A 271,173-nucleotide genomic window follows, 5' to 3' on the forward strand; every position below is an offset into this window, starting at 1 on the left:
CGGGATTTGATATTTTCGGAGCTGGAAAGAAAGAAGTAATTGCAATCACATCGATATTGCCCGCATAATCATACAGTATGATCAAATATTGGGGGGGGGCAAATTGTCCTTCTTTGAATATTGGGGGGGACGTGTCCCCCTGTCCTCCCATAGAATCACGCCTATGAAGGGACAGACATACAATAGATTTTAGGATGTTTCTCTTGGAAGGGCGTAGGAGAAGGGCGGGACAGGGCAGACATGTTAGAAGACATTAACTTTGTTTCAACTAATTATAGCACTTGGCAAAAAATATAATCTGTCCCTTGTTGTGTTTGTATTGATTGTCCTACTGGACTTGTTGTTTTATCAGACACTGTACCATGAGTAAAGGTAAAGATCAATGTGAACAAATGAACCAACTAAAGATACTGTACCATGAGTAAAGGTAAAGATCAATGTGAAAGAATGAACCAAATAATTTAACCAAATTAACCAAAATAAAGTTACATTACCTGAGTTCCATCTACTGTCTGATCATTTATTGTTATATGAAAGTGGTAAAAGTTGGATATAACATCCCATCAATATCAATCTCACTCCTCCTACACTAATCCCCTAAAACATTCACTAAGTTGGTTACTAATAGTGAACATAACCAGCTAACCTCAATGGTTCCACTGCCCATCCTGAGACAACCCCTCTCTTCTCACATATATTACATAACCCAGCTCTGTAGGGAACAGTCTTGTACCAGGAGAACCTTCAGCCTGTAGACGACTCTTTAACTTCACAGTTCAGAGCCTCTGTAGAGAGATACTACAAGGGGAGTACAGATTAACTCTACAAATAAAGTGTTACCCTGTTTCCCCCAACATGAGAACCTAATGCGCCCATATCCAGGTATGTTAATATCAAGATGTGTTTTGTTGTTGGACAAATATGCTACATCTTAGATCAGATAATTCTCGGTTATCTCTCATTCACTTGTCCATTAATGAACATGTGTGGTCCTCAATGAGACATACACATCACATTCCATAGTAACATCTTAACACAGCAAAACTGAGTGAAGGGAATTTGCCTTTAGAGGAGTTTCTAGAGATGGATTCACTCATTTAAGAAATGACGCATTGACACAACTTGAACGCAGTGGCGGTTCCTGATTGGTTGAGTAGTAGAGGGGCAGTGCCAAGTGGTGGTGGATTTTTACATATTTTATTTGAACAGACATGCATTTTAATTATTCAAACCTCTGTCAATTCTGAATAGCTAACATAATTATGAGCCAAAATGATGTGATTTGAATAACAACTTGGGAATGTTCAAACCATGACTAGCTAATGGTTTTATCCACTGACCACTGAATTTAGATGAATAACTGACAGAAATGTAGCTAAAAACCCATGGTCAAAGTAGAAACTTAGAAGTGGTTTGAGTCATGACTGCAAAGTGCAACAAGGACGGAAGAAAGGGACGTCACACTTAAAGATGCAAAGAAGACTAGTCAAAACTCTGAATCAACTAGAATAATGTCAGGGGAAATCAGTATTCCTGTTTCATTGCACCCTCTGAAACAAACCAGGGTCAGTCACTGTTGGCTCCTGGACAGGAGACCAGATGCTGCTGAAAGTGGTTTTGGGGGACCACCCCCCCACTCTTCCCTTTTATTTTGATGTAGAAAGTCTCAGTGCCCCACATTTGTGAGGGATGTTAAAATCAGTGTCCATGACAACAGAGTAGGGGTGTTGACCCTGGCAGGCCTCCCCATCCCTGACAGAGACCTGTCACACCGGAGACGACCCCTGACCTGATTATTATTCATTATCATCATTGGTCATTAAAACTTGCCCTTTACCGCCATCTGTTGAATACTTAATAAAGAACCCAGACATAATCCATTAATTAATCCATTGACTATAATCAATGAACCATGGTTGTTTTACAGTCCTTTACACTTCTTCTTGAGCAGTGGTGGCACATTCCTTACTAGCTTTCTGACATGTTGAAGACTTAGTGTTTGTTAAAGTAGCCTAATTCTGTAGCTAGCAAGTGTTCTTCAGATACGTTATTTGCTGTAAATCATTCAATAAAGACTATTTATCCATTCATTAGCTACTATTTATATAAATAAATCTGGCTTCTCACTGACTAGATATTTAAAGTTATCTGTTAAATCAACTTTTTTACCTGTTCTTGATTCTGGAGATACTATCTACTAAAGTAGAACAGATATGACTCTGAGATCCCTTGACCATTTTATACTGTAGTGCCCTTTGTTTTATTACATCTCATCTTATCTCATGCATTCTTCACCAGAAATATGTCTGGACCTCATTAAAGTCCTGTTGATTACTGTACTACTCTCCATTTGTTTACAAAGCCTTTCTCCATTGACTTCCAACTTGTCATCCCTGTTGAAGCTTAGAGTCTGGGATTATATCACCAGATCACAGGGTTGGTTAACATTACTGACTTCATTGGTGAACACTGAGCTTGTGATAGATATTGGGCATGAAAAGTAATTGAATTAAGCTTGAGACAATGTATTAAGTACTAACTATCTCTGTATGAAGGACAGAAAATGTTGGGTCCTAAACACTCTGTCCAAACCACCTGCTAGGAACTGTGTATGTGACTGTAATAGGCTCTGTGAATATTTTGTAAAAATAATAAATAAAGATTAATAAAGACTAAATAAAGATTCTCCCCTGACATCCAGTCACATACATTTTGTTCATGGATCAAAAATTGACAGAAACAGCATGTTGCCTTGACCATGGATAGATGGATTTGTACTCTGAATGGTGAGTCAAACCACTCTAAAAAAACTAGTCAGTTTAAAGAGCATGAGTATCCAGATTGACACACCTGGAACCAAAAGAACTAGAAATCTGGCTTTTGAGGCTGTGGAAACCTGTGGTAAGGATACATAAGGTTTGCTTTGACACTGAAAGGTATGTGCTTTACTCCATGAAATACCACAGGAGAAGCTACGACCTTTAAGGCCACTTACATTGATGAAACAGTGATGAAACCTTCCTCATGTTATCTGGGAGTCATTGATAGAAGAAGCAAGGGACACTTGTATAATATTTGTACAATAGAAGTTAAAGAAAAAACAACGTGGGACAAACGGGGACTGCAGCCCTGATGTTGTAATTTAGAAAATGGCAAAATCATTGGCTGACGACATCAAAAAGAGCTTGAAAATAGATGACTGTCACCAAGAGATCATTCAAAAATATGCCATTGTTCCAGAAGGAGATTTTTTTAGTTTTTTGATATACAGAAAGCATTCAAAGAATACCTGATGAATTACAAAAAACGTTTGCTTGCGCCAATTCCCCCACACACTGTCCTGGGTTAGATGAAGACAGGCTTAATTGGGTGGTCATATCTGTTTTGGAATTTCCACAATAAAGTTAAATTACTATGTATGTAGATATGGGAGCACACTTTACAACATCAAAAGCATTGGAAAGGATAGAATTTAAACCTGTAATAAGTCAATAACATGTCTTATTACAGACATGGTCAAAATGTGCATTAAAGTTATAATTTAGTGTTTGGCTGACCGACACTATTTAAGAATACATTTGCAAAATGAAACAGAGTTGAAGAATTTCCCTAAAATGTAGGTGGTTAATCAAAAGTTGGCCCATAGCCTTTAAAAATTCAAATTTTGGGTGTTGTAGATATGGTAATACAATTAGTGGTTGCAGCAGGTACACCACTGCAATATGGGCTGGAGTTTTTAATAATAATAGTCTAATAATAGTTATTAATAACAGACATTCCCCTAGAGGGCAATTTGTTTGTTAAGTGAAGTATGTGCCACCAAACTACAGGAGTTTATAAATACTTGATAGCCAATTTCATTGACCAGAGAAAAGATTCTGAAGTGTAATCAAAACAATAGGTTATATGGTTTATAATTCCTTCACACAAATGACCATGTAACCCATTTGATGTCTTTGATTGTGTTTACATTCAACATGTACATTTTTATTTTTTTTAATGAATTTACTGTATGCAACACCTTCTCGAATGGATTCCAGATCTGTCCATCTTGCCAATTCTCTATTGTTCATGCCTGTCCTGTAATGATGGCCAGTGCGGGTTCAGGATGGCGCCTCCTGTGGCCATATTTGTCATTTTTCTGCTTTTGCTCATGGTGTAACTTTCCATAGGCTTAATGAATTGAAAGCAGAGGGGATGTATGATATGTTCATTGATTATGATTAGAAAGAGTTGAGCTTAAGGCTAAAGTCAAATCAAAATTGGTACTTATAGGGAGTTACATAAAAATTGGGTTGTTCCTGTTGGCAAAGTTATAACAGAATATTGGCATCTGTTGTTTTACATCTTCTATTCATGGGATTTGTTTTTAATTTTTTAGTTTTTAATTTGTTTATTTGGAAATTGTTTTGTTTGATGTAAGGTTTAAGATTTTAATGGATGAATAGCATAGATCTAAAATAATTTGATTTGGCTAAGCAAATTCAAGTCTGATCGGACAACGGAATCTCATTCCACTGCCAGGTGCTATCAGGCATAAATATAGCACATTGAATGAAACATCAACCAAGCCAGTTCTGGATGGAAAAGGAAAGTTGACATTGACTTTTATTGAAACTTGTCTTAATGGGGTGTATGCTTCACTCTAATGATTGAACTTCTGAGATCCTCACGTTTTCAGGACTGATCTATTATCTTCATTGTTGGGAGTTGACGGAACAATACCCAGTGGGGTCATCACAGATCGGGACATCAAAACCCCTTTTCTGATGATACATCACGTTACTGACTGGATACAGACAACTGAGTGTGTAACAGCAGCATGTTCAGGAAGGATTTCTACAAATACGCTGGTCGAATCTGTTCAAAATCTTCCTGACCACTCACATTGGTGGAACGATGCCAGGGTCAGATCACTTGGCTTCTCACTCCATTACTAGATGAATAATTGACAGCGAGACCTGAGTCCTGAAGGACTCCACATAATACAGGTCAGAGTACCATGGGACAGTGGACTGGAAAGACTCCACATACTACAGGTCAGAGTACCACGGGCCAGTTGACTGGAAAGACTCCACATACTACAGGTCAGAGTACCACGGGCCAGTTGACTGGAAAGACTCCACATGCTACAAGTCAGAGTACCACGGGCCAGTTGACTGGAAAGACTCCACATACTACAGGTCAGAGTACCACGGGCCAGTTGACTGGAAAGACTCCACATACTACAGGTCAGAGTACCACGGGCCAGTTGACTGGAAGGACTCCACATACTACAGGTCAAAGTACCACGGGCCAGTTGACTGGAAAGACTCCACATACTACAGGTCAAAGTACCACGGGCCAGTTGACTGGAAAGACTCCACATACTACAGGTCAGAGTACCACGGGCCAGTTGACTGGAAGGACTCCACATACTACAGGTCAAAGTACCACGGGCCAGTTGACTGGAAAGACTCCACATACTACAGGTCAGAGTACCACGGGCCAGTTGACTGGAAAGACTCCTGTGATGGTAATTCCATGTATCGACACTCGGAGTAAGGGACACAGAAACAAAGTTCTCTTTGTACATTATTTTATTAATTATTATGCACAGAGACTATTATGAGAGACGCGTCAACCGCTTACACAAACATAATCGTCTGAGGAGCCTCTAACTAATGTAGCTCATTCAACTGTATATATCACATAGGAAAAGGGGTGTGGTAAGATGCTGCCATCTGTCTCATGTCAATCAAACACCTTTCCCTTTGTTCTATCACACAAGTCAAATGCTATCTTCCCCCACCTTATCCTTCCTGCCATAATGTTTACTGTAGTGTTTACCCAAAGGGGCCAACTGACCTTACTGCCCACTGTTGTATCTTCTCCTATCCTGTCCTAAAACCCATAGATCTGCATCTGGACAGACAATAGATGTCCCCTATGCAAATACCAGATCCCACACATTCCTATACCTATCTTAACAGTGGGACTCAGTCCTTTACTCAGTGAGAATACATTGTATAAAGAAATTTCCACAACACTCCACATACTACAGGTCAGAGTACCACGGGCCAGTTGACTGGAAAGACTCCACATACTACATGTCAGAGTACCACGGGCCAGTTGACTGGAAAGACTCCAGATACTACAGGTCAGAGTACCACGGGCCAGTTGACTGGAAAGGTCACATGGTCCCAACACAGTGGAAGACACTGTTGTGGTGTTAATCTTGAATTGGTGAAGTGTTGGAAACGCACTACTCCACTACACACCTACAATGACTTATTAGGACAACCAGGCAATTTGCTGGGTCAACATCACACTGACTGCAATAACTGACATTGAAACTTTACATCACTGATACAAGACAGAGAAGACTGAAGAGTAGAACTACAGGATATTTGATGGGAATCTAGCTTCATTCCTAACAATAAATAGTTTGATTGTAAGATTTGGTGGTTATTCAAAACACTGTCTCCTGTTAATATTGTTAGCTTCTGTCCACTTTTCGGAGTCTTTAAACAAACCAGTCAGGGGAGGATCTTTATTCAGCATGAGTCCTAGATTTTGACCTTCCATAGTTCTTACATGTTCTCCAATGATAACAAAATGAACAGTCTTTTATGACAGGACACATCGAAGGCTGTTAGTGTTCATAGCCAACCATTACAAAGACTATTATAAGAAATAGTTTATCCTACAAAATACCCTTGTATGGTATATTCCAACCCTACATATTGATAGATATTGAGCATGAAAGTAATTGAATTAAGCTTGACACAATGTATGAAAGTACTATCTCTGTATGGAGGACACTAGGTAGGAAATGTGATGTCCCATTACTGATGGGTCCCAAACACCCTGTCCATACCACCTGATAGGAACTGTGTATGTGACTGTCATAGGACTCTCTGAATAGACCCATAGGTTGAAATACGCCATACAAGGGTATTTTGTAGGACAAACTATTTCTTATAATAGTCTGTGTAATGGTTGGCTATGAACACTGACCACCTCCCCTGTGTCCTGGTATAAATGACTGTGTTTACGTTGTAAGCATTTGGAGAGAGAGAAATGAGAAATGGAAGGAAAACATCATAGACTCATGCTGAATAAAGATGGCTCTCACCTGACTTCTGGTTGCATTTATTTTGTTCATGGATCAAACTTGGACAGAATCTAACAATATGGAAGACCAAAATGGATCAATCCAGTCGGTACTTCATTTGATGAATGTGTTTGTTTTAACTAACTGTGAATGTCTATGTATTTTTGCATGTTTTATATGTATTTATATGTTTATGTGCCATTTGTTTGGTTGTGTTCCCAGGGCACACTTGTGAATGAGACCCAGGTCTCAATGTGTTGCTAAATAAAAATATTACAATATTCACCACTGTCAGATGTGAAGACAGAACTGATTCTGTACTCAGGCTTTGTGTCAGAGTAAACTGACTGACCATTCTTAATAAAGTCATACTCCCAGTCAGAGTCTCCTCCTCCTATGACACATCTGATAGTGACAGTCTCTCCTCTGAATATTGGACTGTTGGTGATCTGTCCTAGCAGTTGTGTCCTAACAATGCTTAGGCAGATAGCGAACAAAGCAATGAATGAAGCTGGTTTGACGTCTTCTTAAGATGGAGATTTATTGGAGTTCACTTCACGCATTGTTTTCTTTTTGTAAAACTAAGGAATACAAACAAAAATATAATTACCAAATAGCCCTTTCACATTTTCATACGCAAACATATAAGCCTGTGCATACACGCGCAGCGAACGCGAGGAAAAAGAATGAGCTACGCTAACATGGAATTGCATCTTAATAACTATTATATTATTGCTTACATATTAACATAAGTGTTAATTATGATATCTGCATACAACTACCAAAAGAACACGTACGGCGTATTGCTCCAAGGATCCGAGATGTATAGAACAGCCACGTGTGGGTATTAAACTCATCCACTAGTTAACAGTAACGTCCCAAACTGCACTACCCATTTCTCGCCACTAGGCGCCACACTCAACACCAATGATGTACAGCAGCCCAGCAAAGCAGACTCAAAACAATTACATTCACATTTACATTTTTCAACCAGAACAGTTGGGCTTCAGTGTCACTACAGGCTTTACCTACACAAACAAAACCATCATAACACAATTACCTTCAGTATCAGACAAAATAAAATACATCTAATATATAAACTTATCTTAAACAAAAACAACTAAATAACTTATTTAGTAAAAATGAACATGAAAAAGGAAAGGCAGTGACAGACACAGAGGATGAAGAACAGAGAGATTGAGGTCTGATCAAATGAATGAATATCTATCATTACCTTGAGAGTGAACACAGTAGATGAGGGTATTCAGTACTACAACAAAGACAAAGAATGTTTTTACAGTACAGTAGTAATACAGGTATATACACTGTTTTGTAGTATTAGAGTAGTAATTAACCTTAGTACACTTGGTACTCATAAAAACAAACATACAAATAGAATTCACAGAGTAGAACACAGAACCAGGAATGAACCATTCTGTCTTGGTGATGAGTAACTCCCTCTGAACAATAGTCAAATTAAAAGTAAAATGTATTTATAAAGCACATTTAAAAACAACTTATGTCGACCAAAGTGCTGTACAGTCAAAACATATAGCCAACTAAACCTATTTATAAGAGATGACAAACATAAACAGAACTTACTACCCATTTGATAAAGAAAAAAGATAGGTCTTAAGATGAGATTAAAAAATTTTGCTACTAGTAGAGGCCTTAATATATAAATGTAGGCTGTTCCACAACTTTGGAGCAGCAACAGAAAAGGCCCGATCTCCTTTAAACTTCAGATGTGACGTGGAACACAAAAGCAGTTTGTTGGACGACCTAAGGGTCCTTGAGGAAGAGTGCTGCTAAGGAGGTCTGAAATATAGAAGGCTGCTGATCCATGTAGGGCATTAAAAACAACTAAAATAACCTTTATTTGTTTTGATGGCCTTTCACTACTAACCACTCTACTTCCTATATGATAAGGGTCTTGTTAAATCACGCCACTTCACCCTCTCACTGCCAAAACAGACATGAAATCAAGACATCTAAAAGACTGTGAGCAACCTGTGAGGTTCTGTTCCGTTTGGGTTTTTGTTTTGGAATGTAGCTCCGTTATTTTGGGGTTTTGTGTGTGTTTCTTCATGCATTCTGTCCTTGTCCTTATTGTTCCCACCTGTACCTTATTTACTCCCTCATTGTGTCGCCATTTAAGTTCCTCCTGCCACAGCGTTTTGTGTTGGTCATTGTCGTTAGCGAGTTGGTTCTGTATCCTGTTCCTGCCATTTGTGCCTTTTGTATTTTCCTTCTGTTATACATCATTAAACCTCTGTGGTTGTGTCCTGCCTTCCTAACCAATGTGTGACACAACCATTCTGTTGCAGTTGATGCAATGTTTATTTTCAGACTAAGATCTTATGGTTGGCTAAAACGTTTGACCCTGGTTGCTTCTTTGTTATTAGAAGAATAAAGAATAGAAACATGTGATGAGATCAGTTTCTGGTATTGTTCCCTACATACAGATGTACATTAGGTTTGAATTAGCCTCCTTTCCTTAGTTGGCTGTTGGTGATGAGACTAGCTAGTTGACCTCACTTATTCCACTGCCCACAAAGGAAATAGACAGGTTCAGGGAGCCTCCCTTTTCACACATTGTAAATAGTGAGCACAAACCACAAATTATAAATATATTTTTTTCTCACACAGGGCAAGTTTCTAGTTGACAGGTCTTTTTTACTTAAAAAAAATTAAATGATAATTTAAACACTACATATTGTATTTACCCAGGTTCTCTTCGTCTTATTTTAAGTAATGAAGACCAGAGACCATGCATTTAGACAAATACAGTTCTGGAAAAAATTAAGAGATTTTTCTATCCTTTCCAAAAAAATTTCAAACAGAAGTTTTGTGTGAGGAACAGAAGCGTTCAAATTGCAGTGGTCTCTTAATTTTAACCCTTCTGATCTTCACTTAAAACCTTCCTTTCCAACTTTTTTGGAAAGGAAAGAAAAAGGTGCAGTGGTTTCTTAATTTTTCCCGGAGCTGGATGTAATAATAGAGGAAATCAATAAAAGTGCAAAGAAAATCTAAAAAATCAAAAAAAAATTTTTAACTACTTACTAAAACATAAGCATACAGACATTTAAACCTGAAAATATAAAACAATACAAAATCCCTGAAAGTATTGTGATCCCAGCGACACCTCTGATGTTGCTAGAAACAGACACCTCACAGTCCTGTACTTGCAGCTTAATTTAGTAGTACCCACAAAACACCAGTCCCAGTGTCAACAATGAAGATGACTGTTGTTCTGCCCCTCTTAATCACTTCTTTTTATTGATTTTTTTCTCCTATTGTTCTTTTTCCTAAATACATGACTCAGTTGTGTATGTATTATCTGGGTGATCATTTTAGTGGTGTTTGTGTCATCCACTTAAACACGTTTAAATACCAACAGATATTAAGCCAAAATTGTTGTAGTACTGAGTACTGAGTACAGTCAATATTTTAACAAAGACAAAGAAAATCATTATAGTACAGTAGTAATACACAAATGTAAACTGTGCTGCAGTAAAAGAGTTGTAAAAAACTTTATGCTCATAAACAACATACAAAGTCATTACTCACAGAGTAGAACACAGATCCAGGAGTGAACCATTCTGTCTTGGTGACAAGTAACTCTCTCTGAACAACAGTTCTCTACAAACATCCCCACTTCCTATATGATGATATTCTGGTTAGATTGCACCTCTTTACTCTCACAACGGCAAATAGAGAGAGAGAGTAACATTCTAGAGGTACTTACAGAAACCATATTGTAATCAGCCATGTTCATTTTAGACCATTTCTCCTCATGGTTGACTACATGAACTACATGACTACAGGCTGGTTCCTTCTTCATTTTACACCATAAAGGGACAGACATACAATAGATTTTAGGATGTTTCTCTTGGAAGGGCGTAGGAGAAAGGGGGGGGCAGGGCAGACATGCCCCCCCATGTTAGAAGACATTAACTTTGTACCAACTAATTGTACCACTTTGCAAAAAATATAATCTGTCCCCTGTTGTGTTTGAATTGATTGTCCTACTGGACTTGTCATTGTTTTATCAGACACTGTACCATGAGTAAAGGGAAATGAATAATGTGAACAAATGAACCAACTAAAGACACTGTACCATGAGCAAAGGGAAAAGAATAATCTGAACAAATTAACTAAATAAGTTACCTTACCTGATCTCTGTCTACTGTCTGATCATTTATTGTTATATGAAAGTTGTAAAAGTTGGATATAACATCCCATCAATATCAATCTCACTCCTACTACACTAATCCCCTAAAACATTCACTAAGTTGGTTACTAATAGTGAACATAACCAGCTAACCTCAATGGTTCCTCTGCCCATCCTGAGACAACCCCTCTCTTCTCACATATATTACATAACCCAGCTCTGTAGGGAACAGTCTTGTACCAGGAGAACTTCCGGCCTGTAGATTACTCTTTAACTTCACAGTTCAGAGCCTCTGTAGAGAGATACTACAAGGGGAGTACAGATTAACTCTACAAATAAAGTGTTACCCAGTTTCCCCCAACATGAGAACCTAATGCGCCCATATCCAGGTATGTTAAAATTAAGATGTGTTTTGTTGTTGGACAAATGTGCTACATCTTAGATCAGATCATTCTTGGTTATCTCTATTTCACTTGTCCATTAATGAACCTGTGTGGTCCTCACTGAGACATACACATCACATTCCATAGTAACATCATTAAACACAGCAAAACTGAGTGAAGGGAATTTGCCTTTAGAGGAGTTCCTAGAGTTCGATTCACTCATTTAAGAAATTACGCAGTGTTACAACTTGGAAGCAGTGGCAGTTCCTGATTGGTTGAGTAGTAGAGGGGCAGTGCCAAGTGGTGGTGGATTTTTATATATTTTATTTGAACAGACATGCATTTTATTTTTCAGTCCTCTGTCAATTCTGGATAGCAAACATAATTATGAGCCAGAGTGTTTGCCAAAATGAAATGATTTGCAACAACAACTTGGGAATTAGCCAAAAACGTAGCCAAAAACACGTGGTCAAAGTAGAAACTTAGAAGTGGTTTGAGTCATGACTGCAAAGTGCAACACGGACGGAAGAAAGGAACGTCACACTTAAAGATGCAAAGAAGACTTGTCAAAACTCTGAATCAACTAGAATTGCACTGTCCAGTGATCCTTTACACTTCTGGAATCTCTGATTCATGGGTGTCCCCTCAGTGCCAGTTTAGATGCTTGCTGTGTTAGCTTTGTCTAGCATGGCTATTTCCAGTAAGCATTTCAGATGTGTCCTGCTTGAGTTTCATCACTTCATCAGTTGCTGCTTAAAGCACTTTAACCTTGATCACTTAAACCTGTCCTCTAGCAGAACAGAATATAATGTTGGGGGAAAACAGTATTCCAGTTTCATTGCACCCTCTGAAACTAACCAGGGTCAGTCACTGTTGGCCCCTGGACAGGAGACCAGATGCTACTGAAAGTGGTTTTGGGGGACCACCAGGGGGCACTCTTCCCTCTTGTTTTGATGTAAAAAGTCTCAGTGCCTCATAGCAGCGTAGTCCAATGGAGGGCTTACATTTGTGAGGGATGTTAAAATCAGTGTCCATGACAACAGAGTAGGGGTGTTGACCCTGGCAGGCCTCCCCATCCCTGACAGAGACCTGTCACTCCGGAGACGACCCCTGACCTGATTATTATTCATTATCATCATTGGTCATTAAAACTTGCCCTTTACCGCCATCTGAATACTTAATAAAGAAACCAGACATAATCCATTAATTAATCCATTGACTATAATCAATGAACCATGGTTATTTAACAGACCTTTACACTTCTTCTTGAGCAAAGGAGGCACATTCCTTACTAGCTTTCTGACATGTTGAAGACTTAGATAGTGTTTGTTAAAGTAGCCTAATTCTGTAGCTAGCAAGTGTTCTTCAGAAAAGTTATTTGCTGTAAGTCATTCAATAAAGACTGTTTATCTGTCCATTAGCTACTATTTATAGAAATAAATCTTGCTTCTCGCTGACTGGTTATTTCAAGTTATTTGTTCAATCAACTGTTTTACCTGTTCTTGTTTCTGGAGATACTATCTACTAAAGTAGAACAGATATGACTCTGAGATCCCTTGACCCTTTTATACTGTAGTGCCCTTTGTTTTATTACATCTGACAGTTTTAATACTTAACACTGCATCCTTTACCAGAAATGTGTCTGGACCTCATTAAAGACCAGTAGACTACTGCACTACTCTGTTAGTTTACAAAGCCCTTCTCCATAGACTTCCAACTTGTCATCCCTGTTGAAGCTTAGAGTCTGGTATTATAACACCAGATCACAGGGTTGGTTAACATTACTGACTTCTTTGGTGAACACTGAGCTTGTAATTGATATTGGGCATGAAAAGTTACTGAATTAAGCTTGACACAATGTATGAGAGTACCAACTATCTCTGAACGAAGGACACTAGGTAGGAAATGTGATGCCCCATTACTGATGGGTCCCAAACACTCTGTCCATATACCACCTGATAGGAACTGTGTATGTGACTGTCATAAAATACTAAATAAAGATGAATAAAGACAAAATAAAGATTCTCCCCTGACTTCCAGTTGCATACATTTTGGATCAAAAGTGGACAGAATCTAACAGCATGGGGCTGTGACTATGGGTAGATGGATTTGCACTCTGAATGGCGAGTCAAACTACTCTAAAAGAACAAGTCAGTTTAAAGAGCATGAGTATCCAGATTAACAATTTCAAAATAGATGACTGTGGCCAAGAGATCATTCAAAAATAGGCCATTGTTCCAGAAGGAGATTTCTGGAGGTTTTTGATATACAGAAATCATGGGAAGAAATTCAAAGAATACCTGATGAATTACAAAAAATGGTTGCTTGCGCCAATTCCCCCACACACTGTCCTGGGTTAGATGAAGACAGGCTTAATTGGGTGGTCATATCTGTTTTTAGTTTAGTCATAATTTTTAGGAGCTATGTTGTCTGGGGCTTTATTCCCCTGGTAGGGTCTCCCAAGGCAAACAGGTCTTAGGCGACGGGTCAGACTAAGAGCGGTTCAAAACCCCCTTAATGATGCTTAAGATTTTGAGTTCCGTGACGTCGCCCGGTAAGGCGCAGCCGGGGCCCCACCCTGGAGCCAGGCCCGGGGTTGGGGCTCGTATGCGAGCTCCTGGTGGCCGGGCCTTTCCCCGTGGGGCCGCCTTCCCGTGGGCTCACCACCCACGGGAGGGACCATAAGGGGCCGGTGCGAAGAGGATCGGGCGGGAGTCGAAGGCAGAGGCCTAGACAACCCGATCTCTGTACACGGAAACTGGCTCTAGGGATGTGGAATGTCACCTCGCTGGTGGGGAAGGAGCCTGAGTTAGTGCGTGAGGTTGAGAGGTTTCGATTAGAGGTAGTCGGGATCACCTCTACGCACGGCTTGGGCTCTGGAACCACACTCCTTGAGAGAGGATGGACTCTTCACCACTCTGGAGTTGCCCATGGTGAGAGGCGGCGGGCTGGTGTGGGTTTGCTTATTGCTCCCCAGCTCTGCCGCCATGTGTTGGAGTTTACCCCGGTGAACGAGAGGGTCGTTTCCCTGCGCCTACGGGTCAGGGATAGGTCTCTCACTGTTGTTTGTGCCTACGGGCCGGATGGCAGTGCAGAGTACCCAACCTTCTTGGAGTCTCTGGGAGGGGTGCTGGAAAGTGCTCCGACTGGGGACTCTATCGTTCTACTGGGGGACTTCAACGCCCACGTGGGCAACGACAGTGACACCTGGAGGGGCGTGATTGGGAGGAACGGCCCCCCTGATCTGAACCCGAGCGGTGTTCAGTTATTGGACTTCTGTGCTAGTCACAGTTTGTCCATAACGAACACCATGTTCAAGCATAAGGGTGTCCATCAGTGCACGTGGCACCAGGACACCCTAGGCCGCAGGTTGATGATCGACTTTGTTGTCGTCTCATCTGACCTTCGGGTGTGTGTCTTGGACAATCGGGTGAAGAGAGGGGCGGAGCTGTCAACTGATCACCACCTGGTGGTGAGTTGGATCCGATGGCGGGGGAGGAAGCTGGACAGACTTGGCAGGCCCAAACGTACTGTAAGGGTCTGCTGGGAACGTCTGGCAGAGTCTCCTGTCAGAGAGATCTTTAACTCCCACCTCCGGCAGAGCTTCGACTGGATCCCGAGGGAGGCTGGAGATATTGAGTCCGAGTGAACCATGTTCTCCACCGCCATTGTCGAAGCGGCCGCTCGGAGCTGTGGCCGTAAGGTCTCCGGTGCCTGTCGAGGCGGCAATCCCCGAACCCGGTGGTGGACACTGGAAGTAAGGGATGCCGTCAAGCTGAAGGAGGAGTCCTATCAGGCCTGGTTGGCTTGTGGGACTCCTGAGGCAGCTGACGGGTACCGACAGGCCAAGCGGACTGCAGGCAAAAACTTGGGCCTAGGAGGAGTTTGGTGAGTCCATGGAGAAGGACTATCGGCTGGCCTCGAAGAGATTCTGGCAAACCATCCGGCGCCTCAGGAGAGGGAATCAGTGCCCTACCAACGCTGTTTACAGTAGAGGTGGGCAGCTGTTGACCTCAACTGAGGATGTCGTCGGGCGGTGGAAGGAGTACTTCGAGGATCTCCTAAATCCCGCTGTCACGTCTTCCATTGAGGAAGCAGAGGATGAGGGCTCAGAGGTGGACTCGTCCATCACCCGGGCTGAAGTCACAGAGGTGGTCAAGAAACTCCTCGGTGGCAAGGCACCGGAGGTGGATGAGATCCGCCTTGAGTACCTCAAGTCTCTGGATGTTGTGGGGCTGTCTTGGTTGACACGCCTGTGCAACATCGCGTGGCGGTTGGGGACAGTGCCTCTGGGATGGCAGACCGGGGTGGTGGTCCCTCTTTTTAAGAAGGGGGACCGGAGGGGGTGTTCCAACTATAGGGGGATCACACTTCTCAGCCTCCCCGGGAAAGTCTATGCCAGGGTTCTGGAGAGGAGAATACGGCCGATAGTAGAACCTCGGATTCAGGAGGAACAGTGTGGTTTTCGTCCGGGCCGTGGAACACTGGACCAGCTCTATACCCTCTACAGGGTGATGGAGGGTTCATGGGAGTTTGCCCAACCAATCCACATGTGTTTTGTGGATTTGGAGAAGGCATTCGACTGTGTCCCTCGCGACATCTTGTGGAGAGTGCTTCGGGAATATGGGGTCCTGGGTCCTTTGCTAAGGGCTGTCAGGTCCCTATACGACCGAAGCAGGAGCTTGGTCTGCATTGCCGGCAGTAAGTCAGACTTGTTCCCAGTGCATGTTGGACTCCGGCAGGGCTGCCCTTTGTCGCCGGTTCTGTTCGTAATTTTTATGGACAGAATTTCTAGGCGCAGCCAGGGGCCGGAGGGTGTCAGGTTTGGGGACCACACAATTTCATCTCTGCTCTTTGCAGATGATGTTGTCGTGTTGGCTCCTTCAAACCAGGACCTTCAGCATGCGCTGGGACGGTTTGCAGCCGAGTGTGAAGCGGTCCTCAGTCGGAAAAGGGTTTGCAGCCGAGGCCATGGTCCTCAGTCGGAAAAGGGTGGCTTGCCCACTTCAGGTTGGTGGAGAGTGCCTGCCTCAAGTGGAGGAGTTTAAGTATCTAGGGGTCTTGTTCACGAGTGAGGGAAGGATGGAACGTGAGAAGCTCGGTCACCCGGGAGGAGCTCAGAGTAGAGCCGCTGCTCCTCCACATCGAGAGGGGTCAGCTGAGGTGGCTTGGGCATCTGTTTCGGATGCCTCCGGAACACCTTCCTGGGAAGGTGTTCCGGTCCCTTCCCACCGGGAGGAGACCCTGGGGAAGACCTAGGACACGCTGGAGGGACTATGTCTCCCGGCTGGCCTGGGAACGCCTCGGTGTCCCCCCGGAAGAGCTGGAGGAAGTGTCTGGGGAGAGGGAAGTCTGGGCATCTCTGCTTAGATTGCTGCCCCCGCGACCCGGCCCCGGATAAAGCAGAAGATGATGGATGGATGGCTATGAGAGTCAAATGTTAAACATTCTCCCCCGACCCCATTTACATATCAGGTGACCCCACATGGGGTCACAACCCCTGGTTTGGGAACCTCTGTTTTAGTTTGTCAATGCACACAGGTAGGCAGCCATGCCATCTGGTGGTTGAAAACAAATATTATTTAAAAAAGAAAGAGCAACAACATTGTGAAATGACAGGCAATTACATCAAAACATTTGGTATACTGTTTAATACACAGTGTCAGCCCCAAGGTTTTATGCTGCTATATTATTGTTACAAGGGAGTAGGGTCAGTTTTTCCTTCTCCACTTTAAATCCTTGTAAGGAATGTGCTCTCAAAATGTTCCTTGTCTCCTGTTCTATTTAAACTTAGGAGGACATGAGGTCATCTTTTTTATAATACAGACAACATAATTTAAATATAAATATCATTGTAATCACTTGTCATCTGGATGGCTGCTCAGTCAATGAACGCATTGCGCGTTGCCTGGTAGAATGTGTTCCTGGACAGAATAACCTTCCTCGGCCTCTTCATTACGATCAAATATGTTCTAAAACGTTTGATGAAAACAAAGAGCTATCTTGCATAAACAGAACGAAAACTTTGTTGATCATCGCCATTATTGATCAGAGGGAGGGGCCATCTTGTTATCTCGTTTCCATGGGACTGCACTGTATTACGTCCCATCTTCATACAGTTCAAAGGTCAAATCTTGGCTATATGACCCAGGATTGATGCCATTTGGGGATTGAATAAGACAAAGAAACTATGGACGACTCCAGCGCTTAATAGTGACCGTTTCCTTCCAGAGCTACCAGGTGGACTAGATTGGACAAAGGGACCCAAATTATACATCATTATTTTCACTAGAATGCCTAGATCCAAGCTAAGGTCAGCTGACTGATTTTATTGAGAACTTTTCTGGGTATGTGTGGAAATGTAGGGTGAAATACGCGCTTGGTCACCGGTGGCATTTGACCAATTCCTATCACGCAGGCTGTGTTAGTTCTATAATAAAAACACACCGCAGTTATCTTCATACGAATGCCTAGATCTAAGCTAAAGTCAGCAGTTTGGTTCTATTATTTATTTCTCAAGATAGGACCATTCTACTTTTTACAGTTCAGTTTGTGGTATTTTCAGACATGTAAACTTATCTGGTCAGTGAGAGGTGGCCAGTTGGTTATACGCTACTATATCTGTTATCCCCATATAACACAATCTATGTCCAAATAGCTTGGTTGGAATATCTAGATGTGTGCAAAATTCAGCTGGATTATTGTAGTAATAAGGTTTGATTGAAATGTGCGCTGTGCTCTCAGTCAGTTTTGGTGCATCTCTCCAGTCGCCTCTCGGGCTGTGATTCCCATAGAACCACAAACAGAACGCCTCACGTTGATGTCTAGATAAAACATATTTATGGTAATTTATGTTAATGAGCAAAATCAGCAGATCCAGACCTTGGAGGGTTTTAATAAATATATATATTTTATTTGGCTCCGTAAATATGAATGAATTCCCTTATATCTGTTAATATCTTAAGTGGTTACAAAGCGTTAAATTGACAATTTAGAAAATACAAAAAATGTGGTTGATGAGAATATTCCTACCTATAAAATTAACTGATATTTGAATTTCCCAGGAAACAATACATATTTTAGACACCCCTCATGTTAGGATTTCCTTCAGATTCATGTTAACACCTGAGTATGACCCGTCCTACTACAGCACTATGAGATACAATTAAGGTGATTAAGTTGACTAAATATTATGACCTAAATTATGTTCTGTTCACGTTAGACAGCAACCAATAACAATACAACATGCTTGGACTCACCAGTAACCTGTATGTGGACTGGTTCACTGTACTGGGTGTAGTAGACAGGGTCTCCTCTCCCAGCTCTACACCTGTACTGTCCTTCATCAGAGACACTGACCTGGCTGAGTATGTAGGAGGATCCAGAGGTTGTAAAAACTGGTTCAGAGTCTTGTCTGTGTCTGTACCAGTAAAACCTCCATCCAGAAGACTCTACTGTACAGCTAAGTGTCACACTGTCTCTTGTCAATACGTCCTTTTGGTCTGAACTCAGTGTGGCCTTTGGCTGATTCGCTATTGGTATGTAAACAGGTTCAAGTGGATAACACAATCACCACCATGACTACAACAACAAAATGAAAAACAACCTTGTAATATTAATAGTGAACTCACCAGTGACACTGATGTGGAGGTAATCACTGACACTGGTACTGACTCACCTGGTCAGACAGAGTGGTGATGGTTTTAGAAGGTGAACCAGGACTCTGTAGTTGATCCTTTCTGTACCACCAGTATGTCCAGTCTGTGTAGTCTGATATGTCACACTGCAGAGTAACAGTCTCTCCAGAGTAGAGGAGACCATGAGGAGAGACACTCACTGAGGCTGTTGGTAGAGCTGTAGAAACACAGATATAAAAGAAATACAGTCACATCAACAATCTTTCCTAAGTATGATCTTTCCTTTGTATAATAATGTAACTGATGCCAAACAAAAATACTGACAGAATAAATAGACACATTGAGAGTCATAGGATTATGTGGATATTGAATATGAGTTAATTGGTTTCTAAGGGATCTTACCAGTAACACTGATGGTGTGATTAGGACTAATATATGATGACTGGGGCCGACCTGTCCTCTTCCCCTGACACTGGTACTGGTACTGACCAGCCTGGTCTGGGAGAAAGATGGTGGTGGTTTTACTGGTCTGACTGGGAAGGTGTTGGTTGTCTCTGTACCAGACATAAGTCCAGTCTGTGTATTCTGGTATGTAACACAGTAGAGTGATTCTCTCTCCTGAGTACAGTGGCTCACTGGGAGAGACTATCTTCACTGAGGCCCTGGGGAGATCTGTGGAAACAATAATACATGAATGTAACTACATCAGTTCCTGTATATTTCTTTCTCAACCCTTCAGAGACAAACATCCAGTGATAATAGACATTCTGTTTTCAATGGGGCTCCACATATTAATAATAACAATGACAATGTTACAACAAACGGTTTGTTAGCAATGACTGAACAGACTCCTGAAAGACATGTCCAATATAAAGTCATTATGGAGGAACTGAGATTATAAATAGAGATGATCTTACCAAACACTGTCAGTTTGACTGCATCACTCCACTCAGAATCATTTTGGATACTTCTGTGTTTTCTGATACAACGATATTCACCACTGTCAGATGTGTTGACAGGACTGATTCTGTATTCAGGCTTTGTGTCAGAGTGAACTGACAGACCAGAGACTTCCAGTCAGAGTCTCCTCCTTCTATGACACATCTGATAGTGACAGTCTCTCCTCTGAATATTGGACTGTTGGGCTTCAGTGTCACTACAGGCTTTAGTTTACCTACACAAACAAAACCATCATAGCACAATTACCTTCAGTATCAGACATACAATAAAACACTAATTATACAGACTTCTCTGTGACATTATTTAGAGAGTGCCTATTTCCATCTGTAGATGTTCTAGTAATTGTCACGATTTCAGAGAAGCAGGATCTAAGCACAGACTTGAAAGACAAATAAAGGATTTAATTGGTTGAACAGAGACGGGAAAATCAAAACAAGGAAACAGAAGAAAAAGAGGCAGTCTGGAAAAACACAGACTTGTAGCAGGAAAGGACATCAACCAAGCACAAAAATACAGTGTCTGACAAAGGACTAACAGAAGAGGACAAACTAAATAGGGAGCTAATGAGGACCAACAAGACACAGGTACAAACAACAAGGACAGACACAGGTTGTGGGTAAGGACACAAACAAAAACCAAACATTACAGGGCTACATTCAAAACCAAACCCAAACCAGAACAGAGCGTCACAGCACCCCCCCCCCCCCCCCCCCCCCACTCTCAAGGCACGGACACACGAATGCCAACCAAACAAAGGGGAGGGCGGGCAGGGCACCAAGGTGGAGGCTCCGCCACGGGACGGGGACAGGACAGGGTCGCCGGGCGGGGCCAGTGTGGCAGGGTCGCCGGGCGGGGCCAGTGAGGCAGGGTCGCCGGGCGGGGCCAGTGAGGCAGGGTCGCCGGGCGGGGCCAGTGAGGCAGGGTCGCCGGGCGGGGCCAGTGAGGCAGGGTCGCCGGGCGGGGCCAGTGAGGCAGGGTCGCCGGGCGGGGCCAGTGTGGCAGGGTCGCCGGGCTCCGACTACTCTACCGACGACACCTCGGATGAAGGGGAGTCCTGGGTCACGTTTGGTTGAACAAACCCCTCCAGCGGGGAGAAAGCGTCACTGCTCGCCACATCCGGTGCAGTGGCGTCTCATGTTCTTCATGATAGCTTCTTCCACTCTCCTTGTTCATCCATCTTCACCATCCAACCTTTCTTGAAGTTCAGTAAATCAGGGGTGCGTTCAGGAGCAGTGGAGCGTGGTTGTGGGTCCAAGCTTTAGGTGGGTGTCACAGTAATACTATCAAGTAATACTACCCACTTTAAACAAACTATCGGTTGATGAACAACTGCTTGCTAAAGTTGGGTTTAGAATAAGGTTTAGGGTTAGAATATAGGTAAGGGTTATGGTAAGTAGATAGTTAAATATTACAGATAGTCAGTAGATAATCTATAGAGCATCTAAAGGCACTCTTTGGGACTCTCAAAATAAAGTGTTACTGACTTCTCTTAATTACATACACAACTAAAACACCTATTTAGTAAAAATGAACTTGAAAAAGGAAAGGTAGTGGCAGAGACAAAAAGGATGAAGCACAGTGAAATTGATCAAGTGCATGAATATCGTCCATTACCTTGAGAGTGACCACAGTAGATGAGGGTATTCAGTACTATGACAAAGACATAGAAAGTCATTATAATACAGTAGTAACACAGTAATGTAAACTGTATTGTAGTGATAGAGTAGTTATATTAAGTCAGTACTCACAGAGTAGAACACAGAACCAGGAATGAACCATTCTGTCTTGGTGACGAGTAACTCTCTCTGAACAACAGTTTTACCTACTTACTTCCTATATGATGAGAGTCTTGTTAGATCACACCTCTTCACCATCACTCAGACAAAACTGACATGAAATCAAGACATGTAAAAGACTAAGACCATTTTTTTGCAGTTGATCCAATGTTTATTTTCAGACTAACATCTTGTGTTTGGCTAAATGGTCTGATCCTGGTTCCTTGCTCATAATAAATAGAATAAAGAATAGAGACCTGAGATGAGACCAGAGTTTCTGGTGTTGTGCCCCTACATATAGATATTCATTAGGTTATAATTAGCCTCCCTTCAGTCTTTGCCAAGTTGGCTACTGGTGGTGAGCCTAGTGAATTTACCTCACTTATTCCACTGCCCACAAAGGAAATAGACAGGTTCAGAGAGCCTCTCTTTTCACACATTTTAAATAGTGAGCAAAAACCACGTTATAAATATATTATTTTTTCACACAGGGCCAGGTTGCAGTTGACAGGTCTTTTTTCTTAAAACAATACGATAATTTAAACATTACATTCTGTATTTACCCAGGTTCTCTTTGTTGTCACGGTCATGGGATGGAAAGGACACAGGCGCAGAGTAGAGGTAGGGAAGGTAATCCATGTTTAATCAAAAAAAAGAAAGAAGGACTCCAACAAACAAAAAGGCAGCAACCAGTGACGTGGGTATTCCTTACACAGGATACACAAAACCAAATGAACCACGCCTTGGGGCCTACAAACTAAACTTAAATAGGGTCCCCAATTGGAGGCAATAACTAACACCTGCCTCCAATTGGGGAAACCAAAAAAAGGAGTAGAGGTGGCTAAAGGCCACCTCCTGTCCTGTCCTGGCTATGCCCCGAGCCCAGCGCAGAGATGGCTAGGGGCACAGCCAGGACGTGACATTTGTCTTATTTTACATATGTAATGAAGATCTGAGACAATGAATTTTGACAAATATGCAATAGAGGAAATTAATAAAAGGGCAAAGAAATTCACAGCACTGTATTGAAAATAACATGTTTACTTTATAAAAAGAAGAAATAAACTTTTGTTTAATCCACAAACTAACTAAATCATAAGAATACAGACATTTAAAGCGGAAAATATAAAACAATACAAAATCCTTGTTTAACTGACTTTGTACTTTAATGATCACAAGGATGATTCAGTCTGATCAATCACATCATCAAACTGTAACTTGTCTTCAGACGTGGCTACTGAACACAAACCTTTAGTACTGTAACACATCTTAAACTGCATCAGAAGTCATGTACAGGTTATTTTGATATTTTCAGAGAAACAGCACCAATACATTCAATAGAAATCGTTGACCCTGGGCAAATGTCTATTAACATTTCAAATGATTTTTTTTTAAACAGTGATATAAGCATGAAATAAAGAAGGAGAATGTAAAACATTCTCCCCCGACCCCATTTTCATATCAGGTGACCCCAGCGGCATACCCAACAAGAAACTACCATTGGATCGACTGGATTGGTGATCAGCCAGGTCCTCTTAATCTGTCATACCTTTCAAATGCTAAGAAAAGCTATCACAAAATGGACAAACACCTTGGACCAAAAGTTTTAAAGATCATCAAAGCAACATTGGGTATGATTTGTGAGACCCATTATGATGACATTGTGGAGACAGTTTTAACACCGCGACTGAAACATGTGTTGGTCAAGACTTTGAACGCATTGGGTTTCATGCACCGCTGACCGATGTTCACGTGGCCGCTGAGAACTTTTTACATGAGTTCAAGTTGGAGCTGAACATCACACAGAGACTGAGGGAGAACCGGGATGAATACATGGACACATTTTTTAATAACTTTTCTGAATTTCTTTGATGTGTAATTTCGAAAACTCAAATTAAATGATGTTAAACATGTAGTACTTCTCATTATTGCTCGAATGCTCTACAATTTCTGGACAAGTTATGAAAAGCATTTACTACAACCCAGCAAACCCTGGTGCTTATGTGGGTAGAGAGGATTTGAAAAGAGTGTACTTGGAGGAAACCGGGGAGATCCTCAAAAATGGCGTAGCCGATGACTGGCTGCTCGACCAGGATACATACACGCTACACAGGCCTGTAGCTATACATTTTAAAAGAAATATAGTTACTGTTCATTTCAGCTGGATTTGGTTGACATGAGTGCTTACAGTGTGGAAAACGATAACATGAAATGTATGTTAACATGCATAGATGTATTAAGGAAATATGCATGGATCTGTGTGCTGAGAAATAAAAGCGCTGTTCTTCCTTCTTTTAATGTCTTCAAATGCTCGCTTTACCTCAATAGCGCTTTTATTCCTCAACACACGAATCCATGCGTATTTGCTTAATATATCTATGCATGTTAACATCAATTTCATGTTATTGTTTTCCACACTGTAAGCACTGTCGGTTTCAAGCTGGGTGTCCCGGGTCAAATATCTGTAAAACACTAAAATGTCCCGGGTTCCAACATTCACTACCAAATTGTCTCAGTTTTCACCACAATAATAATAATAATAATACGGTTTCTACATACGAGTCGGAGCCAAACAAACAACTGCGTAAAACGGCTTAGCAAAACAACAGTTCTCATCAAATATCAAAGTGACCCCCAGCTCTACCAACAACAAACACACATGATGACCAACATTATGACCAACATGCGTGCATAAGCATATAAATGAATGAGTGCATTAACATGCAGTTACACAAGGGTCCCAGTTTGGGGTTTGAAAATGTGGTCACCCAATACATTTTTGGAAATAAACATTTAAGAGCTCTGAATCAATGATTATGAAAGCTCAGGTCAGTTCCTTGTGTCGTCCATGATTCTGGGCTCCCATGACAGAGACTCCATCTTGACTGTTGTCGTTCAGGCGTGGACAAACTAAATGCATCTTCGTGTCAGAGGCTGCAGTCTTCCTTCTGTTGCATTGAACTACTGAGTCAGTGTGTTCAGACAAGAAGAGGAATGCCAGAGGTGTTGATATAAATTATTTGCAAGACTGGGGGTCAGGACAGATCAATGTGTTTTAGGACAGGATAGAGGAAAACACACAACAAGGAGTAGGAAGGGATAAGGAACATATGTTGTTTTCACAAGAGGACAAACTCTTACCCCCACTCATTCTGTTATAAGTATTGAATGTATTTCCAACTTCTTCAGAGATGTCTCATGGTTTACCTTTTAACTATGATTCCTTTCTCCTTGCAAGCTTATCGGTACATTGTGCCAAGAGAAATTTGCCTCAGTACTTACTTCCTAAAGGGTTCTATTCAGCTGGATTGCAATTATAATTCACAGATTGTCACTTTAATTAAGGTCAGGGGTTCCCAAACGTTTTTGGCCGACGACCCCATTTCGATATCTAAAAATATTTGTGACCTCAAACACTTGAAGAAAAATTAAATAATCGTTATTTTTTATCTGAGGCTATGAGAGTCCATTGTAAAACATTCTCCCCCGACCCCATTTTCATATCAGGTGACCCCACATGGGGTCACAACCCCTAGTTTGGGAACCTCTGATTTAGGTTGTTAGTGCACACAGGTAGGCAGCCATGCCATCTGGTGGTTGAAAACAAATATAACAAAGAGCAACAACATTATGAAATGACAGGCAATTACATCAAAACATTTGGTATACTGTATAATACACAGTGTCACTGGACACCCCAGTCTCAGCCCCAAGGATTTATGCTGTTACATTATTGTTCCGAGGGAGTAGGGTCAGTTCTCCTTCTCCACTGTAAATCCTTGTACATCTAAGGGGTGTGCTCTAAAAATGTTCCTTGTCTGCTGCTTTATTTAAACTTAGGAGGACAGGAGGTCCGGCCCATACCTCTGGTGTACCAGGCTCTAAAGACTCGTTGCTGTCCCGGTCCAAAGTCCTCCTGGTTGTGTTGCAGATCAAGACAATACTTGACGATTCCAGCTTCCACTCTGCTGGACACTCCCAGGTTGTTCCTGTCCTTGTCCATCTGGTCATGCTTCTGACCTTGATTATGTTTTATAGACTCTGGACACAGCCCACATGCATTTATTAAATATTCCAATTTGTACGCTTAAAATGTTCACCTGGCACAGCCAGAAGAGGACTGGTCACCCCTCCGTGCCTGGTTCCTCTCTAGATTTCTTCCTAAATTTCAGCCCCATTTAGGGAGTTTTTCCTAGCCGCTGTGTTTCAACACTGTTGTTGTTTGCTCCTTGGGATTTGATGCTGGGTATTTTGTAAAAGCCATTTGTAACACCTGCTGCTGTAAAAAGGGCTTTATAAATAAATGTGATTGATTGATAATACTTCACTTCTATTATTAAGTATAATTCATTTACACATATTTGATTAAATCATTTGAATGTCATAACCTTCAAGTCAAAGATGATACATGTCAATACATTTACAAAACAATACAGTACAATAACCAAAAAAAACATATAGTCTCTTTAGTTTCAGGTAAATACTATCATTACCCCAAGTCATTGTTTTTTTAAGTAACAGATAAAAAATCCTTCATGTATAAGGCATTATTGTGTGTGTGGTCCATATGTGACTGGGTGTGTGATCCATCCATCATCTTCCGCTTATCCGGGGCCGGGTCGCGGGGGCAGCAGTCTAAGCAGAGATGCCCAGACTTCCCTCTCCCCAGACACTTCCTCTAGCTCTTCCGGGGGGACACAGAGGCGTTCCCAGGCCAGCCGGGAGACATAGTCCCTCCAGCGTGTCCTAGGTCTTCCCCGGGGTCTCCTCCCGGTGGGACGGGACGGGAACCGGAACGAAATGAATGAAAGGATGAATGAAAGGATCAATGAATGACAATCACTGACTCAGACACTGTAATCATAATTTAATGTTACCAGTACATTACTACCACTGATTTAAATGTAAACAAGTTACCTGTCCACATTTGTAATCAGTAATGTAACTTTTAGATTACTCAAATTCAAATAAAATTGATCTGATTACTTTGTACTTCAATATGATTGGGCTACATCTCTACATTACACGCTAAAGGTCTGTCAGAAATTCAGTCATTCCAATTATTCCAATAACCGTCGATCTTCCAGAATCTGACTTATCTGAACATAACCCAAAATCGAAGGATGTGTTAGCCTTTTCTGCTATTTGTTTTATTCACGTTTTTAATTGCTTCAAAACAATGTTGAAAAATGTCAGTTTTTCAAAAGGTTTATAAAAAATTTTGTATAGATATCTCTCGCTTTTTGCATGTGAACTAAATCTGCAGTAGTCTGATATTTTGCTCCACAACCACCAACATGGTCTAAACGTTGCAGAAACCCAAGGCACGCAAATGCACGTTTGCAATCATGAACATCCGCACGCAAATATGTTTTACCCTTTGTGAACGTAACCTGTGATTATTAGGACCAGCGATGGATTTTCAAAACGCAAATTAAAGAAACTAACTGTGATCATACACATGCACTCTTAGCTTATATTCAATGTCGTCAGCAGCCAATGATAATCAATGAACACACTTTTCTGAGATGCAAAGCGAGCAGAATCACATGGTCTACCTGTATGGATGGAGTTGAGGTGGTTGCATCAAATACATATCATTGTCCTTCAGCAGAATGCTTCCCAACACACCTTTTCTCCTTAAATATCGTGATAAAACATTGAAGGCAGCCCATGTTACTGCTATCTAACAAATTGTCACACCCTTATGTGTTTCACCTGTTGTTTTGTCTCCGCCCCTCACCAGGTGTTCCCGGTTCCCTATTAGCCCTGTGTATTTAAACCCTGTTCTCTGTTTGGCAGTTGCCAGATCGTCTTGTCCCGTACAGTCGTTTCCAGCGGTCTATGTGTGCATCATCCAGTCTACCTGTCCTTCCATTACCCGGTTACGACCCTTGCCTGTTTTTCGTATTACGAGCCTGCCTGCCCTTTCCTGTACCTTCGACCATCCGACCGCCCGACAACGAACATTGCCTGTCCCCCACCACGAGCCTGCCTGCCCTCTCCTGTACCTTCAACCATCTGATCGTCCGATAACGATCCCTGCCTGTCCACCACTACGAGCCTGCCCACTGCCTGGTAGTTCAATAAATACTTTGGACCGCCCTCCTCTGCCTCTGTGTCCGCATTTGGGTCCCCACTCGTTCATCGGTGTGATACAAATAGTTGTCTAATCTTCAAAAACATTTCCTGTCTGAGTTGTTCAGTGCAACTCTTCTTTGCATTGTCCAGTGCATTTGACAAATAAACCTTGAAATGTGATATATATATATATATAACACGAGGTAGGCCTATCGCCTATCATTGTTCTGAGAAAGATGCGTTGAGTAGATAACTAAATCCCATTTAAATAGGTTGGGTAATATTATTGTAGATACACTGTTTTTACCAATTCAACTAGTGCTTCATCAGACACTGAAGTGCTTATGTGCGTCCACATTTCCGTGCATGATGATCACACACACAACAACTGAGACGCACAATTGTTGTTTTATTTCAAATAACGATGTTTTTAAAACATTAAAGAAATCAAGCATGCAACGTGTCTTATTTATTCCGTGCACCTATTCAAATGAAGTAATCCAAAAGTAATTATATTTTTCAAAAGTATCTGTAATCTGATTACAATATTTTAGTTGGTGACATAACGGATTACAGTTACTGCACAGAGACTGAGTTTTTATCAAATGAATGAATATCTACCATTACGTTGAGAGTGACCACAGTAGATGAGGATATTCAGCACTATACCATAGATAAAGAATGTAATTACAGTACAGTAATAATACAGTAATGTAAACTGTGTTGTAGTAATTAAACTTAGTGCCCTTTGTGCTCAAAACACACAAAAATAGAATTAGAGTAGAGTAGAATACAGAACCAGAATTGAACCGTTCTCTCTTGCTGATGAGTAACTCCCTCTGAACAATAGCTTTTACTAACCCTTCTACTTCCTGTATGATAAGGGCCTTGATAGATCACATCGGTTTTGGCAGTGAGATGAAGAGGCATGAAACCAAGACATGTAAAAGACTGACAACCATTCTGTTGCAGTTGATGCAATGTTTATTTTCAGACTAAGATCTTATGGGTGGGTAAAAAGTTTGATCCTGGTTGGTTTCCTTGTTAGAGGAATAAAGAACAGAGACAGGAGATGAGATCAGAGTTTCTGGTATTGTGCCCAACTTCTAGATTTACATTAGGTTTGAATTAGCCTCCCTTCAGTCTTTGCTAAGTTGGCTACTGGTGGTGAACCAAGCTGATTAATGTCACCTATTCCACTGCCCACAAAGGAAATAGACAGGTTCAGAGAGCCTCTCTTTTCACACATTGTAAATAGTGAGCACAAAACACACACAAATATCTTTTCACACAGGGCACAAATCCAGTTGCCAGGTGAAATGGTTTCTAAAATAAAATATGATAATTTAAACATTACATTCTGCATTTACCCAGGTTCTCTTGATCTTATTTTACATGTAATGAAGATCTGAGACAATGCTTTATGACAAATATGCAATAGAGGAAATCAATAAAAGGGCCAAATAAATCACAGCACTGTATTCAAAATAACATGTTTACTTTTTATAAAGAAAAACTTGTTTAATCCACAAACTAACTAAAGCATAAGCGTACAGACATTTAAGGTTGTAAAAATAAAATACAAAATCCTTAAAAACATGTCTAACTCAGTGAGTTTGTACTTTAATAATCACAAGGATGATTAAGTCTGACATCAGATTGTAACTAGACTTCTGGCGAGTCTTCTGAACATAAACCTTTAGTACTGTACACATCTTAAACTGTACCAGAAGTTACAAACAGGACAGTTTGATATTTTTAGAGAAATAGCGACAACAAAGAAACATTAAAAAGAAATAGTTGACCCTAGGAAAATGTCTATTAACATTTTAAATGAATCATTTAACTCAAACAGACGAGATCGGGCGTGCTCAGGGAGGTGTGGCCGTAAGCCTAACACCAAACACCCCTCCAAGAACTGCCACCTTAACGTGGTGGAGGGGTTTGAGTACCCGAGTGACCCTAGGAGCTATGTTGTCTGGGGCTATATGCCCCTGGTAGGGTCTCCCAAGGCAAACAGGTCTTAGGCGACGGGTCAGACTAAGAGCGGTTCAAAACCCCCTAAATGAAGAAAAACATTTTGAGTACCGTGACGTCGCCCGGTATGGCGCAGCCGGGGCCCCACCCTGGAGCCAGGCCCGGGGTTGGGGCTCGTATGCGAGCGCCTGGTGGCCGGGCCTTCCCCCATGGGGCCCGGCCGGGCTCAGCCCGAACGGGCGACGTGGGGCCGCCCTCCCGTGGGCTCACCACCCACAGGAGGGACCATAAGGGGCCGGTGCGAAGAGGATCGGGCGGCAGTCGAAGGCAGGGGCCTAGACAACCCGATCTCTGGACACGGAAACTGGCTCTAGGGACGTGGAATGTCACCTCGCTGGCGGGGAAGGAGCCTGAGTTGGTGCGTGAGGTTGAAAGGTTCCGATTAGAGGTAATCGGGATCACCTCTACACACGGCTTGGGCTCTGGAACCACACTCCTTGAGAGAGGATGGACTCTTCACCACTCTGGAGTTGCCCATGGTGAGAGGCGGCGGGCTGGTGTGGGTTTGCTCATAGCTCCCCAGCTCTGCCGCCATGTGTTGGAGTTTACCCCGGTGAACGAGAGGGTCGTTTCCCTGCGCCTACGGGTCGGGGATAGGTCTCTCACTGTTGTTTGTGCCTACGGGCCGAACGGCAGTGCAGAGTACCCGACCTTCTTGGAGTCTCTGGGAGGGGTGCTGGAAAGTGCTCCGACTGGGGACTCTATTGTTCTACTGGGGGACTTCAACGCCCACGTGGGCAACGACAGTGACACCTGGAGGGGCGTGATTGGGAGGAACGGCCCCCCGGATCTGAACCCGAGTGGTGTTCAATTATTGGACTTCTGTGCTAGTCACAGTTTGTCCATAACGAACACCATGTTCAAGCATAAGGGTGTCCATCAGTGCACGTGGCACCAGGACACCCTAGGCCGCAGGTCGATGATCGACTTTGTTGTCGTCTCATCTGACCTGCGGCCGTATGTCTTGGACACTCGGGTGAAGAGAGGGGCGGAGCTGTCAACTGATCACCACCTGGTGGTGAGTTGGATCCGATGGCGGGGGAGGAAGCTGGACAGACTCGGCAGGCCCAAGCGTACTGTAAGGGTCTGCTGGGAACGTCTGGCCGAGTCTCCTGTCAGAGAGATGTTTAACTCCCACCTCCGGCAGAGTTTCGACTGGATCCCGAGGGAGGTTGGAGATATTGAGTCCGAGTGGACCATGTTCTCCACCGCCATTGTCGAAGCGGCCGCTCGGAGCTGTGGCCGTAAGGTCTCCGGTGCCTGTCGAGGCGGCAATCCCCGAACCCGGTGGTGGACACCGGAAGTAAGGGATGCCGTCAAGCTGAAGAAGGAGTCCTATCAGGCCTGGTTGGCTTGTGGGACTCCTGAGGCAGCTGACGGGTACCGACAGGCCAAGCGGGCTGCAGCCCGGGTGGTTGTGGAGGCAAAAACTCGGGCCTGGGAGGAGTTCGGTGAGGCCATGGAGAAGGACTATCGGCTGGCCTCGAAGAGATTCTGGCAAACCATCCGGCGCCTCAGGAGAGGGAAACAGTGCCCTACCAACGCTGTTTACAGTAGAGGTGGACAGCTGTTGACCTCAACTGAGGATGTCGTCGGGCGGTGGAAGGAGTACTTCGAGGATCTCCTCAATCCCGCTGACACGTCTTCCATTGAGGAAGCAGAGGATGAGGGCTCAGAGGTGGACTCGTCCATCACCCGGGCTGAAGTCACTGAGGTGGTCAAGAAACTCCTCGGTGGCAAGGCACCGGGGGTGGATGAGATCCGCCCAGAGTACCTCAAGTCTCTGGATGTTGTGGGGCTGTCTTGGTTGACACGCCTGTGCAACATCGCGTGGCGGTCGGGGACAGTGCCTCTTGGATGGCAGACCGGGGTGGTGGTCCCTCTTTTTAAGAAGGGGGACCGGAGGGTGTGTTCCAACTATAGGGGGATCACACTTCTCAGCCTCCCCGGGAAAGTCTATGCCAGGGTTCTGGAGAGGAGAATACGGCCGATAGTAGAACCTCGGATTCAGGAGGAACAGTGTGGTTTTCGTCCGGGCCGTGGAACACTGGACCAGCTCTATACCCTCTACGGGGTGTTGGAGGGTTCATGGGAGTTTGCCCAACCAATCCACATGTGTTTTGTGGATTTGGAGAAAGCATTCGACTGTGTCCCTCGCGGCATCTTGTGGAGGGTGCTTGGGGAATATGGGGTCCTGGGTCCTTTGCTAAGGGCTGTCAGGTCCCTGTACAACCGAAGCAGGAGCTTGGTCCGCATTGCCGGCAGTAAGTCAGACTTGTTCCCAGTGCATGTTGGACTCCGGCAGGGCTGCCCTTTGTCACCGGTTCTGTTCGTAATTTTTATGGACAGAATTTCTAGGCGCAGCCAGGGGCCGGAGGGTGTCAGGTTTGGGGACCACACAATTTCGTCTCTGCTCTTTGCAGATGATGTTGTCGTGTTGGCCCCTTCTAACCAGGACCTTCAGCATGCACTGGGACGGTTTGCAGCCGAGTGTGAAGCGGTGGGGATGAAAATCAGTACCTCCAAATCTGAGGCCATGGTCCTCAGTCGGAAAAGGGTGGCTTGCCCACTTCAGGTTGGTGGAGAGTGCCTGCCTCAAGTGGAGGAGTTTAAGTATCTAGGGGTCTTGTTCACGAGTGAGGGAAGGATGGAACGGGAGATTGACAGACGGATCGGTGCAGCTTCTGCAGTAATGCGGTCGATGTATCGGTCTGTCGTGGTGAAGAAAGAGCTGAGCCGCAAGGCGAAGCTCTCGATTTACCAGTCAATCTACGTTCCTACTCTCACCTATGGTCATGAGCTTTGGGTCATGACCGAAAGGACAAGATCCCGGATACAGGCGGCCGAAATGAGCTTTCTCCGCAGGGTGGCCGGGCGATCCCTTAGAGATAGGGTGAGAAGCTCGGTCACCCGGGAGGAGCTCAGAGTAGAGCCGCTGCTCCTCCACATCGAGAGGGGTCAGCTGAGGTGGCTTGGGCATCTTTTTCGGATGCCTCCGGAACGCCTTCCTGGGAAGGTGTTCCGGTCCCGTCCCACCGGGAAGAGACCCCGGGGAAGACCTAGGACACGCTGGAGGGACTATGTCTCCCGGCTGGCCTGGGAACGCCTCGGTGTCCCCCCGGAAGAGCTAGAGGAAGTGTCTGGGGAGAGGGAAGTCTGGGCATCCCTGCTTAGACTGCTGCCCCCGCGACCCGGCCCCGGATAAGCGGGAGAAGATGGATGGATGGATTTAACTCAAACATTAACAATGATTTGAGCATGAAATAAAGAAGGAGAAAGTCCTCAACTCCAGTCCTGCAGTATTTCAATATCATTATGATGGACACCAGTAGAAATGGAGACACCACCAGTAGACCACACAGCAGTCTGGACAGAGAGATGGAGACCAGAGAACCTGGAGGGACTATAATATACAGATTTTACCATCAAGACACACTGTCACATGATGCAAGGAGCAGAGTGCACAGGGAAACTTTATTATTACCACTGGCAAAAGCTAACAAAATAGAGACACCACCAGCAACAGCTAACAAAATAGAGACAACACCAGCAACAACTAAAAAAAATAAAATAACAAGAAAATAATAGAGAATAAAGCCACACAGAACCATGAACCAATTCAACACAGCATACAACAAAGCCCAAAACAAAAGGTAAACCAGGGTAACTTAAATATGATCCCCAATCAGATGCAATAGGGAGCAACTGACTCTAATTGGGGATGCTTAAACAGAAATTCACATAGAGATGCCTAGAGGCACTTCTGCAGTCAGGCCCTGAGCCACACAAACACACACACACTGACACTGACACACACACTACCATTTAAAAGTTTGGGGTCTGTGATGGCAATTTCTAAAGTCCAAACAATTTACAAAAATGGTAGGTAAGACAGAGGAAAACTCAATTGCACAATAAACAGTTTATTCTTGCAAGGAGAGAATACACAGGTTACAAAGTAACAATGAATAATCTCTAAAGTAATACAGGACAAGCATCCTCATTTAAAGGATGAAAAAGGGGTGTGGTAAGATGTGTGTCAATAAAACACATTCACATGGTAAACCTTTTCAGCCTTTTAGGAGCCACAATGTCTGGACACCCAAGGATAGACCCTAAAAGGGTTATACAGATTAACTCATTTACGAGTAACTAATCCACTAGTGCCGGTCAAGGATGCTGGTCAAGGATGCCTCCCCAGGCAAACACCAGACCCCACTCTAACTATATTCCTTTACTTATCTAAACATGGGGACTCAGTCCTTTAATCAGATAAGAATACATCAGTTTAAGAAATTTCCCTGACAGGTCACATAATTTCCTCTTTTTTTGGGGCCAAATAAAATAACATCAGATTCATTAGAAATACAGTGTAGACATTGTCAATGTTGTAAATCACTATTGTAGTTGATTTCTTTATGGAATATCTACATAGGCGTACAGAGACTCATTATCAGCAAAAATCACACATGTGTTCCAATGGCATGTTGTGTTTGCTAATCCAAGTTTATCATTTTAAAAGGCTAATTGATCATTTGAAAACCCTTCTGTGATTATGTTAGCAACACTGAAAACAATTGTGCTGATTTAAATAGCAATACAACTGGCCTAAAAGACTAGTTCAGTATCTGGAGCATGTGTTTGTTAATCAGAAACAAATACATTTCTTCTTAAACTCGTCAGTATATTATTTTTCTGAGAAATAAAGGCTATTCCTTGTAAGAAATTGCCAAGAAACTGAAGATCTCATACAATATTTTCTACTACTCCCCAGTAAAAGGAGTGGGAGGCCCTGGTGCACAACTTAGCCGGAGGACAAATACGTTAGTGTCTTGTTTGAGAAACAGACACCTCACATGTCCTGAACTGGCAGCTTAATTTATTAGTACCCACAAAACACCAGTCCCAGTGTCAACAATGAAGATGATTGTTCTTCTGCCCCTCTTAATCTCTTCTTTTTATTGGACTGAGACGGCTTTGTCTTTGAAAATCTGCATCAACTGCAACAGAATGGTTGTTTATTGTCTTTTACAAGATTTCATGTCTGTTTTGGCAGTGTGATGGTGAAGAGGTGTCATGAACACTCATCAGACTCTCATCATATAGGAAGTAGAGGGATTAGTAGGGAAAACTACTGTTCAGAAAGTTACTCATCACCAAGACAGAATGGTTCATTCCTGGTTCTGTGGTCCTGGGTTAATATTAAAACTTTGAATCAACTAGAATAATGTCAGGGAAAATCGGTATTCCTGTTTCATAGCACCCTCTGAAACTAACTAGGGTCAGTCACTGTTGGCCCCTGGACAGGAGACCAGATGCTACTGAAAGTGGTTTTGGGGGACCACCAGGGGGCACTCTTCCCTCTTGTTTTGATGTAAAAAGTCTCAGTGCCCCACATTTGTGAGGGATGTTAAAATCAGTGTCCATGACAACAGAATAGGGGTGTTGACCCTGGCAGGCCTCCCCATCCCTGACAGAGACCTGTCAGACCGGCGACAACCACTGACCTCATTATTATTCATTATCATCATTGGGCATTAAAACTTGCCCTTTACCGCCATCTGTTGAATACTTAATAAGGGTTCAAAAGGGTTAAATTTGCAGTGGTCTCACCGACCACTTAGGGTTAATTTGAACCCTTCTCTTCCTCACTCAAAAACTTCCTTTTCGACTTTTTTGGAAAGGAAAGAAAAAGTGCAGTGATCTCTTAATTTTTTCTGGAGCAGTATATTTCATTTTACTGTCATTCTATCCAATTTTTTGGCTTTGTGGGGGTTTAAGCATTTTGAACAAAGTGACTTTCTTTTAGGTGAAGTGGGCCACAAAAGATAGCTCACTAAAGACTTGGAATGCCCATCCGTAATCATCAGAAGACTTGGAATGCCCATCCGTAATCATCTCTAGTCGTGACACACTTTTCAAAATAAAGGTACATCAATTATTCTGGTGACATATTTTTCAAGATTTTTACCATGCCAACCAAGGTTGCCAACCTTGCCAACCATGCATTCTCTCCCTGCAGGAGAGAATGCTCAACAAGCATTCAGAATCTGCACACCCCCAGACAACAGTCTGAGTCAACAAGCATTCAGAATCTACACACGCCCAGACAACAGTCTGGATCAACAAGTATTCAGAATCAACTCACAACTTGAGTACCGCAGACTTCTGAAGAAACTGTGTTCTGTTGCTAAGTGACCAGTACCTGCATAACAAGGAAACACATAAGAATATCCATATTTTTATTGTTACTTTTTTCTGACACCTGGTTATTCCACTACAGGTGTGCGATTAGTTATTTTTTTAAAGGAAATGTAATAGAAACATAAATGAACCCCATTGTCACCTGTAAAATGGCCTGCACATTCCTCAACTGTCTCTCCTGTTTGGTCGGGAAATGGGTTTTGTCAAAGACTTTAATGGTGACTGGCTGACCTAACTGTGGGTCCTTGGGAATGAGACAGACAGACCTTCAACTCGCCCAGTAATAAAATAATAACAATAATAGCTCTGCGCTGCCCCACCCTCCCCCTCCCTTGGGCTTGGGTTCGACTTGGCCCGTCCGGTGGCCGGGCCTTTGGGGGGGGGGGGGGGTACTGTCATGGTTAGGTGAGCAGCAGCGCCACCGTTTCGTGCACCTTCAGTTCCCATATCTGACAAACACATCCCGGACTGTCACATGTTTCCCATCTTTCACACCAGGTCCCAATTGTCATCATTTGTATGTGTATATATGTTTCCCCTCTGCTCCCCACATTGTGGATCATTGTTGCTGTTGCTGTCTGTATGTGTATATATGTTTCCCCTCTGCTCCCCACATTGTGGATCATTGTTGCTGTTGCTGTCTGTATGTGTATATATGTTTCCCCTCTGCTCCCCACATTGTGGATCATTGTTGCTGTTGCTGTCTGTATGTGTATATATGTTTCCCCTCTGCTCCCCACATTGTGGATCATTGTTGCTGTTGCTGTCTGTTTGTATGCTGGTGAGTGTTGTTTGAGCTACTGTTTGTATGTTTAAGTCGCGTTGTCGCGCACTTTATTTTCATTCAGTAGATTAGTTATTGTTTTCCGTTCGTGTTTGGTTTGTTTGCTGTTTATTAAAACCCACGAACGCGATCTGCCTGCGCCTGGTTCCTCCAACACTACACCACAACTAGACCGTTACACTTACCTTTACGATTACATTAAATACCTGATTATAATGTTAATTGGTACCTGAACATTAGAAAGGTCTGGTTTGGTCTCAACCGTAGGGTGTGTGCTAATACATTATGCCAAGATCAAAAACACAATCAAAGGATTGTTGATGCCTGTGAATGTGGAATGTGTTACAAAGCCATATCCAAGCAATTTGAAGCATATCACTCCACTGACCAACAGATCATTGACAAAATGGAGAATATTCCAGACCACTGTTAATCTACATGAGACGGGATGTCCCTCTAAATGCAGCCAAAGAGCTGACCAAAACATGTATCTAAGAACCCCTGGTTATTATCAAAGAATCTACAGGCCTCACTTGTCTCAATCAATGTCAGAATATAACCTCACCATGACATAGGATGTTAGCCAGCCTGCTAGTATAGTGGAGTCTGTCGTTAGCATAGCCAGAGTTAGTATAGTTTTGCTTATTGCGACTGTGATTCGTTCCAGGCTGAGAAAAGTTAAACAAGGTAGTGCTAACAAAAACAACCTTATTAAGATAAAGCCTTCCTCCACCTCGGTCACAAATAAAAATACAAATTACTGTATCACCTCGCATCTCAAAATGGGACTCCTAAATGTTAGACCCCTTGCTCCAAAGGCAGTTGCAGTAAATGAATTAATCTCTGATCATAAACTAGATGTTATTGGTTCATGTGAAACGTGGCTAAAGCCTGATGAATTTACTGCCATAAATGAGGACTCTCCTCCTGGCTATACTAGTGATCATATCCCCAGTGCATTTTGAAAAAGAGGGGGTGTAAATATAAATCTACTCTTAAACACATCACTGGTTTTCATTGTTTTGAAGTTTGAAGTAATACAACAATGAGTACCTACTTCCTAAAGGGTTCTATTTAATGGAATTGCCATCACAATTCACAGATAGTCACTTTTATTGAAGTTGTCAATGCACACAGGTAGTAAGCCATGCCATCTGGTGGTTTAAAAATATATGACAGGCAATTACATCAAAACATTTGGTATACCATGTAATACATAGTGTCACTGGACACCCCAGTCTCAGCCCAAAGGTTTTACGCTGATGTATTAATGTTCTGAGGGAGTATGGTCAGTTCTCCTTCTCCACTGTCAATCCTTGTACATCTAAGGAGTGCATTCAGTAGATGTTCCTTGTCTCCTGCTCCGTTTAAACAGGAGGACATGAGGTCTTGGCCCATAACTCAGCTGATTTCCTCCCCCCCTTCCAGGTTGTCCTTGTCCTTGTCCATCTCGTCATGCTTCTGACCTTGATTATGTTTTATAGACTCTAGACACAGCCCACTCTAGACACAGTCAATTATTACAATTATTACAACAAAATGTTAATCTGGCACACCCAGAAGAGGACTGGTAACCCATCTGAGCCTGGTTCCTGTCTAGGGTTCTTCCTAAATTTCAGCCCCATTTAGGGAGTTTTTCCTACCCACTGTGCTTCAACACGGTTGTTGTTTTCTCCTTGGGATTTCAGGCTGAGTGTTTTGTCAAAGTACTTTGTGACAACTACTGACATAAAAAGGGCTTTATAAATATATATGATTGATAATATGTCAATTCATTAACATATATTTGATTAAATCATTTAAATGTCATAATGTACAAGTCAAAGATGATACATGTCAATGCATTTACAACAGTACAGTACAAAAACCAATAATAAACCTACAGTCACTGTGGCTGCAGGTAGAATAGGCTACTATCATTACCACAAGTCAATCTGATTTATAGTAACAGATTAAAAACAGACAAATCCTTCATGTATAAGGCATTATTGTGTGTGTGGTCCATATGTGACTGGGTGTGTGATGTGTGTGTCACATTTCTGTAGTTACAGAGAGAATGGCCCTCATTTATCATTCTTGCGTAGAAACGGGCGTATATGTTGGCGTAAGATTTTGCTTACACTCCTCTCACCGCCAGATTTATGAAGCTGTGTGTACCTTTAAAATCCAGGTGTACGCAATACCTGCTTTTGATAAATGCCGCGGCTGAAAACGATCGTCATTAGAATAACACGCCCCTATATATTCAAGTCTCCGCTTCCCCGACGCCTTCATTTTACGCCATGGACCCATGGAAGACGGCAAAAAAGAGAAACTTCTCTGACGTGGAGATTGAGACGATCACCAGGGAGGTAGAAATAAATGAAATGGTTTCATTTGGCAGTATAAAAAGCGGAATAAAAGATGATGTGATGTGGAGTACCATTCATTCACATTAATAATTGCATGACAATTTGTAATATTCGTCTTATTATTTCATGATATTTATTATTAATGACGTTTATTGTTATTTAGAAGAAGAATGTCGTTATTATTATTATTTCTATTATTATTAAAAATACGAAGAATGTCTTTTTTTTTTTTGTCAGTCTGAATTATATTTTGGTCATTAAAAGCCTTTTATTACTAAACCCAGTCCGTGCGCAACTGCCGGGCCTAACCCTGAAACGTCATGTAAAGCGCACAGGCTCGCATCTGAAGGAATACATATAAAGTCACACAAATGGTAAAGTCACACAAAGTAAACCTTGAAGTCCATGTTGCACAAAAACAAACACTGACGTTTGTAATTATGTTGTTGTTTTTTTTTACTGTGGGTCATAATATATTATATCTTTTAGTTTGTCAGTGCGTTAGGATTTTTTTTTTCTGCATTTCCGCACTAACTCAAAACGTGCGTACACCACCTCCTGAGCTGGCGTAGGATTTGAGAGTGCAGTACGCAAACGTCCATATTGATAAGTCTCAAAGTCACCGTGGTTACGCACTTTTGATAAATGAGGGCCAATGTGTGTACAAAAACCACATCCATGTTCCCTGGTTGTTCCTGTTCCTCAACTGATTGTGTTCATCTCCCTCAAGGACCTGCAACATGTCAACACATAGAGTTTGTTAGGACATACTTAGATATACTCTAATATCAGACCATTAGTTCCATACCCTTTAATAGATGTGATCTAGTCTTACTGTGTCTTTATTGGAGAATAAACTGATTCTGACTCTAGCAGGGATGTTGATTCTGTAGTAGATGGGAATGAAAAAATATTTGTTTTATACAGGATATTATCCAACTATTCAATATGGGATAAAGAGGTATGAGGTTATGAATGGGGAAAGATGAAGAGAAGGATGTCCAGTCTTACTTTTCTTCTTCTGGGTTTTGACCATCTTTTTTAGGTCAGTCTCAGAATAGGTTACATCAACTGGCCCAGACGATGCTGACAATGAAAATGTCCAGGTAAATAATTAAGTGAATAAGCATATTGCCACTTCTTTGTCCAAAACTACAGAAACACAAATTAAATTGTGACTGACAGTCAACTTATAATATGTCTTACCTGCAGTTTTCACTGTCTTCATCTCAGAGTAGACAGGATTTTCATTTGGATCAGCTGGCTTTTCTGAAGTGGAGCAAATCATTTGTTTTTATTATTCAGATTTAATTCAGTGATAAATAATGTTATTTAATGTATGGCACGGTTGAGTCACCTTTTTGTTTCTTGTCCATCTTGTTGAGTTGAATCTGGGCATATGTCACATCACTTGACCCGTCAGCAGAAACACCAGCAGAATCTGATACATAAACAGGAAGACTCACTTAAAGACGCAGTCTGTAATTTCTAGCCACTGGTTGTGAAGGTGGTGCTGATCAGCCAGAAAAATTCCCAAATAATTGTGTATTACAGAATATCATGTGCTGATTTGAGCCCCATGACATCCAATTGTATATTTTTTTACTTTTTAATTGTAAAGGTCCCACATTACGATCTTTAAATCTGTCATTAAATAAATATTAAGAGCAACTGTAGGTGTTGCTCTTGAAAGGGAACATTCACATAGTTTACAGACTGACCTGTAGACCCAGCATCCGGAGACTGACCATACTGACCTGTATACCCAGCATCAGGAGACTGACCATACTGACCTGTATACCCAGCATCAGGAGACTGACCATACTACTGACCTGTATACCCAGCATCAGGAGACTGACCATACTACTGAGCTGTATACCCAGCATCAGGACACTGACCATACTACTGACCTGTATACCCAGCATCAGGAGACTGACCATACTACTGACCTGTATACCCAGCATCAGGAGACTGACCATACTACAGACCTGTATACCCAGCATCAGGAGACTGACCATACTACTGACCTGTATACCCAGCATCAGGAGACTGACCATACTACTGACCTGTATACCCAGCATCAGGAGACTGACCATACTACTGAACTGTATACCCAGTATCAGGAGATTTACCATACCACTGACCTGTATATCCAGCATCAGGAGACTGAACCTGGGTAGATCCTTGGTCCTGTTGGGGGTCCTGGTTGGTGCTCTGGGGATGGATGGGCCTACAGGGAGAGAAATACTCATGAAGAACACAGACAATATGTATGGTACTGTATGAATCAACATTGTTTAGAGGCACATGTACTCACCAGAATATTCTGTTAGAACAGAAACCTGTAAAGAGAAATACACACAACTATATCAGGTCATTTATGTTTTGAACTAATGTTCTGTAATTATGATCTAAAACGTTAGGACATAGTAAAACCTTTGTTGTGTTTATATTGACAAAGCAGGACCAAGAAGATGGTCAGTAGAACAACAGCAACAACCAGACCCACAATCACTTCTACTAGGACTGATGTAGAGGAACCAGGAACTATGACAGGGGAGAAAAGCACAACAACACAAGATGCAGAATGTTAACAGTCACTGTTAATAAAAAAAGAATATATATATATATATATATAAACATTAAGAGACTATTGCATATTTTCTTAGGAAATGGAAGGTTTTGAGTGAGGAACAGAAGGGTTAAATTGAAGAGACCACTGCAAATTGAACGCTTCTGTTCCTCTCTCAAAACTTTAATTTTACCCTTTTGGAAAGGAAAGAAAAAGGTGCAGTGGTTTCTTAATTTTTTCCAGAGCTGCATATTTGCGTTTAGACAACCTGCAGGACTGCAGAATCTCATAATCCTCCCTAAAATAATCATAGGATTAAGTGTAGGCTATAAAGACAATTTGTAAAACAACCACTCTGGGAACATGGAGATCATGAAGGAAGAGATGAGTAATGTATTTTTTGTAGAAGTGTAAACAGGCAAGGCTTATGCCAAAACAGTCACATTAATCAGTCAATCAAATGTAATTGTCAAGCCCTTTTTACATCAGGCATTTCACAAAGTTCTATACAGCAGTAATGTTGTACTTGTGTTCATAACACCTTCATGTTCAGCTAGTGTAGTAAAATATGGTAAAAGGATTAGACAGTTGCAAATTACCTTAATGTTAACACAAATATAATATATGGCTGAGCAAGCTAGCAAAGTGCTTACCAAAACTAACAAACACTTTACTGGAGTTAGCATACAGATAACTGGAGCCAGCTAACAGGAACTGGCTAATTGCTAACCCCTTACAGTGCAACAACTGCAAAGTTAATAAACAATACAATTACAATTAATCCTAGGGATATTGTCAGTATTGTTGTTTTAGAAAATAAAATGTTCATACAGTATGTAACAAAAACCCCTTAATGAAGAAAAAAATTGTGTGTTCTGTGACGTCGCCCGGCATGGCGCAGCCGGGGCCCCACCCTGGAGCCAGGCCCGGGGATGGGGCTCGTTCGCGAGCGCCTGGTGGCCGGGCCTTTCCCCATGGGGCCCGGCCGGGCCCAGCCCGAACGAGTGACATGGGGCCGCCCTCCCGTGGGCTCACCACCCACAGGAGGGACCATAAGGGGCCGGTGCAGAGAGGATCGGGTGGCAGTCGAAGGCGGGGGCCTAGACAACCCGATCCCCGGACACGGAAACTAGCTCTAGGGACGTGGAATGTCACCTCGCTGGCGGGGAAGGAGCCTGAGATGGTGCGTGAGGTTGAGAGGTTCCGACTAGAGGTAGTCGGGATCACCTCTACGCACGGCTTGGGCTCTGGAACCACACTCCTTGAGAGAGGATGGACTCTTCACCACTCTGGAGTTGCCCATGGTGAGAGGCGGCGGGCTGGTGTGGGTTTGCTTATTGCTCCCCAGCTCTGCCGCCATGTGTTGGAGTTTACCCCGGTGAACGAGAGGGTCGTTTCCCTGCGCCTACGGGTCGGGGATAGGTCTCTCACTGTTGTTTGTGCCTACGGGCCGAACGGCAGTGCAGAGTACCCGACCTTCTTGGAGTCTCTGGGAGGGGTGCTGGAAAGTGCTCCGACTGGGGACTCTATCGTTCTACTGGGGGACTTCAACGCCCACGTGGGCAACGACAGTGACACCTGGAGGGGCGTGATTGGGAGGAACGGCCCCCCTGATCTGAACCCGAGCGGTGTTCAGTTATTGGACTTCTGTGCTAGTCACAGTTTGTCCATAACGAACACCATGTTCAAGCATAAGGGTGTCCATCAGTGCACGTGGCACCAGGACACCCTAGGCCGCAGGTCGATGATCGACTTTGTTGTAGTTTCATCTGACCTGCGGCCACATGTCTTGGACACTCGGGTGAAGAGAGGGGCGGAGCTGTCAACTGATCACCACCTGGTTGTGAGTTGGATCCGATGGCGGGGGAGGAAGCTGGACAGACTCGGCAGGCCCAAGCGTACTGTAAGGGTCTGCTGGGAACGTCTGGCCGAGTCTCCTGTCAGAGAGATCTTTAACTCCCACCTCCGGCAGAGCTTTGACTGGATCCCGAGGGAGGTTGGAGATATTGAGTCCGAGTGGACCATGTTCTCCACCGCCATTGTCGAAGCGGCCGCTCGGAGCTGTGGCCGTAAGGTCTCCGGTGCCTGTCGAGGCGGCAATCCCCGAACCCGGTGGTGGACACCGGAAGTAAGGGATGTTGTCAAGCTGAAGAAGGAGTCCTATCAGGCCTGGTTGGCTTGTGGGACTCCAGAGGCAGCTGACGGGTACCGACAGGCCAAGCGGACTGCAGCCCGGGTGGTTATGGAGTCAAAAACTCGGGCCTAGGAGGAGTTCGGTGAGGCCATGGAGAAGGACTATCGGCTGGCCTCGAAGAGATTCTGGCAAACCATCCGGCGCCTCAGGAGAGGGAAACAGTGCCCTACCAACGCTGTTTACAGTAGAGGTGGGCAGCTGTTGACCTCAACTGGGGATGTCGTCGGGCGGTGAAAGGAGTACTTCGAGGATCTCCTCAATCCCGCCGTCACGTCTTCCATTGAGGAAGCAGAGGATGAGGGCTCAGAGGTGGACTCGTCCATCACCCGGGCTGAAGTCACCGAGGTGGTTAAGAAACTCCTCGGTGGCAAGGCACCGGGGGTGGATGAGATCCGCCCTGAGTACCTCAAGTCTCTGGATGTTGTGGGGCTGTCTTGGCTGACACGCCTGTGCAACATCGCGTGGCAGTCGGGGACAGTGCCTCTGGGATGGCAGACCGGGGTGGTGGTCCCTCTTTATAAGAAGGGGGACCGGAGGGTGTGTTCCAACTATAGGGGGATCACACTTCTCAGCCTCCCCGGGAAAGTCTATGCCAGGGTTTTGGAGAGGAGAATACGGCCGATAGTAGAACCTCGGATTCAGGAGGAACAGTGTGGTTTTCGTCCAGGCCATGGAACACTGGACCAGCTCTATACCCTCTACAGGGTGATGGAGGGTTCATGGGAGTTTGCCCAACCAGTCCACATGTGTTTTGTGGATTTGGAGAAGGCATTCGACTGTGTCCCTCGCGGCATCCTGTGGAGAGTGCTTCGGGAATATGGGGTCCTGGGTCCTTTGCTAAGGGCTGTCAGGTCCCTGTACGACCGAAGCAGGAGCTTGGTCCGCATTGCCGGCAGTAAGTCAGACTTGTTCCCTGTGCATGTTGGACTCCGGCAGGGCTGCCCTTTGTCACCGGTTCTGTTCGTAATTTTTATGGACAGAATTTCTAGGCGCAGCCAGGGGCCGGAGGGTGTCAGGTTTGCGGACCACACGATTTCGTCTCTGCTCTTTGCGGATGATGTTGTCGTGTTGGCCCCTTCAAGCCAGGACCTTCAGCATGCACTTGGACGGTTTGCAGCCGAGTGTGAAGCGGTGGGGATGAAAATCAGTACCTCCAAATCCGAGGCCATGGTCCTCTGTCGGAAAAGGGTGGCTTGCCCACTTCAGGTTGGTGGAGAGTGCCTGCCTCAAGTGGAGGAGTTTAAGTATCTAGGGGTCCTGTTCACGAGTGAGGGAAGGATGGAACGGGAGATTGACAGACGGATCGGTGCAGCTTCTGCAGTAATGCGGTCGATGTATCAGTCTGTCGTGGTGAAGAAAGAGCTGAGCCGCAAGGCGAAGCTCTCGATTTACCGGTCAATCTACGTTCCTACTCTCACCTATGGTCATGAGCTTTGGGTCATGACCGAAAGGACAAGATCCCGGATACAGGCGGCCGAAATGAGCTTTCTCCGCAGGGTGGCTGGGCGATCCCTTAGAGATAGGGTGAGAAGCTCGGTCACCCGGGAGGAGCTCAGAGTAGAGCCGCTGCTCCTCCACATCGAGAGGGGTCAGCTGAGGTGGCTTGGGCATCTGTTTCGGATGCCTCCGGAACGCCTTCCTGGGAAGGTGTTCCGGTCCCGTCCCACCGGGAAGAGACCCCGGGGAAGACCTAGGACACGCTGGAGGGACTATGTCTCCCGGCTGGCCTGGGAACGCCTCGGTGTCCCCCCGGAAGAGCTGGAGGAAGTGTCTGGGGAGAGGGAAGTCTGGGCATCCCTGCTTAGACTGCTGCCCCCGCGACCCGGCCCCGGATAAGCGGAAGATGATGCTATGCTATGCTATGCTATGCTACAGTATGTAACAAATTCTTAATTTTTTTTTCAAAGGAAGGCACCACCATCATGGCATTTTACATTTAAAAAGGGTTTTTCTGTCTAGCTCATAGTAATAAAATTACTCTGCTTTTCCAACTCTCTACATACATTTTAACAGGCAAGTATCGAAATGTCCAGTGTACTTTTGTACATTATTACCGACCTGGAAAACAGGATAAAATAATGAGAAATAAAACATAGCTTTTCCTTCAAGAGTTACCAGAACGCACAGGTGTTTGTTTGGATCGAATTCAGTCCTAACGCAATGCGACCATGTCTCTCTGCCCCCTACTGGCCAACCATAGTATGTGTCCTTTAATATATGTAATGCATCCCCATTTCAGACAATACATAACCCTAAATGCGACCATACATTTTGTGCGCGTCACACCTATTTGAAGACGCAAGTAGCCAGCCTACCTTAGTAATAATGGTTGCCGCACTGTAATCAAATTCACAAATTGAAATATCTTATTACTAATGTACAGTACTTAACTTATTCATACAAACAACTAGCTACATGAATGCATGTCCTGCATCAACATTAAACAATTACAGTACAAATTGTGTACCCGCAAAAGATTTTATGTCCGTGTCAACATGAACAAATGACACTACTCACTGTTAGTTAATGCATTTGTAAATCATTAATAAATTATGGGTTATCATTATTAACTGTTTGTTCATGTCGGTGTTCATCATTCGTTAATGTTAACTACTGCATGTGTTTATGGTAGTACATGTACCCTTATCGGAAAGTGTTCCCAACTACCACTGATCTAAAGACACTGTAACCACAATATATTGTTATCACTTAATTACAAACCACTGACTACCACTGATTTAAAGACACTGTAATCATAATACAATTCTAACACTACATTTAAAAAAAACACTGATATAAAATGAATGTGATCATAATACATTTCTCACCTCTCACTGTCACCCAGCTTTCAGGAGATTCTATTTGATCAGATTTACATTTATAGAAACCTTCATCTGACTTAGATACTGTAGGGATGGTCATCTCTTGTATGGAGTCATTACTGATGAGTACTCCATCTTTGTAGAAATCAGCCTTGGTGTTAGTGTGTGGTTGATTTCTATGTGTACAGAGAAGAGTCAAAGAGTCTCCTTCAGTCACAGGATGGACAGGGCTCTCCAGGATCACATCACCACCTGTGTAACGTAATATAAAATAATACTGTCAATCTGGAACCAACACTTATTCACTGGCTTAAGAGCTTCCATCATTCAGTTACAGAATAATACATAATATCTCATATTAGAATACTAAAATGACTGCCTCATGGACCTACCAGACACTGTGATGTTGACAGCATTACTGTACTGTCCTGATCCAGACTCACACCAGTACACTCCACTGTCCTCTGTGTCTGTGGAGGTGATGGTACATGTGGACCCTGTTATTGATCCCCAGTTAGGGGAACACCCTGACTCCACTCCTGTCTCTGTGTATCTCATCAGTCTCCATCCAGTAGAGTTCCCCTTCAGATCACAGGTCAGTGAGAGAGACTTTGATGTAAAGTGTTGAGTTCTGTTGGGACTTATTCTGACAGACATTGAAGAATGCAGAACTGAACAAAGAAAGACAAAGTCAAACCTTTAATCATACATTTTGTACACATCAGGGTAACCTAAATAGAATGGAATATAGTTACCTCCTGACCAGAGAAACTGAGGTTCACTGTAGTTTGTGTAAAAGACTGGATCTCCTCTCCCAGCTCTACACACATATCCTCCTGTGTCAGTAGGACCAGCAGGACTCAGAGTGTAAGACTCTTTAGTAGTCTCATTTCCAGATAGGGGCTCTACAGAGTAGGACTTGTCCAATAGAGAGGGTAACCCAGCTCTGTAGAGAACAGTCTTGTACCAGGAGAACCTCCAGCCTGTAGACGACTCTTTAACTTCACAGATCAGAGTCACTGAGTCTCCAGGGTTCATCCACTGAGGAGAGATACTCAGGACAGCCTTGGATTGATCTGTGATGAGACAGAGGACAAGATTCAAACTGTCAATCTCACCAAGTATTTAAGTTTTCTATTCAGATGTTAACATTATTAGATATCCTTACAGGACACGGTCAGTTGTGTAGAATATACATTAAGGGCATTTCTAACTTTTTAGAAGTCAACCCCCATGCCATTTGGCCATCGTAAACATTCCTGTCATTAGAGTGCTACCTACTGAGAGATAATCTAAACATTACAGTGAGAAGAGATTGACTGAGATGAGATTGAGGTTTTGTAAGGAAGACCAGGTCCGTAACCTCATGAACAAGACTTTCTAATGCTGCAATAAATAATATACTTTCTCTCTCCCTTGACAAACAGGTATGCTAATTATTACAACCACTATACGAAATGGCCGATTTCTAACATGATGCTGCCGCGACCAGATGGATATGTTTTAACGATTCTGCTGAACTTCGGTTGGAGAGCTTAGGGGCTCGATTTGCAATCATGAGGAAGAAGTTGTTTTCCCGGTTGCTGAAGACAACTGAACAGTGAGACTTAAAACTACGCCATAGAACGAACTGTCAAGATTGCAAAAAGCGTTAGTTTGTCAAACAAGCCCTATGACGACCCGACTAGGCCGTGATTTTTATTGCGTGGAATCTGTCTGCGGGTGCAGACAGTCCGTCTCAATTTGTTGGGGCGTTGACCGGTGTGCTTCAGTGCTGAACTGTATTCCATGTCGCCATAGTATGATGACACTCCATTTTCCTTTTCGGGATTAGTGTGTGATATTGTATTTTTCGGCAATTATACAGTGACTTGTACAAGTAAAAATATAATGCCGTCCAATTGTACAAATACAACAAGAGGACTGCAGCCTCTGACGCGCATGATGCGTTCATGTTTAAAAAGCAAGGCGCGAATAGGATATCATCAAGAACGAAAAGGATCAATAACAACGATGCCTGGACTCGAAATGGACAGAAAGAAAAAGAACGTTTTCCGGCTAAACAAGATGGATTCCGAGGAAGTTGTATATGGACAGATGGAGAGTGTGGTACAGACGAAGAGAGAAGACAGAGGAAAGTTAAGATGGCCGAGAAAGGACAAAAGTCGAAAGGCGCAAAAGGAGACAATCGAAATGGACGAAGATTCATTCGGTTTGACCACCTGGCTGACCGACAGTAGTCTCAAGATGGAGTCTCTCTTATGGGATCCTGGAATCATGGACGATACTAGGAACTGACGTGAGCTTTCATAATCATTGATTCAGAGTTCTTAAATGTTTATTTCCTAAAAATGTATCGTACCTAATCATTAAACGAAGCTGGAACTTATCAAGGAAACCTGATCACCTTTCTCGGTAATAGCCAAGCTTATTTAATTAAATATTACATGTAGTTTGAGAAGCAATTGAATGTTATATAGCATGTTTTAATAGGCATTCGAAATAGCCTGTTTTGTTCTGTCATGCTTGAACATGTTTTAATAGGTATTCAAGGAATAACCTGTTTTGTTGTGCTTTGTCATGTGTACTTGTGTAATTTTGAGTCAAACGTATTCATTGCGTTGATGATAATGTTTAAAACCGTAAGGCCTCAAGGGGGGTCTCACGACAATGTAGGTAGGCCTTAATCAAGGCCCACCACGTGGTACTTGTCTGTTGCTTGCTGAGCTGTTCGCTAGCACAAGTGGGTACGCCTGAAACCTAGTGATGAATTAGAATTTGGTACAATCATTTTCTAATCTGGTAAAATAGTCTCATGGTTGTCTTACAAAAGGTTACAGTATTGTGCTTTCGCTCTCCTTATATATTGTATAAGTGGTAGAATGAAGAATCCACATGGTGATAGTCTAACATTAAGGAGACACGCTGTGTCCCATGAGGACTGAATTTGAATCCAAAATAGTCATAGCCTAAAAAAAGGGTAATACAGTTAAAGCGAGTTTACTCCACACAAAATTAAATGACCTATTTTTAAAATGCTGAATTGAGTGAGAATTGATTATGATTGGAAAGAGTTGAGCTTAGGGCCCAAGGCAAATCAAATTGGTATTTATAAGGAGTTTTGTGAAAAAATTAGTTTTTCCTGTTTGCATAGTTATAACGGAGCATTGGCATCTGTTATGTTTTACATTTTCCATTTACAGGAAGTTTTTAATTGGTTTATTTGGAAATTGTTTTGTTTGATGTAAGGTCTAACATTTTAATGGTTGAATAGTATAGATCTAACCATTTCTGATTTGGCTAAGCAAAGTCAAGTCTGACAATTTTATTCCACTGCTAGCTGCTATCGGGCATTAATATAGCACAAGGAGTCAAACAACAACCAAGCCAGTTCTGGATGGGAAAGGAACTTTGACATAGACTTTTATGGAAACTTGTCTGAATAGAGTGTACACTTCACTCTTATGATGGAACTTCTGAGATCCACAAGTTTCCAGGACTGATCTATTGTCTTCATTGTTGGGAGTTGACAGAACCAGACCCAGTGGATGAAAGTCAGATGGACTGTTGAACCACACTAATCGTTGTTTTGCAGTTATACTTTCAACAGATCAGGACATCACAAACCCTTTTCTGATGATACATCACGTCACTGACTGGACACAGACAACTGAGTGTGTGAGCACCAGCAACATGTTCAAGAAGGACTTCTACAACCACATTGGTTGAATCTGTTTTGAATTTTCCTGACCACTCACATGGCAGAACGATGCCAGGGTCAGATCACTTGGCTTCACACTCCATTTCTAGTTGAATCATCGACAGCGAGATGAGGAGAATCCACCTGAGTCCTGGAGGACTCCACATACTACAGGTCAGAGTACCACGGGCCAATTGACTGGAAAGACTCCACATACTACAGGTCAGAGTACCACGGGCCAGTTGACTGGAAAGACTCCACATACTACAGGTCAGAGTACCACGGGCCAATTGACTGGAAAGACTCCACATACTACAGGTCAGAGTACCACGGGCCAGTTGACTGGAAAGACTCCACATACTACAGGTCAGAGTACCACGGGCCAGTTGACTGGAAAGGTCACATGGTCCCAACACAGTGGAAGACACTGTTGTGGTGTTAATCTTGATTAAGTGAAGTGTTGGAAACTCACTATTCCATTACACACCTACACTGGCTTGTTAGGACAACCAGGCAATTTGCTGGGTCCACATCACACTGACCGCAATAACTGGTTTTGGAACTTTCAGCACTGATGCAAGACAAAGAAAACTGAAGACAAGAACTGAAGGACACTTGATTGGAAACTAACTTCTTTCCTTACAATCTAAGATTTTCCTAAATAAACTGATATGGTGATTTCATATGTATGAAGGTTTGTTTCTCGCAAGACAGGTGGGAAACTATACGATGACAATCCCAGTATTGGACTTCGGCGTATTTGTGATGATGCTTAATTATCTACATTATGATGGCTATCATGGTTTGTTTGGACAGTGAATTGTTCCCTATTATAGATGGTCCCTGACAAAGGTAGATGTTTTCCCTATTTTAAAGGTAGAAATCTTTCACAGGTACAACAGGATATGCATAAGTCTTTTGTATGATTTTGTCGCATGGATCATGATACGGACAAGGGGGGTTTTGATAGTTCAATGGACTTTGGGGGAAATGTTTTCATGATGTCATGTTGAGTCTGGTTTTCTGCTGAACACCGTTAACACTGATAATAACCTGTTGATGTCAATGTTTCTTGACCTTTATAATCTGAGGTGGGGACAGGATTGATGACTGTCATACATTGAGTTATGTGTCGGAGTGGGGTGTGTCAATTGTCTTGTTTAAATTAATTTTCATTTGAGGAACAATAAGACCTGATTGGTCAGATACTCATTTTGTTCTTTCATTTTAGTCATTTGTAACATATGCGTATGGGCCTTTTCTTTTCATTAGGAATTGAATTGTAATGTTTTATCAAACATGTAATGTTTTTCTTTAAATGTTTGATAGGGGGGACTGTAGAATCTGAGCATTAACAATTACAATATGAATGTACGTTTCATTGGAAGTGAATGTGCCTAGATAATGAGAACAACAGAAACACCTCTGTTTAGATTATCTCTCAGTAGGTAGCACTCTAATGACAGGAATGTTTACGATGGCCATATGGCATGGGGGTTGACTTCTAAAGACATGGTCTTAGTTAGAAACGCCCTTAATGTATAGGCTAGCTGGTAACCAACATTACAGTGAGAAGAGATTGACTGAGATGAGATTGAGGTTGTGTAAGGAAGACCAGGTCCGTAACCTCATGAACAAGACTTTCTAATGCTGCAATAAATAATATACTTTCTCTCTCCCTTGACAAACGGGTATGCTAATTATTACAACCACTATACGAAATGGCCGATTTCTAACAGTTGTACAACATCACTTTGGTTTTTTTGTTTCCCTTTACACTGTGATGGTAATTCCATGTATCGACACTCTTAAAGGAGTAAGAAACAGAGACAAAATTTTCTTGGCAAAATGTAACAGTTAATTAATTCTTTGCAAATAAGAGAGATGCGTCAAGCGCTTACAAACATAATCATCCGAGGAGTCTCTGACTTAACACATGAACAATCCGTATTTATTACACTTAAAAGGGGCGTGGTAAGTTGTTGCCCATCTGTCTTGTGTCACATAGGTTTTTACCCAAAGGGCTGGCTTTCCCCCCACTTTATCCTTCCTGCCATAATGTTTACTGTAGTGTTTTCCTAAAGGGGCCAACTGACCTTACTCCCTCCCAAGGACCACATTCCTAAGGAACAGAGGACTGACACCCTTCTTTGTCTAGGCAGGAGGACATGGCCCAAATACCTAATAATCCTCTGATATTATACAGACATGTGTGTCACAATCAAAGTAAAGAGCTACATATCAGCCAAAGGAAAGACAGACATTTCTCAAATGCACCTTAGTTCAAAATTTCCATAACAACACCCATACAGGTAAATTACCCAGTATGAGATGTGTAGACAGGACTGATTCTGAATACAATAAAACATGATTATAACTACAGCAGTTATTGTATATTTTCTTCTGAACCCTTCAGAGACAAACATCCAGTAATAATAGACATCATTCTGTTTTCAATGGGGCTCCACATATTAATAATTACAATGACAATGTTATAACAAATGGTTTGTTAGAAATGACTGAACAGACTCCTGAAAGACACGTCCAATATAAAGTCATTATGGAGGAACTGAGATTATAAATAGAGATGATCTTACCAAACACTTTCAGTTTGACCACATCACTCCACTCAGAATCATTTTGGACTTTTCTGTGTTTTCTGATACAACGGTATTCACCACTGTGAGATGTGTAGACAGGACTGATTCTGTACTCAAGCTTTGTGTCAGAGTAAACTGACTGACCATTCTTAATAAAGTCATACTCCCAGTCAGAGTCTCCTCCTTCTATGATACATCTGATAGTGACAGTCTCTCCTCTGAATATTGGACTGTTGGGCTTTAGTGTCACTACAGGCTTTAGTTTACCTACACAAACAAAACCATCAGAACACAACCTTCAGTATCAGACATACAATAAAACACAAATTACATAGACTTCTCTTAAAAACATACAAAACCAAATCACCCATTTAGTAAAAATGGAAGGATTGAGGTGTGATCAAATGAATGAATATCTACCATGACCTTGAGAGTGACCACAGTAAAGGAGGGTATTCAGTACTACAACAAAAACAAAATAATGTAATTACAGTACAGTAGTAATACAGTAATGTACACTGTGTTGTAGTTACAGAGTAGTAATGTTAACCTTAGAGAACTTGGTGCTCATAAGAAACATAAAGACACAACGTCAGTACTCACGGAGTAGAACGTAGAGCCAGTAGTGATCCATTCTTTCTTGGTGACCAGTAACTCTCTCTGAAAAACAGTTCTACTTCCTGTATGACAAGATTTTGGTTAGATCAACCCTCCTCACCATCACACAGACAAAAAGAGAAATGAAATCTAGGGACCTGAACAGAAACGGGAATAAACCATTCTCTAGCAGATGATGCAATGTTTATTTTCAGATCAACATCTTATGGTTGGATAAAAGGCTTGACCCAGGTTACTTGCACATTATTAGTAGAATAACAAATAAAGACATGTGATAGGAAATGGGCATGAGAAACTTAACACAACACAGATGTGCTGACTAACTCTGAAAGAAGGACGTGTTGCCTGTTACTGATGGGCCCCACACATCCTGTCCATACATTCTGTCCATACCTCCTGCTAGGAGTTGCCCATGTGACTGACATAGGCTATATGGATAGGTCCATTGACCAAAGGTTGGAACATACCATACAAGGGTCTGTTGTAGGATAAACCTTTCTTATTGGAGGGTATTGGAATGTGTAATGGTTGGTTATGACCACTAGACACCTCCTATGTATTCTGGCATAAAGACAGTGTTGCCTCTGTAATTATGGAAGAGAGAAATGAGAAATGGAAGGACAACATCATAGACTCATGCTGAATAAAGATGACTCTCCCCTGACTTCTGTTTGCATTTATTTTGTTCATGGATCAAACTTGGACAGAATCTAACACATGAGATGAGATCAGTTTCTGGTATTGGGCCCTACATATAGATTTACATTAGGTTTGAATTAGCCTCCCTTGAGTCTTTGCTTAGTTGGCTGTTGGTGGTGAGATTTTTAGTTAACCACACATTTCCCAGAAAGGCTCTGAACTATTTCCTCTCCTTTCACACATTATAAATAATATGCACAAACCGCATATTATAAATATATATATATCAAAAATATAATTATAGTTTAACCACTACATTTTGTGTTTCAGGTTATCTTATATTACATATGTAATGGAGATCTGAGACCATTCAGTTGGACATATACACTCACCTAAAGGATTATTAGGAACACCTGTTCAATTTCTCATTAATGCAATTATCTAATCAACCAATCACATGGCAGTTGCTTCAATGCATTTAGGGGTGTGGTCTTGGTCAAGACAATCTCCTGAACTCCAAACTGAATGTCAGAATGGGAAAGAAAGGGGATTTAAGCAATTTTGAGCGTGGCATGGTTGTTGGTGCCAGACAGGCCGGTCTGTGTATTTTACGATCTGCTCAGTTACTGGGATTTTCACGCACAACCATTTCTAGGGTTTACAAAGAATGGTGTGAAAAGGGAAAAACATCCAGTATGCGGCAGTCCTGTGGGCGAAAATGCCTTGTTGATGCTAGAGGTCAGAGGAGAATGGGCCGACTGATTCAAGCTGATAGAAGATCAACTGACTGACTGACTGAAATAACCACTCGTTACAACCGAGGTATGCAGCAAAGCATTTGTGAAGCCACAACACGCACAAACTTGAGGCGGATGGGCTACAACAGCAGAAGACCCCACCGAATTGGATTTCTGTTGAGACATTCAGATGGTCGAGTCAGAATTTGGCGTAAACAGAATGAGAACATGGATCCATCATGCCTTGTTACCACTGTGCAGGCTGGTGGTGGTGGTGTAATGGTGTGGGGGATGTTTTATTGGCACACTTTAGGCCCCTTAGTGCCAATTGGGCATCGTTTAAATGCCACGGCCTACCTGAGCATTGTTTCTGACCATGTCCATCCCTTTATGACCACCATGTACCCATCCTCTGATAGTTTTGATTACCATTTCTCGTTAATTTTGTACCATACAGGTTCAGCCTGCAGTACAGTACATCTACTGTATTATGTGGGCCTTGTTTTGGCCCCAAATAAAACACTTATCGAAAGGTGGCCCATAATCTGGCATTAAAAACCATTTGATCGGTCACACCATCCTTAAACACATGGCCTTCAGGGTAATTAATAAAATGCCACCTCCGGTAGCTCTGGGTTGAAAATGTATCTACCGATCAGACCATCATCCAATACCCATTCCTGTGCCAACATATCCTGGTGTAGTTGATGGATTCGGGTTAAACTCTGCATCGGTTTCTTCGGGGCTGGCATGTTGATTGCATCTCTGCAGTCCATCTGTAATTTCTTGCCAAATCGCTGAGCTGTGTTTAAGATGTTAGCTTTCACCAGTGTTTCACCCAAAACATTGATTGCAGCACAATCCTCCATGTTTTGTATTGTGTAGGTAAGTTTACTCAGGCAAGACTGAATGACCATCACCAATGTCTGTGTGATTTAAATACACAGACCACACCAATCAACCCATAAAACATGACTGGTTAACAACCACCGGTTGTAGGCCATCTGTTGCACCACTTGTCAGAAGATAAAACACCTGGGTTTTAGATCTGACGAACACCATTTGTTGAACACCAAACATTTTACCGCTGACACAACACTTATTTATTGCCTGGGAATTTAACATTCCGGAACCCTGAGGGGCATTTGTTAATAATCAAACATAACACTAGTCTGTTTTGTAACACTAGATGCTGTAAAACATCAAACACTGACACATCAATGTAATCATAAATCACAAAGTCACCGGACATGCATACGTCACTCCTGAAGTCCCGCCCTAACATTGAAGACTCTGCAACGGGTGATGAAAACCACCCAGCACATCAGAGGTACCTAGCTTGATAACACAAGCAGTGTCTGCTTAGGGCACACTGCATCATGAGGGACCCTTCACATCCAGGCTACAATCTGTTTGCCTTCCTTCCATCAGGCAGGTGGTACAGGTATCTTTGTTCCCGCACCAACAGGCTCAGGAACAGTTTCTTTCCATCTACTGTAACCCTGTTGAACTCTGTGACCCAACATTAACCAGGCCCAGCGCTTAGAACTGACACTCAGGGACCTTGTTGCACTACTGTCTTTGTACTACTGGACTGTAAAACTGCTTTTCTAAGTCAGATAAGGATGTTTTCAGTTGTTACATGCATGTGTTTACCTCAGGAACCTCATTGCTGCTATTCCTACATTTCAGTCACACATGCCACCTTGTACTTTCAGTTCGCCTGCACTGCACATTTAGCACATTTAGAAAAGTACAATTTGTACTTGCATTTGCCTCATTGCACATCTATTAATCCCACTTGTAATGTACATTATACTTAATACTTATTTTATACCTAATAATATACTAATACTTATCAGACATAGAGGAGACCGTGCACACAGTCCCAGAACCTGTGGGTCAAAATGTCTTTATCAGAGGAGACCGTGCACACAGTCCCAGAACCTGTGGGTCAAAATGTCTTTAACAGAGGAGACCGTGCACACAGTCCCAGAACCTGTGGGTCAGAATGTCTTTAACAGAGGAGACCGTGCACACAGTCCCAGAACCTGTGGGTCAGAATGTCTTTATCAGAGGAGACCGTGCACACAGTCCCAGAACCTGTGGGTCAGAATGTCTTTAACAGAGGAGACCGTTCACACAGTCCCAGAACCTGTGGGTCAGAATGTCTTTAACAGAGGAGACCGTGCACACAGTCCCAGAACCTGTGGGTCAGAATGTCTTTAACCATCCATAGTCGACATCCGTGGAACCGCGGATTTATGCATTCATTAGCATAAATATTTCGAAAAATGGATTCGCCATAATCGTCCGATTCCAATGGTATATTATTTGTAGCCACTTTCGTGAAGCGTTCCGTGTATAATTGGGGTTGTCCGTGTCTAATATGGGTTGTATAGTTGTATAGTTTGGGTTGCTATGAGAACCTTTCACCAGGTAACGACATTGACCATGCATCTTAGAAAGGCTAATGTGTACACTAGAATAGATATTACAAGGGTGTACATCACTATATATGATGTTTTGAACCATAATACATCGTCAGAATGTCTTTAATTTATCAAGCAAGTTATTGAGCCCCACTCATGTCTCCTCACTCAATAAAGGTCTATTTTTTGTTCCTACCACACAGTGTAATGTCTTAATTTAGACCTTTTTAAGTTGTTTAGAGACATTCACTTACTTTAACTCAGACTCCCTACAGAAATTGGTTATTTTGTACCTCCATCTAAATGCAATGTGCTCTTGGATAGGCCAGATTAATCATGAATTGTTTCATTATGACTCAATCATAATCTTCAGCCCTTAGGGAAGCATGTAAACACCTTCAAACCACACAACCTATAATGATGATTCGTGCCCCCAATGGGGATAGAGGTTTCAAGGCCAACCTTCCATTAGTATTAAGTTAACTAGACACAAGAACATAGATGATTGTGCTATATGATTGTCTACAGTAATATTAAATCAAATCTCCACCTGATGGTAATATTTACTACACTGGGTAACACCAATACCTTTGTACTATGGACTATTTAATACCTTTGTACTATTCAATTGAATGCCAAATGACAAGGCTACAAGCAACATTCAAGTGTATGTTGAAAAACTAAAAACCTTAGTCATCGGCGATTCCATTACACGCAGTATTAGACTAAAGAATCAGCCGGCGATCGTACATTGTTTACCGGGGGGCAGAGCCACCGACGTAGCCGCAAATCTGGGGTTGGTGCTAGCGAAGTCTAAAACTGGCAGGTATAGAGAGTACAGAGATATTGTTATCCACGTTGGCACCAACAATGTTAGGATGAAACAGTCAGAGGTTACGAAGCAGAACATAGCATCAGCGTGTAAATTAGCTAGAAAGATGTGTCGGCATCGAGTAATTGTCTCTGGCCCCCTCCCAGCTAGGGGTGGTGACGAGCTCTACAGCAGACTTGCGCAGCTCAATCGCTGGCTGAAAACGGAGTCCTGCCCGTCGCAGGAGGTAGAGTTTGCAGATAACTGGCCTTCTTTTTGGGACTCTCCCAGAAATAGGGCCAGGCCTGATCTGCTGAGGAGCGACGGACTCCATCCTAGCTGGATTGGTGCTCTTCTTTTATCTAAGAACATTGACAGGAGTCTCACTCCTATAGCTTTAACATGAGATAGGGTGCAGGTCAGGCTGCAGGCTGTTAGCCAGCCTGCTAGCATAGTGGAGTCTGTCGATAGCATAGCCAGAGTAGTTAGTACAGCTTTACCTATTGCCACTGTGACTCGTTCCAGGCTGAGAAAAGTTAAACAAGGTAGTGCTAACAAAAACAACCTTATTAAGATAAAGCCTTCCTCCACCTCAGTCACTAATAAAAATGACTGTATCAGTTCGCATCTCAAAATGGGACTCCTAAATGTTAGATCCCTTGCTCCAAAGGCAGTTGCAGTAAATAAATTAATCTATGATCATAAACTAGATGCTATTGGTTTATGTGAAACGTGGCTAAAGCCTAATGAATTCACTGCCTTAAATGAGGCCTCTCCTCCTGGTTATACTAGTGATCATATCCCTCGTGCGTCCCGAAAAGGAGGGGGTGTTGCTAATATTTATGACAGTAAATATAAACATACTCTCAAACATATCACAGAGTTTCATTCTTTCGAAGTTTTACTCATGAAAGTTAACCAGGCCGATAAATCATTTTACATAGCTACTATTTATAGGCCCCCCGGGCCATACACAATGTTCCTCCATGAATTTCCAGAACTCTTGTCTAACCTTGTAGTCATGGCAGATAGTACTCAAATTTTTGGCGATTTCAATATTCATATGGAAAACTCCAATGATCCTCTTCAAAAAGCCTTTGAAGCCATAATTGACAAAAATGGGTTTCATCCAACATGTCTCAGGTCCAACACATTGCCACAATCATACCTTAGATTTAGTCCTGTCACGAGAAATAGATATTGTAGATCTAATAATGTACCCCCAAAATCCTGGATTATCGGATCATTGTCTTACATTTACCGTTAAAACAAGAAATCCACTTGCCCCCCAAACAATGAGTTTCAAAAGCCGTACTATAAATTCTCGGACTACAAATAAATTCCTTGATATTCTTACAAGATCGCTCATTAACGACAGAGTAAATAAATCTGTAAACGATCAAATCGAGATCTAAACTCAATACTGCGAAATACATTAGACACAGTTGCACCACTAAAAACTAAAGAAATACGCAACAAGAAACTTGCTCCCTGGTACACCGACAATACTAGAGCACTTAAGCAAGCCTCCAGAAAATTGGAGCGAAAGTGGCGCTCCACCAAGTTGGAAGTATTTAGACTAGCCTGGATAGACAGTACACTACAATACCGAAAATCACTCACATCTGCTCGATCAGCTTATTTCTCCAACCTGATTGAGGCGAACAAAAACAATCAAAAATGTCTCTTTGATACAGTTGCAAAGTTAACAAAAAAGCAAAGCTTAGCAAGTGAAGTTGTAATGAATACATGAACTACTTTGATGAAAAGATCTTCACCATTAGAAAACAAATAACTGACTCCTTAAATAGTTATGGTCCTCAAAATCTCAGTTGTCCAAAAAATTTCCTGAACCTCCCTGACCAGGTGTCAATGTGGACACTTGAATTTTTTGATACCGTATCGTTCGACACATTTACTAAATTTGTAATGAGTTCTAAACCCACAAACTCTCAGCTAGACCCGGTTCCTACAAAATTACTTAAGGAGTTATTTCCTGTGCAAGGTCAGCCAATGCTGAACATAATGAATTGCTCCCTTTCCTCCGGATGCGTACCAAACTCACAAAAAATTGCGGAAATTAAGCCTCTTCTAAAAAAATCTAATCTAGATCCCGACATATAAAACAATTATAGGCCAATATCGAACCTCCCGTTCCCCTCAAAAATCTTAGAAAAATGTGTTTCCCAACAACTGAATGCCTTTACTAAAGACAAAAAACATTTATGAAATACTCCAGTCCGGTTTTAGATCCCATCATAGTACTGAGACTGCACTCGTGAAGGTAACAAATGACCATCTAATGGCCTCAGACAAAGGTTCTGCATCCGTCCTGTTGCTTTTTGATCTTAGTGCTGCTTTTGACACTATTGATCACTCCCTTCTCTTAGAGAGACTGGAAACCCATATTGGGCTACGTGGACATGTTCTAGCCTGGTTTAAATCTTATTTATCTGAAAGATATCAGTTCGTTAGTGTGGATGGCATATCCTCTGACAAGTCAAAGGTATGCTTTGGAGTTCCTCAAGGCTCGGTTCTGGGCCCATTATTGTTCTCACTACATATGCTCCCTCTGGGCGATGTAATACGAAATCACAATATTAACTTTCACTGTTATGCTGATGACACACAGTTATATATTTCAATGAAGCATGGAGAAGCCCCTAAATTAGCTATTTTGGAAGCATGCGTTTCAGATATTAGGAAGTGGATGACAGAGAATTTCTTGCTCTTAAACTCAAATAAAACAGAAATGCTCCTTTTAGGACCCAAAAAAACAAAGAGCGTTGTTAGCAGATCTCACTGTGAACCTCGACGGCTGCATGGTCGTATCCCAAAAAACTGTAAAAAACCTTGGCATTACCCTTGACCCTGACCTCTCCTTTGAAGAACATATAAAATATGTCTCAAGAGTTGCTTATTTTCATCTTCGAAACATTGCAAAAATTAGAAACTTTCTATCAAAAACTGATGCAGAAAAATTAATCCATGCTTTCGTTACTTCTAGACTAGTTTACTCCAATGCTCTTCTCTCTGGTTATCCAGACAAATTAATAAATAAACTTCAATTAGTGCTGCACACGGCTGCTAGAATCCTAACTAGAACAAAGAAATTTGAACACATTACTCCTGTCCTGGCATCCTTACATTGGCTGCCTGTTAGGGTTAGGGCTGATTTTAAGGTTTTACTCTTAACCTATAAATCAATACATGGACTTGCTCCTACTTACCTGGCTGAAATGATCCAGCCATACATACCTACACGTAACCTTAGATCGCAAGATGCAGCCCTTTTAATTGTACCTAGAATTTCTAAACAAACAGTTGGCGGCAGGGCCTTTTCTCATAGAGCTCCACTCCTGTGGAATGATCTGCCAATTAAGGTTAGAAATGCAAACTCAGTGCAAACTTTCAAGTGTCTACTAAAAACTCATCTCTACAGCACGGTTTATAATTAGGTGCAGCCTGGCCCGGGGGCGTGAAGGTGACCAGTAGGCTTGATACTGTCCACCCTTGCTGTCTTGTCAGGTGGGCTCTCGTCGCCACTGGGATGCCCTCCCTCCAATGACTTTCGGGGGAAGAGTCACTGGTTGTTGTTGACTCTCTGTTGCGCACTTGTGCAATTGGGCTGTACGCTGCTAGCAATACCCTCATTCAGGGGGGTTGCGGTTGGTGGGTGTTCCTTTGGTTGATGCCTGGCAATGTGGTTGGATTGATTTCCTGCCTGTTGGGCCCTGTCCGGGGCCTCCCCCGGTTAGGGCCACAGTGTCACCGGACCCCCCGTCTCAGTTCCAAGGTCTTACGCTGCTATACTATTGTGCTGGGGGACATGAGGGATGTACTACTAACTTTTCTCAGTCTCCTCCAGTTTTAAATTTTAGGAGGAGATGAGGTCCTGGTCCACACCTGCGGATTACCTGGTTTGGGGGGCCCGTTGCTGTCCCTGTCCTTGTCCACCTGGTCATACTTCTGACCTAGTCTAAAATCAAATAGACTCTGGATTTAGCCCGGAGAAATGTATTTATTATTCCAATTGGACTCTTAATATCTCACCCGGCACAGCCAGAAGAGGACTGGTCACCCCTCTGAGCCTGGGTCCTCTCTAGGTTTCTTCCTAAAATTCGACCTTCTCAGGGAGTTTTTCCTAGCCACTGAAATTCAACACTACTGTTGTTTGCTCCTTGGGGTTCAAGGCCGGGTGTCTCTGTAAAGCACTTTGTGACAACTGCTGTTGTGAAAAGGGCTTTATAAATAAATGTGATTGATTGATTGATTGAAGTGTATCATTTGCTATTGGAATTGATGTGAGATGACTTGGGAATCTGACAGAATGATGCATCAATGAGCATTGGCCGCCCATCACCCTGATGCCGGATTATCTCTTTTCCTTCCTTGGACCACTTTTAATAGGTACTTACCACTAGTGATGGTCAACTCACTGCACAGTATGGATGACCAAATCTGCCAAAATTAGAAATAAATGAACAATTTTATCAATAAATATATTTATGCATAAAAGTCACAAATATATTATGATTATGTAGATTATATTTATGGTTATATTGATTATTTTGAATGTGTTGCAGTTGTTGTTGAGTGTATACACTTAAATCTAAATTGTGCACAGCTATGTCATATTTTATACTGCAGGGGGATAATTAAATTCTTACTCCTTTTCACTGTTTTTCAAACAGGGTCTGTGACCATGTTATCCAGACTTAGTTTAGTTTTGATTTTCCACTTTACGTTCAAAGCTTGTTATTTTAAAAGAAAATGTAATTTCATTCAAAATATTTTTCTATTCATTACAGGGTACGTCAGTCGGCAAAATCCGGCTTTTCGGCAGTATCAGGTGTCACGACATGCACACTAATTATGTATTCATGCCAAATGAATAAATAAATAGATTTGTAGCATATTAAATGGCCTAATATTGTGTGACCTATATGATCTGTTGTCAAGAAAACAACAAACCTCCGCTAGCTCTTACACTACAGTAAGACATGGCTAGTGACTGTTTGGTTATGTGACTAAGCGTGGCGCCAGATTAAAAAGCAGCACACTCCGGCACCAGATTTAACGAATGAAGATTTAACATAAAGATTTATTAGTCAAAATACATGAATTACGCTGCAGCGGTCCTGTAAATAGTTGTTTTAACCCTTAAGTCTCCACATCTATTCGCCCAGATCTATTCGCCCCAATCGGTTTTATTCCTCTCACCCCAGGGGCGGTTACTTTTCACTCTTGTGAGTAAAAAACCCTCCTTATTGGCTCTTCGTTGGCATGGTGACATGTTGGACAAATCTCGTTGTTTTCTTCGCTGTCCAATGAGGAAGGGCATGCTCTAAACTCTGTCCCCTTAGGGTTATTTTCGGTCACAGATCAACAGATTCTTGCATACAGATGTGAAATCTTTTACAAGGTTACAGGAATTAGCATTCTATTGTCCTAACCTAGTCTAGGACACCAGGGGGTTGGAGCCAGAAGGTCTCTTTCTGCTGTATAGGAGGCGGTTTCTTTTGCATGTTAATTGTTGGGTTTTAATCCTGTCTCTCTAAATAAGACAGGTGAAAAGTCAGAGTGAGTGTGAGTGTGTGTGAGACAGAAGGCTGTCTTGACCTATTCCTCACAGAGACAAGGTGTGAGAATTAAAACAGCATGGAATTTTAAACCTTGATAGTTATTGTATTCCATCATATTTTCCTAACCTGACTGCAGCATACAATTTAATACAACAAAAGCATAGGAATACATGGTTATTAAAGCAGCATTATTTAAACTGTATTTATCTCAACAATTTCGAGTTTTAAAAAAGACTCACAAAAATATGTTTTTTATTAATTCATGGTCACTGTCAAAACGGGTCTGTGTCCACATTATTAACTTTTGTGACTTACACAAAAGTTAATAATTCACACTATTCGCAAAATGTCGTATAGCAGGTAAGCTGTGTATTAAGGTTTGAGCATAGCAAATGTGTCAAATTTGACAGAAGGAACATCAGATTATTATGATTAAAATTGGAATAGAAGTGTATTTGAATACATTTTTACATTTTATATCTCTACACAATTACAACCATGGAGCTTTCCTCTCTGGGCTGTCAAGGTGTCCACTGACCGACCCGCTGGTTTAAAAAATACAAATACATCTAATTGTCTAGATTATTTCTAACGTTAGCCCTATCGATTTCCTACTGCAGTTGGTAAACATATGCCCGTTTTGACCGCCCTATTGTCGTGTTCACGATTACGTGACTAGTCAATAGGCAGTGTTGTTTTTTTCGTTACATTAATTTTTGTTATTTTTTTTGTTCATTGGATCATGTTTTATACTTATTCAGTTAGAAAACTTTATCTGTCAAATGATGTACATGTCCCAATAGGTACAGGATAAGAGTCGCCAAGTTCCGGATCTAGATTCAGCACAAATTAAGCACTGCCAGTAAGCATTTCAGATGAGTCCTGCTTGAGTTTCATTGCTTCATCAGTTGCTGCTTAAAGCACTTTAACTTTGATCACTTGATCAGAATATAATATTGAGGGAAATCAGTATTCCTGTTTCATAGCACCCTTTGAAACTAACCAGGGTCAGTCACTGTTGGCCCCTGGACAGGAGACCAGACGCTGCTGAAAGTGGTTTTGGGGGACCACCAGGGGGCACTCTTCCCTCTTGTTTTGATGTAAAAAGTCTCAGTGCCCCATAGCAGTGTAGTCCAATGGAGGGCTTACATTTGTGAGGGATGTTAAAATCAGTGTCCATGACAACAGAGTAGGGGTGTTGACCCTGGCAGGCCTCCCCATCCCTGACAGAGACCTGTCACACCGGAGACGACCCCTGACCTGATTATTATTCATTATCATCATTGGTCATTAAAACTTGCCCTTTACTGCCATCTGTTGAATACTTAATAAAGAACCCAGACATAATCCATGAATGAATCCATTGACTATAATCAATGAACCATGGTTGTTTTACAGTCCTTTACACTTCTTCTTGAGCAGTGGTGGCACATTCCTTACTAGCTTTCTGACATGTTGAAGACTTAGTGTTTGTTAAAGTAGCCTAATTCTGTAGCTAGCAAGTGTTCTTCAGATAAGTTATTTGCTGTAAATGATTAACTAAAGACAATTTATCCATCCATTAGTTACTATTTATAGAAATAAATCTTGCTTCTCACTGACTAGTAGGAAGTTCAATTTGTTCAATCAACTGTTTTACCTGTTCTTGTTTCTGGAGATACTATCTACGAAAGTACAACAGATACAACTGAGATCCCTTGACCCTTTTATACTGTAGTGCCCTTTGTTTTATTACACCTGACAGTTTTAATACTTAACACTGCATCCTTTACCAGAAATGTGTCTGGACCTCATTAAAGACCTGCAGACTACTGCACTACTCTGTTAGTTTACAAAGCCCTTCTCCATAGACTTCCAACTTGTCATCCCTGTTGAAGCTTAGAGTCTGAGATTATAACACCAGATCACAGGGTTGGTTAACATTACTGACTTCTTTGGTGAACACTGAGCTTGGTAGATCTGCTTTTTCATGGTTGGTGCCTAATGTCTGGAAAGACATCCAATCAGTACTTTGTTTTGATGAATGTGTTTGTTTTAACTAACTGTGAATGTCTATGTATTTTTGCATGTTTTATATGTATTTACAGGAGCTGGTCATATAATTAGAATATCATCAAAAAGTTAATTTATTTCAGTAATTCCATTCAAAAAGTGAAACTTGTATAATGTATACATTCATTCCACACAGACTGATATATTTCAAGTGTTTTTTCTTTTAATTTTGATGATTATAACTGACAACTAATGAAAACCCCAAATTAAATATCTCAGAAAATGTGAATATTGTGAAAAGGTTCAATATTGAAGACACCTGGTGCCACACTCTAATCAGCTAATTAACTCAAAACACCTGCAAAGGCCTTTAAATTGTCTCTCAATCTAGTTCTGTAGGCTACACAATCATGGGGAAGACTGCTGACTTGACAGCTGTCCAAAAGACGACCATTGACACCTTGCACAAGGAGGGCAAGACACAAAAGTGTACAAGCAATAGGGATAACCGCACCCTGGAGAGGATTGTGAAACAAAACCCATTCAAAAATGTGGGGAAGATTCACAAAGAGTGGACTGCAGCTGGAGTCAGTGCTTCAAGAACCACCACGCACAGACATATGCAAGACATGGGTTTCAGCTGTTGCATTCCTTGTGTCAAGCCACTCTTGAACCAGACACAGCGTCAGAAGCTTCTCACCTGGGCTAAAGACAAAAAGGACTGGACTGCTGCTGTGTTATGTTCTCTGATGAAAGTAAATTTAGCATTTCCTTTGGAAATCAAGGTCCCAGAGTCTGGAGGAAGAGAGGAGAGGCACAGAATCCATGTTGCTTGAAGTCCAGTTTAAAGTTTTCACAGTCAGTGATGGTTTGGGGTGCCATGTCATCTGCTGGTGTTGGTCCACTGTGTTTTCTGAGGTCCAAGGTCAACGCAGCCGTCTACCAGGAAGTTTTAGAGCACTTCATGCTTCCTGCTGCTGATCAACTTTATGGAGATGCAGATTTCATTTTCCAACAGGACTTGGCACCTGCACACAGTGCCAAAGCTACCAGTACCTGGTTTAAGGACCATGGTATCCCTGTTCTTAATTGGCAAGCAAATTCGCCTGACCTTAACCCTATAGAAAATCTATGGGGTATTGTGAAGAGGAAGATGCGATACGCCAGACCCAACAATGCAGAAGAGCTGAAGGCCACTATCAGAGCAACCTGGGCTCTCATAACACCTGAGCAGTGCCACAGACTGATCGACTCCATGCCACGCCACACTGCTGCAGTAACTCAGGCAAAACGAGCCCCAACTAAGTATTGAGTGCTGTACATGCTCATACTTCTCATGTTCATACTTTTCAGTTGGCCAACTTTTCTAAAAATCCTTTTTTTGTATTGGTCTTAAGTAATATTCAAATTTTCTGAGATACAGAAATTGGGATTTTTATTAGTTTTCAGTTATAATCATCACAATTGAAAGAAAAAACATTTGAAATATATCAGTCTGTGTGGAATGAATGTATACATTATACAAGTTTCACGTTTTGAACGGAATTACTGAAATAAATCAACTTTTTGATGATATTCTAATTTCATGACCAGCACCTGTATACGTTTATGTGCCATTTGTTGGGTTGTGTTCCCAGGGCACACTTGTGAATGAGACCCAGGTCTCAATATGTGGCTAAATAAAAATGAATAATACAAAATATCTGCATGAACAATAAATAGTAGGGGGCATGCACTGTGTTCCACACATTCTTCTGTAAGGTAATAGCAGAAAAAAACAGCAGGCAATAAATAATAATTTGGGAAAGTAAGATGTTACCTATTTCAACATATATTTCACAGTCTTAATGTAATTCTTTCCTACTTTTTTGGCTTTGTATTGAGAGAATTCTTACATTTCTGGGGGCATTTTTAAGCATTTTGAACAGAGACATTCTTTTTGGAATAGAGTGTGATTTTTGTCCTTAAAGAGCATATTTTGCTGTGTGCAGTTTATCAGAGGTTACTTTTTATTTTGTTTTCATATATGACGACGAATCTGGCACACCAGAAGTCCAACAGCCCACTTGTCAAAGCTTTGAACGTCCAGCCAAGGGTCACAGGCTGTCGTCCTGCCCAGGGGTCCATGTGAGGTGAGAGGGGAAGACCAGGCCCCTCTCCTGGGCGTGGTGTCTCCAGCGCTCATCGTCTCCCTCGTGGGTCAGATACCGGCAGCCCATCTTCTTCTCAAACTCTCTCAAGTCACACCACAACTGGAAATCCTGAGGAGGTGAGGATATACTGTGTCTGTCAGAAGTATTCACCCATTTGTACTTCTTCATATTGTATTGTGTTACAACATGAAATCAAAATATTGTTTTTGCCACTGACCAACACAAAATAAATCTAGAAATATAAACTGTTCTAAACTAAATTCAAATCAGAAGTCAGAGTGGGTGGAATATTTTGAGAGCCACTGCAGTTTGTCTATTTGTTTGCTTTAGCTGGAAAGCAAAGTGGATAGAAGAGAGCCTGTCAGTGACTGTTTATTATCCCTTGGTTACAAACTAGCTACTTTTCCCAATACCGGGTATTGAGAGAATACACCCCTTTTGGATCCCGGGACCAGTATAGCAAAACAGCTTCTTGTTTCCGTAGAGGAGTGGAGGAGTCTCACCTGTAGCCAGGGATGTCCCAGGGCCTTTCCCACACTGAACCTACGTCTCACTGCAACCTGGAGCAGGTTGTTGATCAGACTCACCGCTGCCATGAGAGAGAAAGAGATGGACAGAGAGAAAATAAGAGATGAGATGGAGAGAACTGTGGGAATTTTTCTTTATCTTCAATGTAATTGCCAGCTAGGATTGGGATAATATACATTACCCTGTGCTAACAGTAAGCAATGTATCATGTGGAAATTGACCAAAAAGAGGCATCTGTTGAAAGCACATGGGGGCATCCATCTTTGTGAAACGTTGTCGATAAATCTACTTTCATCCCTGATTATAGGGTAAGCATTAAAATAAACCTCCTCTGTATCTGCAGCCATAGGGGAACACAATCTACAGAGGGTATAGAAAAGAATCACATTTTGTTGCTTTGCAGCCTGAAATTCAGCTGTATTTACAACTTATAACATCCAAGTGAAAGATATAATACTAACTTTTTTATTAAAAAACAGAATCACTGAGTTGGAAAAAGAATCACCCCCTCCTAAAAATGACTTGTAAACCCAACCAGGTGTAGTTAATCACCTTCTCAATAGCACACAAAGCCAATTGACTTTAAACTGTGATTAGCTGTGGTCATTCTGATTAGCTCAGCATGAAACAAGCTTTTCCTGAAGCATTTCAGTCCTTGGTAGTGCAACTGAAAAAAAAAACAATCAACTATGGGTGGCAAGGCAGTGTCAAAAGATCTCCGGGATAAAGTGGTGGACAGGCACAAGTAAGGAGATGGATAAAAAAAAAAAATCTGGGTCAGGACTTCCAAACTGGATGAAAGAGCCAGGAGTCAAGAGAGGCTGGTCAGAGAGGCTACCAAGAGGCCTACAGCAACTCTGAAGCAGTTGCAGGAATTCATGAAAAAGTGTGGTCATTGTGTGCATTTGACAACAATATCACAAATTATCCACAAATGTGGCTTGTATGGGAGGGTTGCAAGAAAAAAGCCACTCCTCAAGAAAGGCCACATGCAGTCATGACTGAGCTTTGCCAAAATGCACCTTGAAAATTCTAAGGCCAGATGAGACTATTATGGTCAGATGAGACTAAAACTCAATTGTCTGGCGAAAATCCAGTACAGTTCACCATCCAAATAACACCATTCCTACAGTAAAGCATGGAGGTGGTAATATCATGTTATGGGGTTGTTTCTCTGCAGCAGGGACTGGAGCACTTGTCAGGATAGAAGGATAAATGGATGGGGCAAAATACTGTCAAATTCTTGAGGAAAATCTGCTGTTCTCTGCCAGAAAGTTGTCAATGGGAAGAAGATTTATGTTCCAACATGACAATGACCCAAAGCACACAGCAAAACTGACCACACAGTGGTTGAAGGAGAAAAAGGTGAATGTCCTTGCATGGCCTAGTCAGAGCCCAGACTTAAACCCCATTGAAAATCTGTGGAATGACTTGAAGACAGCAGTCCACAAACAGTCACCATCAAATTTAACTGAACTTGAGCAGTTTTACAAAGAAGAGTGGTCGATTATTGCAACTTCTAGATGTGCAAAGTTAGTAGAGACATATCCCAACAGACTAAAGGCTGTAATTAAAGCAAAAGGTGGTTCAATAAAATACTGACACAAGGGGGTGATCCTTTTTCCAACTCAGTGATTATGTTTTTTTATTTTGTATTTTTTTTCCGACATGTTGGTGTTATATCTTTCACTTGGATGTTATAAGTTGCCCTGAGTAAATACAGCTGAATGAAACAACAACTATGTCTGTCTTCATTTCAGGCTGCAAAGCTACAAAATGTGATTATTTTAAAGGGGGATGATTCTTTTCAAAACCCACTGTATTTAGAAGCTGGTTGTGGAATAATTCTGGTATGTTACTTATTGAATGGAGATTGATGATCCTAGAACAGCGTTGTCACATGGTCCGTAAACATTCTCTCCCTGCAGGATTTAGTGAAAGCGGTTGTTGGGAAACCCTCATAAACACCCATAAGTTCCATCGTTATAGGGAAAGCGGCCTGGGGTTGGCGTGTTATTTGGAAGGGGACCTAACTCACCTTCTAGTGAGATAGCACTCCAGGGAATACGGGGGTACATGAAGGCAGCGTTGGTTATCTGCTGACCGATGTCCTCGTCCTCGTTGAAGGGGAACGTTCCGCTCAGGCTGACGTACAGGATCACGCCCACCGCCCACATGTCCAGTGATCGGTTGTAACCGTGACTACTGATGACCTCCGGCGCCAGGTAGGCTGGCGTGCCCACCACAGAACGGCGGAAGGATTTCTCGCCGATGATGCGGGCGAAGCCAAAGTCACAGAGCTTTACCTGACGGCGAGGAGAGGAGATTGTGTGATCGAGTATCCCAGAGACAAACTGACGATCTCACACACACACACACACACACACACACACACACACATACGGACCTGGGGGAAGGGGTCCGGGGAGGCCAGCAGCACGTTCTCAGGTTTCAGGTCACAGTGAGCGATGTGTTTGAAGTGCAGGTAGCGCAGAGCCTCCAGAATCTACACACAACAAGCATTCAGAATCTATACAAGCCCAGACAACAGTCTGAGTCAACAAGCATTCAGAATCTACACACGCCCAGACAACAGTCTGAGTCAACAAGCATTCAGAATGTACACACGCCCAGACAACAGTCTGAGTCAACAAGCATTCAGACTCTACACACGCCCAGACAACAGTCTGAGTTAACAAGCATTCAGACTCTACACACGCCCAGACAACAGTCTGAGTCAACAAGCATTCAGAATCTACACACGCCCAGACAACAGTCTGAGTCAACAAGCATTCAGACTCTACACACGCCCAGACAACAGTCTGAGTCAACAAGCATTCAGAATCTACACACGCCCAGACAACAGTCTGAGTCAACAAGAATTCAGAATCCACTCACAACTTGAGTACCGCAGACTTCTGAAGGAACAGTGTTCCGTTGCTAAGTGACCACTACCTGTGTAACAAGGAAGCGCGTAGTGCGCTCTGGCAATCGGCCCTTCTCATTGGACAGAATCATCTCCAGCATGTCTCCATGGAGCTTTTCCATGACAACAAAGACGTGCTCCACAGTCTCGAACATGCCCTCGAGTAGAACTACGCCCAGATGGGACAGATTCTGGATACACACACACACACACACACAGAAGTTACACTGAATGTTGTTTTGAATGTAATAAGATAAAGGAATGTGTTAAGAAAGGCAATATAAACACACATCAAAACCTCATCATCACCTGTAAAATGGCCTGCTCATTCCTCAACTGTCTCTCCTGTTTGGTCGGGAAACGGGTTTTGTCGATGACTTTAATGGCGACTGGTCGACCAGACTGCCTGTGGGTTCCTGGGGACGAGACAGACAGACCTTCAACTCGCCAAATACTACAATTATAATTTACAGTATAATGTGAATAGATGAAACTCAATGCTATTAATGTCCAAGACAAAGTATTTCTTCGGGTTGAACATATTCCTGCTGTCACTGCCCATAACCTACCTGTCTGTTCCAGGTATCTGATCAAAGACATTAACTGCCCACTGCCCATATCCTACCTGTTTCTTCCAGTTATCTGACCAAAGACATTGATTGGCCGCAAAAAGTCAGGTACTCTAATATTCTTCATCTGGCATAGCCAGAAGATGACTGGACACCCCTCAGGTTCCTCTCTAGATTTCTTTTTTAGGTTTTGAACCAACTAGGGTTTTTTTCTAGCCACTGTGCATTAACTCTCATTGCCTGCTCTTTGGGGTTTCCGGCTGGCTTTCTGTAAAAGCACTTGGCGACATGTGCTGATTTAAAAAGTGCTTTATAAAATTAATGTGATCGATTGATTGATTGATACTGTATATAGAGTAACAGAAACGGACTGACAATATGGCAATTCAGGCAAATGCCCGACAGGCTGGGTCAGTCTAAATTAAGTGTTTAGCACAGAAGTAACAATGGCAAATAATGCCGGTTGTGATGAAAACAATGAGGATTTCTGCTGCCAATTCGTCCACCATAGTAGAATACATTTGAACCCACCTCCATACACCACTCCAAACTGTCCCGAACCCAGCACCTCATCAGTGGATATCTGATACACAGAGCTGACATCCTGAATGACACAAACAGACATAAAAACACAACACAAATCAAAAGCTTGTCAGCTATCCATCCAGACAATAGTACTAAGACACAAGAGCTCAATGTACTGTCGTTCAGCCCAGACACTTACCGGCCTCTCTTCAATTTGGGTTTCGTGGCCTATGACAGAGAGAATACTGTTTAATCAAATGTACCAACTGTCATAACGTCTGTACTCCAGACCCGTGTCAGGACATTGAAGGGTTATGCAGAGGACTGTGTACAGAACACGCTTCTTTCGTAGTGACTTTTGCCAGCTGATACAACGAGGACACGCCCACAGGAAGACGAGCTAAGACTTCCCTTTCCCCCTGCTTTCACTAAATAACATTAAACATGAAATCTCTCATTAAAGATATGGTCAGGGCCGTGGGTGACGCGGGGAAAGGCGGATATGATTCACGGGGCCCATGGCTTGACAGAGCCCACTGATTGGGGCCCAGGAAGAGACGGGCCCAGGATTTCTGCCGAACCCGATAATCATGGTACATGCCTGATGGGCGCGAAAGCAGATCATTAGATAATCGGTCCGAAAATGAACGCATTGCTTATGTTATTGTGGGTAATCACTGACGGAAAAATACAATGGCCTAACCCAAAGGTCGCTGGACTAAACAGAATTTGTGGAAATTGATTCCTTTTATACCTTAGAACATGTTGCCACATTATCACAAACTCAACATAAAATAGTTTCTCATTAACCACATTGTCACAAAGAACAGGTTCAGGAGAGATAAGGTGACCAGGAGGAAGACCAAGGCACTTCACATACTGAAGAAAGCCAGAACATAGATCCAGTATTCTCTCTGATGAAGTCAATTCATCCACAACCCTCTGAGTCACTAGAGTGCAATGAGACGAGTCAGTCATGTCGGACATGAACTCGTCCTCCCTGGGCGGCGCAGAGACAATTTGAGCCACCCCAGGCTGGACCCCTGGGCATTGTCAGTATGCCGGAACCAGGGTTCAAACCACACCTGGCCACAATGACACAGCAGGGTTCAAACCACACCTGGCCGCAATGACACAGCTGTATTGCAAACCAGTATCATAGATCACTGACCCACAGCCTAAGAGTACCACATGTTATACATGGTCTTTGGACAATCTTTACTTATAATTAATTAATAGATTGTTAACTGATAATTAAGTTGTGTGTCCTGAGTCATCCTTACGAAAATGAGTTCAATAACTTCACAAATGAGACATGCAACTATTTAAATATGAACTTCAAGTAAGTTAAAGGGAACCTACGAAGTACCAACATATTTATGTCCCTATTTAAGTTCCTCCTGTCCTAGTGTTTCTGGTCAGTCGGAGTTGGGTGTCACTGTTTGACGGAGCTGTGTGTTTAGGCACATTGTCTTATATTCAAAGCATTTTAATCAAGTTAGCCTTTGAAGTAAACACTCATATGTTTATTTACACCTCTGCGTCTGGGTCCTGCCTTCATTTCCACGTTCGTGACACAATGTCGGGGTTTGAAAACTGTCTGAGTTCATTTCATTTACTCTATGTCCCCAGTCCAAACAGGCTACCTTTCCAACTCACCCTGTCCAGATTGGCCCGTCGGTCCAGTGCCATGGACGGGCCTCAGAGCCTGACGAATGGCGGCTTCCCAGGCCAGGCCGTCCCTCTCTGCCAAAACACAGTGTACCCGCGTGGCCGTCACCACCTCGAAGGAGGGGCCACTGTTACCTGGCGACAGGGGGACGGAAAGCTGGCCAGGGCCTCGCACCTGCAACACCTCCGACAGGGGAATTTCCTAGAAAGGGAAGAAGGGGGGGATGTTGCAGAGGAGGGAAGAAAGGAAGAGGGTGAAAGAAAAGGGAAAATGGAGGGAAAGAAAAATAATGAGGCCTCTTGATGTTGATGTTTTGTTTGGCCACTGGAGGTCAGCAGTGAGTTTTAAGGTGAATATTGTTGGCCTCGGTTATGAAAACGCTAAGAACGTTTGACAAATCTTTCTTCCCCCATTAAACCCACCTTGTAGTACTTGGTGCTGCACTCGTTCTGGTACAGAGTAATGCTCTTCCAGTCCAATATCCAGTAGTGACGTTTCCTCTGGAGGAAATACAGTGAAAGTATTGAAAGCGATGCGTAGCGTTTAGTGTTAGGAGGACAGGGAAATAGGCAACAGCATTTCTGGTCCCCGCAAGGATGTGAGAAGAAACGTGCACGCGCGTGTGTTCTCACCAGTGCGTCCGTGTCAGTGTGATGCAGAAGCCAGCCCTCTCTGAGGACACCGCTGCCTTGTCTCTTAGTGTGACGTACTGACTGAACCACCCTCATCAGAGGAATGTAAGTGCTGAAACATGGACTGGGATGGAGAGATGCATAGAGAGAGAGAGAGAGAGAGAGAGATAGAGAGAGAGAGAGAGAGAGAGGTGGGACATTTCAGCCACATCTTAAATGACAGATTTTTACTAAAACTCAAAATGGAAACTACACATCATGTCACCGCGAAGGAGCGCAGATCTGTCTTACGTGATAGGTGGCTGGTGTATGACCTCATTGGTCTCGGTGAATGGGTCCTCAGTAAACAGTTCATCATCTAGCGATGTCATACTGCAGCTGGTGCCGTAGTCGTCCTCCTCCGTGTCGTCCTTATAGCCCAGACTGGACACTGAGCCTGGGTCATAATACAGACGCAGGGTCATAACACAGACGCAGGGTCATAACACAGACGCAGGGTCATAACACAGACACAGGGTCATAACACAGATACCGGGTCATAACACAGACGCAGGGTCATAACACAGACGCAGGGTCATAACACAGACGCAGGGTCATAACACAGACGCAGGGTCATAACACAGACGCAGGGTCATAACACAGACACAGGGTCATAACACAGACACAGGGTCATAACACAGACGCAGGGTCATAACACAGACGCAGGGTCATAACACAGACGCAGGGTCATAACACAGACGCAGGGTCATAATACAGACGCAGGGTCATAATACAGACGCAGGGTCATAACACAGACGCAGGGTCATAACACAGACACCGGGTCATAACACAGACGCAGGGTCATAACACAGACGCAGGGTCATAACACAGATGCAGGGTCATAACACAGACGCAGGGTCATAACACAGACGCAGGGTCATAACACAGACGCAGGGTCATAACACAGACGCAGGGTCATAATACAGACGCAGGGTCATAACACAGACGCTGGGTCATAACACAGACGCAGGGTCATAACACAGACGCAGGGTCATAACACAGATACTGGGTCATAACACAGATACTGGGTCATAACACAGATACTGGGTCATAACACAGACACTGGGTCATAACACAGACACTGGGTCATATATGTACACCGGTACATCAGTGCTAAACCACAGAGGGACTCCCTAATTTTCTGGAACAATCTAAAAGCAGACTTATTGGAGGATGTGTTAACAGAACAATTGAGGGAAATCTAGTCTACATTTTACTGTGTTGGTTCCTTTAACAATCCCATCTGAAAATATTGTCATATAGGATGGGTTCTATTATATGGTACAAGAACATGGACTATCCAATTAGAACCCAATGAAATGGTTCTAAACCAGTGTCGGCCGGTTTAAGACATTGTTCTCTCACCTGCTTCTCCATTGGTGGTCTTCCTCTCTCCTGGGCAGTCTGCCGGGACCAGGGCCTCACAGCGCCGGTGACAGTTCAGCTTACAGTCTGGACAGACAGACGGTGACAGACGGAAGGAGAAAGAGAGAAGGGAGAAGCGGAGGTTTGGGGGAAAGAAAGACCCAGGGAAAGGTCAGAAGACACAGGGCTGTAACACATGACGTGAAAAGTGACCGACACATCCGCTTCAGAGACGTCTGAGGCGAGAAAACGTCACACCGAGACCAGATGGGAACCACTCTCCCTATCTGCAATGTGACCTTTGACCCCTCTCACCGGAGCACTGCAGGCCCTGGCGGAAGAGGCCCTTGAGGAGGTGTCGACAGTGCTGGCAGACGGTGGGCTTGGTGTAGCTGTGGACGTGGAAGGTGTGGGGCACCAGGGGCCGGCCGCTCGCGCCCCCCTGCACCGGGCCCACCCCCAGCCACACCGGACGATCTGCCCACGACGGGGGTCTGGACCTGGGCTTGGACATACTGATCTGGAGGGGGGGGGGGAGACAGAGAGAAAATGGAGGAAAAAAGAAAGATAGTCACGCAACACCGCACGGACAAATATCGGGACGCCTTCACAACCGCAGACACGGGACCACGACATGATCCATTTTAGTGCAGGATACGCGCGTGTCGGCGGCGCTGACCTCCTCCAGACTGCCCCCTGCAGTCGTGGTGAGGGAGTGCGTCCGGGGCCTGCCCGAGGGGAACAGGGACTGGCTGGGGCCACACATTCTGCGACGGGCGCGGCTGCAGTTGTTGGGCAACTGGAGCGCACAGCGCTTGTGGAAGTCCAACCCACAATCTACAGAGAAATAGAGGGAGGTGGGACGAGGCACCGAGTGAAGGTGTGGGAGGGAACGAGAGAGAGACATGGGAGAGGGAGGTGAGAGGTTCAAATGGAGATATAAAAACTGATAGGACTAAGAATTCAACGCAGTGTGATTACTTATTGTGAATAAAGACAGCGTATGAAAAAGTACTATGGCCAATTCTTACCTTCACATTTTAACCCTTGGCGCACCAGCCCCCACAGCATTTCCCCACAGTGGTGACAGAAAGTGGGGGTGCGATACGATTGGACTGCCAGGGAGTGTGGGCGGATCTTTATCTCTGTCACGGTCGCAAATCCTGAGTCAGAAACAGCAGATATCCGTCACTACTCTTTTTCAGGACTCATTTTCAGGAGAGAATCTCCACGGAAAATCATTCACAGCAGTTAAACCAGGTCCGAAAGTAATCTGGGAAACGGGCAATTACATTCAGAACTTTGTCTGTCCTGGGCCAAATCTCTCTAAGCCAATAAGGAGCGAGGGGGTTCATTCGGGACACCACCTGAATCTGACCTGAGAGGATGACCTCTATGAGGTCGCCGTCCTGCAGTGCATCCTGGTCCGTGAGTCTTCGGAGGAGGTGGTCCGAGCCTGGCTGGTGTCTGAAAAGGAGGACTTTCTCCCCCGCTCCCACCACAGTGCAGTCTGGAGCCTACAGCACAGCCAGAGACACCATCCATTCATCAACAATAACAGTAATTTTGTACTCCGGGGTGTGTATTTTCCAACGACCCCCGAGCAATTAGGGTGAACGGCGCCACGCTCCGGAGAACGTCTCAATAACCACGAGGTTTCACAACCAGCGCGGCCTTCCACGCGAACAGAACCGAGACTGTGATAACCGCGCGGGTATGGAACGTACTATTTTTGCGTCGTGCGCAACAAGCCGCTGATCGTGTCGTGGAGGGTGAATGCGTCACGTGGGAATTAGATGGGAGAAGAGAGAAATACAGTCCAATGGACTTCATAGGACCGCATGCTGTCTGGTGCTGAAAAGCAAGAGACATTGAGTACATTCTCAGTTTTGAAAGGGTAAAGTTGTATATGAGTAATGTTGAATGGATTACAGACATGGAAAGGCAGCTGAGAGGTCTAGAACCATCCAGTTAATCTTTGTGTTTGTAGGCCTGTGTTATGGGCCAGGGTTAGGAGCTATTCATTCTATTTAGAGCTGTTAAATGAGAGTGGCAGAATAAATTGTCTGTTTGGGTTTTTCCTTGCCCCAGCTTGCAGATAACACTAGCTAAAGGTCATGTCTTTACGAGCAGTTCCCCAGTCATCCATTTCCTTTACCACATAGCTACAGTGCATTTCCTCTGGCAGTAAACATTTGGGTTCATAAGGGATTAGACGAGAACTTTGTGTGTCATGTACAGTGGTGGTAGAAATGCATCTGAAAGCGTTGGCAGCATAATTTAGAGATAAGAGACCATGGTTTTTCCCGCAGTGGCTTAGAAATATTTGGGGCCAAAAATATTATTCAGTGTGATGACTGAAATATTGAAGTGTGAACCTAACTCTGTACAATGTCTTGCACGGTTGTTCCTACCGAGGTTAGGAGGCAGGCTGAACACAGAGATGACAAACAAAATGAGTTAGGGAATTCTAAATGAGAATTCATTATTGTTTAAGGAGACATTGGAACTTAGTGCAGGGGAGAATTTAAACGCCTAAAATATAGTGATAAAAGAAAGTGCCACATTGGGAATTTTGACAGAGCGCACCACAATCTGGAACTGAAGGTGGGCCGCAAATTTCACCGCTACATCGAGTAGGACTTTTTGTCGTCAAGGCGATCAAATCTCAGCCCCTCCTGTCATGCCTGACCCACCAGGGTTGTCGGTGCCGACGTGTGGTGCTGATATTCAGTATCCTAGGCAACACGCAAAGTATTGGGTCTATTGGCCTGCACAGAACGGAACCAAAGAGACTAGCCTGGTACTGCTCCGTGTCAGCGACAATGGGCAGCGGCGTTGTGTGGAGAAATAGGTGCTATTTGAATGGGTGAGGTTTTCATTAATGAAGTATTTTCTTTCACTCATTACTGCCTCAATGACATAGCCATCATTATTTAAAGTATGACAACAATGCTTGCACCACGACGCTTGCCCTACTACTCAGTATCGTGATGCTTGGCGTGATACTGTATCACAAGTGGAATGCTGGTGTTGTCTAGTCTAGTCTTGCTCCTTAAAACCGTTAAGTTTCACTGTTTGGTTAACAAAACCACACACACAGTGAGAATGGAAAATGTAAGAGGAGTTTTGTGGGAGTTGAACAGTAGAATGGCAATAGCACTTTTAATTCAATGAAGTACCACCCATGTTTGTCTTGAAGCATTTCATATTGGCATCAGCACATTTCTGGTACATTTCTGCCCCCACACTTGACATTTTCTGCAGAATCAATTCCCCATTTTACACCAAACTCACTTCTGATGCTTTAATTGGAACTTGTTTCCATGATAAGATGAGTTTTTTTGGCCCCTAATCTGATCATGGAAACAAGTTCCAATGGAATCATCAATGACTTTAGCGATCGCTCAGTGCTGAAGTTTATGTATTAATGAGAGTAGAGGCTTTCTATTGGCAAGACTAATAGCTTGCTCGCAGGTGTTGTTTAATTGTAATTTTGAAGATTGAATGGCTAGCAACTGCCTAATTTATTACACGGTTCGACGCTAGGTGTCTTGTATGGGTATGACATCATTACGTTGTGTGCTAATGGAGGAAGAAGAGTTCACTAAAGCTACAACTTTACCTCAGAGTCCATGTGATTTCATTCAGTGTCTTTTGTCAAGATATAACATTAGGTTCAAGCGGTTCAAACATTGATATAGAAAACAAAAGTGTATTTGCTTTGGCTACATGTTGAAAAAGCACTCTAGTCAGATTGAGCTTGTACCAATTATGTAAAATTAAATGGTATTTTCCAGTACCATTTAATGTTATTTTGTTTCAGGATTAAAATAGTTTGATAACATACAGCTGAAATATTTTCATTTGAAGACTGAAGTGCCTCTATTTTTTTTTTTATGTTTTGGTTACAGTCAGGAATGAGACACTGGTGGTTTAGAAAGCTGCTGAGTGCAGTTATAATACAGACACATGCATACATACAGATGCACAGTCATACTCACTATGCCTGCCATGGTCAGTTTTTCTTTGCGTTGCCTTTGCTTGGTTATATGTGATACAGTAGAGGGCCATCATAAGTATGTTGCTGGTTGAGAATGCTGCTTATTGCAGTTGATCTGAGCTCTACATGTTGCAAAGTGAAACAGTCCTTCCTTTTGCACAAGTTTATACAGCATTACCATTTATGTATTTTCCATAGATTCAACATATTACACAAATGTGAACATGCTGTGTAAGGTACATTGTGCGGTGGACCTGTGAGCAACAACTTCAGTATCAGCTAAACTGTTCTGAAGGTCCTTTGCTGAGACCTGTGGGTTCTGCTGTGCAGATCTGACCAGTTTTCATACAAATCATTGTAATGGTTTCTCCTTCCTTTGACTTGCACTGTTCAATTCAACAGCATTGTTCTAGTAAGTTGAAATTGGTAACTGGAAGGGTAGCGTTTTCTATAGCCTGTTGGAGAAAGGTGGAAAGTCTCAATCTGCATCATGTAAAGGTCAGGTCATTTGTTTACAGAAATGTAAATGTTTCTGGGGGTGCCTGGAACAAGCTCATTTTTATTCTAGAGCAATGACGTGGTTATGGACTTAAAACATTGTTGGGAGGAATATAAGTGTTACATGTCTTTGAATTACTTATCTGAGGTCTAATGTAACCCTTATCCTAAAAGTTGAATCAATAACATAAATTAGTTTCAAGGTTTATTTGTCAAATTCACCAAACAACACAGCCAGGATGCGTTGCAATGAACAACTGATGCACCTGTCACAATGTGCAAGCAGGCAAGATCCATTTACAATGGGGCAAAAATGTATTTAGTCAGCCACCAATTGTGCACGTTCTCCCACTTAAAAAGATGAGAGAGGCCTGTAATTTTCATCATAGGTACACTTCAACTATGAGAGACAAAATGAGAAAAGAAATGCCAGAAAATCATATTGTAAGATTTTTTTATGAATTTATTGGTAAATTATGGCAATGGCAGAGGTCAAAGGTTTTCTGTAAGTCTTCACAAGGTTTTCCACACTGTTGCTGGTATTTTGGCCCATTCCTCCATGCAGATCTCCTCTAGAGCAGTGATGTTTCAGGGCAGTCGCTGGGCAACATGGACTTTCAAGATTGTCTATGGGTTTGAGATCTGGTGACTGGCTAGGCCACTCCAAGACCTTGGAATGCTTCTTACGAAGCCACTCCTTCCTTGCCCGGGCTGTGTGTTTGGGATCATTGTCATGCTGAAAGACCCAGCCACATTTCATCTTCAATGTCCTTGCTGATGGAAAGAGGTTTTCACTCAAAATCTCAAGATACATGGCCCCATTCATTCTTTCCTTTACACGGATCAGTCATCCTGTTCCCTTTGCAAAAAAAACCCCAAGCCCCAAAGCATGATTTCTCCATCCCCATGCTTCACAGTAGGTATGGTGTTCTTTGGATGCAACTCAGCATTCTTTCTCCTCCAAACACAACGAGTTGAGTTTTTATCAAAAAGTTCTATTTTGGTGTCATCTGACCATATGACATTCTCCCAATCCTCTTCTGGACCATCCAAATGCTCTCTAGAAAACCTCAGACGGGCCTGGACATGTACTGGCTTAAGCAGGGGGACGCGTCTGGCACTGCAGGATTTGAGTCCCTGGCGGCGTAGTGTGTTACTGATGGTAGCCTTTGTTACTTTGGTCCCAGCTCTCTGCAGGTCATTCACTAGGTCCCCGTGTGGTTCTGGGATTTTTGTTCACCATTCTTGTGATCATTTTGACCCCACGGGGTGAGATCTTGCTTGGAGCCCCAGATCGAGGGAAATTATCAGTGGTCTTTTATGTCTTCCATTTTCTTATAATTGCTCCCACAGTTGATTTTCTTCACACCAAGCTGCTTACCTATTGCAGATTCAGTCTTCTACAATTTTGTTTCTGGTGTCCTTTGACAGCTCTTTGGTCTTGGCCATAGTGGAGTTTGGAGTGTGACTGTTTGAGGTTGTGGACAGGTGTCTTTTATACTGATAACAAGTTCAAACAGGTGCCATTTATACAGGTAACGAGTGGGGGACAGAGGAGCCTCTTAAAGAAGTTGTTACAGGTCTGTGAGAGCCATAAATTTTGCTTGTTTGTAGGTGACCAAATACTTATTTTACCGAGGAATTTACCAATGAATTTACCAATAAAAAATCCAATAAAAAATCCTACAATGTGATTTTCTGTGATTTCTTTTGGTCATTTTGTCTCTCATAGTTGAAGTGTACCTATGATGAAAATTACAGGCCTCTCTCATCTTTTTAAGTGGGAGAACTTGCACAATTGGCAGCTGACTAAATACTTTTTTGCCCCACTGTATTTTTAGCTTCATATACACTATGTTGTCATTATTTAGAAATGTAAACATAATAATAGTCATGGCAATCTTCCATGCTGTGGCGTAAAAAGCATTTGGCTGTGTTCACCTGTTTTGGGAAGTTGCTGAGCTATTGATCATTTACAATCTACTGATCATTTACAACCTTCCTTTTTATTTAATTGATCGCTGGTTAGTTTTGAACTCCCTTTACCTGGTTAATTAGATCATAAATAGATACATCCGTAAAGTGGTGAACACAGCCAAACCCAGTTGAGTACTTTGTACACCTCTACTTCTATGTGATTGTTGTGATCTTTCATTTCAGTTGCCAAGATTCGTTGTTGACTTGTGGGGCGTTGTTGACCTGGGAGATGCTGTTGCCTGGGGGATGCTGTGGCCTGGGTAAATGCCAACACAGGCCTCTTCTGAGACCGGGTGCAAGTCCTCACCCCTGAATGATGAGGAAACACAGGGTGCTGTGCAGATGCACAGAGAGGCGTCAAGTGTAGAGGAAGAACAAGAAGCTCTCTCCCCATTCATGTTTTTGTATAATAATTTTGAAGACAGAAACATTAATGGATGAAATAGACAAAAGAGGACTTGTAATTTTGAGCTTCTCTGTTAATTATTTTAGTTTATGAGGATACCTATTAGCTGTCTTTAAACCATCAGCTAATGCTGGTTTCCACACAACAAAAAATACAAGATCCAGAAAACACAATATAGTTGATGAGACAAAGAGACAAGAAACATCAGTTGTTTAGCAAGAGTAAACTGGACAGTGTTTTAGAAGGGTTCATCTGGCCATACAACATGATAGGATGAAACCAAAAGCCTACAAAATCTGGCCAAAGCTGAATACACAGTACATAAAGAAACAGTCCAGTTTTTTCAGTGTTAGAATGTAATGTTTTTAATATTTGATCGGGTGATTAAATGTTAAAATGTCTAACTGGCATATCATTTAATTTTGTATTTTTAGGTTATGCCATTAACTTCATGCTTTTGGACTAATCACTTTCAGTAATGTCTGTTGTGCTCTTTTGGACCTGTTCTACTTGGAATTTATGTTATTGAATCAACTTTTAGGATAAGGGTTAAATTAGACCTCAGATAATCTCTTATATTCCTCACAACAATGTTTGAAGTCCATAACCACATCATTACTCTAGAATTATAAAATGTACTTGTTCCAGGCACCCCCAGAAAAATCTATATTTCTGTAAACAGATGTTGACCTGACCTCTACATGATGCACATTGAGACTTGCCACCTTTCTTCTACAGGCTATAGAAAACTCCACCCTTCCAGTTACCAATTTCAACTTTCTAGAAGATCGCTGTTAAATTGAACAGTGCAAGTCAAAGGAAGGAGAAACCATTACAATGATTTATATGAAAACTGGTCAGATCTGCACAGTTTAACTGACACTGAAGTTGTTGCCCACAGGTCCACCACACAATGTACCTGACACAGCATGTTCACATTTGTCCAATATGTTTAATCTATGGAAAATACATAAATGGTAATACTGTATAAACTTGTGCAAAAGGGAGGCCTGTTTCACTTTGTAACATGATCTAAGTTGATCTAAGAAACTTAGTAAGAAACGTAAGTCAATTTAATTGTATCAACGTCATTCACAAATGGCCAATTACCTATTAAAACGGCCAGTGGCAAAAGAGGATTTGTTCAGGATACAGCTCTGTGTAGTGGGTAACGACACAGCCTTTCACGTGGGCAACCCGGGTTCGAATCTCGAGATGGCAACACTTTCTATTGCGGGCCAGCTGAACTAAACTTGCCTGGTTTCTTGTTTATTAATGCGCAGTCTACTGTTTTTATGCTCAGTCCACCATTTGTTTTTATTTCTTTTGTAAAAAATGGCAGCACCAATGGACCAGAACTAATTCCTACTTACTTGGCAATAAAACTCTTTCTGATTGTAATTTCACCAGTTTTGGTGCAAATGAAAGTGACAATGAGGTGCACTGCTGCACAGCAAGACAACCCCAGAAAAGGGAATGGTTTTGCAGGTGGTGGCCACAGACAATTGCTCTCTCCTTATCCTTCCTGACTGATTCTTCTCTAGTTTTGTGTTTTGCAAAAGTGTCCTTGTCACAACTGGTAGCATGAGGCGGTACCTGCAGCCCATTCAGGTTTCACAGGTAGTCCAGCTCCTCCAGGAGCATCCATACATGCAGTCGCAAGAAGTTTTGCTGGTTCTCCCAATACAGTCTCAAGAGCATGGAGGAGATACCAGGAGACGGGCCGTTACATGAGGAGAGATGCACAGGGCCGTAGAAGGGCATCAACCCAGCAGCAGGGCAGGTATCTGCTCCTTTGTGTGAGGAGGAACAGGAGGATCACTGCCGGAGCCCTACAAAATGACCTCCAGCAGGCTACTTGTGTGCACGTTTCTGACCAAACTGTCAGAAACAGACTATGAGGGTGGCATGAGGGCCCAATGTCCTTTAGTGGGACCTGTGCTCACAGCCCAGCACCGTGCAACTCGATTGGCATTTGCCAGAGAACACCAGAACTGTCAGGTCCGCCATTGGTGCCCCGTTCTCTTCACAGAAGACAGCAGGTTCACACTGAGAACATGTGACTGACGAGAGAGTGTCTGGAGACGCTGTGGGGAACGTTATGCTGCCAGCAACATCATCCAGCATGACCGGTTTGGCCGTGGGTCAGTGATGGTCTGGGGAGGCATATCCTTGGAGGGTTACACAGACCTTTACATGTTAGCCAACGGTACTCTGACTGCTGTTAGATACCAGGATGAAATCCTCAGACCCATCATCAGATCTTGTGCTGGTGCAATGGACTCTGGGTTCCTCCTGTTGCAGGAGAATGCCCAGCCTCAGGTGGCCAGAGCATATAGGCAGCTGCTGGATGACGAAGGCATTGATGCCATTGACTGGCCCTCACATTTCCCAGACCTGAATCCAATTGAGAACCACTGGAATGTTGTGTATTGGTGCATCCAATGCCACCAAGTAGGGCCACAGACTGTCCAGGAGCTCACTGATGCCCTGATTCAGGTCTGGGAGGTGATTCCCCAGGACACCATCTGCCATCTCATCAGGAGCACTTTGTTGGGAGTGAATACAGGGACGTGGGGGCCATACACACTACTGAGTCACGTAATGATAATCACACAAGTTGAAAAAGCCTGTGATTTCAATTGTTTACTTTTTTTTCATTGTGTTTGAATCCAGCCCTCAATCGGTTGGTGATTTTGGTTTCCAAGCAAATTTCTCAGCAAATTACACAATGTACATTAAAGATTTTGATCTTAAATACAGCTCCGGAAATATTTAAGGGACCACTGCACTTTTTTCTTTCCTTTTCAAAAAAGTCGAAAAGGAAGGTTTTGAGTGTGTATCATTCATTCTATTCATATTCAATTGATAGTCCAAAATCAGAAAATTTAAAAAACGATTTAGACTTCCTTTTCGTACTTTCAATTTTATTTCTCAGATCAAAAATATGAAATAAAAAAACGGGTCACTGCCCAAACTTTGATATTTGTAACCTGGAAGTTACTTTTCCGTTAGCTTGATTCAGTGTATTGATATGGAAGTGTATTTGCTTTGACTACAGGTTGAAAAAGTTCTCTAGTATGATTATGCTTGTACCAATTATGTAAAATTAAATGGTATTTTCCAGTACCATTTCATTGTATTTGGTTTCAGGATTAAAATTGTTTGATAACATACAGCTGAAATATTTTCATTTGAAGACTGAAGTGCCTCTAAAAATAGTTTTAAATGTCTTGGTTACAGTCACTGAGACACTGGTGGTTTAGAAAGCTGCTGAGTGCAGTTATAATACAGACAAATGCATACATACACATGCACATTCATACTCACTATGCCTGCCATGGTGTGTTTTCCTTTGCGTTGCCTTTGCTAAGTTATATTTTGTCCAGTTGAGGGTTGTGTGTGTATGTGGGAGGAGTTGTAGATTTTGTCCAGTTGAGGTTGTGTGTGTATGTGGGAGGAGTTGTTAGTTTTTGTTCAGTTGAGGTTAAAAAAAAAAAATTATTTCATGGAAAAACAACATACATTTTTCTTTCATTCGTGAATTACATTTATACAATAACTATCAATAAAGGCGATGATAACTCACTTTTTCATCAAGTGAAAAGACGAGAGAATCATGGAATCTACCAGAAATAATTAATAAATGTTGTTTCTCTCAATAGATTTGAACTTAGGTCTTCCACATGAGAGGCACTGTCTATAACCACTACGCCACGGCATTACACATTTCAGTAGTCGCCAGACTCTATTGAGGATTGTGTTAAACTGACTAACGTTTCTTATTAAGTTTACCTCACCATAGCGTCTATGATCTGTATTGCTTTTGCCACTGGCGGTTTTAACAACTTATAAGCCAGTAATGGGCTTACTAGTATCTACAAACTTCCTAGGTATAATCATAAGAATTGAGCAATTGCAAGCGAGACTGAAGATGAACTTTTCCATGCCAGAAACAGTCACAATATAACCGTTTACAGTTTTAGTTAAGGCTTACTATAAAATAACTAATGTATGTTGCAGCCAGCAAATGTGTTTGTCTATCCTGACCCAAAACGCATCCATGGATGCGTACTTCGAAAAATCCACCAGAAACAGTCGCTTTCAGGCTTACGATAATGTAAATACTGAAGGCTTTTTGTCCAGCTAAGCTTTTTCGTCTATACGGAATAATTCCTAATGCGTACTAAGCTTTGCCTGCGAGGAGATACGAACTCGGGACCTATAGTCTCTAACCACTACACTATTTAACAAGGTGTACTCAGTCAGTCACTCAGTAAGATAAACTCGCACTTCTTGGCCGGCTCCGCCTATGCGGTCCGGCAATTACTACAAAATATACTAAACCAGAAAAGAAACCAGGCAAACCTTGTTCAGCCGGCACGCAATTGAAAGTGATGAATGTTGTTGCCCGCACTGGATTGAAACCAGGGTCGCCCAAACGAGAGGCTGTCTTTACCCACTACACCACGGAACTGCATGCCTATCTAGTGTCGGTATTGCGTCTCAACATTAGATCATTCTGTCACCCATTAACATCACGCAAAGTTTGAATATATTGCTAGACACCATTAAGCATTGTGTTAAACTGACTAATGATTCTTATTAAGTTTACCTCCACCACAAGTAGCATCTATGAACTGCGGCTTTTGCCACTTTGCCGTTTTAACAGCTTATTAGCCATTTGTGAATTACATTGATTCAGTAGCTATCAATATAGGTGACGATAACAGACTTTTTCAAGAATCGTGTAGCGTTTGTCTATCCTGAACAAATCCTAATGCATAATTCGACAATCCACCAGAATTGTTTTATTTTAGGCTTCCTATAACATAGCTACTAAAGGTTGTAGCCAGGGAAGTTTTTGTCCGTCCGGAACAAATCCTTAAGGTATAATGTGTTTTGACTGTGACGGGAGTTGAAAGCTGGACCTGTTGTTTCGTAGCCTGTGTCTCTAATCACTACGCTATTTAACAAGGGGTTGTCAATAAGTCAATCAGTGACTCAGTCAGTCAGTAAGTGACATTCGCCCTTCTAGACCAGCTCCGCTTACATAGTCCGGCAAAAAGATATGTAAGGTGCAAGAATTGTCCAGTTGAGGGTTGTGTGTGTATGTGGGAGGGGTTGTAGATTTTGTCCAGTTGAGGGTTGTGTGTGTATGTGGGCGGAGTTGTTAGTTTTTGTCCAGTTGAGGGTTGTGTGTGTATGTGGGAGGAGTTGTTAGTTTTTGTTCAGTTGAGGTTTAGTCAGTTTAGTTAGTTAGGCTCCGGGGGCATGTTCATAAGTGCCTACTGCTGTAGGAAAGAAACTGTTCTTGTGGCGATAGGTTTTGGTCCTGATAAACCTCAGCCTTCTGCTAGACGGGAGAGTTCTGAATAGTCAATTTCCAGAGAGAGAGGGATCAGCCCCAATCAGCCTCAGACACTGATTCACAATCGCTTATGCTTCCTAACTGGACTTGGGTTTATGCGGTGATGATTACGTGTCCCTTTAATGTTTTTGTGTATCAACTGGAATATACTTCAATTATATTTGGTTAATCAGAATTTCTAGGGGTGCTAATAATTGTGACGCATTTTTGAGAAAACAAATTACAAATTGAGAATGTTTTTTCTTGAATACTTAGACCTCAATAAAAGGTATTTTGATTAAAAGATCGAGCTGATGAAACACCTGTCCATCTTTACCAGTCAGTGCCAATAAAACTGGAGCAAAGCGTTCTGCAAGGCAGCTCACCACATGGACCACTCGAGCCATCTGGTTTTCAATGTATTGGGACCCAAACAGAAGTAAACTGTGCCATGAACCACACAGGATGTCATCTTAAATATACCAAATAGTCTTGTGAGTCTTTAAGTTGACCAGGTACAATCATGTAAGATAAACTAAGCTACAGGTATTTTAGTTCAAATTGGCCTTTTTTTTTTGTTTGCAATGTTTTTTCTGAACTGTAAAATATTTTCTGAGAAAAGGCGGCCTAGGACAACCCATCAGCACGGCACAAACCACAGCATGGGGCACGTACTGCTGTAGCATGGGTTCGAATCCCACGCACAGCTCCAGTCCTTTTTCCATCCCGCACTGTATCAAACAAACCATAAACGCCACAGAAAAAATATGTTTTGAACATTTTCGAGAATAGAAATTGCGTATGACTGAATCAGTCAACTGACGGTCACGTTTTAAATAAGTCAAATTAGTGTTTTATTGAATTTTAAGATTTGAGTCAAAAGACCGGGAATATGGATTCACCGGTTCGACTCGAAGGACTGCATGTCACGGAATAACGTGAGGGCTGCCTACACTCGCCGTCATTACACATTCAAACGAGACGGAAAACGAGTGAGAGCATATTCATGCACTCCTAGAGGCTTTTGTATCAATGTCGGTTTCCATAGACACAGTGCAAAATGACCTTTGATGAGATAATGCCGATAATTCGAACAAGCCACATATTCAAGGTAGGCTGTGGTCGGAAAGTTAGCTGCAGACAAAACAAAACCACATAGCAGCCCCTCGAAACATTAGCGCAGCCATACTGCATTGTGCTATAGAGAGGGAAACAGACAAGTAGGCGCAGACAGTAAGAGAGGAAGTGAGAGACAGATGAATTCAGTGAGATAGAGGGAGACGGAGAATTAGTGAAATAGAGGTTTAGTGTGACATCACTAATTGAGGGTTTCACATATCTTATTGTAGATTGGAGTGTGGGGGGGTGGGGGGGGGGGGGGTCAGCTGGCTGGCAAGGGAGGTTTACCTTGCGTTCTATAATCTCTGCAGCCAGACTCTTAGCGTGCTGGTAGTTGAGTTGCCCATCTGGGACCCGTACAACCTCCCTGAAGAGGCCCAGCTGGAACTGGACCAGGGCCAGGCCAGAGGTACGCGAGCTGGATGGAGTGACGGACATCCTAGAGAGAGAACCTCATTGAGAAAGGAGAAAAAGACAGTGAGAGAGAGCCATGACAGGACCAATGCACAGGAATGTTCAGAACACCATAAACAAGTACATTGTAGCACAACTTCGAAATAAACAGCAAGAACCGGTGAAAACGAACCCGAAAGTGGAAATGATACTATTACAGCCCTTCTGAGTCTCTGGAGATACCAGAATCTACTTTTGAGAAGGGAGAACGCCTTACTCGATATTCCAGAGTCCTTATCGTCGGCTTGCCAACTTTCAGGCCTTGAGAAATCCATCGCAGCAGCCCAGAGACCGACGCCAGTCGTAACAGTACAGTCACTGTCGTCGACCTTTCCTTTAGAAGCTCATCTGGTGGGTTTGGTTCTCATGAGTGGCTGGAGTTTTATAAGTGACAGGAAGCCGCCGAGCTGCACACCTCTGAAAGGCGCATCCCCCAACCACACAGCTAACACCCTCTACCAGTGTGAACACAAACGCGCGCACGCACACGCACACACACACAAGCAGTAAGGCATGTTCTGAAAGCCTTGGAGTGCCCCCGTGATCATTAACCTGATTAGTGTCACAGTTTGTCAAATCAAACTGGAAATCCTTATTATACTCAGAATGTGAAACCCCCCAGACTGACAGAGGTTCATCTAGTGGTTAGAGACATAGTCTAGTAACTTGACAGGTCGCTGCTCTCCAACTGCTCCTGTAAGTCAACACATCATATTGTCAGTCGAGCCATTTAAAAGTGACTGAAGAAGGACGACAGCAGCTCTGGAATCGGTTTTGAAAAGTGGAGTTTCTTTATTGAACCTTTAATAAAATATACATGAGGTTGTTGGCCCCTTAACAATGAGATCCATTATTAAAGCAGTGCATTCTCCCCCCACCCACCCCACACCCCCCCCCCCCCCCCCTCGAACCAACATGGCTACATTCTACAGTTCCCATGGTGAAACACGGACTCACTACAATGGTGAGGGGTGTGTTCTCGTCTTTTACTTCTACATGGTGATATACATTTGGAAGGAGCACAGAGTCTGAGTGTGTTCTTCTAAACATTCATTGGTGTGTAAATACAGCATTTTTAGAGCTCTACAGACATCTACAGCCCATTTTTCAACAGACTATATATCTAAACAGCAGGATGCTTGGGTGTATGGTTTTGAGATTGTCTTTGTACGTGATGTGAGTGTGTGTGTGTGTGTGTGTGTGTGTGTGTGACAGAAGTCATGCATTGGTAATTGTGCAAATTAATTGCTGCAACAACAAAAATGTAAGCACTTCTTAATTTATCTTCAATGTACCGATTTCCATTTCTTTTCAATCACTTGAAGCTTTTCTTCTTTTCAGCACTTAATATTTCCCTCTCCTACTTCCTCATTCTTCTCCCCAATCCTTTTTTGTCTTCATTTGTCACACACTTTGTTTCATCTCTTCTCCACTTTTCTGTGCCTCCAGTAAAATCAATATCCCGTACCTTCCCGGCCTCACACAGTCAGAAGCTGAAAATAGCAAGGACCACACTCCTTCTAAACAACATACAGTAACATACATTATGTGGGCCAGGTTTCTATCTATTCTTGGGAAAATAAAAGAAAGCAACAAAAAAAGAGTGCCAACACAAGTCACTGTTAACCCCCCGCCCCCCGCCCCCACAATCAAAGTCGTTCTCAACGATTTAAATAGTTTCTAGTTACAGTAAGGGCTCATCTACAACGCCCTGGACATCTTCACTTGAGGTCGGAGCCTGCCCAGACAAGGTTAAACATTATGAACACACAGGTGAGAGGACTGCTGTCGCCTGGATCGCCAATCCGAGTCGTTCCCCTAAACGGTACTAGTAATAACAGAAGATTATCAAAAGGCTTGGACACATCATGCTCACACAAGGGAAAGCGAGGGAAAGAACCGAATAGAGGCTCCGCTGGTCACCAAAAAGCTGTCTAATGAGGCCGTAGTGGAACGCATCAGAGCGTCCACGTAGAGGTTGGGAGAGCAACGCTGTTGTGTCATCCTTCCCCTCATGAACACAACATTTCTCATGTAAGCGTGGCATATGAACCAAACAGACTGGTACCTAGGCTAGCAGCATATAGCTGTGGCAGCTTTGCCCGTGTGTGTGTGTGTTCAAACCCATGCCAATATTACGGCACAGTCTTCTCGACAGCACCGGTCAGTCAGGCTGAGACAATTTCCCACCAATCACTGACGACGCATGACCTCACGAGGAACGGGCTGAACAGCCGTTTGCTGCACCGGGCGATTGCATCAAACCGTGACACACGGCGACACGGGTGCGGTTAACGTGTTCGCCCCGCTTCAGTATCTCCAGCATATTCCCCAGGACGGAGAGGAGCCAAGTTAGCCAGGTCTCATACTCATCGATACGTGAAAATAAAAATAACAGAAACAGGTATTTCTTCATGGAGGCAGTCCCTCCCCATTTCATGTCTTCGTTTGGCGCCTAATAAATATTACCGTGATCTCCAAAGTGTTGGGGCTTCAGCCAACGCCTCTTAACGGTCAGGTTCAGAATTGTCTGGCAAGACAATGAGCGACGGTAGTTGGCAGGAGCACTAATGGATCTGGCCGGATCAGGCTATTGCTGGAGGGGCAAATCCTAACTCCCACTGGAGTCACATCTTCACTTAGTCAAGTCAAGGTGATAAATGGAAAATGTGACTAGAGGTTAGAACATCCCCCTCTACTGGTCATCACTAGTCAACGCACCCTCTAGTTGGTTCCAATCGGAGGTCGTCCTAAGTTCTAAACAGTTTAAACAAGCAAACTTGTCTGTGCGCTATGTACAAAACAAAGAAAAGACAAATAACTTAAACCTGTATATATATACACACACAACAATTCAAAGGCAAAAATAGCGAGGTTGACCTGGTCAGTGCCATTTCTCCCCAAATCCAGTTTAAATCCAGAAATCCCAGATAGATTATGAAAAGTCTTGGACCTTGCTCAAGCTAATAAGTTTGAACCTCTGGTAACTTGCGAGCGAATGCCATGTAATTTATCTCGCTCTGAAACTGTGATATCCACTGAATGGGTTGTTAGCATTTGCAGTAATCATGCCACTATTTAACCTACGAGGATGATTTTATTTTTTGGAATAGATAGAAATATATTGAATACAACTAACCTGCCTATAGTCTGCAGAAGTGGGTAGTTGAGATAGAATATGTTGTTATCTCAACCCTGACCTGTTACGATTTAGGCCCTCAGAGCCACTATGATATGTGTCTATTGTAAACATTTTGCGTTCTAGTAAGCAGCATGCCGTTTTAAATGTTTGTTTGTGTAATTGATCGATGCCAGCCAAGTATACGGCAGAGGAAGAGTGTGCCACAAAAAAAAAGCACTGTCAACTCGGGATTTTCTCAGTGCCTTCTCTAGTTTCTTTACAAAATAGGTATTGAAAGCGAGTGTTGGCTTTTGAAGTGTTTTGATCGCAAACAGCCTCTCCTCACTGGGCCCTTCCACCTGGTCCCTGTCTCTCTTTAGCCAATCAGGGAGCTGCGTCTTGACAAGTCCACGTTGCTGGCGCTCAGCCCTCGGCACTCTGATAGGCCAGTGTTGGCGTCCTGAGGAGAAGGGCAGAAAACAGACGGGATGTTGAAGACCAGATAAGCGGTAGACGCCATAAAACATGTTTGCCGACTACATTTAAACCGATCCATGTTCACTTGTGAATGTCCCGGTCTGGTAACGAACTGGTTAATAACTCTGGTGACCCCGTAGTGATGAGGAGAGTCCTCCGGTTACCTGTGAAGGGTCTTCGGCACTCTTGTTGAGGAAGTTGAGGGAGCTCGCTCTCTTCATCCTGAGGGACACAGAACAACCATCAGGATTCCATTAGTATTTCCGGCCATTTCTGACATCAGGTCAGTGAGTGGTCACTACCCAGTAAAGAAGACAACCAGAGGGGATACACGGAATTCAATCTCGCACACCATGGACAGCGACGCACTGGGGGGCCACAGACACTCACCCTGGATTGCGGGGCTCCTGAGGGCCACTGCCCTGCAGTTTTTTCACCAGCATCTCACTGCTCCTGCGCAGGGCGTCGCGGATCTTACCGAAGGAGCCGCTCCGACGCAACGAGCCATTCCCGTCCTGAGAGTGCAGGACGAACAAGGCGTCAAAACGAGGAGAGGGTGTGAAAACACAAGTCCTTTCCTTTAAGTACTGCATTATTATGCATTAGAAATGTTTTTTGGAGCAACAATTTATCAAGATCAGCATGAACCTTCATGCAGTATATTTTTGGGGAGTTTCGCCGGGCGCATCTGGGTTAAATCCCAGATAGAGCCTCACATTGTACTGATTCATCATGGTAACCCAGTCTTTTTTTTTTTTTAGCTCTTGACACTTTTCAAAAAAAACGCTGAAGGTTCTCCGTACCCCGTTCCACTCGGCTCCGTCCTCACCCTCTGTGTCTCCACGCTGGGTTCCACTGAGGCCTTCCCGGCTCTGCCGTCGGTCCCCTCCGGGCGCCCCGTCCTTCAAGAGCTCAACCACCTTACTCTGATTGATGGCGTCGATTCCCTGAGAGAAGACAGACGTGGGGAGGCAGACACGATAACTCATCCTTAAAGTCAACGGGGTGGAACCAGCCGGGCTCAGAGAACCTCACAGCTCCACAATACAGCAGTCTTTAGTTTCACTGACGGTGCATGGTGTCTGGGCTAATTACTGGCCTCGCAGGAACTGCGCAGTATCTCCTTTTTGTGAACGACCATAGAGAATCTGTTTGTTTCAGTGATAATCTTTTACCTGCCTGTTTCAGTAAAAATCTGTAAACTGCTTGTTCCTGTAACTATGTACCACCAGATTATTTCAATGATATTGTATCACATTTCAGCAGATAGGTTTCCATCAATATTGACAGATGGTATTCTCAAATCCGGACTGAGAAAAAATAAAGTGGTGTTTTTCCATTGAACAGAGTAATAAACAAAGCACGTCTTCACATATGTTGTTTCATTATGCTGATTCCATTCCACTTCACATCAATACTAATTTTAATCACAAAAACTAAAATAGCAACTGCCCACTCAGAGCTGAACAGCTTGCAAATGCAACGCAGAATTTTATAGATAAATTATACTTTGTTATTTTCAGAAAACCAGTGATCAATCAATCAAATGTATTTATAAAGCCCTTTTTACATCAGCAGTTGTCACAAAGTGCTTTTACAAAACACCCAGCCTGAAACCCCAAGGAGCATACAACGACAGTGTGGAAGCACAGTGGCTAGGAAAAACTCCTGTAAGAGGGGACGAAATGTAGGAAGAAACCTAGAAAAGAATCAGGTTCAGAGGGGTGACTGGTCACCTGCTCGTTTCAGTCATAAGGTATCACCTGCTCGTTTCAGTCATAAGGTATCAACTGGTCGTTTCAGTCATAAGGTATCAACTGCTCGTTTCAGTCATAAGGTATCAACTGGTCGTTTCAGTCATATGGTAACACCTGCTCGTTTCAGTCATATGGTAACACCTGCTCGTTTCAGTCATAAGGTATCAACTGCTCGTTTCAGTCATAAGGTATCAACTGCTCGTTTCAGTCATAAGGTATCAACTGCTCGTTTCAGTCATAAGGTATCAACTGCTCGTTTCAGTCATAAGGTATCAACTGTTTGTTTCAGTCATAAGGTATCAACTGTTTGTTTCAGTCATGAGGTATCAACTGCTCGTTTCAGTCATGAGGTATCAACTGCTCGTTTCAGTCATGAGGTATCAACTGCTCGTTTCAGTCATGAGGTATCAACTGCTCGTTTCAGTCATAAGGTATCAACTGTTCGTTTCAGTCATAAGGTATCAACTGCTCGTTTCAGTCATAAGGTATCAACTGCTCGTTTCAGTCATAAGGTATCAACTGCTCGTTTCAGTCATAAGGTATCAACTGCTCGTTTCAGTCATAAGGTATCAACTGCTCGTTTCAGTCATGAGGTATCAACTGCTCGTTTCAGTCATAAGGTATCAACTGCTCGTTTCAGTCATAAGGTATCAACTGCTCGTTTCAGTCATAAGGTATTAACTGCTCGTTTCAGTCATAAGGTATCAACTGCTCGTTTCAGTCATAAGGTATCAACTGTTTGTTTCAGTCATAAGGTATCAACTGCTCGTTTCAGTCATAAGGTATCAACTGCTCGTTTCAGTCATAAGTTACCAACTGCTCGTTTCAGTCATAAGGTATCACCTGCTTGATTCATTGTGACAGTGTTTTACCTGCTTTCGGGTCTTGGTGGCACACTCCTCCAGTGTCTCTGCTGCCTCTAGTTTCCCTTGTCGACGGTACAGCGCCCCCAGGCTCTTCAGGGTGGTATTGACCGTAGGACTGACAGGAAGGACGTAAAGCAGACTGAATCCAATGCTTAGTTAAATAATTCAATTCAATATGTACACCAACATGACGGACATGAGACCCTGAGGCACAGTGTGGTATACTCTACACACGCAGCCCACTGAAAGCCCATTTCTCCATGCAGTCCTGTGATACTTGGTCGGGTCCATCAAGACTTACTCTCACCTGTCCACCTTGCAGGCCTTGTACCAGCTCCCATACTCTCCATAGGGCACAGCGTCCTTCCTTTTCCCCTGGGAGACAGACGGGTGACATAGATGGGGGGTGAGAGAGGGGCCGGGACAGACAGCGGGGAAACAGGCAGTTAGCCTAGCTGCAGCAGCAGACATGAGTTAGGAACTTATTAAAAAGCTTCCATTGACCCATAGTCATGTGGCCCCTCGCGGTCCCATTAGCACAGCCATAAATCTGCGCTAACAGGCTGACACTCAATGTGGCGTTGAGGTCAGCGGCGCCACGGGGCAGTGGCTCACTTCAGTTAGACTGGAAGTACCTTGCTCTCTTCTCTCTCCTCCGCATGCATCCAGATGGGCTTGTTGTCATCTGAAACAGAAGGAAGGTGTGGAGAGTCAGGTCGCTCTTTCCTTTGGAGACTCGTGTATGTTACTGCATGAAGCAAAAGCGTGTAAACCGTATGCGCGCGGTCTGCGGAATAAAAGTCAAACGGCTTTATTTGTGTCAGATCATTGAGGTGTTAAACGTGGACACGAACAACGAGGATCCTGCAGGGTGGGAGGGGACAGAGGGTGGCACGCTGCACCTGGTCCAATCCCTGCTGTGACCCTGCAGGGTGGGAGGGGACAGAGGGTGGCACGCTGCACCGGGTCCAATCCCTGCTGTGACCCTGCAGGGTGGGAGGGGACAGAGGGTGGCACGCTGCACCGGGTCCAATCCCTGCTGTGACCCTGCAGGGTGGGAGGGGACAGAGGGTGGCACGCTGCACCGGGTCCAATCCCTGCTGTGACCCTGCAGGGTGGGAGGGGACAGAGGGTGGCACGCTGCACCGGGTCCAATCCCTGCTGTGACCCTGCAGGGTGGGAGGGGACAGAGGGTGGCACGCTGCACCTGGTCCAATCCCTGCTGTGACCCTGCAGGGTGGGAGGGGACAGAGGGTGGCACGCTGCACCGGGTCCAATCCCTGCTGTGGTACTGAGCAGTGAGGTACACCGTCCAACATGTCCCAGTATCAGCCCTGACACCATCAACCGAAAGAGAGGCCGGCCAATGACCACACATGGCCAGCCGATGACCACACATGGCCAGCCGATGACCACACATGGCCAGCCGATGACCACACATGGCCAGCCAATGACCACACATGGCCAGCCAATGACCACAGGGTGGTCCTGAACATTTTAGGCCAGAACGGTCTTATCGTATGTTAAACACTCCACTGAATGATACAGAAAGACTACATAGTGTAGGTAGGTTTTGGGGCCTTTGTTCAGTAAACTGCTAGTCTAGGGTGAGTTCATTATAATAATGAATTGACTGGGGGGGGGGGGGGTAACACTAAATGTAGTCCGCCGTGTTTCGATGTCCACTGACGGCCTGTTTGAGGAAACTCACTGTTGACCGATCCAAACTCCTTCTCGTGCGCTCGGGTCAGGATCTCTTTGTATAAAGACTCTGCGTCCTTGAATTTCCCCTGTTTGAGGTAGCATGTGGCCTATAGAGGGAAGAAGACACAAGGGAAAAAGAGTTGACGGAAAACCACAATCCAATACATTGAACAAGAAAGCCTAAAACACCAAGTTACCAAACGTCAGTACAATCCAATTCAACTTTAAGACCTCCGTTGGCCTATCCATTAGTGCATTGGGCCGGTAACTAAAAGGCTGCTGGTTTCAATTACACAGACAACAAGCCAGGGGAAAAAAAGCAGCCGTCGTGGCCTTAAGCAAGTCACGTAACCCCAATTGCTCACGCAAGTCACTCCAAATAAGAGCACCCGGTAAAACGATTTAAATCGCCTGGGGACCGAGATAAAAGCAGTTTATCTTGAATCCCTCATTCAGTCCCTCACCAGGTTGTTCTTGGTCTTGGCGACATTGGGGTCGTCGGCTCCCAGTTTGGACTCGTAGATCTCCAGGGCCCGCCGGTAGTAGTACTCCACCTCCTCGTACTTGCCCTGGTTCTGACACAGCAGGGCCAGGTTGTTCAGCTGCTTGGCCACGTCAGGGTGGTACTTGCCCAGTACCTGACAACCACAGACATGGGACACATCCGCAGAACATTAAAACAGGTGAATAATGACATAATCAAAGTGCCAAGAATATGGATGTCATGCGGAAAGCATATTCCATCCCGAATTTGTAATTACGTTAAATTTATCTCAAGCAAGGGCACATTTATTGTACTTATGATCTGAGGGTTTAAACAATTGGCTAAAATATATGCTGAGAAAAGCACTTTTGCGACTTAAAAAATTTGAATGACTATTTTGAAAATAAGTATTAATCGTTGCAAATGGTATCTTCATGGGAGTTCTTTGAAGATATTATTTGGTTTTCTTTGTTTTTGCTGGACTGCGTAAGCGGGGCTGGACTTGAAGATCAAATGAGACTGACTGACTGTCTGGACTGACTGACCCTTGTTAAATAGTGTAGTGGTTAGAGACATGGACTACGGAACAACAGGTACCGTGTTCAACTCCCGTCCCAGTCAAAACACATTATTCCTTAGGATTTGTTCAGGACAAACTTCACTGGCTACAGCCTTCAGTAGCTACGTTACAGGAAGCCTAAAATAAAACGATTCAGTTGGATATTAGGATTTTAAAAGTCTGTTATCGTCACCTATATTGATAGTTATTGTATCAATGTCATTCACAAATGTCTAATAAGCCGTTAAAACGGCCAGTGGAAAAAGTCATACAGTTCATGGATGCTATATGTGGTGAAAGTAAACTTAATAAGAAACGTTACTCAGTTTAACACAATGCTTAATGGTGTCTGGCGACATCGAAAATCGGCGTGGTGTCAATGATCCAACGTTGAAATGCTATACCAACTCTGGACAGATGTATAGCGCTGTGGAAAACCCGGGTTCGAATCCAGGGAGGGTAACAACGGTTATCACTTGTTATCGCGCGTCAGCTGTTCTACACTAAATAAAGCTTCATACAAGCCCACAAAAACAAACAGCTCACGGGGTAGTTCCAGTACCTTCTCCCTGATCTCCAGGGCTCTCTTGCAGAGGGGCTCGGCCTCCTTGTACTTGCCCCTCTTCCCGTAGAGCACGGCCAGGTTGTTGAGGGTGGCAGCCACCGCCGGGTGGTCCTTCCCCAGGGTCTTCTCCCTGATGGCCAGGGCGTCGTTCAGCAGGTGGGCCGCCTCTTTGTACTTGTTCTGATCCCTGGAACACAACGGAGGAAATCGCCTTATCGCCTGTCGAAAAGTGATAAAAGGTCTTGAATTCGCTCCGCTCACTCATGATTTCGCCTGACCGATCGTCATCTCATCCCACCACCCGACTCCACCCACATCTCATCTCTTCATCCACTTCTCCATCTGGCCAGCTGTAAGGGTTTTTCGCATTCTTCCGACCCCCCCCCCCCCACTCACCTGTAGACCAGGGCCAGGATGTTCAGCATGGTGGCCACATCAGGGTGGTCGTGGCCGGAAGTCTTCTCCAGGTCCTCCAGGGCCTGTTTGCAGAGGGGCACGGCCACCTCGTACCTCCCCTGGGAGGCGTACTGGATCACAAGGTTGTGCAGGGTCCTGAGGCGGGCTGGGATCTCGTAGCCTCCCTGCTGGGCCGCTGCCTCACCGCTGGGCTGGGCTGGAGGGGCAGAGGGGTCGGGAGCAGAAAAGCTGTCGGGTCGGGATCAATTCCATTTCATGGTCTGGGTTGGAATGGGCACCAACCCAAACCATTAAGTATTTCTTAAACAGGACAGTGGATCACAACCAAAGGTTTTTCAATCAAATGGTAGCTACAGTGATATGCATCATCTGAAAGAGTTAGTGGCTGGTTATTAATTATTCAAAATAATAGGATGCAATAGATTGCAACAGCTCGCTCAGCAGTATCTTGTTTCTGGCCCTAGTCAACCCGGGGCATAACACGGGCAAACCTAGCAGCGCCCCAAGAAACCCTAAAGAACCTGTCTACAGGGATCCATCACCTTCAGCTGAGCATCCTTTGCCCTTGTTAAGGGGATGTGAGGGGAACCCGCTCAGGAGTTTGCCTGCTATGTTAAGTGCTAATCTTTATAGCTAACGTGGTGCCTTTTTTATGGTCCGATAGGTGGACATGTTTACAGGTCACTTTGGGAACGCCTATTGTTGCAACTCGAAACAAACGGTCAAACCCGCACCTTGTCCCTGGTCCTCGTCGTTAGGGAACAGGTCGTCCAGGCTGTCTTTGGATGTCTCCCTGGCGGCCTTCTCTTCGGATGGGGAAGTGTCGTCGTCAAACTTCTTGATCTGGTTCATGAACTCCAGGTGTTTTTTCTCCTCCTCCAGCTGGGCAACAGCCTGCTCACTGCGCTGTAGCTTGTGCTGGGGGGGGGGGGGTTGGGGAGGTGGGTTTAGTTACAGGTCATATGATGTTTATATCAAATCTTTAGCCATGTTTTATGCCTCAAGGGACAAGAAAAAGAGATTGTTACTAAAAGAGCCGCGACGCGGACTTGAACAAGCGGCGCAGCAATACACCAGAGAGAGAAGCTTCGGCCGCCGGCCCACCCTACAAACACGGTCCATGTGACACTGAATGACCATACCGGTTCCAGGGGGAGTTACACGCCCACCCACAGGGAGAGGTTCCACAGCATATTTACCTGTGTTCCAGCCAGTTCGTCTCGTAGCCACTGGTTCTCCTGACACAGTCGTCTGACCTGGGCTCTCAGCTTCTGCTTCTCTGACTCCACAGCGCTCAGGTGGCCTGACAGGGCGATGATCACCTGGACGGAGAGGGTCGTGTAAACATGGTTGCGGATTCAAATGGGAACGCGGCTATCGAGGGAGCTGATTGCATAAAAAGAGTATTAGCCTCCTATTTAGGCAGGACATTTACGAACAAACTCACAGAAAACAATGTTTCAATGACAGTCCGGCAAAATGGGTTGGGAGGAGTTGTTTTTTAAGAAAGAGGGGGGAGGGAAACTGCATGACGCAACCAGCTCCAGACAGAGAACAATACGTAATCCAATTCTACTCTGTCCACAAGCAGGAGGGAGGATGAGTTGGGAAGGAGGAGAAAGCGTTCAATGTCTTCTGGGAACTACTTTTAGTCCTCTCAAGTTAAATCAGTCAATCTGAGTCTAACCCTGATTTCCCCCAGACACCTTCCCACAGGAACAACGACTAACCCTCCTCACCCTCTATATTTAGATTTCTGTGGGTTTACGGACGCCTAACCCTGGCTTTACAAGCGCATGTCGTTCCTGCGGAGCCACACAGGATCATGTCTATATGAGGTATTAATCGAAACACGCCCCCCCCCCCCCCCCCCCCCCCCCCCCCCCTCAGTCTTAGTCACTGTGAATGATGCGTTGCTACAGCCCACGATGAGTACCGGCCTCTTCCTATCCATCATCCGCCTTCTACAATGCATCATCCGTTGCCTGGAAAACTCATCGATGATCCTCTACTGTTTCAGCTTCACCCCTCTTTTATTCCTTCCCCTTCATCCATCCATCCATCCCCCATTCCTGCCTCCAGTCCTCTCTACTCTTCTCCTGCCTCGTTCTGCCGCCCCCATTCCAACCATCTCTCCTACCTGTGCCTCTCCCAGGCCCAGTTCGATGGCCTCCAGGCTCTTGCGAAGCAGGCCCGACTTCTCCTGGGCTGCGGGTGGCTGCGCGCATTCCAGAAGGGAGGAGAGGAGTTGGGTATGTTCCCCGCGGAGGGTCTCCAGTCCCTGCATCACAGCTTTGGTGTTGAGCACAATCTCATCCTGGGTTAGGCGCTCCAGGGCCTCCTCGCTGCGTGGGTACACCATGGTGGTCATCACCTAATTTCACACACACTGTGAAGCACAGAGGTTACTGTGAGATATAGTTGGGTTCAGACTTAGATACAGCCATGGAAATGACGAAACAGCATAAAAACGTGTCCAGATTTTATGTATGGCTAGGCAAATCGAAAGCATGTGACTTTAACGACTTACATTGAAAAACGTCCAAATCTGGGAGGATTTGTTCGCATTACTCCTCAGAGAGCAGGTACTTGCTAACCCCACCAATCAAACAATAACGCTGCCATGTCGGAACGGAAATGCATTAGTCTTTCTATAGCACGAGATAGACAAACTGACAAAACCGAAAGTAAACAAATCTCTCGGTACAAATAAGCACGTCGATCGTCGCTGACGGACCTATCTAGAATGTGCGAGTGCACGTTTTCGCCAGCACGGCTCCTGCCGTGTACGCGCACCTCATCTGTTCTCGCGTCGCCAGGAGGCTCACTACCATTATCCCCCTCCTCCCTTCCCCGCCCTCCCCATCCATTGCCTGCAATGCACCAATACAGGCGATCACCTTAATTTCCCCTCCAATTATTACACCTTAACAAACCTTTGAACAGGGGTGTTATGGGCCGTTTGGCAATTTGCAAGCACCATTTATCTATTTTACTGTCAATAGCGGCTAGTAGTAAAACATGGCCGGAGGATTCGCTCTCAGATCATTAAAATAAATGGAAGATACAACGGATTAATGAAGGTGACCGGTAGATATCATTAAACAGATGTACATTACACGACTTTTGATCGACTACAATTAAGTATAAGTATATATTAAGGAGGATATCGGCACACATATCCTAATAAACACTACATTATTGTAAACATACCGGACCGTTTGAGGCCCAGACAGAAATATTTCGCTGCAAGGGATTTCTGCAATGAATGCAGAATGTTGAGGAAGTCTTTAAGCTTGAGTAACTATTTCATCAACACTTAAAATAGCTGACGATGTGGCGCTCCAAGATTGTAGAACGTCGATGATACATTTCACCAGCTTATTGTAGGGAGTTGCCACGCCGGTTATAATTTACGCGTCAAATATACGTTAAAATACAACCCACACTTAGACAGTCTAATACCCTGTAAACAAAAAATAGGAGCTAACCTGTGTCGGAATCCTAATCAACCGTACGTTACCTCCATTTAAACTGTTTTATATTCCCACGACAAGAGTGCTGCCCCTGGTTATCTGGAGCTCAAACAAAGCAAGATCGAGCTACTGTAGTGATGCTCCGCTTCCATCCCTTCACTTGTTGTCAGTGGACTACGCTGGTGCACGGCAACGTCAAGGCTGTGGCAGATATATATATATAAATATATTCCGCTATGCAAACCTGGACAACATAACTTATTACATGGCTCTAGACTAAGTAACCCGACATATAACCACGTATACAGCCTTACAAACACTAAAAGAAAACATTGTCTTTCTCTGAAATGATACGCAGCTGGGTACATTTTTAAGTCTTTATTTACCTTTTCTTCCCTTGTCCCAAACAAGATTCTGATGACACTTTATTCGTCCTTGTGAACTATCTATACAATATCCTACGAATAACGGCTTTGCCCAAATCCGGTACTTTTAATGTCGCTGCCGTCTAAAAAGTTGAAAAATCCAAGCATCACATTGTAAACAAATACGCTAGCATTGTTGGCTAGCTGCTAATGAAATCGTGCCCGTCGCGAATTAGAGGAGTCAGTGCTGTCTTGTCTTGCGTATCTTGGCTTCCACGGGTCAGCACTCAAAATACAGAAAAACTATAATGCGTGTCGACATCATTAGATTCATCCTCGATGTTTAGTAGATCGTACAGGAGCGCAACCGTTCGCTCACTTTAATGCAGACTGGCGCTCTCAATGGATGACAGCCACGACCTGAAAATGGCTGTTGTCCGAATTCTCCCACAATCCACAGCCACACAACCCCGGGCGCTATGACATCACCGCTTGCCCCCGATCCTCGATGGGTAGCGGGGGACCGGGCGAAGGAATATGATGTTTGGGTAGCAGGGTTGTAACAAGCGCAAGAACAACAATAAGGGAGACAACTATTTAGGCTAGTGGATATTTTCAATTGCCTATCATATTTAATGTAATTCATATTTACCATCTAATGTAGAGACACATGTAGGTTATTAAACTTTAATAACTGGTCAAGAGACACCTAAAAAATGAACTACACTTGAATATAAAAAAAATAGCATTTTAATGAATATACATGTACCACATTAAGGAATGCAAAAGCCCCAGGACATACAAATCAAGGAGTATTTATTAAAAAACAAAACAATGAACAGTTCCACTTTTCCATCCCACATCAGTTCAATTAACATAATCATGAAAAAGCATTACTACAAAACATGTCAAAAAAAAAAAAAAAACAAGGACTAAGATAAAATACAGAAGTACTTGCGTAATATGTACACACATTATTATTTTTTATAGGCAAAAGGCAAAAAAGCTGCTGAAGAAACCATGACATGTGCAAAACACTCTCCCAATCCACAAGCGTTGGAATCTTCTAGATTACCAAGCAGAACTCTATGCAGTGTCACGTGTAAAACCAATTATCTTCACTGATAGCTGCTATGTTACAAGCAGGGATACCTTTTCAAATTGTTCTTGAGCTCTCATTTAAATGTTGTTCCTTTTCAAAAGAAACACACTGTGACGATGAGACAGCTGAGAAAAAGGAGATTCACGACGAAGGCTGAAGGGATTTACAAACAAATTATGAATATATTTTCCCTCTCCATTACGGACAAGTTTTTCATGGCCATGTGACCTCACCGGGAAGCTCAGGGTAGTATAGGCTATAACTAGGGCCCAGAGTTTTTCAGGGTCAGATCCCCAAGTTAAAAGCAACTCCAGGCCTTATGCATTAGTCATGGACATTATGACCATCATAGAAACCACAGGACAAGTACACAGGTAAGCACCCAGTGGGTACAAAGGACCTTCTCACAGAAGAACCAGGGCTGGAGTAGGTAGTCCAACAACATGTGACCGCCGACGACCAAACCCAAACAGGGCACGAGGAGGATTAATACCACTGGAATGTACAGGGTGGACAGAATGCTGTAGACGTTGCAATGTAACGCTTTGGAACAAGGATCGTATTCAACTTTTCCTTTCATCGTCACATCAACAAAATTACAAACACTGATAATCCGTATCTACAGCGCAACATCCACGTAACAGAAATTCATTTTTGGCAGCAATTACTTATTTTCTTCTCCTTCTTTGAAGACCTGGGATCTTATAATGAGACAATTCCAACGGAATTCCTTCTTACACTCGCCGTTATGCTAATAACATGCAACGTGAGCCGTTGGAGCTCTGCTTTCGGCTTGGAGGTGGAAGATGTCTCTCCTATCCACTGTTAGAGGGTCAGATATCTTTTAATCCCCCTAATGGTTATAGCTAGGACTGGAGGAGTCGGTAATCTGATCCTGGATCTGCGGTTAGGGAGCCATACCAACTACCTCCATCATAGCTGCAGGTGAAGATTAATATCCTCAAGCAAAAAGTCCCTCCCATTCCACCATGTGATATGAGACACACTGATACAGTCTCAGGTAAGAGTCCCTGTCCAGGTGAAAACTGGGCTCTAGGTCAAGCCCTTGGCTGGTGGACAGCGACAGGAGCAGCCAGGTTCTATGGTCTGCTTTCAAGAGTGCCACTGCCTTTGCCACCGATCTTTGGTACTCAAACGAAGTTGCACAAAGTATCCAAGCTCAAAGGGGTCAAGTTGGAAGGTCAACAAACTAGAACATTTAGCATATTACATGGAGTGTTCTACAAGTAAATTAAATGTTATAGCGAGGTAAAAGGGCTGATGGCTCTGGGGGTGAATAAAGTTGAGCATTTCAAAAGTAACAGCCGGCTTCCTGGTCTAGATCTCCATATAGTTAAGTGCTGGGTACACAAATTGACTGTTAAAATAGACATAAACATTCCTTAAGTCAGGTTGCTACTAAATTGTAATGCTTCCAACAACTTGCAATGTTGGTTCACAGAACTGACGAGAAAATCAAATCACTGAGAAGCAAATAAATGTTTCTGTTCTATACCTACACATTCAAACAAAGTTCAGGGTACATCTTCCCAATTGTTGAAAATACATCCTTGTTGTTTGAAAAATTCACATTCTAGAATACAGAGCCTAATCTATGGAGTGTATTACTACATATTCTAGCTCTCAGTGAGTTTGAAGCCCTTGGCGCAAAAGCCTTCCTTGGTACAAGCCCAGCCAAAGAGAACAGGTCCAGACATTGAGTTACACAGGATGTTGACATCACAACTTTTAACACTGTCACACCTACGTTGAGAATTAGAAACCTTCTACCTCTAAGCTACCATTAAAATCATAACTGCAAATATCCAGACATTGGCATTGTAATACTCAATATTTGTCATAATACTTTGACACTGCACAAATGAGGTTAGAGTTACTCTGTAGGTGATACAAGGCTGAACTGCTCAATCCTGATTACCCTTCCTTTTAGATGGCAAGGTGAGTATTCTGTTGCTTACAAATACATTGCCATTTCATTCAGAATTTAAGAATTTGAATCGATGTTCTAGTACCATAATATATTTGTCTAATCATATATATATAAGTCTAATTGTCTGTAGTTTGTAATCGAAGATAATCGAGATCTTCATTCCTAAAGGTATCTTGGTGTCGCCTTTGTATCAGTCTACAAGGAAAACATCTAACTCCTGACTCTGCAGTCTAGAGAACTTATAAAGTTACTGTATATTGACCACATTATCGCCACACAAACACACAGCCAAACACACACGCACTAAACCAATTGTACGGTCTCACATGGGTTACTCAAAATCATTTTCATAGATAGTTCAGTATTGTTTTTCGTTTTAACAGAGTGAACAATAACACTTAACAAAACACCTGTCACAGTGGAACACCTTTTTTTGTCACCTCACAACACCCTGGACAAAACAAACCACTGTATCACTGGAGTTTGTCACAGGTAAGGTTAGAAAACCCTGCTACCTCTCCCAAAATGCTCAGGTTTTTAAGACATCCTGTTTGGGGTATTCACAGTTTTCAAATTTCCCCCCTCAGCTTAGAAAACCATCAAACCTGGATTTCTAGAAAACCCAGACATTTTGGTCAAGTTACATAAATGATGCAACTGTAGTCACAGGTAAAGATAGCTGGAGAATGGTAGCTAGTACTGAGCGAAGTTGTGCTTAAGACGAGGGGGACACCTAGCTACTATAGCGCTGTGGGAAGTTGTACTGGAGGTGCATAGCAAAAGATGAGGATGACAGTCACATCTCCCTTTGCCCAATTTAACCCCAGCCCTAATCAAAGATGGCAGATACTTACTAAGATGAATGGCTCATTTTGCAGAGTCACTCTGGCCTACTTAATGCTTCCACCCATGGAGGGAGTGCCCCAGACCTAGACATCTCATTGGCTTACATTTGTTCCGGGCAAGGCAGGGGCAAGAAGTAGACCAGAAGGGCAACGACCTAGACGGAAAATGTTTTTACTTTGTCTTAGCCCTAACCAATAGCCTACAAATCCCAGAAAGCAACAGTCACAGACAGCTGATATGCTGTGTGCCCACAAGCTTTAGGAGGACTATGCATTAAAGGTAATCTAGAGTACAACGCTGACAACAACAATTCACGCTGATACTGTGACGAGCTGTCGAGCAGAAATAGCTCAGCTTCAGGATAAATTCGGGACAGAAGGTTTGTTTTGTTTTTAGGGCACTAATTGCAATGCGCTGTACAGGACTGTTCTTTGTTTGCATAAAACAACGTATCATTCGTGAGAAGAAACCAATAGGCCTTTTCTTTCATTTAAGGGGGGGAGGGGGGTAGCTACTGTAGTGGTTGCCTGTTGGTAGTTCAGTCCCATGCGTGTGCTTGGTGTGTTTGGTGTGTTTGGTTTCCAACCATAACATCACGGTCATGACACGTTACAATGCGGCGTTCTCGTCAGAACTGGCACGTGAATGGTGTAGTATACAGCATGCAGATCTAGGTTAGAGCACATATTGACCTTTGGTAACACCGGGTAGAGGTTGGAGGGGATTCCTGACCAGGGTCAGGGTTAAAGGGTCAGAGGTCAGGGTCCGTAATGGGAGCTATTCATGCAGATGAAATCTCACTGACACGGTCAGACGAATGGCAGTTAATTATGTTGTGCTGTGGGCCCCTCAAACACAAACGCCACACCAGGAAAGAGGGGCATTAAATACCTTAAAGTGACTAGTAGCATAACACCCCCCCCCCCCACCCCCCATTAGAGTAAAACAATCCTCCATTATGACCGACCAATAATAGTTGCCCGGGCGTTCCCCAGAGGCGGGGTCTGTGTGGGTACGCGGGGCGGGATTGGGCAAGGCGATTGGGGCGGACCCTAGGAGGCGGGCTTGCTGTAACCAAACAGTCCGACGGGGAGGTACTTGACGTGCGTGGGCCACTGGGCCGCCAGCTGGAAGAACTTGACGTCGTTCCACTCCACTCCGTCGATGGACACTGGGACAGACACAAGGGGACAGACACAGGGGGACAGACACAGGGGGACAGACACAAGGGGACAGACACAAGGGGACAGAGAGATGATGGTGAAACATGACCACACTCGGACTGCTTCCCTAAACCCCACCCCTTTCCCCTCCTTTCCCCCTGGCGGAGGGTAGCGACTGAGGAGCCGTTTGGGTCCAGGCGCAGGGGGACACTCAGAGGTCCATTAACCCAGCCCGTCCTCCACTACCTCATTCCTCCGACATACACAATAAATCACCCCCCACCCCCACCCCCCGTGGGTTAGTCCACTGATGGCTCTACTCTATTTAAAAGGTCTCACATCCAGACCTTCTGATCTATCTGGCTAATACCCAAGGCTCTCATCCGGTCTCCCCCTCTCTCGGTCATCCTGCTCTCTTCACCTCCACTGAGTGTCATCCCTGAGGACTTTGCACCTCACCCTCCCTCCCTCGCCTCCCGCCCTCCCTCCCTCCCTCCCCGCCCCGCCCCGCCCGCAGCTGTCTTGTGTCACTCTACCTTTCAGGATGGTCTGCTGCTGCTTGGCAGAACAGATGAGTCTGCTGATGCCCTCAATGACCTGGCTCTTAGAATCGACATCCTTCTCCTTCGGCTTCTTACCCAGGAAGATGGTCGGTACTATGGAGAGCGACGAGAGAGACAGATAGTAATCCTGAATAACTCATTTGTTTTTCAATGCACCGTTTTTTATTTTTTTTTATTTTACCCGAGAACCAACTATCGTTTTCAACAGGCATCAAGTCTACAACTGGATGGATGGGATGAAAGGTAAATGGATGAATAAAAGCCAGACTAAAGGGTCAGGACCTAATCAACTTCCCTTTATAGTAAAGGTAGACTCAGAGGAGTGATGTCGCCACCAGCAGCACCACAGAAATCGCGATGAGTGAGTTGCCTGACCTCACTCTCACAGAATATCTGCACGTGTTCACAAACTGAACTTTGCGAAGCAGACCACCTGGTAGATGTTTAACATCGCGTTAGCAAATAACTTTGCGTGTCTCTGTGAAATCGCTGAATCTACCTTAATAAGAAACGGTTGCTGTTGAAAAAGAAAACAGTGGCGCTTCTCGAACTCTGTACCCTTCTTGTTCTTTTCCTTGGTGACCACGGTCATGGCCATGGTGCTGACCTGGGCCTGGGTCTCATTGCTGACCCCTCCTGGCAGCCTGCTGACCTGCAGAGACCTGAACGCACTCTTCAGGGTGTTCTTACAGCCCGTGTCACGCCGCTCGCCCTCACGGCGTTTCTCCGCCAACGACGCCAGCCAGTAGTCCACCTGAAGCCCGATGGCGTCCACACAATGGGACATACTGGGACTCCTGGGAGGGGGCAGAGACAGGAAGAGGCGGGGTTTAGGTGGAGTGCAATTCGCATCAACTGGGAGTCGCCACAGACTCTGTTGCAACACAACCTCATCAAAACAATAAGAGATAAGAGTAAGAACTGCTGATGCCGGGTTGGACGTTTTTAGATGTGGTCAGGCAGGATCACTCCTCTAGAGTTTCAGCAGGACAGACAACAAGGGGACATGGTGAACTTCAGATGACCTCTTCCGATCTGAGGAGCAGTTTATTCTCGCTCTCTTGCCCTCCTGCTCTCTCCCTCCCTATCTCTCTCCCCCACCCACTCTCCCCCACCCACTCTCAACCCCTCCCTCGCTTAACCTTTCCCAGCTGTATCTGTGTGCATGTTTTTTTTCTTTATAATGATTGTTTTTCTTGTTAACATGGTTGACTAGCCTAGGCACCACAGATGCAAATTAGCTGTTCAATCTGGCACGACGCCTCTATTCTCTAATGTTCTGACACTAACGATTGGTTGTGCGTGCTACCCGCTCAAATAAACCCATTATCAACATCCTCCATCGCTCCATCCCAGCCAGGGGCCGTCACCTCCCCTGGGTCCTCGGGGCCCAAAGTGTTTATTGGTTATATGATGCAGAAATACGCATTTAGACATTCAAGGTGTGTCCGCTGCACTCTCTGACTGGTCCGTTAATGACTGCACAGAGAGTGGCGAGAAATATACAACCTTGGCTCCCGAGAGCGGAAGGTGCCTACCCTGCTCTAAAAGAAAACGACAGCCAGTTCCTAGTGAGGACAGTGCGGACTCACCCCTGAGCAGCAAGCACAATGCCCATGGAGGGGGAGGAGGGGGGAGTGGCCGTGTCTTTCAACAGCCCGGCGGGAGAGCCGAGGGAGGGAGGGGACGTGGATGGAACAGCCAGACTCACTGCCACGCCCTCTTCTGCGTCTCCTAGGCGGCCGACCGCAGGAGTCAGGAGGCATGACAGGATTAGTTTTATTTGGAAGAGAATTACCACACAGAAATGGATCCGCTTTTCAAAAAGGCGGAGGAGACGTTTAGGGGGAACAGGGACGGGTCTTAGCGGTTTACAGAACACCTACCTAAAGAGGATGAACCAGGCTCAATCAGACCAACCTTCACCACCTGTGAGACACCACGAGAGATGACATTATATTACAGAAAAGGTCAACAATGGGCTGAACTTCAACGTGCATACCGTATGCCCAGTGGAGCGGGCAGGACACTTTCCTTAAATAAAATAACTATATTTCAGACACGTCATCTTTCTAACAACAGAAGTCTACGCTGAAAGTATACTATCACAGATCCAGCGAAGTAGCCACTGAGACTGGGAGTTTGGTTTATATACTAGGGAGTTTGGTTTATATACGCACCCCGATAAAGGGAATGAACTTCTGGTAGGAGTCTTCATCATGCCTGGAGAGGGAAAGAGAGTCATGACCAGAGGCTTGTTAAACAAGCGAAGACGTTTTCAAACGTTAGCCACCATTAGCAAACTGTCACGTATTAGCTGCAGCCGTGCGCTAACATCAGCCAACGTATTCTGTTCGCCTGCTGTTTCACAGCCAACAGAAAACGTATTCGGATGACTGCAGCATTCTAAGTTGGGGCTCTGTAATAGGATCTCTGTGACGTCCAGGCCGTGCCTACTTACGTCCTGTGTTTGCAGGTGAGCATGGCCTCAGCTATGGGCAGCTGGTGTGTGACGGTGGCTCCACTGATGTACTGGGAGATTCTCCCTGCCACGTCCAGCATGTCTACAGCATAGGGAATGTGTTAGTGTACATACACCAAGACCTCAAAAGATGTTGTGGACACTGAAAGAACTGAAAGAGTTGTGTGTGTGTGTGTGTGTGTGTGTGTGTGTGTGTGTGCTTGTACCCGTCTGTGGGGGTTCAGAGCGGCTGAACACGTCTCGCCACGCTCCGTCTAAGAATGCTGAACTGTAACGGTTGTCTAGGGCACCCAGGTGCTTAGCAACAGGATGGGAGCCTATGAGAGAGAGAGAGAGAGAGCACAATAGGGTAGAGTCAGAAAGATTATTCAATGATGGTATCTGATCAGTCTGACTACCATTCAATCATCAACCCATCAAACGCACGGTCACCGTGGAAACAGAGGCCCGGCGGCCATTTTGCTCGTCTCACCCAGGGGCACCACCAGGATCCTGAGGTGGTTCAGCCAATCAGGGGTCTTGCTGGCCAGCTGGGTGACGAAGAACTGCAGGATAGCGCCCAGGTAGTTCTGACTGCCCACCGCCACCACCTTGACCGGTCTGGGCATGGACGAGTTACAGTTACAGCTGAGGAGGGGGGAGAGAGAGGGGATGGGGGAGGGGGGGGGGGGGGGGTGTGGAGTGGGGGTGGGAGGTGGGGGGGGGGAGAAAGGAGGAGGGAATGGTTAATGATGATCGTTGATGTAACCCACATGACTCCCCTAGACGTCATTCAGACAAGCAGCCTTCATCAACCCCACACAGACAGGAGGTGGGTGGAGGAAAACCGATGGAGGGGCAAGAGGAGAGACAGGAATAGAAAGACAAAGACATAGGTGAAGGAGGGAAAGGAGAAGCTACCAAGAGGTACAGAAACAGGAGACAGAGAGATGATAGAAACGGGAAAGAGCCGATTAAATGAGAGACACACAGGTCTACAGAATCAGCTGGATACGGACTGAGAGCAGTGAGCTAAATATTTTATAGGGTGAACGAAAAATACAAACTCTGTGTGTGAGTGTGTGTGTGTAAAAATGCATAACTAATAAAAGTCCTGTTCGAATTGTACATTTTATTTGACAACTCCGAAGTATTTAGGATGTGGGACTCACAACTTCTGGATGCGCGTGAGAACAGCAGACAGGACCGCCTGGATCTCGGCCCCAGAACAGGTACACACCACCGGATACCTCTGAACCTGAAGCTGCTCTACCACGTACTGACACACACACGCACACGCACACGTGCTTAGAGGACTGCAACAAAATGCACGTTGGACATGGACTTGTCATGTATGATGTCTGGTCTCTAGATTCAGAGTAGAAACAGGGTCACACAAACACCCAGACAGTTCTTACCTGGCCCTGCCAGTCAGTGCCGTTGACCAGGATGAGACTCTCCGGAAGAGCAGCATCAGACAGCAGAATTTGGTTCAGCTGATCATAAACAGCTTTCCTCAGAACCTACACACAAACAGTTTATTTTTAGATGACTCATCAGAAAATCCATCATTTATTCCACATGTTCTTTATTTAGAGCAGAAGGAAGTAGAAGACCAAAAAGAGTTTCCTTGATGTATAACGAACTGTGCCGTCCAAAAACTCGTTTTTGATGCGACGACCAGAAGAATATGACCACATGCTAGACTAGGACATCTCTGACAATGCACACATGCATATCCTGACAATTACATCAAGTTAAAGGAGTGCTTGTGCCAAAACTGTCCGTCCAATTTACCTGTGAACTTTGGCCCAGTTCGGGGGACCTCTCGCTGTCTGAGCTGTTGGTCCGCCCTCCTTCACTCATTGGTTTAGACAGCTGTCTCTCCTTCATAGGAGTGCTGCTCTGTCTCTTCTGTTTGGGGGTGTGGCCTCCACCGTCCAACCTGTAGAACACAGACACACACACACATTAGAGAGGCCAATCAATGCAGACCATGAGCCTATTCCGAAATGGATCCCACACTTTTATTACTAGTTCTAAAAGGATTTGTTTGATGGAAAATACTCTAAAACCTATTCAGAGAATAAATAGTTCTTCTAGTAATTGTCAATAAAATATACTATATTTCAACAAAAGACGGTGTGTGTGTGTGTGTGTCAACAAAAGACAGTGTGTGTCAGTGATTCTGTGAGTGTCAATTAAAGGCAGCGCGTGTGTCAACAAAAGGCAGTGTTTGTGTTTGCCACCTGGGTGAGGGCGTGGTGTGTCCTCCCTCGCTCTTGCTGGTCTTCAGGGGCGTACGGGGTTTGTCAGCCACCGACACCGTAATGCTCGGGCCCTCAGTATATGTCTCTGGGTCTGTCAGCTCCTACACACATGCACACATTTTAGTTGAATAGGATCATTAATACTACACACATTATAATACACTCAGACAGAGCGGTTAGAGTGTATCTCACCACTGTATCGGACTCAGAGAGGGCCTCCGCTTCCAGGTTACGACTACGAGAGTGTTTCATCTTCTCTATTTGCTGCTGCTCCCCCTGCTGGACACACACAGGAAATACGGTTACTACAGACTGCTCCCCCTGCTGGACACACACAGGAAATACGGTTACTACAGACTGCTCCCCCTGCTGGACACACACAGGAAATACGTTCACCACCAAGGCGAGTTTTGACTGGGCTGAGCAGGAGCTGCCCTCTTGTAGGGTTGGGGCAGACCAGAGAAGTGGCAAAAGGTAATAGAGAGGATTAATTTGCCTTGCTGCTCCTTAGCAAAACACTATAGCATTCAATTGGATACAAGCTTCAACTGGAAGCCAGTGGGTGAGCAGAGGGGCAGGGTGACAAGGGAGAACTTTGGAAGGTTGGACTCCAGACAGGCTGCGACATTCTGGATCATTTGCAGGGGTTAGATGGCACAAGCAGGGAGCCCCACCAATGTTAATGTGAACCAACACTCCACAAACTTAAAGTATGGTTGAAATTATAATTTGTAAATAGACAGGAGGTCAGAGGTGTCTATTCAGGTTTCACATTTCTCCAGCCCCATCCATTTTTACAGAATAAGGGGCAGGGAGTATGCCTCGTTACTGTTTTGACTGAAAATTCCCACTTTCAAGAATATAAGCTTCAATTAATGCATTCCAATACTAAACTACAAACGAAGCATCTCGGTTACGAAACATTACTCAGTCTCATAGTTCCCACGCTATCTCCCCTAACTGACACTCCTCTCTCTCTCGCTTTAGAACTCTGTCTCTCAAATGTTCCCTCTGTCCTCTCCAGCCGCTCTCCTTCTACCCCCCCGTTCTTCTCTCTCCAGTACTCACAGGGCTGAAGCAGGCATCTCGTCCCAAACTCCCTCCTCTGCTGTTAAGGCTGGTGATCTCTGTCTGCGAGCTGGACTGTGACATTCCCTCAAAGAATGGCCTAGACACACACAAACACACACGAGACAGGTTGGCACCAGGGGTGACAGGCAGCCAATGTGAGCCCCCCCCCCATTGCAACCTGGGCCACGTATGGCTACTGTGATGACCAGAAGAGGTACAACGTCAAGGTCACACGAGCCAGTCACAAATGAGGACCACCCTGGGGCAATTGCTCGTATTCACCAGCAGATGGAGCAGCGTGCAGAAGTTTACTGGCTCAATGGGCCTCGCTCTGGTTCTCAGTCCACTATATATGGGATTGTTGCTTCACACAAAAGCCTCAGCTTTAATCCCCCTATAGGGGGAATGTGCTAGTAATGCATATGCTAGCAGATATATTTGGCCTGTTTCTGGGTTAATAGAATATTACTCATAGAATGGGTTACACACAGGATGCTGGTTCTTAACCCCTGTGGGAGTCAGGCCTGCTTGCACGTGAACATGCATGTGGGTGCATCAGAATTGCTACCTGAGTTTGGGTTTGGGGGTACTGACGATGCTGTCCGTCTCCTCCATCTCCGGTCCGCTGTCCGAGGGGTTGTACATCTCCAGGCTGTCGTACAGTTCGTCCAGATCTTCCTCCACCTCTTGGATCTGCTCCCTGGACACGTGCTCCAGACCAAAGCCCACCTACGCACGGACAAGACGTGAGCGACGCAAGCCTTTTATTTTATTGTTTGATCACATTGCCTGCAGCCTGCACGCCAAACTAACTCAGAGACACGTGAAGGAAGCCAAACCAGGGTGAAATTGTCAGCATCAAAACGAGAAGAATACTTTTGTATCTCATAGTCAATAAATGAGAAGGAGAGAGAAAGACAAAAAAAAAAGAGAGAGCGAGAGCGAGGCCTACCTCATCAGAAACTTTGAATCTTTTCAGCAGGGCCACAAACTTCTGCTTGATGTTGGGTTGCTGTAAAAACGAGGAGGATTATTTTCCCTGAGTCAAGCATTCTGTCTGATGACCCACAGAAACATGAGTTCCTATGGAACTGTCTAGAAACAGAACAGTCATTTATTGCACACCGTAGCAAAAATGTTACTCAACCGAAAATGAAAACAAGGAACAGTTTTATGCAATCCCTCACTCTCACTTTGTTCATTTTTCCCAGTTGGTTCCTACTGAATATTATCTATCTATCTATATATAATATTTAATAGGAACCAACTGTGATTGTGGAGGTATACATATATACATATATATATATATATTATTACCCTGTCTCTAAAAAAAAGCTGATTATTTTGAGATGCTGCTGGAGCTGAAGACACTGATGTTCAAGTGTTTTATTTAAGTGCCCACTGTGTGAGCGCTGAGGTAAATATTTTATACACAGATGAACAGAGCATACATAATGTGGTACACCCACAGACTTCTGAATATGTGTGTGTGTGTGTGTAATATCGTAATACTTTTTGATCCTTGTCTGTTTGTCCGTCTGTGTAGTTTTCAGTTGGTAATTTTACTACATTAAATATTAAAATCAAAAGTAACATTCCAGTACTTTCAATCGCTGACCCCATGCAGCTGCTGCCGCCCCCCCCCCCCCCCCCCCCCCCCCCCGCATATGTGCAACACTCGTTTTTTTGTGCGGGTGTTTTGGTAAATTATGGGAATTGTCTGTTTGCTTTCTGGGAAAGAGACAAGAATGACGTCCATTGAGCAATAAAGGGAAGAACAGAACAACAGACAACAGAACGAAGCGAAAGAGTGAGGTCGACTGAGGAGAGAGATGGGGATGGAGGGGTTAGGAAAAGGGGAGTGGTGTGAGGGGTTAGGAAAAGGGGAGTGGTGTGAGGGGCTAAGAAAAGGGGAGTGTTGTGAGGGGTTAGGAAAAGGGGAGTGTTGTGAGGGGTTAGGAAAGGGGGAGTGGTGTGAGGGGTTAGGAAAAGGGGAGTGGTGTGAGGGGCTAGGAAAAGGGGAGTGGTGTGAGGGGTTAGGAAAAGGGGAGTGGTGTGAGGGGCTAGGAAAAGGGGAGTGGTGTGAGGGGCTAGGAAAAGGAGAGTGGTGTGAGGGGTTCTTGATAACAGGAGAAGGGTGTGAAGAAGGGGGGGAGGTTCTCACTCTGGTGATGGAGGCGTTGGAGGTGAGCTTCCGTCTAGGCTTCTTCTTCCTCACCTCATCCTCTTCATCGTACATATACTGATGGAGGGAGAGAGAGAACAAAGACAGCAGGAGGGAGAGGTGGAAGGAGAGAGAGGGAGAGGTTGAGAAGTGAGAGTCGACAGAGAGGTGATAGTTATTCAGAAAGTGTCACGCAGATTATTTATACCCTGGCCACCAGGGCTTTCTTCCCATACAATCCTGCCACATCTCCATGCTCTGGTCCTCTCCTCTACCCCCTCCCTCTCCTCTTCACCCCCTCCCTCTCCTCTTCTCCCCCTCCCTCTCCTCTTCTCCCCCTCCCTCTCCTCTTCTCCCCCTCCCTCTCCTCTTCTCCCCCTCCCTCTCCTCTTCTCCTCCTCCCTCTCCTCTTCTCCTCCTCCCTCTTCTCCTCCTCCCTCCCCTCTTGCCCTCCGCTGGGCTATAGGTACCTCTGCTTAACATGGACAAGGCTGGTCACATTTGAGCGCACACACACACACACACACACACACACACACACACACACACCTGACTGTGGACAGGGTCGTCACTGCCCTCCTGTTCTGATGAATAGCTCTCCTCCTCTTCTTCAGAATAGTTATCAATGTCTGGAGAACGATCTGATAGAAGCGAGGGGAGAGAGAGGGAAAGTGGTTAACAATCATTATGTAAATCATGACGTAGGTCAGGCCATTTCCCAAGAGCCACACCACCATTAATCAGACTCCAATCAATATTAAAAGAAACTAAATGTATATCCAGCCTGAACGACCACAGTAGCAATCACCTCAGCCGTGGAGAAACCATTTGAGCGCCTGGTCCTCTGTTTAAAACCCATCACTGACGCCTTGGTCTGCCCACTGTGGTTTGCCTGCAGAACAAACGGGCCTCCTCTACTCCCTCACAACACGGGCGTCCTCTACACCCTCCAAACACGGGCCTCATCTACACCCTCCAAACACGGGCCTCATCTACACCCTCCAAACACGGGCCTCATCTACACCCTCCCAACACGGGCCTCATCTACACCCTCCCAACACGGGCCTCATCTACACCCTCCCAACACGGGCCTCATCTACACCCTCCCAACACGGGCCTCATCTACACCCTCCCAACACGGGCCTCATCTACACCCTCCCAACACGGGCCTCATCTACACCCTCCCAACACGGGCCTCATCTACACCCTCCCAACACGGGCCTCATCTACACCCTCCCAACACGGGCCTCTTCCCCCACCCTCCCAACATGAGCCTCCCCCACCCTCCCAACACGGGCCTCCTCTACTCCCTCCCAACACGGGCCTCGTGGATTCCGGTTCGGATTTCAACACCGTCCTCCCGGGAAACAAGTCTGACAAAACTGTCAGGTGGAAGGACAGCACCTCAGCCATTACCAGGGGCGCCCGCCAAGTAAAAAAAAAAAAAACCAGTCCCAGGCCTTCGTGATCCAGCTGTCGCAGTCTGGTTGGGTCCGGCCCGCTGCGGTCAACAGCAGCGTGTCGTGAGGTCGGAAAAAAGGCTCGTCGGCCGCCTACCGCCCACTGCAGGGGTCCGACACGGCTCCGGTCGCCTCCCCCTCCCTCCTCACCCACGTTCCAGAAACGATCTGGCAAGCCGCCACCGGAAAACAGTTTCTTCCCTCTCGCCGTGGTCCTCGGGTAAACAGCCATCTGTCCGGTAAAGACTAACAGGACTAAGCGCGCCGCATCAAAGCACCTTTAAACTGGGAACTAAACAGCTGCAGCAACTGGCACTCATCTCCCGGTGTCTCTGTGTGCGTCTACCATAAACCCAAAGACATCATGAATTCACTGCCCAGGTGTCTTCTTATACGCCCGAGCCCAACAAGCATATAATGCCAACGCTAACGCACTCTGTTTTCTGCCCAACACTGGCGACGTGTGTGTGAAAGTGTCCTCAGGGAATGAAGGTGTCCTGAATGTCCTTCGATCATCCTTCATGAACCTTGTACAGAGAGGGGGGGGGGGGGGGTGCAGACAGGGGCACCAAAGAGAGGAAACGGGAAAAGAGTGAAGGTGGGGGGGGGGGGGGGGGCTCACCGGACATCTTGGCCTTGGGTCCCTCGTGGTCGATGGGCTGGCTGGAGAGTGAGTAGACTCTGACCTCAGCTACTGGGATGGAGGCGTCCTTCAACTGGCTGTGGAGCCCCAACACCTGGGCACCTTCACTGGGGTGCTGCATCACCTGGGGAGGGCCGGGGGGTGTTAACAAGATAGGAAAGACATGCATAAGGTGAGAGATGGTCAGGGAGGAAAGACGGAACACAAAAGGGAACCGGAGAGAGAGAGAGAGCCAGACGGAGGGCATGTTGGGAAACGGAGAGAAAGAAGATTCACAAATCAGAATGGTCTTTAGTTGGGCTGAGCCTTAGAACAGAATCAATGTCACGTCAGCTGCCTGTCTTTCTGTGAGCCTCCTTCTGTCTCTCTCTCTCTCTCGCTCTCTCTCTCTCTGCAGTCTGGTCACACTCTGCCTGCGATAATAAAGCCGACACATCCTATTACTGGGACTGGCTCACAGACCCAGTAGTGTCACACACACACACACATATACACACACACGAAAACACACACACTAAATGCAGTGCTACAGTTCAGCCTTCTAATCAAACAACAACCATGCTACGAAAGAGCTTTGGGTAGAATGTGCTAGAATGAGTCTGTTTTGTTGCGGTAATGTGGGAATGAGGTAGGGCGAGGGGGTTCGGGGTAGATAAAGGATTACGGTAAAACGAAGGTGGACGGAAGGTTGAACGAAGGTTAAATAGAAGTCAGCTTCGTACCTCAGCCATGTTGATGAGTCCCAGGGCCAGGGTCTTGTAGCCCAGGATGGTTCGGTTCTTATAGCGCTTACGACGCTGCAGCATAATGTGAAGCTTGTTGGCATCTCTCTTTAGGAAGTGGGGATACTGACGAAGAACAGGCGTAGACACACACATGCAAAGGTCAGGATTGATGAACGAGCGAGACGAACAGAGTGCGGCGACCTTCATCTCCTAATCATCTGACTGTATAATTACAGAGATATAATTGGAGTGTTGCGTAACCTTCAAGTCCTTCGAGCCGCCTAGCTCCAAGATGTAACAGGTCATATCTTATCGCCCTACCGATCAAAATAACTTCCACTTACTTCCCGTGGAGTCGACTAACTTCACTACAAACAAACTTTTGCAAACTTCAGTAGGTTACGACCCATGTCACTCATGTTACATAACACCGCTGTCTAAAGAAAATCTCTGATCTCCAGAAATCCGTTTCTAAGGAAATTGAACAAAAATTACCCTGCAGCTCGGGAAAAAATAAAGAGACCACTGCACCTTTTTCTTTCCTTTCCAAAAAAGTTGAAAAGAAAGGTTCTGAGTGAGGAACAGAAGGGTTAACATTAAGCGACCACTGCAAATTGAACGCTTCTGTTTGGAAAGGAAAGAAAAAGGTGCAGCGGTTGCTTAATTTTCTTCCGGAGCTGTATTTTCTCACCAACAAACATGCATTAAACCCCAGAAGCTATTTTAATGAAACAACAACAACTATTTGATTAACCTCAATAAACCATATTGGAATTACAGCCATATTTATACAGCTATTTTGGGGGACCTAAATTAGTTGGACAGTTGGCTGCTCATCGGTTTCTTGGCCAAGTGTGTGTCATTGCATCATTACTTCAAGCACAAGAGAGCTAACAAAAGGTCTACAGTCAATTCTATGTGTGGAATTTGCATTTGCAGTCTGTTGGAGTTGTCTCTCAACATGAGGAGGAGTGAAGTGAATAAAGCTGACGGTCTGCACTTCTTTAACCTCATTGTCAATGTTTCATTTCAAATCCAACGTGTTGAGTACAAAGCGTCAAAACCTGGTAGAGGAATGCAACGATGATAAAACATGTTCTCTTGGTCCTTGGGTCAAAATGTTATGTCAATATCTGTGAGTCAAGTAAAATCTTATGAAATGTCATGACAGTGCCAATCTGTTGTAGTACTTTACACCAGTGAATATGAATCATCAATCTTATACAGTACGTGGCAGTGGCAGTGGGCCCACCTGTAGAGAGAAGGTCAGCTGAAGGTCTGTCTCGGTCAGGCCCGCGGAAGACAACAAGATCTCATTGGACCTCAGGATCCGCTTAGAACCCTGAGAGAGAAGATGAAGGAGTGAAGGAGACAGCCAGTTAAAGACAATCATTGACGTAGCACAGACAACTCCCCCAGTCCCTCCAGAGACACACTCCCCACATACAGACAACTCCCCCAGTCCCTCCAGAGACACACTCCCCACATACAGACAACTCCCCCAGTCCCTCCAGAGACACACTCCCCACAAACAGACAACTCCCCCAGTCCCTCCAGAGACACACTCCCCACATACAGACAACTCCCCCAGTCCCTCCAGAGACACACTCCCCACATACAGACAACTCCCCCAGTCCCTCCAGAGACACACTCCCCACATACAGACAACTCCCCCAGTCCCTCCAGAGACACACTCCCCACATACAGACAACTCCCCCAGTCCCTCCAGAGACACACTCCCCACATACAGACAGGAGGGAAGGAAGGAGGAAAAACACAGGGAAGAGGATTGGTAAATCCCAAATGAAGGGCGTAGGGGCTGACTAGATCCGGCAGCAGCCCCTTCCAGCGAGTGAACAACACTGCAGCCTCCCTGAAGTACCGGAATCCCATAACACTATTTCTGATCTTGCACGATTTCAAACAATTTACACATGTTCCAAATGAAATGACGCGCATTTGATTTCCCATTTTGAGACCTGACATGCTCAAAACCATACCTCGGATATTAAATTGCTAATGAGGTTCATTTCTTCAAAAATGATTGGTGTTTGTACATTTGAATTTCACGCTTGTTGCATTAATTAAAAGTGTACTGTGTGTCCAGAAGTTGAGGCATTAATTAAACCATTTGCCGCTCAGGAAATGTCACCCTGTGAGTCTTGTCAGCAACACATCACCATGAAGAGCACAAGCAAGTGGTTAGGCCGTGGGGGTTGGATATCGGTTGGATAGGGACTGGCAGAACATTTGCCATTTTAGCAGGATTCCCAATTAGCAGCAGCGACAACTGAGATCTAAACATAATTAAAACAAAAACTACATCTTAAAACGCATCCAGGCAAGAGGAGGGAGAGTGAAAAGTGAAGGATACATAAATAGAAGAGCAGAAGGGGGAAAAGAGAGTGAGAGGGGGATGAGTGGACAGAAAGATAAAACTGAAGGAAAGCAGAATTTAGGGAGATCGCAAGGGAGACAAAGCCAGGAATTCAATGACACTGCGTATTATATTGATCTAGGGTTAGCCAGTACCTGCAACTTGACAGCAATGACCACCGAGGTGAGGTCTTTGTCCAGCTCCTTCAGCATGATCAGCTTCTTTAGGGTCAGGTTGAACAGCCTGGAGAGACAGGAGGAAGAGACTTGGCAAAAAGGATCGCAAACAACTTTCGTTCAATTAACTCATAGGTCAAAGAGATTGTTCAGGATTTCGGCAATGAAACCCTTCATCTACTTCATCTAGTTCTGGATACCATTTTGATATCTCTGTGTTCAGTACGAAAGACGTCAGACGTATTTTTGAAAGCCAGCGCTAACTAGCAATAGCAAAAAAGCTGGACATGTACACAAATGGCACATCTTGGAGTCGTTGCTCATTAGCAATTGTGGTAAAGCTAGCGGGCAACATCCTTCAAACAGATAATACTTTTCACAAATCTATTCGACGGTGGGAAAGTAGATGAAGGGCTTTGTTGCCAACATCCATTACAGCCCCTGTAACATTCATGGCAATAGTATACATTGTCATTAGCTAGTTTATTTGTAGAGAGAAAGTTCTTTTCAAATGTTATTAATTGTTTATTCATGAAGCTTCACCTGCCCAGGGACGGCAGACTGAAATGAGCTGAAAGCTAAATCTGTTAGAACGTTTTCTCAAGTGTACCGAGTCATAGGATTTGCTGTACACTTTTCCTGTTAAAAATAAGAATTGCCCAAACGGAGCTGAACAAAAACTAATCTCAACAGAATCCACCTCAGAAGCATGCATTCACTGGAACCGCTGGGAACGCAACAGAAATCCCCGAAAACAACATCACCACCACCACAGTACAACGGATTTGCAGGCCATTCCAGGTCATTGTCAGTCAATTTAAAAACCAGAGAGCACATTTCCATTCTTCATGTCCCCTGAAAAAATAAAATGATGTTGCAAATCCTGAATTGACTGAAAGGACCTCACCAATCAAACACATCATGTCAAAGATTGAAGACCCGAGTCCAGACCTCGACCACACATCCCCGCCCACCCGCCCACCCCCCTGCCACCCTGATCCCCTGAGCAGAAGGTCAGCGTGCTTAATTATTTACACCCGGGGCCTCTGAGACACAACATAAACCAAAAACAGGCTGGGGCAAAGAGAGGTATGGAGAGGAAGATCAAGGGATGGAGGGAGAGAGAGATAAATGGATGGAGGGAGAGAGAGATTCAGAATGGCCATGCCAGTCAGACAGCCGGACGGCAGGAAGGACGGTCAGACACCCCTCGGTATTGCCCGTCTAGCATGTGGACAGGCCAGACACAGACATCCACCCCTTTCCAAATCAACCCTCTCCTTACTTTTACTAGGTTGGTATGGGTCAGTCAGGTGGGGGGGCATAATCCGCTACCACTTTCCCTCTAATAGATCAGGTCCAAATGCCCCGAATCCCTTCAGATTTAACTAGTACCAAGTAGCAATGGGTCGCTCCACTAAAAAAAACGGCTCTTTTTGAACAGCTCTTTTTAATGAACATCAAGTGTTGAATCGAATCAGTGAATGCGCCATTCATTTGGCTCTCTGATTTGCATAAAGCTGCTTTTGATTTGAGGTAAACATACACTGCAGTCAGTTTGCATTTGGACCGTGGCTCTGTACTCATCACACTGGATTTGGAATGAAACAATGACTACTTGAATGTATTCACATAAATTAACAGTGAAAAGTATTGGAATTACAGCCATCTTAATACAGTCCCCATTTTACGGGACCTCAAGTAGTTGGATAATTGACTGCTCATCTGTTTCTCAGGTCTGAAGTTAATTCCAGATGTGGAATTTGTATTTGTAGTATGTTGCTGTCGTCTCTCAACATGAGGAGCAGCTAAGCGTCAATCGACTATGCAAAAAAATTAAATCTGTAATTCCAACACAAATCACATTTTATGGTTAAAAATACAGTTGAATTAAGCTGACAGTCTGCAGAACAATGCTTCATTTCCAATCTAATGTGCAGTAGTACAGAGCCAAAACAGAAAAACCTAGGGGAGGACTGCAATTATTGAAAGAGAAAATGCAAAAGAGAAGAGCTTGGTGTTCTGCATGGATTGTAGAGAAGAGAGTGATGGCCAACCCAAAAGCATGGTCCTGACCTTGAAACACCAAACATTCTGTTAAGGCAGGTTTGTGGCCCGTGATCTGAAAGCATTTACTCATGAAACTCTTATTGACATGACGATGATTCACAACGTTAGTTCACCAAGGACGTCCTCATACCAATTAATATTTATGAGAAACTAAGATCAAACGTTATTACTGTGCATAATCATAATCACTTTAAGAATGGCAGGAAAAATATCCGTGAAATTAGAATGAGATATTAATATCCAGCTCATCCAGTGGCTCCAGTCCAAAGACATTTCACAGTCAGACGCAAAATTCATCACAAAGTCTCTAGATCGCAGACCGACGTCGTCCATTGGTCAACCGTTCTCACCAAGTGTCCCAGAGTTCTGAACTATGACCAGGTCTGCTTTGTTCATATCACAGTAATTACTATTCTCAAAAAGGCTTTACTGATTTTAGGTCAGTGCCCGGTGGTGCTTTGTGAATTCGCTCGTACACTTTCCTTTGGTGAAAGAACGTTGGCCCCTCTCAGTGACTGCCTGTCTGCATATGAAATGACTACATGACAGAGACATCACTCACTGCCATCAGCAACCCCAGCAGTTACCTTTCTCTCCCTGTGGCTCACACTATCGTGTTCTCTCTGCCCTTTTGCGCGTGTGTGCGTGCGTGTGTGTGTTCCTTAGCCACCCACCTTAACAAAACCCCATAGAAAAGACCAGGGTGCCAACTTAACCAACACTACAGTAGTGCATTCTACAGCATACCCTACCTTACCAAAAAAACTACAACTAAACATATGGTAATCCAATTCACTGAAGCACGATCTCAAGTCTTTAGCAACTGTCCACAACAATATAAATCTTCCTTTTGATGTACAGTGCACGGATCAATTGGAAATAGGCCCAGACTGAAATTAGACTTGCCAGCAATACAAAGACTTTCCATGAATGGAATTAATAAGGAAAGGAAGAAAGGAATATTACCCACCACAAGGCCTGTTTTTATTAAGTTATCCATCTGGATGTTGCCAGCTAGATACGACCAAAAACTAAGAATTAATAGAAAATACATACAATTAACCTGAATAGGAACTCTTGGTTTCACTGAGCTAAATTTGTATTCATTTGTCCTATCCTAGCCAAAATGCACATATAAATGCCTGAGTGTAGCTTTAAGAGGCAGGTGCAATTTGGTTCCCTTGGTAACAGAGTCTATCATGGGACTTGTGACCTTGCAGTGTCATACAAGCGAGCTGCATTCAACACACACACAGACACAGACCTTCCAACCTTTTAACTGTGCATGTTCTCAATTGTTCGGCCAGACCTTCTCCCTGTCTTTTCCACCCTCCTCCTCCTCCTCCTCCTCCTCCCCCCAACTAGATCTTCTATGGTCAGTTTCCTATAAGAAGGTCTCCTGTGAAGATGTTCCCTCCCTCCTCCGGTTTCTCCTTCGACACCACCCCTCTTTACCCGCGTTCATTATCATTCCTCGGATCCCTCCGTCGGCACATTACTCCCAGTCAGTCACACACTGAACCCCTCCGATACCAAGGACACGGAGAGGGGAATAAAGACAGGTCCGAATGTGCACACAACCGAACAGCTTCGCAGCAACAGATCCACAACAAACAGATTTGATGTTGCTGAGGCCGATCTGTGTACCGGCCAGTGTGTGTGAGAGAGCGAGTGAAAGAAAGAGTGTTTGGATGGTGTCCAGACAGACTTTTTTTTTTTACTCCGCCTATCCAGTAATTTGTTGCCTGCCCAGAGTCACTTATCACACACTGATCCATCCCTCTTCATTTATGAAAACCCTCCAGCTGAATCCCCGGGCCCTTCACTGGACACCCCCCCCCCCCCCCCCCTTTAAGACCGGTCAAAACAGGACACAGTATAGGGAAAGCAAAGCACACAATTGCATTAAGTCAGGCTTCAAATTGACTACCCTCAGACCAACCCTCTGACCTTTCACCTCTGATCCTGGAAGACGTGCCTAAAATTCATCCATCTGTGAATCTCAAACCGGCCCGTCTACCTTTTACAAGTTGTAGATGAAACTCAGAGGGTGACTTCCAGAGAGGGGATCAATAAACCAATCAACTTCGGGACACAACAGTAACTTGGATCACACCATAATAAATCCCTATCGTTATTCTACTGGCTAGTTATGACACAGTCTAGTGCCTTAGGGCCTTCTACTTTGCTCATGGAGACAGCATCATTGAACATTCACTGGAGGGAGCCCTTGGATGGACTCACTGGCCCCTGTACAGCCTCAGTCACTTTTCACTCCCCCAGGTTTTGACACCTGTTTGTAATCAATAACCTTTACAGTTAACCCAACAGTTAAACAGCCAACATTAGCGTGGTGGTTTGTGTAAGTTGTGTAAGTTTTTTCTGTTGGGTAGCGAAGTGCAAAGCAAATGCCCTAACAATGGCACCAAGGAGGTTTGAGATAAACTAAGGAGTAAAAGTTGTGGAGGTCCTCCGGACTTCCAGGCCTGATGACTCCTGGCCGTCCCTGTCCCCAGTTAACCCGGTCGTGTATCTGATCTAGATCCTGTCTGACAACTCCTGCTGTCACTGCCCACAGCCAAGTTGTTCATGTTGATCTTTTAGTTATTTTTATCTTAACACTTGCCCATCAAAAGCTAATTTACATTGAATGTTTGGAGATCTTCATGAACGAGTTGCCCTTAAAAAGCCATGCCCTCCTATAAACTCCAACCAGCACAGCCAGAAAAGGACTGGCAAACCTTGGAGCCATTAGTCAAAGATTCCTGTGGTTTTAGAGATATTTTTCTAGCCACTGTGCTTCAGCGTCTTATTGCTTTGCTCGGTGGGGTTTTAGGCAGGATTTCTGGATTTGGGCAGTTTCTCCTTTTCTTCCTTGCAGATCCTCTCAAACTCTGTCAGATTGGATGAGGAGTGTCGGTGACCTGCGATCTTAATTTCTCTCCATAATTGTTCAATGGGATTCAAGTCTGGGTTTTACTTGGCCACTTTCGATGCTTTAGCATTTTATTTATAAACTCCCACAGAAGTTATATATGTTTTGGAAAGTTGCTTCAACCCCATGGCTTGGTTTTTGATCTGACATGCATTGAGGTGTAGGAACCTTATACAGACAAGGATGTGTTTTTCTAAATCGTTTCCAATCAACGGAATTGGCCACAGATGAATTCCAATCAAGTTCTAGAGACATCTGAAGGACGATCAAATGATGCAGTATGCGTCCAAGCTCAATTCTGAGAGTCGAGTGTCCAAATAATTAAGTACATGGGATAGGTTTTTGTTTTTCAGATTTAACTTTCCTAAAAAAACATGTTTTTGCTTTGTCATAATGGAGTATGACTGTGTGTGGGTTGATGGCAAAAAATCAGGAATTAATCAATACAAGCCTATAACGCACAACATTTTGGAGAAAGTGAACGCAACAAAATGTGGAGAAAGTGAAGTTGTCTGAATACTTTCCAAATGTACTTGTGGGAAGAAAAGAAAACTAGCTCACAACTGCATTTACAGCTCTGTTTGTCACAACCAAGTTGCTCTCCATGAGTTTGTAACGCAACCCCATATTCAAAACAGGTGGTCCCCACAAGGGTTTGCAACCTATAGTTTGGGGAATATTTCTTGGTAACAGCCCAGTGTTTCTAGATATCTATGATATATTTAGGCTATATTTTATTTGGCGATGAATGTTAAAAAGGTATGAATGAATGAATGGAGACTGATCATCCTTTTCTCGAACACTGATTGGCCAGCTCATTCACCTCAGTAGTCATATATCATATCATGTGATGCTTTAAAAGGTTCTACATCAGAGACTTTGGACAGAGGTGTTTTCTTTAGCCGTTTTTCTAAAATGTAGACTTCGCACATAAATAACAGTTAATACATTTGTAAGCTTTGTCAAATTTTTAAATTGCCCTTTTCACTAAGTAAACTCTCAGTCCTTAACACCACCCATCAAATGTTACACACACACACACACACACACAGACACACACACACACACACACACACACAGACACACACACACACACACGAAAAGCTCTTTTAATTGGTGCGACATGAGAGCAATCGAACGGGAGGGGAGGACAGTTAAACATCAGTAAACACAGCCCTAGTTGAGAGACATTTTTAAGGGAAACTGACAACCGTCTTAAAATAGAATCGTTGGCAAACAGACAAACCAATAACCATATCCATCAAGGGAGAAATACTGTTGACATGAATATGGGAATGTTTAAATCCAAACCCTTGTTATTATTGTGGAGACTTCAGCATAACCTCGACATCACCCCAGTGCTATACAATCAAGAGCTTTCCTTTGGGGACACAACAGATTGCATGTTTAATAACACCAGCACAGCACATTAACTGAATTCCCACATACTCCGGATGTCAAACGAAATGCAGATGAGCTCAGTTCCGCTACAATCCCTTGGTTTTCCATTAAATTTGGCCAGCGCTCAGGATTGTTAGTATCAGTGTTCAATAAACACAAACAGCGGTCATGATTGGTTGGCTAAATGTACAGGGTTATGGCCGAACCAAGAGAAGCGTGCTTCAGTGGCTCCATTAGGGTTTTCTATGTGCCGCAATGGCCATGACTGGCAAATAAGTAGAAACAGGGACGGTCTTGGCTGGACGCGTTGTGGTCGGACAGAGAGAGTTCGGTTGCCGTTGCCGGTGTTGCGGTGAAGAAGAGACTGGCGGAGGCCTTCGTCGTCGGGTTGTGTCATGTTCGGCCGTGACAGAGGAGCTAATCGGAAACGATGCGGAGGCACGGGCGCGTGCACTCGCTGAGAGCAGACAAACGTATGGGCTTGAGGGTGCAAACAGTCAGACGAATTTGGATTGTGTATGTGTGAGCGCATGTGTGCATTGCGTCCTGCTAGCTGGGTGTCTGATTAGCATGCATCTCACAGCAGCAGTCAGACACAGCCAGGAAGAGCGACTCCAGGGAGGGCAGGGATCTATGAGTGTTATAACACTAGCTTATAAGCATTCGCAGCCACAGCTACAAGCATTATAAAACGCAGGTTGAGCCATTCATAACACAGCTATAACATCTATGAGGCGATAAGAAACACATCTAGCCGCTACTCTACAGAGCGGCTATTTGAAGCCTCCATAACGACCGAGGACACTATCCTATGCATTCAGAAACATTACACATGAACGGCTGATATGAAATGATGCGACGCGGCTGGGACGCGGCTGCTGTGGCGTTACGGCCAACATAGCAGCAGAGGGACGGAGAAGACGAACAGTCCCTGGCGATTAGGATCTTATCAATGTTTGTCGAACACCTGCTGTGCCAAAACACAACATGAACTGGAATTACGGAAGGATATCTGGAGAGATAGTGTCGGCCTCCCTCACGCTTTATATGGACCGCTGAAAGACAATAAATAGACACGCAAAGGGACAGAGTACCTCCCACACACAAACTAGATCATTTATTAATTTATTTAACCATAATAAAACCAGCTATGACAGCGCACCTCCAGTTTTCAATAAGGCCTGGCCGAAGGGATCAGACGACACAAACACCAACAGAACCTCTGTAGAAATACAAATAAACGCATTAAAAAATGAAAACACAACAAAAACACATTACACTAAGCACAGCGAGACAGGAACGGATAGGTTTGATGGATTCCGAAGGTGCATTTATTGGAGGGTAGCTTGGGTTTTCGAAGAAGCGTGTTGTGACGAGCGTCAAGCATAAAAGGTCAGTCCTTGGTGGCGATGAATTGAAATGAATGACTGCCGAAGGACATGTAGCCTTTATAAGAAGTGACCAGCGTATGAACAGGAGCCCAAACTACTATTGGAGTAACAGATACAATTGGAGTAACAAAAGGAGTGAGCTAAGATAAAGGGGACTTGTAAATAAGTTGTTACCAGTGAGCCTCGCATTGTGAACGTAGCGGGGGCCAATTCACAAGACTGTGAAGGTCACAGTTGTAGAGGCTGCTGGTGACAAAGTGAATGGCAGTGTGGTAAATCACATTCATTAAGGAGCTTTTCTGCGCCACGCCTACAGACTACATCGCCATTGCTAAGCATCGGCGACGACAGTCATTTTAACAAGGCTGCACTTGGCAGCGTCAGTGAAGGATGCCCTTTTCCTGAGGCCTCGGAGGGGTCCGGGTTGTTAACCTGGGTCGTCTTCGTGTACGACAAGAGATACAGTAGCCCTGTCACAGCCAGAACTGTTGATGTAGCGCGAGGCAGCGCGCGGTGGTTGGTGATACGCACATCCACAGCTGAGCTCGGTCGCTGAGAAACACTAGCCGTGGCCTGCAGGAAGAAAGCCCACACAGGACACGTCGCATTCCCCCTCCCGCTTTAATCAACGTGCACAGTGGGGTAGAGCTGCCGCGCCACACCGACCACCGTGTGGCGACACTGATTCTCATTAGGCGTAACAGGGACACTGGCACAATGAGACGCTGAGTCGGTGTGACACTCGGGTGTCAATATGGAATCGACGAGGGTGTCTGAATCGCCACGGGGACGTTACACATTGGCAAAAGACACATTTACTGTGCAACGCAGACATCCTATTTTCTGTCAAGATTGCATGGCAAAGTCTATGTTGATGTAGCCTAGAACCGGGGGGGGGGGGGGGGGGGCTGTCGCGGCGTGACTGACAGGGGGGCTTTTTATTAACGGTCTAAGAATAATAACACTGAAGGATAAGATACTAAAAAACAATGTTTTTAGCTTCTTCACTTCACCCATGGGCGTTAAAATCGCCTGGATTTCACTTACAGACATTGGCTTTCACTTATATTGCTTTCGCCGTGGACCTTGATTTTATTTATTTTTTACACTTCACAAACCGACACTCACGTCAACCATTAATTCCCCCAGGACAAACGGCGGGCGACTGAGATATTGTTGAAGTATCACCTGTCAGTCATCCAAGCGGGTGAAATCAGAAGCATTACATTACTTGTTGACAGTCTCAAACAAGGATCAACCTAAATGTGACTTCCTTTTTAACCCAACCGCTCCCATACGGGGAACAATTAAGGCCAACGGCCACGTTCAAAGACCTTCAGGTAACTGGTCGGACACTAGCTACACTCTGCCACCTCATGCATTTATGCATTGAGTAAAATAAGAGCTTTTATGAGCCCAGACTTTTATGAGATACAGTGGGGAGAACAAGTATTTGATACACTGCCGATTTTGCAGGTTTTCCCTCTTACAAAGCATGTAGAAGTCTGTAATTTTTATCATAGGTCCTCTTTAACTGTGAGTGACGGAATCTAAAAAGATTATCCAGAAAATCACATCTTTACGTAATTAATTAGCAATTTATTGCATGACATAACTATTTGATACATCAGAAAAGCAGAACTTAATATTAGGTACAGAAACATTTGTTTGCAATTACAGAGATCATACGTTTCCTGTAGTTCTAGACCAGGTTTGCACACACTGCAGCAGGGATTTCGGCCCACTCCTCCATACAGACCTTCTCCAGATCCTTCAGGTTTCAGGGCTGTCGCTGGGAAATACGGACTTTCAGCTCCCTCCAAAGATTTTCTATTGGGTTCAGGTCTGGAGACTGGCTAGGCCACTCCAGGAGCTTAAGATGCTTCTTACGGAGCCACTCCTTAGTTGCCCTGGTGTTTCGGGTTGTTGTCATGCTGGAAGACCCAGCCACGACCCATCTTCAATGCTCTTTCTGAGCGAAAGGGGGTTGTTGGCCAAGATCTCGCGATACATGGCCCCATCCCTCCTCCCCTCAATACGGTGCAGTCGTCCTGTACCCTTTGCAGAATGATGTTTCCACCTCCTTTGCTTCACGGTTGGGATGGTGTTCTTGGGGTTGTACTCATCATGTGCAGGTCTACAATTTTATCCCTGATGTCCTTACACAGCTCTCTGGTCTTGGCCATTGTGGAGAGGTTGGAGTCTGTTTGATGGAGTGTGTGGAAAGGTGTCTTTTATACAGGTAACTAGCTCAAACAGGTGCAGTTAATACAGGTAATGAGTGGAGAACAGGAGGGCTTCATAAAGAAAAACTAACAGGTCTGTGAGAGCCGTAAATACTTACTGATTGGTAGGTGATCAAATACTTATGTCATGCAATAAAATGCAAATTAATTATTTAAAACTCATACAATGTGATTTTCTGGATTTTTGTTTTAGATTCCGTCTCTCACAGTTGAAGTGTACCTATGATAAAAATGACAGACCTCTACATGCTTTGTAAGTGGGAAAACCTGCAAAATCTGCAGTGTATCAAATACTTGTTCTCCCCACTGTATATTTGGAGCCTTTACATTAGGCTTTACTGGATAGTGACAGCAAGGAAAGATAGACTTTCACAAAAAAAAATTACATGGGCCAGATTCTAACACGTGCGACAGCCTACGCAGAAATCATAAATCCAAACTAGAATATAAGGGGAATTGTAGATTAACCCGAAGCCAAAAAAAGACATATACCTAAGCATCAGAATTCTTAATCCACCTGCACTGTACCAGGGTAGACCTAACACAAGTTGGTGTGTTGTACTTCAGACAACAGAGGCAGGCAGCTTGGGTTTCAAACCTTGTCCAACAAACTGAGTTAGGATCTTAAGAGGTGCTCCCACAATGATCTGATTAGTACTGCGTGCAAGGTATTTTAATACTACCCACATCGCACCAACGCAATATCCCATTACATTTCTTTTAAGCTGCTAGTTTAAATAAATGAAAGCAAGCCTTGCATTCATACTTGCAGTCTACTCTTACTTCATTAAGTGAGCTGTGTGGTCATGTCATAACACGGGGCTTGCCTTTCATTAATAATAGCAATACAAGGCATTGAGAGAATCCTTTGTGAAATCAGCTTTGATTTCCGCTCGGCTACAAGCCTATTCTTTTTATTCAAATGTTAATATTAAGCACATTCCTCCTCTGAACAACCAGATCAGCCAAACTGATAAGACTGAATAAGGGCCCACAGAAAAACAGCATCCTCGTTAGTCCAGTGCATAATGATGTTTCTCCAGTTTCTCTTCCGGCCAGCTGATAATGTCCCATTGTCAATCCCAACTAATTTCAGACTCGTCAAGAAAATATTGAAATTGAGCGGTCAATATCCACAGAATAACTGCACGCGCCGGTGAAAGCTTCCTGAGTGCGCAGGCGGCATGGTAAGAAGCAGAACATCTTGGCTCAACACAGAAAAGCTCCCTGTGCACGCACACTGCAGTAGATTCGGCACATGGTACAATGATATTGTTCATCCGAAATACATCTTCAAATCATGTTTCTTAAGACCTCTCGGAAATGTTTCATGGATTTATTTCAATTCGGTGTATTATAAATGTATATATATAAAGTCTTTTTTTTTAAATCTAGACGTTCCAAACACCTCACATTAAGGGCTAGAGACAATTATTGTTTTATGCTAATGAAATTGTCTATTTCCCGCAGTCATTTGCATGACAACCACTGCCTGACTAATATAATGACACCATAGCCCAAGTAGAGCACATAAGCTTTGTTTTGAAGGAGTTGTGTTTCTATTGTTCTGTTTGAAATCACACCCAAAAGAAAATATGATAAACAAGAGCTTTGGTCCAGGAAAGGACCAGGACCAAAAAGGGCATGAGTTTGATACAAAACAGCCCCCCCCCCACCACCGGTAACCTACAATGGCCAATGCAAATACCCATTAGGAACAGCCCCACAATGCTTCCTGACATCCATCATGACTTAACATGCTATAATCATACGGTATAACTGCTGAAACACTAAACAAGTTCCGTCTACTGGCTCAGATAGGGCAGGATGGCTTCACTCTGCTAAGCCACGAAGCAAAATGGTTGAGAGAACACTAGAACAAACAGCACAGAGAAGCAGACTAAAGAAAAATACAGTATGTCTCGGCTACTTTATTTGAGGAGAAGTTCTCTCAGCAGGTCACATTTAGTACCTTGCTATCCCAGGCTCTCTCTTCTATCGCAGCTGACCTGGGCCTATCATCAACCTGAACATTATTAAATTTTCCTTTTATAAAAGATAACTGTGCTGTATCAATAACTGACTAATATAAGTAGCAGGGCTTAAAAGACACATTAACCTGTTGAATGTAATGTAAACATTTATTTTGTTGCCTCAAAAGTAAAAAAAATTCATATGTGAGGACCACAAAGTAATGCTGCATAGCCTAAGAAACATTTCAAACTGTAATTGCAAAAATGTAATAACCTTGGAGGACAAGTTCAAGTAGCTACACATTCAACACAAGCTTGAAATGAATATGACGAGCTGCTGCATAAGCTAGCTGTGTGATTTAACTGGCAAGCATGCACGACGGCAGCTAGCTTACAGCAGTTCATTAGCTAGCTAGCTTATATCTACAGCCCAATATTGATGTTTCGTTATCTACTCATCCTTCCCACCCGCAACACTGCCTACCACTTCAGCTACTTTGTTCACGCTAGTAGTAGGCTGACATTCCCCAACTGACTCAGAAATGCGGTCACCTTCTACTAGAGTCTGTTCAGGGCCAGGTACTGCAGCATTCTCATCTCCTTAGTGGTTTACTGTACAGAACGTGGATAACCAGCACCACTATTGATGCAACAACACCACCACTACCGAATATTTTGGTTAATTTTTTAAATGTGTCTGAATCTGAGTCTAGGGACTTTTTGTGTCATGGATTCCTTAGCCCCGCCTTTCTGTTTTGTTGCTTATCCATTAACCCTCTGTGCTGCTCGCTGCTTGCATCACGTTTCCTGTCATTGCCGATGTGTGATGGGGAAGGGGCGGGCCAGCCCCCCCAATCCATGACCCAATGAAAATGTTGGACGGACCCCCGCCAAAAACATTTCTATACCAGGCTCGCGGCCCGCTGCTCTACGGCTGACAGGCCCACGGGAACTCTCTCGGTGCTCCAGATGGCCAGTCCAACACTGCCTCGGCCCGTATCCTCCAACTAGATGGGGGTTGTGAAGGATCCTGTACTGGTTAAAAGATACTCATTCTGCTCTGTAATTGTCCAATAAAGAAAATGCTGTGTGGAATAAAAAGTTACTGTGCTAACATTGGAATCTAGTCTTGCACCATTGAAAAAAAGATATGGATTTATAATGTTTTACGTTTAACGGTTCACCAAACGCGTACCTATTTAATATTTGAAACGATGATAACCAGGATGCTGTTTGAAATGCCTCAATGACTGTCTCTATCTGTCTGTCTCGACCAATCTCAGTCTGTCTCTACCTGTCTCCCTGTCTGTCTCTACCTGTCTGTCTCGACCCATCTCCGTATGTCTCTACCTGTCGGTCTCCCAGTCTGTCTCTACCTGTCTGGCCGTCTCCCTGCCTGCCTGCCTTTCTCGACCTGTCTGGCCGTCTCCATGTCTGTCTCGACCTGTCTGGCCGTCTCCCTGTCTGCCTGCCTCTCTCGACCTGTCTGCCTCAGTCATCCCCAGGTCTGCTAGAGAGACTAATTGGAAGGTCCTTTAAACTAAGCTCCACAGGTCATAACCGTTCCCCTAATGACTGCTCCTGAAAACTTAATGCTGAGTGAGTGCATGTTCTTGTTTTGTCTGGCTGTCTGTCCCTCCACCCGCCCATCTGTCTGTAATACCATGCTTACGTTCACAGATCCTGACAAGGCAGGTCAACCCACCGCCCAAACAAAGAGTAAATGCCAAATGCAGTATGGCTCACTTCAATAACCCATAATGACATTAAAAGGTAATATGAGGAAATGGCTCCACAGTCATTCTGGGGAAGTAGCTCTCTCTATTATCTCAATTGTCTGGTCCAACGTTAAAACTACTATTATGATTTTTTTTACAGAGGGCTCTGACTGCAATGCGTGACAAGCTCTTTGAGGGCTACTACCATCAAATCATCCAGTGTATAGGCTGTGGAATCCAGCCGCCAATCTGATGATGTATATTCTATTTGATGATATATAAACACCTTCCAGAACAATCCGGCAAGGGAGATTAGGCGCCAAATGAGGCCGCCGTCCGATCTCCCAGTCTCTCCATCTATTCAGTGGCCTTTCTCTTCTCAGCGGTGTGTGACAGCCAGCGTTAGCGCTGTAAATCTATTCATAAAGTGTGAGTGTGTTTGTTGGTGCGTGCGCGTGCGTGCGTGCGTGCGCGCGCGCGCATGTGCTCACACATTAGACTCACTAAAGATCAAGTGCTATAGGCAAAACAGGTAAATCTGTCATTGGAAGCATTCAGATGGGTCTAACGAGTCAGGTGGAAGCTTGCGTGGGTGTGTAGACGCATGTCTTGCCCTAATGTCTGGTCAGGTCTCATTGTCTAGCCTGGTCTCCATTTCCCCCAGCTATTATTACTCATGTGCTGGGGACCACTGGTTCTGCCTACCAATGAAAAGGACAATCTTTCCCCCTCAGTCTCGTCACTCACATTCCCTCCCTCTCCTCTTTCCATCAAGGCTTTTTTTTTTTCCACTGTTCGCCTTTCTTGATTTTCTCCCTCAGTCGGTCTTATCTGATATAGCCTCTGCCTTCCTCTCCTCTTCTATGCTTGTGTCTCTCTCTGTCGATCTGTCTGCGGATGTCTCAGTCTCTTTCTCTGTGTGTGTGTGTGTGCGCGCGTGCATGCGTGCGTCTGTCTCATTCTCTCTCTCTGTATGTCAGTCTGGGTGCCTCTCTCATACTGCTTTCAGCTACTGTTTCCAGAAAGCATTCAACAATGTTTTACGGTCATCTTTCACACATGGAAATGGATACACCAGTGTTTGTGGGCGCACGTTTTATATAGACATTGTGGTACACCAAACATCTGAGAAACGCATTTACCGCGCCCCATTCACTGATCCAGCCCAGTGGTTGGGTCTCGTATCGGCTGGTTAGCATACTAAATCAGGTATTATTATACCGTTGGGTCTTAACTGTTAAGTTACCGATCTCACCAGCTATACAAGAATCAGAAACACTAATTTGGCTTTCAGCAGTGAGTAAATCGTTTTAGCGAACAAGAAATCTACCTATGCCTTACTGATCCAGTCATACTAACCAGGAGCCGAAATAATTCAGTAAAGATGACTAGGTCCATGGCAGGAAAGAAATGTATTGGCTTTCTATTGCGATTCCCTTCACGTACCTTTCATACATAAAAAGGACTGTATTATAATTCACGGCCTGGTCAAATTGGCTGCGTTTAGGCTGGGTGTAAATACCACTTACACACAAGGAGGGAGAGGAATAGTCAAGTTGGTTGGGTAATCTGTATTCATGGGCACTTCTCTCTTCAAGCTCTGACTTTGCAGTTAGCTACTTTATTGCCTAAAGTGTACTTACTACAACTACTACATTTTGGGTTTATCCAAGCTAATCTAGTTAACACATATGCACTAACTGCAGTCGCTCCGGATAAATTAAGTAAACGTATGCAATTAATGTATGTAGGCCTAGGGCTTTAAATTAGTCAGCGTGTGTGTGTGTGTGTGTGGTCTTGTTTTCATCACTTGGGTGGTCATTTTGTCCCCATATACAGGTGCTGGTCATATAATTAGAATATCATCAAAAAGTTGATTTATGTCAGTAATTCCATTCAAAAAGTGAAACTTGTATATTATATTCATTCATTGCACACAGACTGATATATTTCAAATGTTTTTTTCTTTTTTTCTTTTAATTGTGATGATTATAACAGACAATTAATTAAAAATCCCAAATTCAGTATCTCAGAAAATGTGAATATTACTTAAGACCAATACAAAAAAAGGATTTTTAGAAATGTTGGCCAACTGCAAAGTATGAACATGAAAAGTATGAGCATGTACAGCACTCAATACTTAGTTGGGGCTCCTTTTGCCTGAATTACTGCAGCGTGGCATGGATTCGATCAGTCTGTGGCACTGCTCAGGTGTTATGAGAGCCCAGGTTGCTCTGATAGTGGCCTTGGGTCTGGTGTATCGTATCTTCCACTTCACAATACCCCAAAGATCTTCTATAGGGTTAAGGTCAGGCGAGTTTGCTGGCCAATTAAGAACAGGGATACCATGGTCCTTAAACCAGGTACTGGTAGCTTTGGCACTGTGTGCAGGTTCCAAGTCCTGTTGGAAAATGAAATCTGAAAATCAGCAGGAAGTGCTCTAAAACTTCCTGGTGGATGGCTGCGTTGACCTTGGACCTCAGAAAACACAGTGGACCAACACCAGCAGATGACATGGCACCCCAAACCATCACTGACTGTGGAAACTTTACACTGGACTTCAAGCAATGTGGATTATGTGCCTCTCCTCTCTTCCTCTAGATTCTGGGACCCTTGATTTCCAAAGGAAATGCTAAATTTACTTTCATTAGAGAACAAAACTCAGCAGCAGTCCAGTCCTTTTTGTCTTTAGCCCAGGCGAGATGCTTCTGACGCTGTGTCTTGTTCAAGAGTGGCTTGACACAAGGAATGCGACAGCTGAAACCCATGTCTTGCATACGTCTGTGCGTGGTGGTTCTTGAAGCACTGATTCCAGCTGCAGTCCACTCTTTGTGAATCACCCCCCACATTTTTGAATGGGTTTTGTTTCACAATCCTCTCCAGGGTGCGGTCATCCCTATTGCTTGTACACTTTTTTCTATCACATTCTTTCCTTCGCCTCTCTATTAATGTGCTTGGACACAGAGCTCTGTGAACAGCCAGCCTATTTAGCTATGACCTTTTGTGTCTTGCCCTCCTTGTGAAAGGTGTCAATGGTCGTCTTTTGGACAGCTGTCAAGTCAGCAGTCTTCCCCATGACTGTGTTACCTACAGAACTAGACTGAGAGACCATTTAAAGGCCTTTGCAGGTGTTTTGGGTTAATTAGCTGATTAGAGTGTGGCATCAGGACTTCAATATTGAACCTTTTCACAATATTAAAATTTTCTGAGATACTGGATTTGGGGTTTTCATTAGTTGTCAGTTATAATCCTCAAAATTAAAAGGAATAAACATTTGAAATATATCAGTCTGTGTGGAATGAATGTATACAAAAAAGTTTCACTTTTTGAATGGAATTACCGATATAATTCAACTTTTTGATTTAGCACCTGTATATAGTAAAACCTGAACAGTGTCACTCGTGGGGAAATGTTTCTGGTCCCCACGAATCAAAAGTCTGGTTCCAGTTTAGAGTCAAACTTACAATTCAATTTTTAGTTAGAACTGGGGTTTCTTTAAGGTCCAAGCGTTGTTGGTTAAGTTTAGGGTTAAGGTAAGGCAATACATTTAGGTAAAGTTTAGGCATAAATGTTACTTTATTGAGGTTAAGGTTAGGTTAACGTTAGGGTTAGGTTTAGGATTAAGATTATGGCAAGGGAGCATGTCATTTTTCTGGTCCCCATAAATGACAAAAACAAGTGTGAGTGTGTGTGTGTGCTGCCTTGTAGTATATCTGAAGTCAATGTAGAAGCAGTGTTTCTAAAGGGGTTTCACCACATGGTTTCATCCCTCTTTCAGTGAGTCCAACATAAAGGTCATCACAATCCTGTTTGTCATCCTGTGCTCTTCAAAGACAAAAAGTGTAGAATACAGTATATAAACAGTGTAGGTCAAATATGACAGAGAGAGAAACTGAGGATATTCATCTCTACATTTAAAGCACTAGAAATTCAAGACCAAAAACCCTAAGGTTTCACCTGTGAGCTGACAAAAATTGTAAACAATCCTGTTTAAACAACACAACAAAATCTGATTATTACAAAAATAAAAGCCTGGATAATTAAAACCTGGAAAAAGTTTACAAAACCACTCCAACTGCTATTTGGCTAATAGGCAAAACATCTCAACTCTGTCAGAGACCAAATACAAAGGTATTAGTGGTAGTAATGGTAGAGGTAATAGTGTCAGTAGGTAGAGATATTAGTGGTAGTAATGGTAGAGGTAATAGTGTCAGTAGGTGGAGATATTAGTGGTAGTAATGGTAGTGGTAATAGTGTCAGTAGGTGGAGATATTAGTGGCAGTAATGGTAGTGGTAATAGTGTCAGTAGATGGAGATATTAGTGGTAGTAATGGTAGAGGTAATAGTGTCAGTAGGTGGAGATATTAGTGGTAGTAATGGTAGTGGTAATAGTGTCAGTAGATGGAGATATTAGTGGCAGTAATGGTAGTGGTAATAGTGTCAGTAGATGGAGATATTAGTGGCAGTAATGGTAGTGGTAATAGTGTCAGTAGATGGAGATATTAGTGGTAGTAATGGTAGAGGTAATAGTGTCAGTAGGTAGAGATATTAGTGGTAGTAATGGTAGTGGTAATAGTGTCAGTAGGTAGAGATATTAGTGGTAGTAATGGTAGTGGTAATAGTGTCAGTAGGTAGAGATATTAGTGGTAGTAATGGTAGTGGTAATAGTGTCAGTAGGTAGAGATATTAGTGGTAGTAATGGTAGTGGTAATAGTGTCAGTAGGTAGAGATATTAGTGGTAGTAATGGTAGTGGTAATAGTGTCAGTAGGTAGAGATATTAGTGGTAGTAATGGTAGTGGTAATAGTGTCAGTAGGTAGAGATATTAGTGGTAGTAATGGTAGTGGTAATAGTGTCAGTAGGTAGAGATATTAGTGGTAGTAACGCTAGTAAATTATAGTAGGGATAGTGGTGTTATTAGTTCACACAACAGTGACATTGGCATTTTTTCCGTGGTTATGTTCTTAATGTTTTGTAGTACATTCTTAATGTTCACCAAATTACTATCCCTATTATTTATTCTAGTTGTCTATTGCGATCTGTTATCAATCTATGGTCATTTCCATTGTTTTTATAAAAAGACATCAATTGATACAGCGTTGATCTACAAGTAAAGACTGTGTGTAGGGAATAAACACATGGGCAGAACATGATCTGCACATACGCGGACGCTTTGTCCGGCATACGAAAGATACAGAGAGAGTTGGATCTGTAGCCCCAGTCTAAACTAAACAACAACAGAGATACTGCAGAGCGGTCTCACCTTCCTTCTTCTGAAGAAGAGGAAGCAAGTAAAAGTTCTCGGTCAATCAGTGCTTTGTCACAGCTGCACCTCTAACCCGGCAAGGCAGAGGGACAGACGGTTGTGTCAGAGCCCGAAACGGGCTATTTAAAAAAGAAAAGAAATCAACCCCGTGCTTTTATTGCTTTCTTTTCAGCAGAACCATCCGTTTTCTTTACGGCGGTCTGACTACTTTCAGGATCCTCAGACCACTTTGACTCCCCATTTCCTGTGACCTTGGTCACAGGGCGCTGGAGTGAGAAGAGCTGAAGCGGGGATACGCTAGCCTACTTTGTCTGGGGCTGTAATGGAGGTGAGAGATGTAATGGTGCTGGTGGCAATAACAATGGGAGCAGCAATGACAGCAGGTGTGAGAAAGAAAGAAAGAGAGTCTTTTCACACTCATAGGCAGCTGGACTTAAATACAGGTGCTGCCAACCATGGGGTTCCTCCTCCACAGGGAAACCCCCTTCCCCCCCTTCTCTAGGGAAAACCCTCCGTCTGATCATTTGTCTTACCAAATGTACCTTTATTTCCTTCCCTAAAGGGAACTGGATGCAGCAGGAAACCTACACTCTCTCACTCTCTCTCTCTCTCACTCTCACTCACTCACTCTCTCCCCCCCTCTCGTCTTCACCTCCACCCGCTGTTGCCCAATCTGTTGGGCGCAGTCGGAAGCTTGACAAAATGCCCGCAGCAAGAACACGTATTTCAGTGTGGTGAAATGGTTTGTGCAGACGAACAAAAATACATCAAGGGTCTACGATGCGCGTGGCCACACAGAAAGATAAATAGACGATGTGTCTAAACATATGCACAGGATTGTGCTGCAGTCTTAATGGAGGAGTTAAATTTGGCTCATTCAAGAATGGCCTTCTCGCTCACTCTCACTCTCTCTCACTCTCTCACTCTCTCATTCTCTCCGCTTTGTCTCGCCTTCCCGTTTCCTCACCCGCGCTACTTCCTAGAGCCACAGGCAAGGGCAAGCGCCACTCATCTCACTTTACACCAGAAGTCCGCAACGCGTGGCACCCGAGCGACATGTGGCCCTTCAACAAAACCTATGCAGCTCCACAACAAGACCAAACAACACTCGTCAACCTTTTTTAATCACAAATGGTTGTAAACCAATTAAAAACCAATTGGCTCATAAAAATATAAACCCTTCATTATAAACTCCTAGGTAATAGCCTTCTAAACCCTTTTGAATGCCTTTTGAATTGAGTTTTGCATTATAATAACTGCTTCTTTTTTGCATTATTCAATAAGGCTTGATGTGGAAATGTACACCACAATGGACACTCCCTGAGCTTCACCAGACAGGTACTGTATTCTATATTCAACCAGCAAGTGTAGGGAGTGTGTCTTTCTAAACCCACTTTAGAACTGTCAGGGTCGGTACATAAAAACCTAATTATGACCTATTACTTGTAAGAATAGTTTGCACTTCGTCAGGTTAACTCATGTGGAACTATCTTAAGATCTGGCTCGTCCCCTCGCCCCTCCATGTGCTGGAGATACCTCCATCTGTGGTACTATGATAAGAAGAGCATGAAGGCTGAGAGCTAGCAGCAGAGGACAAGTGTGGTTCTCTACCTATGGCAAATATAGTAAGAATTGGAATTAGACAAATTATGCTTTGTTTGTGGAGTACAGAAGAGAAAGTCAGCTGAAAAAGCAGTAGGTCCCATCTTAACACTGCAGCAGTACATGTAGATGAGAGGCAGCAGTCTAGACAGTTGGATCATACTAGCAAAACTACTATTTCTTATTATTATTAATATTATTATTATCATCATCACAAGGAGTCATTCGAAACCAAATAGGTGAAAACCAAAAAGTAAAAACTGATTAACGTCAATATAGTAGCGTAAAAATGTGGGCTATTTGAAATAGAAAATGTCAACCTATTGCTCATAAAAAGTCTGTGACATTAATAAATTGAAATTGATATTAATACAACCAAAAGTAACAAGGATTGACTCTGTTGCCCAAAAGGAAAATTATATCTGTTGACCAAAAGTAGGGTGATAATGGTACACGTATTCAGAACTGTCCAGTACAGTTACTACCTCAGTACGGGGTCTCCTCATTGTTTGCACATGAACCCAAATTAATAATTTTTTATCTATATAAATAGCTACTGTAGCTGCCCTGTGTTGATCCTCTTTAATAAATCTGAGCTAAAAAAATATATAAACATTAAAAATAACCATAAGGCTATTCAGTTAAAACGATTTTGAGCATTTGAACAACTCGCAATCAAAAAATTCACTTTGTTTGCATTTTTCCCCCAACTGTTTTGGGTGAATGAAACTGGAGGAGGAACAGCTCATTCTAGACTGGCAAGTGGTGGTATAAACTGATAAGTTGCTTAAAATTAAGTGAATCAAGTAAAGCACAAAAACAACTTAGTGAAAAGTCTAAATGCATATTTCAGTAGGAATGAGCCCTTCAGGGTCTGCATCCTCATGCACACTAAAATAAAGATCATTAAAACCAGTCACAGTCGAGTACACAAACGGTCTTATTCTATACACATCATTAATACTTGTACAGACCAGGTCCTCCCTGATACAAGACTGCAGGCCTGTACTATGTCTCTGGTTCTCTTCACTCCAAACAATTCAGAGGCCAGAGGACAGACTGTACCACTGAACGTCAGCCCCATACAAAGTATATCAACTTCACATGACTATAACAGTCCTAATGATCAGTACTAATACATACTGTACTTTACTGTGTATTGTGCACAGTCCATTGATGAGTAACGTCAAAGGAAGTTCCTAGCTTGAGAAGTTCAAAATGGGTTCTATCAAAACCAACACGGTAGAACGCTCCAGTTCCGTTTAGATCTTCAGTTAGGCAGCGTTTTGGCATTCCAGGACACTACGACGTTGACGGACGGGGAGGTGCGAAGGAAACGTTAACGCTGTGTGGCCAAGTAGGTAACGCAACTGCCAATACGTCAAACACGTTGACATATCCACGCCGACATCGCCCCGTTGTCGGGGTCCCCAGAGCAACGCGGAAACAACACACCTTTGTCTCCCCGAAGCATTCAAGCAGCCCTCAGCAGCAGGGGTAAAAGAAATGACAAGAGCGATGGTGTGAATTGGGCCTGCTGTGCGCCAGTACTCAGGAGGTTGAGAACGGAGGGTTTCGGCACCTTCTAAAGTGCTGGCGCCATGTTACTATTGGTACCCAGACTATATGACTGTAAAACAATGAGTGCCCTGTGTACACATTGCACTTTATTCATTGCACTTAAAGCATTATAAATGTTTCCAGTATCTTTTGCCTAAAACAAAAAACTGATCTTCAGTAACTGTTGACTATGTTTTGCACTGTACCAAAAACATACCAAACTGTGACCCTGAAACCACAATAAGTACTGTATCGTAAGTTAGACAGACAGTTGTACCAGCAGTGAACCGTGACTATTGGAGCTTGGCCCTCATTAGCGGAAAAAAGTCTGACGTCATAACATACAGATAGAGAATGTGGATGCCTGTGTATACAGAGCATGACCGGAGACCTTTCTTATGCAGACCTGTGTAGGACCAGCAAGTCTTTGATGACAGACTCAAACGGTCTTAAATCACACCTCGGCTGTGGCTCCCTGCACACGTACGCGACCATTGCAAATAGTGACAGCAGGAACCACGTCAGAAGAAAATACATTTGTGTCGTTTCAAAGAAACCTTTCCCCCCAAAAAGGTCACTCAAATAGTGACAGAATAATTTCTACCGCACAACTACTCACATTGTTTCAAGACCACGGACAGTATATGCGCCGTGTTCGGTGTCCGGCAACAATAAAAACATGCAAAACAGCTAGAAGTGTCATGTACCCAGTACACAACCAGTGATCTAAAGTTGAAATAATACTTTACACGTTGGATTGAAAATTATGTGAACGAGACAGCAACAAAAAGCAAGCTGTAGATGAACAACAAAAAGTCCACTCACCATTATGATTATCATTTAAAAAGGAAGCCCATTCTCCTGGCCTTCTTTATGAAATGGATAATGGCAGGTTCATGTTGCTTGTCTTTTGATGTTAAATCCTAAATAAATTATTTTTCGATTGAGAACAAAGCCAGGGCTGACAGCTGGGCCATCGCCATCCTTAGGTACAGTATGCTTACTGCAAGCAGCTAACCATCTAGCCAGGCTCAAGCGGTCTCAAGTGTGAGAAAACAAGATAAGAGGGCCTTGAGGCATCATACAATTGTCCCACCTATTACAAGACAATGTGTGATTGGATGATTCTACTGTCATTCCAAAACACTGCTCTAATTGAAGTCAATGTCGATGACGCTGGCTGGTGCCTTCTATTCAAAGTCTGAGGGCCTAGCCAACGTGTTGAGCACAGCTAGATCATTTCTACCAAGATACTACCAAAGACAAATTCTGATTGTATATTTCTTTCTCTTGGATATCAACCCCTTCTTTTTCCCCAACACAAATAGAAGAAATTCAATAGGAAGACAAAAATTACAGTGAAAGCAAAACTGCTTATGTATAAAATATATAGAGATTTGCATATATCCTTAGGCCCTCTCTGAAGGCATAGAGGGTCCTGACGGCTGAGCTGTACCCATATTCAAATGTTGAAAAAAAGGCAAGTTGAATATGGAGAATGCAGTGTAAGACCCAGAAAACCTGTCCGCATCTTATGTATATCTGAAGTACTGCAACAAAAGCACTTCAACTGAACTTATAGACCACTTCCTTGAGAGAGAGAACGAAATCCAGGGAAGTGCTTGGTCAGCATCTGGCACCAAGGTACATGCTTTTGGCCATTCAAGAAATGGCCATTTTTGACAGATTCCAACATTGGTAGCTTTCGTCAGAATATATATCAAACAAGACAATAAAGGCCTTCTAGGAGCTGAGGTCTGCAGATGGAATACTCCGTATTAGATTAGCCCACTCAGAGACCTGACCTGAACACAATTGAAGCTGTATAGGATCATTTGGAGAGGAAAAAGAAAGAAGAGATTCAAAGCAAATCCCACAAGAACCTTGGGAGAATTTCCCACAGATCCATTGGAAATAAATATATGACGGTCTACCAAAGTGAATTCCATTCTAACATGCTCCGCAATATCCTTACTTGGTTTAAAAACGAAATTTTTGTTTCTTTTCCTTGTGTCGGTGCACTTCATTGTTTTTCCCCCCTCAAATGAATAAACACTTACTGATCATATGAATGCCTTTTAATAATATTCTCAAGACTTGTGCACATCCTCAACTTATTGCATAAGTATAAATACCTCTTCTTTAGACAAGCCTAAATTACTTTAGCAGTTAAATGCGTCTACATTTGAAAAATGAATGTATACATCAAATGAAAAATGAAATTGAAATGTAAAACTAAAGTTACGTGGACCGTATCAGATAATATTACATGTATATTTAAATGACCTCCTATGTTCCCCATACAAACAGTCCAAACTGTCAGTCAATTCCTATTACGGCCAGGCAGCTTTGGTGAAAACTGATGACGGCTCAACTACATTATAGTGACTCTACAATAATGGAATTCTTTAACAAATGCAAAGCCTTACATTTGGGACACACCACAAAACACACCATACTGATTAACTGCCTCCTTATTTTCCAAGATTGCTGGTGGCCACATAATGGAATGGGGAGGGATTTAGATAAACAGACAACAGGACCCAGATAAGCAGTCAAAGCCTTAAAGGAAACCTTTTTCCATTTGCTTTACTCCAGGTGGAATTCACCTTTCAGCAGGACAATAATCAATACCACCAGCTCGAATCTATAACGGAGTTACGTACTGAGAATAAAGTGTATGTTCCTGAGAGGCCGAGTTTTGACCCAAAACTATTCTTAAATCTTGGGGGAGTTGGGTAATTTGGGTAATTATGCAACTCTCTCTACACATCAACGAATGAAAAGGAAAAAACAACACAGTAAAAACATTGTCAAACTGCAGCCTGAAACGCCCTACAGGCAACAATTCATCCCCCGTCAAAAGTGGAGGTTCTGGTCCTTGTACAGCTTTTCCAATGATTCACAGTTATATTAATGAGATAGCTAGTAAGCCTTCAATCTGGCAGTAATACACACACACACAAACGGACAAACACATGCAAGTGCAGACATGCAGACACGGGCACAAACTCACTTCCGGTCCCATTATTAAAGCGATTAAAGATTCATGTGCAGAGCACATGTCTAATCCTGTTTAGAGCTGAACTGTGAGACGATAGTGTGTAAGTATGTCAATATCATCTTCAGTGTCACCTCTACTTAAAGTGTCAAAATCCCACTGTTTCAAGGTTAAATGGTTTCAACATCGTAACTTATCACCAAGAAAACCAGAGTATCAAAACAGCTACAACGTGTCTAGTTGTGATGTAATAATCAGTGCATTCAAAACGCCTACTTTAGATTTGGACCCTAGATAGTTGCCATTTAGGCATAACAAAAGCCAAACATTTGTTTCTTCAAATAAGAACGTTCAGCTTTCTAAACAACTACAAATGTTATTTTGCCGAATTACATTTGAAATTAATCTCCAATCGAATCAAACATTTCAAGCATAAGCAGATTTGTCCTCAGGTGTGGCATTAATCAGAATGTTTTTGCCATTGCATTTGGGCAAAAACGAATGTGAATAAGGGCTCAACACGGTCACTTGTAGAAACATAAATGATTATAAACTGCAAAGGCAGACATGCAGGGACAAGCAGGACATGGATTCAGGTTGTCTGAATAGACCAGAATTGGGTCGAATTGTGCACCGGCTGCAGTATTCTGGGCACTGTTCTCAGGTTTGAATAGAGATGAAGGTAGTACCCTGAGCCGCGGCCAAAAACCGTTAACACAATGACTGGAAGTCAGTAGCCATGCGTGTAAGGTGTCAGTCCCTTCACAAACCGCGATGCACCCCATACAGCCCAGCCCTGGCCCTCCGTCAGCTGAGAGGATAGAGTTCCACGGCTAGAGATCTCCGTCAGAAGCAATGAACGCACACACGCACACAGAACACACGCGCACACACACACACACACACACACACACACACACACAAAACACGCACACAAAACACGCACATGGGTCTGGCGAGGACAGGAACAAAAGCCATCCCCCTCAAAAAGCCCTATATCAATGACCGGACATCTCAGCACACAGCAACATTGCCATCCACTTTCAACAAACTCCCCCACTCACACTCATGTCACATGACTGCACTACAGTTCTCGAGAATAAAAGGCCATAGAGATATTGTAGATTGAAGAGGAAGTGAGACATCCTTCGCATGTCTCTGTTTCCACAGCAAACCCACTAAGTAGACCAGATACAGTTGCTGTCGCCCTGGTGTCTGCGATAATGCCCCCCTTAAAGTAGAACCGAAGTGACCCTTTTTTCCTCTACTGGTAAACAACTTTAGTGAAATCAATGGTAAACCGGAGTTAAAAAAGAAACACGATAAACATGAAGTAAAAAATAAGGTAAACCACCTAAGTTAATGCATCTTTTTTGGAGATCCCGGTCCCATTATATATCCTTCTGCTGAGAGAGTTCAAATGGATACTGACCGTTACTGAGTAAAAGTGAATTGAACGTGTTGAGGAGTTTTCACCAGCCCATTTCCTAGCTATGAGGGTTGGTGATTGAATGTACAAGGACGAGACTGGAAGCAAAGTAGGTCCTGTTGGTAGAGAATGGCACGTTCAAGGGGAGTGGGTTTGATTCCCAGGACCACCCACACCTAAAACGCATGAAAACATGACTGACGCATGAGGCTTTGGATGAGAACGCTAAACGCCATTCATTATACCAGCGGTTGCCACCCCGTTCCGGTTAATTCTCTGCCCAGACTACAACTGAAGTACCCCCTCATGTTTCGTTTACCAGTCGGGCTGTAGTCTCATACCCAAGAATCATATGATAGGTTGAATGGCAGAGAATGAGGGAGGGCTGCGGTGCTTCAAGAGTCAGTTAACAGCCCCCTCCCATCTCTTGGCAGTTGAGTGCAAAGGGAAACTTCAGACCTCTCAACTATTCAACTGACTGGAAGAGCAAGCAGTGCCCGGAGCATAGCGCCAGTCCTTAAACTGCCTGCCCGCGTGTGTCTTCCGAGGGCAGGCTAGGCAGGGCAGGAAGAACTACGTGGTATAGTATGGCGAGTATGACCGCAATTACAGCACAGATTGATTAAAGCGGGAGGGAGAATGTGACATATTGTGTGTGGGCTTTCTTCCTTCAGGTCACAGCTAGTATTTCTCATCGACCGAGCTCAGCTGCGCTGCCTCGCACCACATAAACAGTTCTGGCTCTGACAGGGCCACTGTATCGCTTGTCGTACACAACGACAACCCAGGTTAACAACCAGGAACCCTCCAAGGCCCCAGCCCCCGACCACAACCCCATGAGTAAGCTCCAACCACAGGTCTCGGCGACGACCTGGGACAGTACAGAACGGAGCGGCTCAGCGGTAAAACACAGCCATCCATCACTGCATAGCACTGTTCTCGAGTCACAGGACTTTCCCTTGGCTTGTGCCAGGACCTTACGCTCCAAAAACACAGCCGGCAGCAGCAGGAATCTCAAACATTCCTTGCTGTGAAGTCTCAGGGCTGTCTTCCAAATGGCCCCCTAAAACCTTAAGAAGTGAACAACCTGACACCATTTGAACTACGCGGGGTGTCATTCAGAAGAGTCTCAGCAGCCATGCACTCCATCGAAAGCCAATATTCCACTTGACTTCTGAGTCAACCAGAGTATCAAGACATCTACAGTGTGTATCATTATGGTGTATTAATCAGTGTATCCATATGCCTACTTTAGATTTAGATGTTACTACCCAGCAACTACCCAAGGCAGTGGGTATATCCAAGGCGGTGGGTATACCCAAGGCGGTGGGTATACCCAAGGCGGTGGGTATATCCAAGGCGGTGGGTATATCCAAGGCGGTGGGTATATCCAAGGCGGTGGGTATTTCCAAGGCGGTGGGTATTTCCAAGGCGGTGGGTATACCCAAGGCGGTGGGTATACCCAAGGCGGTGGGTATACCCAAGGCGGTGGGTATATCCAAGGCGGTGGGTATATCCAAGGCGGTGGGTATATCCAAGGCGGTGGGTATATCCAAGGCGGTGGGTATTTCCAAGGCGGTGGGTATATCCAAGGCGGTGGGTATATCCAAGGCGGTGGGTATATCCAAGGCGGTGGGTATATCCAAGGCGGTGGGTATATCCAAGGCGGTGGGTATATCCAAGGCGGTGGGTATATCCAAGGCGGTGGGTATATCCAAGGCGGTGGGTATATCCAAGGCGGTGGGTATAACCAAGGCGGTGGGTATATCCAAGGCGGTGGGTATATCCAAGGCGGTGGGTATAACCAAGGCGGTGGGTATATCCAAGGCGGTGGGTAGTTGCTGGGTATTAACATCAAAATATGACTAACTCACTACACAACGGCACACTTTTAGTTTCGGGGGACCTGCTTTCATCCTGCTTGGTACTTTTTGTTAATGATGACTAAGACGGAACTTGAACACCTCCTCAGAAAGCAAACGTCTTCAATGAGACACACATCTTTAGTGCTCCACAAGATTGGCGCGCAATATCAATGGAGCCAGGAGGCTCAAAACAAATATTGCACTAGTCAAAACAAGACAGCATGTTACCAGACATTATACAACAAAATGTTACTTCATCAACCCTGATTATAAACTGTTACTGACAGTTGGTTAAGGGGAATGTATAGGCCTGATATGTTTAATGCTACATTCAGCACATATATTTAAGGGAAGGTAATAGTTATCAGATGATATAAATTGGAGACGGGTAATAATAAAAAAGGAACACACTTTTCAGGGACCCAACTGACCCATTCAAAGACCTATTCAAAGACCTTTTCAAAGACCCACTGAAAGCCACTGAGACCCTTTCAAAGACCTGAACACGGGTAGCCCATTTATGCCACCAGGATTATTACGCTTGGGAAATAAATACATTAAGCAAAGTCAAAGAAGCGAAAAAGCCGCGAGACGGACATGGCTGGCGAGAAGCGTGGGGAGGAGGGGGGCTGATGTTAAAAGGAGGCTAGCTTATGACGCATCCAGGACAAGGTTACTTGGCCCCCTCATATCAGTTAGCAGTGAAGTGACAATGAGGAATTAGTGCAGAACCTGACATACAGAGGCGTGTTGCCAACGCCCTCACCAAAACCATTGTGGGTGCATCGAAATGGGAGCAGATCACAGTGACTTCCTGCATCAATAACAAACGGTGAGCCGTCCTGGGCCAGTCTGAATACGTCTTCTCTTTCACCCAAGGACAAACGACGGATCTGACACGATTGGATAGGTTTAAGGAAGGGGTTCCTCCGAACCAGTTGGGTCAGTAACTGCTTCAAGGAAAGGAAGGAAAGCGGGGTGCTCTCCTGAGTATTCTGGTTCCGGTTTCAGTTCACTGTGGTCACTGCAGTGGTCCGTGACTTCTGAGAAAGCCCTGAAACTGTGCAGGCCCAGCAAGGTAACAGTCACTGCGCACTGGAATATGAAATACAGTCAACAAACAATGGAGACGTTTCTATTCTTGGCAGTCCCTGGCTACAGGAGGTCAAGGTAACAGAGATCTGAATCCAAGTGAAGTGAGGATGCAGATAAGATATTTTAAAGCACAACAAATAACACTTGACAACAAAAAGTTAAAGCACCCGGCCAAAACACTCAAAAGGTTTAGTCCTAAATCCCCAAAGATAGAAAGCTTTATGAAAATGAGTATTACGAAATATAGCACTGGGGCCTGTCAGATGAAGCCTTTAGCAGCCCTTCAGCTGTGTATGCTTAATGATTATGAATTCTAGGTATGATATGGTTATATTCATGTGCCCATGTATTTGCTATGGATACTTCTATAGGCCAATGTTGCATTGCCATTTTAGTGAAATACTAATGGAGGTACTGAACTGATACCAATTTACAGAAATACACAAAGAACAACCAACACGTTCAGTGTTACATGATGTCAACATACAACGTGCAGTACAGTACAGCAGAGATTGGCGGAAATGTAAACGAGAGAGAAGAATAGAGACACAGTGGACTCGAAATCGCAGGCTCTGACAAACACACGCACACACGCACATGCACAGCGATCTGGAAAGCCTTTGTTCTGAATGAGCATGAATGGATGGACGGATGATGTCAGGTGTGTGCTTTCCAGGCTGCCCTCTCTACCGCTCCATTCCATGGACTCAATACGCACCCCTCCCAAAAGAGAACACCATCAAAAACAGCAAAACCGAGCTTATAATTTCATAATGACTAGAACGTTACTCAAGCAGATCTCAAACAAAGTCATACGGCGAAGCCTTGATCGATGGGGAAATACGAGACAGACTATTAGCTCCTGTATAGGGGAGAACAACAATTGTTTTGAGTATGTCATATAACCTGAATAAACTGTGGTGCTTTTAATATAATCACCCCCAAATTCCATGACCGAACGAGAGACATGTCACACATGACACGAGAATAAAAGTACACTAAATACACAAGATGATTATTTTTACTACAGGCTACGTTTCTGGGTTGTCTAGGTAAAGAACAATAAAGGTTATTGCAGGTTGGCAATGAAATGCAATTTATCCAGACACCTAGAAACTATGCGGCACTGCCTTCTATGTCTGCTTACACAAAGAATTTAAGATCGTTTTGGTAGTAAAAACAAAGTAAACCCATCCAATGGCCGTCTTTAATTCGTCAAACACTACTCATGTGTTACCACGGACCAGGAAAGAACCAGTTAAAGACATCTCCAGTTTTGAAGTACATACCTCGGCACACAGCTTGGGGAAGAGCGGTCCACTTCCCAGGTGGCGTATAGATTCATGTGAACCGGGCGATTCGAGGTGATCGCGACCGGTTTGGAGGGCTGCAAGTGCGGGGAGGGGGCACCTCCAGTCCGCGGGAGCCCTCCTCGCTCCGACATCCTGGAGGTAGGTTAGCTAAAACGGTTTCAAACGAACGGGTTGAACAGCCTGTCTTCTCCCACTCTCTTCGTTGCAAAAACGTACGGCGTCCCTGAAGAATTTGTCAGTCTGTGCGTGAAGAATGTCGTCTGGAAATCGAAAGTTTATCTGTCTAAACAAGTACTGTTTTGGTCTTAGTAAATAGCAACATTAACGTCAGTGTCCTTTATTTTGCAAAACACAGCGAGCGAACCCTCTTTCTCAACTTGGTAAGCTACTGAATGTTTATCAGTGCAGGAAGCGGAAATTTCTCCACCAAGGCAAGTCGCACAATGCAAGAGCAAAACAGCTACGCCTCTCGTTAAAGACGTACGCTTCGATTCCTTTGCAGGAGAGAGCGAGAAAGGTAGAGAGACTCATGCATGTATTAGGCTGAGGGAGGGAGAGTGAGAAAGGTGAGAAATACACGATGTGTAAAAACCTTACGAGCTACGTTTGCCAAAACATTATTATTGTTGTTAAAAGCTAAATGTTGATTGAGGAAACGTGCTTTTCAAGTAAAGCTGCTATGTCTAGAATAGATAGATGTTATTATTAGACTCAAACAAAACTTAATAGACCAATCAGACATAGATTACTCATAAAGCACATCGATGATTTTTCCAACAAAACGTATTGCAACAATGTGGACATTCCCTGGAGCAGAGGTGTGACTGGTGATGAATTCCAATAATTTCCCAAACTTGACAGGACACGATTTGATGTAGTCTATTTCGTTTAGAGATTTTGTAGTCCCTCGGAGCATGGGGGGATTACATACAATTGTTGTTGATGAAGATGTATGCCGACTGGGATTTAATTGATCTACCCCAGAACTGCTTTTAAGTATACTTTGCGACTCACAGTGCATGTATAACCGGTTAGCCTTCCACAATTAACAGGCAACAGCATAAATTACATACTCGTCTTCATTGCGTCACGTGACCTTGGGAAATGTTGACTGTGCTTTCCCTTTCAGTTAGGCATATTCAGGTTTTGTCTGTTGAAAGTGCCAAGATAAATCGGTAATATGGGCTAGGTCTATTGCCCGCGTTAGTAATGCGAGTGCATGCATAAGCTTTTGTAGGCCTTGTTCCAATTTGGCGGTGTGGCGTTTTAGTCTGGCTACTGTTCGGTTGAAATATGTGTTTTGTTTTTTGAGAATCACACACATCGCGTACCGAACCAGATTGGGACTATTTTCATATTTCTATGCACATTGTCCTGACCTTGACTGTTATTCATATTTATTCATTTCAGTGTTTTCTATTCATTCTGCTACATGTATCACAACCGTGCGGCAGGTGGCCAAAATAGAGCAACTGACCGGTAGGTGAGAAGTTGCTATATAGGGAATCGAGCTGGCAAGGTGAAACATCTGTGCAACAAATTACATTTGCTGTAAATGAGATTGTTTTGTCAGTCATGCTGGGTAAAACATGAATTAAAAAGACACGTTTTGCAACTGGTTCCTCGTTAGGTTCACAACTTGGTCCAGTCAACTCGAGTTGTGAGTGTAGTTAAACTTCATTTTTGCAAGTGCTGCTCGAGATGATCCATAAAGAGATTAGTCTGAGGATGGTTTAACCCAAGGCTTCTAAACCGTGCTCTAGATCTGCCACATCTCATTGTCCTTTATATCAAAGTCGTCAACACGAGAAGCCATAGTGAACCCTATCCAGACAAGTGATGGTCGAAAATCTAAAATGTCATTTCTAATGAATTTATCAATGGCGTTGCGACTGGCTTGATTGTCAATTAGTGGTAAAGAAACAGTCTGACTAGATCTTGTCAAGAGTGTGCGAGCGTGGAAGACAAGGACATGTCTATTAAAGGGGCCATGGAGATTTACTAATGATGGCATAACGAGCCTAGTCGGGTTCCTTGTATGACATTCATTCATTCGAGAGAGTAGCTTTAAAGGTATCTATATCTGCTCTGATGCACACGTGTTGTAAATCTATCTACAGGGTGTTGAAGTATAACACTTCCCCGAGTTGGTTTGTTGGAAAGGAGAATAAAACACAGGGAGTCAGGGCAATTACCGTAGTTATACGTCCATTTATTACAGAAGCTTCTGGAGACACGTGTCGCCGCACAATGTCTAAGGATCAACATTCAAAACATCATTTTTATACTTCTACTACGCCCAAAAAGATAGAGGCGTTAACTTACAAAGTGTGTGCCATTGGCCCAATCCCAGTTTTATTCCTTATAGGATAACTGCAAGTATCTTCTTGTCTCCTCCTGGTATCTGTCTGGCCTGTCAGACTATGTGTGTGTGTGTCTCTAACCTGTGTCCTGTTTCTCACAAAACAGACATACTAAATCTTTCTCTCCCCGGCAACTGCTTAAACAGGGTTTCCTATCCTCCTACTTGCTCCTTCAGTTTCGGTTCATATTACAGACATTTAATATTTTGTTTCATTGGTTACAACAGCTTATAACAGTTCACTAACTTATACAATCACTACATCTACAATTCCCCCTTTTGATCTCTCCCCAGAGAGATCACCCCTATTCGCCAAGCTCCAGTTCTCCCGGGTCATGCTGCTCCAGTAGAGGCATCAGCATCCCTGATGGCGATCCTGGAGCCTTCTCAATGGCTGTAGAAATCACTCTCATGGCAAGCCCTCTTATGCATGGGATACAACAAAACCCACAAGTAACCATTATAGCACCAAATGTAGAAAGCGATAAAAGAACAGACATTATCAAACCTTTCCACTGGCCGAACATCGAGATCATCCATTCCTCCAGCGGATTATCTATCCCAGAATGCTCGTATGCGACCCCTTGACATAGTCCAATTCAATTCCCCAAATTTCCTCAAACAGGTGTCCTCAGGTGGGGTCGCTGACCTCTTCGCTGGGGGAATGAAGACCCGATGCCAACCTGGGAAACCTGTAACAACACACAACACACATATCATTATTCTACCAATTCCCATATACTACTTCATTCTACTATCATCTCCCCAGACCTTTCTCTGTAACCCTGTCATCTTGGTACGAGTGGTATGAGCCACTCGGTGTCCTATACCCCCTTTAGTTACAGTATTTTTCAGTTCTTTCCCCTAAGAGTCTATTCCCCTGGCGCCGTCCTCTGTCTCCTTCACTCGCTCGTAGTCCTGCCGTGTCCTGGGGTCCGCTCCTGGCACCGGTCCGGCTGGTGCTGGTCCTCCTTCAGTCCACACTGGGGAAAGCTCCTCCTTCCCGGTTTTGATGAGGTCCGTTGACGACCTTCCTGGCTCCTGCGCTGGTGTACACTGACTCCAATGGTACCACGTCTCTCCTTTGTCCCTCAGGCGGACCGCATGACTCGTTCTCTCCACCACCTGATGAGGACCCGTCCACCTTGGCTCCGACCACTTCCGCTTGATGACCTTCAGCAACCCCCACTCCGCCTGGGGCAGGTTCTGGTCCAGCGGGTGCAGGTCCCTCCGTTCTCCGACTCTGTTGGTGAATTCTGAAACGAGAGCTCGCAATTCATCAAAATACATTCTGTGATCTTTGGGCCACTTTTCCCCTTCCGGGACCGCAGGCCCCGCGGCTGGTCCTGGAAACTGTCTCCCCGTCAGCAGCTCGTATGGGGTGAACCCAGTGGTCTGAATTAACGAGCATTGAATCTTCATGAGTACCAGTGGCAGTGCATCTACCCAGTTCAATTTAGTCTGTGCACCTATCTTAGCCAACTTGTTTTTTAAGTTTTGGTTCATCCTTTCTACCTTTCCCTGGGACTGTGGATGGTACACAGTGCCAAAAGCATGTTTTAGGCCCAATAAGCTCTCTACCTTCTGTAAATCACTGTTCTTAAAGTGAGTCCCATTGTCTGACCTAATTTTCTCTGGGAAGCCGTATCTGGGAATGTACTGGTTCACTAAACACTTGATCACTGTCTGACTGTCCTCCCTTCTTGCTGGCCAGGCTTCTGGCCACCCCGTGAACATGTCCACACACACTAACATGTAACGGCACCCCCGTACTGTTTCCCCCATGTCAGTGTAGTCTATCACTATCTCTTGTCCAGGTCTCGTCGTCATGGGGAACGCCCCCATCTCAGGTTTGATCGTCGGTTTAGGATTGGGGTGTGTGCAGATGGTGCATGTCCTAGTGTAGTTACGTACCATGTCTACCATAATTGGTTCCTCAACATCTGTGCTGGCCCTACATGGCCCAACCCGTGGGCTTCTGCAAATTTATCTCCCCGCATAGCTGGTGGAAGTATTACTCTACCGTCTGGCCCTCTCCAGAGCCCGCTCGTCTCTGTTGCTCCTCTCTGTTGCCAAATTGTTTTCTCTTGTGGGGAAGCCCCCTTTTGATGTCTCACTAGCTCGTCTCTCTCAGAGCCTTCTCCCCCCTTTTTCTGAAACAGGACCCCATTCATGACTCATCCTGTTTCAGAAAAATCTAGAAAAAAGGTGTTGTGTAGTCTGGTATGGCCAGATCAGCTGCGGTGGCTAGTTGTTGTTTCAGCAAAATGAAGTCCTTGTCGGCCGGGCAAGTCCAATCGAGAGTGGCTTTAAGTTTACGCATTCCCTGCTCCTTAACTAGCGCTCTAAGTGGCTCTGTGAGCCCTGAATAGTTTGGGATGTAATTCCGGCTATACCCCGTGAGCCCCAGGAATGATAGCATGTCCTGAACAGTAGTGGGTTTAGGATGGTGGAGGATGGTTGTGCGGTGAGCTGAGGAAAGCCCCGCTCCTTTCTGCGAGATTACTCTGCCCAGAAAGGAGACATGCGTCCTTACCAGCAGTAGCTTTTCTTTTGACACCTTCAACCCTTTCTCAGCCAGTCTGGTGAGGACCGTCATTGTAGCTTGGATGCAGGCGGCCACCGTCGGGGCCGTCAGCAGCAGGTCGTCTACGTACTGGACCAAAGTTACCCCTGTCGGCAGGCAGCATCACTGCAGCGCTTCTCTCAGTACCTGGTTGAATATGACAGGGGAAAGCGCGAACCCCTGTGGTAGTCTCGTGTACCTCCATTGCCGACCCCTATGTGTGAAAGAAAAAATATCACGAAGTTCCTCTGCTAGTGGGAGACAGAAAAAATATTAGCCAGGTCAATGCAGGTGAACCATTTTTACATCTTACAGCTGTGTGAGTACCATACGTTTGGCGCCTGAGGGAGTGTCCAATCAGTGCATTCGACCGCCCTTTTAACCATGGGCCCCAGGTCTTTTGCTTGGTGTTTAGGATGCAGTGCCAGTGACACATGTGGGACGGACTCCTCCGCCATCATGTACCACTGATCCTGCTCCTCTGTCAACTGTACATCTGCCGCTACCCCTTCAGGGCCTACATATATGAATTTAGACCCGACCTGCCACGTGTCCCCACACACTACATCCCCAAACCCCTCTCTATACACCTCATCGCCCTGCCGATCATAAAATAGGGTTACATGTGGGGGTCTGGCGGAGGAAAGTACGGCTCGAGGAGGGAGACCCATGGCCTCCACTTGAAGTTGATGTCCCGTCTGGTAACGTGACAGTTAGTCCATCTGGAGAACACAAGATATTAGCCCCCAGTTTTATCAACAAGTCTCTCCCCAATAAGTTCACTGGTGTGTTTGCTGACACCACATACGGATGGCTGAGGGCCTGTTTACCCAGTATCGTTTTAAAAGGAAATGTCACTGGCAAAGTCTGTCCCACTCCTTCAAACCCCACAACTTCCACTGTCTTGGAGGATAGTAGTCCTGTGACGGGAGGGGCGGTGATGGTGGAAAAAGTGGCCCCTGTGTCAACCAGAAAGGAGAAGTCCTTCCCGTCGACATTCAGGGACAGCATAGGGTCTGCCCTTCCCCCGCTGTCCCCTCCCCCCCCTGTAGACCGTCACACCTGGTCCCACCCTCCCTCATAAGAGAGTGGGTATTGTCCAGGTGCGCTAGGTGGTGGGACGGCGTGTGGGTTGGGAACTGGAGCTGCCCCTTGGTTTGGGTATCCTCTGCCCCCTGCAGTGTTCTGTGGGCAGTTTCTGGACCAGTGGTTCGGGTCACCACACGTAAAGCAGACTCCGTACTGGACTTGGGCTCCTGGAGCCCCTCTGCCTCTACCCCGCCCCCTCCCCCTACCATAACCTCCCCTCCCTGATTGGTAGGGCGCGGTGAATGCCCCCCGGCCACCGTGAGGTTGGGGTGCCCATGTGGGAACAGGGTATAAATCGGGTGTGTCAGGTTCTCCTGAGCCTAGAGCTGCCATCTGTCTGTGTTTCTTTTTCCCTTCATTGAGCCTCCCTTTGGCTTCACCCAGCTGTAAGCGCAACAGGTTCTCTTCCAGTCCCTGTATCTGTTTGTCTTTCTCTGTCTCCTCATCTTTTGCCCTCTGTAAATTATGTACTATGTGTCTTTCCCATACGTGTGATTCACTACCCGGCAAGTCAGGATTTGCCATCATTGCCTCTTTTATTTTCTCTGGAGGTCCCTCTAAGACCGGCCTTCTAAACCACGCCTGCTGCAGACCCCCCTTCCCCGGGTGGTGCCCTGTGTGTTTGGCCCATGTGTCCTTACATGCTTCTAGATACTGTCTAGGGTGTTGCTCTTTTTCCCAAGGTAACTTGGGCATCGGGGCCCCAGCGGGCAAGGGAAATCGTCCCCTCAGGGCCGTGGCTATGCGCCCGACCACCTGACTGAAAGGAGTGTCGTCAGGGCTCCGCCTAGTGGCGGCCCCTTTTTCTATCTCAGTCATAGCCTGGGCGGACATGGCTCGGGCGACTACTGCCCTCCAGTCCCCCAGTGCCAACATTTGACCAGCTGTGAGTTTATCTAATTGTGACAACCATAGTCCACCTCCCTCTCCCATCGGGGGTAATTTATCTACCAGTGCCTGTACGTCTCCCAGCTCCAATGGTTTATATCGCGGTTCTCCGCCTCCCACTCTAAAGAGAGGCAGCTGAAACCCAGCACAACCAGCTTCCCCTGCTTGTGACTGCGTATACATTTTATTTTGAGTCTTTTGAATTGATTCTACTGTGTCATGGTGTAGTTTATGTTCTGGTGGGGGCGTACGCGGCAGAGGGTATACGTCTACGTCTCCCTTACTCCCGTCTCCACTACTGTCTGTGTCGGGGTCTTCGTCTGAGTCAGTCCATCTCCCTACTGCTTTGCCCGTGAGTACCACCCGTCCTCTATGTGAATTCCCTTTTTTCTGCCTAGTTCTGGTCCTTCTCACTGTGTCACTATCGTCCGACCCTGACCTTGAGTCCTCACCTAACCTGCCTTTAGTACGGCCTGATCTTTTCTTTATGGCCCCAGTAATCTCCTCTTGTTTATTCTTTCCTAGTCGTCTCCCCTTCTCGCTCCTCTTTCTCTGCCCTTGCCTTGAACGGTTTCACCTCCCCCTCAGTGTCTGTCTCGCTCTCTGACTCCGCCTTCCTACTTAATTTTCTCTTATCTTGCTTTCCTGTGAATTGAGTTATGGGCTTGCTGTTCTGTGTGTCTAAAGACAATATCCCACTCTCTAAACATAACGCTGGATATAATGGTACACGGTACCATGCACCACCAGGTCATCTTCATATGCTAGGGGTTCTATCTCTCCTCCCTTTTTCTCCTTAATTTTCTGTCCCTTTTTCTCTTTGTTCAAATGGTCTACGCCCTGACACCACACTGCTAATTTACACCATTCTTTTCTGTGCTTTTCTCATTCCTTCTCCTTTTCTCTATATCTCCCTCTCTTGACCAAATTGGCTGTTTCCTTCTTGTCTCTAACTCTATCTCGATTTTTGGAACACTCCTTCTCCTTATTCCACAAAATAACATGTAATGGTCTCCTTTCCTCCATCCTTAATCCTGCCTCACTCACCACTTGTCGCAATTTCTCTTCTATCCCTTCTTTTTCTTTCTGAATTGGGTCCATCCTGCCTACAACAGTCATTACATTTGCCACCTGTATCCCCAATTGTTTCCACTTTCCCGTGCCTGGACACCGCCCATCGTCATCAACTTCTCTCACACTCCCCGTCCATTTCAACCTGACTTACGTTACTGTGAGTCCCAGACTCAGAATAATTAACAAATGATTAACGGGTACCTGACCCAACACTTTTTGGGACTTGAACCCAGTTCTCTTATACAGAATTTGGGGAGCTCTAAAACTCCCCGGGACTCCAACCCAGATACAGAATTTGGGGAGTTCTAAACCTCCCCGGGACTCTAACCCAGATACAGAATTTGGGGAGTTCTAAAACTCCCCGGGACTCTAACCCAGATACAGAATTTGGGGAGTTATAAAACTCCCCGGGACTCTAACCCAGATACAGAATTTGGGGAGTTATAAAACTCCCCGGGACTCTAACCCAGACACAGAATTTGGGGAGTTATAAAACTCCCCGGGACTCTAACCCAGATACAGAATTTGGGGAGTTATAAAACTCCCCGGGACTCTAACCCAATACAGAATTTGGGGAGTTATAAAACTCCCCGGGACTCTAACCCAGATACAGAATTTGGGGAGTTATAAAACTCCCCGGGACTCTAACCCAGATACAGAATTTGGGGAGTTATAAAACTCCCCGGGACTCTAACCCAATACAGAATTTGGGGAGTTCTAAACCTCCCCGGGACTCTAACCCAGATACAGAATTTGGGGAGTTATAAAACTCCCCGGGACTCTAACCCAATACAGAATTTGGGGAGTTCTAAACCTCCCCGGGACTCTAACCCAGATACAGAATTTGGGGAGTTATAAAACTCCCCGGGACTCTAACCCAATACAGAATTTGGGGAGTTATAAAACTCCCCGGGACTCTAACCCAATACAGAATTTGGGGAGTTCTAAACCTCCCCGGGACTCTAACCCAGATACAGAATTTGGGGAGTTATAAAACTCCCCGGGACTCTAACCCAATACAGAATTTGGGGAGTTATAAAACTCCCCGGGACTCTAACCCAATACAGAATTTGGGGAGTTATAAAACTCCCCGGGACTCTAACCCAATACAGAATTTGGGGAGTTCTAAACCTCCCCGGGACTCTAACCCAGATACAGAATTTGGGGAGTTATAAAACTCCCCGGGACTCTAACCCAGATACAGAATTTGGGGAGTTATAAAACTCCCCGGGACTCTAACCCAATACAGAATTTGGGGAGTTCTAAACCTCCCCGGGACTCTAACCCAATACAGAATTTGGGGAGTTATAAAACTCCCCGGGACTCTAACCCAGATACAGAATTTGGGGAGTTCTAAAACTCCCCGGGACTCTAACCCAGATGAACCTTTACACACAATAAGTACTTCGAGGTGCCCCTAAGTCCTCGGGACTCTAACCCGACTGGTTGCCGAGACTCTAACTCGCAACTCTCCACCGTCCCCGTCGGGAAGTGGCGTAGGGTAGTCAACCCTAGAACGATTAACGGGCCTCTAACCCGACTTAGAGTGAGACTCTAACTCACACACCGGTAGCGGGCCTCTAACCCGACTTACAGTGAGACTCTAACTCACACACCGGTAACGGGCCTCTAACCCGACTTATAGTGAGACTCTAACTCACAGACCGTTCCCCTGACCCCCTGAATTTAAACCAGTCTCCCAATACGTTTTCCACAGGTTCAAAATTTAGTTCATAGCCAATATGCAGATTTAGATATAACAGGCTCTGCTTACCTTTATCATGAGCCGGCTCGGAACCTGTGAATCTCGCGTAGGTTGTCTGGACAAGATCGAATTCCTTCTCCTCTTTCCAATCCCGGACGAGCCCCCAAATTGTTGAAGTATAACACTTCCCCGAGTTGGTTTGTTGGAAAGGAGAATAAAACACAGGGAGTCAGGGCAATTACCGTAGTTATACGTCCATTTATTACAGAAGCTTCTGGAGACACGTGTCGCCGCACAATGTCTAAGGATCAACATTCAAAACATCATTTTTATACTTCTACTACGCCCAAAAAGATAGAGGCGTTAACTTACAAAGTGTGTGCCATTGGCCCAATCCCAGTTTTATTCCTTATAGGATAACTGCAAGTATCTTCTTGTCTCCTCCTGGTATCTGTCTGGCCTGTCAGACTATGTGTGTGTGTGTCTCTAACCTGTGTCCTGTTTCTCACAAAACAGACATACTAAATCTTTCTCTCCCCGGCAACTGCTTAAACAGGGTTTCCTATCCTCCTACTTGCTCCTTCAGTTTCGGTTCATATTACAGACATTTAATATTTTGTTTCATTGGTTACAACAGCTTATAACAGTTCACTAACTTATACAATCACTACATCTACAAGGGTGTTGTCCAATAGATGATTCATGGCAAGGTTTATCCGCTGTGTTTAAGATATATTATTCATAAGCTGCCAAATGATGTCGCGTCATCTCCACAACAATACCCAGCGTCTCCAGTCCACATAGTTTTTTAATGAAGGTGGCAAATGCATTAAATAAGAGTTTCTGTCATCCTATTTAAACTCATCACTTATTATTTAAGCAATATTGATGATGTAATGTTATCTCCACAATGGCCAGCGTCTCCAGGCTACGTAGATTTTAATGAAGGTGACAGATGCATCAGAGTTTGTATCATCCTGCTTAAACTCATCAGTTGTATATTTAAACCATATATCTGAGGCAAAATTAGCATACATTGTGACATTTGTCGTGTGTGAATGAGTGTAAATAATATGGTCATTTAGCAGATGATTCAATTTCAACTATGCCATATGCAGTTTTTTATTTTTTATTATCGGTGCATATGACGGTAGTATTAACGGGAGCTGAGGGATTGTAGTGGGCTAACATACGCTAGACTGACGAATCCTGGAAGGGTAATACAGAACGCCTGCTAGGCGGTGTGGTTCAGAAGGGCCTCACAAGCAGTGTCCGTGTGTGTGTACTAGTGACCAAGTCAGCATGCTGTTACTGCAGATATTTAGGTCAGCGAGTGGTTCCCAGATATCAGATGAGTCACACTGGGTCCTCTGTTGCCCCTCTGCGGACTACTTTAGTATTGCATTTTGTTATTATGGCCGTCGGCATTATGTATGCCGGTAGACTTGCAGCTTTGCTCAGGCTAGGTAAGAGGCAAGTTCATGCTTTTCATGTTGGGTATGACTGTGAAAGCATAGGCCTGTAATCAACTAGTGTAAAAACGGTCAACGTTTTTACACTAATGTAATTACTATATCAATGAAGGTTTACTTTTTGGCACTGCAACTGGTTTTTGGCCAATTAACAAATTTCATCTTGGGGGGGAAAAAAATCTTAAATGTATTATTAAATTGTCTGGACAAGTAGATAATGACAAGCGTCACAGTAAACTGGATTGACACTGAGTCTTTTATTTACAAAAAAAATGAAATAGAACTACATGAAGAAAAAGAATAACAGGAGTCACATAAGACAGGCTAGAAGGGTCACATTAAATGTTGATTATGGCTGCCCCAGACACTTCTCGCCAATTAAAAAAAATTAAAATCACAAAAACAGGGCTCTGGGGTCAAGTTTCCACTAGGTACAAATCTAAGATCAGCTTCCTCTCCATCAAACCTAATCTTTACCATCTGTGGTGGAAATGTAAAACTGAGCAAAGATATACATCTAGTGGCAACTTCACTTTACTCGAAAGAGACCGTAATAATGGGTGCAAGTGAAACGCTTCGGATGGTCTGGCATTCAATTTGGAGCCGTCCCGTTTTGCCTGGCCTCAGCACTTCCCCTACTGTCCTTGTGCGGCTCGCGTTGGTCTAAAACTTGAACTCTTTGTATTTCTTTGCACCTCCTCGTGTGTCTTGGGGTTGGGCCTTCCTCTTCTTTTGCTGAGAGGGAAAGAGGAAAAAAAAGGTTTATGCTGTCATTACAACAGGACAGTGATTTCAACTTCCTGCCCCCACCCGCACCTCTTCTTCTTTCCCATCCTGCCCCAACATGTGGACATAGATCTCTGTGCCATTGAGTATTGCACAGGCCCTGATGTGAGGACACACACACACACACACACACAGCGCCCCCCCCCCCCGTTTCCACCCCACTTTCACTCTCAAAACACTGACATCACAGCCGTATTCAGATCACAGGTATTTACAGAAATATGGTTTCCTCAATCCAAAAGTGGAATACAGGGTTTGAAATCAGTAACAGACAATGCAAATGGCCCTTTCCTCATCCACTGGAGTGTCTGTGCTTCTGCCTTTCTTTAGAACTGAAAACATTCCATAATAGTGCTGGCTTGCTGCGGTTTTTGGCATGAGGCACAATCAACCAGAAAAACCAGTCTAGTACTGTGCTAACCCACAGTCAACCCTTCTCAGGAAAACCTGGGGATAACCTGAAGAAGAGTGTGGTCAAACCAGGAGGAAGAACCCTGACGGGAACACGGTCCTGCTGCGCCTCACCTTCTGTTTCGCGGCGTGCTCGGCCACCATGTCGCTGAAGTCCTCCTTCTCCACCTGGGCCTCCTGGTTCCGGACATGCTCCTCGTATTTCTGGGTCATGGCCATGGGGTCCAGCTCCAGCTCCTCTGGGGCGAGAGCCACCTCCACTCCCTGGGACTCCTGGCCTCCGCCTGCCTTTCGACCCGCCATCGCCTGGGGGGGGGGGGGGGGGGGGGGGGGGGGGGGGTCAGTTAAAGATGCATTCGGGGATTTCTGGCCAATGCTGGGGCCAAAAAGGGGCCCCTGAAAATTGCACACTGTCATGTAGCTGCTGATATCTGTCCCATTACACACACACACACACACACACACACACACACACACACACACACACACACACACACACACACACACACACACACACACACACACACACACACACACACACACACACACACACACACACACACACACACACACACACACACACACACACACACACACACACACACACACACACACACGCTGAAGGAAGGGGAAAAAAAAAAAGAGGTGTTATTCGAAAAAGTCCCAGAATGCCTCTATCAGGGACACCTGAAATGGCAGCCTATTCCCTAGGACAGGGCTACTCTACTCAAAGCCTGGGGATCCAGAGGTACTGCTGGTTCTTTTCTACCTGGTAGTTCATTAGTGTCACCTGGTGTCATAGTCCTGGGGACATTCAAAGTACTACTCTCATGAGAGTATATTTTGGGCATGCAGCTGTACGCTTTGACGCAGAATTCCCTAATCCATTGTTGAGGGGGGGTAATGTGTATAACAATGCAATTCTAAGTGAGTATGCATGAGTTTGTATACAGGCTGTATATTTCGGCAGTAGTATATGTGAATAACTACATACATATGGGACTGTATTTGGTGTTTTTATCCACATATGTATTCCAACCTACGTGCTGCCCTTGTATCCCTACATCAGTGGCGGAGTATGCCTGGAATGTCTAGCATTCAGCCAGGGGTTGATTCATGACAGGGATGACAGCTCCAGTCCCGGGCGGCCAAAACATCACATTTTTATCCTCTACTTCTAAATAAGGAATACCAGGTGAGGGGAATTTACTACCAAAGTAGAAAAAAGAGAAATGGTTCCTCCCTGATTAATTATCTGGCATCTCCAAAAATGTGTTTAAAAAAAAAACAATTTCTATGAAAACAATTTAAAAAAGGGAAAGAAAAGAAATCCTTTTGAGCCAAGGAATGTCCCAACGGTTATTCCCAGTGTTGTGCTTGTCGGTCATACCCCTGAGACGTCATAGATGTGTGTGGAGGCCATCATGGCTGCCCCTACGGCGCCGGTCCTCCTCTCCGGCAGCACCGTGAACAGCTGGGGAGTCTCATTCCTGCACAGAGGTCGCACAGAGGTCAGAGGGAGCCCGACAAATGACAGAAAAACGTGACCAATGGGCACCGGGCAGCCGAAGCAGGGCAGCACTCACCCATCCATGGCCTCCTCGATCTTCTTCTTCCTCAGCTCAATCAGCTCAGGAGTCTCCATTCCGGCAGGCACCGACGAGAAGCCCCCGGGAGTGATTAGGCCGCTGGAACCAACAGAAAGGACACACGTCAGCATTTCATCGCATTGTAATCAAGTTGCTCCTCTCACACCCTGCCGACGGCGCGGCGCAAGGCCTGACAAATGTTTGCCCTCGCGACCACAGCTGGCTCCGGATCAGAACCAGTCCGGTTTGGATGTGGTGTTGACTGCATACCTGTCTGCCGGCGTGAAGAAGCCGGTTTCGTCTGGTTTCTCCTCGTCGCTCTCCTCCTCCTCCTCTTCCTCAGACGACTCCTCGTCCGAAGGCTCCAGTTCACCCCACGGCGTACGGTCCACCTCCTCCTCCTCTGCCTTGGCCTACACACAGACAAGCGTTACCATGTTACCAGGCACGTGTCCTGGTTAGAGATGCACCCATAGGAACATCATTGGCATACAACCACAGCCCATATTCTTAGAGCTCTTGCATGAAGTGTCTTCATGATGCTTTGAATCTCAACAAATGTTTAACTTTGATGATCAAATTTACACTTCTATATATTGACACCTGACATACTTAGGAATTTAAGCACAATTAAAAGAAAAATGGTATACACGTTCTGTTTCCTTTCGGAAATGGTACATTACACAATGCCTGAATGTGCATGCTGAGAGCACAGTCATTACCATCGGGGCACAGACATTACCATCGGGGCACAGTTAGGTATCTAGATCAGATTGAGGTTGGAAGTCTACCTGGAAGTCCCCGGCGTTGGTCCCGAACACGTCGCCGTACAGGGGCTTGCCCGTCTCGTCCACGGGGGGCTTCCCCCAACCGCCTGCGTGGTAGCCAAACGAACAGCTCTGGAACAGAGAAAAGGGGGAAGCTGTTCTGAGCACCGCCACACTGGAAAGTTTCAGCACAGCGTTAGCGCTGTCGTGGCGTTCAGTGACGGTGTCGTGTCGGGGCTTACCTCAGGGATAGGGGCGTTGAGCCCGGGGATCTTGAGGTTGGGATAGGAGGGAGGGGGGCCGTATCTCTGCATGGCGATCAGCCAGGGAGGGGGCACCTTGTGGGAGTTCTATAGAGGAGGGGGGAGGGGGACATTACAATTTCATCCAATACAATTAGTATAGCTCCATCCCCACCAGTTTAAGCAATCAGCTGGTAGCGGGATATCTTTGAGTTGTAGGCTTCCAAGTGGAGAATGACGCTAAGAGAGATGGCCAGGGCAGACGTGGCTCAACTAGAAAGGGAAATAGCACTGGTGAAGAACGTACCGGCCCGACGGGCATGCCCAGAGCGATACGCAACTCATCGGACAGATCCCCTGGTTTCTTCTCCTTCAGCCTCGTTTCAAACTCTTTACCCTGAGAGTAACAAAGAGAAATGGTTTTCCACCCTGGTCTCATTCAAAGTCAAACCAAACACTGACTGAAATAAAGGTAATCTGGTAAGGTGTTCTGTGCGTGTATGATTGTATGTGTTGGGACATTCGCACCAGTCCAGCCTTCTGTTGTCTGTGTATCTGGATAGAATCGAATGTACCTGGTCTATTAGACAAACTAGTTAGGCGGAGGCCAGGCAGACTGACCTCGTAATACAGGTCTCCGTGGATGGACAGCTTGGGCTTCATCTGCCACTTGAAGAAGGCGTCGTGGAGCTTCTGGTAGTCGATGTCGATCTTGCCCATCTTGGGGCGGACCTTCTCCCTCATCTTGGTCTTCATTGTCTTGGCGTCTTCCTGTGACCGGGACACCAGAGAACACGATTAAGACTTAACCGAAGAGAAAACGCGTCGACTCCAACCCAGCGGGAGTTCAAAAGCGGCGCCTCGAGCGTACTGGGTCACCGTCTTTTGCCTGGAAAACCCGTGGGTTCACCACAACATCTCCGACACCAGCCTACCTTCTCCTGCAGGGCCTCCCTCATCTCCTGGATGCCAGTCCTCTTGATGAACTCCGGCAGCTCGAACGGGGGCTTCTCAATACCCCTCTTGCCCTGGAGGTACTTCCTCTTGAAGCACCAGTGGCGGGGCACGGGCACAGTGTTCCTGGTGGCCTTCAGGTGCACAAGGAGCTTGGGCTCCTGGGCCGTCACATCGTGCATCTCCACCACGTCTGGGCGTGCCACCAGCTGGGGGGGGGGGGGTCAAAGCATACACAAGTTTTAGGCATGAGAGAAAGTACCACTCCAACGTAATCAAATTCTGCGATGTCCGGTTAGGAATGAAAGCCCAGCTTCAAGCGTCACCTGTTTGAGTTCAGCAACAGTTAACCTGTTCATCCTCCTCAGCTTCTTCTTAGACAGCTTGGGAACATCTGGTCTGATCTCCTGTGGAGACACACACACAACGTTGAGGAGAATGACCCTGTTGTTCCGTCCCAGTCCTGAAGGGAGCTGAACAACCACACCCCAGCAGGCGGCTCGTACTGGCAGAACAGATTGATCGGACGGGGGGGAACGTAGAGGTGAATACTGACATCGTCGCTGTCGTCACTGTCTTTCTTTTCCTCCTCGAAGCCCTTCTTCTTCAACACAGTGGGAGTCTCCTTCTCTTTCTCTGGCTCCTTCTCCTTCTCTTTCTTCACGTCATCAGTCAGCTGAGAGCAGAGTTAAAGACCATTTACTCCCACAACCCCATTAAAAATGTGTTGCATAAAATCAATAGGAAAAATCAGTAATGAATCCATTTAGCCTGGAGGAAGCTTTTAAAGGCCACTCTTACCTTGAAAGCCTCAAAGATCCTCTTGAAGAAGATGAAGTTGGGGTTGTAGATCTCCGGTTCCTCTGTGACGTACTCAATCTCCACCTCGGGCTCCTTCTCCTTCTCCCCGCCCTCCTCTTTCTTCTCCTCCGCCTGCTCCCTCTTCTCCTGCTCCCTCCTCTTTTTGTTCTTCTTCTTCCGGTTCCTGCGCTTTCGGTTTTTCTGCGAAGGCCGAGTAGGGAGTAAAGAACAGAGTTGGCTTCATGTCTTACTCCACACACCGACAGTGTGGCAACTAAATCAAATCGATCGATCAGGTTATCAAAACACTTCAGCCTAACAGAGTAGAAGCAATGAGTTGTGAACATAGAACTAATCTCAATTATTTACACAGGTTTCATTATCACATTATTAGTCCTACTGAGTCCAATACAGTAAAGCAGTCAACCAATGGCCAATTACCTGTAAATTCACCTGCTCACTGGCTCACAAGTCTAATGGGCAGACCCCTCCTGATGACCCGCATGGAATCACGTGATACTTAACAGGAAGTCTAATACAGTTGACTACTTAATGGATACATAATGGATAAAGTCCTCAATGGCGCGGCCCATTGTTGGCCACTGTATTCTTTAGTGTAATGAAAGAAAAAGGCTCACATCTTTCTTAGAGAGATAGCTTTCATCGTCCTCAGCCTCAGACAGGACAGGAGCGGAGGAGTTGTTCATCTCCATCTCTGTGCTCTCCTCCTCCTCCTCCTCTTCTGGGAGGGGTTAGAAAACAGGGAACATTAACGAACCAGTTTGAACTCCAACGTTTGGACCCAGGAGTGGTAGGATTGAAAAACTTTGAATTTGAGGATACCATGACTGTACAAGATTTAGTTTAACACACATGGAAATATATTTAACAAATGCATATAATAGTTGTTCGCTTGGTTCATTCACTGCAGTAATTTATTCAAGAATTATGCATGCTGATGAATAACCCCAACATGCAGTTCCATGTTCTGACCTGCGGGGGCGGTGCTGAGCTGCTCCTGTCTTATCTCCTTCAACTGGAGGATCTTCTCCAGGGCCTGAGGGATCTTAGGGCCCACGCCCACCTCCTCCCCTTGCCACACCTGACAAGACACATTAGACATTAGGGCCACATAACGGACAACCAGAGGGAGACCTGGAGACATCAAACCATCGAGTGAGACTGAACTAAATTCTAGTAGTGAACAGGCTTAATTTCTCCAGGCAGTCAAAATCTGATCTTTCAACCGGTTATGCCAGGTTGATTGTCTGATTGGTCACAATAACCAATTCCTGGGAACCCAGGGAAGCCAATAGCCTCTATCTCCTGTGAGCCGGATCCGATGTGTGATCAAGATGTTCATTTGTTAGCAGGCAAGTGAAGCAGAGCACCTTGTGACCAAGGCAGTCCTGCCCGACATCCGACCCCTCCACCCTGGGCAGTAATGAGCCAATGTGCAGCCTCCCTGCAGGACGCCGTGACCAAGATTTGAACTCCTGACATTAATGAAGCAGCGCTAAGCCTCGGCTGCATCACTTGGGAGCCCTCGGCAGAGCTAAATTAATTTGGCATTTTTCTCACTTTAAAATTTATTTAGAGAGCCACCCATGTAAATGGAATCTGCTTAATGACACACGAGCAGAGAAGGACCCGTCTTTCCTGGCCTCGTCCCCTCAATTTGCATACTATTGAAAGGAAGCCGGACAGGAAAATCAGATTGAGAAAGCCCTTGTGTCGGTCGGGTTACGTTGAGTTGTACCTCTCTGGCGTCCTCTCCTGGTGGAGGGGGGACTCTCTGTCGCTGTGTCTGCATCATGGACATTCCGGGAGGGGGTGGGTTCATTCCACCAGAATTCAGATCTGCAAAACGACAAGACCAAGCTCTTAACACCGGCGTGGTTATCAATGCCTGACGAGTGCCTTTCCCCCACATCCCCACAGAAAATGTCTTATACATTCAAACGCATCCTGTCAGTGTTTAATGTTTTATGCGGTAGGTATTTTAATTGAATCATTTTTAACTAAATATAAGATCAGTCAAGTATGACAAATGAAAGGGACGATGGATGATCTTGGCAAAGGAGGGGGGCAGATTGGTGGCCAGCTGATGCAGATCGGAAGGATCCGTTTCTAAAGGAATACAACCGGGGAAAAGTTGTACCAATTTCAATCACGGCTTCTCCCCAACTCACACAGACTTCACCAGAGGTCCTCAGTACTCAGACCTGGCTGGTAGTAAACGGTCCTGGGTAGACTGGCTAACGTGGGAAGACTGACTATCCCAAACGCTCGGGTGATGATAATATTCAGCCACCGCGGGCCATGTGTGTGAGACTATATGTTGTCTGGTTCGTGTGACCGTCGGTTCCCCTTTAAGGGACAGTCCAGTCGGACTGGGCCACGGGCGCTGACTGACTTCTCATCATGGGGGGCATCACTCCGGGGGGTCGAGAACCTGGGTCGGACATCCGGGGGCCCGGTCCCGCGTGCTGCATCTTGGCCATCTCCTGCTGCTGCCTCTCATGCTCCAGCATCACCGCTGCCTGGGACGGGAGACCCAACCAGGGGAGGAGAGAGAGCCATGTTAGCCCGGCCATAACCCGAGGGACAAGCACTGCGATTTAACCCCGACTGGTCACGGCAGACGGCTCACCCTTTTCTGCTGCTCCAGAAGCTCCTGTTCCTTCATATGCTCCTCCATGGCACGGGAGTCCCCCTAAAACACACACGGTCAACACTGAATCGATGTGCCGACAATCCAGCACCCGCTCCAAAAACCCTTTGCTCCCTCCCCGCCTCGAGGGAAGTCGTACAACGGGGGGAGTGCTTCACTCGGGGCCCCTGGATAACCACCTAAGCTGGCCTGGGGCCGTGAACCCACAGAGCCCCGGGGGAGGGGGTTGAATCGGGTCGCGGGACGTACCTGCTGCTTGGCCCTCTCCTCGTGCTGCATCATCATGGCCGCCCGCTGCTGTGCCATCTTCAGCTGGTCCTCCTGGGAGAGGCCGGGGGGCATGCCGGGAGGCTCCAGGCCCAGGTGCATCCCCGGAGGCGGGGGCCCCCCGGCCATCATGTTCATGGCCTGGAGCATGCCCATCCCGGGGGGCATGGGCGGCATGGGCATCGGAGGCATCGGGGGTATCCCCGGCATCTGAGGAAGCGCAGGAGGGAGCGTCGGTGAGAGGGATGCCCGTTCGGGGTTGACACGCGTTTTTCTCTCACTGTGCGGCGTGACGTGGGAACCGGGCCTCCACCCGCTAACGGAGCCTAGCTCGATTCTGACTGGCCCGTTGGGGTTAGCAAACGACAGCTCGCACAGTGAGGGGAAAACCTTGCCTGTTCGCAACAGACGGGACCAAGGTCGCAGAGCTGATAGTTTCATCTAATACCATTCTGATGTTTCACAGCTGCAATGGTTAGCTATCTAAAAGCCATATGTGTGTGCTGATGCTGACCTGCGTGGTCATAGGTTTGTCATCGCCTCCCAGGCTGGGCTTGCTGAGTATCATCCCAGTCTGAAGGAGGAATATACATCTACAGATCAGTAACTCAACTTGACATACTTCAAATATAATACATTCAACACACACACGCACACAGACCTGCATCATGTACCCCTTCAGCCTGTCCAGCATCTCCTCTCGAGGACCTAAGAGATTTTGAAATGACCAAAGACTGTTATCAAACAATAAACGTTGGAAAACAACAAATACTGACATTACAAATCATTTCACATTGGCGAGTAGCCAACCATTAACCATTTACTCTGAGAGGCTGCTACATCCAGCTGATCGCTTAGGTCTTTCCAATTCAGCATGTGAAATAGGTTTGCTACTAACAGCCTGTGCATTTGGTGAGATTTACATGAACAGGTTGATGTTCTTATGTCGGAATCATGGACAGCTACTAGTGTACAAGATTCTATATAGCAAGACTGATATCCTGTACCTGACCGGGAGAAACTAGCTCTCACTCCTCTGTACATATCCAATCAAAATTATTCTAAAGGGACAGCATGAAACCCGTTTCCCTCAAGCTTAATCACACAGCGCAGAGAAGTGAGTTCAAATATAATCTTTGAGGCCCAATTCAAATTAAAATGGAAAACTATTTTCCTTCGAGACATCTTATTGCAAATTGTTGAATTGCATTGATTCGTTCCAGTAACTAAACTGAACGACATCAAATAGTTTCCATTTAAAATTAAACTCAGCTGGTGTCCATGAATTGAAATGGGTATTAAATCGCGCTCCAAAGAGAATCACACCTCAATAATTAAGTTATTAGGCTGCTGGCTGTTAGCCATCAACCAAGGAGACGTTAACTTAACGTTAACGTTAAAATCCTATTTATATGGCTTTGTACTGTAGTGTACTGTAGTATTAGCTTTTAAGTAGTAAATATTCCATGTTTAAACGTTATCCACAATTCTGTAGATAGCTAAAGTAGTGAGTTAGCAATGAGTTTGCTCACCGCTTTCTTTTGGGCCTGCTAGCTAGCTAGCTAACTTGTTCGCCGCGTAAGGTTAGCTAGCCTGTTAGAAGCTAGGTAGCTAACGTTACACAAATGCACGCATACGTTTATTCAAAATGTGCTAGTCGTCGGCTTCTTACCCATGTTGGGTGCTCCTAGCTCGCCGAGCTTAGCTGCAAGCTCCGCATTACTCCATGTATTCAGGGCCGCTACAGAGCTCCCCAAGTCGGAGGGCATAGGTTCGGTCCCTGGCGGTCCATCGGATGCCATGTTGAAAGTCTACCGATCAATGGTTCTCTACAGAAACAACAGACACGAGAGCAACGATAACACCGCACTATGGGAAATCAGAGGTATGGACTTGTGGGTATTGTAGGCTGGAGTAGGAGGAATAACGTCGCGTTTTGAAATCAGACCCACTAGGGTGCAGCACATCCCTCTATAATTCCCTGGTTGCTAAAACGCTACATAGTTCACGTTCAAGTTGGCCTGCCCTGCATATTAGTTTATTTATCTCCGCGCCCACAAGTTGTTGGTCAATACATTAACCTGAGCTGTATCTGAAGGAAAGTGTATGTATTCTGCCAGTGGTTCAAATGAACGATAGAATTGTTACTCAGGCCTTCTTGAGTCCTTTAAAGTTACACAAAAGCTTGGTGCGTTATCACATTTTTGCAATCAGTGATAAACAAATTACATTCATTATAGCAACGTCTGTCCAATTATCAGTTATAGGCCTATACGTCTTTATAACCATGCCTGGCAGACAGCAAACATAATCATCTGTTGGAGGTATAGAGCCATAGAGCGCAGCATATGAAGCCTGCTAGTGGTGTTGTAGAACTCTGTGGCCAGCTGTTCAAAAGAATGAAAATGTTTTTCAAATGAACAGTAGTGTTTCAAGTCACTCATTTGTTATTGAGTATTTTTAACTTAAAGGGGAATAACTCAACAATCAACAATTTGTCAAAGTTCATGAATCTCTAAGTAATTTTTATACAGTCTCTATTCCCGCACTTCTCTCACTAAAGCCTCTGCACACTGCCGGCTCACTAGCGCTACAAAGAGGCATGCTCTCATTCATTTCCAATCAGAGCCAGCAAATAACGGCAACAGTGGGCTGAGCTACTCTCAGAGACAAAATATCCCAGCGACAAATTGAGAGTAGAAATGTTCTAAATTGTATGCTAAGTCCCAGCGATCGGGCAGTGACGGAGTTCGGCGACTACCAATGGCAGGGTAGATGTTCTCTGTAGTAAATATTTTTGAATGTACATGCGGAACATTTCAATGTTAGCGGCCTACATGTCTACATTGTCATAATGCGCAATCTGAATTATAGATGAATAGATCCGGGGCAGTTTTTTTTGGAGGGGGTTCAATTTGAGATACGGGGCTATTCATAAAAGATCCCAGGCCTAACTACGCCACTGCATTAACAGCACAGCTGACGTCGCATTGCATTCCTCCCACTGAAACACAATACCTATTGACCGAGGCAGAGCACGGGCCCACACTTCACCAAACATGGGCCCTCCACCTACTGCAGGCCCTGGTGCAACCGCATCCCCTGTATCCCCCATAGCTACGCCAGTGGTTGTGTCCCCTTATTCTGATTGTCGCTGGCATGAATTTGGAAGACATGCCACAGCCAAGCTCACTGTGTGGATGCAAGGGAGGGCTCCCCAGAGATTTAGCAATTAGCGAGTTGAGCGAGCGGGCATTGTGCATGATATAATTTATTTATGGAATTCATGTTCCTACCTACGGTATATTTGGCCACAAAACGTTACTAACGCTACTTCCAAACTCGGGCGCGCCGTTTCTTCTTAATTTATGCCAGACAACCAGTCAACCAGTGGCAATGGTTGGAAATGAATGGGAGCATACTGTACCTCTATGTAGCGCTAGCGAGCGGCCAGTGTGCACAGGGCTTAAGGAAAAGCAAGGTCGAGTTATCTGGTTATATTGCATAATTATTTTTTTTGGAATAATTCTATTATTATTCGAAACTTAATTCTCTATCGGGCATTGTTGCGGAACGGCTTTTTGACTGGTGAATAATTGCAAAATATTTTGGGTAAACATTTCGACCAAATCCTAGATGATTTGTCATTTACTCCGACTGTACATCACTTGAAGCCTATACAGCAAATTATGTCTTTGATGTATGCTTTGATGGAGTCAGATGTTAGGAGCTTACTGATGAGAGCTGTGCTACTTGGGTGGTTAAATGCTAGCAAATTCACATTCTTTGATCCACCTACCTGGTGTCAGAGTCCCCACCTCAGATAGAGGTGCTGTTACCAGAAACATTTTCCAAAGCTCCACTCCATGCCGAAAGGATTCGAAGACTCCTTCAGAGCTGCTGATGACATCAGTGCTTGACTGCTGTTCCAACATTTTAAGTAGCGTCAATAAAGTGCATTTTATCATTTCAATTGTTCTTTGGAATGCATTAGTTTAGTGTAACAACATCACTAAATGTTTGCATGTGATATAATTTAATTCAACCTTTTTCACCAGCTTGAGTCTCATTGAGGTTATGTGATGATATGACAACAAAATGTTTAGGGAAAAATAAATTATTAAAAATAGTTTGATTACTAAAATGTCACAAAAGTAATAACAAACACGGTGCCAAATCAAATAAGTCCCCGGTTTTCAATTCAGAAATGTAGTCTTAGTACGGAGCCATGCTCCGAGTTATCGTAATACGTGCAGAATGTGGTTTAGCATTGTCTTTCTGAAATTAGCAAGGCCTTCCCTGAAAATGAAATAATCTGGATGACAGCATATGTTGCTCCAAGACCTGTATATATTGTTTCCGCATTGATGGTGCCTTCACATGTGCAAGTCACTCATACCATGTGCACTAATACACCCCCATACCATCATGGATGTTAACTTTTGAAATGTGCTCTGATAACAAGCCGCATGGTCCCTCTCCTCTTTTGCCTGAAGGATGCTGGGTCCATGATTCCCAAAAATAATTTCAGAATTTCAATCGATAGACCACAGTACAATTTTCCAATTCACCTTAGTCCATCTTATATGAGCTCGGGCACAGAGAAGGTGGCAGCATTTCTGAATCTTGTTATTACAGTTGCGCTCAAAAGTTTCCATACCCTTGGAGAATTAGTAATATATGTACCATTTGTAAAGAAAACATGAGTGAGCAGGTAAAACACGTCTTTTATTTTTTATGGGATTCACATTCAACTTTAGGTCATAACACAATGGCACAATCATAAAACAAATCATTGCAACACAAAAAAAAGAACTGACCCCTGTTCAAAAGTCAGCATAGACTTTTAATACTGTGTATTGCCCCATTTAGCCTCAATGACAGCGTGCAGTCTTTTGTAATAGTTGCCTATGAGGCCCCGAATTCTTACAGGTGGTATAGCTGCCCACTCGTCTTGGCAAAATGCCCCCAGGTTGTGCAAAGTCTTTGGTCATCTTGCATGAACCGCACATTTTAGATCTCCCCAGAGTGTCTCGATGATATTAAGGTCAGGAGACTTTGATGGCCACTCCAGAATCTTCACCTTTTTCTGCTGTAACCACTGAAGGGTCAACTTGACCTTGTGCTTAGGGTCGTTGTCGTGCTGGAAAGTCTAGCTTTAGTGCTGCTTTAGTGCAGAAGAATGCAAATTATCTGCCAGTATTTTCTGAAAACATGCTGCATTCATCTTGCCATCAATTTTCACAAGATTCCTGTGCCTGTAGAGCCCCCCCCCCAAACATCAGTGAGCCACCACCATGCTTCACAGTGGGGATGGTATTCTGTTCACTATAGGCCTTGTTGACCCCTCTCCGAACATAGCGCCAGTGGCATCATTAGGCCTGGGCGTCCAGGGCTATAGCCCCGGCTGTTTTATGAATAGCCCCGGATTTCAAATTGACCCAAAATAAATAAATAATAAAAATTGCCCCAGATCTATTCATCTATAATTCAGATCGCACATTATGACAATGTAGACATGTAGGCCGCTAACATCGAAATGTTCTGCATGTACATTCAAAACCTTGTACTTTCTGTCCCAGGTGGGGCAGGAGGGTGGGCTAAGCCCCAACTGTATTGTGATGCTAGCGACACCCCTGCATAGCGCTTATGGTTGTGACCGTAAAGCTCTATTTTGATCTCGTCACTCTAAATTACAGTGTGCCAGAAGCTGTGAGGCATGTCAAGGTGTTGTCGGGCATATTATAACCAGGCTTTTTTGTGGCATTGACGCAGTAAAAGCTTCTTTCTCGCAACTCAACCATGCAGCTCATTTTTGTATTATTGTCGTATTGTGATCATTTGAAACGACCACACTGTCTTTTTCCAGAGCAGCCTGTATTTCTCCTGAGGTTACCTGTGGGTTTTTCTTTGTATCCCGAACAATTCATCTGACAGTTTTGGCTGAAATCTTTCTTGGTCTACATGACCTTGGCTTGGTGTCAAGAGATCCCAGAATTTTCCACTTCTTGATAAGTGATTAAGCAGTATTGACTAGGATTTGCAAAGTTTTGGATATCTTTTTATATCCTTTTACATCTTTATAAATTTCCATTACCTTGTTTACGCAGGTCTTTTGAAAGTTCTTTTCTGCTCCCCATGGCTCAGTATCTAGCCTGCTCAGTGCATTTACGTGAGCGCTAACAAACTCATTGACTATTTATACACAGACACTAATTGCTTTTGAAGTCACAGGTGTCGGAAATTCACCTTTATGTAAACTGTTGATCAGGGCCATTTGTGTGATTTCTGTTATCATTGTGATTTAAAAAGGAAACAAACAACTATGTGATAATAAATGGCTTCATATGATCACTATCCTTAAATATAAGATTTTTTTTTTTGCATGATCAGTCATATTTTCAAAATCAATGCCAAAATGTCACAATTTCTGCCAGGGTAAGCAAACTTATGAGCATGGTAGAGTTCTAAGTTGCATTTGTGGATGCAGCGACATACTGTGTTCACAGACATTGGTTTTCAGAAGTGTTCCTGAGCCCGTCAAGTGATGTCCGCTACAGAACCGCATCTGTTTGTAATGCACTGCCGTCTGAGGGCCTGAAGATCATGGCCGTCCACTATTGGTTTTTGGCCTTGTCCTTTACGTACAGAGATTTCTCTGAAGTCTATGAATCTCTTAATGATTTCATGTACTGTAGTTAATAAGATCCCCAAACTCTTTGCAAGTTTACATTGAGAAATGTTTTGAAATGTATGCACTATTTGCCTATGCAGTCTTTCACAGAGTGGTAAACCCCTGCCCATCTTTACTTCTGAAAGGCTTGTCCTCTCTGGGATAATCTTTTTATACCCAATCATGTTGCTGACCTGCTGCCAATTAAATTAATTAGTAGTGAGATGCTCCACAAGGTTATTTCTTTTAGCATTTCACAATGTTTCCAGTCTTTTGTTGCTTCTGTCCCAGCTTTTCTGAAATGTGTTGCTGGTATTAAGTGGGAAAATATATTTTTCAAGAAACAATAACATTTCTCAGTTTCAACATTTGATATGTGGTCTTTGTACTATTTTCTATTTTGTATAGCATTGTAATTATTTGGGGGAAAATGTACTTTTCAGGTGGCAGGATTTTTGGTCATGGTTGACCTGTACTGTGTATTTATAATGTGTTATATTTTTGGTCTTCATAAAATATTTGACATTTGCTTTTCATATAATGGGAGATTGGTTAATGGATTTTTCTTGAGAATTAATATACTTACAACATACAACATCTTGTCTATATTCATAGTAATTCCATTTACTACTAACATGTAATTACTATTTAAGTGACTTGAGCATGCAGTAAAACTACTAGAGACATAAATAAATGCAATAATATTAAATTAAATTAATTGTTTATAAAACCACTGCACAAATCAAAGCAGACATGTTTCTAGTCCTTCTTGCTAGAAAAGCAGCTGATTGGTCTGAAGAAACCCCGGAACATGGAGAGCAGGAATGGACATTTACGGGACTGGGACCCCTGGGCAGCAGAAGGTGGTTTGGGTGTTGGGTCCTCCTTTGGTGGAGATGTTGATAGAACTTCTGGAACCAGCATTGGACCATCAAACTCAGCATAAGTAATGTTTGTCATCTTATGATTTTACAGAAACACCTACTGCAAGGCATAACTCCAAAAGTAGTGCTATATCGAACATTTGATAATGTAAACCGACACTTTACATCCTTTATATCCAGTCCAGTCTGAGTCAGCCACTTCATGATGCAAATAGAAGCTAACCAGCTATCCTATCACACTAAAGGAACTGCCTTGTTCTGCTTCTAGTCAGTGCAGTATCTTTGAGACAGCTCAGCTGGTCTGTACTCAGCTGTCCCACAAAAATATATTATAGTGATTGGTGCTAAGCTGCACACGACACAATGGGGGAAGGTGTTGCAGCAGACCATTAGTAAGTAGACTAAGCCCATTGATTTAAGCTTATAGTGCCAGGAATTTATTATTGGCTAATGAAGGCAAAGTTTGACATAGTGTTCAAACTGACTTTCTGGGAATTTGGTCAGAAGTGTTTGGGAATGAGATAACTTACCGAGTGAAATACGAGACTGGCTGATGCATTTGGTAGGCTGCACATTGTGCTGAGATTGGTCCACTGGTTCTGTTCTATTCATAAACACCTGTTGGAAAAAACATGATTACATCAGCCTGTCTGTAATATATCATAGTCAATAAACTGTAGATAATATGTCCGCCCTGCTTCGGTCCCAAATAACATATTCCTTAAAGGCTGTACTACTTCTGACTAATCCCCATAGGCACTATATAGGGAAAAGTGTATCATTTGAGACATACTTGGTCTGTAGGTTAAAATGTAGCCCTGTCTTTGAGAGACCATACACAAACAGAGTGCTGTTCACCTTGATCCTGATCTTGGGTATTTTAGGCATTCTGGTTAGGAAACGCCACATCTTTTTGGTAGGGAAAACATCTTTTTCCGAATGGTTCTTTGGTTTCCCGGTTCTTTTGAACTGTTGACACAATGCATCAAGATGTCAGAGCCTGTCCATACACAGGTTTCCAATGTTTTATTAGAAGCAAATGAAAACTATTGGAAATGTAAATTAGATGTAATTGTAACATACAAGCAAACAACAATAGAGAAAATAAAGATATTGAAAAACTACAGACAATAGTACACTATATTAGACCCATATTTTAGGCCTTATTAGGCCCATAGTGTACTAATGCACTATAAACGGAATAGGTTGCCACTAGGAAACATACTGTACATGTTTTATTAAAAAGGTTCGATTGCAGCCCTTTCTTTGAGAGGGAATTACCAAACAAAGAATTACCTTGCTGCTGATCTTCATTCTGGGAAGGCAAAACCACTTCCAGGTCTTATAAATCTGCTTTCCTCCAGCAGAAGGCAGCTGAGACATGCCATCAGCATTGGCATCAGATGGGTTAACATTCCTGGTCAACAATTCCTCCACAGGTCCAAGACTGTCAATATCACTGTCAGTGATGTCACTGGCGATGATGCTTGTGCTTGAGGTAGTTGGACGTGCTTGTGTTTGCCACCTGGGCACAATAACTATAAGAACAGGACACAGAGCACAATGGATGTCAGCAACTTCGGGACACATCCACTAATGTTTACTTTATAGGAAACAATGAGAAATATTTTTTATAATTGAAAGGTATTTTCACTCACCATGCTCCACTGAGGACGAGGACACCTCAGTCAAGCTGTCAAACACTGGTGGAGTCATCGTTTTGGTGACCTGGTCCATGACACTGTTACGGGTAGTTGACATACCCAAGACCTGTCCATTGAGACTCCTAACGGACGTCTGGGCAAAGCTGTCTATGGAAATGCTTGTAGGGGATGTTTTCCTCTGTGTTTCATTGGAAGAGCATGCGTCAGGCAACTGTTCAAGGCTCTCCAGAAGGGAATTTAACATGTTTGTGGCTATCAGACATTCCTCACGTGAACTCTCAGAGTTGACAACTCTGGACTTGATCACCTTAAGGATCTGACTGAGAGTCTCCTTTGCAGTTTTTCCAAAGTCTCTACCTACAACGTTTCTGAAAAATGTATTTAGCTTGTCCAGGGTTTTTGCATACATCTTTTTGGAACCTGAACTAACGGCCTCCCAGAACATTTTGCGACCTGATTTTGTACACGTGGAGGTCTTATTGACCTGAGACACTTGACGCAGGTCTGCAATAATACCTTCAAAGAGAATGGAGGATATAATTGCAATATTCCTAGGGGAAACAGACAGAATTTCTGATTGTTCTCCAAAACTGGGGATTTCATTCAGTGTAGCAGTATATGTTAAAGCTGCATCCTGAATGACCTGAGTGATATATTCCTCAGCTTTGATGATATACTCTTCCACTGGTTGACTACAGTTGATTTGTAAATCATCAGCTATGAGGTCCTTCTGAAGAATGACATTTTCCCCTGAGAGCTGTGGATGTTGGTAGACAATACTCTTGGTGACCATCGCAGAAGACGGGAGAGGTGAATCAATAAGCAAAGACCTATATATCATTGATTTGGACAACTCTGGATGGTTTATCAAAGCAGCTTCCTCAAAAATATCCAAAGGGCCCTGGAGGATGTCAGCAACATCTATGTCCTCAATTGTCTGTAGAAGAGTTGAAATAAAATTGCTGGCTGCCAGGTTGGTTTTGGATAAAGTCTCTGAAGCCGAGTTAAGACTCAACTCATTCTCAAGCTCTGTTTTGATCGCTTGACAGACAGCTGTGGTAGTAAAAGCCGAGCAGGAACATAACTGCTTCAAGGTAGAGTCAGAAAGAGATTCTGACAGAGATGTCATGGGTTTGGTGGAGAGTTGACTATCAGAAACAAATGTTTGGAGTTTGATTGACACTTGTCTGATCAAGTCCCCAGCAAAAGAGCTCATATCTTTTGTTCCACGCTCTGCGTGGTAGGAAGGAGAACTGTGTGGCCTTGATGGACTATCCAATAATCCACATTCATGCAGGACATTGTCAAATACAAGGTCTAAAACCTCAGAGGACAGTGTTGTCATGCTGTTGTCAGTCAGAATCTTACTTGGATAAACATCTTCGTTCAAAGTCTGATCACAAATGCGGTTGTTCGACTGACTGCGGACTAGAGGAACTATATTGGTTTCATTTGAACCTTCGCCAAAGAACTGTGCCATCCTGAGCTGTAATGTTCTTAATACCTTTGATTTGGAAATGTTAATTACTGGGTCTCTGTTGGACAGTTTGTTGTCTGTTCTACTGGCTGGCCTGCTGACTGAGTTCTGAACCACCAGGCTTTGTATTTCTGATGAAATGGCGGTGAGAAAATAATAGCTGGTCGCTTGTCCCTTTTTTACTCTGTCAGCTTTCGCATTGAAGATGCTGTCAATGACGATTTTTATCACTTGTCCAGCCAAAGGACCCAAAATAGACTTGAGTTCCCTCTCTACTTCCAAGGTAGACGTGGGGCTGCATGATACGTCCTCCATTGCATGAGAGTTCATTATGTCCGTTGTCATATTTAGCATTTCTTGAGCCAACTGCAGGCTGACTGAGATACTAAAATTATCAAGCCGCCGAGTTCCCTGATCGGTTCTTAGAATAAGATCATCCAATTTACTGTTTAGAAGGCTCACAACAAACTCCACAACACCTATCAACAATCTGCTGTCTGCTGACATTACAACACTCCTGCTCTTCTTCTGCCCACTCAACCTGAATGGCTGTGGGATATCACCCGGCGACTGGCCTCTCTGGACCATGTTGAAGACAGAGTCTTCAGAGATTCCAAACATGGACTGCAGAGGTGCTGACTGAGGACTGTGTCCCGTTACTATGTAGCTACCCTGAGACGAGGAGTCATACAAGATCGACTCATCTTCCCTCAACAAACAGCTCAAGGACCTACAGGAATAAATGGCACATGGCATAATGGTTACACAATTATCCCAGTAATGTTGGGTACAAATTCAACCTTGTTATTGTTTCTTAAATTAAACTCAAACCACACTCAAGATATTAACATGTAGGTACACATTTCAGACTGGTTGAGTATGAAATGGATGGATATTGGTACCCGTAAAAGGCATAGAAATAATGTGTGTGAAAAGACTCCCTCGGAGTGGAGGGAATGGAGGTACATACGATTGACTGGAGCGGTCAGATGTGGGGGTGCTGGATCTGCTGGATCCCCCACTATGGCTGAATGTGACACTCCGGTTGAGGAAGGTCACCTGTCTCGCCTTCTCATATCCTGATAAGGAAGTGCTTGATGAATCTGAGAGCTCCATGTCGAGGTCAATCGCTGAAATGACAACAGGGGCCGTAGACTCCTTCACCAATCCTATGGTGTCCTTGCACTTGGCAGAAAGGTCTACTCTGCTCATCTGCAATGTTATTGTACATTATTAGTAAAAGGAGCTGCACTAATATATTAGTTCCATAAATACAGCTCCGGAAAACATTCAGAGACCACTGCACCTTTTTCCTTCCTTTCCAAAAAAGTCGAAAAGGAAAGTTTTGAGTGAGGAACAGAAGGGTTAAAATTAAGAGACCACTGCAGATTGAACGCTTCTGTTCCTTACTCAAAACTTCCTTTTCAACTTTTTTGGAAAAGAAAAAAATAGGTGCTGTGGTCTCTTCATTTTTTCCGGAGCTGTATAGTGGTCATTTACGTATCTTAAAGGAGTTGCAGTTGCTCAAATATGTATTTGGACTATACAGTATGGTCTGGTCCATATTAAAGACATTAACTACTCAAGAACTGACTGTATAACTCACCTTCACACACACATTCCTGTTCAGTTGTTTCCATTGTCTGTAAAGTAAAGAAATAGACAAGTACACAATAAATCATCTTTAGCTATGTTAACATGGAATTAGGTAACAGTATGTTACCTCATTCTACAGAACTACATTTAGGTAATTTTGCAAATGCTCTATCCAGATCAATCAAACTAACAACCCAGGCATTTTAAGCGTCATGCTCGACCAACGGAGCTATACAGGAATCAGAACTGGAACTAGAACCATTGGAACGAGGCTACACTCAATCAATCCTGGTTGGTTCTTTGGTTGGTTCAGTCCTATTACTCATATCTAGGGAAGCTGGGTTACACATAAAAGGCAGCTTACTTGTCATCCATTTTCTGCTCCAAGGCAGACGATGGAGCCTGGGGGATTGCCAACCTTGTACTGGAGGTCCCAACTGCACTCTGCAGGGACGACAAAGCAGAGTTAGGCTGGAATTCACCCAAACAATGAAGTTATGAATGTAATTGATATAAATCCTACCTTCTCTGACAGAGATGGGATGGCATCATCCAACTCAGCCCGCATTTCAGTCTGTTCTTTGACCTCAAGTGACTGAATTGGCACAACTGTCTCTAGAACAGCCTCATTCAACTTGGTCCACCTCTCAGCCTCTCTGTGATTATTAAATCCAAATTATTCTTCAAAAGACATTCTCATTGAACTACTTCAGATGATTTTCAGTATAATCTCTCCTAGTTCTGGGTATCTTAAACATGCCACACTAATCCTTACCTGGCTTTCTCCTTCATAGCCATGTCACTGAATGGGTGATCAACATCTTCTAATACCATATTTGATGGTTTGGTAATTCACTCTGTTTTGAAGTCAAAACAGGTTGTTAAATCCAACTGATGTTAAAGTCCCCAGCTGCAGTAAAATGTATTTTTATTATTTATTCATACACATGCTGAGGAGTAGATTGAAGTCAGAAATTCCCCAAAAAGTGCAAAAGTTAAAACTTGGCTGCAGCAAAGGTTTGGGAAAGCATCTCAAAGGATGATACCAGAAGCTGGGTGATGTCAATGGGTCACAGACTTACTGCTGTTGTTTCAAGTGAGGGATTTGTTACTAAATACCGTTGTGCTCAAAAATGTGCAAACCCTTGGAGAATTGGTCATATATGTACCATTTGTAGAGAAAACATGAGCAGGCAAAACATATTTATTTTATTTCTTATGGGATTCATATTCTACAATATGAATCCCACATTATACAACAAACTCATTGACTATACACAGACAATAATTGCCACTGGTGTGGGAAGTTCCCCTTTAATTGCTATTCTAACAAGTGTGTGTCACCTTGTGTGTCTGTAACAAGGCCAAACATTCAAGGGTATGTAAACTTTTGCTCAGGGCCATTTGGGTGATTTCGGTTATCATTATGATTTCAAATGGAGCCAAACAACTATGTGATAACTAATGGCTTCATATGATCACTATCCTTAAATAAAAAAGTTGTTTAGCGTGATCAGACATATTTTCCAAATCAATGCCAATATTTCACAATTTCTGCCTGGGTATGCAAATTTATGAGCACAACTGTACTTCAAACATTTTACAACTTGAATTGCTCACGTACTCTGATAATACGGGAGGGTGGAAATCTGACAGTCCCTTTATTCTTAGTTGGTAAAACATATTTGTTCAAAATGGTCATCGATATTATAGGTGATAGTCTGTACTTCTGCCATATTTTAATCATATGTTTATACGCCTTGTGTAGGGTCACCAGACGTCCCCGTTTTCCGGGGACAGTCCCTGTTTTGGGGGGCCTGTCCCCGGCTGGAGCGGTCCCCGGAAAATGTCCCCGTTTTCAACTATGCGTTAAAAACAACAAAAACAGCAAAACATATTTTAATTGGCAAGAAACACCGGGCAGTAGAGCCTACCGGTTGACGTTTCAATCGCGCTGTGCTTGAGAAGGGGGCAGCAGGGGGCTGCTCGCTATAGCAGCATAACTCTTAGAATAAATACTCGCTAGCGCTAAGTTTAGAGAAAACTGCTCTGGATAACTAGGCCAGTGAATCTACAACATCACCACAAACGTCTGTTCAAGACAGGTTTCAATGAGATACTAGCTACTGTAGTGATGTTATAGTCACAATTGATTAAATAGATAGATGATCTGCTCTTTAAGGTTTTAAATAGGCTATGGTAGTTAACGTTAGCTATGTAGACTATGTAGGCTAGCTAGGTTAGTTAGCGACTGTTATATGGTTGAGGAAAGAGGAAAAGGTTAAGTTACGATTACAGAACCTTCCAATTTATTATTCCAAACAATGTTTTTGGGATTAAAAACAAAAATGAGGTAAGCAATGGTAATCTGTTAACCAAACTATTTAGCGTAATATAGTGTACTATTCATAAAATTAAAGATTGGAGGAAGGAGAGCGTGAGGTGGAAAGGTAAAGAGAAGGAAAGGAAGGAACACAAGTGAGGAAAAGAGGAGACAGATTGGAGAAGAAAATCTTAATAAAGTAAAAAGAATGACACATGCAGTCCTGAAGAAAATAGTCCTGAATTCTTCTGAGAAGTGCACAAATGGTCGGTATAAGTATATTATGTAGTTACCAATCTCCTCTCATTTATTATGTTAAGTATTGACTGTAGTGTATCTATAATATAGCTAGTTCTTTTTTATATCACAGTGTGCCTGCGAGACTAAATACAGTATACTGGAATTGTGCCCTTTTTGTATTTCAAAGGTAACATTGGACATTTTATATTGATCGCCAAACTGGAAATTTCCCCGGTTTTCATTTCAGAAATCTGGTCACCTTAGCCTTGAGTGTTTAGCAAAAATCATGTTTTGGCTTTACTGTAGTACTTATGGAGGGCACTGTGTTGTGGTATGTACAGTTCGAGAAAGTTGATGTGGAAAGTTTTGAGTGAGGAACAGAAGCGTTCAAACCCTCCCCCCAGTAATCTAATTAAGTACATGTACATTTATTTACAAATAAGACACACCTACCTCAATTGTATCTTCCACAAGTCTGAAAAAAAAGAAACTATTGTAACACTATTTGGCAAAAACAGTAGAATTCGTCTTCTGTCAGTAATGAATGAACTCCTCCACAGCTACCTTGTCATTTTTATAACGTTTGAAGTATCACATCACAATTATGTTGACGCAATAATGAAATGCCGCTACCACTGACTACTAGATTTTAAGTTCTGCGTGTTTTAAATGCACGAACTTTAGAATACATTGAATGAATCCGGAGCATACTTCTGTTTTACTTTTTTCAAACAGGCATAGCTTTGTCAGCTTTCCAAAAATGACCATTGTACTTTCCAAAATAAAATAGTGTATACGTTTCTCATTGTATCCCATGTATAGGGGGCGGTTTTTTAATGGAAAAACATTATTATTATTATTTTTAAGATTCTTAAGAACAATATTAAAACATCAAATGTACTGACTATAGTTGTTAATGTACTGACTTATAACAAAAAAATCTAGACTATGTGAAGTGGAACATGGCATTCGACAAATCCTCACTGGTGTGTAATGAATCCACATGAAGTGGCATTTCTTGGGGCAAGAAGGTTTAACTAGCAACACTTTCTAACCCACCCGCTCCATTGGCTCCGAAAAATCAGATTCAGAATCAGCTTTATTCGCCAGGTGTGTGTACACATACAAGGAATTTGACTATATATACTATATATTGATTATACAGGCTCACAATGTGCTTATTCATAAAAAACGTAAACCAAGGAAACTCAACAAGAGTCACTGACTGCAATATACAGTACACATAAATACACATAATAAATCAAAACAACAACATAGTAAGACTGATGAGACATTATACAGTACACATAAATACACATAATAAACCAAAACAATAACATAGTAAGACTGATGAGACAATATACAGTACACATAAATACACATAATAAACCAAAACAATAACATAGTAAAACTGATGAGACAATATACAGTACACATAAATACACATAATAACCCAAAACAAATACAAAGTAAGACTGATGAGACAATAGTTCAATGATCAGGGTATAAAGGGTGCTGGAAATAAATATTTTTGTACAGGTATTATTATTTACATAATGACGGTGGATTTGATATATATATATTATATTATGGATGCTGACTTTTGAAATGTGCTCTGATAACAAGCCGCATGGTCCCTCTCCTCTTTTGCCTGAAGGATGCTGGGTCCATGATTCCCAAAAATAATTTCAGAATTTCAGTCGACAGACCACAGTACAATTTTCCACTTCACCTTAGTCCATCTTATATGAGCTCGGGCCCAGAGAAGGTGGCGGCATTTCTGGATCTTGTTATTACTGTTGCGCTCAAAAGTTTCCATACCCTTGGAGAATTAGTAATATATGTACCATTTGTAAAGAAAACATGAGTGAGCAGGTAAAACACGTCTTTTATTTTTTATGGGATTCACATTCAACTTTAGGTCATAACACAATGGCACAATCATAAAACAAATCATTGCAACACAGAAAAAAATGAACTGACCCCTGTTCAAAAGTCAGCATAGACTTTTAATACTGTGTATTGCCCCATTTAGCATCAATGACAGCATGCAGTCTTTTGTAATAGTTGCCTATGAGGCCCCGAATTCTTACAGGTGGTATAGCTGCCCACTCGTCTTGGCAAAATGCCCCCAGGTTGTGCAAAGTTTTTGGTCATCTTGCATGAACCGCACATTTTAGATCTCCCCAGAGTGTCTCGATGATATTAAGGTCAGGAGACTTTGATGGCCACTCCAGAATCTTCACCTTTTTCTGCTGTAACCACTGAAGGGTCAACTTGACCTTGTGCTTAGGGTCGTTGTCGTGCTGGAAAGTCTAGCTTTAGTGCTGCTTTAGTGCAGAAGAATGCAAATTATCTGCCAGTATTTTCTGAAAACATGCTGCATTCATCTTGCCATCAATTTTCACAAGATTCCTGTGCCTGTAGACCCCCCCCCCCGCCAAACATCAGTGAGCCACCACCATGCTTCACAGTGGGGATGGTATTCTGTTCACTATAGGCCTTGTTGACCCCTCTCCGAACATAGCGCCAGTGGCATCATTAGGCCTGGGCGTCCAGGGCTATAGCCCCGGCTGTTCAATTCTCAAATTGACCCAAAATAAATAAATAATAAAAATAGCCCCTGATCTATTAATCTATAATTCAGGTCGCGCATTATGACAATGTAGACATGTAGGCCGCTAACATCGAAATGTTCCGCATGTACATTCAAAACCTTGAACTTTCTGTCCCAGGTGGGGCAGGAGGGTGGGCTAAGCCCCGATTGTATTGTGATCCTAGCGACGCCCCTGCATAGCGCTTATGGTTGTGACCGTAAAGCTCTATTTTGATCTCGTCACTCTAAATTACAGTGTGCCAGAAGCTGTGAGGCGTGTCAAGGTGTTGTCGGGCATATTGTAACCAGGCTTTTTTGTGGCATTGGCAGTAAAAGCTTCTTTCTCGCAACTCAACCATGCAGCTCATTTTTGTATTATTGTCGTATTGTGATCATTTGAAACAACCACACTGTCTTTTTCCAGAGCAGCCTGTATTTCTCCTGAGGTTACCTGTGGGTTTTTCTTTGTATCACGAACAATTCATCTGACAGTTTTGGCTGAAATCTTTCTTGGTCTGCCTGACCTTAGCTTGGTGTCAAGAGATCCCAGAATTTTCCACTTCTTGATAAGTGATTCAGCAGTACTGACTAGGATTTGCAAGGTTTTGGATATCTTTTTATATCCTTCTACATCTTTATAAATTTCCATTACCTTGTTTACGCAGGTCTTTTGACAGTTCTTTTCTGCTCCCCATGGCTCAGTATCTAGCCTGCTCAGTGCATCTACGTGAGAGCTAACAAACTCATTGACTATTTATACACAGACACTAATTGCTTTTGAAGTCACAGGTGTCGGAAATTCACCTTTATTTGCCATTTTCACTTGTGTGTGTCACCTTGTGTGTCTGTAAGGCCAAACATTCAAGAGTATGTAAACTGTTGATCAGGGCCATTTGGGTGATTTCTGTTATCGTTATGATTTAAAAAGGAAACAAACAACTATGTGATAATAAATGGCTTCATATGATCACTATCCGTAAATATAACACTTTTTTTTTGCATGATCAGTCATATTTTCAAAATCAATGCCAAAATGTCACAGTTTCTGCCAGGGTAAGCAAACTTATGAGCATGGTAGAGTTCTAAGTTGCATTTGTGGATGCAGCGACGTACTGTGTTCACAGACATTGGTTTTCAGAAGTGTTCCTGAGCCAGTCAAGTGATGTCCGCTACAGAACTGCATCTGTTTGTAATGCACTGCCGTCTGAGGGCCTGAAGATCATGGCCGTCCAATATTGGTTTTTGGCCTTGTCCTTTACGTACAGAGATTTCTCTGAAGTCTATGAATCTCTTAATGATTTCATGTACTGTAGTTAATAAGATCCCCAAACTCTTTGCAAGTTTACATTGAGAAATGTTTTGAAATGTATGCACTATTTGCCTATGCAGTCTTTCACAGAGTGGTAAACCCCTGCCCATCTTTACTTCTGAAAGGCTTGTCCTCTCTGGGATAATCTTTTTATACCCAATCATGTTGCTGACCTGCTGCCAATTAAATTAATTAGAAGTGAGATGCTCCACAAGGTTATTTCTTTTAGCATTTCACAATGTTTCCAGTCTTTTGTTGCTTCTGTCCCAGCTTTTCTGAAATGTGTTGCTGGTATTAAGTGGGAAAATATATTTTTCAAGAAACAATAACATTTCTCAGTTTCAACATTTGATATGTTGTCTTTGTACTATTTTCTATTTTGTATAGCATTGTAATTATTTGGGGGAAAATGTACTTTTCAGGTGGCAGGATTTTTGGTCATGGTTGACCTGTACTGTGTATTTATAATGTGTTATATTTTTGGTCTTCATAAAATATTTGACATTTGCTTTTCATATAATGGGAGATTGGTTAATGGATTTTTCTTGAGAATTAATATACTTACAACATACAACATCTTGTCTATATTCATAGTAATTCCATTTACTACTAACATGTAATTACTATTTGAGTGACTTGAGCATGCAGTAAAACTACTAGAGACATAAATAAATGCAATAATATTAAATTAAATTAATTGTTTATAAAACCACTGCACAAATCAAAGCAGACATGTTTCTAGTCCTTCTTGCTAGAAAAGCAGCTGATTGGTCTGAAGAAACCCCGGAACATGGAGAGCAGGAATGGACATTTACGGGACTGGGACCCCTGGGCAGCAGAAGGTGGTTTGGGTGTTGGGTCCTCCTTTGGTGGAGATGTTGATAGAACTTCTGGAACCAGCATTGGACCATCAAACTCAGCATCTGTGAAAAGAAAACAGGTAATCAGACAGGGAGAGTCATTGTGTGTTTATCTGTCAACTCCCGTCACATGAACATCCATCTGATATCTCTTTTCAGCTAAAAAGTACCATCTCGCAAACCAATCATTGGTTTAAAACAGAGAGAGCAGTACAGTAGCCAAACAACTTTTACACGCCTGAACCTCATTTTGATTGGGAATGTGACTGGTGGTGATCTGTCTGAGACAAGGTGAGATCCCCTTTTTAGAACAGTATGTTTTTGAAGGAGCTTGGTACTTTCAATGGGGTTATCATGTGACCGGAGAGAACCTTTAATAAGTAATGTTTGTCATCTTATGATTTTACAGAAACACCTACTGCAAGGCATAACTCCAAAAGTAGTGCTATATCGAACATTTGATAATGTAAACCGACACTTTACATCCATTATATCCAGTCCAGTCTGAGCCAGCCACTTCATGATGCAAATAGAAGCTAACCAGCTAATATCCTATCACACTAAAGGAACTGCCTTGTTCTGCTTCTAGTCAGTGCAGTATCTTTGAGACAGCTCAGCTGGTCTGTACTCAGCTGTCCCACAAAAATATATTATAGTGATTGGTGCTAAGCTGCACACGACACAATGGGGGAAGGTGTTGCAGCAGACCATTGGTAAGTAGACTAAGCCCATTGATTAAAGCTTATAGTGCCAGGAATTTATTATTGGCTAATGAAGGCAAAGTTTGACATAGTGTTCAAACTGACTTTCTGGGAATTTGGTCAGAAGTGTTTGGCAATGAGATAACTTACCGAGTGAAATACGAGACTGGCTGATGCATTTGGTAGGCTGCACATTGTGTTGAGATTGGTCCACTGGTTCTGTTCTATTCATAAACACCTGTTGAAAAAAACATGATTTTATATATCATAGTCAATAAACTAGATAATATGTCCGCCCTGCTTCGGTCCCAAATAACATATTCCTTAAAGGCTGTACTACTTCTGACTAATCCCCATAGGCACTATATAGGGAAAAGTGTATCATTTGAGACATACTTGGTCTGTAGGTTAAAATGTAGCCCTGTCTTTGAGAGACCATACACAAACAGAGTGCTGTTCACCTTGATCCTGATCTTGGGTATTTTAGGCATTCTGGTTAGGAAACGCCACATCTTTTTGGTAGGGAACACATCTTTTTCCGAATGTTTTTTTGGTTTCCCTGTTCTTTTGAACTGTTGACACAATGCATCAAGATGTCAGAGCCTGTCCATACACAGGTTTCCAATGTTTAATTAGAAGCAAATGAAACTTATTGGAAATGCAAATTAGATGTAATTGCAACATACAAGCAAACAACAATAGAGACAATAAAGATATTGAAAAACTACAGACAATAGTACACTATATTAGACCCATATTCTAGGCCCTATTAGGCCCATAGTGTACTCATGCACTATGAACGGAATAGGTTGCCACTAGGAAACATACTGTACATGTTTTATTAAAAAGGTTCAGTTGCAGCCCTTTCTTTGAGAGGGAATTACCAAACAAAGAATTACCTTGCTGCTGATCTTCATTCTGGGAAGGCAAAACCACTTCCAGGTCTTATAAATCTGCTTTCCTCCAGCAGAAGGCAGCTGAGACATGCCATCAGCATTGGCATCAGATGGGTTAACATTCCTGGTCAACAATTCCTCCACAGGTCCAAGACTGTCAATATCACTGTCAGTGATGTCACTGGCGATGATGCTTGTGCTTGAGGTAGTTGGACGTGCTTGTGTTTGCCACCTGGGCACAATAACTATAAGAACAGGACACAGAGCACAATGGATGTCAGCAACTTCGGGACACATCCACTAATGTTTACTTTATAGGAAACAATGAGAAATATTTTTATAATTGAAAGGTATTTTCACTCACCATGCTCCACTGAGGACGAGGACACCTCAGTCAAGCTGTCAAACACTGGTGGAGTCATCGTTTTGGTGACCTGGTCCATGACACTGTTACGGGTAGTTGACATACCCAAGACCTGTCCATTGAGACTCCTAACGGACGTCTGGGCAAAGCTGTCTATGGAAATGCTTGTAGGGGATGTTTTCCTCTGTGTTTCATTGGAAGAGCATGCGTCAGGCAACTGTTCAAGGCTCTCCAGAAGGGAATTTAACATGTTTGTGGCTATCAGACATTCCTCACGTGAACTCTCAGAGTTGACAACTCTGGACTTGATCACCTTAAGGATCTGACTGAGAGTCTCCTTTGCAGTTTTTCCAAAGTCTCTTCCTACAACGTTTCTGAAAAATGTATTTAGCTTGTCCAGGGTTTTTGCATACATCTTTTTGGAACCTGAACTAACGGCCTCCCAGAACATTTTGCGACCTGATTTTGTACACGTGGAGGTCTTATTGACCTGAGACACTTGACGCAGGTCTGCAATAATACCTTCAAAGAGAATGGAGGATATAATTGCAATATTCCTAGGGGAAACAGACAGAATTTCTGATTGTTCTCCAAAACTGGGGATTTCATTCAGTGTAGCAGTATATGTTAAAGCTGCATCCTGAATGACCTGAGTGATATATTCCTCAGCTTTGATGATATACTCTTCCACTGGTTGACTACAGTTGATTTGTAAATCATCAGCTATGAGGTCCTTCTGAAGAATGACATTTTCCCCTGAGAGCTGTGGATGTTGGTAGATAATACTCTTGGTGACCATCGCAGAAGACGGGAGAGGTGAATCAATAAGCAAGGACCTGTATATCATTGATTTGGACAACTCTGGATGGTTTATCAAAGCAGCTTCCTCAAAAATATCCAAAGGGCCCTGGAGGATGTCAGCAACATCTATGTCCTCAATTGTCTGTAGAAGAGTTGAAATAAAATTGCTGGCTGCCAGGTTGGTTTTGGATAAAGTCTCTGAAGCCGAGTTAAGACTCAACTCATTCTCAAGCTCTGTTTTGATCGCTTGACAGACAGCTGTGGTAGTAAAAGCCGAGCAGGAACATAACTGCTTCAAGGTAGAGTCAGAAAGAGATTCTGACAGAGATGTCATGGGTTTGGTGGAGAGTTGACTATCAGAAACAAATGTTTGGAGTTTGATTGACACTTGTCTGATCAAGTCCCCAGCAAAAGAGCTCATATCTTTTGTTCCACACTCTGCGTGGTAGGAAGGAGAACTGTGTGGCCTTGATGGACTATCCAATAATCCACATTCATGCAGGACATTGTCAAATACAAGGTCTAAAACCTCAGAGGACAGTGTTGTCATGCTGTTGTCAGTCAGAATCTTACTTGGATTATCATCTTCGTTCAAAGTCTGATCACAAATGCGGTTGTTCGACTGACTGCGGACTAGAGGAACTATATTGGTTTCATTTGAACCTTCGCCAAAGAACTGTGCCATCCTGAGCTGTAATGTTCTTAATACCTTTGATTTGGAAATGTTAATTACTGGGTCTCTGTTGGAGAGTTTGTTGTCTGTTCTACTGGCTGGCCTGCTGACTGAGTTCTGAACCACCAGGCTTTGTATTTCTGATGAAATGGCGGTGAGAAAATAATAGCTGGTCGCTTGTCCCTTTTTTACTCTGTCAGCTTTCGCATTGAAGATGCTGTCAATGACGATTTTTATCACTTGTCCAGCCAAAGGACCCAAAATAGCCTTGAGTTCCCTCTCTACTTCCAAGGTAGACGTGGGGCTGCATGATACGTCCTCCATTGCATGAGAGTTCATTATGTCCGTTGTCATATTTAGCATTTCTTGAGCCAACTGCAGGCTGACTGAGATACTAAAATTATCAAGCCGCCGAGTTCCCTGATCGGTTCTTAGAATAAGATCATCCAATTTACTGTTTAGAAGGCTCACAACAAACTCCACAACACCTATCAACAATCTGCTGTCTGCTGACATTACAACAGTCCTGCTCTTCTTCTGCCCACTCAACCTGAATGGCTGTGGGATATCACCCGGCGACTGCCCTCTCTGGACCATGTTGAAGACAGAGTCTTCAGAGATTCCAAACATGGACTGCAGAGGTGCTGACTGAGGACTGTGTCCCGTTACTATGTAGCTACCCTGAGACGAGGAGTCATACATGATCGACTCATCTTCCCTCAACAAACAGCTCAAGGACCTACAGGAATCAATGGCACATGGCATAATGGTTACACAATTATCCCAGTATTGTTGGGTACACATTCAACCTTGTTATTGTTTCTTAAATTAAACTCAAACCACACTCAAGATATTAACATGTAGGTACACATTTCAGACTGGTTGAGTATGAAATGGATGGATATTGGTACCCGTAAAAGGCATAGAAATAATGTGTGTGAAAAGACTCCCTCGGAGTGGAGGGAATGGAGGTACATACGATTGACTGGAGCGGTCAGATGTGGGGGTGCTGGATCTGCTGGATCCCCCACTATGGCTGAATGTGACACTCCGGTTGAGGAAGGTCACCTGTCTGGCCTCCTCATATCCTGATAAGGAAGTGCTTGATGAATCTGAGAGCTCCATGTCGAGGTCAATCGCTGAAATGACAACAGGGGCCGTAGACTCCTTCACCAATCCTATGGTGTCCTTGCACTTGGCAGAAAGGTCTACTCTGCTCATCTGCAATGTTATTGTACATTATTAGTAAAAGGAGCTGCACTAATATATTAGTTCCATAAATACAGCTCCGGAAAACATTCAGAGACCACTGCACCTTTTTCCTTCCTTTCCAAAAAAGTCGAAAAGGAAAGTTTTGAGTGAGGAACAGAAGGGTTAAAATTAAGAGACCACTGCAGATTGAACGCTTCTGTTCCTTACTCAAAACTTCCTTTTCAACTTTTTTGGAAAAGAAAAAAATAGGTGCTGTGGTCTCTTCATTTTTTCCGGAGCTGTATAGTGGTCATTTACGTATCTTAAAGGAGTTGCAGTTGCTCAAATATGTATTTGGACTATACAGTATGGTCTGGTCCATATTAAAGACATTAACTACTCAAGAACTGACTGTATAACTCACCTTCACACACACATTCCTGTTCAGTTGTTTCCATTGTCTGTAAAGTAAAGAAATAGACAAGTACACAATAAATCATCTTTAGCTATATTAACATGGAATTAGGTAACAGTATGTTACCTCATTCTACAGAACTACATTTAGGTAATTTTGCAAATGCTCTATCCAGATCAATCAAACTAACAACCCAGGCATTTTAAGCGTCATGCTCGACCAACGGAGCTATACAGGAATCAGAACTGGAACTAGAACCATTGGAACGAGGCTACACTCAATCAATCCTGGTTGGTTCTTTGGTTGGTTCAGTCCTATTACTCATATCTAGGGAAGCTGGGTTACACATAAAAGGCAGCTTACTTGTCATCCATTTTCTGCTCCAAGGCAGACAATGGAGCCTGGGGGATTGCCAACCTTGTACTGGAGGTCCCAACTGCAGTCTGCAGGGACGACAAAGCAGAGTTAGGCTGGAATTCACCCAAACAATGAAGTTATGAATGTAATTGATATAAATCCTACCTTCTCTGACAGAGATGGGATGGCATCATCCAACTCAGCCCGCATTTCAGTCTGTTCTTTGACCTCAAGTGACTGAATTGGCACAACTGTCTCTAGAACAGCCTCATTCAACTTGGTCCACCTCTCAGCCTCTCTGTGATTATTAAATCCAAATTATTCTTTAAAAGACATTCTCATTGAACTACTTCAGATGATTTTCAGCATAATCTCTCCTAGTTCTGGGTATCTTAAACATGCCACACTAATCCTTACCTGGCTTTCTCCTTCATAGCCATGTCACTGAATGGGTGATCAACATCTTCTAATACCATATTTGATGGTCTGGTAATTCACTCTGTTTTGAAGTCAAAACAGGTTGTTAAATCCAACTGATGTTAAAGTCCCCAGCTGCAGTAAAATGTATTTTTATTATTTATTCATACACACATGCTGAGGAGTAGATTGAAGTCAGAAATTCCCCAAAAAGTGCAAAAGTTAAAACTTGGCTGCAGCAAAGGTTTGGGAAAGCATCTCAAAGGATGATACCAGAAGCTGGGTGATGTCAATGGGTCACAGACTTACTGCTGTTGTTTCAAGTGAGGGATTTGTTACTAAATACCGTTGTGCTCAAAAATGTGCAAAACCTTGGAGAATTGGTCATATATGTACCATTTGTAGAGAAAACATGAGCAGGCAAAACATATTTATTTTATTTCTTATGGGATTCATATTCTACAATATGAATCCCACAATATTCAACACTCAACTCATTGACTATACACAGACAATAATTGCCACTGGTGTGGGAAGTTCCCCTTTAATTGCTATTCTAACAAGTGTGTGTCACCTTGTGTGTCTGTAACAAGGCCAAACATTCAAGGGTATGTAAACTTTTGCTCAGGGCCATTTGGGTGATTTCGGTTATCATTATGATTTCAAATGGAGCCAAACAACTATGTGATAACTAATGGCTTCATATGATCACTATCCTTAAATAAAAAAGTTGTTTAGCGTGATCAGACATATTTTCCAAATCAATGCCAATATTTCACAATTTCTGCCGGGGTATGCAAATTTATGAGCACAACTGTACTTCAAACATTTTACAAGTTGAATTGCTCACGTACTCTGATAATACGGGAGGGTGGAAATCTGACAGTCCCTTTATTCTTAGTTGGTAAAACATATTTGTTCAAAATGGTCATCGATATTATAGGTGATAGTCTGTACTTCTGCCATATTTTAATCATATGTTTATACGCCTTGTGTAGGGTCACCAGACGTCCCCGTTTTCCGGGGACAGTCCCTGTTTTGGGGGGCCTGTCCCCGGCTGGAGCGGTCCCCGGAAAATGTCCCCGTTTTCAACTATGCGTTAAAAACAACAAAAACAGCAAAACATATTTTAATTGGCAAGAAACACCGGGCAGTAGAGCCTACCGGTTGACGTTTCAATCGCGCTGTGCTTGAGAAGGGGGCAGCAGGGGGCTGCTCGCTATAGTAGCATAACTCTTAGAATAAATACTCGCTAGGGCTAAGTTTAGAGAAAACTGCTCTGGATAAGTAGGCCAGTGAATCTACAACATCACCACAAACGTCTGTTCAAGACAGGTTTCAATGAGATACTAGCTACTGTAGTGATGTTATAGTCACAATTGATTAAATAGATAGATGATCTGCTCTGTAAGGTTTTAAATAGGCTATGGTAGTTAACGTTAGCTATGTAGACTATGTAGGCTAGCAAGGTTAGTTAGCGCCTGTTATGGTTGAGGAAAAAGGAAAAGGTTAAGTCACGATTACAGAACCTTCCAATTTATTATTCCAAACAATGTTTTTGGGATTAAAAACAAAAATGAGGTAAGCAATGGTAATCTGTTAACCAAACTATTTAGCGTAATATAGTGTACTATTCATAAAATTAAAGATTGGAGGAAGGAGAGAGTGACGGAAAAATGAAGGGAGTAAAAAGAGTGAAGGAAGGAGAGTGTGAGGTGGAAAGGTAAAGAGAAGGAAAGGAAAGGAAGGAACGCAAGTGAAGAAAAGAGGAGACATATCTTAACAAAGTAAAAAGAATGACACATGCAGTCCTGAAGAAAATAGTCCTGAATTCTTCTGAGAAGTGCACAAATGGTTGGTATAAGTATATTATGTAGTTACCAATCTCCTCTCATTTATTATGTTAAGTATTGTCTGTAGTGTATCTATAATATAGCTAGTTATTTTTTATATCACAGTGTGCCTGCGAGACTAAATACAGTATATTGGAATTGTCCCCTTTTTGTATTTCAAAGGTTACATTGGACATTTTATATTGATCGCCAAACTGGAAATTTCCCCGGTTTTCATTTCATAAATCTGGTCACCTTTAGCCTCGAGTGTTTAGCAAAAATCATGTTTTGGCTTTACTGTAGTACTTATGGAGGGCACTGTGTTGTGGTATGTACATTTCGAGAAAGTTGATAAGGAAAGTTTTGAGTGAGGAACAGAAGCGTTCAATCCCTCCCCCCAGTAATCTAATTAAGTACATGTACATTTATTTACAAATTAGACACACCTACCTCAATTGTTTCTTCCACAAGTCTGAAAAAACAACAACAATTGTAACACTATTTGGCAAAAACAGTAGAATTCGTCCTCTATCAGTAATGAATGAACTCCTCCACAGCTACCTAGTCATTTTTATAACGTTTGAAGTATCACATCACAATTATGTTGACGCAATAATGAAATGCCGCTACCACTGACTACTAGATTTTAAGTTCTGCGTGTTTTAAATGCACGAACTTTAGAATCCGGAGCATACTTCTGTTTAACTTTTTTCAAACAGGCATAGCTTTGTCAGCTTGCCGAAAATGACCATTGTACTTTCCAAAATAAAATTGTGTATACGTTTCTCATTGTATCCCATGTATAGCGGGCGGTTTTTTAATGGAAAAACGTATGATTTTTTTTTTAAGATTCTTAAGAACAATATTAAAACATCAAATGTACTGACTATAGTTGTTAATGTACTGACTTATAGCAAAAAAATCAAGACTATTTGAAGTGGAAAATGGCATTCGACAAATCCTCACTAGTGTGTAATGAATCCACATGAAGTGGCATTTCATGGGGCAAGAAGGTATAGCTAGCAACACTTTCTAAACCACCCGCTCCATTGGCTCCAATGGAATTCACTATAGCCTAAGCCAATGGTCTATGCAAATTGCAACAAAAAAAAGACTGAGGTGGAACATGGTTTTCGAAAAATCTTGATTCAGAATCAGCTTTATTCGCCAAGTATGTGTACACATACGAGGAATTTGACCATATATACTATATATTGATTATACAGGCTCACGATGTGCTTATTCATAAAAAACTTAAACCAAGGAAACTCAACAAGAGTCACCGACTGCAATCTACAGTACACATAAATACACATAATAAACCAAAACAACAACATAGTAAGACTGATGAGACAATATACAGTACACATAAATACACATAATAAACCAAAACAATAACATAGTAAGACTGATGAGACAATATACAGTACACATAAATACACATAATAAACCAAAACAACAACATAGAAAGACTGATGAGACAATATACAGTACACATAAATACACATAATAAACCAAAACAACAACATAGAAAGACTGATGAGACAATATACAGTACACATAAATACACATAATAAACCAAAACAATAATATGGTAAGACTGATGACACAATATACAGTACACATACATACACATGATAAACCAAAACAATAACATAGTAAGACTGATGAGACAATATACAGTACACATAAATACACATAATAAACCAAAACAAATACATAGTAAGACTGATAAGACAATATACAGTACACATACATCCACATAATAAACCTTACAACAACATAGTAAGACTGATGAGACAATATACAGTACACATAAATACACATAATAAACCAAAACAATAACATAGTAAGACTGATGAGACAATATACAGTACACATAAATACACATAATAAACCAAAACAACAACATAGAAAGACTGATGAGACAATATACAGTACACATAAATACACATAATAAACCAAAACAATAATATGGTAAGACTGATGACACAATATACAGTACACATACATACACATGATAAACCAAAACAATAACATAGTAAGACTGATGAGACAATATACAGTACACATAAATACACAAAATAAACCAAAACAACAACATAGTAAGACTGATGAGACAATATACAGTACACATAAATACACATAATAAACCAAAACAATAACATAGTAAGACTGATGAGACAATATACAGTACACATAAATACACATAATAAACCAAAACAACAACATAGAAAGACTGATGAGACAATATACAGTACACATAAATACACATAATAAACCAAAACAACAACATAGAAAGACTGATGAGACAATATACAGTACACATAAATACACATAATAAACCAAAACAATAATATGGTAAGACTGATGACACAATATACAGTACACATACATACACATGATAAACCAAAACAATAACATAGTAAGACTGATGAGACAATATACAGTACACATAAATACACATAATAAACCAAAACAAATACATAGTAAGACTGATAAGACAATATACAGTACACATACATCCACATAATAAACCTTACAACAACATAGTAAGACTGATGAGACAATATACAGTACACATAAATACACATAATAAACCAAAACAATAACATAGTAAGACTGATGAGACAATATACAGTACACATAAATACACATAATAAACCAAAACAACAACATAGAAAGACTGATGAGACAATATACAGTACACATAAATACACATAATAAACCAAACAATAATATGGTAAGACTGATGACACAATATACAGTACACATACATACACATGATAAACCAAAACAATAACATAGTAAGACTGATGAGACAATATACAGTACACATAAATACACATAATAAACCAAAACAAATACATAGTAAGACTGATAAGACAATATACAGTACACATACATCCACATAATAAACCTTACAACAACATAGTAAGACTGATGAGACAATATACAGTACACATAAATACACCTAATAAACCAAAACAAATACATAGTAAGACTGATGAGACAATATACAGTACACATAAATACACATAATAAACCAAAACAAATACATAGTAAGACTGATGAGACAATTGTACAATGATCAGGGTATAAAGGGTGCTGGAAATAAATATATTTGTACAGGTATTATTATTTACATAATGACGGTGGATTTGAGATATATTTTATATTATATTTATATATAGTGTATTGGAGCAGAGTGCAAATGATCCTGGAATGAATAAATAAGTAATTTTCTTGCAGGTGTAATGTACATGAGGTAGGTGGATATGATATATTCAGTATATATACAGTATGAACAGCACTGAATTACAGGATGACAAAATAATAGGTAGTAGACAGATGGATGTTAGATTCAGAGTTACTGGGTTGTTATACAGGGATTGTGCCTGTCACTAAGTGTCTGAAGTTGACTGTTCATCAGAGTGATGGCCTGTGGGTAGAAACTGTTCCTGTATCTGTTTGTTTTGGCGTACAGTGCTCTGTAGCGCCTACCAGAGGGGATGGGCTGGAACAGGTTGTATCCAGGGTGTGATAGATCTGGAGATATGTTTCCTGCCCTTTTACTGACTCTGGTTTTGTATAAGTCCTGGATGGTGGGCAGGTTGGCACCAATGATCTTTTCTGCAGTTCTGAGTGTCCATTGTAGTCTGTTCCTTTCCAGTTTTGTGGCAGATCCAAACCAAAGTGATGGACATGGAGAGAACAGACTGGATGATGGTTGTGTATAAGTGGATCAATAGCTCCATGGACAGGTTAAGCTTCTATATACTCACAAGGGTGTAGATTTATACAGTTATCGAAACTTCGAGCCAGGTTAAGCTTAAAAAAGGGAGAGACAATAAGTCTAAAAGGGAGACAGAGCAAAGAAAGAACAGAAAGAGGTAGGACAAGGACTGCGAACAAGGATATTTCATGTCCTTTTTCTCCCTGGAGTGCAGGCTATGCATCATTCCAAATTATAATGACCACAGTTGCTGTCTACTATAGCTGGACAGTGCCAACATCCTAAACGTCCACCATTATCAGAAGTGTGAATTAAGTGAATTCTGCTTTTCGAAACACATTTGTTTAGCAAAACTATCTCACTACATAATCTCAACTAGTAAAGATGAGTAAAGATTTTGATCTTTAATATATTTCGTTCATCGAGACCCGGTGTGTGATTTAACTGTTTCCATATTTTTTTTTAACGGTGAAGTTGTACGAGTCATTTCAAAAGGAGTCAGTTGAAAGAGTCGTTCAAAAACAAGAACGATTCATTCACGACCTGCACATCGCATTATTGCGCAGACTCGCTGATCTAGTGGGTTATTGCCGGGGGGGTGGGGGGGTAGTGGTATAGGCTGGTTGGGCGTTTCTAAACCAAATATGCGGCTGTGATCTGAGTTCTACGAATGGGTTGGAACTGAATGTAGGAGTAGAGAAATCTGAAAAACATCATTGATCCTCAAGATATACAAAGTATAGACAAGGTATGATTAGGTTATTTCATTAAGGTTTAAAAACGTCGGTGTAACTTTCCAGTGTAAAAATAATTAGTAGTAGGATGAACAGCTCTAAAAAGCGATAGTTACATTTTTGCATGCATCTGTTTTTAATCTGCTGTAGTTGCCCCCAGAGGAGTCCACGAGCGGATGTAGTTTTGAAACAGTGTTGGCTCTCAGTGGTAATTACTGTTGCCCTTCGACATTTTTTCATTAGGCTTAGTGTAATGTATGTTTTCTTAATATGTTATACGGGAAATACGTAGGATATGTTGTCAAGATACGTATATATGCTTAGTTTGTTTATTTCGAATTCGTTGTTTCGTCGATAGTTATTACCAATAAACCAGTGACGATTACTATCTAGTCTGCTGTCTTCTCACTGAGAGTGTTCGATTTTGAAAACGTTTTGTCGCACTTATTATGTATCTTATTGTAAACGCACATATCTGCAATTACTATCCAAATGCGTAAACTTTCACATGGACGGCGAGAGAGGCTGTGTTTTTAACCTGGTCAGATGTACGACTGCGATAAGTTTGTCTTTGACAGCTGGCTAATGGCTAGATTATCTGTTATGTTGGGGAAACTGAAATGCCTGGGGCACTGAAGTTTAGTTTAAATGCGTTATTTAGGAAACCAATTCTCGAATCGTGTCTGAATCTTGATCTACAGCTACAATCAACAATTATATCTAAAATATAAATTGACTAAGGTTAAAACACGGGTACATCATTTTAGTATGATCTTCGATTATATTTCACTTTAATCAGATACTCCATTAATTATGTCGGGTCAACTAGATTACATTTGTTTTAATGTTTTACAGCCCTTTACTCTAGGTAGGCTATTTAGGTTTGTTGTTAAATGATGGCTTCCAGCAGTGTCACAAAGATCTTATCTTAGCCTGCACACTTCTGGAACCTGCAGTATCAGTTTTATTTGTTACTCGACCATGGAAAACATACAGATGAGATCTTTACGTCCTGACAGGGATCACAGTGGGTGATGAAATGTAAAGCCTTGACTATTTAGAAATGCATGCAGAACTACGCTTGTACCGGTTCCAATACCTCAGCATCTGTAATGGGGCTACAATCTATTACAATGAACTGTTATGTAACCGTCAGTAAAATGTCTCTTTTTCCTTGTGTTTGTATGAGCAGTAAAGCAGGGTAACCCTTTTGGGTGTGTCCGACTCTGGTCTGAATACCTGTTTGGTCAATCGTATCTTTGCACCACAAAAATAGTTACATAAGTTTACACCTTATGTAAAGCTTTGACTGGCTCAACCCAGGCACATACTGTATCAGTATCACTCTGTTTTAAAGTTGTCCACCAGTGACTGACGACTTGTTGAGTGCAGGTATTGTTCTATCTATTATCTTATTTGTCATCTTGTGCATAGGCCAGCGTTATGTTCAGTGTGTAATTGCTGTATAGCACTGAGATCGGGCACATGGTACATCCCAAGAAATGGATGGGCTATTTATCAAGCTGAGAGCATGAGTGCCCCCTAGCATCATGCCCCCCCCCCCCCCCCCCATCACATGCTCTTACGTTTACTGAGATTCAAAGATATCAATTACGACACATTGTCATTCCCCTGTTCATTTGTGTCGGTGTCATGTGACTTGAGTAGCGCCAATGTTACTGTAGAGACAAGATAGGTGTGTCTCATTGGCAGCATCAGCAGTGCTGACGAGACCCTGATTTGTCTGGACTTGCAGTCTACGAATCCTTCGATCTCAATGAAACCATTTGCACTGAGGCTAGTTAGGATTTGGCAGGTGTTTGAACCGTCAAGTTTATAAATAAGTTATTGAGGTTTTAATTGCAGATGTGTTCTATCTCGCATCCTACGTTGTAAATAATTATCTTATCTTAGGTACTGAATGGAGAAGTGGAGACAGTTCTCATTTGAAAACGTAAACCAGTGGGAAACTATTTCTCAGTCAGTGAACAGCAGGCCAAAGGGATGGGTGGGGCTCAGTGTAGTTGGTGGGAGCTGTGTCTGCCCTCTCTCAAATAAAATCCAAGTTGATGTGTCACGTACGGAGGATTAAACCAAGCAGGCCTACTAACGGTACAGTGCAGGATGAATATGATCAATGTGAGATTTAAAATGAAGTTGTAGGAACTAGTGTGCATGGTAGCGTATGATATGTACACAATGCTCAGGGACGGTTTTTGACTGTCAGTCGAGGGATGGAACAGGAAGAGGGCTCGGTGTGGATGGCAGTCAGCTGTGAAAGAGAGAGACAATGAGGAAGTACCCGTCGTAAAGCGAGGCTAGGTTCAAAATAGATTGAGCAGTTGTTCCGCGTCTCTCTTGTTTGTGGGAAAGCGAGAAGGAGGAGACAGAAAATAGAGCTGAGTCACGTGGGGTTAAACGTATTGAAAGGAAGAAAGAGAGGCTTACGGTAGCACACTGGAGCAGCCTGCAGCCTCCCTTCCAATATTGTCTAGGTTGAACCCACCACACCCTCTCAGTGCTCCCCTGTTTCAGAGGCACGTCGAAAATAAACCTGTTTCACATTGTAGAAACACCCAGAGATTAGCACTCAGGACTCAGTGTTGTTTGAAATGTGTAAAGATGTTAGGACACTTTGAACGCTGGGACACGTGTTCCATTGGCTCGCTCCTGTAGCAAGTATGCATGGCTTGTTGAAAATGAAAGGGAGTTGGGGTAGAGTGCAATGTGCTATTTGTTCAGTCTCTGACATTACATGTGTGTTGATTATTTTGTGTGTGTTGCACAGAGCAGCAGACCTCGATTTGACTAAAGTATGAAGTACATTCTTATTCTTAATTTTACAAATATTCTCTCTGCCGTCCCTTTGATTGTAAATCGTATTACAGAGGGGAATTTGTTGAGATTCAACAGTCTCATCTCATCCTGTTGGCTTCAAAGCCCATCTGCAAAAGCGACAACCGACCAATCAGTGATTTGCTTCATATTGTTGCCATGACTCAGATCTGTCGACCACTTCATACGCTGACAAAGACATCTTCCTCCTGAGCTTACTTGACTGGGACTGTCCCTTTCGCCAACTGGCTGGCTTAGCCCATTACCCTGCCTCATCTAGAACTCACTTCTGATTGGCTGTTCTATTCCCTGTCTGATTCCAGATTGGACAACGCACAGAAAAGGCCACTCTGATTGGCTGTCTGGATATACAGTGAGCCGGTGACCTCTGATCCCCCCCCACCCCCACAGCCAACCACAACTACGGCGAGGCGAGAATGGAGCCCGTGTATGCGTCCGGGATGGCCGCCAGGCTGCGGAGCCAGTGGGACCGGAACGAGGGTCTGGGCCAGAACCACAAAGCAGTCAAGTATCTGGGGCAGGACTACGACTACCTGAAGGCCCAGTGCCTCCAGAGCCGGACCCTGTTCGAGGACAACCTGTTTCCTTGTGCCACCTCCTCTCTGGGTTTCAATGAGCTGGGACCGCGCTCCTCCAAGACCCAAGGAGTACGCTGGATGAGGCCCACGGTAAGAGACTCTGAAAGGACCCCATCCAACCGGTTACTCCTATGAAAACACCCGTCCCTACCTGTCCACTCTCAGTCCCCATCTTAGAGCCTGAAATGGTATAGGGCTAGGTCCTACATATTTGGTCATGCAGTTGTAGTCAAATTTGGGGCCTTATCAATCCCGGCTGAATCTAGACTATTCATTTCATGTCTCATTGAGCTTAGTTCTTATTCAGACAGGCGCGCTTTATGAATATTACACTGTGAAAACAAACATTTGTGTGAATGTCTATACTGTTTTAGGAGCTAGATCTATTTTCAGGTGAATTAAACATAAATAAATGCAAATGTGTGCGTCTGTGTGTGTAATGGGAGTTTATGGCGTGCTTGTTTCAATACTGTGCACGTGTCTGATGCCGTGTGTGTGTGTGTTCTTGCAAGCGTGCGTGTCTGTCCTAATGCGCTTCACGCTCCACCTCTTCTCAGCCCTTCTATAATGCATCCCCCCCCCCCCTCAGCAGTCATTCTGACTTCCCTGGTGAGAACGCTCACCGCGCGATAGGCCTACACCGCCATAAGACATGCCCGAAGGAGTGGCTCCTTGCAGAAGATGTTGTTGTTAGGCCTATGAGTCACCTGTGTGACTGAGTCACGTCAATGGGAATGACCTGTTGGTCAAGGTTCAGGTGGCACCACGGTTATTAGGCCTTTTGAGTCACTGCTGTGGTGAAAGGAAAAGCAAAACATCAGCTTATTGTCTTGCATATCTAACACATATCTCTCTCTCTCTCCATCGCTCTGTTTTTCTTGCAGGAGATCTGTTCCCGTCCCCAGTTCATAGTGGACGGAGCCACTCGTACAGACATCTGCCAGGGAGCTCTAGGTGGGTCCAGCTCAGAGATGCAACAGAGACGTTGTGTTTATGTGGTTATGATGCTGCCTCTTGGCAAGCTCACAGAATTGTAGAGAGTGGGGAGAGAGTGGGGAGAGAGTGGGGAGAGAGAGAGGGGAGAGAGTGGGGAGAGAGAGGGGAGAGAGTGGGGAGAGAGTGGGGAGAGAGGGGAGAGAGTGGGGAGAGAATGGGGAGAGAGTGGGGAGAGAGAGATGGGGAGAGAGGGGAGAGAGTGGGGAGAGAGTGGGGAGAGAGGGGAGAGAGTGGGGAGAGAGTGGGGAGAGAGAGGGGAGAGAGTGGGGAGAGAGTGGGGAGAGAGTGGGGAGAGAGAGGGGAGAGAGTGGGGAGAGAGATGGGAGAGAGAGAAGGCAGAGAGAGTGGGGGGAGAGTGGGGAGAGAGAGGGGAGAGGTGGGGAGAGAGAGGGGAGAGAGGGGGGAGCGATGAGACGAATAAGCCCCCAGAACAGTGATGTTTGATATCTGGGCTGGGTTGCTGTTCTGTCGTTATGATCCACACGCTGCAGGCGATGCATAATTGATACCGTGCTCCGCTATGTCACATCTTTAAACCTTCCCATCGCTGAGATTTACCAGCACTGTACTAACAGACCTTTATGTTCACCCCAGTACAACAGACATAGGAAAGGAATTCATATGACCTGGCACTGCTTCAGACAGGTCAGGTTCCTGTGGGCTGAATGACTCTCCTCCTGTGTGAAAGGCTTCTGTTTTCAGTGTTGTTGGTGCTTTCTTAAACTAGCTGAGAGGGAGCACTTCTTTGATATCATTTATTATGCATCTCGTGGATATGAAGCGACGCTGAAACCAACCATGGTGCCTTTTGTGGGATTGTGAGTCTATGCTTCTACCTTGCATGGCAATGGATTATTGTAAGAAAATACAGTCAATTGACTCTGTGAGGACCAGTGCGCTTGGCCCAAAACAGCCCCAACCATAATGCCACTACCTCCATGCTTTACGGTTGGTTTTTGGATTCTTTTGTATTCAAAAGCAATGTTTCATTTTTGCCAAACATGGTGTCAGGCATTGTGGCAAAACAACTTCACCTTTGACTTGTCTGTCAAGAGCTCCTTGTTCCATTGGTTTTGGTCTTTAGCCAGGTCTGGCAAAGCATCAGTGTGATCTTTTTTTTTTTTTACACAACCTCGCATGTAGCCCAGTTTTATTACTTTCCTTTTCCATTGACTGTGGCAGGAGAGGCCTGTAGATCCTTGATATCACCCTGGGGCTCTTTGGGTCCGCTCTTGGGCTGAATTTAACTTTATATCCTTAATGGTTGTGAATTATTAGTGGGACATGCTTAAAGTTGCAGGGCAGTGAGCACATCCCAGACCCCTGATATCACAGGACAAAATGTTATGTCAACCCCGAAACCATCTGAATGCGCATTGGCCAATCAGTTCCTCCTGGTATTGCTCCCTCTCGTGAGGGGTCACTGAATGGTTTGACGCCGCCCACCACCAGATCTCAACCCCATTGAACACCTATGTGAGATTGTGGACCGACGTGTTAGACAGCACTCTTCATCATCATCATCGTCATCATCAAAACACCAAATGTGGGAATATCTTTATCAGACTGGTGCTCCATCCCTGCAGGAGAGTTCCAGAGACTGAGAATCTACGGCATATTGAGGCTGTTCTGGTGGTTCGCCGAGCCCCAACACCTTACTGAGACACTGTGTTGGTTTTTCCTTGCATTTGTCCCCGGGCCTAGATTAAAGCCTCATCTGTTAGGGTTATGCATAGGGATTGAAGCATCTAAAAGTCAGTCACCTGGTTTTCACCACTCCCACGGCACACAGGCAGGAATATCTGTTTGCGTTTGATGTTGTGTAGTATTCTGTGTAAGGTGACTAGCCTCCCCCAGCCTTAAGGCCATTTTTAATGGAGGACTGATGAATGTGAACTGTGATAATAGTTCACATTTGTGTACCTATGACTGATATGTGTATATTGTGTGTGTGTGTGTGTGTGTGTGTGTGTGTGCGTGTGTTTATTTGTGTGTTTCAGGTGATTGCTGGCTACTGGCGGCCATAGCATCATTGACTCTGAATGACAACCTTCTCTACAGAGTGGTGCCTCAGGGACAAGACTTTGGAGGACAGTATGCTGGAATCTTCCACTTCCAGGTCAATACGCACTCCTCTTTCTGTTTCTGCTTGTATATATCAAGATTCACTTCTGTCTTGTCTGTAGTACTAGAATTGCACTTGCTACTCAGCCAATCCTGACTGTTATAGCATTAGTTACTCAGTAATGAACCAGTTCTGTAACCACTAGGAGTGGTTGAAGGATTGGCTGATAGGAAAGATTTGAGTCCCTGCTAAACACTCCAAACAACCGAGCCCTCTCTTCTATGCAGTCACCAGCTATTTCACTATAGCTTCCTGCTTCATCCTTGGCTTTATCACATGACCTTTGCTTTATACACAGTGGCTTGTGGTGGTGCAAAAGAACACTCCCTATACTTTCAATTCATCTTTTAGCAAACATCCTTAAATAAGTTGGGTAAACTGGATTTACCTGCATTGACTGTCCCGTAATCCAATTCTCTGACACAGAGACACTGACCACTGTCTGTTTAGGACTCCGCTCAGAGACATTATAACCATTGCATTACATTGTAACTAAACCATCAGGTTGTGGACAGGTTTTGCTATTCCGGGCGGGATCAGGAAAGATCTCCGCAACATGATTCCTTGGGGACCTTTTCCCTGGACCCATGAGGAAAAACGTTGTTTTGGACATAAGAGTGTAATAGGTTTGGCGTCAAAGTTAACAACTGAGGTTTTGGTTTTAGTTTTAGGTTTTTGGAGTTAGGGGGAAATGGGATTTTGAATGGTGATCTTTGTGGTCGCAGCAAGTGCAGTAAAACGTGAATGTGTGTGTGTGTCCATTTACAGTAGGCCCTTTAGCGGCCCTCAGTTCCACTTAGCCTTCCTTTGACTGAACCCTTTGATGGCAGCCAGCTGCCCACATTAATACAGTCAGACTCAGATGGCTGTCAGGGCGCCAGGATGGAGAGTGACCGAGAGAGACCAAGACAGGGAGAGACAGGAGAGCCTGCTGGCCCGGTGCTGACCACTGTGATGAACACGATTAGCACATTTACCAAACAGAGTTCGCAAGCAACTGCAGGAAACCACTGTTCTATTTACACAGATGTTTGTGTGATATCGGAACTATTGCAGCATGTTCTTTTCACAGTCCTCCTCCTCAGTGGCAGTCAACTTTGGGTCACCTCAGACCTGGTAACTGACCTGGTATCCCGGGTCTTAGTTATTCCCTGTTTGGAAGGAGAGACTAAAACATTTACGATTTGGATGTGATCTTGGTTCCCTGAAGGAAGTTACTAGGTACAACAGCGCGACCGCATGCACGAGCCCAAGCTGACCTGAAAGCTGTTTGAATCTTTTCCGGCCAAACAGGTTTTGAGCCAGATGGGAGCCCCGCCTCTCACACCTGAGCTGTAACCCGTTCCCAGCTCACACCGTCTGTGCTGTCGCTCGTTCCCTCCCTCAGGGAACCAGCGTTGTGTCCGTTAATTTGATCTCGCTTTCGGGGCGGAACAGTGAACGCGGGAGCCCCCAGCAGCCTATCCACAGGAACGTCGACACCCCCCCCCAGGGGGAATAAACACGCCATTTCCAGCCAATGGGGCGGGGAGACCAGGTGCCGTTGCAGAGCGGGTTTGAACAGACCCGACATAGCAGGATTGTAAATGAGTGCAAGTCGCACTTGGAGGGAACTATAGAAAAACAGTATCTCCATGTGCAAGATGTCGGCTCTGTATCAGGAGACTCACGGCGACACGTTGGTGGGCGTAGTGCCAGCACAGCGGGGCCGGCGCGTAGTGCGCCCATTCACGTGAGAGCTGGAAACGCCTGCATGCAATGAGCCGTCTCACACAGGGCGATCCTCCGCTCGTGCAACGTCAGGTGAACGTTAATGTCGTGAGGTTTGAGCTGGGCTTTAACGGCCTCGGAGCCGGGGCTCCCCGGCTGGCTCAACTCCGGTCTGGCTGTGGAAGGAGATTTTGAGTGGGCGGTGTTGTTTGGTGTTCAGGCATCCCCCCTCAGCTCCTGTGCTGACTGATCGACTTAACGGCAACAGGAGGGTTCGCGGCCCCTCCCAGACTGGGGTTTCCGACCCCTGTTTTACTTGTTCATGCTGTAAAGAGTTTTGAAGTGAAAGTGAACACGTTTGCCTTTAGCATGGGCTTGAATCCCAGCTGGGCGTGCATCTCATTCACGGTGCGGCGGTCAGTTAACGTTGGAAGCATATACAAACCAGTAATAGTGTTCTGTGGAGATCTCTGAATCACAGAGACACACGGAGATGCAGACGCTAACACCCGGCAACGCATGGTTTCTGTTGAAATGTCCAGATCCTGCGTTGAACGTCGTAAGCCCGGGTGACTCGTCCTGCCAAAATGGAATGGGCGTTCTAACCGGTTTGACCGGACCCGTTAAGGAGCTGTGTGGTGCTGCCAACTCGGAGAATATAGTGGAAACGTGCACTATTAAGTTGCATTACAAGTTGCACTGCGAGTTATTCTAGATAAGATTCTGTTGAAGGACAAACATAGCTGTGGGACAAAACGGACTAACATATTCTGTTGGGTAGAATGTAGTATATTGTTGCCCAATCCGTTCAGTAAATATTTAGGTGGTTGTGATAAAATAGGGCTTTATTCCATTTACATTCCTGTCAGCTCCTGCAGGAATGCCCTTCCCATCCCAATGAATTGGCATTTACATGGAACGTGAAGTGGCTTCGCTGAGTAGATCTAGTAGATAGAGTTTGGATACCCTCCCTCTGTGTCTCAACGTGGGCAGGCTCCGTGTCAATGGCACCGGTCATGGCTGCGCTCTGCATTCGCCGTGCCCTCCGTGAAACCACCACACCGTCCTGGCAGTCCCATTTAGCTCGGCAGAGCATGCAAAATTCATCCAGCTCTCTTTATCTGCCTCTTTCTCTCTCCCTATCCAGAAGACACACAAAGTAAAAGCTCAGCTGTGGATATCTGTGCTCTTAAAAAAAAAACTCTTCCCACCACCCCCATTTGGGAGTCAGGAATTCTAACAGTGGGAATCTTCATGTGAGGGTTTTCATTGTCATTGCGTATTCTCACACTTATATGGTTTTATTTGTATATCCCAGATGTGTTTGAACATATATAATGATTTGGTGAAAGTACAGCTCCCGTGTTCTGCCTTGCCTTAGGTCTTACATGATCTGTCATACACATGTGGCTGAGACGGACGCGTATGTGATTGAGCAGCCTGCGTTTCAGCCGTACCAACGCTGCGGCGGCGTTTGACGAGACAGACACGTTTGTTATTCAGCAGCCTGCGTTTCAGCCGTACCAACGCTGCGGCGGCGTTTGACGAGACAGACACGTTTGTTATTCAGCAGCCTGCGTTTCAGCCGTACCAACGCTGCGGCGGCGTTTGACGAGACAGACACGTTTGTTATTCAGCAGCCTGCGTTTCAGCCTAACCAACGCTGCGGCGGCGTTTGACGAGACAGACACGTTTGTTATTCAGCAGCCTGCGTTTCAGCCGTACCAACGCTGCGGCGGCGTTTGACGAGACAGACACGTTTGTTATTCAGCAGCCTGCGTTTCAGCCGTACCAACGCTGCGGCGGCGTTTGACGAGACAGACACGTTTGTTATTCAGCAGCCTGCGTTTCAGCCGTACCAACGCTGCGGCGGCGTTTGATGAGACAGACATGTTTGTTATTCAGCAGCCTGCGTTTCAGCCGTACCAACGCTGCGGCGGCGTTTGACGAGACAGACACGTTTGTTATTCAGCAGCCTGCGTTTCAGCCTAACCAACGCTGCGGCGGCGTTTGACGAGACAGACACGTTTGTTATTCAGCAGCCTGCGTTTCAGCCGTACCAACGCTGCGGCGGTGTTTGACGAGACAGACACGTTTGTTATTCAGCAGCCTGCGTTTCAGCCGTACCAACGCTGCGCCGGCTTTTGACGAGACAGACACGTTTGTTATTCAGCAGCCTGCGTTTCAGCCGTACCAATGCTGCAGCGGCCGGCGTTTGACGAGACAGACACGTTTGTTATTCAGCAGCCTGCGTTTCAGCCGTACCAACGCTGCGGCGGCGTTTGACGAGACAGACACGTTTGTTATTCAGCAGCCTGCGTTTCAGCCTAACCAACGCTGCGGCGGCGTTTGACGAGACAGACACGTTTGTTATTCAGCAGCCTGCGTTTCAGCCGTACCAACGCTGCGGCGGCGTTTGACGAGACAGACACGTTTGTTATTCAGCAGCCTGCGTTTCAGCCTAACCAACGCTGCGGCGGCGTTTGACGAGACAGACACGTTTGTTATTCAGCAGCCTGCGTTTCAGCCGTACCAACGCTGCGGCGGCGTTTGACGAGACAGACACGTTTGTTATTCAGCAGCCTGCGTTTCAGCCGTACCAACGCTGCAGCGGCCGGCGTTTGACGAGACAGACACGTTTGTTATTCAGCAGCCTGCGTTTCAGCCGTACCAACGCTGCAGCGGCCGGCGTTTGACGAGACAGACACGTTTGTTATTCAGCAGCCTGCGTTTCAGCCGTACCAACGCCGGCGTTTGACCTCCCTGCACTGGGAGGAGATGACCGGTTTGCTCAGGTCCTATCCAGAGATTTGTTTTGATGGCAATGAGTTCCTCTTATTACATCAGTTCCCTTTTCCTTGCCAAGCTGCGTTTTCACACGCAGCCCCCCCCAATATTATACAGTGGATATTTTTTGCATTAGGTCTTACAGCAGATGTGATTGGTTAAAAGGTCAGATAGTGAATGATAGTGACTGTGCTTTTTACTCACCTTCTGTTAATGCAATGTGGGTGTGATATATGGCCTATATACCACGGCTAAGAGATGTTCATAGGCACGACGCGGAGTGCCTGGACACATTGGTTTTCAAAATATCACAAACCTCCCGAGATTTTGAACCCCAGTGTCAATGGAACTGTTCTCTTCGGATTGCAGTTCTGGCAGTTCGGAGAGTGGGTGGACGTGGTGATTGACGACAGGCTGCCGACAAAGGATAAAAAGCTGCTGTTCGTCCACTCGGCAGAGGGAGGAGAGTTCTGGAGCGCCCTGCTGGAGAAGGCCTACGCCAAGTAAGGAGAGGACGTTTCGAGGGATTTAACTGTATACTGTCTGTCCTGTATACTGTCTGTCCTGTATACTGTCTGTCCTGTCTGTCCTGTATACTGTCTGTCCTGTATACTGTCTGTCCTGTCTGTCCTGTATACTGTCTGTCCTGTATACTGTCTGTCCTGTCTGTCCTGTATACTGTCTGTCCTGTATACTGTCTGTCCTTAATACTGTCTGTCCTGTATACTGTCTGTCCTGTATACTGTCTGTCCTGAATACTGTCTGTCCTGTCTGTCCTGTATACTGTCTGTCCTGTATACTGTCTGTCCTGTCTGTCCTGTATACTGTCTGTCCTGTATACTGTCTGTCCTGTTTACTGTCTGTCCTGTATACTGTCTGTCCTGTATACTGTCTGTCCTGTCTGTCCTGTATACTGTCTGTTCTGTATACTGTCTGTCCTTTCTGTCTGCCCTGTAAACTGTCTGTCCTGTCTGTCTGCCCTGTCTGTCTGTCCTGTATACTGTCTGTCCTGTTTGTCTGTCCTGTATACTGTCTGTCCTGTATACTGTCTGTCCTGTCTGTCCTGTATACTGTCTGTCCTGTCTGTCCTGTATACTGTCTGTCCTGTTTACTGTCTGTCCTGTATACTGTCTGTCCTGTCTGTCCTGTATACTGTCTGTCCTGTATACTGTCTGTCTTGTATACTGTCTGTCCTGTCTGTCCTGTAAACTGTCTGTCCAGTATACTGTCTGTCCTTTCTGTCTGCCCTGTAAACTGTCTGTCTGCCCTGTCTGTCTGTCCTGTATACTGTCTTTCCTGTATACTGTCTTTCCTGTATACTGTCTGTTCTGTATACTGTCTGTCCTATATACTGTCTGTCCTGTCCAGAGCTCATGAGCGGAGTGGAGCGGTGAGAATCTCAGCTCATCGCTCACGGAACTGTTCACCCCTCCGCTCCCCCGCTCAAAGCCACATCAGGCCACTCCGCTCATTATCGCTCAGCGCTCAACGCATTTGCTTCGCGCTCCACTCTAATCGCCCTCCACTCGCACCAAAAAAGGAGGAAATCTACATGTAGCTCAGACCACAACCTTTTTTTTAAATACTACATCCAGCTCTCTTTTTCTCTCCTTTGTTATTGTTGGGGCTTTGTGCACAGTGAAGAAACTTTTGAATTCCTCAACCGTTTTCTTTTGTTTCTGCTGCTCCTCCTCTCGCTCTATTAAATAAAAATTCACGGACGACACAAATTAAATAAAACGACCCATTAGGCCTACTTGAATGACAAAACGAATTTGTTTGAATATTACACTATATTTAATTTAAACTTTGTTACAAGTTAATTATTCAATTTGCTAACCTTTTGCTGTCTTCCCAGCGTGTTCACGTAGCACACTTTCGTGTTTTTTCAGATTCCAAAATGAATCTTTACTTACAAATACAATGTCTCCACATTCGTTTTCTTGTACCACATTATGATTGTTAGTTTGTTTTATTTTAATACTACACCTGTATGACTTTTTTTTTTTTAAGTACTTTTTTAACTCCATTATGTCTACTGTCTGTTGTACTGTGTGTTGATGACTTTGCAAGACACAGATGGATTCTGGGTCAGGACTGACTGAGCATGCTTAGACTCGTGTTTGAGCGGAGCGGGAAATAGGGAGCTCGCTCCGTCCTTTCAAAAATGCCGCTCTGCGCTCTGTCCAAAATCCGCTCGCTCCCGCTCAACTCCGCTCACATGCTCTGATACTGTCTGTCCTGTCTGTCTGGCCTGTATACTGTCTGTCCTGTCTTGTCTGTCTGTCCTGTATACTGTCTGTCCTGTCTGCCTGTCCTCTATACTGTCTGTCCTGTATACTGTCTGTCCTGTCTGCCTGTCCTCTATACTGTCTGTCCTGTATACTGTCTGTCCTGTCTGCCTGTCCTGTACATTGTTGAATATTGTTCTTTAAAATGATTGTATAATGATTGTATATATTTCTAAACCGGATGTTTCCATTCCTTAATGCTGATTGAATGGTAAGCTGTTTTTAGGTATGGTTAACTATGTAGAAACCTGTTGTGTCGTGCCTAAGACCGGCCTGTAGCTGTGATATACCTGCGATATACCACACCCCCTTGTGTCTGATTTGGATATGTATGGAGTTGTGGAAAACCAGCACAAGTTCCGGTTTTGTTCAATGATTTGTGTTTTTACATGATGTTTTTTTGTAGGTATTTTTCGTGTTTATCTTTTTATCCCTTATTGTACCGGGACATAAATCCTAGCAGCATGTTGGTCAGCGCTGATGTTCAACCTGAAGGTCAGCGGTTGAGCTGTATCCCATTCTCACCAGGCTGAATGGCTGTTATGAGGCTCTGTCGGGAGGCAGCACATCGGAGGGCTTTGAGGACTTCACCGGAGGGGTGACGGAGGCGTACGACCTGAAGAAGGCGCCCTCTGACCTCCACTGCATCATGGGCCGGGCCGTGGAGAGAGGATCCCTGCTGGGCTGCTCAATAGACGTCAGTACTGATACCCCTGGCATGCCCTAAATGGACACACGTACTCTGGCTGTTTGTGCCCCCCTGACCGTGCCCTCTGTCCGCCCCCCAGATCACTGGGAATAATGACAGGGAGGCGGTAACCTTTAAGAAGCTGGTCAAAGGGCACGCCTATTCTGTCACCGGTGTCGACGAGGTGAGCTCACATGACCGGGTCATTTCCTGGACCGCTGAACAGTGCTCCCCCCCCAAAACAACGTACCCTCTAATGCATGTGTTTAAAGTTCAGTTTGACTGGAATACAAGGGATCTTGTCCCAGCGATTCTATCATGAATGGTGCTGTCTCGCTCAACAGGTGTCATACAGGGGGAGGATGACTAAACTGGTCCGCATCCGCAACCCATGGGGAGAGGTGGAGTGGACGGGAGCCTGGAGCGACAAGTAAGGGAGATGAGCACCGCTTTCCTCCTCAGAACGTAGCTGACATGTAACCGGTGGGAGTGCTTCCCTCGGGCTGGTGGGACCGTCCGTTGCAGTCATTCAGCGGACGCTGTAACTCCCACGAGCCATTTGGGTTAAATGCTTTGCTTTTCCGCCGTGCCGTTTCGGGGATTCGACCCTGCATCACTTTGGTTTACCGCCTGTTCACAGTCATCAGAGTAACTTCTCTGGGGTATGTTTCAGCGGCCGAGAGTGGGAGGGTGTAGAGCCTTCGGTCAGGAGTCGCCTCCAGAAGTGCGGCGAGGATGGAGAGTTCTGGTGAGCGCGCGTAACCAACGAGAGGACTTTTCTCTTTTTTTCTGTGTCTTTCACATATCCATCTTGTGCAGACTCCCTGTGCTCACCTCTGACCCCCACCCACCCCCTCCCCCACTCAGGATGTCCTTCAGTGACTTCCTCCTTGAGTACTCACGTCTGGAAATCTGCAACCTGACGGCCGACGCCCTGGAGGCCACTCAGCAGAAGAAGTGGAGCTCCGCCGTCTACCAGGGAGAGTGGAGGAGCGGCAGCACAGCCGGGGGTTGCCGGAACTTTCCTGGTGAGGAGGGAGGGAGGGACGGAGTGGGGCGGGTGCGGAGGCGGGGCGGGGCTTCAATGCGAGGTCCTAAAGATCTCGTACGTATTGGATTTAATACAACTGTTTCCGATGATGCCCCGATCTTTAGCCACCTTCTGGATCAACCCACAATTCAAGGTGGCTCTGCAGCATCCCGACTCGGCTGGAACCTCAGACTGCACCTTCCTGGTGGCGCTGATGCAGAAGGACCGGCGAAAAAAACGCAAGGAGGGCCAGGACATGGAGACTATCGGATTCGCCATCTACGAGGCAGGACGCCGGTCTTCCTTTGGTTCATCAAAGGCAGTGTTCTGAATTCGTTGACCGTTGTGTTTATGTCTAACTCGTGTCTTTCTTTCTTTTCCTGTCTATAGGTTCCTAAAGAGGTATGTGTTGAAGCTGGTCAGCAGTTACTTCTGTATATTGACACTCTGTAATGTTAGGTTTTCAGGCAGTTAGACTAGTCTGGGTTCCATTAATTTCAGTCATGTGAAAAAGTAAGTACACCCCCTGGAAAGCTTTTACCTTTTTTATAGGTATTTGGACAGATATCTGAGCTAAATTGCAAACACATTTATTGATAAAGTTAACCTAATTTAAGAAGTCACACAAACAGTTGTTATTTTGAAACCATTTACAGTATGAACTTAGCTTGATTCCAAAAGCAAAGCTTGCTAGCTGTTTAAGTTAATGCATAGCTAGAAAGGTTAATGCTCAACCCAAGCAACATGACTCCATTATAATAATACCAGACTGAATGGGCAATACATGTGCAATGAATGTTGGGTTGGTCAGATGGCTAATGTCACTGAACTAATTCATGCACAGAGCTTTCCCAACTCACCATCTCTCAGCACATTTCGGTTCACCTAGTTTCACGTTCTCATACTGCCTCTGTTAGTGTAGTCTAGGGTTAGTGGTTCTGGGTCAGGGATCAGTGAGTTCACCTTCCTAACAGCATTTCTCTCGGTCCAGTTTGTGGGTACAACAGGTGTCCACCTGAAGAGAGATTTCTTCCTGACTCACGGTTCCACAGCCCGCTCTGAGCTCTTCATCAACCTGAGAGAGGTGAGCTCCCGCTTCAAGCTGCCCCCGGGCGAGTACATCATCGTCCCCTCCACCTTCGAGCCCCAGAAGGAGGGAGACTTTGTGCTCAGGGTCTTCTCTGAGAAACCAGCCAACTCTGAGTGAGTGACTGAAATATAAGAATCCTTCAGACATTCTCTCTGGCAATCATGTTCTGCGTGTTGAGGGTAGATATTAACTACAATAGGTTGACATTGAGATGATAAATGGTGTAAAGGTAAGGAGTAATTCATGGATATTGACTGGGGGGTTGTTTTCTTTGTGCTCTAGGGAGCTGGATGACGAGGTCTCAGCGAAACTTCCTGCAGAGGTGAGCGGAGAAGAAATGTCCCAAATGCCATCCTAATCCCTTTTTGATCAGTGCTAATAAGCAAATTCCAGACATGGAGAAGGTTTAATGCTTCCGTATTACGATACATACAGTACTAAGTAGACATTTGCTTGTGTCTGTGTTTCAGACCCAGCTGGACGAGAGCCAGATCGACGCCGGCTTCAAGAGTCTGTTCAGACAACTGGCTGGAGCGGTGAGGAGGCTGAAGTGAAGAGGGGTCAGGGAATCGGGGCTGATGGTTAATGTGGTCTTTTCTCATTCGCTCTCTCTGTGCCTACAGGACATGGAGATCAGTGCCACAGAGCTGCAGACCATCCTAAACAGAATCATGAATAAGCGTGAGTCCATTGAAGTAGCAAAGTATTATATTCTGAGTGGTTTGAACCTTGAATGTTCATCGGCTTAAAGCCCTGGTTAATGAGACTGTGTACCAGAGGTATGATGTTCTGTACTGTTCTAAATCTGTTGGTAACCGGGTTGTATTAGCTTTAAAGCACGTTGGGGTTTTGTGCTATATAGCCAGTGTACAGTACCACAGCAAGGGGCTGTATACAGTGATGAGTCATGCCTTAGATGTATTGGCCATAAAACACGCCCCCTGATACATTATTGCTTCATTTTACGACGTGTCTCACTATATGTGACTGAGCCACATTCCTTTAACAGAGACCAAAACGGTTTGGCTTTTCAGGATGGGATTCTTATGAGCTTTGTGAATGTTTCAATTAGAATATTCGGTGCCTATAAACCACCAAAATAACAAGTTTTTCTTAAATGATTTCTGTCCCTCCCTCTGTTTCTCTCACACTCGCCCTACACAGACAAAGATCTGAAGACGGATGGATTTGGACCCGAGTCCTGTCGCACTATGATCAGCCTAATGGATGTATCCTCAGCTTACTGACTGTACTCGTACCGTTGCTGGTTTCTCTTGCTCTCTGTCTCGGCATGAACAAGGTTCCTTGACTGTTTCCTTCAGACTGATGGTAGTGGGAAGCTGGGCCTGACTGAGTTCCATGTGTTGTGGGAGAAGATCAAACGTTACCTGGTGAGCTTATCGGAGACTCAGTTTCTGCTCTGAACCTGACACCGCCCTCCTGATCTCTCTTGTCATTAGTTTCCTGTTTGTTAGTCTCAGTACAACCATTTCCCTCGTTTCTCATGTCTTTCCTCCATCCTTTTCTCTGCATCCCCCCCGTCAGACTATATTTCGTCAGTTTGACATAGACAAGTCAGGAACCATGAGTTCCTATGAGATGAGGATGGCGCTGGAAGCAGCAGGTACAGTCGTCCCTCCATTAGAACTACAATCTCACTCAAGGGCATTACTTCTAGCTTGCACATCTAGATGGGTTTTAATGATTAAAGAAACATTTTGTTTGTAAGTTTCCTGCACTGATATGGAAAATGTACTTTGGTAAACCTTATTTAATACTGTTATTTTAATTTTTTTACTTAGGGTTCAAGCTGACCAATCACCTGTTCCAGCTAATTATTCTGCGCTACACTGAGGCTGACCTATCGGTTGACTTTGACAACTTTGTTAACTGCCTGATCAGGCTGGAGACCATGTTCAGTGAGTAGTTGACCATGCAGTTTCAGTGAGTAGATTACCATGCAGTTTCAGTGAGTGGATTACCATGCAGTTTCAGTGAGTAGATTACCATGCAGTTTCAGTGAGTAGTTTACCATGCAGTTTCAGTGAGTAGTTTACCATGCAGTTTCAGTGAGTAGATTACCATGCAGTTTCAGTGAGTAGTTTACCATGCAGTTTCAGTGAGTAGATTACCATGCAGTTTCAGTGAGTAGTTTACCATGCAGTTTCAGTGAGTAGTTTACCATGCAGTTTCAGTGAGTAGATTACCATGCAGTTTCAGTGAGTAGATTACCATGCAGTTTCAGTGAGTAGATTACCATGCAGTTTCAGTGAGTAGTTTACCATGCAGTTTCAGTGAGTAGATTACCATGCAGTTTCAGTGAGTAGATTACCATGCAGTTTCAGTGAGTAGTTTACCATGCAGTTTCAGTGAGTAGATTACCATGCAGTTTCAGTGAGTAGATTACCATGCAGTTTCAGTGAGTAGTTTACCATGCAGTTTCAGTGAGTAGTTTACCATGCAGTTTCAGTGAGTAGTTTACCATGCAGTTTCAGTGAGTAGTTTACCATGCAGTTTCAGTGAGTAGTTTACCATGCAGTTTCAGTGAGTAGTTTACCATGCAGTACTATTTGCCCTATAAATTGTCCTGATGTTTCTCACCAGCCAGGGGATGTATACTGTGACGATCCTCATGTCAGAATAGGTCATGATTGACTCATGGTTGCTTCCTAGTTAGAGGGCAGTGTTTGATTTTGTTAACACCACTGTACCTACAGAGACCTTCAAGGCGTTCGACACAGACTCTGATGGAATCATACAACTCAACTTCTTCCAGGTCTGGTCGTCACACATTTCCATCCATTTTGTATGGTTCTTAGCTGTGCCTAATTATGGACTTTTTATTTGATGAAATTGACCGTTTTCTCTGTACGCCCCCCCCCCCTCCTGTCTCTACAGTGGATCTCCTTGACCATGTTTGCCTAGAGACGATGAACCCGCTGATGTTACTGCACCAGGCGGCACTAATGGCATTTCAGAAGTGCCTTTCCCTGGCCATTCCTCTTCGTAAGGCAGGGGTCCATGATTTTAAAAACTGTGGTAATGTTAACATTTAGTTTGGGGATCATCGTGTGCCAAAGCATTATCTGCTACTTGTCTTGGAAACAGGAGACAACTCCACTCACGGGGCCATTGCATACTGTAGATGTCACCGCTGAGGGATTTTGATACTGCCACATGTTGGATAGGGGGCCCTGCCTAAACTGTTTGTTTACATTTTAAACCAAGTTTCACTATTGCCTCGTCGTATTTTCAATATGGCGCCTTTCTCTTAGAAGCCATTTTGGTAAGTGTGCAATGTGGGTGGTCTTTAGTCTGAGCTTGTGTTACTTTGTTTTAAAGGATAAGTGGATTTTATTTTCAGGAAAAGGCAATACTTTTCAGTGGATGAAATATGCAAATATAATGCTGCATACTTTAGCTTGACATCCTCATTTTTAATGGATGCCACACAGACTTCAAGGATATCCCACCTGCATTTTATCTGTACTTTTTTTAGTGGGGAATTTCTTTATATTTTGATATTCGGGGTACGGGTTACACAGGGTTTGACTGGAGTAGCAATCCTGAGTCTGATCACATACATGTCATGGGGAGTTTGTGGAGGAAGGCTGATAAAGCACAGAGTCAACATTTTCCCATTCAGCTAAATAGATTAAGGGTATCAGGACAATATGACACTTGTATTACCGTGACGCTATAATGCCAAAATGTCTGGTATACCTTATATATATATATATATCACATGACTGTTGTTGACCATGAAGATTCTCTCTTATCATTGGATGATTGAACTTTTCTATTTCTGTCTTTACAAAACTTCAATAAAAAATTTATTGAGCAGAAAATGAATAACAGGGCATGTCAATTTGGGTTTGGAGCATGGTTAAACTTAACTACAGATTTTTGTAATATGAAATACTACAACAGTTACTACTTTTCTGGGCAGAAGATTTGATCACAAAAATAAATACAAACTTCAGTAACCACTTTCATATAAAAAATTCTATCATTTACGTCAGCAGCTTCAATAAAAAGTGCAATAAATTGGGTTCTAAGTTAAATTAAGACATGTACAAATGCAGATACATATTAAGTTAAGTTAATATGAATTTCTAATAGGAATAAATATGAATTTCTAATAGGAATAAATATGAATTTCTAATAGGAATAAATATGAATTTCTAATAGGCAACAATTCAATTTAAAAAGTTGACAGGCTGTGGAGCTGCTCAATGCAGGGATGTACATTTTCAGGTTTAGATTATTGGAAGACCGTTTTATAAAAAGACCTGTACAGCAACTGACCAATTTTAACACAGCTCTCATGTGAGGCAGTGTTGTTTCAAATGTGGGTCACTAGGGTCTATATCTTCAAGAAAACATTTGAACAGGGTTTCGCCACTGCTCCTTCTGTATCAAACCCATTTACTTGATTGTGGAATTTCTTGATCCAGGAATTCTACTTCTATGGGTTTGGTGGTTGATTCCATTCATTTGTTCAGGAGTTGCTGAGCTTGCTGGGCTTTATCCTGGAGACCAGGTTGGACACAAATTTCTCCAGCTGGCTGGCACGCACCCGGCTCGTCTCCAGGACTTCTTCATGGTTGGCCTTTTCCTCGCTGTCGTACTCCATCACGGCCTTGTTGGTGATCAGGGACAGTGCGAACACGCGCATTCCACAGTGACGAGCCACGATGGTCTCATGCACAGTGCTCATTCCTGACAGAGAGACAGTTTTAGCCCAAACATGTCTTAACCGTAGAAATGATATTTGTTCTCAACATAAGAGAACAATAAGTTCAATGAACGGACCATTGTTTAGTTCCTGACAGGGAGGAAGTGTGACTCACCAACAGCATCAGCTCCCAGTTTGTGCAGCATGCGACACTCGGCGATGGTCTCAAAAGAGGGCCCGCCCACGACACAGTACACGCCATCGCGCAGGAAGTCACCGTAGCCCAGATCCTGTCCCACATCCAGAGCCAGCTGCTGCAAGTCTCTGTCGTAAGCATCGGACATACAGGGGAACCTCACACCGAATCTGGGAGGGAGGAGAGATGATTACACCCCAATGCCACATACAGCCCTCTGGAAGGACAATAAAGAATAATTTGGTTTCATATTATTCACCGTTTCTAAACGAAAATCTTTTTGCCAGACCGCGTAAGCAGAGCTGGTCAAGAAGAGTGAATGTCTCTAACTGAGTGAGTGACTGATTGAAGGCCCCTTGTCAAATAGCGTAGTGGTTAGAGGCACGGACTGCCTTGCAAGAAACCCGTGTTCGAGCCTCGCCCCAGTCAAAACACATTAGGCATTAGGATTTGTTCAGGATAGACAAATACTTTGCAGGCTACACCCTTCAGTAGCTATGTAATAGTAAGCCGAAAAAGAAACTGTGTGCGTCTATTTCTGGTGAATATGCATCCGTGCATGCTTTTTGGGGTAATATACAGTAGGTCACAACCCATTGTGCAATAAAAGAGTAGTTTCTATGATTCTCTCATCATTTCACTTGACAATAACTAAAGAACACATAATAAAAGCAATTGCACTGCTTTGGTGCCTACCTATCGTCGTTAGGTCCAACCAGCGGGTGGTTGCCAGCGAAGCCGGCTATGTTCAGATGGTCTTTTATGATCATGATGTCTCCCACCTTGAAGTCCTGGTTCAGGCCTCCAGCAGCATTGGTCAGGATGACCGTCTCAACGCCCAGCAAAGCGAAGATACGCATGGGCTTGGTGATCTGGCGCACCAACACATGGTCAGTACACAAATACAACCATCACAGTACACAAATACAACCATCACAAATACACTGGTAGTACTATTGACCATTATATATAGCTTAAATGTGGATTCATGGATTTACAGGATTTGTTTGTTTTCTCCATGCTTTAGTTTTTTGAGTGAATTAGACTAGTCTAATTTCACAGCAAATCACTTTGTAAAGGTATCATAACTAATGTAACTTAGTTACCATTCAAGCAACAACTGAGAAAAAACTGACGTAGGTTCTGGTGATAGAATGCAACACTTGCTGGTCTCACGCGATAACTTGACTCACGTTAGCCCTATAATAACATTGTTTCCTCTTTACAATTTCTCAACTGCCTATCGAAGAGAAGAAATATATCTGCACAAACTAATTGCAAGTTTCAAATGTATCCCTCTGCTGGCTGAGTTGAAAAAACAAGAAAAGCTTTTCTCGTTTCCAAGACAAATTAAATAATCCTTCCCATTTGCAATCAAAACACTTTGCTGCCAGCGTGTCAAAGTGGACGTACCTTCTGGACGGGGTATCCCTCATACAGGTGGAAACGTCCCTGCATGCAAACGCATGGCCTTCCCTTCAGTGTCCCGAACACCAGGCGTCCAGCATGACCGGGCACTGTAACACAACCACCAATTAGAACAGTACAGATGGTGCACGGCAACCAACCAGAAAACATATTTTAGAGCAATGTTTTTATAAGGCTATACATTGATCCAATCATTTTCCCGAGTTAGATCACATGGTATTCAGCCAATTGTCCTTGTTTGGTCTGCACATAGACAATGTAGATTTACCAAATGAGCCAACTAGCCAAACAGTACACAGTACACACCTGTGCTCAGCGGGAAGTTGGGGATGTCCTTGTAGTTAAAGGCCACCTGGTCCTTCAGTGTATCAGCGAGACCTCCCATTCCTGAACCACACACGATGGCCACCTGAGGGCGAACTGCAGCCTGGGCCAAGAGCCAATCTGCTGTGGCCTGGCAGTCCTCATAGCTGTACCTGAAAAACAAAGGAAGAGAAAGATACAGTACATTAGAATATAATACCCACTTATAATTATACTAGTACTTTGTAATAAAACCAATAAAGCATTGTTGATTTGCCATGGGGTGTCTGTTAACTAAACAGGAGTCCGTAATAAACAGATATACATATTTATAGTTTGTTCCATCTGAAACTGTTTCCTAAACAATTTTGTGATGTCATATTTGCAGTTATGGTTGTGTTTCAATCATTTTCAATCCTCATGTCCGTAGCAGGATCGGGAGAGTTGAAGAGCAAGGCATGTCCTATTCATATTTCCACAAACTGCTCTACTTATCACAGCACCCAACCAGGAAGCATTTACCATTTAAATGTGCATTAAAAATTAGGGGTGCACAATATCAAAATAGAAAATGTCGCGGACAATATGTGTTTATTTTGTGGATATGCGTCCGTTTGCTGTGTGGCTGTTAATTGTGTTCGATTTAGAGGCCGCTGGAAACCGCTATAGAATGTTCATATTTCATTGTACAGTTGCCCTGTCACATGCAGATGTCAGCGCAACGGGTCCACTACACGAACATACCCTCTGGAGCATACCACGTGACGTTTGTGCATACTGAGATGGCCGTTTATCAGTATGCGTTTTTGTCCGTTCTTGTGTTCTGTTGAACTCGTTTGACGTTCCAATCCAAAGAACGCAAGTTACCAAGAACGCCTAAAATGTCCGGATGTGTACTTGATCCGCCACTTTTACCGAGGACGCATGGGTTGGTAACTTGTTCAGCGAGAGCGTGTCTGATATCCCGGAAGTCATTTCAAGATATCAGGAGAGCTGGAATAACTCCACAACTGTAATAGCCAAGTACACATGCATCTCAATCTAGGTAGGTGCGTTCTCTGTCCTCGCGTTCATTAAAGACCATTCTCTCAAGGACGCTTGGCAAGAACGTTCTTCTGAAGGACACAAGTACGTTCTTAGCGTACTTGGAATTGATAAACAGCAGCGAAACGAGGCAGAGGAGCGAAAGAAAAAAGAGGACAGAAAAGTAAGAAGATGCGTGTGGCTCTGGGAGACAAGGAAACAACGGAGATGGAAGAGGAAACGTTATTGGCCAAAAAGTTACGTGATAGACTTTAACTGTAATTTTTATCCACGTCACAAAAATCATTACAAAATTATAATCCAAAAGAAATATAAACACCTTGGCATTAAATTGAGTCGGGAGTTTAGAAGAGTGCGAGATAAAGGATGACTGAGTCCGATATTAGTGGTAGAGGCAATGCTTCTAAAATGCCTTTGCACTAGATTTGAGATTGAATCAATTAAAAAAATCTAAAATGATATATGCGCTGCCAAGAAATACAATAGGCACAAGCGTTCCTCAAATTTAGAGACTAAACTTGGGGGCATATCCTTAGAACAACTTTAGATTAGATTCAACTTCATTGTCATTAAACAGTGCAGTACAATGAAATACGGTTAGCATCTAATCAGAAGTGCAAATAGAGGAGGGCAGAAAGTATTAAATGTACGTACAAGTGGGATGTATAGATGTGGAATGAAGGTAAATGAAAGTGTAAATGGCAGTTCTGAATCCCAATTTGCCGCGCTCCTCTGGTACTCTAAGAAGTTGGACAGGGTTGGCAGGTCTGCTGTACCACCAGTACAACATTTCCTGTTCTGTAGACATGGTCTTTATTTTTTCATGTTGTACCAGTCCAATATGACTGTCTGAAATAAACCCTTAGGTTGTAAGAAAAGGTTTTGTTTTCGTATGTTATGAATCTATTTTGATGGGTTTTCCCATAACTTTTCTGTTTTTACACATGTTCAAGAATATTGAAATCAACATCGCAATATTCATGATCAACATCGCTATATCACATTTTGTCAATATTGTGCAACCCTAGCTAAAAGGAGAGTACATTCTCCGGCCCAACAGCCATGATTGAGCTTGCAGGTACCTAACCAACCACTATAGACAGGAGAAAAGGCAGCCTTGTCTGACATCCTACACATCCAACCAAGTTGTACCTCCCTCAGACGGCTTCATGGGAACTGCCTGTGGGCTCGTAGGCTGCTATGAAGCAGCTGTACTGGTCAACAGTTTTTTTTTTATATAGGAAGTAATTGAAGACTTCCTTCTTGGTAACACTGAGTCATTTCTCAGCGTTTCATATGTCAATACTGGCCACATCCACACTAAAAAGACACGGGTCTTATAGGGTCCTTTAGGGGTTCTTCCAATTGAAACTCTGGGGGAACCCTTTCAAGGGATTGAAACTCTGGGGGAATCCCATTTCTTCAACTAACCCTTTTAAGGGATTACTGAAATAACCCCTGTTTAATGTTTCCTAAAATAAAGTTTGAAGAAACTGTTGGGGTAGATTTCTGAGCAAGTTGGTTGTTCATATGGATCTGTGAGTAACAAGTATAAATAGTTATTTACAATACCCTTTGACATCATTCCTTGAAGAACTTACAGATGAATGGTAACTATAAGTTTGGTGCTGAGTTTGAGATAGGGACAAGAACCCTCCAAAAATAGGGTGTTGTTGTTCATTTCGGGTTCAGAGGAAGTTACATGTTATGTAGCCTACTACTGTTTACCTACTACTGTTTACTAAATTAGTAATTATGGGTATCTACTTCAACCATGAACACACCCTTTTCCAAGAACTCTATTAATTACTGTTTTGTTTGGCAAAATCCCCTTTAGGTGACATCAAACTAAATAATAGGGGTGATTTAAAGTCTTTTTTTTGTTAAATTTCTCACATGCCCTAAATAATCCCATACATTAGCTCGCAACGGCAAAAGGTATCTTTGAATTATTGTAATACATTTTCAATAGCCTGCATTGTTTGTTTAATTACTTTTATAATTACTGGTCTTGCGAAAAACGCCCCCCAAAAAATAAACATTATTCAATCAAATCCAACAATATCAAACATTAAATGTGTACCGTCCTTATATATTCAACAATAACTTAGAAAAACAATAAAACACCAGTAGTAGGTTACATTTGTTCTCTATGTTTGGAAGTGAAGCAAACTTCGTGTAGCCTACAATTTCCCATTCAGCAAATTCACATCCTAAACATAGGTCTGGACAACAGGTGTGAAGTGTGACAGTCTTGAATGGGAAAGGGTGCGCTTGGTTTGCAGTAATTTCCGCCAAGGAAGCCCTACTAGTGTTACAATATATCGTGTCTCAAAGTCACTAAGAAAAATCGAAATCCACAGCGGCCTAGCCTAAGTGTTCTGTTCTATTAAGGTCTATGTGACTGCAAATATTTCTGTGGCTTATAATATCGATTAAAACATTATGCTCCAGACTGCGTGTGAGACAATGACGTGCGTCCGATCCATTCAGATTAAAATATACACACACTATTCACCTCCATGTAATAAGCTATTTGACCGAATACAATACAACAACCAATTGGAATGGATAGATGTGAACAGAGGTAAAATATAAAATAAATGGAAAAAATGGAATGACGCACTTTCCATAAATACGCAGACAGCGCGGAAACTCAGGAATGAGTAGAACATGAAAAGAATTGCTGACTGAAGTAATAGTTTGAAATACTCACCCGGTGCTTGAGTCTGGAAACATTCTGAATCTTAAATGGTATGTAGGCTTGTTTTTATCCTCTCAAAAGAAACAATTTATCGGTTGTCTCAAACCGCAGAAGTTTTTATCTTACTGACGGTAAAATCCGTGGGAAACTAATAAAATATTGCAAATAAATGAATTTAAGAGTTAGCAGTTGTTATATTATACCGTCTTAAACTTCCGTCTTAATAAAAATAATTTAAAATGCGACTGTATGGTAATCGTTATCTGAACAGTTAGGATGCTTCGCGCTTGTGTCTCCGGTCTATGGTCATGGACCACCCCTATGTTGCTCCTCCCCCAGTGACTCATTGATTCTGCCGTTTTTATTGGACCACAACGCGCGCCTCCACCAGCACGTAATAGAAATGTAATTTACGTACACGCGAGAGCGGTGCTGTGAATCATCTCATGGCACTTTTAATGTGTTTCATGTTTTAGGGTTGGACCACATGGTGTGAATAGTTTTTTTAGCCACTGTAGATTACCTTTTCTGTCAATAGTCTTGAAGTGAAGATTACATATCTGTATGTCCAAAAATTCAGGTTCATCTAAAAATTTGTTTTTTAAACAGCATGCCGTGACTTAACCACGGTAATTTCTTTGTTCGCTGGTGTTGAAATTGTATGTGAATGTTTAAACGTGTATTAGAATGAATCAGAATGAATAAAAAAAAATAATATTTAGACATAACTTACAATAAAATAATGATTCAACTTCTCACACATTTTGTATGCCCTCTGTCTTAATGAAAACACCTGGATTGAGGATTTATATATATTTATAAATTGAAATATATGTCATTTTTCAAGTGATGTTCTCTTTTTGAAAAGTGTTTACATATGACTTATGGATGTGGTTATCATTCCTCCTTTCCCTGGGATAAAGCTGAACAAGAGGTGGTTGTCTGCTACATGTCTCTACTCATTGACTTGTTTCAGGAACTGTTAAGACAGAGAGAATAATGATTAATTGTCAAATCAAAAGAATCCAGCGTCTGAGACCAGTGTCTGAGAGAGACCCGCGTGTGAGACCTGCATCTGAGAGAGACCAGCGTCTGAGACCTGCATCTGAGACCAGTGTCTGAGAACAGCGTCTAAGAGACATCAGCGTCTGTGAGCTGCATTTGAGAGAGACCAGTGTCTGAGAGAGACCAGCAACTGAGGCCAGCGTCTGAGACCTGCATTTGAGAGAGACCAGCACCTGAGAGAGACCAGCGTCTGAGAGAGACCAGCATCTGAGACCAGCAACTAAGGCCAGCGTCTGAGACCAGCGTCTGAGAGAGACCAGTGTCTGAGACCAGCAACTAAGGCCAGCGTCTGAGACCTGCATTTGAGAGAGATCAGCGTCTGAGACCAGCATCTGAGATCTGCATCTGAGGCCAGCGTCTGAGACCTGCATCTGAGAGAGACCTGCGACTGATATTTGCATAACTTAGAAAAACCGTCTGAGGCCAGCGTCTGAGACCTGCATTTGAGATAGACCTGCGTCTGAGACCAGCGTCTGAGCCCAGCATCAGAGAGACTAGCGTCTGAGGCCAGCGTCTGAGGCCAGCGTCTGAGACCTGTGTCTGAGAGATACCAGCGTCTGACACCAGCGTCTGAGAGTGACCAGCGTCTGAGAGTGACCAGCGCCTGAGACCAGCAACTGGGGCCAGCGTCTGAGACCTGCGCCTGAGAGAGACCTGCGACTGAGATTTGCATCTGAGAGAGTCCAGCGTCTGAGGCCAGCGTCTGAGACCTGCATTTGAGATAGACCTGCGTCTGAGCCCAGCGTCTGAGCCCAGCATCAGAGAGACCAGCGTCTGAGGCCAGCGTCTGAGACCACGCGTCTGAGACCTGTGTCTGAGAGAGACCAGCGTCTGAGAGAGACCAGCGTCTGAGAGTGCAACTAAGGCCAGCAACTAAGGGCAGCGTCTGAGACCAGCGTCTGGGAGACCTGCATTTGAGAGAGACCAGCGCCAGCGTCTAAAGTATTTTTTTGTTAAATTGCTCACATGCCCTAAATAATCCCATATTTTAGCTGGTAAAGGCTAAAGTTATCTGAAGTATCTAATAGCATCAGCTAAAGCAGTGATTAAAGAATACATTGTCAAACAGTCACCTAATAGTTTTGAATTATTGTAATAATTTTCTCAATAGCCTGCATTGTTTATTTGCTTTTATAATTACTGTTCTTGCGAAAAACACACACAAAAAAAAACATTATTCAATCTAATCCAACAATTTCAAACATTAAATGAGTACCGTCTTTATATATTTCACAATAACTTTGAGAAACAATTAGACACCAGTAGTAGGTTACATTTGTTCTTTATGCTTGGAAGTGAAGCAAACCTCGTGTAGCCTACAAAACACAGGGTTGGACAACAGGTGTGAATTGTGACAGTCTTGAATGGGAAAGGGTGCGCTTGGTTTGCAGTTATTTCCGCGAAGGAAGACCTAGTGTTACTGTATATCGTGTCTCAAAGTCACTAAGAAAAATCTAAATCCACAGTGGCCTAGCCTAAGTGTTTTGTTCTGTTAAGATATATGTGACTGCAAATATTTCTGTTGCCTATAATATCGATTAAAGCATTAAGCTCCAGGCTGCGTGTGTTAGACAATGAGGCTACCATCACATGTGCGTCCGATCCATTCAAACCAGTAGTTTTTCAGATTAAAATATACACACACTATTCACCTCCATGTAATAAACTATTTGACCGAATGCAATACAACAACAGGTAAAATATAAAATAATGGAAATAATGGATTAAGCACTTTCCTTTCCGGACAGCCAGGAAGATAAGTAGAACATGAAAAGAATTGCTGACTGAAGTAATCGCTTAAAATACTCACCCGGTGCTTGAGTCTGGAAACATTCTGATTCTTAAATAGTAAGTAGGCTGGTTTTTATCCTCTCAAAAGAAACAATTAATCGGTTGTCTCAAAAAAAATGAATTCAAGGTGTTAGCACTTGTAATTATGTTATACCGTCTTAAAATTCCGTCTTACTTTTTTTTTTTAATGAGACTGTATTGTAAACGTTATCTGAACAGTTAGGCTGCTTTGCGCTCGTGTCTCTGGTCATGGACCACCCCTATGTTGCTCCTCCCCCTGTGACTCATTGATTCTGCCGTTTTTATTGGACCACAACGCGCGCCTCCACCAGCACGTAATAGAAATGTAATTTACGTACCCGTGAGAGCGGTGCTGTGAATCATCTCATTGCACCACAGCAAAATTACCCTATGTTTAGGCTGTTAATGTGTATTTCACATTTTGAAGTAAAAATGATGCTTGCACGACAACCTTCAGGTTTTCGTCGGTTTCTTAAAATACAGAATTTATTTATTTCACTGTACCTCAGAGAAACATTAACGCCGCGAAGGGTAGCCTACACTCTCCCAACGTGGTCTCAGGGGAATGGGTAACATAAACGTAATCTGTTCATTTCCTAGGTAATGTACAGAGGGTCGGGGTTAAAAAAATGGCAAGTCGTTTTTAAAAATCAGTCGCAAAAACGTCTGATTAAATCCACACTTATTTCAAGTTTTAGGCTTGGACCACATGGGGTGAATAATTTTTATAGCCACTGTAGTTTACCTTTTCTGTCAATAGTCTTGAAGTGAAGATTACATATCTATCGTATGTCCAAATATTCAGGTTCATCTAAAAAAAAATGTGAATTCGTTTTTTTTCTGTAATTAAAAGAAAAGAAAACATATATTCTAGATTCATTACACATATAGTGAAACATTTCATGTTTATTTTGTATCATGATATATCTGTATTATACATTTTTTATTCTAATATTTTGAGATACTGGATTTTTGATTTCCATAGGCTGTAATCCATAAACACCAAGACTGTAATTAATCTAGAATATAAAGCCTCATCTCCACACTCCACATCCACTCAGCCTCGTCTCCATACTCCACATCCACTCAGCTCTGTCTCCACACTCCACATCCACTCAGCTCTGTCTCCATACTCCACATCCACTCAGCCCCGTCTCCACACTCCACATCCACTCAGCCTCGTCTCCATACTCCACATCCACTCAGCTCTGTCTCCACACTCCACATCCACTCAGCCCCGTCTCCACACTCCACATCCACTCAGCTCTGTCTCCACACTCCACATCCACTCAGCTCTGTCTCCACATCCACTCAGCCCCGTCTCCACACTCCACATCCACTCAACTCTGTCTCCACACTCCACATCCACTCAGCCCCGTCTCCACACTCCACATCCACTCAGCTCTTTCTCCATACTCCACATTCACACAGCTCTGTCTCCACACTCCACATCCACTCAGCCCCGTCTCCACACTCCACATCCACTCAGCTCTGTCTCCACACTCCACATCCACTCAACTCTGTCTCCACACTCCACATCCACTCAGCCCCGTCTCCACACTCCACATCCACTCAGCCCCGTCTCCACACTCCACATCCACTCAGCTCTGTCTCCACACTCCACATCCACTCAGCCCAGTCTCCAAATACCACAAACACTCAGCCCCGTATCCACACTCCACATCCACTCAGCTCTGTCTCCACACTCCACAGGGCTTCCCTCAATAAGAGAGCCTCCCCTCAAGTAATTAATTTCCCTCATGTTGTCCATTTCTGGAACTATTGTTTACTATTCAGAACTTCCCTTCATCCACTGCTGCCAGGTATGGTCGGTGCTTACTACGCAATATAACTCCAGCCTTGTCCTTAAACTTCCCTTACAATTTAAACATCACTACTTTCTAATGCAAAAATTTTAACTGAACCTCTTTCATTACTACTTTCCCGTTATCCACTGCAACAGATTCTAAGTTATCCCTTATGTCTTTACCATCATCTTTTTCTTTCCCCTACCAACCACTACTCACTATGTCCCCCTCAACTTTCACTAGTAAAATGAAAATGTTAGGAAACAATTACAATAGTTCCTAGCAACAAAAAACTGCTTTTAAATGATATAAGTTCCAGTGAATACATGTTAAAATGGCTCGCTGTCCACACTTTGGTTAAATAATAGTTTTTGACTGGCTAGTAGTGAATTCTATAATACACATTGGTATTTTGTTTAGCTTTAATCATGGTCATGATCTTTTGTATTTTTATGCTGTTCCATGACAAAGTTAATTTTGTTGTGAGGCCAGCGTCTGAGACCTGCGTCTGAGACCAGTGTCTGAGACCAGCGTCTGAGACCAGCATCTGAAAGAGACCAGCGTCTGAGACCAGTGTCTGAGACCAGCGTCTGAGACCAGCATCTGAAAGAGACCAGCGTCTGAGACCTGCTTCTGAGACCTGCTTCTGAGACCTGCATCTCAGACCAGTGTCTGAGGCCAGCGTCTGAGACCAATGTCTGAGACCTGCGTCTGAGTGAGACCAGCGTCTGAGACCAGTGTCTGAGGCCAGCGTCTGAGACCTGCGTCTGAGAGAGACCAGCGTCTGAGACCTGTGCCTGAGAGAGACCAATGTCTGAGAGAGACCAGTGTCTGAGTGAGACCAGTGTCTGAGAGAGACCAGCGTCTGAGTGAGACCAGCGTCTGAGAGAGACCAGCGTCTGAGACTTGTGCCTGAGACCAGTGTCTGAGAGCGACCAGCGTCTGAGAGAGACCAGCATCTGAGACCAGCGTTCGAGAGAGACCAGCGTCTGAGACCAGCGTCAGAGAGAGACCAGCATCTGAGAGACCAGCGTCTGAGACCTCCATCTGAGAGAAACCAGTGTCTGGCAATGTTAACCCTTTTAAATCTGTCAGTACTACTCATTAAGTATTATTTAATTCAGCTTGGTCTGTGACTATGTTGGGCTATGTAAATCTGTCAGTACTACTCATTACATATTATTTAATTCAGCTTGGTCTGTGACTATGTTGGCCTATGTAAATCTGTCAGTACTACTCATTAAGTATTATTTAATTCAGCTTGGTCTGTGACTATGTTGGGCTATGTAAATCTGTCAGTACTACTCATTACATATTATTTAATTCAGCTTGGTCTGTGACTATGTTGGCCTATGTAAATCTGTCAGTACTACTCATTACATATTATTTAATTCAGCTTGGTCTGTGACTATGTTGGCCTATGTAAATCTGTCAGTACTACTCATTATATATTATTTAATTCAGCTTGGTCTGTAACTATATTGGCCTATGTAAATCTGTCAAAATGACTGAGAAAGACAGAAAACATAGGCTATTTACACCATTGTTAAAAAGTTTGTCCTTGTTTTTGACTTAAAAGCATAAGCCTGTTCATTAAAATAACATGAAATAAATAGCATCCTGGCATCGCATCTTCACTGTTGATGTTGAGACTGGTGTTTTGCAGGTACGGTTTAATGAAGCTGCCACAGATCTGTGAGGCGTCTATTTCTCAAACTAGACATTTTTATATATGGTCTCTCTTTTATAATATTGTATTTCCTCTCTTGCTTAGTTGTGTACCAGGGCCTCCCACTCCTCTTTCTATTCTAGTTAGGGCCAGTTTGCTTTTTTCTGTGAAGGGAGTACTACACAGGGAGTACTTGTGCATCAGTCATGCTTCCAACCTGGACTAACTTTTAAATAGACTCAGCCAACATGCATTTATTAATTATTACAATTATAATCTTAATATTGTTCACCTGGCACAGCCAGAAGAGGACTGGTCACCCCTCTGAGCCTGGTTCTTCTCTAGGTTTCTTCCTAAATTTGGGCATTCTTAGGGAGTTTTTTCTAGCCACTGAAATTCAACACTATTGTTGTTTCCCCTTGGGGTTTAATGCCAGGTGTTTTGTAAAAGCACTTTGTGACATCGGGCTTTATAAATACATTTGATTGATTGACAACGTTGTATGAGATCTTCAGTTTCTTGGCAATTTCTTGAATGGAATAGCCATTTTCTTCCTCAGAACAAGAATAGACAGTTTTGAGCTGTACTGAAACATTTGAAAAAATAGTTTTTTAATGATCACATAACCTTTTAAAATAATAAACTTGGATTAACAAACACAATGTGCCATTGGAACACAGGACTGATGGTTGCAGATAATGGGCCTCTGTATGCCTGTGTAAAAAACATACAGTTTACAGTGACAATAGTCATTTCCAACATTAACAATGTATACACTGTATTTCTGATCAATTTGATGTTAACTTATTGGACAAAAATATAGCTTTTTATGTCAAAAACAAGAACAAGTGACCCCATGCAGTGAATGGAATTTGCTAAACGTCTTTGGAAACTAGGTTCTATGGTCAGCTGTTTTGTTTCGATGACATCAAGACATCCAAATAACTTGATGGCATTTAGGGTGACCTCTGATTGTAGTTTTGGAGATTTGGTGACCCCAAGATTTAAACTTTCTCCAACTGTGTGACAATTTTCCAACTGTGTTCTTTGGAGTTTTATTTACTTCTAGAACCATCTTCCTCACTGCAGGTCCTCCTTTTGGGGGTAAAATACACAGGCAAGTTTATTACTGCTACACGTGATGTACAGTTCTTAATTATTGCTCTACTGGTAGAGATTGGTATTTTAAGGAATTTGGTTATTTAACAGCCATTGTCTTGTATATTAAGGGAAATTAACTTTGGTCTCATTTCATTTATATGTTCTCTGACCGTCCCCATGTTGAAAGAGGACAAAGGAAGTTTGGTATGTGTTTAGCCTCATTTATTTTCTAGTGACAATGAAAGTCATGGATGACCTCTTAATAAGAGTTTCTGATGAAATAATATGTGGAGTCAGGACACTGGAACACACAATAAATAAACAGAACCAAGTGTTTTTCCCAGATCTCTGGTGTTCACTATTTAATACCAGCTTGCAGCCAATAGTTTGTACCAAAATACAGAAGGTATACAAATAAAGAAGGATTGCCAAGAAAAGTAAGAAACACACATCTTATATACAGTGATACAAACAACCCAACCCCTCCTACTGTTCCTCCCTTTCATGCCTCCAACATATTCTGTTTCTTCTAGGCTCTGACGTAACCCCATGACCATGTATGCTTCCTCACTCCTAGGCTCTGACGTGACCCCATGACCTTGTATGCTTCCTCACTCCTAGACTCTGACGTAACCCCATGACCTTGTATGCTTCCTCACTCCTAGACTCTGACGTAACCCCATGACCTTGTATGCTTCCTCACTCCAAGGCTCTGACGTAACCCCATGACCTTGTATGTTTCCTCACTCCTAGGCTCTGACGTAACCCCATGACCTTGTATGCTTCCTCACCCCTAGACAGCTGGGCCTCTGTCTCTGAAAAACTGGCAAAAGTGAAGCGTACCTAACTCCAACACTGTCTGTATTTCTCCATTCTCACACTCTTGTGCTGACCTAATCTGCTACTCCTCCACACTCTGTTCTAGTAACATTCCACTTGGCTTATCTCCTCCACAAAAATGCAGTGTGTCCAGTCAGTTGTTGGAAAGGCCCAACTATTAGGTCTTGCCTTGCTTCTCTAACACTTGAGCCTTGTCTAACTTCAACTCTGCAAAATATTATGCACACACTTTCTCAGTTTCTCTTCACTCGTAATAGTACATGTATACAATGCAGTTTTCTATCATTACACATGTATTCACTAATACCGTTACACTACACTACCGTTACACTACATTATTTGTCCAAAGGGGGTATTTCTGTACACTTTAGTTTCACCATTATGAAATGATCTCTTATTTTATGATGTTGCCTACAGGCAGAGCATACACTGTCAGGTAATTTACTGAAAATATTTTGAACTTTTGCTTGTTTTGGGGAGTTTCTGACATCAATCTCTTATTCAGGTATTGAAATGCATGTTCAATGGGATTTAAATAAAGAGACTGAATTAGCCAGTTTAAATGGCATTAATCATCCTGTTTTTTTAGTTCAAACTGGACATTCTCCCAGGGAATTCCAGCATGGTGGAACATAGGCCTGTTAATTATAAAATTATACAACTATGAAAAGACACTGGCAAAGAACAAAATATGGGGAAACACAAAAAGGAGAACAATAGAGAAACTAAGGGGATAAATAATTTTCGCTGTACTGTAATGACTTACAGTGGATATAAAAAGTATACACACACAAGGCTTGGTTTTTGTGATGTAAAAGAATGAGACAAAGATAAATCATGTCAGATATTTTTCCACTTTTAATGTGACCTATAATATGAACAATTCAATTAAAAAACAAACTGAAATCTTCGAGGAAGAAACTGACAAATAAAAACCTTACAATAACCTGGTTGCATAAGTGTGCACACCCTCTTATAACTGGGGATGTGACTGTGTTCAGAATTAACCAATCACATTCAAACTCATGTTACAGTTTTTTACAATCGCTATGACAGTTTTTTCAATACATTTAACAAGTTTCCTAAACTCTTAACACAGCTAGCACAACATCCACCTTTGTAGGCTATACAATTAACACATTTCTTGTTGCTTTGACACAAAATGCATACAGTTAACACAAATTTAAAATGCTTGAACTTCTTTTACACACAAGCTCAACCAAGACCAAAACAATGTAATTTTACAGTCAAATTTACAAATGCTTTCACACTGTATGTCAGAACAGATAACACCATGTTCTAAACCTAACCTTACAGGCTAAAGTCAAGGTAAACCGCTGTGTATATTGTGAATTGAAACACAAATATATTCCCTGTATCTTATTCCATTGCTAATGAGAAACAGCTTATTGAAGTTGTGCAAATATATAAATCACAGCTGATTCCCATCTAGGAAGCACACTCAGGTGTTGAGGTTCTTTCAATCGCATGATCATATGTTCTAAAAGAGTACTCTTTGGGCTGATATTGTGTGGAAAAGGAACAATATGGAGCAACACAAAGAAAGAAAGAAAGAAAGAAAGAAAGAAAAAAATGCCTGCACGACGGAGAGGAAGACGAGTACCAGGACAAGGGAGAGGAGTGGGACAAGGACAAGGGAGAGGAGTGGGACAAGGACAAGGGAGAGGAGTGGGGCAAGGACAAGGGAGAGGAGTGGGACAAGGACAAGGACAAGGGAGAGGAGTGGGACAAGGACAAGGGAGAGGAGTGGGGCAAGGACAAGGGAGAGGAGTGGGGCAAGGACAAGGGAGAGGAGTGGGACAAGGACAAGGACAAGGGAGAGGAGTGGGGCAAGGTAGAGGATGAGAACATGTGGCCAAATGCAGAAGACCGGGCAGATTAGAAGATTACTTTGTTTTTGTTATTATTTTTCCAGTGCTTTTTCTGTTTGTATATCTTGCAGCAATGTCCTTTTACAAATAAAGTCTTTACTGCAGCAATTCTGTCTCTGTCTTTTTTTTTTCATAAACTGTACATTCTATAAAGCTACTCTAAGATGGTCATTCATTTTTTGTATTGAATTTCTGCAGCAAAAGAAACAAAATGCATGCATTTACTAAACCCAACAAAACAAAAATGTAGAGAGGCATCAAAAGAAACTGCATTGCAAAACACAATCTATGATCAATACAATATACTGTCTATTGTATAAGGGCAGACCTGATACATAAAATAATGCAGTTTCTGTAATTTCAGCTGATGATAGTGTTTTTTTTGTCATTGTGTTATGATTGACTAAATGTTCCTGTTGGAAGAGAACATGTGTTAGTGTTTTGAATAATTATTTGATTTTGAAACATGTTTGAACTGTTTTGTTAGACATAGTGTATTGTGTTAGTGTATTATTGTATTTTGTAAATTAGTTTTGGAGTTTAGTTTACAATGTGTGATTTTGAGCATGAAATTAACCGTTTTGCCAATTGTGTGTTTTAGGTGTGTTGGTGCGTTAAGAGTTTAGGAAACTTGTTAAATGTATTGAAAAAACTGTCATAGCGATTGTAAAAAACTGTAAATAGAAATCAGTACACACTGTCATCTCAGGGCAAAAGCAGGTCCACAGAGAGCTTCCAAAGCATCAGAGGGATCTCATTGTTGAAAGATAGCAGTCAGGAGAAGGATACAAAATAATTTCCAAAGCATTAGATATACCATGGAACACAATGAAGACAGTCATCATCAAGTGGAGAAAATACGGCACAACAGAGATATTACCAATATCAGGATGTCCCTCCAAAATTGATGAAAAGACAAGAAGAAAACGAGTCAGGGAGGCGTCCAAGAGTCCTACAGCAACATTAAAGGGACTGCAGACATTTCTGGCAAGTACTGGCTGTTTGCTACACGTGACAACAATCTCCTGTATTCTTCATATGAATGGGCTATGGGGTAGGGTGGCAAGAAGGAAGCCTTTTCTTACAAAGAAAAACATCCAAGCCTGGCACAATTATGCAACCAGGTTATTGTGAGTTTTTATTTAAAATGTTTCCCCCTCAAATATTTCAGTTTGTTTTTCAATTGAATTGTTCACGATATAGGTCACATTAAAGGTGGAAAAAGTTCTGACATGATTTATCTTTGTCTCATTCTTTCACATCACAAGAACCTGGCATTTTAACAGGGGACGTTGGGCAATTTCTGGTTTATAAAAGATTTGTTGTTTTTTTGGATGCTTGGATACAGGAAGTCTGATCTCCCGGTACCATTAAAATGGTGAAAGCCCTATCATGCCCATAATGTCAAAAAAAGGCATCGAATGATATGTTCTTTATCTTATTATATGTTTGTAGTCAATTTCCATCCTTTCAATATAAATTTATTAATCGCTTTACATTGATGGATATAGCTAATTATCTGAATACCTTTTTAGATGAATCATTAAGGTGTGTTGACATCAACTGCCTATATTCAACAGAGAGTGAAACGCTACCCTCATTAATGAGCATAGAACATCAGCCACAAATTCAGTAGGAAGTGTTTTTTCTCTCAGCGTTCCTGGGATGTCACATCTATTTAAAGAAAACCACATCAGTACAAGCCAAGTGTAACAAAATGTCTATTCATTCAAATAAAACAAAGTCTCTCTTTGTTACACTTGCAGGGACATTATTTGAATAGTTTGAATATCTATGTTTCTTAGTACAAATAACTGATTTACTGACCTTATCCCACTCGATAGATAACATAGATTTGTATTTTCGAACTTCACTGATACTGATATTGTTGTTCTAGTTTAGATGGCTTGGGTGTTCTTCTCTAATAAGCAGGTGATTATAGAAGCCATTCTAAGTGCTTGTCGTAAATGATAAAATATTCCAGTTGTTAAATATCCTCCCTCGTGCTGGATTCGAATAGGAATTACTATTCACTTCACAAGCATGTTGAGTCTTGACGTCTGATTTGCTCCATTCGCAAGTGTGATCTGCTTCATTTTGGACACAATGAGGAAGATATCTGCACCCTAACTAAAAACCTTGATTGACATTTTAAACAGTTACATGTCTCTAACAAATTCAGTCATGATGTGGGAATATTCTTTACTTTTTGCTATACATAAAGCATAATAAAAATCTTAAAAAATAATCTCTTAACACCAGTAAGTGATTTGTGAAATGATTCTAACTGTAAATTGATAAACCTGTAAAGAACGTTCCTTCAGAAATACTTCTAACCATCTGTCTTGTAGAACTGAATGCCCTGAATTGAAGGGCATGCACCTGATAAATTGTCTGTGTTGAATGGTGTGCCCAGAGGTGGTTCTAGCTTGTATGATCCATATAAATATTTACAAAAATGAGACTCATAAATATTAAAAAGAAGTAACAATGACAAATAGAAACAAATTGTTGTAAATAAAGAAACATTTTAAAGAGAATCACAATTTTACACTATGACTCTTTTGCTACCAAAAAATACACACAAAGCATAGAGGTCTCCTCATCCTGGCCAGTGTCAGAGGGTGCTCCAAAATGTATCTGAACTGACCCGGAATTCACATTGAAATACAGTATATGAGTCTGACACCGTAAATACATTTGTTGCACAATTAAATATACAGTGGGGAGAACAAGTACTTGATACACTGCTGATTTTGCAGTTTTTCCTACTTACAAAGCATGTAGAGGTCTGTAATTCTTATCATAGGTACACTTCAACTGTGAGAGACGGAATAAAAAATCCAAAAAATCACATTGTATGGTTTTTAAATTATTATTTTGCATTTTATTGCATGACATAAGTATTTGATCACCTACCAACCAGTAAGAATTCCGGCTCTCACATACCTGTTAGTTTTCCTATAAGAAGCCCTCCTGTTCTCCACTCATTACCTGTATTAACTGCACGTTTGAACTTGTTACCTGTATAAAAGACACCTGCCCACACACTCAATCAAACAGACTCCAACCTCTCCACAATGGCCAAGACCAGAGAGCTGTGTAAGGACATTAGGGAAAAAATTGTAGACCTGAACAAGGCTGGGATGGGCTACAGGACAATAGGCAAGCAGCTTGGTGAGAAGGCAACAATTGTTGGCGCAGTTATTAGAAAATGGAAGAAGTTCAAGATGACGGTCAATCTCCCTCGGTCTGGGGCTCCATGCAAGATCTCACCTCGTGGGGCATCAATGATCATTAGGAAGGTGAGGGATCAGCCCAGAACTACACGGCAAGACCTGGTCAATGACCTGAAGAGAGCTGGGACCACAGTCTCAAAGAAAACCATTAGTAACACACTATGCCATCATGGATTAAAATCCTGCAGCGCACGCAAGGTCCCCCTGCTCAAGTCCAGGCTTGCCAAACTGAAGTTTGCCAATGACCATCTGGATGATCCAGAGGAGGAATGGGAGAAGGTCATATGGTCTGATGAGACAAAAATTTAGCTTTTTGGTCTAAACTCCACTCGCCGTGTTTGGAGAAAGAAGAAGGATGAGTACAACCCCAAGAACACCATCCCTACCGTGAAGCATGGAGGTGGAAACATCATTCTTTGGGGATGCTTTTCTGGAAAGGGGACAGGACAATTGCACTGTATTGAGGGGAGGATGAATGGGGCCATGTATGGTGAGATCTTGGCCAACAACCTCAGTAGGAGCATTGAAGATGGGTGGTGGATGGGTCTTCTAGCATGACAACGACCCGAAACACACAGCCAGGGCAATTAAGGAGTGGCTCCGTAAGAAGCATCTCAAGGTCCTGGAGTGGCCTAGCCAGTCTCCAGACCTGAACCCAATAGAACATTTTTGGAGGGAGCAGAAAGTCCGTATTGCCCAGCAACAGCCCCGAAACCTGAAGGATCTGGAGAAGGTCTGTATGGAGGAGTGGGCCAAAATCCCTGCTGCAGTGTGTGCAAACCTGGTCAAGAACTACAGGAAACGTATGATCTCTGTAATTGGAAACAAAGGTTTCTGTACCAAATATTAAGTTCTGCTTTTCTGATGTATCAAATACTTATGTCATGCAATAAAATGCAAATTAATTACTTAAAAATCATACAATGTGATTTTCTGGATTTTTGTTTTAGATTACATCACTCACAGTTGAAGAGTAAAATTACAGACTTCTACATGCTTTGTAAGTGGGAAAACCTGCAAAATCGGCAGTGTATCAAATACTTGTTCTCCCCACTGTACATGTCATTATGCACAACTTTCAGAATAGAAACCAAATGAACCAATCAACCTCCTTGGCCCTTCTAGGCATAAAACACACCGACATATCACAAAAGATACAAAATATAATGATAGTATAGATATTGTTTAAATTAGCCTACAGCATTGGAAATGCCCCTCACTGAGCTCAGGACCTAGTCAATACAATCACAGAAAACCTTTATGATGTTCCCTCAGTGAAAGTTAACCAAATCAATATTTTGCTAGGTAGATTATAACCATTTTACTGCAGGCAAAACACACATTATCATAACGAAACTATGTGACATTTTATAGAATGTTATGTAAGCTAGTTGGACAGAAAACGGAATATTGTTGCCCTTTGTGTAATAGCGTAGCAAGCAACATAGGCTAAGATGTGTTGATTTGGCACTGAAGCATCAATACATTACCCATCCAGCACTGTCAACCAAGAGTCAAGACTAATCCAAATCACCTGGGTGGTGTGCAGACTGGTTTTATATTGTTCTTAATGATTTCGCATCAAACAAGAAAAATACACAGCAATATGTCTTTCAAACTATTTTTCATTTTCCCCCTCAAAGATTTCAGTTTGTTTTTCAATTGAATTGTTCACATTATATGTCACATTAAAGGTGGAAAAGGTTCTGACATGATTTATCTTTGTCTCATTCTTTTACATCACAAGAACCTGGCATTTTAACAGGGGTGTGTAGACTTTATATCCACTGTAAATAGTGAATATGAGAGGACCAGGTACAGAGCCCTGGGGCACACCCAGTAGTGATTTTACCTATAGGCATCATGGGCAGCAGTAGGCGCCCTGATATCAATGATCTGGACAAACATTTGCAAAATGCCCTACTTCACCTTTATGATGTCACTGTTCTTTTTTGTTGTGCCACAACATTTCTAAAAGCTTTTCATGACTAGCAGAACTTGCTTTTCATTGGACCTTGTGTCAATGAACGTTTGTTCTCAAAGCAGACAAAACCAAACTAATGGTGTTCCTCAAACCAAGAAACAAAACCTATGTATTACTACTTATGTGAGCAATGATATTGAGGCTCAATTGCTCAGTCAGTGTATACTTTTGTTCATTAAGTCATTCTGGGTTTGCTACATTCTTATTCATGCATATATACACTAAACTTTGATCGCATTACTTTATTCTGCTAGCTGTCCCAAATGCTCAAACTGAATTTGGAGAAAGGGCTTTAATGTACTCTGCCCCATCAGCTTGAAACTTTTTACAAAAAAGTTTTAAATTGGAAGAACTTGTCCTTCTTGCTGTTTTAAAATCTTTGATGAATTTGAGGCTGATTCCCTGACTTGTCAATGTTTTAAATTTTCAGTTTTTTATTTTGTGAATTATAACAATATTTTTCTTTGTAGAGAACTTACATTTTATGTTGTCTTTTTGTAATTCTTAAATAATGCCTTGCTGCTGCCTTTCTTGGCCAGAATGTGCTTGAAAATCCCAATCTCAACCTTTCCAGGTTTGAAAGGAAATTAAAATAAACATTTTTAACTTAAATGTTTACAAAGATCATTAACCAATAACACCCTTAATTTACACCAAATAAAACAGAAGTTTATAAATATGCAGTTTAGTAACAACATTCATATTAAACAATACAAAGAGCTGACATATTTTACATAGAATAATGTACATCTATAGACAAGATAGATACATATGTTAAGACGTGCCGCAGATTCATTGCTTTATAACTATGTTAAGTTAAATCAAGACATTTAAACCGGCCTATCAATATTAAATTAACATTATCAACTTTTAACCGACAATAATTTAATACAAAAAGGTAGTAGCTTGTATTGCTGCTCATGGCAGGAATGTACACTTAAGATTTAAGAATATTTTTAAAACGAGGGACACAAGAAGAAGTCGTTCTGTCTTTTATCAAGACAGTTAACACAAATTTCTCCTGTTCGTCACTCTGGATAAGCTTCTGTTATATGACTAAAATGTCAAAAAGTAATGTAGATGTAAGGGACTGTTCCAGACACTTTTTCAAGGCCAGTTTTGCCATGGAAGTAGCATTCCTAGAACAGGGTTTGCCACTGCAACGTATTGCCCCTTTGCCACAGGTACAAACAAAATAGCCTTCGGCCCACCTAGCACCAAACCTATTCACTTGAATTAGGAAGTTCCTGATCTTGGAATTCTACTTCTATGGGTTTGTAGGTTGATTCCATTCATTTGTTCAGGTATTGGTGATGTTGTTGTAGTCCATGCGGGTGACCAGGGTAGACACCAGTTTCTCCAGCTGGCTGGAACGTTGCTTGCCTGTCTCCAGGACTTCTTCATGGTTGGCCTTTTCCTCGCTGTCGTAGTCCATCACGGCCTTGTTGGTGATCAGGGACAGTGCGAACACGCTCATTCCACAGTGACGAGCCACGACCACCTCGTGCACCGTGCTCATTCCTGACAGAGATAGACCGTTTTAGCCCAAACATGTCTTAACCGTAGAAATTATATTTGTTCTCAACATAAGACAACAATTTGAGGTCAACTAACAGACCATTGTTTAGTTCCTGACAGGGAGGAAGTGTGACTCACCAACAGCATCAGCTCCCAGTTTGTGCAGCATGCGACACTCTGCGATGGTCTCAAACGAGGGCCCGCCCAGGACACAGTACACGCCCTCGCGCAGGAAGTCACCGTAGCCCAGATCCTGTCCCACATCCAGAGCCAGCTGCTGCAAGTCTCTGTCGTAAGCATCGGACATACAGGGGAACCTCACACCGAATCTGGGAGGGAGGAGAGATGATTACACCCCAATGCACATAGCCGTCAAGACCGCAGACAACGTCAACCAATTAGCTCTCAGTCGACCAGGAAGGCCCATGCAGAAACATGCCTACCTGTCATCGTTAGGTCCAGCCAGCGGGTGGTTGCCAGCGAAGCCGGGCATGTTTATATGGTCTTTCATGATCATGATGTCTCCCACCTTAAAGTCCTGGTTCAGGCCTCCAGCAGCGTTGGTCAGGATGACCGTCTCAACGCCCAGCAAACTGAAGATGCGCATGGGCAGTGTGATCTGGAGCACCAACACATGGTCAGTACACAAATGCAACCATTACAAAAACACTGGTCGTACGCTTGACCATTATATATAGCTTAAATGTGTACATTCTATTGCAGGATTACTGTTAGTCTCTATACTTCTAAAAACTTTTATATAATTACTATTTATGGTTTCTGGGTGTATTTGATTAGCCTTCATGTTGGGACATAAGTTTAAGCATCCGCCAATTACAAATCTTGAATAGCATTATACTACATCACACTACGTCAATCATTTTTACTGGCTGAATGTTCACAAGTACAGCCACTATATGTCTGCTGCCAGCGTGTCAAAGTGGACGTACCTTCTGGACGGTGTATCCCTCATACAGGTGGAAACGTCCCTGCATGCAAACGCATGGCCTTCCCTTCAGTGTCCCGAACACCAGGCGTCCAGCATGACCGGGCACTGTAACACAACCACCAATTATAACAGTACAGTTGATGCATGGCAACCAATCAGAAAATATATTTTAGAGCAAAGTTTTCTAATAGCCAAGGGATGTATTGTTTGCCCTGTACATCGGAAATGAAGATTTACCAAATGAGCCTACCAGTCGACAGAATATACAGTACACACCTGTGCTCTGGGGGAAGTTGGGGATGTCCTTGTAGTTAAAGGCCACCTGGTCTTTCAGCATGTCAGCGAGACCTCCCATTCCTGAACCACACACGATGCCCACCAGAGGGTGAACGGAGGTCTGGGCCATAAGCCAGTCAGCAGTGGCCCTGCAGTCCTCATAGCTGTACCTGAAACATGCAGGTAAACCTTGTTAGTGTTCCATTAATATAGTTGAGGATTAATGCTTTATAATGGCAGAGTGTCTTTAAAATCAAGTATTTTTAAACTGCGTTTTCTCAGCCTTTCACAAAAATGATAAAAGAGACACATAAAAGACACAAGACACAGATTTGTGGTCTAGGGTCAGAATGACATTGAACATCGTCTAACAGGCACTGATTGGTCCATTCGGTGGTCTGTTTTGGCCCATGCCTCTGTGTGCATGGCCTTTAGTTTTATGAGGCTGACAATCTACGAAACAGCACTTCATACACCCTTACCAACTCAAGCAACCATAAATCCATGAAACCAAGGATTCCACCGAAGTTACTTAGTTATGTAGCCTACTACCAACTATTACATTTGAACCTAAAATCCTTTTTTAAATCAACGTTGAACTATATTGTGACAAAAGTAAGCGAAATAAAATGAGAGTGAATTGAATAAACGAATAGCCAACTATTTTCTTTCTATCGTTTTTTTTAAACATCAGAACATTTTGTTCTGTTAGGTGTACCAAAACGTATAAAAATAGTTGCATTTCTGGTCCTATGAGTTTTAGTCTTTCCGTAGTGAATGAAAAATGTTTAACGGTGTGCAGCATGTCTCAACTTTACCCACCCATTAAAACTAATATAAATCGGATCCATACAAAACTAGTTCTGTTGTTTCAGGAAGAATATTCTCATTCATTTAACACGCTATATTTGGCTGGTGACACGCTACACTACGCAGTTTCCTCTGACCCTTTATGGAATGCGTCCGGTATTAGTGACTTATCGAGTTTGTAGACTATAGCCAATACTCACCCGCTGTTTGACTCGGGAAACATGTTGACACTGAAGATTGTCTGGAATCCTTTCAAGATAATTGGTTTATGAATTTATGAAATAGCTAAAACCGTTGCAGATGTGACGAACGGTAAACAAATAAATTTAACAAATCCTCAAATAAATATAAAATTTAAAGATGAATTGAAGCATCACTTGAAATTATGCTATAGCGTCTTAAAAACCTCATAAAAAATAGTTAGACCAGTTGGATTTGGTGCTCTTGTCATGACCAGTATCACATCCACTGGCGTAATTATAGACGGATTCCCTTTCTGTTACTCCTCCCATTTGAGAAGCAAATATATTTCAGCGTTTTTATTGGACAGCATCGTACAACTCCCTAATAACTAAATTCTGTTATGTTACTGTTACTGTATTCTCTGCCAAAACATGTGACCCCAATTCAGGATTATCTGTATAGTAGCCTACATCAACTACACAGTGACAAATTAAAGGTAAAAACAAAATAAAGTGTCTTGGTAATGGTGATGGTCCACTACGAGCTGCCAGAACAGCTTAAATGTGCCTTGGCATAGATTCTGCTGTGCCGGAAAGATTGTGCACTTTTCTTCCAAAAGATTTTCCCTGATTTGCTGTTTTTGGATGGTGTTGGAGAATGCTACCCAACACTTAAATCCTTTCCTCTTGCCATCTTGATCCAGAATTGAGGTTTACCGGGTTTGTTCAGCAGTTTTATAAATTCCACCGAGCATGATAGGATGTTGCAGGAGGTAATATCGCTTAATGGTATCATGCAGTACACCTGTATTGAAACACCTGCATTCGTTAAGTTCCTCCACTGGTGTTTTCAGCTTTTTTCTGTAATTTCTTAATGAAGGGGTGTACCCCTTCCTCTCTTTAGTTAGATGATAATAAATTGGCGAAAAGGACATTGTCATAACAGTCATTTCATCATCAAGGAGATTTCCAGAATGATGTGACTCGAGCCTGTAAATTAATCATGCTTTGTTTTGCTCGTATTGTAAAATGTTGCAACCTTGGCTGTAAATCCCGAGAAACGTAGCTTGAGGGTCAACAAACCTTCCAGACAGAGGTAATGGCACATTTATGAAATAAGCAATACATGTGCTCATGATGTGACACGCCTATGTTTACAAACTCTCAGACAGAGAAAAATGTCAACATCTCATTATTTACTTTGTAAATGTCAGAGACCTTTGGCAAGCTGCATCACTCCAAAATGTTTTTGCATCATTTCCAAAAGTACCACAAACACAAAACAGTGGTCTATTAACCTGTATTATGTTCCTCTGACAGAGACCAGCTCAGTTTGTTTGCTTTTCTATCTCTGTTATTGTTTTTCATGTGTGGAATTGAGTCATCAGACCCTATTACACACAGAGTTTTTGTATGTGTCCTGAATGGCAAGATATTCACTACATACTGCACTACTATTGACCAAAGCCTCATGGGGCCTGGTTTAGAAATAGTGCTAACTAAATTGGGAAATAGAGTGACATTTGGGACTAAGCCCCAAAATACACAGGGTCTTTTTCTATGGAACTTTCAGGCACGCCTTTAAAGTGACCAATGAGAGAGCTCACTTAGCTGACTTGACATTATGCCACAGCCTGACCTTGCTCATTTCCTTGTTTGCTGGTGTTTCAATCCCAATAAAGATAAAAAGGTCAACAGAATGTTCTAGAGCCTTCGAAACCACATGTCAGGCTGCACCGGTCCTTTCCATTCTCCATTCTTCCAAACTGGTGGGACCGATGTGAAAAAGGGTCAGCAAGCCCTGACATAACACTTGTCTACTTGCACGTCTGTATTTGTTTGCAGGGTTACGATGGGATGATGTAACTTGGGTTGTGCTTAGATTGGTACAAACATGGAGGCTATGGGGACTTGGTATAAGGCTGTCTTTGAAAAGTGACTGAAGAGAAACAATGGGGAAAATGGTTGCCAATTATTAAACAATGCAGAAAATGTATTGAGTAGCTTGTTTTTTCCCCAGCAAGAGACTGTTAAAGAAAACTAAAATTAGAACTTTCAATATTTAATTGTCTTAGCATCTGGGTAAAAATATTTCTAAAAAGACAACAAATAACTTTTTTTTACCTTGTAATCTGCCTGTATTATTATTTTTTGCTACAGTAGAAGCACTTCACAAACACCTGGTGATGACCAACATCATCTGGTCCACATTCATTTCATGTGTATTAGAATTAGAAACATTAATTCAAGACAACAGTTCTACAATAGCGCAAACATACTGACTTTCTAAGAAAGCTAATCACATTGAGCGACTGACTACTTTAGATTAAGTTTTGAGACATACCAAAACAGAATATACAATAAACACATGTACTGTATGTATGTGTGTCGGTGTGTGTGTGTGTTTGCATGCTCATGTCCACTATTTAAATGCCATAAAACATTGGTTTGTTGTGTCTAATTATGTGTATGCAGTTAGTCCTGCATACAAACACACAGTAACCTTTAATGTACCGTAAGGTACCAGAATAACTTCCCAAGACAGGTCTATCATCTAATGAAGTCACATGTACTGCGGTTCTGCACATTTACACGAGGTAATTCAATTTCACCAAAACACGCCAATGACAGGCCTGTTGCTAAACCGTAGTCCATGGAATCTGTTGGCTTCTGGATCCAGGCCTTCACTGTAACGTAGAAAGTGCTTGTATGCATCATTTCAAAACAATTGCTTGCGTTTGTTCTTGTCCTCGGATGTAAACCGCCTGCTAAATAGCAACAATGTAAATATTTCTCTGTGTGTGCCGTCGGCGGGTTAACCATTGATTAGACAGAGATACGGTTGGTCGGTGAGTTTGAATTAGATTTGCTAGCTATTGATACGGGAAACGGTTTTACAGAGTGGTGGACAGACATTGTATGATACAGTTATGTAACCGGTGACTGTGGGAACTGCGGCTAAGACATCAATTCACACTGCACATTTTGACTTAGGCTGTGAGCGAGAGCGAAGACAAAAAGAGTGTGAGTTCAGGTGTGTCTTGAATGGCACCCTTTTCCCTGTAATGTCCTTAGGGTTCAGGTCAAACGTAGTGCACTAAACAGTGACTAGGATGCCATTTCTGACACAGCCAAATGTGTTTGATGTGTAGCCAGCCAACCAGGCCAGAGGGAATGTTTCTTCCCGTCTGTCTGTCAGGTTAACCTCGATGCATTCCAGTCCACTTGAAATGGAGCAGCATGTTCAAATCAAGAGGACAAGCCCTCCTGGTGTTTGGTTTTCAAGAATAATCTTTTTTATACTGACTTAAAGCCTATTGTGTAGTGTTTTTATTTCAATTTTCAAATCCCTTACTGCATGAATTGGTGTATTTATTTGATAAAAATAACCAAAACAAGCCACTGTAATATCTATTATTTATTTCCCAGAGTCTCCTTTGGCCATTTGAACAGTCTTATGTGAATATGCTTATATGCACAGGCCATGATTGGCTACTATTCTTGAATGGGCCTTATAGTATGCTGTTTGGTAGGTGTTGTTTTAAACAGTTACCATTGATGTCCAAGCTGGGATCATCTTCAAGCAGTCACCTTCCCCCCACTGTTACCCTGTCACCTCCACTCTCCGACCCCACCTGCACTAACGATCTGGGAAGAGGGTGTACGGCAGCTCTTTCAGAGGCAGAAGACAAGGAAGGCTCCTGGCCCAGATGACGTGTCACCATCCTGCCTGAACGTTTATGCCGAACAACTGGCCCCCATCTTTACACAGATCTTCAACGGATCTCTGGAGCTGTGTGAAGTTCCCTCCTGCTTCAAACGCTCCACAATTATCCCGGTCCCCAAAAAACCCTCCATCACTGGATTGAATGACTACAGACCTGTCGCCCTCACATCTGTGGTCACGAAATACTTTGAAAGATTAGTGTTGGCCCACCTGAAGGACATCACATCACCTTGCTAGACCCCCTGCAGTTTGCCTACCGGCCTAACAGGTCTGTGGATGATGCTGTCAACATGGGCCTGCTACATCCTGCAACACCTTGACCCTCCAGGGACATATGCAAGGATCCTGCTCGTGGACTTCAGCTCAGCGTTCAATGCCATCATCCCAGACGTCCTCCATACCAAACTCATCCAGCTCACTGTGCCAGCCTCCGCCTGTCAGTGGATCACAAACTTCCTGACCAACAGGAGTCAGCAGGTGAGGCTGAGGAACACCACATCCAGTACCCGAACAGTCAGTACCGGCGCCCCCCAGGGGTGTGTGCTCTCCCCACTGCTCTTCTACCTCTACACCAACGACTGCACCCCAAGAGACCCATCTGTCAAACGACTGAAGTTCGCAGATGACACTACGGTCTTCGGCCTCATCCAGGACGGTGACAAGTCTTGTCTACAGACAGGAGGTTGAACAGCATGTCCTCTGGTGTGGTCAGAACAACCTGGAGCTTAATCGGCTCAAAACTGTGGAGATGACTTTGGACTTCAGGAGGAGCCCCCCGACTCTGTCCCCCATCACCATTCTCAACAGCCCTGTGTCTGTAGTGGAATCTTTCAGGTTTCTGGGATCCACAATCTCTAGGATCTAAACTAGGAGCCCAACACAGATGCCATCATTAAAAAGGCCCAGCAGAGGATGTACTTCCTGCGCTAGCTTAAGAAGCTTAACCTGTCCATGGAGCTATTGATCCACTTATACACAGCCATCATCCAGTCTGTTCTCTGCACGTCCATCATTTTGGTTTGGATCTGCCACAAAACTGGAAAGGAACAGACTACAACGGACAGTCAGAACTGCAGAAAAGATCATTGGTGCCATCCTGCCCACCATCCAGGACTTATACAAAACCAGAGTCAGTAAAAGTTGCAGGAAACATCACTCCAGATCCATCACACCCTGGATACAACCTGTTCCAGCCCCTCACCTCTGGTAGGCGCTACAGAGCACTGTACGCCAAAACAAACAGACACAGGAATAGTTTCTACCCACAAGCCATCACTCTGATGAACAGTCAACTTCAGACACTTAGTGCCAGGCACAATCCCTGTATAACAACCCAGTAACTCTGAATCTAACATCCACCTGTCTACTACCTATTATTTTGTCATCCTGTAATTCAGTGCTGTTCATACTGTATATATACTGTATATATCATATCCACCTACCTCATGTACATTACACCTGCACAGAAATTACTTATTTATTCAATCCAGCATTGTTTGCTCCATTACTATATATATAGAGTACACATCCACCATACACATCCACCATCCTTACACATCCACCATCATTATGTAAATAATAATACCTGTACAAATATATTTCCAGCACCCTTTATACCCTGCTCATTGAACTATTGTCTCTTCAGTCTTAATACGTTACTGTTACGGTTTATTATGTGTGTTTATGTGTTCTGTATATTGCAGTCATTGACTCTAGTTTAGTGTCCTTTGTTTACGTTTTTATGAATAAGCAGATCATGAGCCTGTATAATCCAGAGTCAAATTCCTCGTATGTGTACACATACCTGGCGAATAAAGCTGACTCTGAAACAACCAACTCACTGCAGTTTCTGAACTTTCAGTTCCACAGAATGTTCCAGAATGGGGGAAAAAAAAGACCGCCAGATTCTGTTGACACAACGTCTGATTATGCAAGTCAAGATTCAATACCTATTCCTTTACTTTCTTGGCGGGTACAGCTGGTGAGACACGTTCACTTAGGGAGTCACTTGGCAAAGGATTCGGGAATGGACGTTGCTGCTGTCAAGGATGTGTGTCTAGGGGGGTGCAGAGGTCCACGGTACTGCCTCCAATACACATGTACCCCTGCAGCCTTGTCTCAAATGTGGTCCGCTGCTCGTTCAACAGAAATCAAGTCAGTCATTCATTCTTGAGCGGAAAGGACAAACTATCGAGATGTTTTTGAACCTTGAATACATTACAAATTTGCGTGTCATGACACTTCCTGCAGCAGGACGAACACACAACCATATCTTATCTGCATAAAATTAGTCCTAGACCACTCCCAGCCTTCAAAGACATTCTTTCCCTAGAGCCCGAGTGAAAATCTTTTTATTTTATGACGCTGAATAATGGATGCTATAACGATAATGTGTTACGTATTGATCATATAGATAGTGTGGGCTGATACTAATTTACCGTGGCAGGCCTTTAAAAGTGGAGTTATACAAGTTAACATTTACAGTTCAGAAACTGTTACCCTGGGACACTTGTAGCTAGTGAGTGCCTACATTTTCATACTTTTTGCAATTGTGTATTTTTTTTAATTAACTGGATATGACGTACGCGTTGCTGCGTGGAGACACTTATGTTTGTGCCTTTTATAGCCATGGCTAAATGTGACAAATATATCAAGTATGTGAGATAGGCTCTTTATTGAAACTGAAGAGCCACTTGCAGATTAAACACTTCTATATGTTCTCATTAGTAGAATGGGTGAACTCACTATATTAGACACACGAACAAACACACACTCACACATAAATACACATGAATAATCAATCTTGTGAATACATTCTGTACATGTCCAAGGCACTCCATCCGTTAATGCAAAGTTAGCAAATGCAAAAAAAAAACGTTCTTTTATATGACAACAAAATTCCTTTAGTTTTATTGTTTCATGTGGTGATTCTTACTGACGTCTGTCTTGTGAGGGCATTCCGCCTCCGCAAAAAGAATGCATATGACGCATTTTGGTAAGTACCTACAACACAGTAAAAGAGAAAATTGCACGGCTTACACAAATCCAGAGGGAGTCAAATCCAGGCCCTTCTGCAGGGTAACAAATAATGACATTCATTCAATTCCATCCGCGTGATGATGGACTCGTGTGGATTAAAGGGGAAACAGTCACATGACCATCCATCTAAAATATCCTGCTATCTGAGAATTCCGTGATGGTATGTGCAGTGATGTGGGGGTATTTACATCCATGAACTGTACATAGTCCCTACATTTTAGGGGAGCATAGTTTATAGTTTAGGTCGTTTTCACGAGTGCACATTTTGTGTTGTTTATACAATATGTCCTTTTCTTGGTTGTTTCATATTGGTTGACCCTGGGTTCAGTATGTTATACATATTATGCTAGACAGAAAAATATTCTTTCTGTTTTATTTACAGTGTATTTAAATACCGACTGGGAAAAAGGACTCCTCCCCTCCAGTGCCAGTTCTAGGCATATAAATCGTCACTTAGGGCTCCCGACCACTAGGGGGCCCGAACTGCTAGTGAGCTAGGGGAGAGGGGTTCACATATAAAAATGTTCTTTGGGCGCCCAAAAGGCTGGAGCGTGTACTCCTCTCCTCCTCCCCTCCTCTCCTCCTCCCCTCCTCTCCTCCTCCCCTCCTCCCCTCCTCAGACAGCCTTGTCTGCCCTGGGCGCTCGGTTGTCAAACTGGGGATCATTCGCCTTTTTTATTAAATAAAAACACAGTCGTCTGTTTGCCTGTTTTTTCTGCAAGTCATCTGGCACTGGCATGATGCCAACTCCTGTACTTACCCACCAACTCCCACACACACACCACACACACACACCACACACACACACTCACACACAACACACACACTCACACACATACCCACCAACTAATAGCTTTGCTGTACATACCATGTGAGTGAATTCATTTCTTTCTGGCTAATTCAGCTTTTAAGCTACAGCCAGATAACACCTTTCTCTTTCTGTCTGTAGCTCATTGGACTCAAGTGGACACAGTAAGCTGTGTGTTTTCACATTTTGTCATGAAATTGACTCAGAGATTGCATTTAAATTAGGATTATCTTCCTGCTTATCTACACACCACAATTTTAAGGTGATCTTTTCTACTGTTGAATGAATGTACCTGCGATTATTTCTGGTGGAAATCCGTGCATGTTTTTTGGGGTAATATAGGCTAGATCAAAACCCATTTGCCAGTAAAAGAGTAGGGGTTTCCACGATTCTCTTGTCTTTTCACTCAACGATAAAGTCAGTTGTCATCATCTATTGATAGATATAGTCTCAATGTCAACGTTTTTGTGAAATAAAATAGCATTGGCAGTGTCAGAGGCGTCGCTAGGATCACAATCCATTCGGGGCTTAGCCCCCCCCCCTGCCCCGCCCGAGACAGAAAGCACAGGGTTTTGAATGTACATGTGGAACATTTTGATGAACACGCTAGCGGCCTACATTGTCATAATGTGCGATCGGAATTATAGATGAATAGATCAGGGCTATTTTTATCTTATTTTTTTGGTCCGTTTGAGATCCGGGGCTATTCATAAAAGATCTAACGCCCAGACCTATTGACGCCACGGGGCAGTGTGTAGTTCATCTTCAGTCTAACTAGCAATTGCTCCATTCTTAGGACTATTCCAAGTAGTAAGTTAGTGGATACTAGTAAGCCTATTACTGGCTATTACGCTGCTAAAACGGCCAGAGGCAAAAGCTATACATTTTAAAGATGCTATTTGCCGGACGACCTCATCAAACACTGGTGATTCAAGTTCAGGATACTTACACCAAACCAATAGAGCCGTTAGGGCCATGAACTTTAAGGCACATGATGGTATGATGCTGATACATTCATGATTATTTCAATACCAGACATATACATTAAACATTGATGATTATAATGTTTACCAGATTGATTATCTGTGTATGTGATTTACATATTGATTCATAAAGTGTGAGAGTATAACAAATTCTTATAATCCCTCACAACGGCAACAGTAACTATCACTTTAATTGTGGCCCGGCTGAACTAGGCTTGCCTGGTTCCCTTTCTGGTTTATATACCATTTCATAATGAAAATAATCTGCTAGTAATGCGGAGAATAGTGCTCAGATAAAATCGAGCGTGACATAATTTGGAAACATTCAAGATGAGGTAGAGGGAATTATTAAGATCATGGATTCTACAGTGTCCAAAATGTTTCAGAGGTCTGTGTCTGTGTTGACGCGATGATGGCTGATGTAGTGTCACAGTCCTCCCCATACCAGACCACCAGTACATCACCCACGACTTGATGTAGTGTCACAGTCCTCCCCATACCAGACCACCAATACATCACCCACGACATGATGTAGTGTCACAGTCCTCCCCATACCAGACCACCAATACATCACCCACCACATGATGTAGTGTCACAGTCCTCCCCATACCAGACCACCAATACATCACCCACCACATGATGTAGTGTCACAGTCCTCCCCATACCAGACCACCAATACATCACCCACCACATGATGTAGTGTCACAGTCCTCCCCATACCAGACCACCAATACATCACCCACCACATGATGTAGTGTCACAGTCCTCCCCATACCAGACCACCAATACATCACCCACGACATGATGCAGTGTCACAGTTCTCCCCATACCAGACCACCAGTACATCACCCACGACTTGATGTAGTGTCACAGTCCTCCCCATACCAGACCACCAATACATCACCCACGACATGATGTAGTGTCACAGTTCTCCCCATACCAGACCACCAATACATCACCCACGACATGATGTAGTGTCACAGTCCTCCCCATACCAGACCACCAATACATCACCCACAACATGATGTAGTGTCACAGTCCTCCCCATACCAGACCACCAATACATCACCCACAACATGATGTAGTGTCACAGTCCTCCCCATACCAGACCACCAATACATCACCCACAACATGATGTAGTGTCACAGTCCTCCCCATACCAGACCACCAATACATCACCCACAACATGATGTAGTGTCACAGTCCTCCCCATACCAGACCACCAATACATCACCCACAACATGATGTAGTGTCACAGTCCTCCCCATACCAGACCACCAATACATCACCCACAACATGATGTAGTGTCACAGTCCTCCCCATACCAGACCACCAATACATCACCCACGACATGATGTAGTGTCACAGTCCTCCCCATACCAGACCACCAATACATCACCCACGACATGATGTAGTGTCACAGTTCTCCCCATACCAGACCACCAATACATCACCCACAACATGATGTAGTGTCACAGTCCTCCCCATACCAGACCACCAATACATCACCCACCACATGATGTAGTGTCACAGTCCTCCCCATACCAGACCACCAATACATCACCCACGACATGATGTAGTGTCACAGTCCTCCCCATACCAGACCACCAATACATCACCCACGACATGATGTAGTGTCACAGTCCTCCCCATACCAGACCACCAATACATCACCCACCACATGATGTAGTGTCACAGTCCTCCCCATACCAGACCACCAATACATCACCCACCACATGATGTAGTGTCACAGTCCTCCCCATACCAGACCACCAATACATCACCCACGACATGATGTAGTGTCACAGTCCTCCCCATACCAGACCACCAATACATCACCCACGACATGATGTAGTGTCACAGTCCTCCCCATACCAGACCACCAATACATCACCCACGACATGATGTAGTGTCACAGTCCTCCCCATACCAGACCACCAATACATCCTGAGGGCTTCCAAGGTCTGATTGATGCCCGGTTGTCCTGTAGCTGGTGGGTTGTGCACCCAGATCAGCAACCGGCCCTGCACTCTCCGAGGCATTGCTGGTGCGGAGTCCCATCTCCCTGCATGTTGAATGTCCTTATCGATGTCCCAGGAGTTTGTAACTCCTTGATGGTTTTCGAAACTGGCCATGACCTAACTGCATCCACCTTCATCTCCTCCATCTTCATGCCCCCTGGAGTGATGTGGTATCACAGGAAGGAGTAAAGTGTGAAATGCAAATTTTTCCCTCTTTGCAAACAGGTGCCATTGCTGTAGACGCATCAGGACAGCACAGACATGGGCCACGTGATCTAGGTATGCTGAGGAGTAGATCAAAATATCATCAATATCCCAGAACACCTTGTTTAGGAAAGCTTGGAATACATCCGACACATTAGCTAGCCCATATGGCATAAACCAGGTATTCATAGTGGCCCGACGCCATGCTGAATACTGGCTGAAGCAGGGGAGGTGGAATGGTGGATGAGTTCCTTCTCCTGCGTCTCCTTGATGTAGGTCTCCATAGTGTCCGTAATCCATAGTGTCCTGCCTCCAGCAGGAGATCAATGGTGCAGTCCCAGGAGCGGTGAGGAGGGAGACACCTGGTCTTCTCAGTGGAGAACAACCCGCTTAGATCTGTGTAATCCAGCAGGATGTTTGCTGGGAGGGCCCTCGGCAGCCTCTCCACAGACATGGCTCCACACGTCACCGTCAGGCAGGTCTTCCGACACTCCTTCGACCATCCCAGAATCTTCCGTTTGCTCCAGGCAATGTTGGGGTCGTACTGTTGGAGCCATGGAAGACCCAGGGTGACGGAGTGTATGGACGACGTCCTGACCAGCAATTCCACTCACACTCTATGGCAGCCATTAATGGTGAGGGTGAGACGGCGAGTCACGGGACTTATCGAGCCGGACCCCACAGAACGGCCATCCAAAGCACAATCAGACAACAGCAAGGGCTTGTAATTTAATTTAATTGTAAGGCACCTACTGTGCCGACTGTATTGTCTGGGTACTCACCCCCTTCCTGCTCTGCGTCTGGGCCAAGGAACACCCCTTCCAGAAATGCCCCTTCTCCCCACAGAACTGGCACAGACCCTGAAAACTCTGACGGGGAGCCTGGTGATTCCCAGCTCCATGGGCTTGTGTTCCGGCTCCTTCTGAGAGGTTGTGAGATGGGAATGGTGCGCCAGGCGGTCACTATCCCGGAGCTTCCCGTCGATAGAAATCGCCTGGGCGATGAAGGCGTCTAGCGTCATGGAACTGCTTACGCCCGCCGGCTCCATTTGGACCTCCATCCGCAAACCCCGGCAGAAGGCGGTCCTTAGAGTCGGCTGGTTCCATCCGCTGGACGCCGCCACCATCCGGAATGACAGGGCATACTCCGAAGCCGTGCTGTTGCCCTTGCCCAGGCCCAGAACCGTTATTTCCCATTCGAAGGCGCGACCAGTGAGAAGGTTGATTATCATGGTTACTTTCTCATAGTCGGAGATACAACTCTCATTGCAGAAGGAAACCACAAGAACCCTCTGGATTGCTGTCATATTTTTCTAGCAGAGTTCCCTCTCTTGGGCTCGACACGGTCGACTGGGGCAGGCTCAACAGGGCTCTCCCCACCTGACCGTGCTGCCAAGTGGAACATCATCTCGCCGAAAGCTGTTACTAACCCGGCGATCTGTCCCTCCACGGTGCAGTGTCTACCCTCTAGCTCCGGTGCCCATCCAGGGAGCCCAGACTCTGCATCATGTCCTTAATCGAGAATTTAAGTTTCAAAACCAGAGGCAAGACCCATACTGAAGAAGGCCAAAACACGCAGAATGCAGAATAGCCAGCAGTACCTCCCAATCACAGGGGAACTGAGCTGACATATATAGGGCCAGAAGGGAACGCAGGTGTTCAGAATTCGGGTGATTGAGATCTAGTGCTGCGCGCAGGTGAGTTGGGGAGTGTGCTGTGTCCGGGCGTGTTAGGAACAGGCTGGCGGCGTGACCTGCCGGCAGTCCTCACATGTGCGAATGTAGCGAGTGTGTAAAGGTGAGGCAAAGAGGCAAAAGAAACAAAAAGGACGATAGCAGGCAATAGTCTTTCTCTTTATCTTTTAGTAAATACCCAATGCTGTCACCCGATGCTACAATTCAACAAGTCCAAGCGCAGATTTAGCCTCACTGATGAAGATCTTGCAGCACTACCGCACACTGCTTCAACAGTACCGCACACTGCTTCAACAGAAATGACTCCTGACTTCACCTCATTTGTCAACACCCATACGAGGCTCTCCTGTTCATATGGGGTGAGTAGCCCTAAAAGTTGATTTCTTGGGTCTGGGCTGCTGGAATCGCAGTCGTTAAAAGCACGTAGTACAAAGAATATACTGTATGAAGTTAGATGATGGCAATTATAACAACATTTGCTTTGAGTGAAAATCTTCAGAAGTGATTTTCAAGTGATTTCATTTCTGCCCTAATAACTATTATACCTATATAGCTGTTATACACTATACCTTATGTAATGTAGCTTACTCTGTTGAATTGAAAGTTAAGTTTTAAGGCAAATATGTGTTGCAACATTTCTGTTGAGTAATAACCCTAAAAAGGGATTTTTTTAGGTCTTTACCTGCTATAATAACAGTTGTTAACAGATAATAATAATAAAAAAAACATTTATGAAAATGGTGTTGCATGGAAAATAAATATGCATAAATATAATATGCAAGTTAACAGAGTTAACTATGTTGTGTGTTGTTTAGGCATGTTGGTTAAAAAAGTAATCTGGCCCACAATGCTCTCTGGCATTTTCAGTGTGGCCCCCCCCAGTGAAAAATATGCCCACCCCTGGTTTTAGACACACAAATAATCTGTGACGTGCAGGTAGTGAACAACAGAATATAAACACAACTAAACAGTGGTTAGCTACTTCCATCTCACCGATGTACTAACCACTTCCCCCTCACCGATGTACTAACCACTTCCCCCTCACCGATGTACAAACCACTTCCCCCTCACCGATGTACTAACCACGTCCACCTCACCGATGTACTAACCACTTCCACCTCACCGGTGTACTAACCACGTCCACCTCACCGATGTACTAACCACTTCCCCCTCACCGATGTACTAACCACTTCCACCTCACCGGTGTACTAACCACTTCCCCCTCACCGGTGTACTAACCACTTCCACCTCACCGGTGTACTAACCACTTCCTCCTCACCGATGTACTAACCACGTCCACCTCACCGATGTACTAACCACTTCCCCCTCACCGATGTACTAACCACGTCCACCTCACCGATGTACTAACCACTTCCTCCTCACCGGTGTACTAACCACGTCCACCTCACCGGTGTACTAACCACGTCCACCTCACCGGTGTACTAACCACGTCCACCTCACCGGTGTACTAACCACTTCCTCCTCACCGGTGTGCTAACCACTTCCTCCTCACCGGTGTACTAACCACGTCCACCTCACCGGTGTACTAACCACTTCCACCTCACCGGTGTACTAACCACTTCCACCTCACCGGTGTACTAACCACTTCCTCCTCACCGGTGTACTAACCACTTCCTCCTCACCGGTGTACTAACCACGTCCACCTCACCGGTGTACTAACCACTTCCACCTCACCGGTGTACTAACCACTTCCTCCTCACCGGTGTACTAAGCGTTCATTTTTTAGATAATTTTTTAGTTAATTTTTTACCTCTGCCAGTTTGTAACCAACTTGCTAGTTCACTTGAGCCATTCTTCTTTGTCAACTAGCTCATTTCACTCACAGGAATGCCGTCACAACATTTTTGGTTTCTTTCACAATTATATGTAATTTTTTGCAAAACCCAGGAGGGTAGCTGTTTCTGAAATACTGGGACCTGGCATATACAGTTATACCACACTCAAAGTCGCTTGGGCCACTAGTTTTACACCTTCTGAAGTTGAATTTAACAGCAAATGTATGCCTTAATGTTGACTACCTGCCTAATATAGCAAGTCTTAGTCACTTAACTCATAATCAAGTGATCCATTTCAATAAAAAAGGGTTGGTGTACCTATACAGTGGGGCAAAAGGAGAAAAAAAATCCAGAAAATCACATTGTAGGATTTTTCATGTGATTTTCTGAAATTCTTTTTCTCATTTTGTCTCTCATAGTTGAAGTATACCTATGATGAAAATTACAGGCCACTCTCATCTTTTTAGTGGGAGAACTTGCACAATTGGTGGCTGACTAAATACTTTTTCTCACTTAAATACTTAAAAAGTTTTTTTTTTTTTAATGAACACAGTTAAACAGTTATTACATAATAATTGCATAATCACTACCCTTTGGATTCGGTGAAAACCACTGAAAATAGGTTTTTGCAATCATCTATGCTCGCTATTCAAGTAGACCGAGATGCAGAAAGTCAACGATGACCATGCACATTTTACACAAAATGTGTTTATCGACAAGTACAACTTTTTCATGGTGATCGTTCTTCACTCTGCTTCCACCTGCTCCGTGGAAGAAAGGCCTGTGAGAGGAGACCAGACGGCCAAAGGTCACCGTAATTACCCCATACAGCACCCGAACACCCTAAGTAGAGCATTTCACCAGAGACTTATCAGCATGGCTCTGGTAACCGGCACCACACAGTTATAGCCATCTGCACTGACTTAAAAAGCAAGTCCAAGTCCAAACCTGTGCGAAAATCAAACTCACAACCCTGGGCGTTGCCAGTACCACGCTCGACAAACTGATCCCCAAGGGGCACACAGACGCAGCGTCCCGTGGGGATCAGTTGCTAGAGCTTGGCACTGGATGCTGCATCTGTGTGCTCCGTGGGGTGCTGTTGGATGACGTCCAGATGCTCGACAAGGGGGGAGGACGAGCCCTTTGAGTCATGAGTGGATGTGTGGATGCGAAAAGCAGATCAGGCCTGTTCTTTGATGTCATATGTAGACCTCGTGACGAGGGAAAATTAAATGAGCCATACCAAGGAGTTTCTGCTGCCGCGCATTAGGAGTAACCAATTGCGGGAGGAATGTACGTCGCCGTGGGAGACCTAGTGAGGGGACGGAGAGAAGGCGGAAAGGAGAGCGATAGAGCAGGAGATTTGGTGAAGAGGTCCTTTATTGAGGAAAAGCGCTGTGTTGAGGAAAAGCGCTGTGCAGAGGAAAAGCGCTGTGTTGAAGAAAAGTGCTGGGCGAAGGAAAAGCGTTGTGTTGAGGAAAAGCGCTGTGGAGAGGAAAAGCACTGTGTTGAGGAAAAGTACTGTGTTGACGAAAAGCTCTGTGTTGAGGAAAAGCTCTGTTTTTTGGAAAAGCGCTGTGCTGAGGAAAAGCTCTGTGTTGAGGAAAAGCGCTGTGCTGAGGAAAAGCTCTGTGTTGAGGAAAAGCACTGTGCAGAGGAAAAGCGCTGTGTTGAGGAAAAGCACTGTGTTGACCAAAAGCACTGTGTTGAGGAAAAGCACTGTGTTGAGGAAAAGCTCTGTGCTGAGGAGAAGCTAAATGGTAACACTTTGGATCCATGGGATCAACAACAAGCCACATACACAAAGAGAGACCGAGAGACACGTGTTTTCAAGTTTTTTGGCATGCACAGTTGGCCTCAAAAGCACTACATTAAAAAATGTATAATTAGGGACCTATTTACACTACAAGATCCTGTGAAAGTACTTAAGAACACTAGAGATGCTAGACAATTTTTTGTGTGTAAACGTGTGTAAATTGCATGCTTGAGACACTCATGGTACCACCTTCTGAGGTGGTTTGAGGCCACTTTTCCAAAGGAGCCCTCCTGTGTCAATCCACTTTGAAGAGAATGATTCAGACTTTTACAAATCATCTCGTTCCACCAGACCTTTCTGAAATTACATCATTGTGTTGGAGAGCGGTCTTAGCTTTGTGGATGCTTCTGGTGTTTGAAGCAAGAAAACAACAATCGCAAAAGACTGTTTTGTGCCAATTTATATACAAACCGCAAAATGTGGCATTACAAATATTGCTGCCACTGAACTTAATATCAAGTACTGCTGCTGGGGGTAACATATAACGAATTAAGTACAATGTTTCTGTTGCTTAATTCAACTAAAAGCAAAGGCAAAACAACTTTTTTGTTCAAATTGATTACAAAAATATGCAGAAATATTGCATTCTGTTTTTATTTGAATTTTACGCAAATATTATTTGGCTTTATGTGACCAATTTTACTTAAAACTAGCCTAATGTGACTTATGAAACTCTGTCTGAATAGAGGAAACTGATGAAGAGGCTGGTGAAGTTGCTATGGTCACATTTCCCTTAATTCCAGTGCAAAACCCTCTACTTCCCTGCCAGTATGTAAGCTTAAATTAAAATGCTATGGAAATTATCATGCAAAGTCTCTCCTGGAGTACAAAGTCCCTAGGGCCACATACAGTATAATCCACAAGTAGATGTGGATATCAGTCAAACTGCCAACCAATGAGGCCCCCTACTGATTGAACTGAAAGCACACAGCCAACTGCAAAAACACATCTGTAGCACAGAGCCAACGTGGCAGTATTCTAAGGATAACCACTAGATGGCAGTGGAGATTAGCTATTGACTTGAGTAAAGAGTACAGACGTTAGAATTGTTAGCAATTATCTAATACATGGGTAGAGCATCTTACCAGCAGTTACTTAAACGAATCCTTGAGCCGGCAATGTGACATGTCTTTCGACCTTGGGAAGAACTGATTAATTATTAATTAACTGATTATGGGGTCCTGTGTAGGTCAGTTTAGAAGACCACAGTAATGGCAATGCCAGGGTTTGAGGTTTGAGGTTTGATACTGTATAAGAGTGTCTGAAAAAGTGCTCCTGTATGTTTTTCTGGATGAGTGTGTCTGTTAAAGCAGAGTTTCTTAATCCTTTCTGTGCTAGAGAGCAGTAAAGCATAGCCTTCTTCTTCTGGGGACTGCCAGCCTCAGAACAATAATGGCCATTGCTTTTTATTTTCTTGAGTGGTTCTGCATGGACGAATGAGAGAAACTGCTCCGATCTGGGCACGCACAGTTGGTAGAGACAAACCCAAGAAGACTCAAAGCTATGATTGCTGACCAAGGGGCTTCTACAAACGGTTGAAAAAAGTCCTGAATACTGTACGTGCACAAAATGTCTACAAACAAGTTTTCACTTTGTCATTATGGATATTGTTTAGGTATTGATGGCAATTGTTTTCTTCAATTGTTACTTCGGTCTATAACACAAAAATGTGGAGAAAATACTTTAGAAAGGAACTATATTGCACAAATGTATCAAAATGTATCCACTACTGGGATGTTCAGGAAAAAGATCATTATGATCATCATCAAACAATTATTGTGTGTATAAAAGAAGAAATGCATTGATTTCCATTGTGGTTTTACCATATTCCCCTTTAATTTCCTACTAAGCCTATGAGCAGCATACAAAGCTTATGAGCACCTGTTAGGTGTCTGTTTCTCAAACTAGACACTCAAATGTATTTGTCCTCTTGCTCAGTTGTGCACCAGGGCCTCCCACTCTTTCTATTCTGGTTAGAGCCAGTTTGCGTTGTTCTGTGAAAAGAGTAGTACACATAGTTGTACGAGATCTTCCATTTCTTTGCAATTTCTCACATGGAATAGCCAAAATATATCAGAACAAGTATGGACTGACAAGTTTCTGAAGAAAGTTATTTGTTTCTGGCCATTTGAAGCCTATTATCGAACCCACAAATGCTGTTGCTGAATATATTAGATTTATTGTTTCTTTAATCAGCACAATAGTGCTATCATAATCGCAAAAGGATTTTCTAATGATCAGTTAGCCTTTTAAAATGATAAACGTGAATTAGCAAACTTGGATTAGCCATTGGAACACAGTACTGATGGTTGCTAATAATGGGCCTCTGTACACATATGTAGATATTTAATTAGTCATCAGTTTCCTGCAACAATAGTAATTTACAACACTAACAATATCTATGCTGTATTTATAATCAATTTGATGTTATTTTAATGTACAACAAATGTGCTTTTCTTTCAAAAACAAGGACATTTTGAAGTTACCCCAAACTTTTGAATGTTATTGTACATACAGTGTTATTGTACAATAATTTGATACACAGCCGATTTTGCAGGCTTTCCCACTTACAAAGCATGTAGAAGTCTGTTATTTTGATCATAGGTACTCTTTTCGGTTACTCAATTGTGAGTGACCGAATGTAAAACAAAAATCCAGAAAATCACATTGTATGATCTTTAAGTAATTAATTTGCATTTTATTGCATGACAAGTATTTGATACATCAGAAATGCAGAACTTAATATTTGGTACAGAAAACTTTGTTTGCAATTACAGAGATCATACGTTTCCTGTAGTTCTTGACCAGGTTTGCACACACTGCAGCAGGGATTTCGGCCCACTCCTCCATACAGACCTTCTCCAGATACTTCAGGTTTCAGGGTTGTCGCTGGGCAACACAGACTTTCAGATCCCTCCAAAGATTTTCTGTTGGGTTCAGGTCTGGAGACTGGCTAGGCCAGACCAGGACCTTGAGATGCTTCTTACAGAGCCACTCCTTAGTTGCCCTGGCTGTGTGTTTCGGGTTGTTGTCATGCTGGAAGACCCAGCCACGACCCATCTTCAATGCTCTTTCTGAGGGAAGGAGGTTGTTGGCCAAGATCTTGCTATTCATGGCCCCATCCATCCTCCCCTCAATACGGTGCAGTCATCCTGTCCCCTTTGCAGAAAAGCATCCCAAAAAATGATGTTTCCACCTCCATGCTTCACGGTTGGGATGGTGTTCTTGGGGTTGTACTCATCCTTCTTCTTCCTCCAAACACGGCGAGTGGAGTTTAGACCAAAAAGCTCTATTTTTGTCTCATCAGACCACATGACCTTTTCCCATTCCTCCTCTGGATCATCCAGATGGTCATTGGCAAACTTCAGACAGGCCTGGACATGCGCTGGCTTGAGCAGGGGGACCTTGCGTGCGCTGCAGGATTTTAATCCATGATAGCGTAGTGTGTTACTAATAGTTTTCTTTGAGACTGTTGCCCCAGCTCTCTTCAGGTCATTGACCAGGTCCTGCCTTGTAGTTCTGGGCTGATCCCTCACCTTCCTCATGATCATTGATGCCCCACAAGGTGAGATTTTGCATGGAGCCCCAGACAGAGGGAGACTGACCATCATCTTGAACTTCTTCCATTTTCTAATAATTGCGCCAACAGTTGTTGCCTTCTCACCAAGCTGTTTGCCTATTGTCCTGTAGCCCATCCCAGCCTTGTGCATGTCTACAATTTTATCCCTGATGTCCTTACACTGCTCTCTGGTCTTGGCCATTGTGGAGAGGTTGGAGTCTGTTTGATTGAGTGTGTGTACAGGTGCCTTTTACACAGGTAACGAGTTCAAACAGGTACAGCTAATACAGATAATGATTGGAGAACAGGAGGGCTTCTTAAAGAAAAACTAACAGGTCTGTGAGAGCCGGAATTCTTACTGGTTGGTAGGTGATCAAATACTTATGTCATGCAATAAAATGCAAATTAATTATTTAAAAATCATACAATGTGATTTTCTGGATTTTTGTTTTAGATTCTGTCTCTC

General features: G+C 43.6%; 10 protein-coding genes, 1 long non-coding RNA gene and 1 pseudogene across 17 annotated transcripts; 1 reads left to right on the forward strand and 11 right to left on the reverse strand.

The window, feature by feature from the left end:
- Window positions 1-40,103: 40,103 nt before the first annotated feature.
- On the reverse strand, window positions 40,104-53,995 carry LOC105030132 (low affinity immunoglobulin gamma Fc region receptor II-b-like). The gene is made up of 14 exons (XM_034290648.1): window positions 53,974-53,995; window positions 53,797-53,832; window positions 53,368-53,637; window positions 47,826-48,146; window positions 47,463-47,540; window positions 47,077-47,322; window positions 41,919-42,029; window positions 41,800-41,824; window positions 41,627-41,712; window positions 40,840-40,923; window positions 40,689-40,751; window positions 40,494-40,568; window positions 40,318-40,369; window positions 40,104-40,215 (listed from the first exon to the last, which is right to left on the reverse strand). Exons 4-14 carry the CDS (start codon window positions 48,106-48,108, stop codon window positions 40,185-40,187), a joined length of 1,134 nt encoding a protein of 377 aa, XP_034146539.1. The 5' UTR covers window positions 48,109-48,146; window positions 53,368-53,637; window positions 53,797-53,832; window positions 53,974-53,995; the 3' UTR covers window positions 40,104-40,184.
- A 13,747-nt stretch (window positions 53,996-67,742) lies between these two features.
- On the reverse strand, window positions 67,743-90,782 carry prkd4 (protein kinase D4). Its single transcript, XM_010903794.3, has 19 exons — window positions 90,617-90,782; window positions 90,235-90,398; window positions 77,972-78,110; window positions 77,625-77,756; window positions 77,273-77,430; window positions 76,909-77,113; window positions 76,594-76,680; window positions 75,481-75,625; window positions 75,190-75,313; window positions 74,980-75,057; window positions 74,545-74,758; window positions 73,085-73,113; window positions 72,892-72,964; window positions 72,101-72,207; window positions 71,821-71,982; window positions 71,273-71,371; window positions 70,904-71,171; window positions 68,841-68,926; window positions 67,743-68,445 (listed from the first exon to the last, which is right to left on the reverse strand). The coding sequence occupies exons 1-19, from the start codon at window positions 90,672-90,674 to the stop codon at window positions 68,281-68,283; spliced, it is 2,493 nt and encodes an 830-aa protein (XP_010902096.2). The 5' UTR covers window positions 90,675-90,782; the 3' UTR covers window positions 67,743-68,280.
- A 948-nt stretch (window positions 90,783-91,730) lies between these two features.
- klc2 (kinesin light chain 2) lies at window positions 91,731-104,645 on the reverse strand. Of its 4 annotated transcripts, none has more exons than XM_020043206.3 (16): window positions 104,212-104,645; window positions 103,873-104,026; window positions 102,490-102,738; window positions 101,549-101,671; window positions 101,084-101,267; window positions 100,329-100,545; window positions 99,930-100,119; window positions 98,789-98,962; window positions 98,332-98,431; window positions 97,256-97,305; window positions 96,928-96,995; window positions 96,627-96,735; window positions 94,801-94,944; window positions 94,388-94,512; window positions 94,162-94,219; window positions 91,731-93,980 (listed from the first exon to the last, which is right to left on the reverse strand). In XM_020043206.3, exons 3-16 carry the CDS (start codon window positions 102,718-102,720, stop codon window positions 93,897-93,899), a joined length of 1,857 nt encoding a protein of 618 aa, XP_019898765.1. In that variant the 5' UTR covers window positions 102,721-102,738; window positions 103,873-104,026; window positions 104,212-104,645; the 3' UTR covers window positions 91,731-93,896. The 4 variants fall into 4 exon arrangements, with proteins under 4 accessions (XP_019898765.1, XP_019898764.1, XP_010902097.1 ...); XM_020043205.3 differs by having other exon boundaries at window positions 103,841-104,026; XM_010903795.5 differs by lacking the exon at window positions 103,873-104,026.
- A 318-nt stretch (window positions 104,646-104,963) lies between these two features.
- LOC105030133 (phosphofurin acidic cluster sorting protein 1) lies at window positions 104,964-154,537 on the reverse strand. Of its 2 annotated transcripts, none has more exons than XM_029117512.2 (24): window positions 154,003-154,537; window positions 123,142-123,229; window positions 121,862-121,951; window positions 120,607-120,732; window positions 119,864-120,008; window positions 118,331-118,422; window positions 117,782-117,859; window positions 116,570-116,629; window positions 116,186-116,346; window positions 115,615-115,714; window positions 114,739-114,822; window positions 114,526-114,647; window positions 114,074-114,221; window positions 113,695-113,799; window positions 113,449-113,555; window positions 112,770-112,924; window positions 112,504-112,614; window positions 112,277-112,379; window positions 111,996-112,038; window positions 111,702-111,744; window positions 111,408-111,549; window positions 110,374-110,612; window positions 109,789-109,908; window positions 104,964-109,260 (listed from the first exon to the last, which is right to left on the reverse strand). In XM_029117512.2, exons 1-24 carry the CDS (start codon window positions 154,155-154,157, stop codon window positions 109,142-109,144), a joined length of 2,736 nt encoding a protein of 911 aa, XP_028973345.1. In that variant the 5' UTR covers window positions 154,158-154,537; the 3' UTR covers window positions 104,964-109,141. The 2 variants fall into 2 exon arrangements, with proteins under 2 accessions (XP_028973345.1, XP_028973344.1); XM_029117511.2 differs by having other exon boundaries at window positions 114,739-114,825.
- Window positions 154,538-157,459: 2,922 nt separating this feature from the next.
- LOC117593997 lies at window positions 157,460-159,250 on the reverse strand (annotated as a pseudogene).
- A 6,165-nt stretch (window positions 159,251-165,415) lies between these two features.
- On the reverse strand, window positions 165,416-175,534 carry sf3b2 (splicing factor 3b, subunit 2). The gene is made up of 22 exons (XM_029117513.2): window positions 175,346-175,534; window positions 174,335-174,381; window positions 174,188-174,247; window positions 173,656-173,883; window positions 173,386-173,448; window positions 173,149-173,275; window positions 172,492-172,592; window positions 171,726-171,834; window positions 171,371-171,474; window positions 170,733-170,933; window positions 170,488-170,607; window positions 170,258-170,338; window positions 169,913-170,140; window positions 169,599-169,748; window positions 169,285-169,374; window positions 168,978-169,085; window positions 168,760-168,867; window positions 168,239-168,381; window positions 167,966-168,067; window positions 167,770-167,869; window positions 166,494-166,685; window positions 165,416-165,917 (listed from the first exon to the last, which is right to left on the reverse strand). Exons 1-22 carry the CDS (start codon window positions 175,473-175,475, stop codon window positions 165,846-165,848), a joined length of 2,664 nt encoding a protein of 887 aa, XP_028973346.1. The 5' UTR covers window positions 175,476-175,534; the 3' UTR covers window positions 165,416-165,845.
- Window positions 175,535-181,105: 5,571 nt separating this feature from the next.
- On the reverse strand, window positions 181,106-186,801 carry LOC105030134. The gene is made up of 10 exons (XM_034290832.1): window positions 186,743-186,801; window positions 186,491-186,623; window positions 186,332-186,411; window positions 185,978-186,014; window positions 185,342-185,583; window positions 182,889-185,101; window positions 182,527-182,768; window positions 182,089-182,199; window positions 181,716-181,848; window positions 181,106-181,257 (listed from the first exon to the last, which is right to left on the reverse strand). Exons 1-10 carry the CDS (start codon window positions 186,799-186,801, stop codon window positions 181,106-181,108), a joined length of 3,402 nt encoding a protein of 1,133 aa, XP_034146723.1.
- Window positions 186,802-193,173: 6,372 nt separating this feature from the next.
- LOC117593998 lies at window positions 193,174-196,742 on the reverse strand. Its single transcript, XM_034290833.1, has 5 exons — window positions 195,257-196,742; window positions 194,896-195,137; window positions 194,458-194,568; window positions 194,147-194,234; window positions 193,174-193,358 (listed from the first exon to the last, which is right to left on the reverse strand). Exons 1-5 carry the CDS (start codon window positions 196,740-196,742, stop codon window positions 193,174-193,176), a joined length of 2,112 nt encoding a protein of 703 aa, XP_034146724.1.
- A 1,086-nt stretch (window positions 196,743-197,828) lies between these two features.
- LOC117593879 lies at window positions 197,829-198,729 on the reverse strand. The gene is made up of 3 exons (XR_004575339.1): window positions 198,700-198,729; window positions 198,346-198,382; window positions 197,829-197,951 (listed from the first exon to the last, which is right to left on the reverse strand). It is a non-coding gene; the product is annotated as an uncharacterized LOC117593879 (long non-coding RNA).
- Window positions 198,730-205,289: 6,560 nt separating this feature from the next.
- On the forward strand, window positions 205,290-225,152 carry capn1 (calpain 1). Of its 2 annotated transcripts, none has more exons than XM_013131688.3 (22): window positions 205,290-205,426; window positions 208,571-208,936; window positions 209,731-209,800; window positions 211,843-211,961; window positions 216,834-216,967; window positions 219,284-219,452; window positions 219,544-219,627; window positions 219,788-219,873; window positions 220,117-220,191; window positions 220,311-220,471; window positions 220,599-220,759; window positions 220,864-220,875; window positions 221,465-221,676; window positions 221,846-221,885; window positions 222,034-222,099; window positions 222,187-222,244; window positions 222,728-222,792; window positions 222,886-222,954; window positions 223,109-223,187; window positions 223,366-223,482; window positions 224,281-224,339; window positions 224,462-224,600. In XM_013131688.3, the coding sequence occupies exons 2-22, from the start codon at window positions 208,685-208,687 to the stop codon at window positions 224,486-224,488; spliced, it is 2,115 nt and encodes a 704-aa protein (XP_012987142.1). In that variant the 5' UTR covers window positions 205,290-205,426; window positions 208,571-208,684; the 3' UTR covers window positions 224,489-224,600. The 2 variants fall into 2 exon arrangements, with proteins under 2 accessions (XP_012987142.1, XP_012987143.1); XM_013131689.3 differs by lacking the exon at window positions 205,290-205,426 and adding an exon at window positions 205,521-205,620 and having other exon boundaries at window positions 224,462-225,152.
- A 221-nt stretch (window positions 225,153-225,373) lies between these two features.
- Window positions 225,374-234,998, reverse strand: LOC105030127 (purine nucleoside phosphorylase-like). 2 transcript variants are annotated; one of them, XM_010903802.5, is made up of 6 exons: window positions 234,792-234,998; window positions 228,172-228,341; window positions 227,851-227,954; window positions 227,134-227,309; window positions 226,417-226,607; window positions 225,374-226,285 (listed from the first exon to the last, which is right to left on the reverse strand). In XM_010903802.5, the coding sequence occupies exons 1-6, from the start codon at window positions 234,812-234,814 to the stop codon at window positions 226,065-226,067; spliced, it is 885 nt and encodes a 294-aa protein (XP_010902104.2). In that variant the 5' UTR covers window positions 234,815-234,998; the 3' UTR covers window positions 225,374-226,064. The 2 variants fall into 2 exon arrangements, with proteins under 2 accessions (XP_010902104.2, XP_034146482.1); XM_034290591.1 differs by lacking the exon at window positions 234,792-234,998 and adding an exon at window positions 231,929-232,229.
- A 12,648-nt stretch (window positions 234,999-247,646) lies between these two features.
- LOC105030128 (purine nucleoside phosphorylase) lies at window positions 247,647-251,102 on the reverse strand. Its single transcript, XM_010903803.5, has 6 exons — window positions 251,080-251,102; window positions 250,070-250,239; window positions 249,795-249,898; window positions 249,288-249,463; window positions 248,983-249,173; window positions 247,647-248,847 (listed from the first exon to the last, which is right to left on the reverse strand). The coding sequence occupies exons 1-6, from the start codon at window positions 251,100-251,102 to the stop codon at window positions 248,627-248,629; spliced, it is 885 nt and encodes a 294-aa protein (XP_010902105.2). The 3' UTR covers window positions 247,647-248,626.
- Between the last annotated feature and the right edge of the window lie 20,071 nt (window positions 251,103-271,173).

The sequence above is a fragment of the Esox lucius genome, chromosome 24, assembly GCF_011004845.1.
Source record: "Esox lucius isolate fEsoLuc1 chromosome 24, fEsoLuc1.pri, whole genome shotgun sequence".
NCBI classification, from domain to species: Eukaryota; Metazoa; Chordata; class Actinopteri; order Esociformes; family Esocidae; genus Esox; species Esox lucius.

Coding starts and splice junctions, on each gene's coding strand:
- LOC105030127 (XM_010903802.5), bottom strand. CDS start 234,814: ATGTTTCCAGACTCAAGCACCGG. Junction 228,342..234,791: donor TTTCCAGACTCAAGCACCGG/GTGAGTATTTTA, acceptor TTTGTTTTTCAG/GTACAGCTATGAGGACTGCC. Junction 226,608..227,133: donor GTTGGACCTAACGACGATAG/GTAGGCACCAAA, acceptor CCTCCCTCCCAG/ATTCGGTGTGAGGTTCCCCT.
- LOC117593998 (XM_034290833.1), bottom strand. CDS start 196,742: ATGGCACAGTTCTTTGGCGAAGGTTCAAATGAAACCAATATAGTTCCT. Junction 194,569..194,895: donor GAATGAAGATCAGCAGCAAG/GTAATTCTTTGT, acceptor TTGTGTCAACAG/TTCAAAAGAACAGGGAAACC. Junction 194,235..194,457: donor TACCCAAGATCAGGATCAAG/GTGAACAGCACT, acceptor TTTTTTCAACAG/GTGTTTATGAATAGAACAGA.
- prkd4 (XM_010903794.3), bottom strand. CDS start 90,674: ATGGATTTCTCAAGGCCTGAAAGTTGGCAAGCCGACGATAAGGACTCT. Junction 90,399..90,616: donor TAAGGACTCTGGAATATCGA/GTAAGGCGTTCT, acceptor TTTCTCAATGAG/GTTCTCTCTCTAGGATGTCC. Junction 75,626..76,593: donor GACCACCAATGGAGAAGCAG/GTGAGAGAACAA, acceptor ATTATGACCCAG/GCTCAGTGTCCAGTCTGGGC.
- capn1 (XM_013131688.3), top strand. CDS start 208,685: ATGGAGCCCGTGTATGCGTCCGGGATGGCCGCCAGGCTGCGGAGCCAG. Junction 209,801..211,842: donor CATCTGCCAGGGAGCTCTAG/GTGGGTCCAGCT, acceptor TGTGTGTTTCAG/GTGATTGCTGGCTACTGGCG. Junction 223,483..224,280: donor CAGGCTGGAGACCATGTTCA/GTGAGTAGTTGA, acceptor CTGTACCTACAG/AGACCTTCAAGGCGTTCGAC.
- LOC105030128 (XM_010903803.5), bottom strand. CDS start 251,102: ATGTTTCCCGAGTCAAACAGCGG. Junction 250,240..251,079: donor TTTCCCGAGTCAAACAGCGG/GTGAGTATTGGC, acceptor TGCATGTTTCAG/GTACAGCTATGAGGACTGCA. Junction 249,174..249,287: donor GCTGGACCTAACGATGACAG/GTAGGCATGTTT, acceptor CCTCCCTCCCAG/ATTCGGTGTGAGGTTCCCCT.
- klc2 (XM_010903795.5), bottom strand. CDS start 102,720: ATGACCACCATGGTGTACCCACGCAGCGAGGAGGCCCTGGAGCGCCTA. Junction 100,546..101,083: donor CGACGAGGACCAGGGACAAG/GTGCGGGTTTGA, acceptor CTGCCCCTCCAG/CCCAGCCCAGCGGTGAGGCA. Junction 100,120..100,328: donor ATCCTGGCCCTGGTCTACAG/GTGAGTGGGGGG, acceptor GTTGTGTTCCAG/GGATCAGAACAAGTACAAAG.
- LOC105030132 (XM_034290648.1), bottom strand. CDS start 48,108: ATGAACCCTGGAGACTCAGTGACTCTGATCTGTGAAGTTAAAGAGTCG. Junction 42,030..47,076: donor AAGCTGGGTGACAGTGAGAG/GTGAGAAATGTA, acceptor CCCCTGTCATAG/TTCCTGGTTCCTCTACATCA. Junction 40,370..40,493: donor CAAAACCCAGAAGAAGAAAA/GTAAGACTGGAC, acceptor CATCTACTACAG/AATCAACATCCCTGCTAGAG.
- LOC105030134 (XM_034290832.1), bottom strand. CDS start 186,801: ATGGTATTAGAAGATGTTGATCACCCATTCAGTGACATGGCTATGAAG. Junction 185,102..185,341: donor TCTGACCGCTCCAGTCAATC/GTATGTACCTCC, acceptor TTATTCCTGTAG/GTCCTTGAGCTGTTTGTTGA. Junction 181,849..182,088: donor TACCCAAGATCAGGATCAAG/GTGAACAGCACT, acceptor TTTTTCCAACAG/GTGTTTATGAATAGAACAGA.
- sf3b2 (XM_029117513.2), bottom strand. CDS start 175,475: ATGGCATCCGATGGACCGCCAGGGACCGAACCTATGCCCTCCGACTTG. Junction 170,339..170,487: donor ACAGTGACGACAGCGACGAT/GTCAGTATTCAC, acceptor GTGTCTCCACAG/GAGATCAGACCAGATGTTCC. Junction 169,375..169,598: donor ACGGAGACCTGTATTACGAG/GTCAGTCTGCCT, acceptor TGTTACTCTCAG/GGTAAAGAGTTTGAAACGAG.
- LOC105030133 (XM_029117511.2), bottom strand. CDS start 154,157: ATGTCGGAGCGAGGAGGGCTCCCGCGGACTGGAGGTGCCCCCTCCCCG. Junction 120,009..120,606: donor GACTCATCAACATGGCTGAG/GTACGAAGCTGA, acceptor GGCCCTCCCCAG/GTGATGCAGCACCCCAGTGA. Junction 112,615..112,769: donor GATCCTGGTGGTGCCCCTGG/GTGAGACGAGCA, acceptor TCTCTCTCATAG/GCTCCCATCCTGTTGCTAAG.